Here is a 288358-nt window from a genome sequence, read left to right as displayed (position 1 = left end):
GTCCCATTTTTGTAGTTCAATGCAATGTGTTGCACAATTTCTAACATTTCCTTGAATAATTTCCTGTGACAGCTAAGTCTAGGCTCAAGGATAACTATCTATAATTTCTAGTGGCAATGACCTGGCTATCACAAACTCATGTATTTCCAGGTCTACTGGACTTAACCATTTGCTCAGTGCTTTTAAAACATTTTGTTGACTGATTTCATGTAGATGTCTCCCACTGAGGCCTCTTTTATTCCATTGCTGGATCTTAGATTGGTCTCCACAAACTGTGGCTTGTAGGCAATATCTGGCCACCTGCTTTTGTTAAGAGTGATTTTTACATTTTTACATAAAGTTGTATTACATTTTAAAATGTAAAAACCATTCTCCGTGGGCTTTACAAAAGAAAGCAAGCCAAATCTGGTCCTTGGGCCATAGTTTGCAGACTCCTGTATATTGTTTCCTTGGCTCCATTGGGAGATAAACCACATTCAGTTATGTTCGGCAACAGGATATGTCCCTGTTAATAGCTTTTACTATTGCTCAGTAAAATGATGTCAGTTCTGACAATATTTCTGTAGGTTTTGGAAGTGTTTATCACATGCACCGAGAATGTCTATCATTTTATTCCTTTTTCGGATGGAAGTGTTAACCTTTCTCTCTCTGCCTCAGAGTGATATATGTTTTGTTTCATTAGTATCCTGTGGGTTTTTGTTAAAATACTTTTCAAATCTGTTTCAGTTCATTTTATGGTTTTGAAAGTATGTACTACAACTAATATGATATAGGTGTTAATTACCTTAATCATGTTCTTCTCATTAAACTCTGATTTCAAGCTGCTAGTTAATCACTTAGCACATAGACTTACAGGATGTTGGATGGAGAACTGAAAGTGACCTCTAGGTGATTACATCCAACTTCCTTATTTTATAAATGAGGAAGGTGAAGCTAAGAGAGGTTAAGAGATTTGCCAACAATCATATAGCTAATATTTGCCTAAGGCAGGATAAAAAAATAGACTTTCCTTACTTCAAGTTCAGCCCTCTATCCACTATACCACATAACTGCCTCAGGGAAAAAGGGATATTTAATGAAATAGAGGACTTTCAAGCATTCCTAATAGTAAACCAAAGCTGAATAGAAAATTTGACATTCCAACACAAGACTCAAGAGAGTCTTGTAAGGTCAACATGAAAGAAAAATCGTAAACGACTCAATAAGGTTAAACTGTTTATATTCCTGTGTGGGAAGATGATACATGTAACACTTGAAAACTTTATCACTATTAGGGCAGTTAAAAGAAGTCTACATAGAGAGGATGGGTATGAGTTGATTAGTGAGAGATGATCCCAAAAAATGAAGATGTGAGAAAGAGGGAGGCACTTGGAGAAGGGAAAGGAGAGGAAGAATGGGGGAAAATATGTTATATGAAAGAGGTGAACAAGGAAGAGCCTTTACAATGGAGGAGGAAATGGTATACGACAGACAATGCTTGAACCTCACCCTTATCAGAATTAGTTCAAACAGGGAATAACATACACACTTAGTTGGGTGTAGAAATCTATCTTACTCAGCAGGGAAGAAGAAGGTACTGACAGAAGAGAGGGCAGAATAAGGAAGATAGGAATCAGAAGGAAAACATACTTTTGAGGAGGGGTAGGGTAAAAAGAGAGGAGGATAGACAGAGGGAAAATTAGATAGAGGGAATTACACAGCAATTGTAACTGTTAATGTAAATGAAATTAACTCACTCATAAAATGGAAGTAGATGGCAGAGTGGATTAGAAACCAGAATCCAATAAGTTGTTTACAAGAAATACTCTTGAAATAGACTCACAAAGTAAAAATAAGGGGTTGCAGGAAAATCTAACATGCTTCAGCTAAGGTAAAAAAGGCATGGGTAGCAATCATGATCTCAGCAAAGCAAAAGGAAAGAAAAAAGATCCCGTTAAAAGAGATAAGCAGAAAAACCTACATTTTGCTAAAAGGTGTCGGAAACAATGAAGTAATGTCAATTCTAAACATATGTGCACCAAATGGCATAACATCCAAATTCTTAAAGGAAATGTTAATTTAATGATAGGGACAAATATACAGTAAATGGAACTTTCCTTAAAATGACAAATACTATTTATCTAAAACCATCCTCAAGTATTATGTGTTATGGGAGTAAACTAGAAACCTTATTGGTAAGATTAGAGGTGAAGCAAGGATGTCCATTATCACCACTTATTATTCAATACTGTACTGGAAATGTCAGCTGTAGCCATAAGAGGAGAAAAAGAAATCAAAGGAATTAGAATAGACAATGAGGGAATAAAACTATCACTCTTTGCACATATTATGATAATATATTGGAATATAGTGGAAACAATTAAAACCTTTAGCAAAATTGCAAGATATAAAATAAACCCATGTAAATTATCAGCATTTCTATATATTAACAATAGCGCCAAACAGGAAGAGATACATTCCATTTAAAATAACTATGGACCATATAAAATACTTGGAAATCTACCTGCCAAGACAAAATCAGCAACTATATGAACACAATTACAAAACACTTTTCACATGAATAAAGTCAGATTCGAACAATTGGAAAAACATTAGTTGCCCCTGGTTAAGCCAAGTCAATATAATAAAAATGATGATTCTACATAAATTAATTTATTTATTCAATACCATACCAGTCAAACTACCAAAAATTATTTTATGGAGCAAAAAAAATAATATTCATGTGGAAAAACACAAGGTCAAGAATATCAAGGGAATCAATGAAAAAATCTGAGGGAAGATGGCCTAGAACTACAAGGTAATCATCATGAAAGCAATCTGATTCTGATTAAGAAACAGAGTGATGGATCAGAGTGTGTACACAATACACAGTAGGAAATAACCATTGTAATCTAGCATTTAATATATCCAAAGATCCAAATGAGCACTTGGAATAGATAATTGCTGACATCCATTCCAGCTCTAGATCTATGACAGCAGATGCCATCTGGTATTTAGCAGGTTATATGATTCATTTGACATTTACTAAGTGCCAAGTGTATCTTAGGACAAAAACTCCCTGGCAGAAAATTGCTGGGAAAGTTAGAAAACAATTTGACAGAAACTAGGTATAGAAAACATCTCACACTGTATACCAAGATAAGGTCAAAATGGATGCATGATTTAGACACAAAGGGTGAAGCACAAGAAAATTAGAAGAATATGGAAAATTTTGTTTGTCGGATCTATGGATAAGGAAAGACTCTATGACTAAACAAGAGATAGAGAGGATCACAAGAAGTAAAATGAATAGTTTGGATTACATTAAATTAAGAAGTTTTTACACAAATAAAATCAATGTAGCCAAAATTAGAAGGATAGCAGAAAAAGGAAAAAATGTGTGTGTGTGTGTGTGTGTGTGTGTGTGTGTGTTTGTGGAGAGAGAGAGAAAGAGAGAAATAGAAATGAGTCAAATTTATAAATGTATGAATCATTCTCCAATTGATGGATGATAAAAGGCTATGAACAGGTAGTTTTCAGAAGAAATCAAAGCTATCTATGGTCATATAAAAATGCTCTAAATCACTATTGATGAGTGAAGTGAAAATTGAAGCAACTCTGAGGTACCACTTCACACTTATCAGATTGGCTAATATGACAAAAAAGGAAAGTGACTAATGGGAAGGAATGTGGAAAAATTGGGACTCTAAAATGCACTATTGGAGTTGTGAACTGATCCAACCATTCTGGAAAACAATTTGAAACTACGCCCAAAGGGCTATAAAACTGTGCTCACTCTTTGAACCAGCAATAGCACTATTAGGTCTGTATCCCAAAGAGACAAAAGAAAAAGGAAAAGGACCCTAATACCAAGATAAGGTCCAAATGGTTGCATGATTTAGACATAAAAGGTGATATTTATAGCAGTTCCTTTTGTGGCAAAGAACTGGAAATCCAGCAGATGCCCATCAATTGGGGAATGGCTGAACAAATAGTCATATATGATTATGATGAAATACTATTTTGCTATAAGAAATGACAAGCAACATGGTTTCAGAAAAACCTCAAAAGACTTAGGTGATCTGAGGCAAAGTAAAGTAAGTAGAACCAGAACATTTTACACATTAACAGCAATATTGTGCAATAATTAACTGTGAATGACTTAGCTATTCTGATTAATACAATGATCCAAGATGGTTCTGAAGGACTTATGATGAAAAAAAATGCCATTTACCTCTAGAGACAGAACTGATGAAGTCTCAGTGCAGATTGAAGCATTTTTTTTAGTTTATTTTTTGCATCATGGCTAATATGGAAAGATGTTTTGCATGATTTCACATGTAAAGCCGATGTCACATTTCTTGCCTTTTCAATAGGTAGTGGAGGTGCAGAAGGCGTAAGAGAATTCAAGATATTAAAAATAATGTTAAAAATAAATGTTTCCTTTAAAAAAGAGAAAGTGATGGAGAAAATGTTAATAGTGAAAATTAAACTTAAAAGTATGTCTTGTCTTTTCAAAGAGGCTGTTAAACATTTACCAGCACAGCACTGAGAAGACCTAAATTCAAATACTATTGAAGAATAATCCTAGTTTTGTGACCCCAGGCTCATCACTTATCCTCTCTCAAACTCATTTTTCTCATATATAAAATGAGGATAATAATATTACCTCCAGAGAAGGTTATTTGAGGGTCAAAGGAGTTGATACATGTAAAAAGCTTTCTAAACTTTAAAGCAATGAAACTTTGTTAATATTATTTTCCTCTCACAACTACCACATATGTGTGCATGTGTGTATTGTTGCACTTATTTTTGTATTTTTTTTAAATTAATTTTATTTTAGATGACCTGGATTTTCTTTTTCCTCTTGAAAAGACCCTAACAAGGAATTTTTATTACAAAAAAAATTCCTTTATTTTTTCAAAAAAGCAAAAGATGAAGAGAAATATAATTCAGCAAAATTAATGCACTTTGTGTATGCATTATGTCTCCACAATCAATCAAGAAACATTTATTAAGCACCTACTATGCGACAGTGTGTTAAATGTTGATGATACAAAAGAAGGCAAGAAGCAGCCCTTGCCCTTAAGGTACTCACGATCCAGTGGGGAAGCCAACATTACAAACAAAGATATACTAGTAAGACATGTATAGAATAAATGGAAAATAGTTAACAGAGCGAGTGCACTAGAATTTAGAGGGATTGGGATAGGATTCCAGTAAAAGATTAGAATATAAATTCCTTGAGGGCAGGGACTGTTTTGTCTTTGTATCATCCATACCTAGCATATTGCCTTTAATATACTTAGCACTTAGTAAATGTCTAATGAATCATATGACCTGCTAAATACCAAATGTCATCTGCTGTCATAGATTTAGAGCTGGGATGAATCTCAGCAATTATCTATTCCAAGTGCTCATTTTATAGATGAGAATTTCAAGGAATAAAGTCACATGTTTAAAGAAACATAATTTGTAGCAGAGTCAACACTTGACGGGACTAAAGTCCAGTTTTTCTGACTCCAGGTCAACTCATCTTTTTCCAAGGTCATGTCATTCCTTTAATGAAAGAGAACAAATAAGGTCAGGATGGTAGAACTAAGTTAAAACTAACCAATATTGTAGATTATAATTGTGCAGTATGCTAGAGCCAGCTCTAACAAGCTCATGAAGGTAGACTGTTAAATATTCTTTGTACTTATTTAGCTTTCAGAAAAGAGTGAATGGCTACAAATCAGGATTTACTTTATTGTTCTATACTTCACTGCCTATATGTTTATTGTCTAGACTTGTAGGAGTTAGGAAGAAAATATCAATAATATAAATTAAAATTAAGATTATACATAACCAGTGTACATAACCACCCTCCCTTTCCCTCATTCAGAGTTAGTTATTAAGTATTTTCTAAGGTAGCTCTGGTTTTGAGATATGAAGAATAATCAGAAGATTTGGCTCATTTGAGTGTGTGCATATGAAGAAGCAGGAAATTCACATAAAGATACCATGATACTGTGGATAGAATGATGGACTTGGTGTCAAGAAGACATGGATTCTAATACTGCTTCAGGCACTTTCTGTAATTATGGTAAGTCTGAAATTCTCTACGCTTCCAAGTAACTCTATAGGATTATGACTTGCTAATCTACGTTAGTGAATACAGTTTCCATTCTGGAATTTTCCACACTGATGAAATCACATGAAGAGATGTTCTTAAACTTCCCCTCCTAACCCATTTTCTTCCCCAATCTCTCCCTCATTAAATTTTTAACATAATTTTTTGGGGGATAAGGTCCAACACTGAAAACACTATATATTATATGCTGACAATAAAGATGATAACCGTCATGAAAGTGGTGATCAACATAATATGTGTAGGGGGAGCCAACAGATTACATGTTGAAGATGGAGAATTCATGTATTATAATGAGAAATTAAGGTGATAGGAGGGCAGTTGATACAGGATCTTGCATGTTAGAGTAGAAACCCACTGGAAGATAACTTTCTGGCTTTTTTTGTTTAATAATAAGCACCAGGCAAGCAATGTGTGGAGAGTCTGAAAATAATACAGTAACCTTTATAGAGAATCTTGAATTAAACATTTACTGGTGTGTAAACTCTCTGTTTATATATGTAGAGACAGACAAAAAGATAGAGATACAGAGAGAGATACAGAGAGAAAAATAGATTCAGAACTTTCTTATACCAATGAAATCACAGATCCAGATGCTGTCCTAAACCTCTGTATACAAACATGTGTTTATGCAATCATATGTTTCTTGAATTTAAAACATAGCTGAGTTCATTATCACCTTCAAAGATACATGCAAGCGTGATTGATTTAACTGCAGCAAGACCTTGTGCCTTACTCCATACATTCGTTGTTAGTCATTTCTTTAATTCTTTATCCCGTTCAGGGTAGGAAGGTACTTCCCCAAATCCTGGTCAATCTCCAGCCCTGGCCTGGGAAATCTTTTTGCCTCATTAATCCTCATTTGGTTGTTCAGCTTGAGCTTCAGGAACACATCTATGAAGGGGACTTACTGTACTGGACAATGAATGCAGTTATCATCACAGAAGTATGCCTCTGCTTTGGTCTCTGTTTTATGGGTCTGGACAATGTTTCTTATTAAAGTGAGTCACTCTCTCTGATTACTTTAAAAGCAAGTAAGGAAGTTTCTTTTTTTCTTTCTTTCTTCCTTTCTTTCTTTCCTCCCTCCCTCTCTCCCCCCTTTCTTTTCCGTTTTTTCTTTCTTTCCTTTTTCTTCTATTCTTTTTCATTATATTCATTTTTTAGGACCTCTCTTTAGGAAACTAAACTCAATATACTTTTAGCCAGATTTTCCTGTTCTGTGAAAGGAAAAACAAAATAAACTCTCTTCAGTTGTTAAGCAAAAGTATCACATAGGAACTATAATCACTGGCAGTCATAACTAATGCTGCAAAACAAACAATAAAAGTTCTTTACTTTTTTTAAAACTTATTTCCATTTCCCATTTATGTGTATATTTGAATTCTTCTAATTAGAATTCTTCTAATTTCTTTCTAAATCCTTCTAATTTCTCCCCAAATTTTAGGTGAAAATATGGGATTATTTTCTTCTATATGACTTTTTCCCCAGTGAATTTTTAATAACAGCAAGTCATGGTAAGAACAATTGAACCAATATACGTTGTTTATATACTTCTCCTCTGATGAAAATAAATGGAGGATAAATGAGTAATGTTCGAAACTCATCAGCAATATTGAAGGCGGTGGTGGTGGAGATATGCCCTTCCCAGACCATGCATCTTCTGTGAAACCCTGTTTGTTTGTTTTCCCACAAAGTCTGGCCCATAATATGCACTTCATAAGTGGTTTTCCAACCATTCATTCATTTATCCCTTTATTCATTATAAATGTGGTTTCTGTGACAATTTTGATGACACTAATATTTTCCCCCTTAAAATAATGAATGTGATATTATTTACATATCTAAAATTACTTAGGTTTTTTGAGGTATTAACATAGGCTTAGTTTCCATAAATTGTGTCTTTAACTCTGTTGTGAGGGCATGTCAATCTTCCATTATGATTCAGATGAAGATTTATAGCCAGCACACTAAAGTGGGAAGAGACCTGAATTTGACTCTTACTTCTTCCACTTATTAACTTTGTGACTTTATGCATGTCCAATTGAACAATCTTACTGGGTCTTGATTTCCTCATCTTGAAAATGAGGTGGGTCAGCCAATCTGAGCTCCAGGTGGATCTATGAACAATTTTCGGTCATGTATCCTAAGAAAGCAGAATGAAACATTTCCTTGAATTTTTTTTTAAAAACACTTTTACCTCGTTTGGGAGTGGGAATTATGGGACATTGTACCATGAGGAAGAGACAAAGATTCAATTCAATAAACATTTATTAAGCAGTTAATATGTTCCACATACTGTGCTAAGGACTGAGGATACAAAAAGAGGTCAAAGGTAGACCCTGTCCTTAAGGAGTTTACAATCTCATGGGGATGACAACATATAAACACACATACATATATGTATATATGCATCTGTGTGTATATATGTATGTGTGTATATGAAACAAACTATATACAGGATAAATTGGAAATAATTAAAAGAGAGAAAACATCGGAATTTGGAGAGTTAAGGAAGGCTTTCCACAGGACATAGAATTTTTGCTGACACTTAAAGGAAACCTGGAAAGTCAAAAGTGGGAGTGGAGTCATGGGAGATACCCAGAGAAAATGCCTGGAGATGAATTATGGAGTGTCTTGTGTGTGGAACAACCAGGAGGAAAGTGTCATTGGATTGAAGATTCTATATCAGAGAGTAAGTTTTACCAACACTGAAAAGGTAGGAGGGGACTAGGTTATGAAGGACTTTGAATGCTAAATATTTCTATTTGTTCCTAGAGGCAATAGGAACCCACTGGAATTTATTGAATAGGAGGGTGACATGATCAGACTTATGTTTTAGCCAAATAATTTTAGTGACTGAATGGAAAATGGATTGGAAAAGGGAAAAGCTTAAGACAACCTGACCCACCAGCAGCCTATTGCAGTATTCAAGGGGTTATATGATAAGGGCCAGTATTACAGTGGTGGCAGTGATAGAAAGGAGAAAGGAAAGTATTTGAGAGGTGTTAAAAAGCTGAAATCAATAGGAATTGACAACAGCTTGGATACAGGAGGTGAGAGATAGTGCATAATCTAGGATTTATCCTAGATTGGGAACCTGAGAGACCAGAAGGATGGTATTGCCCTGTATATAACAGGAAAGACAGGAATGAGGAAGACTATGAGTTCTGTTTTGAACATATTGAGTTTAAAATTTCCACTGGACATTCAGTGTAATGTGTCTGCAAGGCAGTTGGAGATATAAGACTTGAGGTCAATAAAGAGATTGGGGCAGGACAGATAGATCTGAAAATCATTAATATAGAAATGGTAATTAAATCCATGAGAGCTAATGAGATCACTAAGTGAAATGATGTGGAGGGAGAATAGAAGAGCACCCAGAAGGGAACCCTGAGGGATACCTACTATTAGAAAGTATGATCTGGAGAAGGAGCTAGCAAGCAAAGGTGACAGAGAAAGAACAGGTATCAGGAAAACCAGGACAGAGTGATCTCCTGGAAACCTAGAGAGGGGATCAAGGAGGAGAGATCAGCAGTGTCAAAGGTTGTAGAGAGATCAGGGAAAATGAAAATTAAGAAAAGGCCATTGGTTTCAACCACTAAGAGATCATTAGCAACTTTGGAGAAAGCAGTTTCAGTAGAATGATAAGGCTGGAAGCCACATTGTAAGGAGGCAAGAAGAGAGTGAGAGGAGAGAAAGTGGAGGAACCTATAGTAGTCAGTCTTTTAGAGGAGGTTGGTACAAAGAGCAGAAGAGAGCTGGGATAATAGTTAGTTGGAAGGATCAATTCAGGGGTTGCTCCCCTTCCCCCCCCCCCCCACCCCGCCATATGGACATATTTGTAGGCAATAGGAAATGAGCCAGTAGAGAAGGAGAGATTGAAAATGAATGAAAGAGTGGGGATGACAGAGAGGGCAATCTGTTGAAGATGAGTTGGAATAGGATCACTTGAACAAATAAAGAGGTTAGCTTTGGTAAGGGACAAAGCTACTTCATCGTGTGAAATAGGAGGGGTTGGTGAAAGTGGCAGAAGGCACTTGAGGGATAGGAGATGAAGAAGAGGGGGAAAGAGCATTAATGGTGAATGAACTCAATTGTTTTTTCACACAACGTGAAGCAAGGTTCTTTGCTGAGAGGGTTGTAGAGGGGGAGCCACGGGAGGTTTAAGGAGGTATAAAAAGATTTGGAAGAGCCGCTGCGGAGAGTGGGATAGTGAGTTGATAAGGGAGGTACAGTAGGATGCCTAGCAACAGTGAAGGCCCAACTGAGGTTATGTTATAAATAATTTTGTAGTGGTTCCAGTCAGAAGGGTTATATGATTTTCTCCATCTTCATTCAGTCTCACATATGTTGGTGAGAAGGCAGTGAATGTTGGGAATGATCCAAGGTTGAGGCTTGGCTAGGTGTATTCAGAAATATAAGGAAGTTAGTGACTAGACTTGAATTGGTCTACCAAGGAGTAAAGATGGGGAGAAGAGGAGAGAGTGGCCATTACAGGGGACATAGCTTGGGAAAGAATTGAGGAGTCAAGGGATTGGAGGTCCCTGCGAGAATGAAGAGTAAAGCTAGTGAGGGAAAGCAGAGTGGTAAAAACCTAATAGATTTTGGTTGGATAAGTGGATTTCAGAATTCTTGAACATAGAGATGGCACATTTGTGGGTGATGGCAAGGTTAAGGGTATGATCATTGTTGTGTGTGGCAGAGGTTGGGTGGAGAAGTAGCTCATGAGAAGAAATTGATGAACTGAGTGGTTAGAGTATTTGAAAGAGTTAATAAGTATGTTGAAGTCCCCAACATGAAGGCAGCAGCTGAGGAGGAGGGCTAAATTTTAAGCCAATTGTTCAATTTATTGATGAAGCAAAGGGAGTGGTGACCTGGGGGTCTGTAGATAACTAATATCAGGATTTTGATTGGGTGGTAGATATAAATAACATGAACCCAGAGGATGAGAAGCTGTTAAGTAAGGGAAGAAGGGGAGATCCTGGAAGTGGAAATGGGAGGCCAATTCCATGGCCTCAATAAAGATAACAGAACATAAGTCTCATGAAAGGAGACAACAGAATACCTTGAGGCCACTGCTACAGTAGCTGCTGATGGTGAGGGGAAAAGCAATAGTAATGGGTTTACCTGTGGTGTGGTGGTGTGTCATAGGTAATGTTCTCTCTGGTGGATTCTTATTTTAGGAATTCTTGATAATTACGTCTCATGCTCAGTTGCTTTTTACCTGCAAAAGTAGTGGAAGTGCTGTCAGCACCCTCTACATTTTGATACCCAGGGATAAAGCCCAGATTATCCCACCTAGTTATGGTTCTATATCTCTTTTCTCTTTGAGCTCTAATGTTTTGTGATTTTATCACTCTACTATCCTATTTCAAACCCAAAATATCCTGTGGTCAAATTCTTCAGAGAAATATTGTTCAAGATTCACTTCTCCAAGAACAATTTAATCATATGATTTGTATCTCTTCATCTCTCTCTATTCCCTTTGAATGGCTTTTCTAACAAAAAGATGAATGACTCTGGAATATAATACATATTTCAAGAAATTAAGTAATATTAAAAATAGCAAAGTTCTAGGACAATCAGGATTCTGGTAATTCCTTTGAGTTTTGATTTGACTACTATAGAACAAGAGAAGCAACCTCATATATATACCGCCTAGAAATCGCCTAAATTTCATTAAAATACATTTAGTACAAGTATGCGTTGGGATTACTAAAAGCCTATGTCTTTAAACTTTTAATAAAAGTTTTTATAGCGAGAAACTTGAGATCATTTGTTGTGCATTACCAACCACATATTTATGAGACTGTAAATCATTGCAACCAAGACCTGGAAATGTTGACACATTTTACAGAGCATGTCTCATAAAAGAAAGTTATGCAGGTTTAAACTCTATTTTTGGTCCTTTGGTTACAATGACCTCCTACAAATGAACAATGTAAAAAGCTATCTCACCATTTTTCTTTTAAATCATATTTTCTTTGTGACTAATAAAGTCAGTAATGAACATTTTGTTATAGGACATTAGATTCCATTTTTTTTTTTTACTCTTTGAGGATAGTTCATTAAATGATCACGTGTTACGTAACTGATATACAATTGATGACTATGTTTATCGGTGTTATTTGCACCTGAGTTTTGTACACAGATTTGGGGGACCGTTAAGTAAGGAAACAGCTGCAAGAGTCTTACACCATGTCTTCCTTGTAATTCTTTCAACATCGTGTTGTATTATATTTATAACATCTTTCTATGTCTCTCTCCCTCTCTCATTCTCTCTCTCTCTCTTTCTACACACACACACACACACACACACACACACACACACACACATCTTACCTTCTCTATCTTATTATACCACAAGACTTGTAAGAACAGAAAGTGTCTTATTCATTTTTATACCTGTCCTTTTCTTTCCCTGCTTCCTACCTCAATTACATTGACATTCAACTTGTTTTTCACATAGGGATAGTTTCTTTTCTAAGAGGACAAAAATGACATCACTATGATAAAGTCAAGTTTCAATGTGCCTCACTGTGGCTGATCACACCAATATTAGCTCGGAATGCCCTACCACAGATCGGGCACAAATAATCCCTGTGAACATTTGGGGTGGGTACTCTAAATTTGTGAGTCCTGCGTTTCCTTTGAGCTATGTCCATTTTGCTTTGCTTATAGAACAGGACTGGACTACCTGCGATGTTAAAACATTTCTCAGGTTAGAAAACACCCTCTCCTTTTGCAGGTCAGTAACTTCTGTGCAACTCTCACTCCATTATCCTTTTGCACCTCTGCCTGGTTTCAACTCAACTCTATGGGAAAAATGCCTCTCTCTGGACAATCTGATCTCTTCTAAACTCATCACCACTCATCTCAGCTTTGGATACTCAGAGGTCTTCATGTCTTCCTTAACCTCCACTCTCTGCTAATTGTAGGGCTGGAGGAATAAATGCCTCCCAAAGCCTTCTTTTATAAAGGATGGAAATTGGAATTTCAGCTCACTCCTTCCTACATCTGTACCTCTGCTTGGTCAACTCCAGGGAACAAGATACACCTCACTCCTGCCTTTTCAGTTTCCTTTTGTGTATTATCTTCCCCCCATTAAGTTATAAGCTCCTTAAGATCAGGGACTGTCTTTCTTTTTCTTCTTTGTATCCTTCATACTTAGCACTAGATCCTACTCAGAGCGAATGTGTAATAAACGTTTATTGAGTTGAATTGAATTGAACTTAAAGTCCTAAAGAGTTGCCTGGGCATTGAGAAGTCAAGTGACATACCTACTTGCCTGGTGTCTCTGTGTCAAACGGAGGACTTAAGACCTGGTCTTGACTTTAAGGATAACTTTCCATCCACTGTGCATTATCACCCATTTGCCTTGCACATAGTAATTGTTCAATAAATATGTGTTGAATGAATGAATAATGTGGTACCACAGGTAATCACGAGTTTGTCTTTGAACTTTAAACTCTATTTACTAAAGATAAATTTTTTTTCATTAACTTATTCTTGAAGTTTTATTGATGGCATTCATTTTATATTACAGTCTTTTACTTCTTCAAATTCCACCCTCAACTTCTGCCATCAAGGCATCTTGTAATTGTAAGGAGGGTGGATCAGGCCTGATCAGCTTAATGAGTTTTCCAATCAGATCTACAGAAGAAGATTATAGAACAAGGACCTCTAGAGGAATCTAAAAAGTATTTGTCTTTGGAGTGTGAGCATATATACATATCTAGGCTGGTTGGGTTTAGAGAATGAAGCTACCTTATGATTAGAATCAGTCACTCTTACCTATAAGTTTATAAGAGAGCATGTTACTAGCTTTAAGATTTTCTTTCCTTCCTCAGAAGACAGATTGGATATGTGTTGGAAGGGTGGAAAGAAATTTGTATGGTTTTTTCCTTTCCTACTTCCATGATCAGTTAATGGAAATGTGTGGCAAAAGTCAAAGTCAAAGTTCTTGTCCTGATGGAATGAGTAGGGAGTTCTAGGATTTCACCTTCCCATATAAGGTCTATTATTCTGATTCTTTCTCTTATTACAGGTCAGATACTAGAGACCTAATAGTGAACTTCCCTGTTTCACAGAGGGATAAGATTGAGAATTGCACTGAGAGATTTCTTGCAGAAACACACAATCAGAGCAAATTGTTCATGTACCCATTTGCCCATGTATTCAGGCAGGCAGCCTCAAGTTTCAGAGCTCCTTTCCACTTTTCTTGTGTATCTAATATACATCTAAAATTACTTATTGTTTTTATTATATTACTATCCTTCTCCACCTACCCCATTTCTATACCATAGAAGCCCTCTGTTATAACAAATATACTCAAACAAAAGAAATGAGCACATTGGCCATTTCTGAGAGTGCATGTCTGATTCTATATCCTTCAAATGAAGATTTTTTTTCATCATCAATCTTCTGAAGCCATGAATAGTCAATCACTGTTTTGGTCAGTTTCTTAGGTCTTTAGAATCACCCCCATCCCCCAGTATCCTCCCCAGCACATTATTGTTGTGACCACATAGTAACTTGTTTTCCTGGTTCTACTCATTTCACTCTACACAAGTTCATAGAAATCTTTCCTTAATTTCCTTTTAATTCATCATTTTCATTATTTTACTGTGTCAATATATTACAATTTGTTGAGCCATTCAAGAGATTTTTCATATATATATATATATATATATACACATATACACAAAACTAGATGATCTCTGAGATTCTATGATTAGATTACAGACTTAAAAATAGACCAGAATGGAGGATTTCTAGTACAATCCCATCATTTAGTAGATGAGGAATTTGAGGCCCAGACAAGCTATGGAATCAGAGAGGTTGTCAAGTAATAGAGATCAGATTCTAATGCATGTTCTCTTACTCCAGAACCCATGCTTCATTGGTTATTCTATGGGACCTTCATTGTTTTTTCAGGTACTCCAGAATTAAAGTTCTTTTTGGTGATCTTTCAATTTGTATTTTTGTAGTTTTATCATGTCTTGTTTTCTTGATTTTGCTTATTTTACTATGCATCAGTTCACATAAATTTTCCCATGTTTCTCCAAATTCATCATATCTGTTCATTTCTTGTATGTCATAAAATGACATTCCATGATATTCATATACCACAGTTGTTTTTTTCCCAGTCATTCCCCAATCAGTAGGCATGTACTTTGTTTCCTTTATTTGCTTATATATGTGTGTGTGTGTATATATATATATGTATATATATATATATATATGTATATATATTTATAGATGGCTCTGGAGAAGAAATTGAAGTTGATGACCTTGCACAGCCCTCCCTCACTCAAATCAAAGTCAACAAAGCAAGTCATGTCATCATCTTGATGTCATGGTCCTCTTTGAGAATGAAGGACAAACACAACAACGATACATACATATCCAGACATATGTAAGTATGTATACACACACGTGGTTGAATACTGGTTTTCAAAGAAGCCCTTTTAATGAAAAGAGCTATATGAAGACCAAAAATGATGTTCAATTTAGAATTTTCTCTATATCATAAGCTGTAAGTAGAAACAAATGTAACATTAGTGGTTGAACTTAGTGACTTCTAAGTCACTATTAGCTTCAAAAGAATGGTCCTATGATGTATGATCCCTACTTTTCTGGAGTTTAAACTTGAACCCTACTCACTGCTCCCCCCACTCCCTTCCTCTAATAACATCATTTCTTTACTGATTGTCCAATACACCCAAATGGTAGTAGATATGAGCAGCACAACATCAATGTCTGGTAGAATAAGCTGAAAAAGTCAGGGAAATAATCCTAGTATCATTCAAAAGTGTAGATTTTTCTACACAATGAAAATGGAACGAATAAAACCCAAACAATAATCAAAAGTGAATGTTGTGAAATTACAAGGAACAAACATGGCCTTGAAGAAGAGATAAAAGATTCTTACCCTCCCCTTTTTTTTTTGCAAAGATAGCGGAGAGGTCCACTACTGGGGAATGTTGCATCTGTTGTCAGATTTTTTTCTAATTCTTTGATCGCTTTTGCCATTTGTTTTTTCTTTTTCTTTAAAAATATTGAAGTGTAAGAGATAGAGGGGAAATTTTAGATGATGTAAAAACAAAATAATTTTAAAATTTATTTGCAAGAAAGTAATGCCTTTCCTGTATAGAGTTAATGTGACATGGATGACAGATATATCCCCTGCAAATCAGGAATACTTGGGTCAAATACTATTTCTGACAAATACTAGCTCTGTGATTGTCGGCAAATTACCTCGCCTTTCACTGCTGTGAGCAAATCTCTTAAGACCATCAGTTCCAGAGAAGCTGCTGATTTGCACTGATGAAGGGAGTTTCCTTATCAGGAAGTTCTCTATACTGCTAAAACTGCAAGTCCAGTTCCCATCTTTTTCTCTGTAGATACCTCCTCCTATAACAAGAAAGGTAGGAGAAAAACAGTCTATGAATTTTCTTAATTAAAACTTCCAAGCTTCTAAGTACCACTTATTCTGAGGCTACTGTGGAAAAGCAGAATTGGGTTAGTCAATGGGACATCTACAACTGCTAAAGGAAACCCAGTCTCAACTAATCTACTGATTAACAAACACTTATTAGGTGCCAGTCATGTTCTAGGTACTCTTCCAGGCATTGGGAAAAGAAAGGCAACACTGAAACCACCCCTGCTCTCATGGAGTTTACTTCCTCCTAGAGGAGACAACATGCTCTTGGATATATATGTATTTGGGGTTGAAGTTCTCTTCAAAAGACCCTCAAAAACAGGTAACATAATGATCAGTTTGGCCTAGATGGATGTGCTGAAAAGCAGCAAGGCAAAAAGGCAAACAGACATTAATTAAGTGCTTACTATGTGCCAAGAGCTTTACAAATACTATTTTCATTTGTTCCTCACAACAAGCCTGGGAGGAAAATGCTATTATCCTCATTTTATATTTGGGGAAACTGAGGTTAAGTGACTTGCTGAGAATCACAGGGTTAACAAGTATCTGAGGAATACATCAACTCAGTTTTCCTGATCTGAGGCCCAACATTCTATCTACTGAGTCATTTAATTGTCTCTAATGAACAGAATGTGATTGTTGGAATTAGGCAAGCATGAAACTTGTTCCAGATGGGCAAGCTTACTGCTGTACATCCAGTTATCACTCTCTGCATGCAACTGTCCTGGATCTTGGTTTTAATGACTGTGTGACCCATGAAAAGATCTCCCAGTCTCTCCAGTTTTCCATCTCTAAGATTTATGTTATAGAACAGTATAATAGTTATTTATAATATATAACAGTTGTTTGTCTGTAACGGTAGGAGGAGTTTCCTCACCTTTAGCTTCTTACATGATGAAATAATGGATCTGGATCAAGCAAAACAAATAGAAACAGTGTGTATGAGACCCATCCTCAATACAGACTGAGAAGTAGCTTGACATAATGCACAGCCTACTGGTCCTAGAATATAGAAGATATGAGTAGCATTCCTGACGTTTACCAGCTCTTTAATCATGAAGAAGTTAATCTCCCTGAACCTCAGTTTTCTCACCTTAAAGTGGGGAACATATGTCTGTTGATATATACATCCAAGGACTGCTAGGAGGATCAATTGGGATATTTTGTATAAATTGTTTCTGAAGTACTAAAGCTTTATATAAATACCAGATATTAACATTTTCTACATTAGGTCTGTCTATGACTTTATTGGTATGGTGAACTCCAGATTAGGAATTTATATCCTATATCCTCTGTGCTTTCCCTGCAATTTGTGTTTTCCAGGATTTACTTGGGGTGCTGAAAGGCTAAATGAATTTATCCATGATTACAAGTGAAACTTGAACTCAAAGTTTCCTGATTCTTAGGTCACCTTCTTATTTCCCTTGCCACATTGTCTCTCACATTTAAATATACAGGTGACTTGAAGAACATTAATACTAGCTTGAATCTTGGTTGAAATTTAAATTTTCATCATGAAATGTCATCTTGGACATGACCTTGACAATAATCTTAACAAGGCACTTAAATGCATTTTTTTAAAGATGTGCCACTAGTCAGTAGTACAGTATGGAATGCAAAGTCCAAAGAAGATGTGGACTTTTGTCTCTATTTCAGGATTAGATTGAGTTCAGCAGATGGCCAGTGGAATTCAGCCAGGTAAAGGGAAGTAACTAAGACTGGGCACTCTGCCATTTTTTATGAGGACAACTATGCAGACATAATACACTTGAGGACTGTTCTAACCCTGTCCTGACAAAAGCAGTGAATCTCCAATAATTCCACTGCCTTGTCTTGCAATACTCATGTAAACTACATATATAATTTGGCTAAAACTAAGGAAAGTTGAATGTTAATAAAATAAATGAGGGGCTATTTTATATATTTCTAATTTTAGTGATTAAGTAATTAAATCTTGAAAATCTGAACTAAACTCCAAATAAAGCTTCTAGTATTTTCACAATGAATAAATGTAAAGCACTCCTTAAGTATGTGCCAGGCACTGTGCTAAGTAATAGAGATATCAATAAACGAGTGAAACAGTCTTTAGCTTTAAGGAATGGTAACCAAAAAAGGAAGTTTGAGTCTGAGGAGTCACAGGGATTACAAGTATAGCCTTAGGACCTTCCATTGTCCTTTTCTAGTAGCAATGGTAGCATTTATTTCTCAGAGCAATAGAAATACGAGTTAAATAAGGGGTCAGGGAAGATGGTAAGAAGACCAGGTGTCATGATGGATGACGGTAAGGAATGAAGATCTTGTATCTTCTAGATAAAATGCAATCATAATAGATTTAGAGCTGGAGAGGACTTTAGAAGTCAGGGCATTCAAACTCTTCATTTTAGAGGTGAGAAAACTGCCAAGCAGAGAAGTTAAATGACTTCTCCAGAGTCACACAGCTATTAAGTTCCTAAGACAGGATTCAAGCACATGTCTCTATAACTCCCTGTTGGTCCAGTACTCTATGTACTATACCACACTGTGTTACATATCAGTACTTCTCCAAAACCGTCCTTTCTTCCATTTTCTCTGTTTCTGTGGGTGGTACCACAATTCTTCCAGGCACCTGGGTTCAAAATTTTAGAGTCATTTTTGACTGTACCCTTTTCTCTCATCTTTCATGTATAGTTAGCTGCCAAATCATGTTGATCCTAACTTGGCAATAGAGTTTCCATTCATTTCTCTTTCTCATTTTTCCCCCAGCACCTCAGTTTAGACCCTAACTACTAACAGCTTATAGTGTTAAAATAGCCTTCTAACTTGCCCTCCTACCACTCATACAGAGGTTTAATCCATCTTCTAAATTGCCAGTGGTGTAATTTTCTTGAAGCATCATTCTGACTTGATGACTTACCTACTCAAAAACCTTCAGTGGCTTCTGGTTGCTACTAAATGAAATACAAATCACTGTTGCTTGCATTCAAAGCTCTCTATGAACAAGTTCCAACCTTCCTTTCCAGCCTTTCCTCGCACATTCATCTTATATTTTCATTTTGTTTTATCTATGTTTCATTCCTTGCATTGTTCCCCATGGAAAGAACTACTCTTGCCTCCATCTGTTTCTTTCAAAATGTACATTTTTTCAAGATCTAAATCATGTGCTACCTCCTTGAGGAAAATTAACCTTCAGCCAAAAAGGATAGCTTCCTCTTCAAATTTATTATTGGACTTCTAGAATCATGTAATTTGAAAGTAAGAAGGGCCTTATAGGCCATCCAGTTCAACCCATACACACAGGAATCCTCCCTACTCTAACATGCTTGAGAAGTGATTATTCAGTCTCTGTCTGAACTTTTTTCAAGGAGGGATCACTATTACCTCTTGAGGCAAGTCATCCCAATTTTGGACAGCTCTGTATTTGTTAGGAAGGTTTTTTTTGTTTGTTTTTTGACTTTTATTTTTGTTTTTTTGTTTTTTACTGATATCAAGCTTAAATATGCTTGTTTGTACCTTCCATTCACAGCAAGTTATTCTGCTCATTGGGGCTGAACTGAACAAAGGAAGTCCATCTCCCATAGGACAGTCCTTCAAATAATGGAACATAGCATTTAACTCTCATGTTCCCTTTTAGTCTCCTTTTCTCTATGTTAGACATGCTCAATTCTTCTAGCTGATCTTTTATATCATGAACCTAAAGCATCGATCCTAGTTTCTCTCCCTTTACTCTCTTCAGCTTATGAATGTCATTCTTAAATGGTGATATCCAGAACAGAAGACAGCTCTCTAGTTAAGGTCCGATGAAGGCAGAATACAGTGGTATATTTCTGGAAACCATAAACTTCCTAATGCAGCCCAAGATAGTATTAGCTGTAGTCCTACATTTAAGAAGAGTTAAGTTTCCAGAGATCTTAATTCATTACTTCATCTATAAATTGGCACTTCATGCCAATACAAAGACATATACATGTTTGAATATTTATAATGTGTTCTTTAATTCAATTTTACAAATGTGGAAATAGAGGCACACAGAACATAAAGGCTTTGCTTAGAGTCATATAGGTTATATAGTATGAGCAACATCTATTGAGGTCACTGCAATATAGACTGGTCTAATCTATAAAACTAATATCGAGACTTAATTCATCCAGGAAATTAAAGCTTGTATGGTTGACAATTTCCTGTCCTGAAGTGTGTCACACAAATAGTCAGCAGGTACTCAACTGACACATGCTACTGACCCAGATGAATCATTTTGACAAATATAAAGGCAGGGGAACTGTGTCCATGCAAATGAATACTACGTCCCTGCTGAATATCCTAGTTACACTAAACAAACATCTTGTCAAATAGTAGACGTTCAAGAAGTATCTTATTTCACCCTAATACTGAGTCTGAAAAAACAGAATAATCTGAGTATTCCACGGCCCACAACAAGCTTCTCCTGAATCCAGGTAGATTGCTTTATCCATCATAGTATGTTGTCTTTCTATAAACCAGATGAAACAATTATACAAGATGGGTCAAAAATAAATGGGCAAATGACTACTCCGATACAAATAAGGCAAAATCTGAGAGGCCATAAGATAAAATACAATATTAGTACTGTGTTTTTATGATTAAAAGTAATAGAAAAAGAATCTTTGACTCTCTGTGACCTTGGGCACATTACTTAAATTTCTTGGCCTTAGTTTACTAATCTGAAAAATGAAGGGGCTAGACTGGATGATGTCAAAGGTCCCTTCTAGCTCTATCTCTATATTCCTAAGATACTTTCCATTAATAATCCCTTAACTGTTTTTCAGCTTTTCTTAGAGAACATATTTTGTGAGGGGGAGGGAGGTGTTCAGGAATTTGTTGGGATGTAATCTGTTGTATCAAACCAAAATATATGGATGAATTTTAAAGGATTAATATGAAGATTCAATCATTCCCTTCTGTCTGCCTGATTGTGTACTCTGAACTGTAGACAAGAGTAAATTCATCAACTACCAACATAGCAATAAAATCTACATGTCACGTGTATACATTACAGTGTGCATATATATACAGATACATATACACAAGCATGTCTATGCACATATGTATGAATTTATTATATTATCTATAATACACACATTATGTGCCTGTGTGTGTATTGCAAGTCAAGCATCTCCCTCCTAATGTCACTGATCCTCTTTGAGAGTGAAGGATGAACAAATGTATACTTGTGAGTGGAGATGTTTCTAAACTGGCGCATCTCAAGTTTCATTTTATATTTTTTATATTAAATATTGTATGTATATATGAAGACATACATTTATAGTGAATAAATATAGCAAGCATGTATGCATATATGTATGTATAAATAAACAACTGTATGTACAAACATATGTGTGTACGTGTGGGTATGTATGCTGTATCTTTTTTCTGAAAAACCAATTCAGAGGTGATATATGAATTTTGAAGATTCACTAGATGGCAGAATACTCTTTCAGGACTAAAGTTTTTCCTGGAGAGCAGCAAGTTTTAGAGATTTGAAGTATAATTCATTATAGATTCTCCATGCATTCCTTCAGTTCACAAAGACTCATTTTTTAAAAAGTATTAAAATTTTAGTACACTTTGTAATAGTTCTCTACTGACATCTAGAAATAGTTTCTATAAATAATTTTATCTATAGAACATTTAGGTTAAAAAGGGCCTTAGTTGTCAAGTAGTCCAACTCTAGAGAAGTGCCTCCTCTGCATCTCTTTACTTAGTAGAGAGGTGCCCCAACTATGAATGAAAAAAGTTGTGAAAATCTACAGCAAACTTTGCCTTTGAGTATAAAGTTCTTAAGAATTAATTAGAGCTCTTTGATAAGAAGGGATTTTCCCTCCTTGTTTAGAGGCTGCATAATGTAGTGGATAGGAAGCTGGTCTTGAATCCAGGAACACTTGGTTCAAGTTCACATCTGAGACATACTAGCTATGTGACCTTGAACTAAGCACTTAATTTCTGCAAGCTCTCAGCAACATTTTAAGTTGCCTAAGTTGTTTAAAGACTGTAAGTTACTGAAAAGGTATTGCTATGCATTGATAGAGGGAGTTTTCTCATTTGGAAGCTCCTTATTTCAGCAAAATCATAGATTCATTCCCTTCCCTTATCCTTTATTCCATTTACTACCAGTGAATCCTTGGATAAGCTATTTAACCTCTCTGGGCCTTGTATAGCATGCTCTTAAGACTCCTTCCCATCCTGGTCATCTATCAACTTACTAATATACTTCTTAAAATGTGAACATAATATTTCAGATGTGTTCTGGTCAAGGCAGTCAGTTACTTTATCACAGTGTCCATCATAGTGGCACCATCACCTCTCTAATCCTATAGGCTTTGCCTCTCTTACTGTAGCTTAAGATCACATTGACTATGTTTTGGCTACTGCATTGCACTCTGGACTCAAATTTACTTTGCAGCTTACAAAAGTCTGTAGGTATTCTGAAGGTGAATTTCCATCTGTTCAAATCTCTCCCATCTTCAACTTGTTGAAATTGATTTTTAACTGAGTCAAATTTTATATTTGAGCTCTAGAGGAGGAAATGCATTTTAGTATTTCTCCTTCTAAGTATAATAAAATATCAAATTCATAGATAAGGGCACTGACTTGGGAATCAGAGGACGTAGAATCAAATATCCATCTTTGATTCTTACTACGTCTGTGCCCTTGGTCAAGTCATTAATTTTTTCTTCATCTTAGTTTCCTCATCTGTACAATGAGGCTTGACTTGATGGTCTCTTAAATGTCCTTCCATATTTTAAATCTATGATCCTATCTCAAATAAGTGCTTGAATTAGATTACCTCTTTCCAGCTTCAGATCTAGGGTTCTCCAATTTTTAACAGATTTCATCTTATTGGATTCAGTCTATTTATTATTCTATACAGTGAAGATTAGAAGGACAGTGTGAGGCAACATAACAATTTAGAGATGGATTCAAAGGACTTTGGCTCAGATTTTGAGTTGGCCACTTGTAAATAGTACATTCCAGTCTTTTTGGGGCCAACTCAAGGAATTGGATTAGATTGTCCTTATAATCCCTTACGCCTTTTTGGAATCCAATTTTCTTCCAATATGTTAGCTGTTTTGCCCAACTTTGCATCATCTCCAGATTTTATTGTCACTCCATGTATGAATTTGTGGTACTCTGCATCTACCAGATTATCTGGTCTGATCTAGTTGTTCACTTATATTTAAGAGGTCTTTGGAGCACGGAAGCAACCTGAAGGAGTTTACCTGAGCATGTCCAGATCTCCTAACATGGAGAAACTCCATTTCCTCTATTATGTGGGTGAGTATAACTCCCTTTAATTGGCTTCATTGCTAGATTACACTGTGTCCTTAAAATTGACCAGCCCGAGACCGTAGGTCTTGGACTCTCTTTCTTGTACTTTTTCGTGGATGTGCTTGCATCCAGTTCAGAACTTGCCCACTGCGAAGATGACATGAACTGAGTTGGCAAGGAAATTATCTCTCCTTCCCTATTTTACCTCATTCTAAGAAATAGACTTGAGGGTGTTTGTTTCTGTTTTTTTCTCCCTCAGTTTTGGGTGTCAGTGGGTGATTCTCCATGGGACCTGGGAATTAGAGTCATGGCAGCCTTGGAATCAGGGAAGCCATGTTGGATGTTGTAGCCAGCCAACTTAGCAGCAAAACTCAGAGAAGCCAGGGTGCCTGGGTCTTGAGACTAAATGGTGTTTTGGAACTGGGACTGTACTATATAAGAACTGAGCTAAACTATGAACCTAATTTCCCTTCCCCTTCTCAGATATTGAGGTGGCATGGGGAAGGATTATGTCTCAAGCACACTGAAGGGAGTGCTTTATCATATTTGTGATTATAACTTCAAAGTAAAGATTTTCTTGTTAGAAACTAATCCAATTGTAAGTGGAACTGTGATTCTCTTCATGCAAGTGGGATGCAAGGGGTTCCCCCCTTATATTGGGGAAACACCATCATGGGTGCTGGAGCCATTTGCAAAGATCCTAGACTCCCTCAATACCCTTTAAGGGTACTGAAGTATTATGAGGAAGGAAGGGCTTTAATGCACTGAAGGAGTACAGTGGTCAGTGTTTGTGTGTGTGTGTGTGTGTGTGTGTGTGTGTGTGTGTATGTGTGTGTGTGTGTGTATACACACATATATATTTGCATATATATTATATGTATGTATGTATATATGTGTGTATATATGTGTATACATATATAGTATGTGTATACACACTTGCACACATATATCCATACATATATATGCATATATATATTTTCCATTTCTATATTCTCTGCTCTTCTTGAAAAGATGCTTAAAGGAACTTAGCGGGTGTACCTGACCAGTTTTTGCTGGCAAAAGAAAAGTCCCCAATGCCTGCCTATAAGACAGCCAGACAGAGATGGATGGAGGGGGCGGCATTGAGGGGAAAAAGAGGAGAGGAGACGAGTTTTGAGGGAGAGAGAAAGGGGATAGCAAACATGAATGTTGAAATTGTTGAGGTGTTCTATAGTTAAGAGTTATGTATCTATTTGAAAGAGGATATTATTGATTTTTATATTTTATAAACTTTCAAATAAAGGCAATCAACTATATGAACCCAGAAAAGTTCCCAGGAAAGTCTGAGGAGGAGTCTCAGTAAACCTAGAAGGCTTCCCTTCCTTCAGAGGCAGTTTCAAAAAATGTGACTTAGCCAGTGTTGTCTGTGCAGGTTAAAAGGAGTTCATCTCCCCTTGAGTGAGGGGTAGAATGAGGGCATTTACAAAGGGGGAATCATGCTACCAGGACAGCTAAAAGGGGGAGATGGGAAAGAGTGACTTTGGCCACTCTATAGAAAAGTGGGGGCCATTCAATGGGAGTGAGTAGTTCATTTTCCTGAGAAACTGAAATTCTTCAGCCCCAGACACTGTTATATGGTTTTATTTTTTTCTTTCTTTGTCTTTGATATATATCCTTTCGTATATATATATATATATATATATATATATACATACATATATATACATATATATGTATGTATGTATGTATATATACATATATGTATATATGTATATATACATATATGTATATATGTATATATATACATATAAGTATATATATTTCTCTTTGTTTTGATATATACGTACACACATATGCAGACACACACGTATATGTATATATACCTACAATTTACTTTTATAGAGCCATCACTTATAGAGCCATCCCTAATGGCAAGGAATAAAAGAGAAAAAAGAAGAAAAAGTAGTTCAGAAAAAAACTCATCAATACATCAACCAAGTTGGGCAGGTGTGCAGTGATCCGTATCCATAATCCTCCCCGTTTACAAAGAAGAATGGGGGATGCATTCTCATATCTCTTGGGCATTCTTGGGCATTATAATTATACAACATTAAACTTCAATTTTTGTGTCTGTTCTTTCTATTTACAGTGTTATAGTCGTTGTGTGTATTGTTTTCCTGCTTCTCCTTATTTCGCTTTGAATCATATAAGTCCTCCAATGCCTCCCGACTATCTGTATGTGAAAGTACCTCACTACTTCTTCATCCAGAGGGTCTCTTGCCCTAATGTACACTCTCTTCATGCTCCTACAATTCAAGATTCACTCGTGTTTGATGCCTGATTGTCCTGTTTGATATAACAGAGATAGCCCCCCATCCCTACCCTCCTGAATCTAGGAGAACTCATTTCACGCCCTGCCTCTCATATTTGCTGCCTGTATGGTCTTGGGCAACACAGTTAACTTTCCTGGGCCTTAGTTTCTTCATCTGTAAAATAAGGGGGCTGGACAAGATGGAATCAAAGCCCTGTCTACCTCTAGAACTAGAATGTTAAGATTATTTGTTCCACTGCAAGTTCTCTGTTGTTTACTCATTTTCAGTTGTGTCTGACTCTTCTTGACCCCATTTGAGATTTTCTTGGCAAAAATACTGCACTAATTTTGCTATCTCCTTCTCTAGTTCATTTTTACAGATGAGGAAAATGAGGCAAACAAGGTTAAGTGACTTGCCCAAGGTCACACAGTTAGTAAGTGTCTGAAGCTGAATTTGAACTGACATGTTCCTGACTTCAGGCCTGGCTCTCTATCCACTGTACCACGTACCTATCCTCTAGCATTCTCTCTACGTATATAATTGTACTGTGTTTTCTCTATGTCTGTCTGTCTGTCTCTGTGTGTCTCTTTCACCCACACATAAGTATGTCCACACATGCCTATCTAATTTTTTTCCTACTTCTCTCACTTAATAATTATTCCACACTCTCACTCTGCTCTGTTGCAGACACCTGGCAATATTCTACCAATATAAGTGATTTACCAATTCTATCAATATATGTGATCAGCAAATAATCAAGAAAATGCTTTGATGCTTTTTTACAGCTTGGGATAGATTTAATAATTGTGGATAGATAAATGAATGCTAATTTTCCCTGCATAGCTGTCAACCTTCCTTGGAGTTCTCAACCCTAATACATTACTTCCTTATTTCCTGCTTGAAAAAAAAGTGGTCCCTCTACACTCTGGTACCAACCTGTCTTTATAACTATATTACATTTTACTATCCTTCATATATTCTAAATTCCAGATAAAGTGCATTCCTCTTTGTCCCTAATCCTTCCAAGGCCCCCCTCCTCATTCTTCTCTTTCTTCCTCCTTCCCTCCTACTTTCTCTTCCTTCCTCAGCTTCTTGTGAGAACTGGCCTTTTGCTAGACCCTTGCTAACAGAAGTGACTCCAGGTTTGATCTCTGATTTACTCACCTATGTACCTAATAACTGGTTTAAATAGCTTCATTTAGTGAGATATGTAAGGAATGCACAGCTCTCCTGATCACAATCAGTTCAGTAAACTTTCCCAATCAGATGCCTTTGTATTTGATAAGAGGGCCTCTTAGCCCAGCTGCTTGTGAATTAACTGCCACTGAGGTCCCCTCCCACTTAGTTCCTATGAATCTGTTCAGTGAGAGCAAATGGATGTAGGCCCCGAGATCCAGAGGTTTGGGCTCTTGACCAGGGCATGCTTCCCTCTGTATGCCCAAAGCACCACCTGTCCCTGCCAATGGGACTGAAGGTCTGGGGAGCCACATACTTGCATGTCTGTAAGTAATAAACTATCTGACTTGTGATCCTTGATCTCTGTGTTCTCTCTTGGTACCTTACACACAATCTCTTCATACTTCCTTCACCCCATCTCAAAGAGGAAATGGGGTCTCCCTATCTCACTCAGGTTAGAGTAACAGTGCTTGAAGTCTTGACATTATTGCGGATAAGCATGGAAACTTTGACCTGCTGGCCTGCTTTATTTCAAATTGAGGATGGTTAGCCCCTCTTCAGGCAGCCTATTGGCTCCTGGGTGGATATTTGCCTGGTTTTAGTTCTATTACTGTTCAGAATTCCTAAATTTAAGTTATCTACAAGCTTCAGGCTCCATAGTAGTAGGGACTCCAGGTGTATACCGTTGTGCTTTCCTATTCCATTTATTTTCCATTTTTTTTCTCTTCCCATTTGTGGAAGGAGAATATTTTCTCTGTTATAACTTATCATGACAAAAATTTTTCATATTTCCATGTTTTCCATTCCTTCAAGATCCGATATGGATATTATCTCTTCATGTAGTTCAACATAAAAGCAAATACCTGATCTAAGCTTGCATCTCTCCTCTGTTGCTTAATACCTAAGTGTTCTTGGGCAAGTCATGTCACCTCTGGACCTCAGTTATACTATCTATAAATCAAGAGTTTTGGTTAGTCAGTTAGTAAACATTTATTAAGCATCTACTATGTATTAAGTACCATTCAAAGTGCTGGGACTACAAATATAAAAAAGAAAGGCAGTCTTTACCTCAAGGAACTTGTAATCCAATGGAAGAAAACACAGAGAAGGAATCTGAAAAAAGAGAGGAAGAAAGAAGGTACCCCATTGGGGGAATATGATGGAAAATTTCAAAGGAGTGCTGCTAGGTGGGAATTGAAGAGATGGATTTCCTACTACAACCCTTAATATTCTTTCCAACCCTAAATATATCATTCTTTCCTCTAATTGTTTTCCTATCCTACTGGGAGATCTTTAATTTATATGAAATTCTGAAATTGTGTACCAAAATTTCAGAGAAATTTAGTGTGAATGTCCTTCATATAAAATGAATCTATGTATTTAGGACCAAGCATATGCTAAGATAGAATGTTAATTTTTTAAAAACTAGATCATATGCAAATGCATTCAGCATACTAAAAAAAAAAAAAACTAATAATTTATGGTAATGTTGTGTTAATACTGAGAGAAATTCTCATAAAGGTGTCTTTTTGGAAACAAAGCTAATTTTCTATTCCTTAGTCTAACAGACTGGTTGGTTGACTGTTGTCCTTCACTCTTGAAGAGGACCAAAATGACATCTCTATTTGAGGTCAAGGAACAGTGTCTGGCTGTGCCTGATTGGATCAATATGATCTCAGGAGGCTCTATCGCAGGTGGGGCACACATAGTCTACAGGAACATTTTGAGTTAAAATGTCTCTAAATTTGTGAATTTCATGTTTCTTTTGAGCTACTGCAATTCTGTATTGCTCACAGAGCATAGAACTTCTTTGATACAGGTATGCCATGGTGGATGGTCCTTTGCCAGTACCATGCAATCAATTCCAGTGTTCTTCAGAGAGACCTTGAGAGTGTCCTTGTATCACTTCTCCTGATCTCCATGTGAATGCTTGCCTTTCACTGAGTTCTCCTTAAAACTCTCTTTTAGGCAAACATACCTCTGACATTGGAACATCATGGCCAGCCCATCCTTCTCTATTTCAGGTGCCTGCTATGACAAACCTGGGACTTTGAGCCCTAGTGACCTTACAGCCAGGATCCCAGGTGGGATGGTGAAGTCAGGCAGGAAAGTCCAGAGAGGCCTGAGTGATTCAGACTCATTGAACTGGGAATGTGTTTTAGGGGAATCTAGTTAAGCTATGTACCTTATCTCCTTCTAAGATTGAGGTGATAATTAAGGGGAAGAGGCTTATGCCTCCCACATGTAGTAGAGTAAATTTATGTACTAGTGACTGTGGTTTTTGAAGTAAATATTCCTATGCAAAAGCTAATCCAATTGTTAAGTGACTAAATGGAATTGAAGCGTAAGGGTCCAACCCTTATAACTGAGAAAACATCATTGGTAGGAGCTGGAGCCATTTGCAAAGACCTAGGCACCTCCATTCCTAATAAGGGTACCTGAAAATTCTGGGAGAGAAGTTAAATCTTTCTGGTAATGAGGGCCAGGGTAGTCAATTAAAGTTTGCAGTGTGTTTTGCAAATACTATCTCATTTTATCTTTATAATAACCCAGGGAGTTGGTTATTATAATTATTCCTATTTGAAATCTTATCTTCTAGTAATGCAATTCTCTAAACTTATCTAGATTGGTCTGCAGGCAAAACATTCACAAGCTACTGCTGAAACAGTATATAAACTCTTTCTGGCTTGTTGTTAATATCTTTCTCTTCTTTCTAGTCCTATAGCCACTGTCTTAATTCAGGGCGTCATTCCTTCTCTGTGCTATCAGTATAAACCCCTAATCTCCCTGCCTCACCTACCTGTTTTCTCCGTGCCATCCTGAACATAGCTCACCAAGGAGATTTTCCCAAAGTAAGAGGTGAGACATTGTTACTTCCCTATCAAATAAACTCAATCATAGCTGTAATCAAAATATATACAAAAGAAATATGAGAGAGACAGAGAGACAGAGACAGAGAGACAGAGACAGAGACAGAGAGAGACAGAGAGAGGAGGCACTACCTGCAAACAGAGGAAAGATAGTTACAGCCAGGTTCTGAAAATCTTTTAAACGTATTTTTGGTTTGTGATTTGTGGTTTGTTCTTCATTTGCAAAGAGGACCTTGACATCAGGAAGATGAAAACATTACTTGCAATTGAATTGGATTGAAGTGAAGGGGGGCTGTGCAAAGTCACCAGCCTCACTTTCTCTTCCAGAGCCCTCTGGGTCCAGTGTCCAGATATGGATCAGGATGACTGGAGATGACCCAGGATGCAATGGGAGACCTTGATCTTTTTAAGCTAAGGTCTTTCTGAGTTCTCGCTTTGAGTAAGGCAACACCCATTCAGTATTTTTGGTACAAGGGGATCATTAAAGTTTGTTGAAGTAAAGTACTTTAGGGAAGTAACATGATCAGACCTTTTATTTTAGGAAAATGTCTTAGGTGAGCTATGTTCAAAATGGCATAGAGATTGAAGAGAGGTAAGGAAGGGAGATCAATTGATAGTACAGGGGAGAAGTAATGAAGGCCTGAATTAAAATAGTGGCTATGGGACTAGAAAGAAGTGACAAATGAGAACTGATCCACGAAGACTACATACTGTTTCAACGATGGCTTGTGACCATTTTGTCTGAGGACCCAACTAGATAAATTCGGAGAAGTTCATTGGCAGAAGTTAAGGTTTACCATGAGATTTTACATATACAAAGACACACACAACACACACACACACACACACACACAGGTCAAGTCAACAGGTATTTATTAAGTACCTACTATGTGCCAGACAGGCAAGCTAAGTGGTACAGTGTGTATAGAGTAAGTCCTGGAGTGAGGAAGATTCATCTTTCTGAGTTCAAACCTGGCCTCAGACACTTATTAGCTGTGTGACCCTGGGCAAGTTGCTTAATCCTGTTTGCTTCAGTTTTCTCATTTATATAATTAGCTAAAGAAGGAAATGGCAAAACACTCCAGTAAGCTTGTCAAGAAAACCCTAAATGGGGTCACAAAGAATTGGACACTACTGAAAAACTACTGAACAGCAACAAATGTGCCAGATGCTTTTCTAAGTGGTATATCTAATTACATATTATATAATAGTATATGTTATAAATGTGTACAAACACGAATCTGATTTTTTATTCCCCTTTGCCACAGCAATTATAAAAAGATCATCTGTTAAGGAGTGTTGAAAATAATTTTGGTGGAGGGAATTCACTATGCTGATTAAGTTGAATAGCTTTTAAAATAAAACTTCTTTACTTTTTAAAATAAAAATATATTACTTTAAAATTTCAAAAAAGAAATCACCTCCTTCATTTTGATGAAATATAAAATTAGTTTTAGAAATCATTAAGTAAAAATAGTCAACCCTGAGGAATTTTTAGGCAATGATATATTGGAAAATTTTAATTTAATAATTTGAGAATATTATCTATCTCTTCCTTTGATGTCATTGTAAGGAGGTGTACTGTTTTCCTTAAAGAATGAATTTGTTGAGTACTGAAAGAAAATTGATTAGATTGCTTGGATTTTAGCCTATTTTTTGGAGATGAACTGTATTCAAAATGAAAAATATAAAGAAGTCTAAACTATTTCGGTGCTTAAAAGACATATTATGTAATATGGATTGTGAATTATTAGCTTAAGTTGAGAGAACAAAGCAAAAAGAGACCACATCCTAGATGTACTATATTTTCTGTGTAATCCTGGGGTGGGGGTCGGACATGGGTGGGTTAAAGAACTTTATTTTACGTAAAGAAATATGTTAATGGAGTAAAATGGCAACCACCTGGGAGAAGGTAAAAGCTAAAGTAAGAAATGTCTATTGAAGCATGGAAAGGATGCCAAGGTCTAATTGTGATTCTAAATAATATGTAACAGGTGATATCCAAAAGTACTTGGACCTCATCATGGGAACAGTAAGCTTAGCAGCATTCCCGGTACAATCTGAACACATATCAAATCCCACCTACTTAAAGAAGAATGAAATACACTCATTTTTTTTTTAAATCCCAGATGATTACTCTTGATTAAAAATTCATCAAATGTATGAGCTTGTGCAGCCCTGTTGCCATGGCATGGTGGGTTATAAAGGAGGGATTACTGAGTGAGTGTTCAGCTTTAGGTTTTATTAGCCTTTTCTATTGATAATTCTTTGGAATTTTACCTTGTCTGGGTTCTTGGTATCCTATACTTTGGAGATAAGTGAGATTGTTCATTTCTTGTGCATCATTCCTATTTTGGAAAGGTCATGGAACTTAGAGACAATAACTCAGAAATAATCCTCCATTTTATTGATTAAGAGACCAATACAATCAGTTGAGTATTGATTTTTACTGATTACCTTGAATTTTGTATATTTTTATCTTTAATATCAAAAAGTAAGAGTAACTATAACTAAATGGGATAAAAATATACTGTTGATCATGCTATTTTAAATTAAAAAAATGGAAAACAGTCTGTTGAGCCAGTGATTCCCTGAATCCAATAATATTAAAAGTTTCCGTATTTGACTGATCATGAAGACCACAGGTCCTCAGATAACTGAGTAGAGAGATAATGTTAATTGTGACTTACCTGAATTTTCATTCTCACAAGTTTATATAAAATTAATTTTCTATGATTCCTATGTATCCTCCCTCCGCTATACCTATCATCTCTCTGCTCAGTCCATTTTGGAAATATAGCTTTGAAATCAAAGCTTAACAATGAGGAGTAAATGAGAAAGTGTGGGTGTATTGGGGTGGCATGGGATGCAAAATTTTTTCCATTTCTTCTTCCATGCTCCCTGGACTACATCACTATAATTATGTAATAGAAGAAAGAATGTGGGTACAATGAATATTAAATTCAGATCCCATCCTTTCATACTTTACACAAAAAAGTCAACTTAACATGCTTGCTAGGGAACAATGGAACCCATAGGGTCATGAGTTTAGAGTTTAAAGAACTTCAGCTCTAGAGGTTAAGTAACTTGTCCAAGGTCACTTAGTAAGTGACAGAGGCAAAATGAATTTTCCAAACCCTTTTTAAGACTCAGTAACAATGAATTTAAGAGTACAATTTCCACATGTTGAACGAAAGAAGAGCACTTGCTTTCTCTCAGTTTTGTTTTCTCTTCACCAGAAAAGAAAAAAGAGGAATGACCTTATTTTAGAGCAGCTAGGTGGAAGAGTGGATAGAATGTCAGGCCTGGAGTAAGGAATACTCATCATTTTGTTTTTCAGTCGTTTTTCAGTCACATCAGATTCTTTGTGACCCTATTTCAAGTTTTTATTTTTTGGCAAAGATACTGAAATGGTTTGCTGTTTCCTTCTTCAGTTCATTTTACAGATAAGGAAAAGGAGACAAACAGGGTTAAGTGACTTGCCCAAGGTCACACAGTTAGTTAGTGTCTGTGGCCATATTTGAACTTCGATGTTACTGACTCCTGGCCTGGCACTCAATCCACTGTGCCACTTGTATTTTCCTGATTTCAAATCAGGAAACTTGCTGCCTGTGTGACCTTGGGAAAGTCACTTAATCCTGTGTGCCTCATTTTTCTTCTCTGTAAAATGAGCTGGAGAAGGAAATGGCAAACCACTCCAGCAGCTTGGGCAAGAAATTCCCAATGGGTTCATACAGGGTCTCTCATGACTGAACAACAAAAAAGTCTTAAAAAATAAATACTTTAAAAAATTTATATTATTTGTATTCCCATGTCTTCTCCCCCTCCCCCTGAATGATAAGCAACCTTTTAATGTTGATTTGGCCAGAGATGTTTTTTTTTCTTTTTCATAAAGGCCTATGATTTCGTCAGTGTTAGGGGAATTCTCTTCTACTGATGCAGATCTGTAACTCTTTTCTGACTTACTGTTTGAAGTTTTCCTGTGTTCCTCAGAATAGATGGTATATGAAATTGATAGTATACGTTGATTTCTTGTTGTCAGAAAGCGTAGAACAATGGGAAGTGATGTCTTTGGAGTTGGAGGATGTAGGTTTAAATGAATGAATGAAAAAAAATCATTATGCATTTATTATGTGGAAAGCATTTTGCCAACCTCTGGGCATACCAACAGAGAAATAAGAGGTCTCTATTCTCAAAGAGTTCACAATCCAATGGAGGAGACAACAGCTGGAAAATGTCACGTGGAAAGATCCCATTGTCCTTAGGGCACAGGGACAAAGCAGATGGTAATACCCCTTTTTTAATACCATTTCCACTGATAGAATCATATTAGTTTCTGCTGTGGAAACATTCGACAGTGCCAAGGACTTTGGTGGCACTGTCTTTTCTAAGTCTGTGGTAGTTGTGGCTAGAGCACCTGTCAGATATGCTATTTCTGAGACTTTGTGCAAGTGACTTTATAAGCTAAAATTTTCACATCTTTAAAATGAGAGAATTTGAACAAACTACATTTTTAGTCCCTTGCAATTCATACTCTATGTTTCTATGTGACTCAATGCTTAATAAATGTTTGTTGGTTAACATGTGGAGGTTATCACAAGAAAGAAAAACATATTGCACTTTCATATATTCAGTCTCTATTAAATCTTCCTATTATATACTTGGTTTCTGCCAGTTACTGCCAGGCTCTTTTTAATATTCTAATGTCAACTGACCATAAATGACACACACTCTCCCAATTCCTGCCTTGGAATGCATATAATTCACAGCAACAGGGCACAAAGCACATCTCAAACAGTGGCTGATTTTATATTACTCAGAAGGATCAGCAGGGGTCTCTCAAGATTCACCACAAATATCTTCACTGTTACTGAAGTTGGTCACAACTGAAGCATTTCAGCTGTGGAAGTCTGCAGTTCGTTCTTGCACTAAGAGGATACATCCATCCAAACAACTGTATAGAGACAAGGAAGCTAAATAGTTGGGTAGTAAGTGGATAGGCAATTTTAATTCTGGCTAGCCACTCCTCTGAAATTTTCCCACTGTATTCACTCTTTTCTTTAAGGGTTGAATTTTAAGATTGTAACTGTTTTTGATGCTTTAAAGTTTACTCTTTATGGTGAAAACAGTCATCAGTAAAGAAACGTAGCACACAAAGAACAAAAGAAATGATTGTTTAAAAGTTTGTGAACTGTTCTTTATAGTTTATTTTTAAAAGAATACACACATGTGTATATATTAGTTTTAAAAAGACATAAAAATTGTACTCTTTGTGTCCATTTAGGTACATCTTGTTTTGTACTTTAAAAATATTCATGCTCTTTTAGAGAATTGTTATCATGAGTAGCAATCATAGTGTGCTACGAAGATATGGCAGAAAATACAGAAAAAGAGAGAGACTCTCCCCCCAAAGGTCTCTACACACAATAAACTGAAGGAGAAGAATCCAGTAAAAAAAGGACAAAGTGGCTAAATACAAACCAAAATAAAGGGTCAGCTTCATTTTTGTGCCCACGTTTCTGGTGGAATAAGGAGCAAATTAAATTCCCTTTTATCCCTCCATTTCTAGGGACTAAAGAAAGCACTTCATGTGTTTGTTTCCTTTGGGAAGCTTTCTATTATCCCAGAGACCTGAGCTGCTTTACCTTGTGCAGTGTAGTATCATTGGTTGGCCTGATATCTAGGTGTCTATAGCATTCATTGGGCACCAAGGTATAGAAGTCTTGACTACTTGAGCCCCAATCACCTGAAACTCCCTCTCTGCCTTCTGGGAATGTAATCTTTGATGGTTTCAAGGGAAACTTATTGCAGAAAAAAATCATTATCTTTTGTTTTTTATGTCACCTTAATTTTTCAAGATACTGCTCCTCTCTCCAGTTCCCAGAAAATTATCCTCAAGGGAAACCACTGTTTAATTCCTTGTGGGAAGTGATTATAACTTACTTATTTTTGGATTTCCCCAGCTCCTAGTACAGTATCTTGAACAGTGACAGCTTAGTACATATTTGAATGAAGGATCAACTACAGGATCAACTTTAGGAATACAAAGTAGGTGGTATCCACTGGCTGTGCATGTATCCAGTGAAATTGGGCTGATGTGATCTCCTCCTTGTCTTTCAGTCATTAAGACTTACATAGGGGGGTTTGGAAGTCTGAGTCTGAACCTTGATTTCCTTGGCATCTTATTGGTTTCCTTGTACCCTCTATGATTATTAATTTGCCCCCTTGATTTAACTATATTATAATTTATAACTTGACATTTGTATCTTATTTTTAAAAATTAAACCATTCAAAATATAGGTGGCTAAGTATATAGTGCTAGGCCTGGAGTTAAGAAGACTTGAATTCAAATTCAGCCTGAGATCCTTACTAGCTCTGTGACCTTGGACAAGTCACTTAACCTCTATCTGCCTCAGTCCACTGTAGAGGGAAATGGCAAACCACTTCACTGTCCTTGACAAGAAAACCTCATGGACAGTATTTACACACCATGGTCCATGGGATCATAAAGTGTTGGACACTACTGAATGACTGAATAACAAGTTCAATCCCCCTCATGTTACAGCTGAGGAAATCAATGCCCAAGGAGGGTAATTGGCTTGTCCAAGGTCACATACGAAATAAATGATACAACTAGGATTCAAACCCAGGCCCTATTATTTGTTCCAAATGGAACATTCTTCAATATATCGCATTGCTTCCACTAATTGATAGGCATATAAATATATAAGAAAATTCCTTAACAATAATAATAGATAACATTTACAGAATGCTTTAAGTTTTGCAAAACACGTTACATATATTATCTCATTTGATACTCACAGCAAACTGGTGACCTATGTCCCCATATCATGGCCATTTTCAAAATGAGGACAGTCTGAGAGTGGTTAACTGAATTACCCAGGGTCACACATCTTAAAGACGTCTGAGGCAGGATTCAAACTCACTTTTTCCCAACTTCAAGGCCAGGGTTTTCTTCACTATGACAAATATATATATATATATATATATATATATATATATATATATATCTTCTCAAGTAAAAGTGAACTATGTTATGAAAACCATATATTTCTTGGGAGTTTATTTTAAAAAGGAGAGCAATCTGGGATACAAGCATGTGTTTTCATGAGTCTCCAGCATTTCTAAGATAAATGTAAGGTAAGAGAGGGAAAAATAAAACATGGAAATCTAAAGGGTTAACGTTCTTTCTCTCTGCCCCCCTCTCCCTGCCCACACACTCAGTTTCCCAGGAAGGACGGATAAAACTAATAATTATAATAATTGCAATAGCTAGCATTTATATAGCACTTACTATGTTCCAGACACTGTGCTAAGTGCTTTACAACTATTATCTCATTAAATCCTCTCAACATTCCAGGGAAGGAGGCACTATTATTATTTCCATCCCCATTTTACAGTAGAGGAAACTGAGACAAATAGAGGTTAAGTGATTTGCCCAAGGTTACACAGCTAGTAAGTGTCTGAGGGTCGTATTTGAATAACTCATGTCAAAATAGATTTAGGCTTTCATGTTACATCAGCATACATTAAAGTAAGTTGATTTTCTTGCTGTTCTTATTTTATAAAGTAAGTTGTGCTGAATTGGGCTGTGACATCCTATGAATTTTTCATTGATTATTTTGCCAGGGGCCAAGGAGAAGGAAACAGTGATTATAATATGAGATGCTGTACTTAGATGACCCTGGGAACTTTCCAAAGGGATTCTATATTCTGTAAAGGAAGAAAACGAATTTAGTTTCATGAAGGAGAAGTATCAACTAATAAATTGATAATAAATAAATAAAGTGATCATAAATAAAAATTCAAATTTAGCATTAATACAAGTTAACTGAGCAAGACTCATTTAAAACTGTACATCTTCCATTGTATCCAGGGAACTTTTTAAGGGTGAGCATGGAAATACCTTGATCGGGCCCTTTTCACATCCAGAGAAAGGGAAGTCAGAGTCTGTTTTTGAAGCATCTTTATGTTTGGCTGAGACTCTCATCTCCATTCTCTTAAAGAATAAAAGTCTGACTCCATTTTAGTTGTTGAATTTACTTGCTTTTCTAGCCTCCTTTAGAAATATAGCATTGTCTAAGGAATGGAAAAATGAGAACAACACAGAACCTAGAATCAGAAGGGGCCAGGTTTCAATTACCTCTTCCCCTCATTACTAGTCATGTGACTATGGACAAATCACTTCATGCCTGTGGAATCTCGGTTTCCTCATCTATGAGTATTTATCTTGCCCTATTAACATTGTTGTTATGAAGAAAGCATTTTATGAAATTTAACACACTATCTGTGTGTTATTACTTCTATTTAATCGACATTTATTAGAAATCTACCACTAAGAAACCATGCATACATGCCCATCCTGTGTCACATTTGTCCAGATTTTAATGTAAGTTTGCCACAGGAGGTCTACTAATTATGCTAGAGGCCTTCAATGATTTTATCCTGACTCCCCAGGGATACCACTGAAGTAGGAAGAAAGGGGATCCAGCAGTACCAGATGTCAAACTATTCTGCAAGGCAATAATCATAAAAATATGTTCTTTAAAAAATAGAAAATAGAGTAAGAGCAGAAAAAATAGAATCCACTCAACATGATAGTGTAATGTTCATAAATCTGAGGATATGAAATATTGGAATAAAGAGTCAGAATGGAATAAAAATTGCTTAGAAAATTGGAAGGTAGTCTGGAAGAAATTGACTCTAAATTGATATGTGATGTGGATATAAGCCATATCACAAACACATTAAAGGATCAGGAAAGGATAAGGAATAAATAACATGCCAAAGGATAGAAAAGATCACAGAAAGTAAAATGGACAATTTTAATTTTGCAAGCATGATTGATCAATTGATCGTCAGAATTAGAAAGGAAATAGTTAATTGTGAAAAATCTCTGAATTAAAGTTCTAAGATAAAATAGAGAACTGACACAAATATATAAGAATAAAAGCCATTCCCCAATAGATAAGTAATAGAAAGATATGACTAAGCAATTCTCCAAAAAGGAAATGTAAGCGGTCAAAAAGCATATAAAAAAATCATCCAAATTCTAATGATGAAAACTTAATTAGTTATCAGGTTTTATTTCACATTCATCAGATTCTAAAGATCCAAAAAAAAGGGAAAAGACAATTAGAATAGGAGTTATGGGATAGATTGGGGCGGGTAGGTGGTACAGAGGATGGAGCACTGGACTTGGAATCAGGATGAGTTCAAATCTGACCTCAGACCCTTACCTGCTGTGTGAGCTTTAAAACCATTTGCCTTGGTTTCTTCATTTGTAAAATGAACTGGAGAAGGAAATGGCAAACCACTCCAGCACCTTTATCGAGGAAATCCCAAATGGGGTTACAAAGAGTCAAACATGATTGAAACTGAACAACAACAACATTGGATAGAAAGCATACTGACACATTATTTGTAGGCCTATAATGATCCAACCATTTTGGAAAGCAATTTGGAATTGTACTGCAGAAGTCATTAATGTGTATATATTCTTTGACCCAGTGACATCAGTACCAAACTTATGCCCATTAAAATCTCAAAGAGGAAAGACTCTATATGTGCAAATATATTTATAATAGTACTTCTTTTTGTAGTCAAGAACTGGAAATAAAGTGAGTGCCCGTCAATTGCAGAAAGGCTGAACAAATTTCAGTGTATGAATGTAATAGAATACTATTGTGCTATAAGAAGGGATAAAGGGGATAGAGTCAGAGAAATCTGGGAATACATATTTAAATTGATATAGTGAGCATACTAGAAGAACGTTTGCTTCTATTGACTACAAAATTTTAAAGGACAACAATTTTGAAAGAGCTAAGTACTCTAATAAATGCAATAATTGATACTGACTTAAGAAGACTGATGATAAAGAATTATGTCAAACCTTTGTCAGAGAAGTGATAGAATGTTGGTACACAATGAGATAAGCATATTTAAACATGATTGATATAAGATAAATTTGTTTTAGGTGCCATTGTGGAAAGAGAGTTGGGGCAGTGATGGCAATAAAAAAAAACCCAGAAAGATAAGTGTCAATGAAATACATGTCTATATATAATGTGCATATTCTCTGCTCTATGTGGTAAAATTTTACACACAGATACATATATGTGTGTATCTCTTGCAGAGAGAAAATAAGAGATAGACAGAGAAAGAGAGAATAGAAAATGGAAGTTCCAATGGGGATACAGACAATATTGGTACTACCACATTCAATTTACCTGCTTTAAAAACTAAACCAAAAAAAAAAAAAAATCAGACTTCCACAGTGTATATTAATGTTTTTCATATACAATATTCCATTAAATTTCTTCACATGTGGAAATGTTTATATTTGTTAATGAGTGTCAAGCTCATAACATAAATATGTATTTTTAAATGTGAACCTTTGGTCTTGGGAGAAATTTGCAGTTATCTCCCAAAGGCGTTACAAAACGTAGTCTTCTTGTTTCTTTTTGGACTGAATTTCTTGACACATACACTTCTTGTCCAAGATATAGGGATAGGGACTAGAACTGGGATTTCTCTGTCTGGGAAATTCTTGTCATCCTGCAAAATACTTTAGCTTTGGTATTCTACCTCCTCGCTACCCTCTGTCCTTCTGATTGGAGGCGGGAACCATGAACTCCAAAATCTTTTAAGGAAGGAGCTCAGCTAAGGTATCTGGTTTCTCACCCGGCTACACTACTCTGGGACTTCTCAGATTTCTCCGCCATACTTTCCTGTCAGGTACCTCCCCCCACTGCCCTCCCCCTCCCTTTTGAGAATTCTTTGTATGATATTTCTTCCCCCATTAGATAATAATTAGCACAATGCCTGGCACTTCATAGGCACTTAATAAAATTTATTGACTAGTGACTATATATGGACCTCTGGGCTCAAGGGAACTTTCTTTACTACTGAGAGGTGAAATGACTCACCAAGGGTCACATAAGCAGTATATGTCAGAGTTGGGACTTCCACCCAGGTTTTCCTTATATTGAGGTCTGCTCTCTATCAACTAATAACTATGCCAAGACACCATACGTGTATGTGTATGTGTTCATATGTGTGCAAGTATATACACACATGTATGTTATATGTTGTGTGTATGCATGTGTAAACATGTACCAACCTCTGGATGTGTGAGTACATGAGTTTGTCTAAATGTGACTGACTGATTCCTGCTAGGCAGGAAGAAAGAGACTGGGGTCTTGAGCCTGGTTACTCTGTTCTCCTTGGAGAGAGGTATCAGGCAAATTATAGTTGTCCACTTCCCCTAAATATTGTTATTCTAAGAGGAAATTATTTTTTTATATTCAAGCCACATTTGTTATCCCCTCTCCCTTTAATGGGGAAAGTAGGCTTCAAGCTATATATCCTAAGCTTGACTCTCCCACCGATCGCCAGATTTGATTCAATATAGCAAATAACAAACCCTTTTTATCCAAGTAGATAAAAAACTGAAATGGAGAAGTCATATAGATGAGAATATACCAGATAATACAAAGAATGTATGAGCTCTCCCATGGGAGTGAGATATCTCAGTTCAAGACGGAGAAAGAGATGGAGACAGAGAGAAAATGAGATGGAGAGAGTGAATTGGAGATGGAGACAGAAATTAAGAGAGACAGAGAGAGACAGGGATCTAATTCTTACCAAGGGAAATTTTCCTGAAGTCCCCAGTGTAGTAAACTGGGGATAAGTGTATCTTTTAAAGGAATTGGTTCCTTTACATATTGACTTCTTCCTAGATTCTTTCTTCTCCTTCAAGGATTTCAGCCTGAAGAGGGCCTAGAATCGTGCGTAACCTCTCTTATACAGAGAATACAGAAGAACAAAGATTTTTAGCAAATCCTGACAATGTCCCTCACATAGACGTAAAACAACAAATAATTATTCTTCACCAATGACAAGAGTCTTAAGCAAGTGGGCTTGGACCTTAGGGTACATTCAGATAGATAAATGGGATAGGTAGGATAGAGAGAGAGAGAGAGAGAGAGAGAGAGAGAGAGAGAGAGAGAGAGAGACAGACAGACAGACAGACAGACAGACACAGAGACAGAGACAGAGAGAGATATGTATATCTATATGTACTTATACCTATGCATATAGCTATATTTCTGTCTAAACCTATGTATACACACATATGTACACATGTACATATACTGTTACATATACACTTACATATACATTCACAAGGCACATACATATGTAGTCCACACATATACACATGTGTATATATGTATATGCATAGAGTATGCATATACACCTGCATCACCACATGCATGCAATATGCACACATGTACACACATATACACATATACCTATATAGGTATCTATATGCATGTGTAGATCAGTAATGGCACTGACTACTCAGCATCTCTTTCTCAGGACTAGACTTTGCTTACCTCATCATGGTTACATGGCTACTACTCTAACTCTTTTGTCTTTGGGAAAACTCTCATCACTGATTATTTCAATAATATGATAGCTCATGAATTTTCCACTAATTAATTTTCCATTAATAAGCTAATCATTAGTTTTCAAATTTAGCCAAAAAAAATTTACTGAAAGTGCAAAGCAAATGCACACTATTTTCATTACCATTCTATCAATAAACCTCAATGAAACTCTCCCATCAGTGCATTCAAGGAATGGAAAAATACATCTATACTTCCAGGGTACACTCTTCCTCTTCCCTCTTTTCCCCTTCCCTTTCCTCCCCTCCACTCCCTCCTCTTCTCTCCTTGCCTGGGCTGCTGTATCCAGGGGAACATACACTTCCACGGCCAAAAGCTGCTTTTTTCCTATGGTTTACTGACTAGATTCCTTGCTCAAAGACCAAGCCTTAAACCCAATTCACTCTGGAGCTCATAGATTGGACAATAGGTCCCTGCCCACCTAGAACAGAGTGGATGTAATAACTAAATAGTAATTTGTTTCTCTTTTACCTAGGAATCCTGAGGGTGTTCCCCTCCCAGTTTTATTTTTTATTTTCATTAATAGGGGCCATCCCTTGAGTAACTACTTAAAGAGACCTATTCATTGAATGAGTGCATCTCACTCAAAGTGAGAATCTGATAAGACCTTAGCCTAAAATGGCCAGGGTCTCACACTGCATCCTGGGCCATCGCCAGTCATTCTGATAAATATCAGGCCACTGGAACCAGATGGCTCTGGAGGAGAAAGTGAGGCTGGTGACTTTGAACAGATCTCTATCACTCAAATAAAAGTCAACTGCAAGTCATGTTGTCATCTTGATGTCACGGTCCTCTTCAAGAATGAAGAACAAACACAACAAGTAGTAAAGGACACATAATCACAACCCAAGTATGACCTCAGATCTCTTACTAGATGTGTGACCCAGGGCAATTCATTCAACTTCTGTTTGACTTGGTTTCCTCAGTGATAAAATGAGGATAATAATAGCATGTACCTTACAGAGTTGTAAGGATCATATGGGATATTTGTAAAGATCTGTTATCACTATGGATGGAACACAGTAGGTACAATATAAATTCTTATTCCTTCTCTCCCTTCCCCTGGACTTACTCTTTAAGAGTGTCTATAGGGCATATCACTTCTTACTTCACTCTTAGATGATGATTTCCACTAGAATCATGTTGTATTCTTTCAGAGAAAGACAAATATCCTTTATCCTTGGCAAAAGGGTCTATAACTCTTTTTTCTTTGCAGGATATTTCTCTGTCTGTCAGCAAGTAGCAAGGCAGAAAAGTATCATCTTTCTCTTCTCCCCTTCCTCTCCTCTCCCCTCCACTTTTCCTCAGCAGCAGACCATAACAGACAGTAGACTATAGTCTCTTTATTTTTCCTTCTTTATCTTGGTAGCAGTAGGTGCCAAAAGAAAACACTCCAACCTCTCATTGGCCAATTGCTGCCAACAAGTGGCAGTATACAGAAAGGGTCATGCTAAAAATGGCACTGTTCTGAAACCTATTCTTTCATTTCTTCTCCTTTCTTCTTTCTTGACCTTTCTTGATTCATCAGCTACATCTTCTACATGACTTACTTTTCTCTGGGAAAAATATCAAAATCTTGTAGCATTGCTCTAATATTTTAAGTCTGGAAACAGTCTAATGTTTTTCTTTGTGGAAATCTATAATGAGTTTCTTTGTTGGGATTCCTTATACTTATTACATTGTAGTTTCTGTTCCAAAAAAGTGTATGTGTATACATACTCATATACATACGTACTTGTGCATATACACAGTACATATACATCATATGCATCTATATATACAGAAGACACTTTAACTCTCAACTCTGGGCATTTTCTCTGGCTATTCCCTATACCTAGAACACTCTCCTTCCTCTGCTCCAACTATTGACCTCTAGAATTCCTCTAAGTCCCAATTAAAATCTCAGCTTATATAGGAAGCCTTTCCCAACCCCTCTTAATTGCAGTGCTTTTCTTCTGTCAATTACTTCCTATTTATCCTATATATGACTTGGTTTGCATATATTTGTTTGCCAGTTGTCTCCCCCATTAGATTGTAAGCTTCTCAAAGGCAGGGACTTTTGTCTCTATTTGTATCCTTACCACTTAGTATGGTGCCTGGTACATAGTAGGCACTTAATAAATACTGGTTGATTGATATGTGTGTGCAAGTATGTATGTACACACAATACATGCACACGTGTCTGTAAACACATGAATTTCTTTACACATGGACATGATGTGGTATATGTCTACATATAGATATATGTATAGACATATATACATATATATTAATTAAGAAGCTCTCTAGATTTTCCTTATATCATGTCATAAACTTGACTAGGCATTTTTCATACATTTGTTTCTTCCAATGTGAATTGTTATTTCAAATTCTCTTGAAGTCTCAAAAGTACCTTAAAAAGATATTTAATTGTCATTCTGCATGATGTTTAGGCAGATTCACACAAAGCTCTTTAATTATTTTACTTTGACTTTGATGATATCAAACTATTTTTCCTTTTCTAATTTTCTTCAATGCTCAGCTTTCATGCCATCTATTAAAATAAGGCTTTCCTAGTTATCCTAGCTACTAATCATCTCTCCCTCATGAATTATCATGTATCTGTTTACATGTTCTATCTCTCCATTCCTCTCTTCCCAACTAGAAAGCAAACTCTAAGCTCTGAGAAAAGACTGTTTTTCATTTTTTTTCTTTGTGTCCTCAGCATCTAGCATAGTGCTTGGCACATAGTAGGTACTTAACAAATATTTGTTAAATTGAACATCATTAAATTTCTGGCCAATGCCTGACATCTACTTACAGAATTGTTCCACCTGAGATTAGCAATGACCATTATTACTAAGCAAGAAATGAACATTTCGGGTTTGTTTGCTTGTTTGTTTTTTACTTTACTGATTGTCAATTTCCTTTGTCAAGAGTACCATAATGAATAACAATGATATGGGTTATCAGAAGTGCCTAGAAAGATGCTGGGAGAAAAGCAGTGAAGTTGTTAAAATGTCAGAGATTTCTGCCTCTGGTAGGAGCCCCACATGTAAGAAGGTGCTGTAGATTACCAATACCTCAGAAATTTGGTTACTGACTCTACTGTTACTTTTTGCCTGCTTATTTTATCCATTCACCAAATATTTTTAAAGAACCTTCCATGTGCAAAGCACCAGGAGGTTAAACATGGCTTATTTCAAATATAATACCATATTATTGTTAACACTTTAAGTAGAAACATTTAATAAACAATTTAATGTTTTCTTTTGCAAAAAATGTTCTTTCCTTTTTTTTTTTTTTTTAACATTTCTTGTATTCTCAAGGGTACTTTTATGAAATCCAGGGACCAAATCATTTTTCAGCAGAATGCATTTCTGGAATGCACTAATGGGTGAGAAAATATGATTTAGTGTCCAAAAAATGGAATTTGTAGAACAAACTAGTCAGTTAATTGAGAGTTCTCTTCACTGGGAGAGCTGACAGCATTTTTTTCTGGAAAATTTTTTGTTGCTTGTCTGTAATTTGTAGGGAATGGAAATAGGGACAAATAAAAGCTGTGGGTACATTAAATGCATAAATACTTACAAATTAAGAAAAATGGTGTAGCTATATGAGCAAAGTGAAATAAATTGTAAATAGATATCAAGTAAATTTAATTAGTTATGTACATGATTTTAGTGATTTAGGTTCTTCAAATTACTTTTTCCCCATTTGATGGCTTGTTTTCTTGAATTATATGGAGATCTGCCTATTTGTTTTACTTATATTTTCCAATGTATACAGTTATTGAAGCAACCTTAGAATAATCCTTCTAGTTCTACAATTTAAAAATAATAAAGATAAGTGCTATTGAGCACTTACCATTGTTAATTTCTTCTAGGCCATTTGTAGAGGTTTTATGTCATGAAAAAGCATTGGATTTTCAATGGGAAGACCAAGATTTTAATCACTACTTGCTGTTTCATTGCCTGTGTGGCCAGGATGTAAGTCACTTCATATCTCTTGGTCTCAGTTTCCTCTGTAGTATGAAGAGTTTGGATTCCTCAAGGTCCTTTCCAGCCCTAAAGCTTGTAAGTCCTTTAGAAAGACTTCAGCCTTGAACAAAAATTCTTTTCCCTTTGGTGGGACTCCCTTGTTAAGATCTGTATAACCTGTTACAGAGTCATGTGGGCAGAACCAAGAAAATAATATACACAATGACTAGTATAATGTGAAATGACAAGATCACCAAAAAGCAGCTCCTTGTACAGTAATTGCAATGATTGTTCTTGGTCTTAGAGAACAGATAAGGAAAAAACTTTCTCTCAAAGTGGAGTACCATCATGGGTATGGGATGCTACATAGCTTATCAGAGATGGACAAAGTAGAAATGTGCAAACAAATCGTTTCAAAGCACTATTTTTTTTTTTTTACCAGAAAAGTTATATAGTTGTATGTGTGTGTGTTATTGTTCGAGAAGTGTGTATCTGTAAATGGCTTTGTGCATGCTTATGGGGATGTCATTGGATGAAAATAAATATGAGAATTGGTGAATTAAAAGATGTCTTCCCTTCTCAAAACCAGTTGGGTAATCTGAGAACAAAAACTCTTACTATGAAAAAGATCGAATTTCCATCATGGAAGATGAGGTCTTGTCAATATCAGGTATCATTAGCACCATTTAATGTGAACTTATGGTTCTAGAGAAACAATTAGAAAGCACATTTAAACTGTATCATTCTATAGTATCAATTCTGTATTTCAGGACTTTTATTCATTAACTGAGTGAAATCAAAGGTGTTGTTTAGAAAAGGACTCATAATATTATAACAATTTTTAAAAGTCATTTCACTGAATATGAAGTATTTTTAAATAAAAATCCTATTCCTTTTTTAATAAGCTGCATTATGAAGTAGGGAATTATGGATTAGCACTGGTGTATTATTAAAATTAACATGATAAAAATTATTAAAATAATAAAATTTTTCTCTTTGCAACATTTGGATGTGGGAAGGATTTTTAATGGTTAATAGGTAATGATCACCTGCTCCATATGATTTCTTCCTGATCAATGTGATGTATAAAAGGTTCAAGAGAAATAACTTCTGGGTTATTGTTTCTGGGTAATTGTTTCATTAATTATGCTAGAGGATAATTAATAAAAATGGGTCGGTGGAACTCTCTAATGCTAAAGATAGCCCTAATTGAACCTACTCAAGGCTTACATGCCCTTGGAAGAGTGGGTGTTTCTGAGAGTGGCAATCAACTCTTATTGGTTGACTGTTAATAAGAAGAATGAATATTATAATGAGGAGTGAACTCATTCTAATGAGGGGCTAGGAGATATAACTTTGATCACTCTTGCTCCCAGACCACCCCCAGCCTTGGGCAATCTAGAGAAAGGATCTGCCCTCCACCCAAGTCTGAGTAGAACACTTGACTTCCTCACTTGAGTGGGATCCAAATATGATTAAGGAGAAAGTTCATCCAATATTATTATCAGTAATGTCCTTTAGATGCTGACAACCTTCTGGAGAGTGAGGCTACAGGAAGGGAAAAATCCCTGAATCTTCCCAGTAGTCTGCTATTTAATAATCATTTCTCTCACCGCTTAAAAGGTATCATCCTTGAAGGAGTTAGGAAATATTTTCTGTTTAAACCTTGAACTGGTTGTAGAACTGTGACTTCTCTAGGTATGTTAAATGAATACCTGGATAAATGCTACATACCTTAACACAAGTATAATAAATCTCACCATAGTACTATGATTACCTTATAAATTGTTCAATATACCTATACAAATGAGGATTGTATGGTTCTGAGGACAAATCTGGGGCCATTCTACTGCCTGCCTGTCATAATTGCAAGGAAAGTCTTAGATTAATAATTGCTAGGGTGGCCCATCTTCTTTCAGAAGTCCTTTTATTGTATGTATTGAATAAATCACTTATTAGTGATTATATGAGAGAAAGATATTTCTCTATAGTGGTCTGAGAGAAGAAATCACAGTTATCTCTGTAGGAGATGAAAGGAAGGTAAAAATAGCTTACATGAAAGAAAAGATTGATATAATATTAAATGAAAGCATATTTGTTCCAACTCTAGAAAAATAGAATTTAAACATCAGGGAGTGACATTCTGGACACAGTTGCACTGGTAACAGAGGAGGATCAACAGGCTAGTCATGTGTTCAAGGTGGGGAGGAAGTGCCTCCATTCAGAATGGAGCTCTGATAAAAAGCTCAGTTTGCCCCATCCTAGTTGCAGCTTTGTGGTTCTAAATGCCCTAGTCTTTGCACCATCCTTCTGCAAGATGAATTTTTTTTATTTTGAAGAGTATAAACTTTATAGACAAGTACTTTGGGCATTGCTCAGTCGCTGCATTTTAAGTCATGAAATTCTCAATCTGCTAACACTGAAATGGAGAACACCAAAAATGCAAGTTAGTCCTTTAACAACAACAAAGTCTTCACTCTCTTGTTGTTTGTCACGATAATTTTTATTGATAACATTTTTTTTACATCCCAGTTATTTCTGAGTAAAAGAAAACCAAAAAAGCAAAACAAAAAATCTCTCTCTAGAGTAATTGAATTCTCTTTACAAATGAAGGAAAACAATGAAGGAAAAACGCCCCATATTGGGTCACATTTGATGTTATATAGTAGTCTTAAATCTCCCAATAGCAAGCAAGGAAAAAATGTTTTGTCTTATCCCCAGGAATTATAATTATTTTTTAAGTTACTCAGTTGGCTTTCCTTTTAGTGATCTTTTATTTACTATGTTTTAGTTATCATAGATAGATAACTGCACTTGAAATTAAGAAGATGAGTGTTCAAATCTTCCTTCAGCCTCCTGCTAACTGCAACTACCAGCAAATCACATTTCATGATTTTTATCACCATTACCATCCCATCCTCAACCCCATTCCCCTATTTAGCACTTGTATATATTTTAAGGTTTACGGAACCCTTTACAAAACCTATTTCTTTTTAAACTAATGACAACCCTGGGAGGTGGGTACTTTCATCATCTGCATTTGAGAGATGGGAAAACTGAAGCAAGCAGAGGTCAAGTATCTTGCCCAGGGTCATGCAACTAATAAATTTGTGAGGCAAGATTTTTACCTAGACCTTTCTGACTCCAGATTCAACACTGTCATCTAGCTAGTTTCCTCATATGTAAAATGAACACAGTAACATCTACTGTTGTGAGTGAGGATCAAATGAGAAAATATGGGTTGAACACTTTTGTAATCAGAAAGCATTATATAAGTGTAAGCTATGATTATACCCCCTTAAGCTGTAGCCTATATCTCTCTTCCCTTCCTTAGTCAAACTCCTTGAAAAATCTGGCTCTACTTGGAGCCTCCGCTTGATAATTTCTCATTACTTCCTCAGCCCTTTGCAATCTGGCTTCCATACTTATCACTCAATTGAAACATCTCTCTTCAAAGGTGTAAGTGATCTCCTAATTGTCTTTTTTTCTTTCTTTCTTTTTCCCCCACATGTGGGTCTTTAATGCTTTTTTTAGAATAGAAAAAGATTGTACATGAAGCTGCAAATCTATTATAATAAAGCTGTCATGTAACTATTTTTTACTTTTTTTCCCTCTCTCCTCCAACCCTAGAGACAGTGAACCATTAATCATTAGACAGAAATGTGTGTGTATATGTATATATACATATATATGCATGTATGTGTGTATGTATGTATATATATTTATATGTAAAATGATTCTATACATATTTCTGCTTATCATTTCTTTCTCTGGATGCATATAGTATCTTTCTTCATATGTCCTTTGTAGTTAATTAGTAATAAATAGTCTTTTCTCAGTCAACTCTCTCAACCTCTCTTCTGAATTTGACATTGGTAATTACCCTCTTCTGTATACACTCCCCTCTGAATTTCCAGGATTCTCCTCTTTCAGGGTTTGTCACTTACCTGTCTGATCATTGCTTCTTAGGTCTGTTTACTGGATCATCATACACACCATTCCTTTAATTGTCATATTACTCAAGGTTCTGTCCTAGACCTTCTATTTTCCCCACCATAATCTCTCAAAATAATTTCATCAGTTCTCAAGGATTTAGCTATCATTTCTAAGCAGATGACTCCAAGATCTGCCTCTCCAGCTCCACTCTCTTCAATATGCTCCTGTCCAACATCACCATCTGCTTTTTGGACACTTCACTTTGGATGCCATGGAGACATCCTAAACTCGACATATCCAAAACAGAATTGATTTCACTTCCCCACCTCTCCTCTTCCAAAATCCTTCTTTTCTCCTGTCAGATTTAGACAGTACCACCCTGCCTATCTCCCTGGTTTATAACCTAGACATTATGTTGGGCCTCTCATTCTTGCTCATCCAACATATTTAATCAGTTGATATATCTTGGCATTTATCTGTTCACACATTGTTCACATCAAAGCTCTTCTCTCAATCATACAGCTACCACATTAATTCAGGCCATCATCTCCTCTCACTTAGATTTTTGCACTTGTCTTAATTGGTATCTACAGTCTCTCACCATTCCAGGCTATCCTACTTAATGAAGCCAGATTAATTTTCTTTAATCACATATTTGACTCCTCTACCTAGCCACTGCCCTCTTGAAGATCACATTTTAATGAGGGAGAAAACATAAAAAAAAAAAAACAAAACTAAGGACTGTGTAGAAGGAAATTTATTTCAGAGGGAAGATATTATTATTGAGCACTGAAGGTGGGAATGGGGAAAAGGATCCAGCAAAAGACGGAATTTGAACTGAGTATGAAAGGAAGCCAAGAGCTGGAATTAGGGAGGGAGAGTGTTCTCGGTATGGGGGGAAGCCAGTGGAGAAGCTCAAAGTCAGGAGATGGAATATTATGTTTCAGGAACAGCAAAAAAGCCAATCTAATGAGTGATTAGAGGGTTGTAAAGTGTAAGACGACCAGGAAGATTGGAGGGGAAAGGTTGCGATAGGACAACAAATAAAATACTAAAAGAGAATTTTATATTTGATCCTGAAGCTTATAGAAAGCTAATAGAATTTATTGAATTGAATGGGAGTGATGACATGGTCACACGTGTGCTTTAGGAAAATGTCTTTGGCAATAAAATGGAGGATAAATTAAAGAAGAGTTATATTTGAAGCAGAGAGATCAGTAAAATATTTATTTCAGGAGTAGCTAGGTGGCTCAATGGATAAGGCACTGGTCCTGGAGTCAGGAGCACCTGAAGTCAAATCTGGCCTCAGATACTTACTGGCTGTGTGACCCTGGGCAAGTGATTTAACCTTCACTGCCTCCTCAAAAAACAAAACAAGAAAAGTTATTTCAATAGTCCACGAGTGAGTTGAGGAGGATCTCTACCAGGGTGGTGAGTCTATAAATGAATAAGAGACTTCAAGTTTGAAACCACAAGACTTGGCAAGAGATTAGATTTGTGGGTTGAATTTAAGTGATAAATCTAGGATGCTACCCAGGTTGTGAGATTAGCTGCCTAGGAGTAGTGTAGTATCCTTGATAGTAGTGAGGAATTTTGGAAGAGCAGATGGTTTTTGGAGAAAAAATAATGAGTTTGAGGTGTCTAAAGGGAATCTAGTATGAGGTATCCAAGAATTGTTTGGTGAAATGAGTTTAGAAGAGTTAACGTTGTTAAGGAGTCAAGGTTGGCTATATAGATCAGGAAATCAACCACATTGTAATTGAACCTATGGATACTGATGAGATAATAAAGTGAAACAGAATTGAGAGAGAAGAGGAAAAAACCCAGGACAGAAATTTGGTGGATACCTATGGTTAGTATATGTAACCTAGATGAAGAATAAGGCCAACAAGGATGAGGATAAACAAAAGGTCATTTGATCTGGCAATTAAGAGATCACTGGTAATTTTGGAGAAAGCAGTTTCAGTTGAATGACAGTACTTGTGTGTTCATCTTTCATTTCTGAAGAAGACCATGCCATTAGAGAAATAATGGCATGACTTGCACTTGACTGTGTTTTGAGTGAGGGAGGGCTGTGCAGGTCACCAGCCTCACTTCTCCTCCAGAGCTATTTGAATCCAGTGATCAGATATTCTTCAGGATGACTGGAGATGAGCCAGGATGAGGCAATTAGGGTTAAGTGACTTGCCCAAGGTCACACAGGTAGTGAGTATCAAGTGTCTGAGGTGAGGTTTAAACTCAGATCCTCCTGACTCCTGCACTGGTTCTCTGTCCACTGTACCACCTAGCTACCCCAATGACAGTACTTAGAGGAGAAGGGATAAGAAACAAGTACCAAATATAGATGGACTTCTTAAGGAGGTGAGACAAAAAAGGGAGGAAAGATACAGTGTCATAGATAGCAGGGATAGTTGGATCAAGTGATTTTTGTTTCTGCTTTTTTCTTTAACTGCGCAACAGAGATTGGTATGTTTGTAAGGCAGCAGGAAAGGAACCAATGATTAAAGAGACACTGAAGAGTAGTGAGTGTAGGGATAATAGAGAGAGAAGATAGGATGAAGCTGAGATCATTGGTGCATGAAGAGGGTTTTGCCTTGGCAAGAAGGATCACCACTTTTGATGAGCTATGGGGGAAGGAGAAAATAGGAGGAGAAAGTCATTTGAGTGCTGCAATATCCGAAGGAGGGGAAAAAAAGGGAACTCTCAGTAAATGCTTCTCTCTCTCTCTCTCTCTCTTTCACACACACACACACACACACACACACACACATCTCCCCTATTAAATATAAGCTCTTTGAGAGTAAGGGTCATTTCATTCTTTCTATCTGCATCTCTCAGTACCTAATGCAATACCTGGCACATGGTAGGTACCTTAAAATACTTTCAAAAAATTGATTCTTGTAATTCTACTGGTTTCTCTCTCAGATCATACAAATCTTTTCATTTTCCTCTGGATTCCTCCTATTTGTCATTTCTTACGGCTTAATAAGTGTGCACATTCATGCCAGGTTTGGTTTTTTTTTTAGAAATTTCCTAGTGGATAGGCATCCACTGTGTGATTGTTTTAAACCACAAAGATTGCTACTGTAAGTATATTATCTTTCTGACCTTGACTTCCTTGGGAACTATGTCCAGTAATTGTATTGTTTGTCAACAGGTATGAACAATTTAGTGACTTCTCTTAGACAACTCCAAATTTACATGGAGAACAATTGGGCCACTTCACAATTTCACCAGCAGTTCAATAAAGTGGCTACCATCCAGCAGCTTCTCTGCCATTGATTATTTTTGTTTTTTGACATTGTGTCCAGTTTGCATTGGAGGTAAAACTTCAGAGATATTTTAATTTTCGTTTTTCTTACTACAATTGACTTAGAGAATATTCTCAAATCACTGTATTTTGCAGTCCTTTTTTGAAAGTCATTTATCACTTTTGATGATCTATCATTTGGAGAATGGCTTTCAGTGGTATTTTTGTAGATATGTGCCCATACTAATCCTTTTTATTTCTATGGATTTCTTCCCTTGTGACAAAGGAGATGATCCACGGAGACAAACAGTAACATGGAGAGGGAAATAGAAGAGAAAAGGAGAAGGAGAGGGAAAGGGATAGATGGACACTCAGAAGAAAAACCAGAGAGATAGGCCAAAGACAGAGACAGATAGACAATGATACAAAGAGATGCAGAAAGACAGATACAAAGACAGAAAGAGAGAGACAGATAGACAGAGAGAAAGAGAGAGAGAATATGACAATTTCTGGTGACCCTGGAAAGAAAAAACAATTTAAAAAAGCCCCCCCACCCCCCGCCAAACCCTCCATCCTCAGTCAAGGTAGGCATTATTTGAAACAAGGGCAGAGGTCACTTGATAGTATAAATGGATAGTGTCTGTACTTTTCAGTACCCAGCATCCTTTTTTGTTCTTTATCCTTCCTCTCCCTTTGCTGTCTGGACTTCTGAAATATAAGAGGTGACCAGGAACCATATGGAAGGGTTCAAATGCCATGACCAGTGCTATGGAGAGCAACTAAAGTCCAGCAGGTACCATAATTCTCATGGGTCTTCAGTGATCATGAGGAACTGAGCAGTAGGAGATGGAGCCCATGAAATCAGATCTTCAGTCTTACAGCAAGAACCCTGACATACACAAGAGGACCTGCTGTACAGGTTCTTAGATATGTTTTTCTAAAAGGAAAGCAACTTTTGAGGGGTCCACAATCACTTTAATCAAGTACATATATCATTCACTTAGTTCAGGGGGAAAAGTCAGCACCCTGAACTTCAGAGAAAATACAGAGAAATAAAAATCAACAGATAGGGATTCCAACTGTCTGATCATAAGTAATACATACATCATAGATCAGCAAACAGATACAACTGTCTGACCATTACATACAGATGTAGTTACCAGAGATAAAAGCACCAACGTCTGGTTTTCAAAGCCAGGGGCTCCTTAGAGGCTGCCCAGAGTCTTATTTGCCCAAACAAATACTTCCAAAGAGTAAGCCCCAAAGTAAAACCTAACCTCAGAGTTCAGAGCCAGAGGGCATCACAACCCTTGAGAACCAGTGCAACATTAGAAATTAACAAAAGGTGTGGGTCTCTCCTAATCAAGCTTCCCTTAACGGACAGGCCCATTAATGCGTGGGGAAGATCTTTAACTCTCTAATTAACATTACCCACACAAAGGAAAGGGATTTAGAATCCTTGAGACTGCTAATGATAAATCTCCTTCATCTGGTGATTTACAATCTTCCACAATCAACAGGGGTTGTTACTCCAACCTGTTCTCTCCCAAAGATCTGGGAAAGAAATAGGAAAAGGGTTATGAGATGATTGGAGCAAAATTCTAGCACACGAGAAAATTTGGTTTAGCTTCTTTTTCATTTTATTCTGCTTTCAGTAATGAACATGAAGGTGAGAAATGTTGAATCTTTGAATGCTGTAGGAATCAAATTTAGAGAGTGGAATTCACTACAGGATGAGTTAAGAGCTAGATATAGCTAGCAAATTTCATATTTTTAGATTTTAAGAAATATGGATTAAATTAGAACCCAGACAGCCAGAGACTAATTAAAGCTGCTTTTATATGGACTTGATGGTGATAGATAGCAAGCTGACATTCTCATGTTCAACTCACTTTTGTGGACAGTGAAGTTTACTTAGCCTCTTAGGAAAGACATATCCCTTATGTATTCCTCATGTATATACAGTACAAGAGAGTAACCTACAAAGTCAGGGTTGCTGGAGCATTATTACCTGTGCAATTTAAATATAATACACCTAAGTAACTAAAATCCCTTATAGATAAATAATACAGTAGTCTACTTTCTTCCTGTAGTGTTAGGAAGATAGTACTGAATCACTCAACCAAAGCATGCCAAATGAGGGCCAGAGTCACATATATACCTGTGACAATCCACTCTAAGACTTGGATATCATGTCTATCAGCGATATATGATGAAAAATATTTTTAACAATCCACAGTTTTTCTCCTTATTCTATCTTCACTGATTGCATTATTTATAGGTATTTTAATTTTAAGTAGTTCATTTTTTATTTTGCTTTTTATGTTTTTCTTGATTCAATTTACATTTTTCCTCATAATAGGAAAGATATTTTTTCCTGTTCTCATACTGGGACTTTTTATTTTTAGTTCACACATGTATTTTGAGCTTATTGTGATATATGATATATGATGTTGTTCTAAATTTAATTTCTGGAAACTTTCCTGGTTTCCCAGAAGTTCTAGTCACAAGATGGAGTCTCCCACCAATGATTTTTCCCCCTGTGTTTATCAAGCATCAGACTTCATTAAAAAAAAAAAAAATGTTCCTGTCTATCTAGTTTCCTCTACTGGTCTTCTTTTTTATTATGTAAAGTGTACCAAACTGTTTTGATGCTTATGGATTTATAAAATAGTTTAAAGTATTGTAATGATTCCTTTTTACTTTTCCCCCTCAGCATCTTCCTTGAGATGATTGACCTTTCGTTTCTACAAATTATTTTTTGTTTGTCTTGACAAGTTCAATGAAATACTTCCTTATAATTTGATCAGTATAGCAATAAGTTTATAAATTCAAGGTTACTTGGTCATTTTTTATTATATTGGCACAGTTCAGATGAAAGAATTGAGTAATTCTCCACTTATTTAAATATTCCATCATTTCTGAAAAGAATATTTTGTAGTTTTACATAGATATTGCATGTGTCTTGGTAGGTTAACTTCTACATATTTTATGCACTTTGTAGTGACAAATAGAATGTCTCAATATTGTATTCCTTTTTTGTTATATCTGTACAGAAAAGCCAATGATTTGTGTGAATTTCTTTTGTATTTTACTACCTTTCTGAATTTTCTAATTCTTTTCATTTTTCTTCACTTTCAATTTCTTCACTGATTCTCTAGGATTTTCTGAGTATAACATTGGGTCATCTGCAAACAAGAATGATTTTGCCAAAGTTTATACTCAAATTTTGTTCTTTCTTCTTTTTATTATATTTTGCATTTCTACAACTGTGTAAAATATCAGGGTAGACATCCTTGCTTTATCTCTGTTTGTACTGGGAATTCCCATTCCTATTTCTTATGCTATAAACTCAACAACTGCAATGACCCTCGAGGTCTTCTAATGTATATATTTTCTTATCAAACTTTAATACTCCATTATTATCTTCCTTTTAAATAATTTATGAACAATTTATTCATTTTGTAGATATTATCCTCCTCATTTACCAGAGAAAGAAATCAAAGAATAGAAAAGTTAAATGACTCTTCCAAGGACATATACCATTAGCGTACAACATCTGGAAATAGAACTCGTCTCCTAAAATGTAATTGAATGTTCCATTTACTAAACCACATTTCCCTTCAAATATGAAGAACAAACACACACACACCTAAGAATCCTTTGTAAAACTATCCATTCAAAAAGCAAATTATCTGGAAATAATCACAATGTGATTAGAGTTGTAAATTGCTGTAACTCCTTGATTTTTTCAAGAGCCCTTCACATCCTTGTCTTCATTTGAGATGTTAGGAATAAAAGGGGTAATGGGTGTGATTGTTTAATGCTGAAACTTTGAAAAAGGTTTAGAACGAGGGCTCAGTTACACTGGATTCTTGGTTTGCACTGGTATGTCAATGATCTGGTGCTTCTAGGCTGAGAAGCAGAGAGCTAGAATTTTCATGAAGGGATACCTCCTCTTGGACTTTTCAGCCTTTGCTTCCAATTTTGTCTGGCAATATTGCAAACATGGCTTTCCTTGTAAGACTTTGGCCTCATTTTACTTCAGCCAGCCCTCACAAGAAACCAGAAGTGAGGAAAAAAATGTATTTTTAATGCTTTCAAATTTGAAGCTAAAGTGTGGGACAGATGAGAGTCTTATTTTATATTTTATATGCATTGCTTTGTTCATCTCTAGCTTTTAATAATGGGAGAACTCTGTGAAATGAGACAAGGCTCTCTGGTGTATAACCCTGTTTATTTTATTGTGCTCTGTTTAGTTATTCAAGAAAAAGTTACAGAAGTGTAATTGTTGCCATCTGTTGTATTTTAAGTCAAATCTAGCCCCAAAGTCAAAAAAGTCATGGCAACAACTTAGAAAAACAACTGCCATAATATGAACTCACTATGGTTACTAGTGAAACTTTATTTTTTCCCCAATGAAGTAAGTTTCCTTAGAGGATTATTTTAACATTTGATTTATATCGTTATTAAATTTGCCCACAATATAATCAACATCTCTAATAATACTGTCATTTAGCTCTCGGCTTGATAGGAAACCAGCAAATTTCTCTGTCACTCAGACCCAAACCTCATCAAAAGACCCTCTTCAGAGAATATTATTCTTGAAAGCTAGTTAGAATATACTTACACAGAGAAAAGTGTGTGTGTGTATGTGTGTGTGTGTGTATGCGTGTGCATGTGCATGTATCTGTGTGCGCTTTTCAATAGCGTTAAATGGCTACTGTCACTGACAGATGTGAAATACATGTAGATTTTTGTCCCATAATAAGGCTTTCAGGCTATCTTGCACTAATAAAACAACTTCGATCCACTGGAATTTACCCAAATTGTTTTGCTCCGAGCCTGTATAATTGAACCTGCTGGTAAAGCTGCCTTGTAATGATTTCTTCTTTGAGGTACAATTTATGGATGAAGTGGCTTAGGAAGCCATGAGTTTTGTCTCTTACTATTGTAAATCTGTAATCCTCTGATTTTATGATTAGTAAGACAATATAGTCTTTGGGTGGGTATCATTTTTCATAGTTATTGTTCCCAATAGTCAATGACATGTGTGAATAATCCAAATATATGTGTCAAAATACACACTATGACTGTTGGGTCCTAAAGAACTCTGGTAATCACAATCTATTCTGTTTTGGAAATAAATATTTAATAAATATTTCATTCATTCATTCATTCTCCTCTGCTCTGAATTTCCTACTCAGACATCCAAATGTTCCTAGTGGAACCTGGCCCCTAGGGAATAAGGTCAGATTTATTTTGTCAAATGCTCTTGTTCTTTATGCACCTAAACCTGTGTATTTGGGAACATAATTTAAAGCTTAGCTTTGGCTGTTGTCTATGGTATCCTCAAAGGGGAAGGACCAAAGAGGTACCCAATGTACAGTGTTGACCTGGCATAAGATAATTTTGTATTTCCTCCACATAAAAGAAATGTTAAAAACACAAAACTCAGAAGTGTATACTGACAAATTAAACACAGTCTGTAATATAATAACTGTTATTAAACTCTTTTGAGAGTTTGATACTTAAACCTCTAGAACATGAAGTGTTTATGGAATTCCTGAAGGAGTCTTTCACCTTTAGCTTGGCTTTGTTTTATTTCTCTCAATAGTCAACAAACATTTATTGTCTACTATGCACTTAGCCACTGTGCTAAGTTCTAGGGATACAAATAAAAAAATTAAAAAAAAAAGACACTCCATATTCTCAAAGAGCTTAGAATTGATTGTGAGGAGATACCAAACAAAAGGAAACTGAAACGAGTAGTACCAGAGTGTGCCTGGCTCTGGGACATGATGTTTGTGGAAGTCAAGCCCAGTAGAGGATGGAAAATGAAGTTAATAGGAAAGTTCTAATGCCTCTGTAAAGAGAAGCTTTGGGAGGAGTTTATTACTACACCCTCAAGCCTTTCAATCAGAGGAGAATAGCAGCAAACAGTATTCATGAGGTACTGAGTTCTAAAGATGAATCAGCCTTGGTGATGATGAGATTTCATGTAATGAGCTTATCCTGGGAAAGGCATAATGTTCAGGAAGTTGGATCCAAGCAGAACAGATGATGGAAAAATGGAAAGATCCTTGTCTTCTGGAAATCCAGGCCAACGGTATCTACGTAGTTGTTTCCTACAGATAATGCTGTTGCAGTTATAGTAGGCATCTTCCACAGGGTAACTGGCACCAACTGAAGAACCTGATAACTCCTGGATACTTGAATTTGCAAAATTTCATTTATGTCTGTAAACTTCCTTCTAAGTATTGCTATTTGTTCCCCTACACTCAGAACAAGACAAAGCAGAAGAGACAACTATAAGTTCTCTCTACATTTATCTATATCTTTCTTTGTCTCTTATCTCTATCCGTCTGTCTGTCTGTTTTCATTCACTATACTCTAACTGCTACATATAAGGAAAGAATTTATTCCATGTTGTGGGGAGGTTTCCACTCCTTTAATATTCATAGGAATTCTGAGAATGAGAGATAAAGACAGACGTAGAGAGAAAGAGAGGGAGGGGTACTATGTGAAATCACTGAGTGGCTGGATCCTCTTGGTTCAATGGCCAATCCTCTCTGATGAAACTTTAGGGCAGCAGCCCTCCCTTCACCCACAATGTCATGGGGGCTGAGGAACCAAGGCATCATCTAGGGTTTGCTGCAACATTCTAAAGCACCAAATCCTTCATTACTGAGCAGATATCACTAGATGATGCTAGAGAATGCAATGGGAAGTGATTCCATCAGAATACCTGATACCCTGGAAATAGGCAGGACCTAGTACTATCTCATCCTTCCCCCATTCATTCTCCTTAGGATGACCACTGTGACATATACATCTATTTCTATTCCTCACTTAGGAAATTAATTTAATATAAAACACAGAGAGTTATTCTGCTACACTCATAATTTCTATCCATTACCACCTACACACACACACACACACACACACACACACACACACACACACACACACAGAATTTTAAATTAGGTATTTCACTGAAATTAGAATTCCTGAATGTGGAAACTCCTTCTATTGCTACCTTGTTCTCTGTGTGTTATCATGTTAGAGATTCATGTAGAGTATTCAGAGGTCAAGAGAACTGCCCAAGGTTACTTAAACAGTATGTGTCAGAGTCAAGGCTTAAATTCAGGTCTTCCTGGCTCTGAGGTCATCTCTGTATCCACTATGCCATAACTCCCTCATTATGACTAAATTAGCACTTCTAACTGTATGCCAAAGAAAATTAATTCAGTGCAACAAACATTTATTAAACACTCACTCTGTGCAAGGCACTGTGCTAGGTGATGGGTGATGCAAAGACAAAAATTAAATCAAGTTAATGAGTTGGCTAAAATATCAAATTATAACCTTTGAAGTGCAATTAGCATAAAATGCAAAGTCAAGAAATACTAATTCTTTCTACTTCAGTAACCGGGCAATATCTAATCCGTGTGATTCATCATCTGTAAAATGGGCCCATTAACTTTCACTATTTTAGAGGGTCAAAACCAAGGTGAAATCGCTTTAAGCTTCTTAGAAGAATCATATTTTATGATTCATGTAATCATGTTTGTATGAACTATGTTTTAAGGATCATGTCTAAGTTGTAGAGATAACCCCATGCTGTTGAAGGGTAAATCAATCTTTGACAAGCTGGAAAGTCTTTGAATGATGGTGAACTGGTAGACTGTAAATCTGTTTCCAAAGACCTAGCTTAGTGCAGAGAGATGTATCACCACATTGTTGACTGATGGGCAATGATATTTTTTCCCACAGTACCTGTGAAGTTGTAGAATTAGAACCCACATTAGTCTAATTCTTTAAAGATGGTAAATCACCCTGTGAAGTAGGTTGTATGTGTATGACAAGTTCTGTTTTATAAAAGATGAAATAGAGAATTCTGAGAGGTTAAATGATTTGTCCATGGTCATACAGCAACTTTGAAAAAGGATTTCACTCAAGGTCCCCTGGAGAGAAGGCTACTGATCTCTCCTTTATGTCTCACCATCTCATTGTGATTTAAGAAGGCTAACTGAAACCTCAGAATATTGAGCTAATTGGGGTCATTTGGAATTAGTGGAAGATTGGAATAAAATAATTTTAAGGTTTGGAAGTTTACTATTTTCTCATACTCACAATAGCTAGAGGTAATGGTAAGTAAAACATTTTGAATTATATGTCCCTTCTAACTGTGCCATAATAAATAAATAAGATTTATTTGTTATTTTTGGCATATATTTGGGTGGAAGCAAAATGAAGTGGTGTAACCTCAGGCAACTCACTTAATGTCTACATGCTTCATATAATTCCCAAAGACTTAGATATTTTCTACCATAATATAAGGAATTCACCATTTAAGGAAATCACAGATCTTTTGATTATTTACATAAAAACCAATATACTTGAGTTGTTCACTTATTATACAGCAGTAAGCTACTTGATTCTTTTAAGGAGCCCATGAGAAGTTCATTTTTATATTATTAATTTACTTTGTAATTTTGTGACCATTATTAATTCAATCAGTTAATTGATCAATCAGTCAGGACACACCTATTAAGTGTTTAGCATGTGCCACGTACTGTGCTAAATGCTAGGAACAGAGATAAAAAGTAAAATTAGCACCTGCTTTAAAGAAATTTACATTCTAATGGAGAGATTATTATCTCTATGTATCTATATCTATATCTATACTTATATCTATGTTTATATCTGTCTATATCTGTGTCATCTATATATATGTAATCTATACCTATGTCCCTATAAGTAAAATCAATATCTAATCTGTATCACTTCTATATATAGAAACCATGTATATATGTATATATCATAATGTATATATATAATAGATAATACACATATAAACATATATATATGTATGTATGAGAGGAAGAGGGACAGAGAGACAGAGACAGAGAGAGAGAGAGAAAGAGAGAGAGAGAGAGAGAGAGAGAGATAGAGAGAGAGAGAGAGAGAGAGAGAGAGAGAGAGAGAGAAAGGATCTGTTTAAAGAAGAAGACAGTAGTAGGTAAGGACATCAGGAAAGAAATACTACAAAAGGTGGTATTTAATGTAAGTCTTGAAGGAAATGGACTTCTAAGAAGCTAAGGTGAGAAAGGAGTACAGTTCATCTAATGCAAAGATACAGAAATAGGAAATAGGATGTAATTTGTGAAGAAATTCCTATATGATTGAATTGTAGGAGTCATGGAGGGGAGTAATGTTTAAGAAGACTGAAAAGATAGGAGGAGGAAGTAGTAAAAGTTGTAATCGCATGAGAAGAGTTTATATGTTATGCTGGAGGTAAGAGTGAGGTGCTGGAGTTTGTTGAGTAGGGAGGATGGCATAAAAACATCAGGAAAAATCAGGAAATTAGCGTTAAAGATAAAAATTAGGAAAATCACTTTGTCAGCTGTGTGGAGGCTGAGCTGGAGTGGGGAGAGAGATTTGAGTCTGGGAGATCAGTTAGGAGGTCATTGCAATTTGTCAGATGAGAGGTGATGAGAGACTGAAAATTTTTTTTTTTCTTTTATAAATCTTGGCTACTTCACAGGCTCTATCCAGAGACCAACCACTTCCAGTTACATTCATCAAACCTAATCATATGTACTTACTATCAGCTTTTGCAATTGCTTTGTGAAGTCTAATTATTTCACATGCATTTTATAGATCCTTAAGATGTTTTTTGATGTGCTTTGAGAGCATCTATCCATTATCTTTCTCCTGTTTGATTAGGCAGCGTTAACCTGTCTTGGGACGATTAGTCTTTTATCATGTTAGCATGATATGGGTTTTTGTTTGGACCCTTTCCAGATCAGTTGTTGTTTACTAGTCAATCTGTGTTCATCCTTCATCTTCGAAGAAGACCATGACATCAGAGAAATGATGACATGACTTGCACTTGACTTTGTTTTGAGTGAGGGAGGGGTGTGCAAGGTCACCAACCTCGCTTTTTCCTCCTGAGCCATCTGAGTCCAGTGACCAGATATTCATCAGGATGACTGGAGATGGCCCAGGATGCAATGGTAGACCTTGATCTTCTTAGGCTTTACTAGGCAATTGCCAAAATCTATATGCTAAAATGTTACTTTGTAGGCATTAACTGTCCCTGAGGTTACTATTATTAGTGCTCAGGCCATACAAAAATTGGCCCTGAGACAGATTTGTTACCCAAGTTATAGTTTATAGAACCCTAATTAAGAGCATCAAAAATTACTTTTGCTTTCTGAATTCCTTTCCATATATTTAATTACTGATCCCTTTAATTGGGTGATATTGTGTACAGTTTTTCTATTATATATGCTGGTTACAAATTGATACGTTTTTCTGGTGTCTTTCTTTTTAAAAATCCTTGTTATTTTCAACATTCACTTCCATAAGTTTTAAATTTTCTCTGTCTCCCTCCCTTCTCCCCTCCTCAAGACGGCATGCAATCTGACATAGACTTTATGTATACATTCTTATTAAACATCATTTTACATTAGTCATGTTGCATAGAAGAATTAGAACATATGAGAGGAACCATGAGAAAGAAAAAACAAAACAAAACAGAAAAAGAGAGCAAATAGTATGCTTCAATTTGCATTCAGACTTCATATTTCTTTGTCTGGATGTGGATGTCATTTCCACTATCCTTCTCTTGGTTTTGTTTTGATTTGGGTTGTTTCTATAATGATGAAATTTGATGCCTACCAGGGCTCTCCAACAAATACCATTTTCTTTTTTGTCATCTTTACCAATTGGATGAGTGTAAGGTGGAAACTTAAATGTTTTAATTTGCATTTCTGCATTAATTATTTGGGAAATTTTTCACATAGCTGTTAATAGCTTGAATTTCTTTCTTTGAAAAATGCCGTTTGCATCCTCTTTAAGAAGTGGTTCTTATTTTTATATTTATCTTTCAATTCTCTATGTATGTTGAATTTCAGATCCATATCATAACTTTTGTGCAGATATTTTTCCTGGGTTACTGTTTCTCTTCTAATTCTGTGTTGAATTGGCTAATATAAACATTTTATCAAAATTTTATGTAATTGAAATTATTCATTTTATCTTTTGTGATCATCTATTCAGTTTTATAAATCAGTTGTTCTATAATTGTTAAAGATATTCTGTCTCTTCTCTAATTTGTTTATGACATCAACATTGTTATCTAAATCACCTATCAATTTTGAAATAATTATGCCATATGGTGTGATATAATCTGAACTTAATCTGTTTAAGGTTGCTTTACAATTCTCCCATAATTTTTTTGTTATATATATATATAAATATATTTATTACATATTATATATAAATATATGTATATTTATATACAAATATATTTATATATTGTCATACATAATTAGAGAAGAAAAAGAACTACCCTCTATAGCTATGAATAAGGGGAAAATCTATAACTAAACAAAGGATAGAGGTGATCAAAGAAGACAAAATAGACAATTTTAGTTATATAAAATGGAAACGCTTTTGCATAAGCATAATCAATACAGTGAGAATTAAAAGGAAAAGAGTTAACTTGGGGGGAAAATCTTTGCAGGAAATTTCTTTTTTTTTAAATAGTCTTATTTATTTTTAGACTTCGACATTCATTTCCACAAAATTTTGAGTTTTGAATTTTCTCCCCCCTCGCCTCTTCCCTTTTCTCCTCCATTGAAAAAGATCTTTCTTATTTCTCGTATGAGTGATAGTCTGCCCCATTCCATTTCTCCTTTTCTTCTCCCAATATTTTCCCCTCTCACCCCTTAATTTTATTTTATTTTTTATGGATATCATCTTTTCTGATTCAACTCAATCTGTACTCCGTGTGTGTGTGTATGTGTGTGTGTGTGTGTGTGTGTGTGTGTGTGTGTGTGTGTGTGTGTGTGTGTGTACAATCCCTCCACCTACCCAAATACTGAGAAAAGTCTCAAGAGCTAAAAATATTATCTTTCCATGTAGGAATGTAAACAGTTCAGCTTTAGAAAGTCCTTTATAATATCATAGGCCAAGCCCTTCGATCCCTTATGTTGAAGTTGACAGATCCTGTGTTATTCTGATTGTATTTCCACAATACTCGAATTGTTTCTTTCTAGCTGCTTGTAATATTTTCTCCTTGACTTGAGAACTCTTGAAATTTGGCCACGATATTCCTAGGAGTTTCTCTTTTTGGGTATCTTTCAGGAGGTGATCAGGGGATTCTCTTAATATCTATTTTGCCCTCTGGTTCTAGAATATCAGGGCAGTTTTCCTTGGTAATTTATGAAAGATAATGTCTAGACTCTTCTTTTGATCATGACTTTCAGGTAGTCTTATAATTTTTAAATTGTCTCTGCTGGATCTATTTTCCAGCTCAGTTGTTTTTCCAATGAGATATTTCACGTTATCTTCTATTTTTTCAATCTTTTGGTTTTGTTTTCTAACTTCTTGGTTTATCATATAGTCATTACCTTCCCTGAACTCCACTCTCATTTTTAAAGAATTATTTTGTTCAGTGAACTTTTGAACCTCCTTTTCCATTTGGTTAATTCTGCTTTTTAAAGCATTCTTCTCCTCATTGGCTTTATAGACCTCTTTTTCCAATTGAGTTAGTCTATTTTTAAAGGTGTTATTTTCCTCAGCGTTTTTCAAGCTCTTCTAAGGCCTGAGACCATTTCATGTTTATTTTGGAGACTGGAGATAGATGTCTCATTCTGAATTCTGAGTTATTTCCTTCTCTGTTAAAAGATGATTGTATGTCTCATCATGAGACTTCTGAAATCATCCCTAATTATTATACTAATGAGAATTCCAAGACTTTCAAAATTGTTTGGCTTTAAAATATTATTGTCATTGTATAAGTTATTCTCTTGGTTTAACTTACTTCACTGTGTATCAGTTCATTTATATCTTCTCAAGTTTATCTGAAGTCATTCACTTCAGTACTTCTTACAAGGTCATCACATTTTGCCAGGCCTAGAGGCCTGAGGGCTACCCGAGTCTTCCCTTACCTCTATCGGAGGTCTTCGGTTGGCCAAACCGGATGCTCGTATGAGAGAAAGGACATTCCAGAGTCGAACAAGGGTTGAGCTTTATTTCAGGGTCTAGTTACAAGTGCAGGGGAATTCTTCCTTAGGAGGGAGCGAAGAATCTCCCAAGGAGGCAAAGATCTTACAATAAGAGATTGGAAGTAGAAGTATAAGTGGGGAGAGAGGGGGAGGGGAGAGAAGAGAGAGGAAAAGCTGAGCCTTGTGTCCTGTCCGCTCCGCGCCCCTCCGCCTAAGAGAACTTTCAGGCTTTCCTGATCCTACTTAAACTCTCCAGCAGCATAGTTTGCATCTGAATACCGTGCTGTTAGATAACAATAGTGTGCCCAGATCCGGGACAATCTCGAGGGCGGGGAGAGCTCTCTCCCATCACGTTTCTCACGGGAAGAGGCGGAAATACACGAGATAGCTCGGTTCACCTCGATTCCCAGTCTTTTCCTGGGGGGGCCTCGTGAGAACTCTAAGATTTAGAAGTTCCCACCTTTACCCGCCTGAGACTGTCCACCTGGAATTGAGCTTCCATCCCCAGCAACATTTATATATCATGACTCATTTAACCATTCCCTAATATATCTTAGCATCTTTTTCTTCACCACCTCAAAAAGATCTGCTATAATTTTTTTTGTACATTCTTAGTGTTTGTTTTGCTTAAGACTAATCCCTCCCTTCATCTTTCCTGTCTCTTACTTGCCCTCCTATTTCTATTTTTCTTCAGTTTTCTTGTTTATTGAAATCAATCCCTGTGCCCAGTTATGTGTGTGTTCTTCCTTTCTTTAAACAGTTTATATGAGAGAAAGGTCAAGTGTAACCCATTTCCCCCACCCAGGCCTTTCTCCTTGCTTATGTAGATTCTACTTGTAAGCTCAGCTTATTTACTCTAACCTTCCTCTCTATTTTCACCCTAGTGTGTTCCCCTTCTCCTTCCCCTCTGTCTCTATTATTTTTTTAAAGACAATCGTGACACCATAAAAACACTTCCAGGCCCTCTGTCTAATTACACTTAGTCTATTACTCCCAGTTATTATGGAGTTCAGAGGAGTTGCATGTATCACTTCCTCCTATTAGAACATAGTTTATCCACATTTAGGTCCTTATGATTGTTTTACGTATTTAATTTTGTGTTTCTATTGTGCTTACACTTCAAAGAGTCTACTTATCTGATCTTTTCATCAAGAGGGCCCATTTCACTATTTCATTTAAGGTAATTTTTTTTTTCTATTTTAGGATTTTACTCAGTTTTTCAGGGTAAGTTAATTTTGGTTGCAAGCTTTTATCCTTTTTTTTCTGGAATTTCATATTGTAATCTCTCCAACCCTTTACTGTGGTGCAGCTAAATTATGGGTGGGTCTGACTGTGGCTCCTTGGCATATGAATACTTTCTTGCTTGCTGCTTGTAGTATTTTTTTAAAATTTATTTAACCTGGAATCTTTGGATTTTAGCTATAATATTCCTAGGAGTTTTCATTTGGGGACCTTTTTTTCAGAAGTGAGCAGTGCGTTCTTTCTTTTTTCCACTTTTGTCCTCTAATAGTAACAGATTAAGGCAGTATTATTTAATACTTCTTGAAACATGAGGTGTAGACTCTTTTGGTGGCCATGGGTTTCAGATAGTCCAAGAATTCATAAATTGTCTCTTCTCAACCTGTTTCCCAGGTCAGGTATTTTTCTTGTATGGCAGTTTGTATTTTTTTTCTAATTTGTTTTCCAATTACTTGTTGGAGTCATTAGCTTCAATTTGATTCATTCTAATATTCAGAGAATGTGCTGCTTAAACAAGGTTCTGTGACTTCACATGCCAAGTTGTTAGACCTTTTCCAATTCTTTCTTTCATAGCTCTAATTTCATTTCCATTTTCCTCCACTGCTCTCATTTAATTTGTAAATAATAATAATACCTTTAAAAAAAACTCGTGCTTTATTCTAGGCATTGTAGTTAACTTTACGTCCAAGCTGTATTTTTCTTTGAGGCTGTGTTTATGGCTGTTTTGGAGTGATTCTCCTCTCCTAAGTTTGTGTCCCAAGTGTCCCTGTCACCAAAATAGCTTTTTATGTTGGAATTCATTTTTATTTGCTTATTTTTCCAGCTTCCTTTGAGTCATTACTTTATATCAGGGCCAGGCTCTGTTCATTTCTAAAAGAAATGTCTGGTCTGGTCCTGCTCTGTTTTCCTTGGGGTATTGAGTGTTGTATAATTCTAGGGTCTTAACAAAAAAGGCTAAGGAACTCCAGCTTTCAGTACTCCCAAGGTCACTGCATCCAAGGCAAAGTCTCATTGCTATCCCATTCCCACCCTCACCCCACCCCACTTCTTTCTGAGTTCTGCAAGTTCCTGACATCCAGGTCAGGAATAACAACCTGGTGGGCTCGTCCCATTTGGAATTCAAGTAGACTGCTGCTATACTCAACCACCTGGAAAGTTTTACTAATTCAGAGTGAAAGAACTTCAGGCTTCCTTTTTGTCTGGAATTCCTATTCTATTTATTCCCATTCAGGTTTCAGACTGGGCTAGAAGTTAGAATTAAGATCTTTTTCTCCTGGGGTCCAAGCCACACAGCTGCTGCTTTCTTCTGAACTTATTCATTGCTCATTAAACAACCTTATGTGGTCACACCTTACCTTGGACTGCCATCTTTGCAAGCAAATCCATTCTGCCTCTATGACATAGACCTAGGTAGTAACAATAGAGTTGCCAATTGACACCTGCTCTTTTGCCCTATACAAGTTTAGTTTCTTCTGTGCTATGTCTGGGACCTCTTCTTGACCTAATGCACATTCTCTTTTTGTGCTGGAATGCTCCCAGAAGTGTGCCTAAACCAGTCCCCAATCCTCTTTATCTCTTTCCCTTTGCAGACCTGGGGGAGGCATGGGAGGAACCACCCCCAAACCCCCCTCCCCACCACCACCATCAGCTATGATTTATTTTTTTCTTGAATTTCCCAATCAGGATTCAGTCTGATATATTTTCAAGATTTGTTTGGAGGAGCTGGGAGTGGAATAAGGGTGGAAAACTCCCTATATTTCTTCCTACTATCCTACCATCTTGGCACTGCCTCCTGGCATTTCCTCCAGCTTTTTCATTTTTTCACCATGAGATTCTTGACCCCTTGTTGCTTCAGATACATTTTATCCTTCTTTTATCTAGTTCTATTAAGTAATCCTTTTGTAGTTTAATTTTTATGACACTCAATCTGTTAATTAGTCCTCAGAGTGAAATATTAAGAGTATTAATAAATAAGTAGTGCCATTCCCTCATCCCTTTTGAAAGGGAATAGAGCTGAATCTTGCTTATGTATCTCCCTTCTAAAAATATTCCCTTTCCTTTCTTGCATAGGAGGGGGGTGATTTAATTAGTCACACATTATTTTAGCAGTTTTCTTACTTTTAACTTATGGACAATATAATGGTTCTTAGATACATGTAGCCCTCATGTTTTCTGTTCTGTGGAGTTTATGTAGGAAGAAAAGTTATCCAGAAAATCAAAACTGGGCAAGATTTCATCTTATATTCTAAAATCACTGTTGTTTTGTTGTCTTTCAGCTAGGTCTGAAAATATGGACATGCAAAACAAAAACTTTTCCAAAGATTAGTGTACTATTCCAAGACATTTATAATGATAACTTGTACATAAGTGGGGGTGATAGGAATAGAATGAAGAGAAAGGATTTTGCAAAGGCAAAATTCACAGGAATAGTATCTTGAGGGAGTAACACAGTTCCTGATATATAGTAGGTATATTGTAAGCACTTAATAAATGCTTATTGATTGACTAGTTTGTGAGTATGAGAAGTGGGAAAGAGGGAAATGTCAAAGATAACACTGAGAAAACACCACTTACAAAGGACACTAGTAAATCCTGGTGATAGATAGATAGATGATAGATAGATAGATAGATAGATAGATAGATAGATAGATAGATAGATAGATAGATAGATGGTTAGATAGATAATAGATAGATGGATGGATGGATGGATGGATGGATAGATAGATAGATAGATAGATAGATAGATAGATAGATAGATAGACGAACATAATGAACTCAGAAGAGGGAGGAAGTTTAGTTTAGAAGATGTGAGATAATGGTGACTTGGGCAGCTAGGATGAGCTATAAATAGAGAATTGGGCTTGGAATTAGGAAGACTGGTCTTCCTGAGTTCAAATCTGGCCTCAGACACTTACTAGCTGTTCAGCCTTAGACAAGACACTTTGTTCGTCTCAGCTCCTCATGTGTAAAATGAGCTGGAGAAGGAAATGGCAAACCACATCACTATCTTTGCCAAGAAAACCGTCGGTGGGATCATGAAGGGTCGGACATGGCTGAAATGACTGAACAACAACAATGGTGATTGAGATTCTGGTGAGAAATTTTTTGGAGACTTACTATAGGCATTTGTGGATCTACAACTGGAGCTTAAGAGAGGTCATATAGACTGAGAATTCCTTGCATGAAAGTGGCAGTTTAATTATTATCTGATAAATCCCAGCCTATCATCCATGCTAGACAGGTATGGGATAAGAGGAAAATAAAGAAATTTTTTGTCAAGAAAAATATAATAGAGTCTCTCTGTGCCCTGAAACTGCTGCTGTAGCTGTGAAGTTCTGGCATTATATGCGGACCGTTCTCATTCTGATATTACTACTGATGGTGATAACACTCTAGCTATTATCACAAAATTGTTCCTGTAAACTAAGGAAAAGCTAGGGCAGCATAGGGTTGCAAGATGGTCATACTCACAATCATCTCTTCATGGCTAACAGTGGACCAAGTGGTGCACTTTCCATGATATGATTTCCATGATATGATAAAAGGTAAGTTAGATCAGAATAAATCAGAAATTCTGGTATCCTATCTGTTGGAAATATTTCAGTGGAGATGAATGTAGACAACTAAAGAGGGCTTATGCACGAAATGGACTAGATTTACGAATGTTTTCATTATACACCAGTGTTCCTTTGTAACAAAATAGGGAATAGGGATTATCAGTAAGAGTAAAGACTGCTGTCGTTCTTATCTTACACTATATAGGGAGGAAGAAGAGGTGCTAGGAAGACATGAGACTAAAGCTGCTCAGGGACAATGAGGTCAATGAAAATGGTGACAGAGGGAACAGACTACAGACAATGGAATGAAAATGGCTAACAGAGAGTTGTTACCCAAGATAGGGGAAACAATATTAAGAAAGCACTTAAGTGCCCTGGGTCTATTCAAATTACTTATCTTGGAAGAAGGATATCCTGGGATACCATGAAAACTGACAGATGTGCTGTCAGTGATATTTAAAAGATTTTGGGAAAAAAGGGAGAGCTATTTCAGGACTAGAATGGGGTAAATATTTTATGAATGTAACCTTCAAACCTTTAACAAATGAACTTGACTTTAAATCTTGAGGGAAGAAGATCTAAAATACATTATCAAAGAGATAGCAGTAAATATACCAGAAGAAGAGAAATAATCATAACTTCAACAAGAACAAGTCAGGCATGTAACTTTATTTCTGTCCTGAAAAAGGGTTACTTTCCTCAGATAGTTCTGGGGAATTCTGTAGATTCATGTTACCTAGATTTTCATAAAATGTTAACTACATTATCTAATGCTATGGTTATAGAAAAGATGTTGAGATATGTGCTAAATGGGAGTACAATTTGGTATATCCAGAACTGATCAAATGATCAATCATTAGTGGTCCAATATCGTATTAAATTGTGTCCAGTTCCCTGAAGAAATGTGGGCCTGTCAGGTTATCAGTGACATTCAATGGGAAGAGGGTGTATGTTGGTATATTGGGACTAAGCTAAATGGTCAAATGGAAATTTCCCCCTAAGCTAATTATGTTTTCTAAAGAGTTAAAGCTCCTACATTGGATCACAGAATCATGGATTTAGAGCTGGGAAATGGGATGCCTTAGGAGATTGTGAGATTCACTTCTTTTGGATCTTCCACAGAGGCTGGATGAGAACAATGAGAATGTTGGAATGGGGCTACTTTTCCTGGTATGCATATGTGTAGACTAGATGACTTCTGAGATCATTTCCAATTTTGAAATTTTCTGATTCTCAGCGGTGTGACTCTGTGATCGTTCAGATCCCATTTGATGTACATATAAGTGCCCCAACCCTCAGGTAGTACAAAGCCCAACTCTGTGATTCTCCAAGACTTTTAAACAGAATACCAAGATTTCCTGGCTGACAAGTAAATATTAAGTGGTTTTATTTTTTTCTTCTGAGTAAAGTTGAACCTCCTTTGAATCTGATTTGGTGTCCCTAACACATGCTGTTAATTAAAATAATCATGAGGGCTGAAGGAAAAAATCTCTTTTTGGGGACAAGAGGGATGGGGCCAGAACCGTGATTCAAGTGAGCACAAATCCAAAGTCAGTCCAGGTCAGGAACCAGGGTTTCCTAGCAACAACAAAATCCAAAGGGCTGAGATGGAGTAGAGAGAGCTGTGAGCCTTGGCAGTGATTTCAAGTTAAGGAGGTTTGCATGGAAATAAGGCATGGATTTTACCAAGTGTTAGCAGAACAACTATTGGCCTGATGCAGAGTGACTCACCAAAACCTCTAAAGAGATGAGTTACTTCCCATTGTGCTTGGACAGATACTATGTACAGATTCAAGCAGTGGTCTTATGATTTAGTGCTATAAAAGACCGTAGATATTATATAGGAGAAGCTCTTAATTTTATAACTGAGGAAACTGTGATCCAGAAAAATGAAATGGTGGGACCGTAAGAGAGTTCTGAGTTCCTCTGATTCAAAAGTTTAAATTCTCTCCAAATACCATTCTACATAGAAACAGAAGTTCTTAACCTTTTTTTTTTTTTTAATGCCAATAAGCCCTTTTGGTAAAGTCTTCTTTCAAAGACTTCTTCTTAGAGTACTGTTTGAATGCATACAATAACAATCTGAATGCATACAGTAAAGTATCTAGGATTATAAAGGAAACCAATTATATTAGAATATATTTATCAAAACATTTTAAAATAAAACGGGATACCATCAAATAGATATGTTGAATCTGACTAGAAAGTAGAAAATTGGGACTAAGTCTAGGGATTCATACCTTGAAGGTTACCTCTAGTAGCAATGATAAAACTACATATTTTATAGGCAGTAGAAAGACCTCTTAGGACCAAGAGTCAAGTGATGGCCTTTCAACTTAGCACATTTACCAGGATTATGATGTCTAGAAACATAGAAAAAGATTATAACAATGAAGGTACTGAAAATGATTCCCAGGTAATTGGACATCAATTGAGATGCTTGATCTTAAGGATTCTTCTCTGTGTGTTCGTCTTTCATTGCCGAAGAAGACCATGCCATCAGAGATATAATGACATGACTTGCACTTGACTTTGTTTTGAGTGAGGGAGGGCTGTGCAGGTCACCAGCCTCACTTCTCCTCCAGAGCCATCTGAACCCAGTGACCAGATATTCATCAGGATGACTGGAGATGACCCAGGATGAGGTAATTGGGGTTAAGTGACTTGCCCAAGGACACACAGTTAGTGAATGTCAAGTGTCTGAGGTGAGATTTGAACTCAGGTCCTCCTGACTCCTGCACTGGTGCTCTATCCGCTGCACCACCTAGCTGCTATTAATGATGAGGCATTTCTTTCTCTTAAGATGGTAGCTCCACAATCCAATATAGCTTTGTGTACATATAATTCCTCTCATTTCACATCGTTCCTTAGAGATTGTCACCTTGTGATAGAAGTACATTCAGGTCCAAAGCATAGTAATGGGTACTCTCACCAATAAGGAGTTTGCTTCCATACAAAGACTGGCAGGATAGGTCACTATAATGAACAATTTCTTCAGAATTTTTTGTTGTTCAGTTGCTTTAGTCATTTCGTTCTCTTATAAACCCCATTTGGGATTTTTCTGGCAAAATATACTAGAGTGGCTTGCCATTTCCTTTTCTAGCCCATTTTACATATAAGGAAACTGAGGCAAATAGGGTTCAATTACTTGCCCAAGGTCACATGATCAGATTTGAACTCAGGGATTTGAATCTTCCTGACTTCAGGCCTGGCACTCTATTTACTGTTCCACCTTCAGATTTAGGGATTTCAAATAGGAGCTGAAGTGAACTAGTTTTTCAAGTCATTGAGTGGAACATCTACCTCCAGCATCAACTAGAAAGACTTTGTGTGGCTTTGAGAATGACCTTCAGAATGAAATACCTAGGAATGAAACATCTATAGTACTCTACAAACCAAAGGATTTTTTAAAAATTCCTTTTAATAGTATTTTATTTTTTCCTAGTTACATATCAAGAAAATTATTAGCATTCATTTTTACAAAATTTGGAGTTCCAAATTTTTCTCCCTCCCTTCTTCCCCTCCCTGCTTCTAAAAATGGTAAGTGAAATCTAAAGAATTCCTCTAAGGGTGTTGTCCTTTTTTCTTCATCTTTGGGGGGCCTTCTCTGTACTATGGTCTCCACCTTGCAAGAATCCTTATGGTTTTGTTACTGGTCTACTATGTAGCCTGGGAATTTTATCTCTGTTTTCAAATTGTAATTTTTCTCATTTTCCAAGTAGCTGGCCTTTGCACAGGGTATGGGGAGGCGGGACTGACTGAGACAGACCCAGTTAGGCAAAAATGTCCTGTAATAAATGAAGTTATCATCAAAATTGATCCCCCTAGAAATTCTTAAAATAATTGAATTTATAATTATTTGAAATCTGTGAACTTGTTAAAGCAACCAATTGGCATAAACTGGTATTTAAATAGACTTTGCTGGAATAATGAAAATAATAATAATAATTCAATTCACTATCTCTCATATCCTAACTAGGCTGTATGCACCATGGGATTCTAATCTGCTCGATAACACTCCTTCTGAGCAAGAATAATGGGCAGGTACCAGTTCCAAATACTGAGGGTATTCAGGGCTTGTTGTAGCCAATTCATAATTGATCTTCTATTTAATGAACATCATGAAGGCTTCGAAAAGGGAAGATGGAGGGTTAGATGAATGGCTTTTTTCATTTCTTTTCTAAAGACTCCCTCAAGACTACCATTATAACTTAGTCAACAAGTAAATCCAGCTGGCCAGGATCTAAGCTCTTGTTAAATAGATGGATAATACAATGAGTGGGCAATTATTCTGCCTCAGTTATATTAAGTACATTCTTAAAGCCTTAATACTTAGGAGTGGGGAAGCTCCAGGTCCTGATCCAATGGAGAGTATGACTGGATACAACATAAAGTATTCCAGGCAATAGATTCAATAGCGCTTTGAGAAGACTCCCATCTTCTTTGAGAACCACATGATGAATGGATAAATTATTCAGTGCCAAATGACAGATAGTCAGCACTCTTGGAAAGATGGGAAAGTTATATTCTGGCAGAGTACCTCAATGTTTTTACATCTGGATGTGTAGGGGGATTAGTATCTTGGTCTGCCAAGATCTGACTAAAGTATCTCTATTCTACAGGTATTTACTTTTTTTTTGAGTCGGTTTTGAACCTGTAAAGATCAGGATGCCTGCAGTCCAAATAGTTAGAACCTAAAATATTTTGAAGTCCAGCAGGTCAATGTGGATGGTCAAAACCTGGTGGAACTGGATGTGAGTACCCAGTTTGGGAATGACTAGAGGAGTGCCTCCTTTCCTGAGCCAGTGGGAAGACTAGTCTGGAACTTTGTACCTGCATAGAGGAAAGTAGACCCAACACAGTAGTAGCTGACCCACAGTAACTTTTCCCTGTAATTAACAAGGTTTTAGTCAGTTCTGGGCTGCAAAAAAGAAGTAGAATCTGGAGATCATATATTGCTGATTAAGTGTAGGCAGATGGTAGGAACGTCTCTTAGTTCAGGCTTTCATTACCTCTTTTAAGAACTATTGCAGAGGCCTCCCAATAAGTATTCTTACATCAAGACTCTCTCCAATTCAACCCTGCCTCTATATAGCTGACAAAATGATTTTCCTTTGGCAAATGTCTGACTATGCCATTCTTCTACTTAATAAATGCCAATAGTTCTCTCTTCCCCCTAGGGGAACATATAAACTCCTCTTTTTGGCTTATATTTTAAAAATATATATTTATTGATACTTTTTGCCTTATATACTCTTCCTTGTGACCCTTCCAAATAACCATCACTTATGATAAAGAATAAAAATAGTTTAAGTAAAACCAATCTAGACATTTCACAAATCCGAAATCATATGTGATATTTCATATCCATACTCCTTCACCTGAATGAAGAAGTTGAGGAAGTGACTTCTCATAGCTCTTGATCAGATCTAAGCATGGTCATTATAACTGCATAGCATGGCGTTTTAATTGTATTTTTCTTATTTCCATTTATATTATTGTATTTATTGAGTGTATAATTTTCCTGATTCTTCTTGCTTAACTTTCTATCAGTTCACATAAGTTTATCAATCAATCCACAAGGATACATTAAGAACCTATTGCACATCAGGTATTGTGTCACATGGTAGGTGCAAATAAAGACGATGGCATAATTACTGCTTTCATGGAACTTGCATACTACTGGGAGAGATAACATGTATACATATGAATGTTTATATAAAAATATAAACAGAACAAACACTGAGTCTTACCGTGCTTCTCTGCATTGTTCATAATCATAATTTCTTATGATATAGAAGTATTCCATTACATTTATGTACTGGAACTTCCTTAGCCATTGCCCATCAATAGACACCTACGTTGTTTCCATTTCTTAGTTACTACAAATAAAGATGCTATACATATTTTGAAACATATGATGCCTTCCTCTTTATCATTGATCTCCTTAGGGGGATTCCTATCAGCAGGACCTCTGAATCTAAGAATATAGACATTTTAATCACTTTATTCCCATAATTCCAAATTTCTTTGTAGAATGGTTGGATCAGTTCTAAGCTTCACCAATAGGGCATTCACAGGCCTTTCTTTTTATATCTTCAATATTAATTGTTTCCATTTTGTTGTCTTTTTTGCCAGTTTGTTGAGCTTGAGGAGAAACTACAGATATGTTTGTACTTCCCTAACTTTTATTTGGAGCAGTATTTCATGTAGATGTTAATAGTTTCCAATTTTTTTTTAAGAACTTTTGTTTCCATACTCTTTGATTCATTGGGGAAAAGCTTTTGGTCTTATATATTTCTAGGAGTTGCTTATGTGTGCATGTGTGTGTTCATCCTTCGTTGCCAAAGAAGACCACATTATCAGAGAAATAATGACATGACTTGCATTTGACTTTGTTTTGAGTGAGGGAGGGCTGCACACGTCACCAGCTTCACTTCTCCTCCAGATCCATCTGAATCCAGTGACCAGATATTCATCAGGATGACTGGAGATGACCCAGGATGAGGCAATTGGGGTTAAGTGACTTGCCCAAGGTCACATTGTTAGTGAGTATCAAGTGTCTGAGGTGAGATTTGAACTCAGGTTCTCTTGACTCCTGCACTGGTGTTCTATCCAGTGTACCACCTAGCTGCCCCAGGAGTTGCTTATATTTGTTGGATATAGGTATGAGTTGCTTATATTTGTTGTATATAATATGTTTGTTGGAGATATATAATTCAAAAATTGTTTTCCCAGTTCACTATTTCCCTACTAATCCTAGTTGCATTAAACTTATTTGTGCAAAAGTTTTTCAATTCCATGTAATCCAAATTATGTTTTATCTTTTGTGATAGCTTCTATCCCTTGTTTGCTTAAGAATTCGCTCCAGCCACCAGGTACCTGATCTGGTTAATTTTTAGTTTTGTTTGGTGTTACTTTTTATATTGAAGTCACATATCAATTTTAACATAATTTTATATACAGTATAAAATGTGAAGATTTAGGGTCAAAAGACATAGGTTTAGAGAGTCATCTCTCCCACTTCCTATGTGAAGCTCCTTCCCCTCTCTGGGCACTAGTTTCTTCCTCAATAAAAGGAGATGTAATTAAATGATTTCAAAGTCCCTAAAAGATCTAAACAACTGAATGCCAGTTCTGCTTCTATTCTTAAAATTTGAAGTCGCTATAAAGATAATTTCTGCCAGAGTACTTCACATAAATTCTTGTTGAATAGGGAGTTTTTCCTCATGTAAATTTATGTTTTCATATTTGTCAAATGCTCTATTATTAAATTTGTTTCTGATTCTTCTCCATTGTTTCAATATTTTACTTTTCTATTTTTTGAACCAACATAAAATATTTTGGATGATTTCTATCTGATAAATATAATTGTATTCAGACTTTTCCCCTTTTTCTTTTTAAGATGCTGGATATTTTTGTTCTTCAGAATTAGTTTTTATTATTTTCTTTACCTAGAACTATGTCAGTTAACAGGGGTGGGGAGGAGAGGGCATTCTCATTATCTCTTATATTGGTTGGGAAACTCATAATGTTTCCCCCTTTATATATAAGGGTAGACTTTTTAGATTGATATTTTTTTATTTTATTAATGATGAATGAATAATTACTTAAGAATGATTCTTCTATTTTTTTTTACCTAAAAGAGTTGTAGTTTGTCAAAGGATTTTTCTGCATTTATTAATATAATCATATGATTTTTTGATGCTTTAAAAATCATACTGGCTTCTAATATTCAGCCATTCTTACATCCTCCATATAAATCCAACTTGATTGCAGTGACTAATATTTTGTATGAGTTGCTGTAGCCAACATACTAGGGTTTTATTTGAAGTATTTGTCATCATTCATTAATGATCTTAGTCTATATATCTCTTTGTTTTACCTTCCCTCATTTTTAATATTGGAACTGTATTATTTAGTGAACAGATTTGATAGTGCATTTTCTTTCTCAATTTTCAGAAACATAGTTCAACACACGTATTAATAATTTTTTAAAGTTCAATAGAATTTCAGTAGAATATATATGCATTTGTTTTCCCCCTTTAGTAATTCCTTTTCATGTATTAATTTACATTTGTACAATTGGGTTATTTAAAATCTCTGTTTTATATTTTGCTTATTTAGATATTTTGTACTTCATTTGTAATATAATATAAGTAATATTATTTATAATATAATATATAATATTAATATATAATTCTATAATTAATATACAAATTATATATAATATAATATATTATACAATAATATAATATATTACATATAATCATATAATTAATTATATAATATAATATTAAACATAATAATATAATATAAATTATAATATAATTATATTATAAGTAATTCTCTTTATTTTTTCTTATCTTGACATATTTGTAATAGTTTCTGATAATTTGTTTTTTATTCCCCATTTTTATAGCATTATCTCATATTTCATTTCTCTATATATTCTTATGCTCCAAGCAACTGACACTACTTTTTGCCCATCTTCTGTCACAATTAAAATGCCCAGAATTCTTCAGTCTATATACTTGTGTCTAAACTGTTCTATATTCCTGTACTGCTCTCCTGTCCTGCTTTTCCTTTGGTGAAATCCAATCTATTCTTTAAATTCCAACTAAAAAATAGACTGTTCTATTAATCTTTGAAGTTCCCCTCATCTATTGGTAACATTCTTTTTACTTAGACCTCACAGAATATTTTATTTTGCATTTCTCTGGTGAACTCAATATATAATATTGAATATTATAGTTACCTGGGGTTCTCTTTTACCCCATACTTAACTGTAAATACCATGAGGGCAGGAACTGTCAGCTATGTTTTTCATTTCCAGTATTGTCTAGTATAGCATTCTGCAGGTATTTTTAAAAACTGATTTGACAGTTGATCTTAATTTATTTTTTGAATAACTTTCCCATGATCATTCTTCTTTAATTTTGTTAACAGTATGCAGAAAGGCAAATGATTTTATTTTATTTATTTTGAAACTTTCAACTATACTTAAGCTACCAATTGTCAATTCATTTATGTGGGTTTTTAAAGCAAATCATATTTGACACAAAGAAAAAATTATATTCCTCTTTGCCAAATACATGTTCATTTAATTTCAGTTATATAGATAGTCTTTCTAGTACTATTGCATATTCTGATATCTTTAATTTTATAGTTGTCAAAATATTAAATTGCGTGCTTAATTCATTGGTCCTCTTTTTTCATTTTTTATTAATATGTATTCAGAGATAGTTTTTTATTATAAAAACCTACTCTAGTTATATTTGCACATTTTTATATATTGTCTCACTACTTTTACCTTTAAAAATTATTTATATATTCCCATAATTTATTCTTTGACCTCCTTGTTATTTAGGATATCATTATTTAGTCTATAAGTGCATTTGAATCTTTTGTTCATATCTGCCTCATTTATTACAGGTTTAATTGAATTATGGTCTATAAGAGGCAGCATGGATTGAAAGCCAACCTCAGTCTCAGAAAGAACTGGTTTAAGCTCTGCTTTTGACACATACTGGCTGTATAGAGCCCTGGCTAAGCCCTTTAGCCCTTCAGTTCTCCCAGCAAGCTCTGTATAACCTTAACTTGCAGAGCAGCAGCTAATGTGCATTTTTAGATGTAGTGTCCTCTTCAGGAGTTTCCTATACCGATGAAATCACAAGTCTGTTTAAAAAAGGTCTGTGTAGGGTGTGTTTTATATTCCTGATTTTCTTTTTTTTATTTATAACTTCTTTTGTTCCAATAAGTGATCATATCTTATAAATGTGCTACATGATACTGAAAACACATGAATACTCTGATTTCTAGTCATCTCCATATGTCTATCAAATCTGGTTTCTCCTTCCTTTCATTTAGATGCCCAATTTCCTTCTTGCTTGGCTTTATGTCAGATTTGTCAAGGTCTAAAATAAAGTCTCCTAAAATTTCTTAATATGTAAAATATTTTATGTCAATATGCATTTCCTTTAAGTACTTAGTTTTTAGGTCATTTGGTATATTTATATTTCAAGTTGATATTTGAAACTTTAATATTTCAAGGACCTGTAATTTTGTTGGTTTGGGTATTTTTTATACTAAAGTAGACCATAATCCTCAGGAATTTTTTATATAGTCTTTGAGAACTAATATTGCCACAAAAATCACCCTATGGCCAATCTATAATAAGCATTTTCAAACTTAGACTGGTCATCAGACAATAAATATGCAACTTATCACCAGATCTATATTCACATATTGTATCATCATTAGGGTCTTTAAGCATAATAAGTGTTCTGTTAGTCATTTTTGAATGCAGCAATTTTTATTTCTGGTTCATTTAAAAACATGATTGGAACTATTCCTTGTCAGAATCAGGAGAAACATAATAAATTTTGTTTGACTGTTACTTTAATTTTATATGTGTTTCCATGGGTTATGTGTATTTTTTGTGCAAAACATTGCTGAATTCTCTGCTTTCAAGTATTTTCTCAACCCCCTTCCCATTGAGAGTTGAGTTTATTCCATTGATATTCAAAATTATAATTGCTAAATTTACTTTGTCCTTTATACAATTCTTTTATTGGACTGGTTAAATTTGGAGTTCTTTTCTGGCATCAACCTATAGATTTCTGTTTTTAAAAGAAATTCTGAATTCAAAACACCAAATAAAATGAGCACTTCCATTTTCAAAATAGAACAGAAAAAAGAGCATTTTCATATGACTATTATGCGCAGTGTTTTTCCTTTTAAGCATATAAGTTATATAATTTTCAAAACTATTTGCTTTTTCCTTCTATATTATGTTATTTTTTGCATTTATAAATGTTTAAATTATTATTTTTCTTCTTTTGTTTTTATTTTCTTTGGCAACTTTATTATTAATTTTGAATCCCTCTACTTATTCCTAACCCTGTGAGGGAAAAAAATTGTTATAAGAAATCTGAGTACTCCAGCAAATATTCCAATGTTGACTACTTCTGTAAATGTACATTCTCCTTCTGTACCTTGATTCTATCACTCCTCTGTTAGGAGATGAGTAGCATGCTGATGCTACAGGTCCTCTTAAATTAAGTCAAATCAAGTCAATGAGCATTTATTAATGGCTTACTATGTACTAGGTGTAAAGTTAAGCATTGGGAATACAAATGTGATTTAAAAAAAGAATGATATACCTTCTAAGGGGGAGAGGGGCAAGCCAACACATAAGATGAACCTGAACATCAAGGGTTGGGGAGAAGTACCTACATGGGTGTTTGGGGCATCATGGAGAAAGTCTGGAGAGGTAAGTGGAGCCCATAAAATAATGAAGACATAGCAGACCTGGGTACTTTCCTTAAAATTGAAATTCTATGGGGAAGAAATCAATCACAGGAAGGGTCTGCAGGAATGGAGTGAATTTCTAGGTGAGAATGCTACTGTCCCATGGTGGACAAAGTCATCACTGGTCATTGCATGGACAAGAGCTCTTCAGGTCTTCAGATTTATTTTTCTTTAAATTGTTTCGCTATTGTATAAATTGTTCTCTGGGTTTTGCTCACTCTACTGTGCATCATTTTATGAAAGTCTTCTCTTTTTTTTCCTGAAGCTATTCCATTTGGTATTTCTTAAGACACATTGATATTCCATTATATTTATACATCACGATTTGTTGATCCATTCCTCAATTGATGTACCATCCAATTGCTCAGCTATTCCACAATTAATAAGAAAGCTGTGTGGTTCAATGGATAAAGTGATGGCCCAGGAATCAGGAAGACTGGAATTCCAGTCAAGCCTTGAAATACTTACTAGCTATGTCACCCTGGGAAAATCATTTAGACTGTGTGCTTCAATCTTCTCAACTGTCAACTGGGGATGATAATAATAGCACATACTTTACTGGGTGAAGATTAAATGAGATACTATCTAAAAAATGCTTGCCACAGTGCCTTGAACTTAGTAGGAACTTAAGGTTTGTTTCTTTCCTTTCTCTTTCTTTCCCCATCCTGCAGGTTCTATTGCTTTGTCCTGTATTTTCCACAGTTTTGTGGTTGTTGTTATTGTTTTTTTGCAGTTTTCTCAGATGATTTCCTAAAATGCAGCATTCAGGATCTATGTTTCACCATGTTTTTCTGGGAGGCCAATGATTACCCAACTGTGTTACTGAGCTCTTTCTTCAAGGTAAGATACTTTAACATAGAACTCCAATATTCTAGTGATTTCATATTCTTTTACTCTGATTTTTTTTTTGCTCCTTTTCTGCATTTGGGTGCTTCAGCTGTCCCATTCTTCTTCTTTTATTTAGTGACCACTTTTAATGAAGGTTTTTTTTTGTCATCTAATCTAAATCATCTCCCCCTTCATTAGATCATTCTTTAATAACTCTCTTACTCTGTTTCTTTCCCTCTGACTCTCCCTTCGTCTGCCTCTCTCTCACCCTCTGCCTCTATCCCTGTCTCACTTTTGCTTAGCCAAGTCTATACCTGCAGTCAGATGAGCACTATAGACCAACAAATCATCTGGAATTTATTGTTTGAGGCACTGAGATGCTAGGCAACTTGCCACACAGCCAGTATATCTTAGTGCTGGTAATTGAACGCAGATTTTCCTGAATTTGAGGCTTGCTCCCTATTTCTTTGTCATACTGTGGCTTATTCCTACTTATATCTTCCTGTAACTATGAAAATAGCATTCTCAGACCTTCTGGGTGTCCCTGTAGTTATTCTGTTTTATTTATAGTATTATTGCTTTTGCTTCAACTCCACTCCCACCGTGAGAATTCTCCACTCTTTTATTGACTCATTTCATTTGTTGTGCTTTTTTATATACTCTGCAAGATTTTCTTTTAATGACTCCATGATTTTCTTTCAAATTTTCTATGACAATATCTGTCATTTCCTATCTTTCTGTTGTTGTTTACTTTATTTGGTCCATCTGGGTTTGAATATGGTCACTCATTCAAGCCATATTACCAGGCATCTCCCATTTTTTTGTTTGCTTTCAATGTAAAATGTACTACTAAACCCAGTGATGAAATATGGAATAAAAAAGAAAGAAAGAAGGTTCAGAATCTTAGCCAGGCTTTTTTTTGCAAGGTCAATTACTGAAACACTTTCGGCAGACATTTCAGCCTACTCAATTTTCTTTTTAATGTACAAAACTGTCCAGTTACAGAATTTCTGAAATTTGACCTTGAAGTCACTTTTGAAACTGACAAGACTATAAAAAAATAGATTTGGGGCTTTATTTATTTCACTACTCTGGACCCCTTACAATATGAAGAATGATTAGATCATGTAACAATCTAGTTGTGAGAAGAAATGAATTGTGCTCAAAAAGCTGCTTTCCAAAATTGCCTTCCCCTTTCCTCAAAAACCTTCCCTTGTCTGTAGTATCTGTCAATCTTTTTGTCACGTTGACTTTTTGAGGTTCTATTCACTCTGTTTTGTTGGAATTGAGACTGGCAATATTACATTCTTTGTTGTGTAGACATCAGGAATGCTGCGTCTTATACCACATGATCTTGTTTTATATAAATAAGAGAGAGAGAGAGAGAGAGAGAGAGAGAGAGAGAGAGAGAGAGAGAGAGACTATGATGGATGTATCAGGTACAGTACTAGCACTTAGGTTATGAAGACAAAAATGAAACCTGAACTCAGAATGAATATAAAAGAAAAATATCTAAGGGTCAAGTATTGTCTTAAAAAGTACTATGAGAATCTTGAGGTTGGAGGAACCCAACCTTTAGCTAGGGAGATTAGGGAGGGCTCCATGGAAGAGCCTGAGTTGGACGTTGAAGGAAGGGAAAGACATAGACAGGTGACAAGTGTGGTTGTACTGGGGAAGGGGGTGGATTATAGGCACAGAAGATGGTATCAGCAAAGGCATGGAGATGGCAGAGGGACGAATCACAATACAAAATCCTCCTGAGTAACTATAAGGTAAAATATGTGAAGGATAGTGGTCTGGATTTACTCTTTGGACTTTTTTTTCTTCTTTTACCTTACTTGCTTTCTTGGAGATATGGAGAAAGCTCTGTCTGGAGGCCCTGTTTTCATGATGGATTACTCTCTACTTAGAGGGACCATTGCAGGAAGGACCCCAGATAGGCCTCATCTCACTCATACTTAGACTCACTGTCTGCACTTCACTGGCCTTCTTGGTGCTGCCCCCCTCACATGACATCCCATTTTCCATGCTTCTGTCTGATGCCTAGAATGTTCTCTCTCCTCACCTCTCCCTTCTGCTTCCTTAGCTCACTTCAAATCTCAGTTTAAAATCTATCTACCTTTTGCAAAAGTCCTTTGCTGGTTCCTCCCTCATTATTAATGCCTTTCCTCTGATACTGCCTCCAATTTGTTTTTGTATGTTACTTGTTAGTACATAGTGGGTTTTTTGTTTCCCTCCTGTGAGCTAGGTGAGGTCAAGGATTATTTCTGCCTTTCATTCATTACCCCAAAATTAGTATAGTGTCAATCACATAATAAGTGCTTGTTTATTTTACTTGATTTATCCTTTATTTTACCTACTATCCTGAGACCCTGGAGAAACCTCTACCTTGAAGGTGTGCTCTGCCTGTAACCCCCTGGGACTACCATTTAGGAAGTATTCCAGGAAAGGTTCACCTCAGTCACACTTGGACTTACAGTCCAGTTTATTACTTTTTGCTTTCTGCCTTGTCTCCATGGGGTTATCTTCCTTCTCCTTACTAGTTCTCCAATATGCATTGTCTTCCCTCAATAGAATATAATCTCTTGGAGGCTAAGAATTATCTTGTTTTCTTGTATTTGTATCCTCAGTGCTTGGCACATAACAAATGCTCTCTCTCTTTCTCCTTCTGTCTTTCTGTCTCTCTGTTTCTATCTGTGTCTCTTTTCCTGTTTCTGTCTCTCTGTCTATCTCTCTCTGTATATGTTTCTTTTTGTTTCTCTCTGCCTCTCTGTCTCTCTCCCTTCTCTTCAATGTAAAATCATAGAACTAGAGGTGAAACAGACTTCAAAATCCATGAAAAGACTGAGGCCAAGAGAAGATAAGTGACTTGCCCAAGTTCAAACAGTAAGCATCAGAGATGGTATACAAGGCTTTTTTTGGGGGAAGAAATGGCCCATAACAGAGCATGCTTGAGTAATTTAGAAAATGAATTTATGTAAAGTATCTCATCCCAGAGCAATCAAAGATAAATGAGATGTTTATTTTTGTCTTGATAAACTTTGCTCATTCTCTTTATTCACAATTAAAAGGTGGTAGGGGTGAGAGGAATGCCAGGGGGAAACAATCTGTCTTCTTCTCTACCTATACTCTTCTCCTTGCTTGAGATAGCTACGGAGCTAACTGAGTAACTAAAGGCTTTCAACACTGTTTCAGAAATGGAAAGCGATTTTTAAGACTCAGAATTGTACAATATCATGTTGTAGTGTATACAGTATCTCTTTGTAATGACTTCCAGTAAAACCTGAAGCTATTAAACAGATTGAATTTTATACATGTGATGCAGAGAATAAATAAGTCTACAATACCGTCTTGCACTGCTTGAGTCAGCTGGGGGTGGATGTGTGAAGATGTGGGCCCATTAGGATGTGGGTCTCCAAGGAGTCAGGCTTTCAATGCTATGTAACGCACTTAGCTTTAATATTATTTAAAATATGGTCATTCTAGTTCTTCTGTCTGCAAGAAGGCGGTCAATCAGTGGGCTGTTCTAAGGTTGCAGAGGGGGAGTGCTTTCTGCCCACAAATTTAGGTAGACGAAGATAGGTCTCACCCATGAACAGGTGGATTGAGTAGAATTCCTTGTGCCACACTGGTTTACTTACCCAGTCACCAGAATGTGTGAAAATAATACTGGTCGTCCATCCCGTTAAACTGTTAGTGACTTACGTGCAGTTTCCTGAGACATGGGATCGCAATTGTAAGAGAACACTAGATCCCTAGATAGATGAAGACAAGAGGAAGGGGAAGTGAATGATGGAGAGAATGGGCCTGAAGACAAACTTTGATTACTTCACAACATAGCCCAAGGCCATGTCTGGGGGAAATTGCTCTTCTACTCATTAAGGAACAACACCAGAGTTAGAGGGTTGGAAATCATAAGAATAGATTTAGAGCTATAAAAAGGAGCCTTAACAGTCTTTTACCAAAACCTTCATTTTATAGATAAGGAAACTGAGACCCAGAAAGGTTTGGTAATTTGCACAATATCACTACAATAGTGGATATCATAAGTGGGAAGTGCGGCTAGGTCTTCCGACTCTAAAGGCAGCCTCTCAAGAGAAAGGCTTGAAGAAAGGCATGTAAGGTAAGAGCTAATGAATACTTGCCTCCCAGTTTCTTTAGACTAGAAGTTTCCAGATGCCCTTCCGTGATAAATTTTTAACTCATGCCCACAACTTTTACTTTTAAAGGTCCTTACTTCTTAAAACACATAAACTTCAAAACAAGTGAAAAATGCCTCTTTGTCTTGGCTCTTCCCCTTACAACCAGTGTGGTCTTGGAGTAGTCCCTTTACCTCTCTGTTCCTCAGTTAATAAAAGGGTTGTTGTAGGTAACCTTTATGGCAGTGGGTCCAACTCAAATACAAAAGGGATGCACTAATCCATGTGTAAAGATCCCTTTGAACTGTTCATTGTCTTAGTTTTAAAATGTCATGTTATCTAAATTTTATTGTATTTTTATTTATTCTGCATGTTAATTTGTTATTTATTTTATTATTATTTCATTTAAATATTTATATGATCTATTTGTATTGTTATTTATTTTATAAATTTATATATTTATTTTGTTCAGCTTGACAGGCTGAATAAATTTGTTAATAATTGCCAAACACTGACTGTTTGATAACTGCTCTAAGCTGCCTTCCATCCCAAATCCCAGACTCCTACGATGCTTCATTGTCTCCTTTCTGCATCTTGCTCTTCTCACAACCCAGCTGCCTCTTTCCCAGCTCCCCATCTCTTCCCTTTAAGACGCTAAGGCTATCATACTGAGAGCAGCCAAGACTGGATTGCAGACATTTTGCCGGTTCTCAACGTAGTTTAAGCAGGGAAGCACTTCAGTAAGCTATTCTTTGGAGAACAGTACTGCGGAGAGGTTTCTCTGCACAGAACTTATCTGCTCACTGCTGCCAATAGTAGTGCGTTGTTTTAATCAATGGCTTTCTATCTTCTACCTTGTACTTATTCTGGGAATAGAAGAAAAAGTTTAAGCAAAAAATCCCTTCCCTCATGAAACTTGTAATCTGTTAGACTTACAGGACTAAATGATCTCTGAGATCAAAAACAATTTATAACACTATTTCATCTGTTTTGCAATCCCTTTTATGTAATTAAAATGCACATATGTATATACACTATATATGTACATGCATATGTGTATACACATATATACATATATGCATATACATATATAAACACACACATATACGTATACATATATATATATGTAACAACACAAAAACTCCACCAAATATGATGTCAGTGAGGTACTAGCCCTCTTGCTCTTCATTAAAGTGGCTCTCTCAAGTTCTATGGACAGGTTTCATTAAGTAGCCAGTCCTCAAGAAAGAAGGGTCAGGCTCTTTTTTTAGCTCTTTATACTTCTAGCCTAGAGTTTCAGGGACAATTGCTTACATTTTTAAGTTTGGACAATGTCTAGAGTCTCCCCAAAAGGAGAGCAGAAAAATATTCATTGTACAATGTAAATCAGATCAGGTATATATTCCTTCCTTACAAGAAACGCTTATACTAGAGAATCAAAATATACAGTAACAGACTTAAACAAGCAGAGTAATACCTTAAAACTATTGTTACACTTTCCCAGGCCGGCGATATTTTAATCATTAAAGAACAAAGCATGTTATGGAATTAATAAATCAGCATTTCAACTTCACTTTGATAATGCAGTATTTCCAAACAAATCCCTCTAGGGATCTGTCACCTAAAAACCAGACCTGGGGTTGTGCTTATTTTCCTATCAGTGGCTAAATTCTATCAGCACCTCTGGAGTAGTGGTTGGGGAATTCTTCCAAAGTGCAGCTGGCACTAACTGAAGGTGCTGATTAAAAAGGTTTCATGAGGGAAGGGATTTTTTTCCTTATATATTTGATATATATATGTATATAATAATTTTGTATATTTACAGTCTATATATGCATATATACATACATATATGTGTGTATATGTGTGTGTGTATATATGTGTGTATATATATATATACATATATATATGTATATATATACATATGGACTAGTAGTCTATATATTTGAGAAATGAGGTCTTTATCAGAGATAGTTGCTCTGAAGATTGTTTCCTCACTTTCTACTTTCCTTCTAATTACAGGTATTGTCTTCTTAAGACAGGAGAGTCCAGAAGAGAGCCCTTAGGCCCTCCCAGCCTGATGTTATTATTTTTCTTGGTCTCATTAAAGGGGCCATCCCCTAGCTACTTTTTAAACAGGCTTATTCACTCAGTGAGCCTTACCTCACCCTAAGTGAGTACCTGAATAGACCTTTAGGCCAAGGTCACCCATTGTTTCCTGGGTTATCTCCAGTCATCCTGATGAGTATCTGGTCACTGGATTCAGATGGCTCTGGAGGAGAAGTGAGGCTGGTGACCTGCACAGCCCGCCCTCACTCAAAACTAAGTCAAGTGTAAGTCATGTCATCTGACATTTCTCTGATGGCATGGTCTTCTTCGGCAACTAAGGACTAACACAACAACAACAGGTACTGTCTTAAGCACCATGATAGAAAAAAAGGTAATGCTATGGTCTCTGCCCACAAAGCTTATACTGTAATATTAGAATCAGGACATCGTATGTGTATGGACATCTATACTTCTGGATTTGGCAGAAAATAACAAAAAGAGATGTGTTTTGGCTGAAGATAGGTGGAAGTACCAACTATGTCACGATAGGCTAAATATACACATCAGCCCTACCAGTGCACTTAGAGTGATCATTTTTTTGTTTTTTCCATTGTTATACTCCTGAGAAAACTTTTTCCAAGAAAAACTGATTCTGATGGAGTAGTATTATTTATTTTGCCATTGATTATTTTTATCATTCCTTGCTTTATTAGGGATATTCTATTTCCAATGTCAGTTGTGGGAAGATATTGCTAGTATCTGTCTAATCTATCTACCTATCAATCCATCTATCTGATCTATCAATCTATCTACTATTGCATTCTCTCTGTCTCTATTTCTCTCTCTTCCTCTCTCCTCATCAATTTTCCTTAGGTATCTTGTTATATAATAGTTTCTTTAGAATCTTTTTTCTTTTGGGTAAATAAAAAAAAGCTTTTTCTGTGGTTTGAATTCACTGCCATTCGTCCAAATCAGGCATTAATGTGACTTTTCACAAGTTTCAAAATTTGGGTATTAGCTTTCTTTCAGTAGTTGCTTTCTTTTTCTACAACTTTTTTTGTTAGTCTGTAGAACGGCACCTCAATAATGTACTTTTGGTGGAATTATAAAGTAGTCTAACCATTCAGGAGAAAAATTTGGAACTATGCCCTAAGGGCTACACAAGTGTGCATAACCTTTGATGCAGCAATAGGTCTGTACCCCAAAGAGATAAAAGAAAATGGGAAAGGACCTATTTGTGCAAGAATATTTATAGCAGCTCTTTTTGTGGTAGCAAAGTATTGGAAATCAATGGTTCTCACCTCAACTGAGGAATGACTGAACAAGTCGTGGTATAAGATTATGATGGAATACAATTTTGTCATAAGAAATGATGATCAAGATAATTTCAGAAGAATCTAGGAAGACATATGAATTCATGTAAAGTGAAGTGAGCAAAATCAGGAAAATATTGTACACAGTAGCAGAAATGTTGTACAAAAAATCAACTGTCAAAGACTTAGCTACTCTGATCAACACAATGATCTAAGATAATTCCAAAGGACCCACAACAAAAATGCTATTCATCTACAGAAAGAGAACTGATGAACTCTGAATGCAAATTGAAGCGTAATTTTAAAATATTATTTTCTTATATTTTTATCTGTTTTCTTTTGTAACATGGCCAGTATGGAAATACATTTTGTATAGCTTCACTTGTGTAATTGATATCAAGTTGCTTGTCTTATCAAGGAAGGGGGAGTTGTGAGAAGGAGAGAATTTGGAACCCAATTTTTTAAAATATTATTTTTTCATGTAATTAAGAAATATTTAATGAAATAAAAAATACGTTAGAAAAAAGATAGTGAGTTTACAAGAGAAAACCCAGTGATAAGATGGAGGAAGTATCTTGGCTAGCATTTGGATGAAGATAAATGAAGGGAGAAATAGAAGTGATGTTATCATCAGAAAATACTATTGATCATGTGGACAGAAAAGAAATCATGCAGTTCCATAAACAGGTCACAATCCTAACATAAAAGTAAGGTATTGCATGGAATGTAGAACATAGAAATGATGAGGGATATCAATTATTTAGTAATCTTTCAGCAATCTCTCTGTGCCCCAAGCAGAGTTTCTAATAATTTCTTAACTTGCCTGAATGACAATTAATTGTTCGAAAGATAGAGAAACCATTAAGAAAATTATTCTTGATCTGACTCTTAGAAACTGGTTACTCAATTTGAAATGATGGAAACCTTGCATCTTGAAATTTTTGACAGAGGAGAGGAAAATTGAGTGTAGAGTGATGTGCACCATAGTTTTTAGGGAAGCAGGTGTCACAGGGATCAGAGATTGGAAAGGGAGTATCTGAAAGACTAACATTTCATAGTCATAAATAATCCTCAGAGATATAGAAAATTTCGAAGAATGTAATTCTAAAGACATAATGAGAAAGTATTCCAATCAAGAAGAAAACATGAAGTTGCTTAATGAGATGAGTGTAGATAGACAGGGAGCTCATTAACCAACTTAGAGCTTAAAAGTGTTTTAAAATAATGTAGGCACAAGAACAGGTAATAGAGAATGAATATATAATGTGACACTGCAATAATGATGGGAGTCATTTAGCAGGAGGTGATAAATTGCAGAATAACCTGAGACTTGTAAGAAAAGACAAAGAAACAAAAAGTTTTTTTTTAAATTTTATTTAAAGTTATAATGAGGAAAAAAAGAAAAGGACCAGAAAGGAGACAGGACTACTTTCCAAGGTAAATGAGTCAATGAACCACGGCAGAGAGAAAGTAGAATAGCTGAAATCTATTTCTGCTTTTTTTTTTCTTCTGCCAACAACAGAACAAAAAAGGTTAATGGGTATTTGATATATGAGATGAATATAGGAGTAGGAAAATAACAGTAAATTGTCCTTGATGAGTTTAAGTAACCATGCCTAAATGCATAGTAGCTTCAAATATTAAAAGATCTGGTGGATGTGATTGCTGAACCACTATAATTCATCTTTTACAGGTCATGGATAATTGGGGAGGTACTTCCTGGTTGGAGAAAGGTGATTTGTCTTTGTTTTCAAAAGAGAAGAGCATGGGATCTGACTACTATTGGTCAATGAGACTGATTTTTATTCCTGGTGAAAATGACCATTTGGAAAAAAAGGATTTGGTAATCACAAAGGGACAGCATGGTGTAATCAGGGATGAGTTTTTCCAGAATAGCTTCATTCCTCTTTTTCTTTCCTTCTCAATCATCTCCGAGCACTTCCTTCTCACATTGCCTCAGCCAAAGACCTCGTCTCATATGTCACTAAAACAATTTACACCATTTGCAAAGAGCTCCTTCTTTTTTACCTCTTCACTGTGAAACTGTGACACTTCTCTGATGCCATCATCATCAACTATTTTCTCTTCGTTCCAGTCTTTTTTGGAAAGGTATCTGTTCTCCATGCCAACATCAACCCTTCTCATGTGCTGCTCTTCCCTTCCCTCTTGTCTTCTCAACATTTTGTCCCCTCTGTTTCTCTGCTCCCCTAGCCTTAAAAATTAGCATAATAAACAAACAAAAGCGCAGTAGATTCTACCATCCCCACTAGTTATCATTCAATATCTGTTCTCCACTTCTCAGACAAGCTTATTAAGAAAGAAATCTATTCTCTATGCCTACACAATCTTTTCTTTTACTCTTCTAAATCCTTTGCAGTCTGACTTCCAACCCCTTCAATGAAACAAAATTATTTTTAAACTTACAATAGAACTCTTAATTGCCTTATATAAGCTTTTTCCCCCCCAATTCTCTGAAGTATTCTACATTGTGGATCATTTTCACTTTCCGAGTACTCTTTCTGAATTTTTATGACACTGCTCTCTCTTTTTTCTCTCCACTTTTCAGCACTCCTAAGTCTCCTTTGCTGGATCTTCATCTGTGTCATGTCCACTAAGTGGGCATGATTTTGTCTTAGACCCTGTTCTCTTTTCCCTCCTTATTTTATCACTGATGATCTCATCAACCCCCAAAGACTCTATATAGTCTATGCTAATTATCCCAGGATCTATAACTGCAACCCTACTCTCCCCTGAAATCGATTTTCACATCACCAGCTACTTATTGTACATTTGAAATTGCACGCTCTATAGGTATCTCAAAACATGTCCAAAACAGAACTCATTATGTTTCTCCCTGCCCTTTCCTAAGTCATGCTCTTTCTACACTGCCCTGGTAGTATGCTGGCTCATATTTAGCTCATAGTCTACAAAAGTCGAGATCTTTTAAAGAAAATGTATTGATCACTAAAGTCCTTTCTCTATATGAATCTATGATTTTCTATATATAAAATCTTTGACTGCCACCTCCTATCTGACTCAGTGGGTATCAAATAAAAATCCTGTCAACCAGTAGATAGCCTTCATATTCTGTTATTTCTCAGCACTTCACACTCCCTTGCTTTCTGTACATTCCATGACAGATACATAGTCAATAAGAGATAATCTATGTTCAGGCCAGCCTGAACCTCTGCCTATTGTCTGTTACCACTTCCTCTTGATGAAGACCTCCTCCCCTTCCATTGATAAGATTGCTACCAAATCACTCCCCTTACCCAATTTGATGAATAGTTCCCACCTATTTCTAGTCAAGCCTATTCAACTGATCACCAAACCTACTGATAAAAGGTAAGAAATTCATTTTTGTTTTCCCATATTATTAACTTGTACATATCTTATCAAGCTGAATGCTGCTTGGGTATTATTTTAGGCTTATAATCTAATTTCAAGATGCAAGGCCCCATGGACATTTTTATACACCTGGCTTATTATTAGGATTATAATAATTCCAATGTCTTCACTAGAATCTTTGCATTAAAATTCAATTATGGGAAGGTTGTTTTAGGATAGGGCAGATCTGTGGATGTTTGTCGGCAGAGAGGAAGAGCCAGGGGAGAGGAAACAATTGAAGAAAGAAGAGAAAGAGAGGATGATTGATGGAACAAGGTCCCAGAGGATCTGAAAGGAGATGAGATCAAGAATACAGGTGGAAGGATTAGCCTTAGGAAAGGAGGGGCATTTCTTCCTCTGAGACAAGAAAGGAGAAGAATCTTGAGGTTAAGGGTAAAAATCAGGGGAACTCATATCAGATAGCCTCAATTCGGAAGCAATTTCATCTGCTGAGAGGAAGGAGGATGGAAGGACTTTTGGGACTGGAGGAGAGAGGATATGGCATAGAACAACCATCAAGGGGTGTGAACTTTGGAGTCAAGCAAAGATAGAGACAGAAATACAGATTGACATGTGGGTAAAGAGGAAGGTCAGAGTGAGACCTCTGGTTTCAAGGTCGGTGCACATAGAAACACCAGGAAGTCAAGAAATAGTATAACTTGAGGGACACTTGCCTGAATAATTTCTTCCCTCCTAATTTTCTGCATGCCTAGTATTTTTAACATCAGATTCTCCCTGTTGGGGTTAAGATTGTTTTTCGAATGATCTTGTTAAAAAGGGAATAATGTTGATGAGAGTGAAATAGTAGAAAAGAACACAGGATTTGGACTTGCCTTCAAGTCCCATCTTTAATTCTTACTACTTGTGTGACTTTGGTTAAGTAACTTAACTTCTCTGGACTTCAGTTTTTCCATGTGGACAAATGAGAGAAGGTCCCTTCTAGGTCTAAATTATATAAACTTTTGGTTCCAGAGATGACTGTTAGAGAAGACTTGAATCAGAATCTTCAGAAAAGTTATTAGTAATTATTCTGAAAGTTTCTAATAATCAGAAGGATTTCCTGAATGTATGTTAGGGTACGTTTAGAGAGTGAGGTGGCACATTCTTGTTGTTCAGTCGTTTTCTGTTGTAAAAGAAATGAAATGAAAAGAAAAGAAAAGAAATGAAAAGATAATGACTGTGACCTCATTTCAGGTTCTCTTGGCAAAGATACTGGAGCAATTTGTCATTTCCTTCTCCAGCTCATTTTACAGATGAGGAAACTGAGGCAAACAGGGTTAAGTGACTCGCCCAGGGTCACACAGCTACTGAGTGCCTGAGGCTGGATTTAAGGTCAGAACATGACTCTTCCTGACTCCAGGCCCAGTACTCTATCCACTGTGCCACCTAGGTGCCAATTTGAGTTAGGAAGATGTGAGTTCAGATTCTGTCTTCAGAGTGACAGAAAATGACGTGTGAAAATAGACATCACTTAATTTCTCTCACTTTAAGATTCTCTATCTGTAAAATGAGGAAGTGAGACTCATCTTAAAAGGCCTCTTCCAGCTATATATCTACAACCCTATGAAATCACAATTGCTTATTGACTCTGTGGCCCCTAGCAGACAAATGGTGGTTATGCAACCGCAACCCAGGAAGTATCATAAATAAGACAACACCTTGGGACAGGAGATGCTTCAGTGTGACATAGTGACTTAACACAGAAGGAAAGGAACTCAGGATCCCAAAATTGCTCTGCCCACACTTGAAAGGCAGTGTGGGACAGCAAGAAAATAATTGATTTTGGGGGTGAAGTTGTTGGGTTTGAATACAGACTCTCTCACTTACTATAGTGTTTGTGTGACTTTAGGTAAATCGCTTGGCCTTACTGACATAAAACACATTGCCCTCTTGTTCTTTGGCTTCTAAAGATGATGCTTCCTAAATAATAGAAGTGAGTATTTATATATGATTCTAAGGTTTGCAAAGTATTTTATATATGTTATCCTGATTATTCCCTGCAACAACCCTGGGAGGTAGTTGCTACTATTATCATCCCATTTTACAGATAAGGAAACTGAGTCTGAGAGGTTAAATGATTTGCCCAGGGTCACACAGTTAAGTGTCTAAGGCAAGATATGAACTTAGATCTTTTTTTTTTTCCCTATTGACTATATCTTGTAATTTATCATTTTTTGTCAGTTTTTTGTTAATTAGTTAATTTATTTTTAGTTTTCAACATTTCCTTTTATAAGATTTTGAGTTCCAAATTTCCTTCCCTCTCTTCCTTCCCCCTTCCCCAAGATGGCATGTAATCTGACATAGGCTATACATGAACAATCATATTAAACATATTTCCACATTACTCATGCTGTGAAAGAAGAATCAGAACAAAAGGGGAAAACCATGAGAAAGAAAAAACAAAACAAAAAAGAGAAAATAGTATGCTTCAATCTGAATTCAGACTCCATAGTTCTTTCTCTGGAAGTAGATAGTATTTTCCATCATAATTCTTTTGGAGTTGTCTTAGATCCTTGTATTGCTGAGAAGAACCAAGTTTATCAAGGTCAGTCATTGCACAATGTGGTTGTTACTGTGTACAATGTTCTCCTGGTTCTGCTTGAACTCAGATCCTCTTGATCCAAGTCCTACTCTCCGTCCATTATATCACCAAGCTGCCTCTAGTAGCCTCTGCAGACTGTTCACTCTCTTGACTCTACAATAAAAGTCAGTTCACAAGCATCTATTAATCACTTACAACATGCCAACCACTGTGATAAGTGCTTGGGATAAAAAGAAAAGCAAAGACAGTTCTGGTACTCAAGAACTTCATAGTCTAATGGAATAAGCAATTATTAAGGGCTTATTATGTACCAGGCACTGTGCTAAACACTATATGTACACACACACACACACACACATGCACACACACACGCACGCACAGAGATATTTGTTTTTCACAACAGTCCTGGGAGGTATAATTATTATCCTCATTTTATAGCTGAGGAAATTGACACAGACAGGTTAACAGACTTGTCTGGATAATAAGTGCTTTGAAGCTTGATTTGAACTCAAGTCTCCCTAAGTCCAGGCCCAGCACTTTATTTGGTGAACCAGCTAGCTGCCTAGTTGGGGGAAACAACATGAAAAAATCTGTTCAGAAACAAGAATCTATACAGGATAAAATGGAGATAATCTCAGACAGAAGGTATAACATTAAGGGGAACTAGTTAAGGCCTCTTGCAAAAAGTGGATTGTAGCTGAAACTTGAAGACATAGGAAAGCCGGCAGATGGAACTGAGTAGAAAGAGAATTCCAGCACAAGAGAAAGCAAGTGAAAATGCACGTAGTCAAGAAATGGAGTGTCTTGTTTAAGGAATAGTTCAATATAATAAGGAAGCTAGTATCATTGGATTATAGAGAAATATAAAGGGGTACAGGGTGCAACAAGTTAAGAGGAGATTAGGCAATAAGGGGCTTTAAAAGACAATCAAAATTTTGTAGTTGATTGTGGAAGTTACTGCAGTCTAGTGAATGAATGGGGGAGAAGTGACATGGTTAGACTTGGTCTTCAGAAAGATTATTTTGATAGCTGAGACCAGAGAAGAAAGAGATTCAAGGCAGTCAACAGCTAGAAAGATACTGCAGTAGTCGAGGCTTGGGTTCATGAGGGTTTGCACTACTATATCAGTATCAGAGGAAAGAATGGGGACATTTACCAGAGAAGTTACCAAAATTGGAAGAACTTTTTTTTTAGCTAATTGGATGAGAGTGAGGAGGTGAGAATGCTAACCAGCTTATGAATCTGGGTGACTAGGAGGAGGATGGTGCCTTTGAAAGGAACACTGAAGTTAAGAAGAAGGGAGGATCTGAGGAAAAAGATAATGAATGCATTTAGTTTTGGACGTGTGGACTTCAAGATGTCTATAGTACATCCATTTTGAGATGTCTAATAGGTGAGTTAGAGGCACAAGACTGGAGGTTTTAAGAGATAGGACAGCTAGACAAGTAGATCTGAAAGTCATCTATATAGAGATGATAATTAAATGCCCAAGAAGAAATGAGATCACCACAAGAAATGCTATCTCTTGCTTCCAGCAGATGATGGAGAGTTGGGAATATCCTAAATTTTAGGGTATTTCTTTTTTTAATTAATTTATTTTCAGTTTTCTTTGATCACTTCCATAAGTCTTAGATTTTTCTCCCCCTTTCTCCTCACTCCTTCCCCAAGACAGCATGCAATCTTATATGGGTTCTACACATATATTCTTATTAAACACATTTTCACATTCATCATGTTGCATAGAAGAACTAAAAAGAATGGGAGAAACCATGAGAAAAACTTTTAGGGTATTCTTAAGAAGGGTTCTGAGACAGAGGATGAGGAAGCTGGAAGGAAAGGTAGGAACTGAAAGGTAGAAAGTGAAGCCAAAATTAGCCACTTTCAGTTTTACCAAAGTTGGACCCTGGCTCACTTTAAATTGGGACACAGGCTATGTATGCTTTTCTCTTGGCTGTTTACTTTGCTTCTTACTTTTCCATGACTTTCCAAAATGCTAAATGCTGTAAAGTATCAGGGACAAATGAAGTGCCAACACTGTGAAATTCTCAGATTGGATTGAATTTTTTCTTTCAATTATGAATTGAACAATCACAAAAACAAACATTTCATTTGGCTAATCTAGGAGGCAACTTGTGAAAAGAAAGGAATATCTTTATTACTTTACTCCTCATTGAGAGTAGGACATCATAATTTACGTTCACAATGGGAAAACAAGCAGGAAGGTATAAGGTATCTAATATTTTGTTTCAGGGTTGGAAAAGCATAAGCTTGACATGGCCATGTCACGTAATTTCTAGGGTACCAGTTCCATAATCCACAAAATGAGGGTGGTTGGGTTAGGTGGTAAGCAAAATCTTATCCATCTCTAATATTCTATTTTTGATCTCTGGAATTACAAAGAAAATAGAAAACATCTTCTGAAAGTCTACTGTCTGCTTCTATTCGTATAATACACTTCCACTTTAACAATTTCCTTTGTAAATATATTTTGCTCCCTTAGTTACTATTTTGCTCATCTGTAATTTGTTAATTAGGCAGCTATGTGGCATAGTGGATAGAACCTACTAGATGAATACAGGCCTGGATTCAGGAAGACTCATCTTCCTGAGTTCAAATCTGATCTCAGACACTTACTAGCTGTGTGATCCTGAGTAAGTCACTTAACCTTGTTTGACACAGTTTCCTTATATCTATAAAACAAGCTGAAGAAGGAAATAGCAAACCACTCCAGTATCTTTGCCAAGAAAAGCCTCAACAGTATCACAAAGAATCAGACATGACTGAAACAGACGAATAATAATAAAAAAAAGTTAACTCTAAACTCACATAATCTTGAACTTGAGACACTGTTCTCAATGAGGTCTTTCCTACACACACAGTGACCTGCTCTGACATGTACATATAGAGAGTGTCTCAAAATTCTTAGGGCAGTTTCAACCTTTATCTTAAAACCATCCTAAGATTTTTGGAAAATCCTGCATATCTTATATCCTTTATAATGTAATGAGGTGCACCGAAGTACTGATGGCAACATTTTTGCTATACTGTATGCTTTTCTTTATCGAAGATACATGATATCCAGTGGATAGATACTGAGGCTGGAGGTAGGAAGCTGGATTTAAATTTTCACTGTTATACAAAGGATCTGTGATTTCATCAAACTGGAGATCTACTGATGTGGGAATTCCTTCAACAACTAAATATCTGTCTATCTATCTATCTACTTATCTACATACCTACTTATCTCTCTCTCTCTCTCTCTCTCTCTCTCTCTCTCTCTCTCTCTCTCTCTCTCTCTCTCTCTGTCTCTCTCTGTCTCTCTCTCTCTCACACACACACACAGACACACACACACACTCACACATACACACCACACACATATAGGTATTATCTATTATATATATACACACACACACAAAACATTTATTAGCTATGTGACTATGGGCAAGTTATTTGATATCCTTTTGCCTTAGTTGTGTCATCTATACAACGGCGAAAATAATAGCACCCATCTCCTAAGGTTGTTGTGAGGATCAACTAAGATGATGAATGTAAAACACTTAGCATAGTGTCTGGCACATAGTAAACACTATATAAAATCTTTAGACTCATACTCTGTAAAATAAGGTTAATAATAATTTCACTATATACCTCACAGAATTGTCTCTTCCTTCCACTTCCTTCTCACCTTCCTCCTCCCACTCTTTCTCTTCTCTTTCTTCTTCTCCTCCTCCTCCTCCTCCTCCTCCTCCTCCTTCTTCTTCTTCTTCTTCTTCTTCTTCTTCTTCTTTTCCTCCTCCTTCTTGTCTTAATATGTTTTCATTCTCTAAATGAAATTTGGACAAATTACTACACTAACATATATTATTAATTTTTAATGTTCTGTGAGTTGGCTAGTAGTGGACAAGAAACATTTTCTTATAATTGAATATGAGTATTCAGCTCTAAGATAATTTTCTGTAGACTCATTGAAAGCTTCTTTGGCATAATTTCAGTAGCAGATATGATGGCAGTGATGGCATGTATCTTATCCTCTTCCCAGACGTTTTTGATTTCTTCTTTTGGGTCTCTATATTTCAAAAGTTTTTCATTCTATGTATTTTGGAAATTATTGAGTATTTTGTATGGTGAAATATATTAAAAATTTAGTCCTTAAAATTTTAAGAATCAGTATTATGTCCAGGTGATTCAATATAATTATACTAGTTGTGAACTGAACTCATTTCAGTACTGTTTACTTGGTGAATTACCTAGTATATTTTTCAATCTGCATTGAATTACAGAAAATATAATATATGTATAATTATGTATATCTTCAAGAATTTATGTATTCAGAGCTTAGAGGATATAAAAGTTGCAATCTTATGAGCAGAAAAAGTCCATTTAGTACTTTCTTTTGAGAAGAGTGTATCATTACTGAGAACCATTGTATAGTATAGTGGTTTGTCTTGGTATGGAGAGAAATAATAGACATGTTCATAGACAAGCCCTAGGACATAAAAGTGCCTTTGTGTTTTTCATTACCAGGCTAGTGCTTGCCATTCTTTACAAAATAAACAGAGAGAATTGTTGCCAGGTTCTAGAGCTCAATAGTTTCTGGACAAGGCAGGCTAAGTTGGAAAAGAAATATTGAGAAGTGAGACAAATGAAAAGAGCAACAAATAAAAAAAAAAACAAACAAATCTCACCCCCAGATTCTAAAGAAGACTATTTGCATAAAGCTAGAGCTTTATGAAATGAAAAAAAAAAAGAGTTTTCTAGGTGTTTGTGCTCAATAGAGCTTTGAAGAATCTATTTCAACATTCACAATTTATAAAAACCAAAAGGTGGCAGTGTTCCATTCAGTATTCCTATGTCCTTTATGTTGCAGGGAGCATGTTTCAGCCACATCCTGATCAAATTTACTCTTAAAACAGATATTAAACAATGCTACCATTATCATGTCCATTCAACAACAACTCCACTTGAAGAATGAATTTATTTTGACAATTGCAGAGTTAAAAGATGGATTGTATATCTAGACAATATGCACAAAAGCACGATGTTTCCCAAAGCATTGTATGGGGTTTTCCCATCCAAGTCATGCTATTTGTTACCAGAGTATCCCTATGTCTCTTTTATACTTTGCCTTGAAAAGTGATATCCGAATGACTCAGACACTGACACTTTCTGATCCAAGGATTTATTTTCACAATAAGATGTGTACTATAGGGGATAATACAGGTATTGTGTAAAAATCAGGTAATGGATTCAATGAATATGGTAGAATCATATTTTTCTTCCCCTAAGAATTAGATAATTAACATTTTAGTCATAGCTGATTGCAGAGAAAAATGACACAAAAGATTGTCCTGGCCAGTTGATAGTTCTATGATGACAGGAAAGGGAATGCAGGGAGATACAATTAAAAGAATGTTTCATTCAAACATTCTTAACATTATTTTAAATCTTTAACCAGGAAAGATCACTTGAGGCAAAATCCTCTTTTGTCCTGGCAAGAGGCGGCCTTCTAGTCAATTATTATAAACAAAATCCAGGTTTCTTAATTAAAATATAAAATATTGGCTCTGCTCCCTAGCCTGCAATAAGTTATGTCTTAAGGAGACTGCAATTATTGTGGCGCCTGGTAGTGCCACTGATGTTCAGTCTGTCCTTGTTTGTATTTCCAATACCATTTTTAAGAGCTTTGCAACTATGCTATGTTGTGGGACCTCTCCCTCCCCATCACCAAACCCTGTTAAACGTTCAGCTGAAAAATCTTAAAGCTGAAAGTCTACACATTTTGTGTTTGGAGATTGAATGAAAAAAAAGGTTTTCATTTTCAACTCTTAAGATTGTAAACAATAACAGGGGTGGGGGGGGATTATCCAGAAATGTTGTACTTATGACCTTTCTTTGCTTATATTTTTGAAGTTAAGATTTTTAGTATTCTTTCTCTCTCACTCTTCCAAACTCTGCCATCTCCATCATTTCTTCACTCCCACCCCCCAAAAAATGTCTGTAATGACATATTCTGGAAAATAAAGTCTGTGTCTAATATCTAATAACATAATATTTACAACTGGTTTTCTTTTAAATGTGTGTGTGTGTGTGTGTGTGTGTGTGTGTGTGTGTGTGTAGTAGAAAGCATTTGGATCTGAGTTTTTTGGTAAATGAATTGTTTTTGTGTTTGAGCCACAGGATCATAGATCTAGAGCTGAAAGAGACAACCGACGTCATCTTTGCCAGCCCCTTCATTGTACAAATGAGGAAACTGAGGCGCAGGAAGATCCAATGATTTGCCTAAAGTCATACGGGTGGTAAACATCAGAGTTGGGATCTGAAACCACGTCCTCAGATTCTATAGTGGAAGTTCTTAACCTGGTGTCCTTGAACTTTATAACAAAACAAAACAAAAAATGACTCTACTTCAATACAATTAATTTCATTTGTTATACTATGTATTTTAATTTTTGAATTTTATAAAATTCTTTTGAGAAGGAGTCTATAGGATTCACTAGATTGCTGAAAGTGAGACTATATGGTGCAATGGATAGAGTGCTGGGCCTGAAGTCAGAAGACTCATCTTCCTGAGTTCAAGTTTGGTGTCAGATACTTACTAGCTGTGGGACCCTGGGCAAGTCACTTAACCCTGTTGTTTTAGTGTCATCTAAATGAAATGGCAAATCACTCCAATAACTTTATCAAGAAAACCCCAAATGATGTGTCATGAAGAGTCAGACAGTAAAGAAAACAACCCAACAACAGACATCTCTCTCTCTCTCTCTCTCTCTCTCTCTCTCTCTCTCTCTCTCTCTCTCTCTCTCTCAACATAGTGGATCCAAGAATACTTCTTCTATCTTTGATTGATCAAAATAAGCTTTGATTGATCAAAAACATACTTCACAGTTTTCCCTGTCAATATTATCATGACACCCATAAATCTCCTGGTAATCCAAAGCCTTGAGGTAGCATGGTATATGAGATAGTGCTGATTTTAAAGTCCAGAAGACTTGGGTTCAAGTCCCACCTCAAACGCATATTGGTTCTGTGTCACAAACTTTTAATGGCCCAGGCAAGAATCTCACTAAGACTTAAATCTAAATATATTCAAATTAAGTACATATCTAATCTATATCTGCGCACACATACATATATAGTCCTGAAAAATATAAATATACACACATATAAAATGTACATATCAATATACACATGCATATACTATATTTATTTATTTCTTTACCCTCTATTTAGCCAACAATCCAAAATCTCCTTAGTTTTAGCCTACTTCTCTAGCTAACTTAAATGGATTTGCTGGGGAGGAATCGACTGCCTTGAGTTCCTCCTCTTCTCTATTCCCTTCCCTGCTGACTGATGAGGGGGCTAATGATCAGTGAAATTGTCTACAGGTGGTCAGGAGGAGGAAGAGACATAAGCCACAGACTGATCTTTATACTTAAATTTACAGTGTTATTCTCTTTAGGTTGTTAAGACATGATTCATTTCCCTGACCAGTGTTTCCCAAGGTATTAGCTGGGGAAAAAAAGAGAGAGAGAAGGAGAGAGACACTACTTAAAAGTTGAAGCAAATAGTGTTACTGAATGGACAACAGCTGTAAAAGCCTTTCAGGTTTTAACTATGATATAGAGTCCCTTCTGACTTATTTGTCCGGTGGTAATGCATCACATGTTAGCAGAAGGAGTTATCTTTGAGAAGACCAGCAAAGCCAAGCTAGTATGCTCAGCAGTACACCTGAATCAGCTCAGTTCTCTATTATCTGTACTATAGGCAGTATAAATGCCTCATTAAAATTGTATCTAAAATTCTCAGATTTTGAAATGATGCAATCAAAGACAAAGTAAATGTCCTGTTGGTGGTTTGTATATCACTTTGAAAATGTTAAGGTCTTCATTTTCAATAGTTTACGATGTGAACAAATCTCATACCAAAATTCAGAAAGAAACGATAAAAGAAGGAAATAAATATATAGTTACATAAATACTAGGGGGAAATCAATGTAAAGGGAAGGATGGGGGCAATTTGTACTTTTTTATAACTCATAAACTTAACACGTTAGAATTTTTTATTCCCCAGTTTTATAATTCAGAAGAAATGCTTAATACTAGCCACAATTTCAGAAGTAAAAAAATGTTGCCATTCTCTCTCTCCTGATCTGCTGGGTTTTTTTTTTTGACTCAGAAATGATTTTTAAAATGAGAACTGCTCTTATTGAAAATTAAAATTTCCCTCCACCAGTGGGAATTCAGAGCTTCTCTGTAATCCCATCTTAAATAGTTGACTAGAACACTGAAATGTTTAGTGACTTGACCAGATAATCACACCTAGTATTCCTCAGGCGGAGAACTTTCTGACTTCCTGACAAGGCCAGCTCTCTTATTTACTACCCCCACTGTCTCTTCATCCCCACCCTCATACTCTATTTCCCCATCTCCACACCCAACACCTTACTGTTTTATGAGATGTAGGATCATAGATTTATAGTCGAGAGAGACTTAGTCTAACCTCTTTGAGGACATTATTGATTTAGGAAATAACCTCCTGCTGGTGAAGATCAGTATCTTCTCTGGAATTTAGTTTTAGAGAGTTATTTAAGATGATGAGAAATTAAGTGACTTATTCACATAGTCCACACACATACATACATACATACATATATACACATATATACATATATACGTATATATACGTATGTATACATATATACATATATATACATATATATACATATATATACATATATATATATATATATATATATATATATATATATATATATATATATATATATATATATATATATATCAGAGACTAGATGTGAAACCTGGCTTGAGATTGGTTCTCAATCACTTAGGTCAAACTGTTTATTGAATCCAGCATTGATTAATTAAAAATCATGAGTTCTTGATTTGTTGGGAGACACAAAACTACACAATTTCTAAGTAGGCTCTGTGAACACAAGGATTCATTTTTATTGATACTAACCTACTATGCGCACACACGTATATTATTTACTGTTATACTACACAAAATTATGCTATTGTATTTGTAGCTCTGGTCAAGTCACTCCAATAAATATTTTGTTGCTGAATTCCTCCTTTATTATGGATGATGTAACCATCGACAACTGGCATGATCTCTGTCTTCCAGACCCTTATAATACAGCTATTATATCTAGCTCCTTACTGAGCCATATATATGTATATACATATGTTTTGTATAGACATATATGTATGCATTTCTACACACATATAATACATATGCAGGGCCTGGAATTTAATTAGTATAAATAATTCACATCCAAGGAAACTCCCTTTCCACCTGCAGGTTAGGACCTTTTTTTTGAGAGAGTGGCTTAAAGCACTGAAAGACTGTGATTTGTCACAATAGGCAGTATGTCTCAGAAGTAGGAACTGAACCCATCTTCTCAGTTCTGAGGCTAATTCTCTGTCCCCTAGTCTCATCCTCTTTGGGTGCCTTTCTGTGTCATTGTCTTTTCTCTCCTCCTCTTTCTCCTCCCTCTCTCCCTCTCTCTCTCATTCAAATATGCACACACACATACACATATACATATACAAAAACACACACATATAGTGGATCTGTATAGATATGTGTGTCTACACACACACATATACATACACACAATGTCTTCTGAATCCATATTTCATAAGTGGCAAAAAATGCCTTAACTACATGTCCCATTAATTCAGTTATGAATCCATCATAAGATGATTCTTAAGCATATATTACATGCCAGGTACTATCCTAGCAACTTTTTGTATATAGATAAAAAATGACAGTTCTTGTTATCTCTGATAGGGTGAGTGATAAAAATACCCAAATTAGTATAATATAAGATAGGGTTAGCTAAGGATAAAGGTGAGATCCAAACAAAATGTTCTAGGAAAATGTGAAGAGATAGATGCATTTTTAGCATAAGGGAGCAGACTGGTAACCTTCAGCAGAAAGTGCCACCTAAACTGAGTACCTTTAGTCCCAAGAGGTCAAAAGAAATGCCTGAAGGACAGAGACGTTTCTATAAGAATTACAGAGCCATCACTTTTAGCTCCATGATATATAATCAGTGTTTACCAGGTAGATTATAACTGTGGGACATTGAAAAGAAGGCAATGTATACTTTCAAGTCAAGAAAACAAGCATTTATTAAGCAACTGTTATGTGCAAGGTGCTTTGCTAAGTGTTTGACAAGCAAAGAAAGTTTTAAAAAAATTTCTGTTCTTAAGGAACTCTGGATCTGGAGAGACAACATGCAAACAATTATGTACACACATACTATATACAAGATAAATTATACTTTTAATTAAAGTTTTTATTTTCCATCCTTCAAAATCCATATGAAAATTGCACTCTTCCCACATGATTTTTCAGTGCCATTTTTATAATCTCTTTCTCTTCTCTTTTTTCCTCCAAACATATTAATGTTTGATTAAAATGTATTTTAAAAAATACTATGAAAATGTGTTACATATATGAAGTCCTTGGAATAAAAATGCCTGTACAGATAGAAAAAAATAGACTTGAAAATAGTTTCTCATTTTGGCTCTATTTTGATTCTTCAAAAAAAATCTACAAAGGGTAATGGATTTGCAAGCCCCCAAGCCATAACAGCCTGCCAGAAAGCAAGAGTGATGTTATCTCTCTATATGGCTACTGTATGGGCTGTTACAGAAAGGGTCCCCATTTTGGTATCAAAAAATATTAATAATACAATTTGAGAAGAATCCTACTTAATGTTAAAATTCAACTTCTGTTAAGATAATCCAAACATTTCAGCAACTGAATGGATTATTTTTTATCATATCTCCACTATTCATCTGTAGATTTCAGTACTATTTGTAGTTTTGTTTTGATTAGAATTAGGTTCTAAAAGATGTGACTATTTCAAGGCAATTTACATCTGGATCTGAGATAAACAGAGCTTTTGGAGTTGGGTTGATAGATTACTGAATTTACATCTATTTCCACTGGGATGAATCATAGACCAAAATGCCTTTAAGAATAGAAGACAATTTTTATAATACACTCTGATGTCATTGCTTCCCTGGTAATATATTTGCCGCTGTAGAAAATGCAACTGTTATAGTGAGAAAAAGGTATAAATGAACCTTTAGTTTGGAGGGAAAAAATAAATTCCCTCCATGTTCCAAGAGAGGAGTGGTGAAAGGTGAGAGATAAAGAAAGCAGAGTTACACACTTGAAAGAGAGTTGCAGATAAGAGAAATAGAGGGGATGAGATTTTTTTCCTTAAATGGAAGCACAGAGATAAAGAGTATTTTGTAAACCAGTGAGACTGAAGATATAACCAAGAGAATATAGATTTCAACAAGAAAAAAATCAATAGATTTTCGACAGAGAAATAATCAGAGAGAAGTTTAGGGGAGGAAAAAAGTATAGAATTCAATCAAAATTTAAAAGATATTTATTTTATAAATATACAACTGCGTATTTGAACATATGAACATGTAGACTCATATACAAACTAAACTGTAAGAACTGGAAAGTGGAAGGAAATTGATAAACTTCAATATATTCTGTAGAACTACTGATTTTAAGTGATATTACACTCAGATCATTGGATTTTTAAATGAACAAGAATTTAGTTTGTTTTTTAAAAGGTAATGAGGTATTAATTTATATGCTGAATTCCATATAATAGGAGAGTCCACACTGACAAGATCATGGATTCATGACCATGTTGTAACATATGTAATAAAGGTAGTCACATGATTTATTTAGCTTTTGGCACTTAAAGGATATATTGTTTCTTTGACTGAAGGATCTCCTTCCACCAATTCAGGTAGTGACCCCTCTAATACAATCTCCATGTGTTGCTATGGCTCAATAATTTTTCTCTCTGTGACCAATTTAGTCATGAGATTCTCTGTACTTAGGCTGGTCTTTGAATGTCAGACATACAATCCAGAATTGGCAGGACCCATCAGAACTTGCCTAGTCATTGGGAATACAGGATCACTTCCTTGTCTCAATAAGGAGCAGGAGGAAAACTTTAGTGGACATGCACTACATTCAGATCAAAGAAATATCTGAATGAGGACCTTATGAGGACAGTTTAACAAAAAGATGTTTGGGGAAATGCACACTTAGTCAATATGGATTATGATAGCTCTTCATGCATGAGAACCTATAGTTTATAGTTGGGATACTAAAAAGAGACTTCTAAGGAAAATTTTCTGAAAATAGCAAAACAGCTTTAGTATTTGCTTAAATTATATATGTGTGTGTACGTATATACATGTACATATCACATATTCATACACACATATGTATTAAAACTGCATAAAAACTTTTGAAACACTGCGTATATAAATGTGTGTGAATATATAAATATATATACATATATGCATGTATATATAAAAATACATGTTCTGCATTGATTAATATGTTTTTTTCCTGAAGTAGAGCTTTACCATAAATCATGGGAAATAAGCAAACGTTATCCTTGTTTCTCAAATCTGCAACTGGCAATAGTAGGATTATGGAGCATATTATTTATCATAAGGCCAAGACTTTTTGTTTGAGGAAGTTTTAGTTTTTCCATCTTTCAAAATCAATAAGAAAAATACGCTTCTCCTGTCATCAAATTCATTTTTCTGATATATATCTTGGGAAAATAGAAATAAATGATATCCTGTGATGCCATGAAATAGGCTAATACTCAAATACATAAAGGGATTGGTGATCCCCGTGAGTGATTCAGATGTGGCCACTAATAATATAGAAAGGAACCCAGCCTAGCCTGCCCTTCCTTAATTACTTTTATTTATGTTCTCTTACAAGTTCATCCATGGTATCCACCTAGTGCTCCAACCCATTAGCCAATCAACTAGCATTTATTAAGAGTCTACTATATGCCAAGATGAGGGGGAAGAGAACAGACATTTAAGTGCCTACTAAGTGACAGGCATTATGCTAAGTGCTTCACAAATATGATCTCCTTTGATCTTCATAACAACCCTATGAGGCAGATGTTGTTGTTACTCACATTTTACAGTTGAGTAAACTGAGACAGTGTCTCAGTTAAGCTACTTGCCTAGGGCCATATAGCTACTAAGTGTCAGAGACTGAGATTTGAACTCAAGTCTTTCTGATTCCAAGTCCAGGGCACTCCTTAGATTCCAGATTCTGTACTATGCATTAAGAATACAGAGAAGCAAAATATAAGTCAGCTCTCAGGGAATTTACAAAATATTGGAGGAGACAATGTATAAACAACAGTGTCTATGAATGAGACATATGCAAGGTAAATTGGAGGCATTATGAGAAAGAGTAACTAAAATTAAGGAGGCTTAGGAAAGTCTTCTTGTGGGAAGTGGGACTCTAGCTGAGACCAGAAGGAAACCAGAGAAGCTAAGAGATATAGATGAGGGTATTCCAAGCAGCCTTCCATGGTTTCTCCTAGATCTTAAAGATAGTAGTAGAGAAATGAGACAATATGTGACTCTCACCATGCAACTAGCCCCTCTTTCTCATTCATACACTTCCCTCCCCACCCCCAATATCATTATTTTCTATCAACATCGAAAAGCTGTTCAGACACACTTGTCAAGTTTTAAGCAAAATACAGATAAAGGGGAGCTGTGACCTTCTTGTTCCTTGAAACATGAGACGTTCTATTATCAGGTTTAATCCTTTCTTTATAAAGCTCCTGAAAGGTGCTCACAGAAGTAGAGTCCATAAATTGATTAGAATCATGATATTATGGCTACCTCTGATCTGTGCTGGATTCTATACCACTTGCCTCAGAAACAGCTAGACTAGTTGAACCCTGGACAGTAGAGGTCTGTCAGCCTTGTTTCTTTTAAATTGTTGAACAGAAAAGGTATTCCTTCTTGCTACCCAAGGACACAATGGGAAGAGTTCTTCTAGATTCCTTGCTTGATATAGGTTCCTGCTGTTTTTACCTCCCAGGAAGGCCAATTATGGTCTAATGTTTATAAAGTCCTTTTTGTCCACTATCTTATATGAAACATTAAACTACCGCGTGAGTTACTGTGGGTGCTACATATATTAATTCTCATTCCTATTGGATAGATGAGGAAATTGAAGTTTAGAACAATTAAATGAATCATTTGTGGTCACTCCAGCTAAAGAGTATTGGAAGTAGGATTCCAACTCTGTTTTACCTAACTTGATGTCTAAATATTTATGCCGCACTGTCTCTCCCTGGCAAGTTTAGGAATAGAGAGGTAATGGGTTGAGAAAAATAAAATGTTGCTTTTGTTTCTTTGTTGCTTTGTTTTTGGTTTCCTTATTGCCAGACATTATAGTATTTATTATTTCTTTATCCTTAAGCTGTTGAGACAGTGAATTCAAAATGATATACTAGGTCTCTGTCTCACAAGGATATAGTAAGAATTAACTAGAGAGTGTTGATTGAATGTTGTCATGCATTCTGGAGCAAAGGATAAGAGAAAAGCAAGATTATTTAGTAAGAAAATGAGTGACAATGTAAGAGATCTAGTGGATCAAGAATTATCCTTGGAGTCAGGAAGATAGAGGATCAAGGTTAACCTCTGGGCAAGATATTGACCAAGGGGTCTGTGGATGGATTTCAGAGGGTCCATGAACTTAGATGGAAAAAAATTACATCTTTATTTCCACTGACCTCTAACTAAAATGTGTCATTAACTTCAAATATTTAAAAAGATAATTCTGAGAAGCCTTCATAAGCTTCCTTAGACTGCCAAAAGGTTTTATGAAATGAAAAAAAAGTTAAGAGCCTCTCTTCTAAGACCCTAGAGAAAGTTCCGATACAAGTGGGTCAAGGGAGGTTTTTGTATTTGAAATTCCATGTAGCAGTGATATCACAGGTCGGTTATAGAAATGTCAATAGTAAGCACGTTAATTATTTTTCCTTAATTTTTAAAATTATTATTCCTTAAAGAAATACTGCCATTCATTTGACTATATGTGAATTATCCATATGAAAGCTGTAGATTTTACTTCGAAGAAAGAATTAACATACAATTAAATGGAATCATTGAACAAAGTGGGCAGTATTATTCCTGTTCTGGGAGCTGTGACATGTAAACAATGTTCAGTCTAGTTATTATGTGGCTGAGAAACCCATAAACAGGGCCCACCCACTGCATAATTGTGAAATCAGCCAAGTTTGTCCTTAGTGCCCTATCGTATCTCCTAAAAGAACTTCTAGTCTCTTCCAGACTTAGATAATATCATTCCTGGATCCCTCTCCTGCTAATCCCCACTAAAATGGTAACTAACAACCAAGAGCTTAGTAGATAAGGACTTAAAGATGTCTGTATTTTTACAAGCGACTTTTTTTCTTTGTATATGTAGTGCCTATCACAGTCCCTGGCAAAGAGGACTGCTTATTAAATTCATTTTAAATTGAATTAAATGAAATTGAAGACTTAGAAGTCTTCAAGACTTAGTGGTCATTATGGCCATATAAATTAGGCAGCCACCTATTTTGCCTACTTGTAAAGATGGCCTTGGCTTATTACCAAAGTAAATTTTCCTAAAGTACAATTTTACCCCAGCCTTTATCTCACTGAATTCTACAAATTCCTTATTACTTCAAGTATCAAATATAATCCCCTATTTATCTTTAAATGATAATCTTGTCCCATCCTGAATTTCTCATTTAAGTTCACATTCAACCCCTGCCCACGCTCTAGAATCCAGTCATACAAACCCAGGAATTCAATGATATGGTAGGTTTGGGGTTTTTTTGGTGATTCAGCAGAGTTAGATTTTCTTTTTGACTCAGATATTATACTTGTCTATCATCTGTGAAATACAGTACAATAAGATTGCTTACCTTCAGATGAGACATAAACTAAGTGTCCTTGTGAAAAACTCTATGACACTTTAATGAATAGGGCTGAATCAAAGGGTAAAAAAGAGACTTTGAAATGTCACCCGGTTTCCCTGACCCACTTCCATCCTACCCAGCATCAAGATAAGACTGTATTGAAAATATCAATGAAAAACATATGCTCCTTTAATTTTTTTTAAATATCTGAAGAGGAATAACAAATTTCCCTTACCAATTAATCACATTCATGCAAAAGTTTTCTGTCCATAAATTCATTTCATTTTTTCAATAAATTCTGCTCTTATACAATATTGCACTTCATTATTGTGTTCAGCTATGGCTACATGACTCACTAGTTACCAGTTGGGTTAATTTAGTATCAAACTCTTTCAATCTGGATGTTTGGCACAAGAGAACTAAAACATCTGGATGCTTGGTTAAATTTATCTGGTGTTTTGTCATCAGCTTGCAGCCAAGGTGTTAAATGCCATCCAACCTTGAACTAGAATTCCACTAATCAGTTTTAGCATTTTCATCATTATACTTTGTCCTGGAAAGAACATTGAAACCTCATTATCCATTGAAAGGGATACAAAACATTTATTATGTAAATATATACATGATAAAAAGCACATTACAAACATAAAATAATATCCTTCTCCACTAAAAATAATAAGAAACATTTCAAATGTGCTTAGTGACTGTACATTATTACTCATTGCCTAGGTCTTCTAAAGAACATCTAATCACATACACACACAAATAGCCTACGCTGTCCAGCTATTAAAATCCCTTTCAGGTTACTGCAAGCAAATCTAAGTCAGATGGTGGTGTTGTAGCACTACTCTGCCTTCCTCTGGACCACTACTATGCACAATATAGTCTCTGTTTATAAATGTGCAATGTTTTTGGCTCAAAGAAAGAGAATGAACTAGAGGGCATACAACACAGCAGATGGAGCTCTGATTTGCACTTGTACAAAACTATTATTATTATTATAGGACATAGAAAGAGGATGCCTCATCTGAACCTCTTGATTCCTGTCTCATCAATCATCTCAGTTTTGTCACAGAAACAAAAATACAAGGGCATCTTTCCACTGAGGCTCTCCAAGGCCATGCCCACATAGTTAAGGGTTATTTAGTTATTTTTCAATCATGTTCAACTCTTTGTGATCCTTTTTTGGGTTTTCTTGGCAAAAGTACTGGAGTGGTTTGTCTTTTCCTTCTTCAGCTCATTTTACAGATGAAGAAACTGAGGCAAACAGGGTTAAATAATTTGCTACAGCTATTAGTGTATGAGGCCAGATTTGAACTCACAAAGGAGAGTCTTCTGGACTCCAGGTCCAGTACTTTTATCCACTGCATCACCTTGTTATCCTTGATTAGTAGACAAGTATTTTCTGGCTAATGCTGAAACAGAATTGGGATCACTGTTTGCGGAATGAATCCAATTATTACACTACTACCATTATTAGCAGTAATCAACATCTTTCCATAGAAATCATTCTTGTTAGAATAACAACCCACCTGATTCAATGCAGATTCACAAAGTGATTCACATCTCTTTTAAACTCACTTGTGTGAGATATTTTTTAAAAAAAGAGCTGGACAGAAAATCAACTTCTACTCTTATGAACTAAACTTGTAAAATTATATTGGGCTGGAGTCTCTTTAACATAGGGGTTCCCAACCTTATTTGGTGCCCATATCCCCTGATTTTCAATAAATTTACACATATATGCACATATAAAATTTAAAAAATCATATAGTATTTTCCAAGTAGAAACATTATTCAGTACATAATTATTTTTGTTCTTATAAATTTGTTCTCTCTCCAATCAACATTTTTCCCACTAATACTATTCCTTTTGTAACAATTCAAAAAGATAATAAATACATTTGCCACATATTTCCTATATTTACTAGATGAGCATCTTTAAAGTCCTGAAGGTATTCAGGCCATGCATAGATTCGAACTCCTGGCTTACCAGAAGGGGTGATCATTGAAAAACTTTTCCTACTTATATACGATTATCATATCTCTTTTGAGAAGTCTTTGCTCTGAGGTCCAATTTCATTCTTCTCAAGCAGGTTTTACTTTAAGATAATTGAAAGGCAACTAGGGAATGGTATGAGACAGAGACACATCAGAAAATTTCCTTTTCCAAACTTTTACCTGGTCCTTGCCTTATCATCACTTTTCCTTTCATTCCAAATTAAAATTGCTACTGGGCATGCCCTAAGCTGAAAATAACTTCTGGTCTCATAATCTTGGGCTGATAAACCTTTTAATGATCCGATGCATTCTGTCTGTCAAAGTGCTTTCTCATTCTTGGAGAGAAACTCTATGTATAATTCAAATATGTTTGTGTGGGTATACCAGATAATTATTGGAATTGAACTTAGTAGCTGTTTTTATTCTTGTTCATTTAGATTTACAGATGTGCTCCTTCCCTTTACCGCCTACCTCTATTTTGTTTTTCTTTCCTTTCTTGAACGTATTGTCATCAGAGTTTAGGGGAAGTTGAGAAAGAAGGGAAAATTTTGACTTTTTCTTTAAAAAATTTAAAAAAAATTGTATTTCAAATGGAGAGACACCCTATATAGCTGGTTAAGCAATTAAATGAAATTACATTGGTTGAGATAATAAATCATCATTTAAAAAAAAGAAGCATTTATATTCTTCTCATGGATATTATGCACAACCCTGTACATAGGTTACAAATGTAGAAAGCCATAATGCTTTTGGGTTTTTTCTCTCCAGTTTTATTTTTTGCCCTGGAGATCCTCTGCTAAGGTTCAAGGGGCAAATTCATAATCTTGATAGTTTATTAAAAAATACAGTGGGAGAGAAACAGTCTGTTTTATCTGGGGTATGTTTTTATAAGTCTAAGAGAAAGACATCTTGCCTCAAAGTACTTGATTTGAAACTGTACTAGTGACCAAGAATTCTCATTATGGTTTGGACATTAAGTGAGTTATTTGAAGTATTTAAGTGGTTTTGTAGACCAGTCCTTAAGGGAATGGTATCCCTCTACTTAGTCCCAAACATTCTGCACCATGGATCTGTAGGATATTCCTATTTTTCAATGATATTCTATGAACTTTGAGAATCTGAGGTTGTTACTGTTATAGCACCTGACCTGAGTCTTAATAATAATAATAAAAATCAGTGGGGGAACTAACAGTGAGGTGAATAACAAGGTTTTAGTGAGAAGCATTTTGACAAAAAAAAATGTTTTTTGAATACTATTACTTTCATAAAGTATAATGCTGATGAACTATACCACTGAGGGAAACAAGATAGTTTGTAAAATATATTGTCCTCTACTTCTATGAAAAGTGAAGGAAAAATGTGACACTATCTGGCTAAGTTTAGAATCTGATTCAAACTATTCCAATGATATCAGAGTATCTTTGAAACATTGAGATCCCTGATCCCTATGATTTAAAGGTAGTAATAAAACTTAGGACTATGCAAAAAAAAATATTTGGCTAAGATTTCAAGGGTTAACGGTAAACTTGTACTATACTAATTTCTTCAGATCAGGTAATCTTAAATGCATTCATTTTTCCCAGTGGTTCCCAAAGTTTCCCATCAACCTTTAGAAAAAGTAAATTAGAATCTGTATAATTTCAGATAGAGTTCAGAAAGGTCATTTGCTTTTTGATAAATGGGTGGCTTAACAATTAAAGTATTCCACATAACAGAGTTAAAAGTAATCATTTTTAATTATCTATTCTCAAGTTTTATTACTTTAATTTTTTAAGATTATAAAACTACATATTATTTCAAATTGATTCCTATGTGTAGATCCATAATACATACACACACACACACACACACACACACACATATCATGTACAAAACAAAGAGAAAAGGAAAGGAAAAGAGAGGAAGGGAGGAAGGAAGAAAGAGGGGAGATTGTAGTTGAAGGGATAAATGGATCCTTTTATTAAGCAAAAATTAGTTTAAACTTTTTAAATGTAAGCTGTCATAACCCTCAAATTGTGTTTATCATTGTGTTGGGTGAAGCATGTTTCCGGTTGACGGATTTCAGTTTTATTTTACTTTAGAAGATACAATAGGTACAACTTAAGAAACAGCAAATATGCCCAAATTTTTAAAAATACTTTCATTTTGTATGTTTTCTCAGTGAATAAAGGTTTAGACTCTTAATTTAATGAAAACAAGAACAGCAGTCAGAAATAAGTTTAGTAATCTGATGATATCTCAGTTATTACTCAGGATTTCACATTGAAGTGTACTGAATTTGTGCCTTTAAAAGAAAGATCCAAAAGAATCCTGTGAAGAACAGCAGTCAGAACTTTTGTTCTAATATTTGAAAATATCCCTATTCTGGAACTTATCTACAGAAGGCAGCATAATGCTAAATTAGGTGTGTGGTTATAAAATGCTAAAAATGGAGATTTTTTTCTGGCAACCAAAGGGTTAAGGTCTTTTTGCTTTACCAGTTTCAAATTACAATGAGAAGCCTCTTCTTTCCCAGCAGGGTTGTGCTTACATTAGTCTTTAGATCTCTCTTGAAGAGGGCTGGTATATTTGTGCCTGCTGGAGGTGGAAATAACAGTAAGAAGGAGAAAGGAGTTGAATGGACTTTGGAGAAGGTTTGCAAGTAAACTAAGGAAAACACATTTACTTTACTAGTACAACCTTAAATCTCATTTTACACTAAGAGGACCCAAAAGATGTTAAAGTTATCACCAAGCTGCCGGAAAAATACACATGACAGCACCAAGGTGCAGATCAGGATAGATCTGTGATTCAGGACTTTGTCTTGGAAAGAACACAAAGGTTGTGAAGAATTTTAAAACAAGTGAAGATAACTCTGGGAACTGCAGTTTATCAGAAGATCAACTTTTCTTAATCCAAACACCAAAGAACTGATTGCCTTATATTTCTATAGGAATGCATAGGTCATTTGACCAAATCATATTAGCCGTCTTCTGCTACATAAATGCAGTACAAACTATAACAACTGTGGATAATTGGAAATCCGAGTTTCAGCTTTCTTAGGAATAACCGCAACTTGACATATTCCAAAATACTTAAAATAGAAAAGGAAAATCATTAAGGATGTTGTCTTTAGAAAAGTCACTGACATGAAGAATAGGTAAATTTGTTTTTCAGCTGCTGGGGAAGCATACCTCTTAGGAACACAGATTTTAAGAGAATAAGAATTAAGAACAACCACCAAAAAAAGAAACAGAATTTTTCCTTTTGGGGAAAAATGTATCTGACTGTACTTTTACTTAGGGGTATTATTGGTTTGCTATGGAGCTGCTGGGTTCTAGTGGGTTATGCAAAAGGAGGATTAGGAGATAATCATGTTCACTCCAGTTTTATTTATAGGAGGCTACGGAATCATGAAAGAAGGGAAATACAGAGGGAAATTCTTTCTATCTTGGGCTTACCTCACAGACCCAGACCATTTTCACCTGGAAAGCAAGCTTCTTCTGCTCCTCTTTTTATGCTGAATCTGTACAATGCCATGACAAATGAAGAAGATGCCGAGGAGGAGTTGGAATATTCAATAAGGGGATCCATGGGAAGAGAAACCAGAGGAGTAAGAAAGGGATACCCTGCATCTCCCAATGGATATTCTCAGAGAATACAATTATCTCGCACTCCACCTCTGACCACTCAAAGTCCTCCTTTGGCCAGCCTACATGATACCAACTTTCTGAATGATGCTGACATGGTCATGAGCTTTGTCAATTTAGGTACGTTATTTATTTGTTTGTTTGTTTATTGCTAATCTATGTTATTACAAAGTGGAAGTTTTACTAATGACGAAGTAGCTGCATGGTAGGTGGTCATGTTTATATAAAGTCATTTTCTATAACTCTCCTCTCCTGGCTTCTGTTTCCTTTCTTTCATTGATGTAATGTAAGTTCTTGCCTTAGGCAACAAAGCTCATGTTTTTGAAATATAAAAAGTTAAAATTGAACACTTATGGTTTGAGTAGATTTGAGTCTTTTCAGAACTTGTTAAACTCTCAACCATGCCTAAACATATGAACAAACAGATGCTATTGTGGAAAGCAGGAATCTATGAGAACAATTAAAGGGTTCATTGAAAAAGGAGCATTTGAGGGTGAGAGAAAGTGAGAAAACACTTGTTAATTTGGATTGCTATTTAAGATGCATCTTAAATTGTGCACACATTTTCTTTTTTTTAAAAAAAAATTCCCTTGCAGGGAAGATATTTGTAATAAAAATTATTATAGCTGAATTTGTTATCACCAAATAATATCATCAAACATTAACAATATTAAGGAATTCTGATATGACAGTTCTTTTAGGAAAGGGGGAGAGGCAGACCAATACTTCGTATCTGCAATAAGTTATTCAATACATATTATTGTTCTGAGAAAGGAAAGGAAAATATAGCTCATGTATTTAGTGACAATCATTGTCCATACAATCTTTTTCCTTTAAATCTTGAGATTAAGCTCTCCACCCCTTTACTAATGAAAACCTCTGTAATTAGTACCATTTTTGGCTAAGCTGTGATACACAGACACACATATTAATTCAAGGCTAATTAGTAAGTGTTAGTAAGGATGTTAAAATATTGCAAAGTGTTTAGAATTGATTTCAAATAATCAAAACCATTTTCTGCATTGTTAGTATCCATTGCAATTTTCCTAATAAGAACATTAGTATCATGATGTGTTTAACCACAATGATTTCATAGAGGCTATTTCACTTAAGTATCTCACTAAATTTTTCGATTTAATACATTGGTAGCAATGAAAATGATTACTTTCAGACCTATTTAGGGATCAGTAAATTGTGTGATGTTTTAATGTTCAAACTTAACATTCTATCTGTAAGTTTACAGGAAAAAAGAATTAAAATTTTACATTGGTTATCTTATTGGTTTTATAAAAATATGTCCAACTTACTTTTAGTTTAAAGTGAACTTGGCTCTTTGAACAAATTATCATTATTCTTTAAGATTCTAGTGCAATATAAAATTTCCCCAAAAGTCATGATCTTAAAGGCCAAAGAATATCTGTATGTTTTCATATTATGTGCTGCTCAGTGGGCTCTGCTCATTTGGTATCAGCCATCCTTGCAAGAAGGATAAGGTGTTCTCTAGGGTCATATGTTTTATGTTACCAAAGATTTAAAAATTGTGAAAACTTTAATAAGGAGAGTTTTCCAGTGGTTGAAATAATCAGATATCCTTGAAGTCTGCTCTCATGCATTATAATTACCAAGTTTCATTTGGTCCTTACAAGCCATTAGAATGTAGCTTAACCCTAAATTAGTTGGAATACTCTTCCTTGCTCCGAATTCTATGTAATTGTGGTTTCTGGAGCATTTTACTTTGCAGCTTTTGTAAGAACTATTCAAGAGGAATTCAGATTAGCTGGAACAGTTTTATCTTAACATTCTTTATTTAGACATAATTAACATATTCATATAACTAAATCATGGAGAGAAAGAAACAGTTTTATATGATTTAATATCTGATAGAGAGGGGCAAACTAAATTACTAAGAGTAGAAAAAATATTATCTTAGTATATTACCTAAGTTAATCTTAACAATATATTTTCAAATCAGAGGAAGTTGCTGACTGGATCTTTAAAGACAAAGCAAAATTAATTCATATTTTAAAATCATCCAGCACCATCATTTTATTTTTGTGAGCCATTTGAAAGCTTTCTCTGAAGACATAAAAAGACCACTCATCAACCAAAAAATACAGTTTCATTCAGCAATTCCTAGTACCTCCTTGTTATCATTGGAGGACAGTTCCATTTGGAATTAATGTTTTGGTGTACAGGGAATGCTCCGTTATAATTGTTTGGATTACATTAGTAGGGTAATTCAATATGTATGTTCTGGGATATATTTGGTCATGTTATTCTGGAGGAGGAATATTAGATGTGAGCTTCAGACAGGAATATTGTTTGCATCATGCCTTGCAATGTGAAATAGAAAAGTGAGCTATCCTAGGGAACAAACCACAAATTTCCCGACTTTATTGAATCATCCTAAATGAAACCTCTCACTTGAAATATGCAGGCTAATTAATTCTGACTGTAAGGTGAGTTTTTGCTAGTTGGACAAGGGAAAGTTAAATTATAACTATACCATTCTCAAAGCTATTTTGCATATTCAAATGTCTGAGCTATATGATCAAAGCCTATTTATTCAAAAGACGAATTTGATGGTACAACTTTTCCCAGAAAACAATACAAAGCAAAGGAAAAGTGTACTAGAGCTCTCAGCATCATATTATTATGGATAATGTTCACCTATTTTGGCATGTTTAAAAAGTTGGCATCGTTAAGCATTTTTGTAAATACTACTTGGAGCTTTGCCTAGGTTCCTTCCACCTTTCCATGTCCCACCAGTAGCTGATTTTCCAGTGTCCTAAATGACATCTCATAAGCAGAGAAATAATTGTAAATGAATCAAATAAACAGTCCAAAGGTAATTTGGCCTGGAGTGGTTACCCGGATATAGATAATTATTAGGAAACCAGTTACATGTCCAGTAAAAAAAATATGAGAAGGTTCCTTATACAGCTTCCTGCTTTGATCATTGAGGAGACTGATGGCATTTTCTATCAAGGGACCTGTTTTCTGCTGTTATTTTGAAACCCAACTAAAACATATTTTTCTAAGCTGATATCTTACTGACAAAGGACAACTGGGTCACATTCAAAATATGTATGAGCATTTCTTGAAAATGGTTTTAGGGGAAGTTACTTTTGATTACTATTATTGGGGAAATGCCCTTGAATTTAAATAACAGCAAAAATTTTCAAGTGAATTGATAGGATGATGGTTTCCATTTTTATATTACATATTTTTAAATGAAGTCAGCAGCTCTAACATTTAATGGCAATACTTTAATAGTAAAAGTTGCTTATCTTATTAGACTTCTGCTTGTGACTTGTTCATTTTGAAAAAGTGTTACATATGCAACCCCTGAAAGCTTCTGTTCTATGTCTTCATCCCTTTTAATTAAGATACAATTATCACTGCATTCTAAGCCTTCATCAACTATTTTCTCAATGAAACTGAATATCTGGGAAAATGTTAACTGCATTATAGGTACTGGTATTAGCAACAGCATGGTGAGGGGAATATATGATTTTTTAACCATCTATTTTCCAAATGTAAAGACTTCAGATTTACTCCTCTAAAAATATGAGTTCAAGATTATTATGTCAATTTTAGAAACTTAAGGTACATTATTTTCAATTTTTATATACTTTTTATACATGGACTCACTTAAAAATAATCCCAGTCAGTCTAAGTCATTGCAATCTATATTTTATTTGATCCTTTGGTTACAGTACCATTACAGTGACATAAACATAAAGACTTAAAAAGATTAATTTCAATAAAATAGAAATAAAAATGTAATTTTAATTCTTTCTTGTCAAGTCCTCTTATGTTGAAAAGAATTTAGATTCAGTTTTATCTGGTGGACTTTGCATGGCATTCTAAGCAATAATTAATAAATACCATTGACTGATACATTTATATTTATGTACCTAGAAGGGTATTCATTGTGGGGGTACAGAACTCATAATATTCTTTTACAGAACTGTCTTGTAAAATTATTAAAGACAACAATGTTTTTATAACTTTACAAGTCAATTTAATATTTAAAGTCATTTTATATTACTCACACTTGCAAGGACATCAAACTTCTAGTTAACTGAAGTTTTTTTTGGGGGGGGGAGCAGGGTCAGAAATGATTTTCCTTGTTGACAGCTTAGAAAAGCACTATGGCTATCTGCTATAACACATTGTTTTCAGCTTATTAAAATATACACTGGAGAATTTTTAACTAGGTAAAGTGAAATGTAACATATCCAGATAGTTCTATGTGGAATCATACAATCACTCTGTCAATATAAACACATTCATAAAAATTTAGAGGTTTTCTTTGGGCAAGATGACTTGTTTCTAAAGAAGGTTTACTTCAATCAAGCATTCTCTCATGACAACTACTATTTAGACGTGATTAATAATAACAACATTAATAAGGTTCTTTTGTATGGATGGAAAAGTAGCAGTGGTTAGGTTGCATCTGTGATTTGTCTTTTCCTTTCTAAACTATTACATTCAGAAGTCTGAGCAAAGTTTTCCTTTGAAGTTCTCTAGTCATTAGCTAATTCGCCGTAATTAATATTATCACTGTTAGTAATAATTGAATTCCAATGAATCCCAAGTTCTAACTGATTCTTAAACATAGCTCTTTGTTAAGGTTTTATCTGTGTATGTGCCATGCGAGGAATATACCATGATAGGTTCAAATTTGAAAATGTTTCTGTCACCTACATCAGCTTCTTCCTTTCATTTTCCTTCTATTTACCCCCACCCCCACTCCTATCTTTTTTATTTTTAAATATCCTTCATTTCTGCAATATCTATTTAGCCTCTGGTCTTATGGGTATTTTTAATCTCTCCCTTTCCTTTTGGGGGGAATTTTTGGAATCATTGTTTCTTCATCCCAAAAGGATTAGATTAACAGAAAATTAATTAGTTGTAGTTTCATCCTTTACACACTGTGTTCTGCTTTCTCTGAACCTGAGAGCAAAGAGTTTATGAAGTGCCAATTTCATCCTCCCCAACAAGAAGAATGCTTCCCCAGGGCTCTGGAGTAATTTGGGCTATTGAAATCCTCTATAATGAATTCTCACACCAAATTACCTAACTGCATCTTCCACCACACACCCCCTACCCCAGATCTTCTCTCCTCTTTAATTTGCATCATCATTTTCTAGTCTTATCTTGACCAATTGAACTTTTAAGTCATTGTAAGGCTTCCATGACTTCTAATGCTATGATTTGGGGAAAGGGATGGATTTTTGAATGGGAGACATGGAGAGAAATGGGAAAAAAGATCAAGAAAACACAAAAGTGAAGCAATGAAAAGAAATTCAAGAACATTGGGAATGGGACATGGGAATGGGACAATTCTTGGCAGCAAAAAGGGAAAGAGAAAAAATATAGAATATGTTACAGGAGACTAAGGGAAACAAAGAAAAAATCAGACAAAAAGCTAAAGAATAAAACATACAGTGGTATAGGAATGAACAAAAATGAGACAAAAAGAAAAAAAATGAATGAGGAGAGGCCTCAAATCCTGTTTTTTGAGTTGTGCAGGTGGAGGATGAATTGGAATTCCTCAGTCTACCTCACACTGACAAGACAGCTAATTCTACATCCCCAAACCAAATCATGTTCAGGGACAAACTCTTTCATCTTTGCAAACTAAAATACCTTAAAGGAAGAAAAAAAGTTTAAAAATCCCTCCATACATATACAAGGAGCACACAGACGGGCTACTAACATTTACAGTCATAAATAATGTAGTAGCTTAGCTTTTAAAAACCACAGGTTAAAGGATGAGGCCTGCCATGACGCACAGAGAGGGGCTGAGATCAGAGGAGCAACTAGAAGGGTTGGGGAGAAACAATGAATCCCCTTGTTCTAAGCAATATTTATGAGTGCTTCTTTGCACCTTAAGTTCATATTTTATTGGCTAGGCCATGGGGTTTCCCCATTTGCTCATCTCTTAAAATAACACCCTTGGCTAAGATTTCCTATAAAACATACAAGTAATACAGCAGGCAGAACTCACCGATCTTGACAACCAACTCATTTATTTAGGGAAAGAAGGAATCCGTTATGATTTGGGTGTCAGATTTTGACATTTGAGATCCAGCTCACACACACAAAAATGTGTCAGTAAAATGAAAAGAGTAATAAGGGTATTCACCTGCCTTTTGAAGAGAGATGGAGGGAATCTAGAGAACCGAGATCACTAGAATTGGCAAATTGTCTAAGGTTAAGCAGCAGTCTAGAAAGATAGAAAGTAAACCGAGCAAGACCTCAGATCTCCATATCAGCCAAAGGACATAAAGGTTTACCTGTAAAATGAGAAAACAAGTTGTACTCTAGGACCAAAAAGTCTTAGTGTATTTTGAAGGTTTTTGCCACACATTGTATAACTCAAATTGGAGGCTTCTTAATTAATTGAGAAAATAAATAAAAAGATGGATAGATAGATGGATGGATAAATAAATGATAGATTTTTAAATATCTTAATTTGTGAAAGATTAAATACCTATGAAAAATACAGAATATTCATCTTTCTCAGTTTTTAATATAATGAACATTTTGTTAAGTATAGTGACACTGTTCCAAAGTGGTGATTCTTAATGGAACATTGATACATATATTTGTAATGTGCCACCTATATTTGATGAACAAATGTGCACAACCCAATGACAAACTGATTAAAGTCATCATGAGAGTATCATTTCAATAATTATATTATATTTAATTAATTTCTCTACATAACACATGCTTCCCCAATCAAGTTACCATTGCCTTTGATCATAGAATCATTTACAGAAAGCTACAAATGATTTCAGAAGCCATCTAGTTCAACTTACTTTTAGCAGAAATTTAGACCCAGAGAGGTTACCTGACTAAAGTTACATGGGTAGTAATTTGCAGAGTTAGAATTTGAACTCAATCCTCTGATTTTAAATCTAGCATTCTTTTTACTTTGCCATTAAAAAAAATAAATTTGGTAAGACAACCTGCAGCCCCAATGTCCTATGCCATGGTTAAAGAAAGGAAGATTTTGAAATTTCTGACTAGGTTCTCCTCAGGCACTGACATTGTCCTAATTGCATAATGATGTGAAAATGTTTTGTCCAACACCCCAAAGGGGTAAAGTGAAGTGGAAGAAAAATTCATATTGCCAACACTATGAAATGGATCTGGAAATGTAGCCCATGAAACTATTCCACTAATATGTATATCTTAGAAAGATGTTATTGATGGAGAATCAGGTTAACATTGGAACTGAAGAGTTGGCAGAGGTGAGAGTAGATAACATTTTTATAACATTTAGTGATGTCAATGATTTTGAATTTATATCCATTCCATTTCAATATCAATATTCTTTCTTTAATTCCATTAAAGTATTTCTTTAAGGAATTTTTGAGTGTGGGTACCCCCATCATTAGCATAGGTTGCAACAATACTTTCTCATCCCATGTGATTCTTTTTTCATATTATTTCATTCAATCCTCCGTAGATAAGTCACAAAAGGGAAAGAAAACTGATTCTATAGTCGGAGGACCTGAGCTCAAACCTTGCCTATGAAGCAAAATAGCACAATCTCTGCATCAAAGGATATGAACATTGACTTATTTGCAAAATTCCAAATTGTTTCCTGAAACAGCCTTATTGTGTTATAGTTCCACAAATAATGCCTCATGTATCTATCTTTCTATAACCTATTTATCATTGATTATTCCCATCTTCTTCATCTTTGCCAGTTTCCTGGGTGTGATGTGAAACCTCAGGGTAGTTTTGATAAATGTTTGTATTATAATTAGTGATTGGTCACATTTTCAATATGGATAATAGCTTATAGTTTTTTTCTTTTGTTCATATCCTCTGACCTCTTATCTGTTTGAGAATGACAAAAAATAAGGTACTATCAATGAGAGAAAGAGGGAGAGAGAGTGACAAAGAGAGAAACAAAGAGAGAGAGAGAGAGAGAGAGAGAGAGAGAGAGAGAGAGAGAGAGAGAGAGAGAGAGAGAGAAGAGAGAGAGAGAGAGAGAGAGAGAGAGAGAGAGAGAGAGAGAGAGAGAGAGAGAGAGAGAGAGAGAAACATGTGCTTTGTGAAGGAGATAGAGAAGGTGTAGCCATAGAATTGAGACCAAAGCGAGAAAGTATAATGTCATGGAAGACAAAGGAGGAAAGAGCTTTTTTTGAGGGGGTAATCAACAGCTTGGAATATTGCTAAGAGATTAAGGAGAATAAAGACTAAGAATAAAGATTAAGTAGAAAAAATGAGAATGACTTATGTTATATGTTTCTGTTAGTTGTCTTTATGCCTTGGGTACGAGACCCATTCCTGAGAATTCTGATAATTTTATTCCGCTAGTCAACCACTAATCTTCTTATTCTAGATGCATTAATTTTGTTTGTGGGAAAAACTTCGGTTACTTACAAACAAGATTATCTCTTTTAATTTCTGTAAATGCCTCTATACCTTGCTTAGTTGAGAATTCATGCTTTACCCATAATTGTGAAAGATATATGATTTATTTCCTAATTGTTAAGATGTGAGATCTAATAAATATTAAATATGCAATTCAATATTTAATACATATTAAACATACTTATTTGATATTTAACAATTTACTTAATTTAAATTTATTAGTCATTATTAATCAATTTATTATTTATTTAATTACCTAAATTGGTTGTTTATTGTTGAATTTGTTATAACATGTCAATGAAAAGCTAATTTCTACCAGACTACTAGGAAAACACTTTTCTGTCCCGAAAGTGCTATAGACAACATTTGATTAAATATAAACTGTAATTGTTGTGCCATATCCATAATATTGTGTTCAGTGTAAACATTATATTTTAGAGGAGTCACTGTCACCGATGCCTGGCATGTTCTGTCTCCTCCTCTCTACCTCCTAGCTTCATTGACTTCTTTTTAGACCCAACTCAAATCCAGCCTTCTAGTAGGTCCCACCTGCTGCTATTGACTTCTTGAGATTACCTTCCATTTACACTCTAAATATCTTGTGTACCTCGTTACATGAATGTTGTCTTTCCAATTAGTAGTTAAGTTCCTTGTAAACAGGAAGTACTTTTGTCTTTCTTTATATCCCCGAGACTAAGTCCATTTCCTGTATATAATAAATGTCTAATGCATGGTTGTTGACCAACAGACTGACCTTGTCAAACTAGAAAGCACCCATAGAAGGGTGGTCAGGTTGGTAAGTGGTCTGGAAACTAAGAATAATCAAAAAGGAAAGAGGAAAATTTCACCTCTAAAATAGCCTCTTTAGATGTAAAATGAGAGTTGTCTTCAAATATTTGAAGACCCATTTTGTGTATTGTATTTGAATTGTTCTATTTGGTTCTAAAGGGCGTAACTAGGAGGCGAGGGCAAAAGTTGTAGAAAGAGTGATTTCACTCAAACCTGTTTTGTAAGAATTGCAGCCGGATTGCATCATAAAATAGTGAGTTCACCATCTTTGGAGGTTTTCAAGTCAGTGGATGGATGGCTATTTGTTGGGGATGTAGAAGCAGTTTTGTAATAGTTATATCTTAGCTTGATCAGTTTCTGAGATCCTTTCCAACTCAAATTTTATGATTCTGTGAGCCTGTTGCATCCTCTGGGATATGCTTCTGGAAATTACTTTTCAAGTGATCTAAGGTCAAATTCCTAGGGTTATACGATTGCTACCACTTAATCCTGAATGTTTCTTGCATGCTTTCTTCCTTTGGGGCCAAAATCATACTATACAGTTGAAAAATACTTGGCCTATGTAGATGTGCCCATACACTAAGGAGCCTCTTTGGAACAAAGAGACATTTAAAAGAGTCATTTAATACTCCTTCCATCAACAGTATTTTTGAACATGCTCAGTTTTTACAAATTTGATTCATGAGTACAATCTGTAGATTTAAATTGCTGAGCTGGCAGATGGAAATTCATTTGGCTCAAATGCTCATAAAGTCGTTGAGTTTTATTGTATTGTGTATGTGTTTGTATTTTGTTAATTTGTAGTTGTTCTCTTGCCATGTTGAATTAGTGTTCATAGGAATTTACATCTGCTTGGGATCACATAATCTTAAGTGGCCTTGACCTTTCCAGGCTGCTTGTTTAGGTTCATTTTTAGCCAATGACCATTTGATCCTCTTTTAATTGTCTTTAATAGTTTCCTGTTGTATTGTTTTAAAATGATATGAGAATTTATGAACCTGATCCGAGAAGAAATATAGCATACTTTAGGGCACCTTAATTCTAAACTAGGGTATTGAGGTGGTGCAGTGGAGAGAGTGCTAGGCCTGGAATCAGGAAGACTCCTTCTTGAGTTCAAATCTGGCTTCAGACACTTACTAGCTGGGTGACTCTGGGCAAGTCATTTGCCTTAGTTTCCTCAATTGTAAAATGAGCTAGAAAAGGAAAAGGTAAACCATTTAGGTTTCTTTGCCAAGAATACTGTAAATGGGATCACAAAGAGTCAGACACAACTGAAAAATGACTGAACAACAACAAGAATTCCAAACTATACTATGTGATAGAGGCAACTAGATGGCACAGTAGCTAGAATAGAGGACCTGGAGGCAAGAAAGCTTGAGCATAAAGCTGACATCAGACACTAGCTCAGTAAACCTGGGAAAATCATTTAATTTCTATCTTCTTTTTCCTCATCTATATGATGATGATGGTGACAGCACCTACCTGCCAGGGCTGTTGGGAAGATAAAATTAGATGATGAGTGTAAAGTGCTTTGCAAACCATATAAATTGTACTTACTATTGTTTCTCATGGGAGCCACACTATCTCCTGGGTCTCTCTTTGTGCTTGCTGACCCCCATGCTTAGAATGTAGCTCTTTACCAATTGCTCTTAGATTCCCAAGTTTCAATTGCCATCTTCTATGTAAAGCCTTAATTATATTACATTTGCTCCCATTAATTGAATCTTTATAGAGCCTGTGTGTCATTCAAGCCTGATGAGGATTTTTTCCAACCTCAGTTGTCATCCAGTACTTTATATTGTCCAACTTTATGTCATCTCCAGTTTTGATAAGTAGTTGAAATAGAATATAAACTAGAATATGAGCTCCTTGGAAGCTCATTTCTGTGTCCTCAGCACCTAGAAAAGTTTCTGGTTCTTGATAGCAGGTTCTTGATAAATGCTTACTGATTGATTGGTCTATGCCCTCATCAAATAATTATATAAATATTGGATATATCACAGCCCATGACAAATTCCTAGACTGTTCCACTAGAGACTTTCTTTTAGATTTTTTTTTTATTAATTACTTACTATTTGTGGCTTAAGTCATTAAACTGGATCAAATGACATGGTCCACCCTCTCTCCTTTGTCTATATTATGCAGTCATAGGAAAAATAAATGACTTCCTTAAAGTCATATAGGTAACTTGGAGAAGACCTAGAAACCAAACCCAGATCCTAGCACTGTGAGTCATCTTTATGCTTCTGTGCAAAGTTTCTCTGAAGACAACCTGTTTATATTTTGCTGGCTTTGTTTGTCTCAATCAATGTTTTGATAAAGGAGACATGAACTCAAAATAAATTGTGAAGAATTAATTTTATGCTGACCTTGTCACATGCTTTTTTGTCATAGTCCTTTCTTATAGTTGTGATCTTTGTTCGAGATCTTGTGCCTGACTAAGTGGAACAAGCTCACAAAACTTAACTTGGGGAAGTCAAGGGGGCCATTGCTCTACTGGAGTCTTCTTTAAGGGGCAGGAATCTGGATAAGGAAAAGATTAAACAAAATGGGAAGCACCTCAGAGAACTTTCAGATGGCTGAATCCCCTTCTCTTCCTCTCCCAAAATCCTCATTTTGCAACAGCAGCAGAATTATATAGCACGGATTTCATGATCTAAGGATTAGTGACAACCCCATTAATTGCTCCCGAATAGCTTCAGGATATCAGTTAGTTAAAAACACAACTTAATCTAAAGAATGTAGGATCTTTCTGATGAAAGTAGACCTATTCACATTTCCATTGCCCAGCTGCCCTATTATGCTAAGACAATTTAATTGGTGGCAATAGACAGTGTTTGGATAGAAAGGCCTCATTTCTTGCAAGTCTTTGGTTTTGAGACATCCTTGAGGGAGAAGGGCATCTGTTTCCACTGTCTTTTCAATATCTACAGGAAGGGAAAGATTATTGGTCTTTTGTTATATTGATCATAGAGGAGAGAAGGAACAGTTTCCTACTGGGAAAACAGATGGAGTTGGAGGTCTAGAATCACAGAATATTAGAGCTAGAAAAAAAACTTTAAAAGATCATTATTTCTGCTTCAAACTACATCCCCTCCCCCAAATTTTACAGATGAGGTACCTGAGATCCAAAGAAGTGATGTAATTTATCGAATGTCAGACAACTGCAGCATGAGAGTTGGAAACTGAACCTCAGTTTTCTGACTTACAGGATGATGCTCTTTGTACAAGATCAAAAAACTCTAGGTCAGGGTTCTAGCTCCCACTGTTAAAATTCAAAATAACATGGTCCTCAGATTCCCAGCTGGAAGGGTGTGGCTCTGGGAAAGAGGGTTATGAGACTAAGACGCATTTTATCCATCAGAACTAGGCAACAAATTTCATTATCATATATCTTATGTAAGCATAGTTGGTTTTAAATTACAAAGTAGTAATCCAAATTTTTTTTAAAAACCTAACTTTTCTGAAAAAGGAAGCAGATGAAAGGAAAGGGGAAGAAAACCAGGACCAAATAAAACACAAAGGAATCCACATTAAAAAGCAGGAAAAATACTGTGTGACAGAGTTTTCCAGTGTTCTTTAAACATTGGGAGAGAATGAACTTCCTGAAGGGGAAAACCCCTGCCCTTTATCAACACTTGGCTGCCTTTAGAAGTGACCTGCTGCCAGAAGAAATGGGGAGGCCCTTTCTCGTCCCTCCCCCTTCCCCACCTAGGGAATAAGAAAACTGAAAGAGCTAACTCACTCTTGAGAAGTCAACAGTAGCAACTAAAGTGTGTCACTTAAGTGGGTGGGGATGGGGACCCCAAAGAATTTTACTGTATCTACTTCACACTCTGCACTATGAATCTCCAGATTCCAGAGGCTAAGTGCAGATTTAACTTCTCCTGTTATGTTTTTGTGGTTTGCAAAAACATGAGTTAAAGACAATATTCTTTAAGAGTGGAATTGTCCTGTCCTTCTAGAGTATGAACCAAACTTCACTTCCCTAAAAGTATGTAAAGAAGGAACACATTTTTAAGTTAATAAGATTGAGGTCAGCTTTCTCTTTGATTTTAAGCACAAGACAACATTTGTCTACACCACTGTCTTCATTAATCTAGTGCCTTTTGGCAGACCAGTGGGTAAAATCACATGTTAATATGTAGCTCCAAGGCATTCCTCATACAATTTTCTAATTTGCTGAATGGGTCTACGTCTTTGACTCATTTATCTTCATCAGGTAAAATATTTCATCATACATTAAATAACTAGACGAAATTTCTAAAAATAATGGCAGACTTAAATATTGAATGCTGTTATCAGTCTTGTTAGAGGCAGTGTGATATAGTAGATAAGCTAGTCTTGGGAGTCAGGAAAAACTGGTTTAAATCCTACCTCCAACACGCTAACAATCTGATCCTGGACTGATCATTTAATTTTTCTGTGCTTTAGATAAATATCTGTGAACTGCAGAGAAGGAGCCAATATTCATTGGCACAGGAAATTTCCCTACCTGGCATTTCCCTGTTTCACTAAAGTCACAGGTCCTATTCCTCTACTTAGTTCTTTATCAGTCTCATTCTTTGATGATCATCTCTCCCAGCCTAAAATAACACAGGAAATTATATTATTATAGATCAATTCTTGGAGGTGTGTCCATATATTTAAGATAAACATTATTTAACACCATGAAGCATAATGGGATAATGGCAGCAATGTTGGACTTTGAGTCAAAAAGGTCTGACTTCTAATCTGCCTCAGCTACTTACTAGTTTTGTGACCCTAAAGAAATCACTTAACCTCTCTGGGTATCAGTTTCTTCATTTGTTAAATGAGGCTAACAATAGTAGCCATTTCACCATATTCTTTTGAGAATCCAAAGAAATAATTTATGTAAAGCATTTTCCAAACTTTAAACAGGGTCTCTTAACTTTTTTAGGTCTTTGGAAGTCTACGGAAACCTTTGAACCCCTTCTCTGAATAGTTTTTAAATGTATGAAATACATAGAATTACTAAAGAAGCCAATTATGTTGAAATATAGTTTTCACATTTTTTTTAGATTCACACATCATGCCTTCTTTCATAACATGACTAATGTGAAAATATATTTTTCGTGACTGTACTTGTATACCTACCACATCAGGTGGGGGAAAGTCAGAACTAAAAGAAAATTTAAATGAATACTAAAATTTACCTTTACATGTAATTGAAAGAAAATGAAATATTTTAAAAAGTAAAGTTTACAGACAACAGGTTAAGAATCCCTGCCTTAAAATATCACATACATGTCTATCATTATTTGTGGTGGTATTTTTAGTATTAGCCTAAACTGTTCTTAACTAAGAAGCAAAAGAAAAATGATAAAGCACATCCTACATTCATTTCTCCCACAAAGATGCAGGGAGGCCCAACATGAACCTTCTGTTAAATGAGACGCAAGATGTCAGAACTGCAAACAGCAATAGGTCCCTTTAGAAGTGGTTGGAATTGCCAACCAAATAATAGTGAGTTCATTTGGAAACTGGAACTCCTCCAATGTACATGCTAGGACGTAGGGCCACACAAGGAGCATGGCCCTACAGCTTGATTGGAGCCCCTCATCCAGATCCTCATCAGCTGTGCCCCTGATTGGCCAGTGGCACTTGTGAGGGGAAGACTAGAAGGGAGTTTTGTCCTGCAGAACCCTCCCCCAGACGTTAGGGAACCCCTGCTGCTGGGAATTTCCCTCTGGCAAAATAGCTCTTCATCACCCTACGAGGTAAGGGTAGAAACCTCCTCTGTGTTCTCTATAACATTGAATGCACACACCACATTTAATACAAACCCTTGAATTGTAGCAGCTGCAGCCCTAATCTCTTGCATGTGTCAAGTGAGCACTTTTCACGAAGTTCACACATTGTCCACATCCTCTGCAATGGCTAAATATTTTATTTCCCTCTCCATATGTAGTCTCTGTGTGCAAGGCTAGCTAGACATGTGGGGCATTTCAGAGAACCAAAACATGTTTTGTTGATAGTATACTTATCAAGTACTACTAGTTATAAATAGGAATTTTTTCTATTTAAAGAGCAGGGACCAGGCATTGATTGTTGGGGGGATGGGTGAAGGTGACGGGTGGAAGGTTACCTTGAATGAGACCATAGTGGAGAGGAAGCTTGCCCCAGAGATACTTGGAGGTTTCTAAATTCACATTTATATGGTGTTTTAAAGTTTACAAAGTACGATTATAATAACACCTTTGAGATAGGTATGGCAACTGCTGTCAAGCCCATTATACTGGTGGGAGAACTAAGGATCAATGACTTTCCAATGGTCACAAAGCTAGTTAGCATTAGAGCTAGACTTGAACCCAAGGGCAGTTTCAATTTTGGGTGCTGCCTCTCCGAATAACCTTCCTGCTTTATAAATGAGGAAACCGAAGTTTATGGATGTTGAGAGATTTGACCAGGATTCCCCAGATAGTAAGTGGAAGAACAAGTATTCAAATACTGGACTTTCTTCACTTAAAATTAAGTGATCTTTCCATTATAACATGTTGCCACTGGTAGGTGATAATTGTTTTCCTTGTTAAATAATCACCAGTCACATATTTAGTGAGTACTCACATGAAGTGACTCACACTATTCTAGTGGAAAAGATAGAGAGATGTGGGTTAGATGGTAGGACAGTTCAGTGAATAACTGCTAGAATGACTGGGCTGGAAGTATTAGTTTCATTGGCTTTATTCCTGCTCGGTGAGAAGTCTGCATAGGCACGTCTGAGAGATTTCTGCTTGATTCTGTGGTGCTTAACATGGTTATCAGTGACTTGAATGGAGGCATAGGTACATTGGTTATCTAACTTGTAGATAATGAACAACTGGCATGGAGAATTAATATACTAAATAATGAAGTCAGGATGTCAAAGATTTTTGTTAAGTTAGAGCACTGGGCTGAACCTAATATGATAAAATTCAGCAAAGACAAATGTAAAGTCTTACACTTGGGTACAATAATGATAATAATATAACATGACATTTTTAGACCACTTTGAATTTGGAAAACACTTCACAACAATCCTGGGAGGTAGGTGCTACTATTATCCCCATTTTAAAAGTGAAGAAATAGATGGAGAGAGGCTATTGATTTCCTCGGGGTCAGAAAACAGTTATAGTCGGTTTTGAACTCCAGTCTCCCCACCTCCTAGTCCTGCACTGTATCCACTATGCTACCTAGATGCCAAAAAATCAGCTTTACAGCTACAACGTAGGAGAGGCATGGCTAGACAGTAGCTGACCTGAAAAAGATAAACTTCCAACTCAGTATAAGTCAGCAGTGTGAAATGGGAGCCAAGCATAGCTTCCAAGAATAAGGAGATGATACTGTTTGCCTTTGCCTTGGTCAGATCATGCTCTGAGTATTGTATTTAGTTCTGGGAATCAAAGTTAAAAAAGATATTGATAATAAACTACAAAGCACAGAGAAGCAGATACTTGGGTTGATGAAGACCCATGTTGGATGGACATTGGTTACAAGAACTGGGGATGTTTAGCAAGGAGCAGAGAAGACTATGGATAATATGGAAGCTGTTGTCAAGAACTTTTGAGGGCTGTCATGTGGAAGCAAGTTTATATTTGACCTGTTTTACCCTAGAGATGAAGACAAGAAATGGTGTGTGAAAGTATAGACTTCAATTTAGGACTGATCTCACTAAAAAGAGGAGGTTGTGATATAGCAGTTAGTGCCCTGGACCCGAAGGCAGGAAGATCTGAGTTTAAATTTGGCCTTAGATAGTTCCTAACTGTATGACTCTGGACAAGTCACTTAATCTCTGTCTGCCTCAGTTTCCTCAGCTTCAAAATAGAGAGGTATGGTCTCTGCCTCATAGGGTTGTTGTGAAGATCAAATGATATAATATCATTTATTATATATTATATATTGCATATATTTATTATATATTAACTCACTGTCTGGCACATAACTATTGCTTAATAAACATTTGTTGTCTCCCCCTCTTTGTTAGAGCTATCCCAAAGTAGTACTGGGATGCTTTGGAGGGTAGCGTGCTTCATGACCATCAGAAGTCTTCAGGCAGAAGTCAAATAGCTGCATTCAGGGTGCACTTCATTGGATGCTCCTTTCAGCTATCAGTTTAAAGCTCCAGTCTGTTTTTTTCTTCCGGCTCTCAAGTTCTGTGATCTTTAATTAGTATACTAAATTGAGAACATGAATCACCCTGGAGATCAGGCAAATAGAACATTAGCAATTGTCATCTAAGCTTTGGATTAAGGTATGAATGATTTTCTAACATCCATCCAAAAGTACATATAGTTAGAGTCCTTTGTAGAATTAATTGTTTTTACTCTGCTTTGCTCAATTTGCTATAAGGGAGGGCTTGATTGCAACTGAGGAAAGGTGAAGATCTGCAGTTTTTGATAGTACTGTAAGCTGAATGTTTTCTTTTGATTCAAAATCCTTTCTGATCCACAAAAAGGACCAACTCTCAGCATAAAACCTAGAAGTTTAGATTTTACTCTTTTGATTTATTTTCTAAAAAAGATAGTGCTGTTCCATACAAACACTATTCCTTTTCTAGAAAGTATGATCTCCCTCCAAATAACTTAAAGATTGCAATGACATGTAAAAATTATTATATCCTTGCAACACTGAATCCTAACTCAGGAGACTTGGGTCCTAGTCTGTTCCAGTCCTTGTGAGTAGTCAGGAGACATTATGGGGAGACAAATAAATAAAGGGAGCAATAGTGCCTTTTTATCATGGCATGTAATATGAACTGTACAGCAGGGAAAGCGCAAGGCTTAATGCAAACCCCCGTGGACAGTGCGAATGGAATTGCAGGAGTAGCAAAGTAAGGAAAGGAGACAATCTGGAACACTAGATACTATGGTCTTCAAGCCATAGCAGCAAAGGGTCTTTTAGGTTGCCAGGGCTGGTCTCTTGAGCCTCATTCCAGCATTACTTCCTCAAAAGCAACAATAGTATTTCAGAGAGATTGTCCTTGGACATGGTACAAACAACTCTGCCAAATATTATTCACTCTTCTTAATGGGTATGGCATGCCTGGTTCACAATCATGTTCATGCCAAGGCTTCCTATGTCAGCTGAAAGTCATATGTTTTAGCTGAAGTGGGTAAACTCTTATTCACATGCATTCATTCGGTTTCCAACATCTGATGTGACAGGAATATGGAAATTGTTGTTCAGGAGAAGGTCCATTTAATAAAATAGAAATAAGAGATTTGGAAGTTTCTAAAAAGTGTATAGTGTAGCCTCAGTTAGACCCATGGGTCTTAGAGAGGCTCAGAGGCTCTAGGTTTTGTGAACTATAACTTAATCCTTCTTGTTTGGCCATCAAAGCATTGTGTGATCTTGAGCCAGTCACTCAGTTTTTCTGGTCTTCCCATATGTAAAAAGGGACTGCAGAAATCACAATTAGCAGAATTAGGTCTCAAGAGCAGGCATCCTAACCCTGCATTCAATATGCTCTTTCCATTATACCATACTATTGGCCCCAAAGAGGACGTTCAGCTCTAACATTGTTATACCATGATTCAACTCTCGCTGAAGACATACTTTGATAAAGGACATTTATCCTTCATTGAAAAGAAGAAACTACCCTTCCAATGGAACCAATCATCCTTGAAAGTTTCTGGAGAATATAAGTTAGGAATCATTTGGAATTATAACTTCAATTTTGGAAATCATGCATTGACATAAGTAAGTAAATCACTATATAGCATCTACCATATTTCTAACGATATGGAATGGTATTTCAGTTGGAGGGAATTCTGATAGCACGTACTTTGAATTTGAGTCCTTTTCAAAACTAAATTGGCACTTCGCTTATATCTGCCTTGTTATTTGGTTTGGATCTACCTGGGTTGCCCACTCTGCTTAAGTGATTTGATATATTATCAAATATAGTATCACACAGAGTACTGCGTAAATTTTATATAATAGCAGTGACTACTATTATTGTTTTAAGCAGCTGGTGGTGCAAGGGAATAGAGTTCTGGGCCTGGAGTCAGGAAGACCTGAGTACAAATCCAGTTTCAGACACTTCCTAACTGTGTGACACTAGATAGTGGTTTGTTTGAAAAGAGATCTGGATGGTTAAGCAGACTGTAGACTCAATTTGAGTCATCAGTAGATTATGGCAATCAAAAGCTAAGGTGACCCTGTGATCCATTTAAAGAAGTTTAGCTTCCAGCAATAGTGAGGGAGTATTCCTAACATATTTTGGTCCAATCAGATGTCATTGGGAATTTTGTGGTCAATTCTAGCCACCACAGTTTTAGAAAAACATTGAGAAGCTGTAGTGTCCAATGGAGGTCAATCAGGATGGTATGAAGCCTTGAGTGTATGTCTGGTGAAGATTGATAGAAAAAAAAAACAAACCAAAACAGGAATCTTTAGCCTGGGTAAGACAAAATGGAGGGCAAATCTAATAGCTGTCCCAGGCTTTAAAGGACTATCAGACTGATGAACTACACTAATATCATTTGGTCCTAGTTGTAAGAACCAAGAGAGTCAGGGGAAATTGAAAAGTGGGAAATTTAGGTTTGTTGTCAGAAAAAAGCAACCACAACAATAGCTACCACAAAATTTCCTGATCATTAGAACTGCCCACAAGGGGAACGAACTGCCTTCAGAAGTGGTGTGTTCTCTCTCTTTGGAGATCTTTAACCAAAGGAAGACAATCATTTATCAGTTATTATAGTTAAAATTCTTTTCATGGATGAGTTGGATAGATTGCTGGTGAGTTCCCTTCAAACTCTTAAATTCTGTTCACTTGATCATTTGTTCTGGAATCATTCCTTTATGCAATATTGCCTAAAATATTTCCCTTTTCAAACTGTCATATCCTCAGTGATAGTATTAGCATTCAAGGGCTGGTCCTTACCTTCTGTTGAGAATTCTAATATGGAAAGGAGTCTGTGGTTTGACAAAGTACAATAAAAACTCAAATGGATCCGTGAACTTATCAATATGGGTACTCCCTCCAACAATGAGTAGCACTTTCTACCTCTCCTTTTCCTCCCCATATGATCTCCCATGTTTCCCAAAAGGGATTTGTGCTGGAGGTTTTCTTTTCTTTCTCTTGCCATTGTAAAAATATGAATGAAGCACACAGGTCATGCCAGAGTTAGCCCATACTCAAATCACCATTTGGTCTTTTCTGTGAATATGACTGCTTATTGAGACCCTTACTGCTCTTGTTTTGTATTTCCTTGTTTCTAACATGTGGTAGCTTGACCATTGCTCTTTGGGGTATTTTCAATTTCAATTCTCCTAGGATGATAGTTTTTCATGACTTTCTGCTCAACAGTTCTGGAATAATCTTGATATTCAAAAGGTGGACCTTTGTTTCAGGAAGAATTTTAGGGTCATTTAAAAAAAAAACAATTTGGCCTTTTTCTGCATGATTCTGGGCTCAATTCATTGTTCATTTGCAGCATCTTTCCAACTTTGTATGTATACACAATACACACACATGCACTTATATATATATACACATATGTATATATATGTTTTATATGTACATGTGTTGCATATATGGATCTATATCTTTCTGTCTCTGTGTTTGTATATATTGTATAGATATATATATATATATACATATATATTCACACATATACATGGATAGAGAAGAGAAAGACAGAGAAGGTAGAAAGTGAAAAAGAGAGAGAGAGACAGAGAGAGAGAGCTAAACATTTGATGTCTGAACAATAGATGGTTTACATCCTTTCGCTTTTTTCTTCTTGGCTGGAAAGTTTTGGCCAAGCTCTTTTGTGTGGTTGTGGATCTTATTTAGCAGGCTCTGCAGTGGTCTGTGACTTAAAGCAATCAGCACAATGTCTCCCACAATTTCCTCAAAATCCCCTTGCATGGGGATATGAAAGTATATTGAAGAATCTGAGAATGACTCTGAATTTGGGTCAGAGTCTGCCATATTGATCTGTAGGTAGGTTGCGAACACTTGGTTTGTGGTTGTTGAGAGTCAATGTAAAATTAGAATGAAGGGAAGGTATGTGGGTGACTGGGTAGTTAGAGTTATAGGAGTGTTCAGAAATCTCTGAAGATACTTTCTAGTTTTAACAATGTGAGATATAATGGGGTCCATATGGAGCAGGAAAAACATTTTCTCATCTACAGTATATAAAAATGAGGGCTAGAGGATGTGGAGAAATGATGAGAGGCATAGCATGAGAAAAATAGCTGAAAATTCATGTTGGATGAACTTACCTATAGGTATCCAAAGGTAGGTTAGTGATTTCGTAAAGTATCTATAATGTGGACTAAAAATTTGAATGTGGTAAGAACAGAATTGAATTCTAGGGAAAGTAGGAATAATGTCTGTAGAAAGAAAATACAAAAAATTATATAGGGATAGTTTTTATTGGGCAGAATGTATCTTGGTTTCAGTTCTGGCTTCACCATTTGTTAGACATATGACTGTGAGTAAATTATTTTAACTTCACTTAAGTCTCAGTTTTACTATCTGCATGCACTACCTACTTTAACAGATTGATGTAAAGTTTTTTTTTTTAGAAACAATACTGTGGTTTTGTATCTCTGTAGTATTATCAGCAAACAAGGTAACATATGTTCAGTACTTTGAAAGTATAAAACATTCATTATAAGGTATTAGCGGTGTTAACGTAAGGATAGAATCTGGGCAGGTAAAAACACAATTTGACAATTTAGGAATGGTGCTAAGAAAGCATAGAATACAAGTCAATGTGTGCATCAGGAAGCACACTGGATCTGGAGTCAGTCTAACTGTTACTGCTACTTTTGTGACTTTAGTGCTCACTTAACCTCCTGTAGCCTCAGTTTCCTCATCTGTAAAATGAAAGAGTTATATTAGTTGATCTCAGAGGTCCGTCAGCTTTAAATTATTGACCCTGATTTGTCATTTTCTATGTTTCTAATGTAATTGAATTAAATAAATATTTTCCTCTCTACTACATGAGAACACTAAGTAGCTGACTTCAAGTGGTTCACAACTGGTTGGGCTGAACTGAGCTCTGTTTACAGAAATGAGGCTTTTTTAAAACCATTTTGGATGGTCTGAAAATTGTCAATCTCATTAATTGGCCATACTGACCTACAGCTGGCAATATTCAACACTATGCTTTCTGGCAATGGAAAGAGATCTCCCTCTTGGCATTCCAAAGACTCTTTTTTGTAGGTTTCAAAAATTTGATGGATTGGTTCTGTGTTTGGACATTTTCCCAAAATGATAATGACAGATATCTCAAGGTAAAGGTATGTGGTCTTTAAGTAGTTTATAATGATGAAAATAAGGATGTATGACATATTGCAGCCCTGGGAAAAATACTCACCCCATTTTTGCCATACAAATATAAAAAGAATACAATTTCATTAATTTGTGCTTCCTGAGGGGAAGGTAAACTACTCCAGTACTAAATTATGTGCTGGTAAACTGAGTCTTTGACTTGAATGCTCTTGACAGGATGTTAGCTGTGCTCCATTAAATATACGTCAGAATTATCATACCCTCCACCTCATTTTGACTGTGTAAGTTCAGTCAAGTTATAACCAATATTGATCTATTACTTTGATAATAGAGTTGCTAAATATTCACATACTGCATTTAAAGAAAAAAAATAGAAGGTTAAATGAACTATTTAAGAACTGAATTATAAAGAACAATTGAGACCTCCTCCTGGTTCTTAACTTGACCTAGAAAAAAATACTGTCAAATAGCAAGAACTAAGTAATCAAATACTAGGTTCCTATCCTTCCAAAAAGACAGAGTGGTGTAATAGAAAGTACATTTTTACAGACAAGGAAACTGAGGCTCAAGGAGGTAATAGTCTCTTGTCCTAAAGTAGAATTTGAACGTAGATCTGTTCTGAATCAAATACTACACAATAGGCAAAAAACTGGAACATATTGAGTGCTTAATACATGCTTGTTGATTGATTGATTCATCATGCCTCTTACACTACCTGTGCAACCATGTGCATAACATTTAATCTCATTTTTCTCATCTTTAAAATGGGGGAAAATAACACCTGTGATATTAAATGAGTCACAGAATTGTTGTGAGACTCAGGTGAAGAAAAAAATCACCGTAGCATGGTCCCCGAAGTTTAAAGCATTATACCAAAGCTATTTGGCTTTACATATTTATTAAATGCTTAAGATATGACATACTGTAAGGATATGACATACAAGCAGATTGTGTGTGGGTCTTAATATTAAAATAAAAAAAAGAGGAAGCATGTTTTTGACTTTTTGATGTTAATGTTTATCATTCTTTCTTTTGACTTTCAAGTCATTTGATAGCAGTCCATAAATGAGGAATCAACTGAATTCTAGATAGCATAGTGAATAGAGTGCAGAGCCTGGAGTCATGAAGGCTCACCTTCCCAAGTTCAAATCCAACCTCAGACACTTACTAGCTGTGTGAGCCTGGGCAAGTCACTTAACCATGTTTGCCTCAATTCCTTTATCTGTAAAATAGGAGGGAGAAAGAAATGATAAATCACTCTAATATCTTTGCCAAGAAAATACCAAATGAGGTCACAAAGAGTTGGACATGACTGAGCAACAACACATTTTTTCATACATTTTGATGGGCCTCATGACAATAGATTATTTTACAAATAGCAACATTTCAATCTCCAAAAACTTGGTAAATATTTGTAATTAATAAATATTTGTTGAAATAAGTGGAATTGAAATTGCAGAGTACCTTGCCTAACTTTTAGCACAAAAATCTCCATGTAAATTTTTTCTTATCATCAATTTAATAGTTAAACTGACAGACTGAGCTGAACAAGGGTGAACAAGGCTGAGTGGTGCAATGGAAAGATCACTTGCTGTAGAGTCAAAGGACCTGGGTTCAGTTCCCACCTTTGACACTTCCTACCTATGTGACTTTGAGCAAATTATGCCACTCAGAGCCTTGAGTTATTCATATTTAAAATGTGCAGTTGATTAGAATGGCCTCTGTAGTCCCAGCTCTAGACCTATGATCTTCTGATTCTGAAGAAAAAAAAAACCTACTTGTTAGAAATATCCATATTTCTAAAAGTGAATTAGAAATTACAAGTAAAATATATCTCTCTGTATTTCATTGGAGGATCTTGCCCTTAAAGAAAATTAACAAGATTTGCAAATTATATTAACCCCTTGTACAGAGTAGTGATTTGTAGGTAAGACTGGATCCAAAAGTCCTTGAATTCTGAATCTAGCAGTGACTGTTACAGTTGCTGAGGTAAAAAACTTTCTGAGCTCCTTAAAACAAGCTAGAAGAAGGGTGATGGAAATAGTTGTTTATATTTACTTATCATGTGGGAATATTACTAGTATATCATAAGAAATGACAAGTTCATGATCTTAGAAAAACGTAGACTTGCATAAAATAATGAAGAGCCAAATAAGCAGCACCAAGAGAACATTGTGGACAGTAAGAGAAATATTGTTTTAAGAACAACTTTGAACAAATGTCATTTTGACTATTACAAGTACCTAAATATATTAAGCATGTATGAATACAATTACATAATATATGACACATATGATATACATTATATTATATATAATTCTATAAAATATGTGAATATTGTAAATATGAAGACTGCATCTAGAGAAAGAACTACAAAAAGAAATATGTATAGAATAATTCAGCATATACGTATGTGTCTATACCTATTGGTGTCTAATGGTAACCATCTTTACCATCAGGGTGGGAAAAAAGAAAAAAATGAAATGACATTATTCTTATCTAGGTCTTCAATAATTCTCATTATTCTAAATCCCTCAGTGAATAGCATAGAGCTCTGCACATAGTAGGTACTTAATAAGTGTTTTCTGAATTGAATTAAATGTTGCCATACCAAAATTTACACTAGCACAGAAATCCATACCTCTATCACCACTGTTTTCTGGGGGATACTCAATATCTGTGTTATGAAATATTATAGACTTAGAAAAAAATAAAATTTGCAAGTACCTAAAAAAAATGAAAGAATGCACAGTGGGTATATCACTGTGCCAATGGTAACTTGCATGAGAAGTGGCACACACACACACATTCACACACATACACACAAGCACAAGGATGTCACCAAAGATAGATATGATAAGAAAAGGATGAAAACAGGGTATAGAGCGAGAATTGGAGATGGTAGATGAATAGCCTGGGCACTATATTGCTACCCTAGAGTTATTTTTGAAAAAAATAAATAAATAAGAGCAATGGTTTTAGGATATTTGGCAGCTCATCCGTGGAGGATTTAGGAAGGATATGGACAAGATGGAAATCATGGAGATTGTCATGCAACCTGTGCTGGTGAAAAGATTACCCTCATTGATGAGATCATAGAGCAATTGAAGTAAAGGAAGCATTGTGAGGACATTCATCAGCTTTCTTCTCTATTTCTGGCTCCAGAGATTCAAAAACACATCATCCAGAGCCAACAAATGGGGGGAAATGTTCTTGGGTTTTCCTGCTCTTAATGTGAGAGAAGAACTATTTTAATCAGTCTTCTCACTGCAGGATTTATAACAGTTCAACCTCCAACCTTTAGGATATAGAATTAAATTCATTCCTTTGAATAACATTTTCCTTCTGAACTTTGATTTCCTACATATAGAGAATCCCTAGTGAGGAAACTCCTTCTACCAATGCAGACCGGAGTCACAGCCAAAATATGTTGGATGCTGGGACTTGAACCAATTTTGTCCTGACTCCAAGGCTGGCCACTATGTTATTCCTGTATGAAAACAATATACATATATACATGTATGTATACAAATATGCATGTATATATATATTTAATATTTTCTTCCAGAAAATACCTTCATTTTATTATAAAACTAGAGGTTAAAGAGACACTGATGTTTGCTCCAACCAATTCATTGGAAACATGAGAAAACGGATTCTTAGAAGAGGTAAAGGAATCGTCCATGGTCACACAGCTAGTGTCAGGTTTTCCTGATTCTCAGCCTAGCATTCTATCCACTAGTCAGGATAACACAGTGGGTAGTATGCTGGGACTGGAATCAGGAAGACCTGAGTTCATTCCCTTGCTCTGAAGCTCCCTCTGTTTGACCATGAGAACAGTACTTAATTTCTCTGTCTTTCTGGCAACTCCCTAACATGTAACTACTAGGTCAGAAATAAAGTCTACATTGACAAAGAGAATTCCTATGCTTGGAGCTGCTGAATCTGTTGAAATTACAGATCTTTTGCGTATCCTCGCATTTACTAAGCAGCTACTGTATACAAGCCCGGGCTGAGCATTGGGGATTTCAATACAAAATGAGACATATACCCTGTTTTTTATGGAGCTTACAGCTTAAGTGATGGAAAAGTAGACAAATTGCTATGATATACAGCAGAATGACATCATTAAAAAGTGTGCAAAGTTCCATGACAATATTTTTTGAGAGATCACTAGTCAGAAATATCAGGCAAAGCTTTACAAAAGAGGCAGTGTCTGAATTGGGTCTTCAAGGAGAGAATAAATTTTAATAAGAAGAAGGAAAACAAGCCCATTTCGAGTATGGAGGACAATCTGAGCAAGGGTATAAAGTGAGAGGCAGAACAAGATATAGTCATTTTAACTCCTTGGATCATTATACCAACACTACATGGTAGTTAAGACAAATAGTATTATGCCCAATTTATAGATAAGGAAACAGTTCTCATATAGGTCATATCACTTGTCAACAGTCACTCAATAAGTTGCAAAACTGGAATTTGAGCAAGTATTTCTTGACTGAACTTCCATTATACCTTTCAATTACTCAGGGATGTGAGGAGAGAGAGAGAAAAAGAGAGAGAGAGAGAGAGAGAGAGAGAGAGAGAGAGAGAGAGAGAGAGAGAGAGAGAGAGAGAAAGAAAGAGGGGGGGGAGACAAGAAGGTAGGGATTGGTAAGCAACAATTCAAGAGCTGGAGCTAAATCTTTCCTATTCTATTAACTTAATTTGTGAACTAGAGCAAGTATATTCATCTCTGTGGGTCTGAACCTCAGGTTTCTCATCTCAAAAGTAAAGGAGAGCAAGGATCTTAATTTTAATTCTATTTAAGCAATCTATTTACTTCATAAAATTGATTAATACAAAGGTACTACAGAACATTTTATAAAGTAGACACATTTAATAGAGGTTTCAAGAAAGAAAAAACTTGTTATTGCTAAACATAACAAAAGTGCATGCCAGAAAGGAAATTCAGAGATAAAGCTTCAGAGACCTATGTGCTATCTTAAACTTAAAAGGATAAGACCTATTGTAAATAGAGGCAGTCAGATTTCCTACATTTGCCTAATGTATAGCACTGGAAATGATGGAATATTACTCTAGCTATTTTTATTCTCTCCACTGGCCAGATGGGTCTAGCTCAGATGGGTAGAGAACCATTTAAGGACATTTGATACCAAAAGAACTGTCAACTGTATTGAAAGAAGATTAATTTTAAGTCAGGTTACCTCTAACTTGAGATGAACTTAGCAAGCAAAACAGTGAACCCATTAGAAGGTACTTATGAAACGTTCAAGCTTTAAGAAGTTTACTTTGATGGCTGTGAAAGGCACAAGGATTAGAGCCTACTTAGACAGGGCTTTATTTATTCTACTTAGGTTAAGTCAGAACTAATGGCACTAAGCAGTTTACATGAGTCAGGTCCACCTGGTTATACACCAAAGGGTATGGCTATAATGATTTTTAGATGTCTTAACCTGTATTGTAACATATATGAAGTGATAGAGAAGATAGATATTTGCATATATGCTATAGAAGATAAGTTTGGGGGTTTGGACCCATCATCCCTATTGGTGCAGAAAAATTCCAACAAGGAAATTGTTTTACTAAGGCAGGTCATCATCTCTTCCACAATTTATAATCAGAGATTTGCTTAGAGTACAGAGAGGTTAAGTGAATTTCAAAGGGTCATGCAGCCAGTGTGTATGAGATGCAGTACGTGAAAACGGTTTTATCTCATTCCAAGGTTGGCTTTCTATGCATTATGCCACAATGCCTCTCATGCAATATCATATTAATAAAATCTCTACTCATATTTAAAAAAAAGAAAGCCAGAGTTTTCTTTTTGAGAGCATAAGCCTTAGTGTCCATTTTTCTGCTTTCTCAATTAAACCAGCGTGCTCCCATGACATTTGAAATTTGGAAGAGGAAAAGTACGTAGAGGTTGGAGATGGTCCACTGACAATTTATCTACTTTTTTAAAGGCAGCAGCTTGTTGGAAGCTATCATCATGCCTCATTAATCTAACATGGATTTTGGTGAAAGAAAGGAAATGTTGTCAGGTTTTCTCCACTAGAACATTAATCTAAGACCAATTTGTGAAATAATGCATACATAAACATAAAAAGTCTTGTGTATGTGCTTGTGCCTCCAAATATGGATGACATAGTAGATTAAATGTAGCATGTGTTGTATCAATAAGCTATTACATTCTTCTGAACTAATTGTCAATATTATTATACACAAAACACAAAATTATCATTTTAAAATGATCTTGTCTTTTGTATTTATATTATAGTCCCTACAAATATTCTGATATAGCTATTTTGCAAAATTTACGTTCTCAAGAGAGGCAAAAGTTTATAGATTTAGACCTGAAAGGGAACTGAGAAGTCCCTCTTCATTGAATAGGTGAGGTGTCTGAGTTCTAATGTCATAAACAGTAAGTGAGAGAACAGGACTTTATCTTAGTCTTTGTAGCTTCAATTTCGATTATTTTCAAAAACTGTACAACAGTGCTTTCAACATGATGCTGAGAATAGGATTAGCCTTGGGATCAGAAGACAGAGTTCAAGACCTGTCCCTAACTTAAACTAGGCTCTATGACCTTGGGCAAGTCAGTTAATTTCGTAATGCCCTAGGCCAATCTCTAACACAAAAATAACATTAGGGAGTTTCTAACCAGGAGTTACCCGCGTAGATGAGATCTGAGATCTGGAAAGAAAAAAAAAGTTCAAAGTAATATCTGTAACACTGCCATACTCTTAGTACATTATAAGTTAGTAGACCTAAGTCTACTCAGAAAGGAAACTGACAGAGCATCGAGTTTGATTCCCTCAGTTTACAGATGAGGCATTTGAGGCATAGAGAGGGGAATTCCTTGCTCGAATTGTGCGCCTGAAATGAGATTTGAACTCCAGTCTTCTTGACTCCAGATCCAGTGCTCTATCAACTTGGCCATGCTGCCTCCTTCTAAGCTGATCTACAAAGAATTTTCATAAGTACTTTCCAATGAAGTAGGACTGCACAGATTTTTTAAGGCACTTCTTTTTTCTTAACCTTTGAAAGTACATATACTCACATTCTAACCTCCACAATATTATACTTGTGAAGTTATTTTTTTATAACTCAAGTACAAGACTTTATGCTTACATGTATTGAATTCCTTGTAAGTAGATTTAGTTCAATGTTGTAGCACGGTAAGATATTTCTGGATCTTGACTATCGTCCATTTTGTTAGAATTTTCCCCAAACCGTGTGTTATATGAAAATGTGGTATCATATACACATATATTTTGTGGAAGTTTTTGATAAAAATGGCAAGCACCACAGGCCATGAACAGGTCTCTGAGGTACAGCATTGGAGACCTGCCATGTTAACACTGAATCATTGACAACTATTCTTTGAGTTTGGCCATCTAACAAGTCCTGAACGCATCTGATTGCATTATTACATAATCTGGATATCCAATCCACTTATGTAAGCTATATATCACCATCTTTATTACAAGAATAGTATGATATTTTATCAAAAAACTTTACTAAAATCTAGGGGAACTACAGATCATTTATATTCTCCTTAGTTTAGTAATCATGTCAAAAAAGGAAAATGAGATTAGCTTTCATGGCTTGTTTTTTGAGGAAGTGCTTGTTATTCTTCATAATCTTCACTTTTCTTATTTAATACTTATCTCATTATGATAAGCCATCTCTTTATTGATCTGTTCTTGAAGTGCCATTCAGCCATTCAAATCACAAACCATCTCTGCCTGCCTATCTTCTATGATTTGTCCATATCCCCCCATTTTTACCCAATGCTCTAGAAATCTATTTTCTTGACAGAGGGAGATTTCCAGTGGAGCACTGTGCCTGTCAATCATTCCTCCTTTGCCCTTGCTATATCAGTAACTCTTTTTCTCTTCCTGTCATACATATCCTCAGTGACATCGTTTTCTCTTCTTCTTCAAATATACTCACTGATTATATTTTCTTGTCTATTCATGTCCACTATGCACCTCTGTATTTCCCTTTCAATTCCCTCTATTATATTCCAGCAATTGCAAACCCCCTTTAATAAATTCAGATTTCCCTTAAAAGCAAAATATTATCACTTTAATATGTATCTATGTTACTGCAAGGTAGCGAGACATGAAATCCAATGGTCTCAAAAGGCAAGGAAGAAGTACTTGATTGTTATGAGCAGAGTATAATATGTAACCAGATAAGGAGTATATGTGCCCATAAAATAATAGATCTTCCAAAGAAATAAAGTTAGAATTGTCCTTGTCATGGACTGGTTGCAATGAAGCTAAAATAGTATTATAAAATACATCAATTCCCTTTTCCCCTCAATAGATTTCATTATTTTATTAAATATTTCTCTATTATGTGTAAAAACATTTTTAACATTCATTTTTAAAAATTTTGAATTCCAAACTTGCATCCTCTCTCCTTCCCTATCCTCACTCCTCCTTGAGAAGGCAAGCAATTTGATGTGAATTATACATTTTAAGTGCTACAAAGCATATGTCCAGATTAGTCGTGTTGCTAAAAAAAACACAGACCAAAAACAACAAGTAAATTTAAAAACGCATACTTTAACCTGCATTCAGACTCCACTAGTTCTTTTTCTGGAGGTAAATCCCTTTTTTCATTGTCAGTTCTTTTGGAATTGTCTTGGATCATTGCCTTGATCATAATAGCTAAGTCAGTTAAAATTGGTCATTGGACAATATTGCTGTGTACAAGTTCTGGTTCTGCTCACCTCATTTTGCATGACTTTATATAAATCTGCTCGGGTTTTTTCTGAAATCATACTGCTCATCATTTCTTATTCCACAGTGCTATTCCATCACTATCATATACCACAACTAGTTCATATATTCCACAAATGTTGAATATCCCCTCACTTTCCAACTCCTTGGGACCACAAAAAGAGTCGTTGTGAGTATTTTTGTACATTTAGTCTCCTTCCTTTTTCTCTGATCTCTTTGAAACACAGAACTAGTAGTGATATTTCTAAGTTAAAGAGTATTCAGGTTTATATCTATTTGGGCAAATCACTTCAGAATGATTAAATAAGTTCAGAACTCTATCAACAAAGCCTCAGTGTCCCAATTTAGCCACATCTTCTTCAACATTTGTCACTTTCTCTGCCATATTAGCCAATCTGATTGGTGTGAGATGGTACCTCAGATTCGTTTTAATTTGCATTTCTCTCGTCAATAGTGATTTAGAGCATTTTCATATGATTATAGATAGTTTTGATTTCTTCTGAAAACTGCCTCTGCGTATCCTTTGACCATTTATCAAGTACCTTATAATTCTTATAATTTGACTCAGTTCTCTATATATTTGAGAAATGAGAGTTTGTCTGTAATTTCCTCCTCCCCTCATCCAGTTTCTCTCTGATCTTGGCTGCATTGGCTCTGTTTGTTCAAATTCTTTTTAACTTAACATAAACAAAATTTTCTACTTTACCTCCTTTAATGCTCTCTACTCTTGTTTGATCATGAATTCTTCACTTAGAGATCTCACAGGTAAAATCTAATTTGCTTATGATATGCTTTATTTCTAAATAATTTGCCCATTTTTTTCTTTATCTTTATCAATGACATTAGATATTGATCGATGCCTAGTTTCTGCCTAGCCATTTTCCAGTTTTCCCAGCATTTTTTTTTTTGGTCAAATAGTGAATTCCCTCCCAAACGTTTGAGTCTTCAGGTTTATGAAACACTAGATTACTATGTTCATTTACTATTATATATTATGTACCTAATCTGTTCTACTGATCCTCTACTCTATTTCTTAGCCAGTGCCAGATTGTTTTGATGATTACTGTTTTGTAATATAGTTTGAGATCTGCTACTACTAGACTACTTTCCTTCACATTTTTTTCTACTTTGGTGGTTAAATGGAGGTTTTTATACTTTTCTTTTTATAGTCTCATTTTTAATTGCACACCCAATTTATTGATTTGCTCTTTCTCTATTGTATTGATGTTAGCATTTAGAGACATAAATTTTTCCCTAAATACTGCTTTTGACTGCATCCTATAAAGTTTAGTATGCTGCTACACTGTTGTCATTCTCTTTAATGAAATATTATTTTGTTTCTATGATTTGTTGTTCAACTCAAATTCTTCAGGATAAGATTATTTAGTATCCAATAATTATTAATCTATGTTTCTATGGCCCTTTATCAAATATAATTTTATTTCATTATCCTCTGAAATGATACATTTAAAATTTTTGCTTTTCTGCACTTGGTTGTTATATTTTTCTGTCCTAATATATGGTTAGCTGTTATGAAGGTGCCATGTACAGCTGAGAAAAAAGGTATATTCCTTTTTATTGCCATTCAATTTTCTTCAGAAGTCGATCTTATCTATCTTTTCTAAAATTCTACTCATCTCCTTAACTTTTTGTTTATTTTAACGTTAGATTTATCTAGTTCTGAGTTGGGAAAGTAGAGGCCCTTTAGTAGTATAGTTTCACTGTCTAGTTTCTCCTGTAAGTCATTTAACTTTTTCTTCAAAAATTTGAATGCTATGACATTTAGTGTATATATATATATATATACATATATACACACACATATATTTATTAATGGCATTACTTCATTTTCTATGGTCTTATTGTTGAGGCATTTCAATCATGCCTGACTTTTTGTGACCCTCCCCCTATTTTTTGGACAAAAATACCGGAGTTTGCCATTTTCTTCTCCAGTTTATTTTACAGATAAGGAAGTAAGGTAAACAGTGTTAAACAATTTGCTCAAGTTCATGCAGCTAGTAAGTTTCCACTTACTAGCTTAAACACATGAAGATGAGTCTTCCTGATTCTAAGTCCAGTGCTCTATCTACTGTGCCACCTAGCTGCCCGTTGTCTGTAGTACTTTTTTTTGCAAAATATACTTTCCTTCATTATCACTTTTAATTAGGTCTATTTTTGCTTTTGCTCTGTTTGAGATTGCTACCTCTGCCTTTTCTATTTTTATTTATTTATTTTTTTTACCTCAGCTGAAGCATAATAGATTCTGCTCTAGCCCCTACTTTTTACTCTTTGGGTATCCTCTATTTCAATTGTCTTTCTTGTTTTTGTTGTTTGCTCATTTTTTCCAATTTATTTATTGATTTTTAACTTTATGTTAATTTTGGCCTCTGCTTCCATTGCGGAGGGAGTACTCTCCCAAGCTTTAGGGTTTTCTTGATGCTCTTTCCTGAGCTAGCATTGGGGGTTGATAAGTTTTTGGTACTTCTAAGGTGATATGATCTAAGGAGAGGTGTGGTCACTGCTTTTCTGGTCTGCACTCATCTTTACACAGGAAGGAGCTTTATTGTCCTGTAGGCACAATTGTCAGTGCTTATCTTGTCCCTGGAACTCTGGAACTATAACCAGGTCCCCTGCGTTACTGTAGCTACAAGAACCAGTGCTCCTTTCTGTCTTGGATCTGAGATCTGGACCTCTACTTCCTTGTGAGTAACCACAAGCAAGCTTCTGCACCTTGGAACTGTGACCAGGATCCCTTTTCCCCTCTGACTACACTCCTTTTGTTTCTGGAACCATGACTAGGACTCCTGCTCTCCTGAATTCACAAGTGCCAGTGCTCCTTTCTGCTTTAGAACTGAGAACAGGGCCCTTTTCCCCTTGTTACTGAAGTGCTAGTATACCTCTTCACCCTTCAACTGAAACTTGAAACTGCATATGGGCAATGTAACAAGGTCCCACCCCCAGTGCCAGTCAAGGGTCCTCTGTAATCTCTTTCTGACTGGTTGTTCCACCTTGTTATCATTTCTGGGCTCAGAGCTCCTGAAGTTGCTGCTACAGCTGCCGTGGCCACCTTCAAGACTTTCTGCTGGGGTTACCATGGTGTGGCCTGTGTTGCACTCTGGTCTGACCACCACCCTGGGGTAAAAGACCTTTCCTGATGACTTCTCAAGTTGTTTTGGGCTGGAAAATTATTTCTTCCCATCTTTTGTTTTCTCTGCCACTCCAGAATTCAATTTGAGGCATTATTTAAAAGTTCTTTGGAAGGGAATATTGGAGAGTTCAGATGTTTTCCTATCTTTACTCTGTCATCTTGGCTCCTTCCCCATTGATCCATTTGTGAAAGTTAGTTTATAATGGGAATCAAATAGAACAGTTTAGTGAAAAGTACATTGGATTCAGAGCTCATATCAACTTTGTATGACCTTGTGCAAGTCATTTTATTTTTCTAGAACTCAGCTACCATGTCTGTAAAATGGAAGACTTGAATAAGATAATCTCCTCCCTTTCCAGTCTTACCTTTCCATTTTCTACTATATGAAAGTTGTCATGAATATACTTCCATGAATAATGTCAAAAAGAAATTTGGTAACAAGTTATCCCCTTCAAAAAATAACAACAAATTTTCTTTCCTCACCCTTCTAATTATTTTTCTGTTCCTTTTAATGGTAGTTTCTATAGAATATGAAATAGTGGATTTCTATAGTCATCTATATCAATAGTAATTATATTTACTAGGATAAATACATGCCTATTATGCTTTGCTAAAGGAGGGTGTGGTACCAACATATACCATTGCAAGCTGGAGTTAATACTTTTTTTCTGAAATTACTTTAATCTAAGGCAATGGAAGAATATAACCAGATTATTCACGTAGAGAAATGAAATGCATGCTATGACTGATGTAGACAGACTTTTCCCCTCCTCACAAATTGTCTAGGGATCACAATCACCTTAGGTATTGATAGGTAGAACTCAAAAAGAATTGGCTAGTTTGAATACATTCTTCTAAGGTCATTGAAAGAAAGGTACAGTATTTGCATATCATTTGTTTGATTGTTTTGGCCACTAATAGCTTCATTAGTATAAGGAACTCCTATGAGCATATTCCTTGACCAATGCCAATCAGCAACTGTTCTGAAATAGAGAGTTGGCACTGAGAAGGAAAAGGACTTTCGTAGGGTCAAAAAGACAGAATGGATCAGAGGTAGAATTGTACCTACATCTTCCTCATTCTGATGAACTCAATCCATTTTAGTATTGTATATAATATAACTTTTCATTTGTATATATATATATATATATATATATATATATATATATAGCATATGGGGGTAGGAGGAGGAAGGAGTAATTATTTTTAAGCATCTCATATGGACAGCTAGGTGGTACAGTGGATAGAGTAGTGGACCTGGAGTTGGGAAGATTCATATGAGTTTAAATCTGGCCTCAGACACTTACTAGGTATATGATCCTGGACAAGCCATCTACCTTGTTTGCCTTAGTTTCCTCATCTGTAAAATGAGCTGGAGAAGGAAATGACAAACCACTCTAGTATCTTTGCCAAGAAAACCCCAAATGGGGTCAGGGAGAGTCAGACACAGTGCCAAGCACTGCGTTTCAAATAATATCTCATTTAACATATGGTATAATTTGATTTCATTGGACCAAAATCTTTCAGTGTATAACAGTATACCTTAATAGACTGACTATAAATCCCTAATTGTTTAATCATCTGTCAGTAACCATCACAAACCTTCCCCATGGTCTACTAACATTTTAATGAGTAAAATGTAGAGCAGGAGATGTGACAGCATTCTCCAAACATACTTTTTTTCTTTCATTTCAAAAACAGCAATAGGGGATCAGGGAAGAGACCAGAGGAGAATATCATAGAATTGGTGGATTCTGGAAATATGGCAGGAATCCTCCCTCCCCAGCTTTCTACTTTTACAACTTGTCATGATGAGGTTTTGATAAACCGATCAGCTTACCATTAGAGGAACTCAATTTTAGGTACCAATGTGACTAAAATAATCTAAACATCATAGATGATTAAATTAAAATATATGGATAACAATCATGGGTGGCATGACCAGGCCACTGACAATCAGCTCAGTGCCTTTTTTTCTGCTTCCTATCTCTTCATAAAAGAAGGGTGGAGAGAGAGGGCAGCCAGTAGCTGACCAAAATGAGTTCATTTGGGAGTTTATATGAAAGGTTGATCATCTCCAAATACATAAGGTATTTTCATATGGAATCCAATGTAATACTAGAAGGGACATCAGAGGTCATCTATTCATTTTTCAAATGAAGAAGCTAAAACTCAGGGATGTTAAGAGACTTGTCTAAGGTTACACAGTTAATGGTGAACAGAAGCAAGATTTGCAATAAGATTCTTGACTTCATAGCTATTTCTGCTGCCTCTTACTGATGCCACATCAGGGCAGTGGCTGGGAAAAGAAAATCTACCACAAGTTTTGAACCATGAAAAAAATCTAAACAAATAATAAAAAGAAGAACTATCTAACATACACAAGGTTGTCATTTTTGTAATTCACTGTTCTTAGTGTATCAGTAGCTCTGAGTTTCATATTGTGGCTCTCTGCTCCATCATTGTGACAACCAACAACAGATCCAGATGAAAAGAATGACAATGGTGACATTGCTAAGAAAAAAAGGACATAGCTGATACTAATGTAAGGATAGAAGCATCACATATAAGAGCTTCTCCTTTTTCCTGCACATATGAATATTTTAAAATATATTTTTATCAATAATTGTTTAAAAACTTTTCCTTAATAAAAACTATTTACTTTCACAAATTAAAGAAGCTGAAGTTCTTTCCAGTTATATGCTTCTCTTTCTGCCAGTGTAGATTGCAACTTCAGTATAGCTTTGTAATTGGTTAACAAATGTTCTTATGGCTAAAGTATTCATTTCTCCCTCTCCCCTACAGCCAACCTGGTGATAAAGATCCTTGAACTTAACTAAGCTAGTCTCAGAGAATGGGGAAAGGTCAATAATTGTCGATCATCATGCCAAAACTTCAAGCCTTTCCAGCTCAGCAAGACCAGCTCTTGTTAGGAACTCCTTCTCTCTGGTCTCCTGGGTTAGCCTTTAAGGTTTCAGGTTCCCTGGGGCATTGGAGTAGGGTGTTCACAAAGGCAGTGCTCACTGCAAAGGATTCATGAATTCTTAAAGAATTTAAGGATTTTTAATAACAAAAATCTCTTAGTACAAAAGATTTATAAGACTCCAATGTATAACTTAGTTATTTTCAGCAATATCAGGGGGACAGAATTCCAGTGCAATCAAATAATTTGGATGGACCCTTGGAGTTCAGTGGGATGGGATTTGGTTTGGGTAAGGTTCATTAGCTAACTATCCATCAAGACACTGTTTGAGTTGTATGGAATTCCAAAAAGCAATTTGAAAGAAAAGCATGCTGACCATACTGTTATTTCTAAGTCTTAATGGTTCACAGAGGTATAACAGTGAAAACAGGGTGAAAATACATGTATGTATCGATATTACTCTAGGGTGACCACAGGACAGAGAGAGGTATTATTAATAGAGATATAAAGAACTTGGAGAGGGTCCAGATGAGAGCAATGAAAATAAAAGGTTGTAAAGTAGTTTTTAATGACAAAGGTTAAAAGGATTTAGATTGTTTCACCAAATGAAAATATTTAAGGACATGAAAAATCATTGTAAAATTCAGTAAAAATTTGTCCTAGTCAAAAACATTTCACTAACAACTCGTACTCAGCGGTGGCATGAAAATTGATATATTGGCATAGAATTTTGTAAATTAAAGAATAATGGCAGGAAAGACTGACACATATATTACTTTAAAGTTTAAAAAAGTATGTACTATCACATCTGTATCTCAGAATAACCATAGGACCTAGATAGTAAAAGTATTCTTATTTTGCAGACCTGGAAACTATGGATTGGGGTAGGCGTTAAATGACATTCCTTATCATATAGTTAGAAAGTGTCAAAATCAGGAACTGAATCCTAGACCTTGCCAGTCCCACTATGCCACTCCACTTGGATGACAGGTTAACTACTTGCTTGTCTTTAGTTTGAACTATTTTAATTTTCCTGAATTTCTGGCCAAATCCTTTTCTCTTTTTTTTCCTCTCTCTCTAAATCTGAAACAAGAAGACATAATTTAAAAGTGCATCAAGATTTAGGATAGCTATAAGAACTTCCTGACAGTAATAGTGAACTATAAGAATGGAAAATTGTGAAATTACAGATATTTGAGAACAAAATTGACAATACGCTATCTGGAATGTCTTAGCTTATTTCTATGAAGGAAGGGGGTTTGACTAGGTGAGCCTGGGTAAACTTAAGCACTTCTATACATAGCTAATATGGTAGTCTAATTTTCTCCTCTTCAAAAACACAACAAAGTCAGCTTTATATAAAATCAAAGTATGGGTGAGTATTATTGCTCTTTTCCATTGCAAATATTTCATTTTTCTTTCAAAGAGATTTCATTTCAAAGGTATCACCGACATTTGAAAGCCTCTGAGTTTCCGATCAACATGGAAGATTAAGAACCTTATGTTTTCCCAATTAGAGGGGCCCTTCCAAAAGGAAAACTAGAAAAAAAAACCCAAAAAATCTTGTTTCCAACTCATCTCTATTAATGATTCACTATGTGACTTGGCAAGTCCCATTTCACCAAGTCAGATTTTCCCTCTGTACAACTAAAGCATTACTTCTAGTTCCTGTACTTCCTCACAAGGGTGTTGTAAGTTTTGCTTTGTGCATATGTGTGTGTTAATGTGCTATACTCTTCCAAGGGCATGTAAGATAACTTTCTAATATATTATGTGCTCTAATGAAGTGACTCTTTCTTCAATGCCAACAATTTTAGTGCAAAAATAGCCATCTCCCCTTCCTAGGTGCCATTTTCCCAATTTAACTCATTCAATTCAACAGGCATTCATGACGCATCTACTCGTGTGTCAGGCAGTGTTAGGTCCTGGAGATACAAGGAGAAAATCAGAATCCTTAAAGTAAGAGGGTTATAACAAGTCTCCAACTTCTACCATTCTTACATTTTGTGAACCTAAATGATACTTCGAGAAGTACCTATTAAGACATATATTCAACGGAATATAGCTCATTCTCAGATTATCAGCTATTTTGTCTAATGGGAACAGTCTAGTCCCCTACCAGTCAAGTATCTGATGTCACCTCTCTCCATCTGCCCTCAGCATCAGCCACACCTCCAAGTGCTAGGTATCTAGGGAAGCAGATAAGCTGGGTCAGGAAGCCAAAGCCTTGGCAGAGGTGCTAAAATGCTCTTATATTTTATACCTCAAAAATGTAGACTGGGTCAGTTAAGCCTTCCAGATTATCCTTACCAAGAGTTTATGGAAAGTATTATTGATATACTTAAAAATTGAAAAGATGCATTCTTTGGGTAGACCATTCATTTGCGCTAACTTAAGATAGTGCATTATTTGCAGCTGCCCAGTGGGATGGAACACAAGCTTTGTCCTTCCTTCTAATCTAATGTTCTATTAACTAGGCACCCAGCATGTCTTTAATTACTGTCTTATCTTCCTCTGAAAGTTTCAATGGAAAACTGTTTTTAAAGGCAGCTTATAAGTTGTCCTTTATTGATATCTCAAAACTATTTTTAAAATGTTTCACAAGAAGAGCAACAGCCAAGTACTTGAACATTGTTTCCTGAATTCCTCTCCGTTCAAGAGGCTATATTTATTAGGCTAGAGAAAAGAAAAGAAAAAAAAAAGTAAGCCAAGTCCAGGGGTTTTCAGTGAGAAGCCAGGTAAGTCTGAATTTGAAACGAGAAAGGGGGGGGAGTTAAAATCAGAAAAAAAATTCCAATGCCAAAGTCAAAGAAAAAATTGAAAACTAATAAACCCAAAATAAGCTTCCTGTCTCTGAACCTCAGTTTCCCTGTTGGTAAAATGAAAGGGTTAACTAGTTGTTATTAAAATAGTCTCTTCTAGCTCTAAGAAAAGGTATGGGAATTTGTTTATGAGATATTTATATGATGAAGACAGGAAACTTTATTTTATTATATCTTCATATCCCATATTTATATCCCAGAATGCCTAAGTCAGTGACTTGTTTAAATGCTTAGTGAGCATGTTTTGACTTGGATTAAACTGGATTATTATATATTTCATGGAAGCATCTTTTTGACTCCTCAGTGAAAATCAGAGAAAAAATTCTGAATGTCATGGGTCTTTGAGAGTGGACAGAAAAGACCTACAGAAATGTGAAATCATTGTTACAATCTGCCTGTCAGTGACTTCTCTGATTATGTTTCCAAGTTTTTAATGAAAGTTTGATATTTTGGCTTCTGTTTATTAGGAAACTGATTGGGAAGATTTGAGTCAGTTACATGTTTTATAAACGGATCTCATTTTCCTATTAATTGTGTCCAAAGGCACACAAAAAATGTCACTTAACTGCTTAAGCCTCAGTTTCTTATTTGTAAAATGGAAGTAATCATTTCTCTAATAATTAATGGAATTGTGATAATCAAGTGAGATAATTTGTGTATAGTATCATAAACCTTGAAAATATATATCTATATATAATATTTTATTTTGTTGGATGAAAATTTCACTGTCTTATATTTGTTTCATAATTCCATATCATATCTCTTAATTAATCAATTCATTAATTCATTCCACAAATATTTATTTAGCATCTACTATTCTGTGTGTACAGTGAAAGATATAGCAAGTTTAGATAAATCATGACCCCTTCCCACATGGAATATTTGTACTATCTCTTTACCTCTTTGTGGGGATAGATGATTATAATATGATAATTGTAATCTACAATATGACAAAATAACTTCATTAGAGAAGTTCAAATCAAAGTACTTTCAGAGATAAGTGGCAAGGAATATACATATTCCTGATCTCCCCAACTAGAAGATAAGTTCCTCAAGGGCGAGGGCCATGACTTTTATTTCTTTTATATCCCCCAGAGTACCAAGAGCAGTGTAAGACACAATGCAGGTGCTCAATAAATACTTAATGAGTTAAAATTTTTAAATAGGTATGATCTATATGGAAAGACATAGGTCCTGAAAAAAGTTATTTGAACCAGCTGAATCTGATGAGGAGGTTTTCCTTTGGGGCAAATCAAACCACTAAGAAAATAAAGTTGTTCTTCAATGTCAAAGACAAGATGCAAGTAATGCTAAACACATGGGTAGTTCAGCTTTACTTATCGATATAGGACTGAGAAAATTATTAGGATTTTGCTGCGATTGGGTTCTGGCATTCTGAATAGGGATGAACGAAAACCAGAATTTCAGGAGAAGAGGAAAGAAAGTGGCGCTAGAGGAAAAATGTAGTTCATGACTTCTGGAGTGCAGGAAGGTTAGGGACTTATTGCTTTAATAAGCAACACATCTGACACTTCTGGAAGAAGAAGCAGAGGCTCATGGGAAACTGAGAAATTCAAGGTTTTATAGAAACCAGGAAACATCTATTTAATTTAATTTAATATGAACTTTTGATTAGGGTTGTTTCCCAGGTAATGTTTGGTACCCCAAGACACACATAGATAAATGACCGATGGTTTCTGGTGTTCCCTGTATGTTTTATGGTAGGTCAGGGGAAAGGAGAAGCAGTGACCTGTAACCTCTGGAAACTGTATTATAGCCAGATATTGTGAAACATTGCTGGTTTCTTTGATCAAAGTATTTAACGCGTTTTCCCCTCTTTAGGGTCACCATGGTTCTGCCAACCCATACCAAGGGAATTCTATGATAGACTTAATAATTGTAGTTAAACATTTTAAAATGCTAAACTTAGTCATCCTCAAAAATAATCATCCAAATAACAAACACAATTTCTAAAAGATCATACGCAAATGATAAAATCTTATTTACAGTTTAATTTTTAAATGTTTAATGTTTTATTGATCCCTATTGTTTTTACATTAGTCATTTCTGCACATTCCTCCCCTTTCTCCTTCCTTCCAGCCCACTGAATTATCACTTGCAATGAAGACTGTTGAACAAGTGATATCAAAAATGTTTAATAACATACCCCATATTTGGAGATTGATCAGTAATAATATTTGACATTTACATATTGTTACAAGGTTTGCATAAATAGATAAGACAGAATCTGACAAGACAGTACCAAGAAAGGCTACAGGCATCATGGTGGTAAAAGGGAACATGTATACCTGTTCCATACATTAAGCAGCAAAGCCAAAAGTTTTGTAAGCATGCCAGGATATTTGTTAGCATGACATCTTGTTAGTATGGCTGTCATGCTAAGTAAAATTTCCATGCCTGAATAAGCTTTATGATTCACCAGTATACTTACTTCATCTCCTTTCTAGGGATCTTTCCTGATTCCTCTAGTAATTTTTCCCCATCTCATCCATCAGTGTTCATTTGGGTCTATAACCTGCATTTGCTTACACTCAGAGTGAGTAGTAGCCCTCTAATAAAATAATATAAGCTCCATGAAAGCAGGGACTCTGTTTTTGTACTCAGAACTTTCTACAAGGCTTGGAACATAGCAGGCACTTATTACTGAATTTGTTTTGGTGCTTATTTGTCTACTTATCTGTATGTTTGGTGAATTGCTAGAATAGACCATAAAATGTTTTTTTAGGAAAATTGTTTCTCCTTTGCCTTTATCTCTAGCACCTAGAAGAGCTGTTGCCATAGTAGGTACTTGATGCAAATATATTAGATTCAATTTAATTGAATGGGTATCTGAATAACTTTATTTCCCTTCCACTATGGGTGTATGTACACAGCCCAGATTTTTAGGAAAATTCTTGATGGCCCCCGTTACATTGATACTTGCATTGACAACACCAATAAGGGGTATAGTTTGGATTTAATGGTATTGATTGAAGGAATGCCATTTGTCTTCAAGCAAAAGATTGTATCTCACTTCCCTAAAAAATACGAGGACAATCATTAAGTTTCTGCCTCTAAGAATCTACTTTAAACACTCATAGAAATAAATAACCTGAATGTTCAATTGTCGAATAGTATTGATTCTTTCTTTATAATAATCTACCAAATTTACTCACTTCTTTCCATCTCTACTGCTACCTACTTTCATTCAGGACATTATGGACATCCATCTGGGATATTAGGATAAATCTGACTCTCTACTGATCTCTTCCCTGTCAAGCACACAGATTAACAAATTAGCCTTCTTAAACAATGCCTTTCACTTAATCACTCAGCTGCTCAAAAACCTTTGGTGGCTTTCCTTTCCTATGGGGTAAAATAGGTTGGTGTTCAGCCGTTTCATGTGTGCCTTACTCTTCATAATCTTATTTGGGGGTTTTCTTGGCAAAGATGCGGGAGTGATTTGCCATTTCCTTCTCCAGTTCATTTTACAGATGAGCAAACTCAGGCAAATAGGGTTAAATGACTTATCCAGGGTCAAACAGCTAATTAAGTGCCTGAGGCTGGATTTGAACTCACAAAGATGAGTCTTCCTGACCACTCGCACCACTCTATCCACTGTGTCACCCATATATCTTTCCAATTTTATCTCCCATTGCTCCCTTAAGAAAATAATTCCACTCTAGCATAGTTGCCAACTGTCATGATCTTTTTTTTTTTTGTTACACATTCTTAGCTCCTGTACCTTTGCACACTTTATCTGGACTCCCTCTCCAATTATCTGGAACTTATCATTCATTGTAGCTTCAAATATAAGCCCCACCTTTTCCATGAAGCTTTCCTCTGCCCAACCCAGGTGACAACAGATTATCTATTCGCACTATCTAATCATGTAGTACTTATAATTTGTTGTATTGTAATTATTTGCACAACTTTTATGCATAATATATATCCTATATCTTATTTGACTGTGAGCTCCTTGAGGGCAAAGCCAACATCTACATTTCTTTGTATCTCCCATAGTGCAAAGGACACTACCAAGAACACAGTAGGTGTCTTATGTGTGTATGTACAGATGTTGTATAACAATTTGTATATTTATATATTGTTATCATGCCTTACTTTTAAGTACATGAAAGGAATTAAAAAGCCTTTATTTTATAAGGTTATTCCTATATTATAACATTTTGTTTCAGTGTCCCTAGATTCCTTTAAATGATCACATCTTGAACATTCCTAGCCCCTTCACCTTTGCACACATCTTAGCTGTCCCTCTTTTCACTTACTTGGAATTTATTCTAGATTCAAATCAAGTATCACTTTCCATGAAGAATTAGAGTTGAAAGGGTCTTTAGAGGTCATCTTGTCCAAGCCCTTCATTTTATACATGGGAAATCTGATTTGCAGAGAGGTTAGACAAGTGTCTAAGGTCTTCTGCAGTGTTCTAAGATTCCTAGTGTTGAGATACTGAAAATATCTTAGGTTTGTCTAATGTTTAGAAAATGCACTTGTATTTGTTATTGAAAGCAAGAGTCAGCGAAGGTTAGAGTTGGGAGAGGCCTGAAAAATCTAGGCCAAGCCCCATATTTGAGAGATGAAGGGATTAAGACTTAGAGGAGTCAATTGCCTCACTAACTGTTACAGAGACAATAATTGTTACATTCCTTAAGATTAAATAGTCATTGCTATTTGATTTTTTCAAATATATATGCGTATATATGTATATAAGTGTGTATGTATACATATATACACATATATAAATCTCTCTGCACATGTGTGTATATTATATGTTATATATGTACATATAAATATATACACACATCCTTGCAATCACCATATTAAGGAGAGAGGGTGATGTTATTATCCTCATTTCATATATCAAGAGACTGGGTCTCAGGGATTTTAGCAACTTACCATGGGTTTTGTAACCAAGTGAGGCAATTCAGACGAAGCTTCAGGGTTGTTTGGTTTTTTTATTCCTAAGTTTGTTTCTTTGTAATTCAACAATTTTCTCAATACAAGAAAATTCTAGGTTGATAAAAAGATGCATAAAGCCTAATTTTCCTTGAAAGCTTATATATGCTCAATGCCTATTGATAGATAAAAATACAAACAGATTAAAAAATTATATTTTATATGATGGCTTCATATCTTAACTGCTCTTACCACAACTATTAACAAGAGACAAAATATTAAAATTTCAATTAGGCTTCTCCTTCTATACCTCTGTTTATCCTAATCTGAAAGAAGTTTCCTGCAGTCCAACCCAACTATTTCCCATATGGGAAATGTTGTCATCTGGGAGCTGTCAACAGTTAGAGAAACAAGGAGGGCAGGGTTAGCATTACAGGCCAGGGCTTGAAAGGACTCAGGTATATTCACTTTCCTCAATGTGACAAATTGTTTATGAACTCTCTTTGCTCAAACTTAGACCCAGTTGTGCATCTTATTTCTGTAACAAAAATCTGACCCCAGACTGTGTTTCCCTTCTTATCCCTTGATGTCTTCTTGATGACCTGTCCTCCTGATCCCTAGATATATGGTTTGACTCCAGCCCTCCTTTTCCTGGGATGTACTACTTTTTACTTACAGAATCTCCTACTTTGTGGGACCTGCCTTTCTATTCAGGCACTCGTGGACAAAGTCACTATTTTTCAAGCATCTTAGCCAATTAGGCAGAATCAGATATTAGCATGACCTGTGGGAGCTTGGGCGGTGCTTTGGATAATTATTCTTAGTCATCCTTCCCGCACCCTATTTCCTGTCCTCTTGTAGTGTGCTAGGTGACAGTAAACTGGTAGGAAGGGCAAAGGATAGGGAAGATAATCTGAAATGCCTGCATAATCCTTGAACTGTATTATTGGACCCTTATATGAAAGGAGGCTCCACCTATATCCAAAACATATACACACACACACACACACACACACACACACACACACACACATATATACATATATTTCACATACTCATATTTGAAAAACCGGTCAAATCATAGGTCCAGTCTCTCTCTGTCTTTCTCTCTCTCTTGCATACACATGTACACATACATATAGATGTTCTGATTTCTGTTGTGATATACACTAATATATTCTATTTGGGTGTATATACTAAAACATATACACGTGTCTGTATACATATATGCATATACATTGTAATTTCCCTAAAATGTGTGTGTATATATATCTAGTTCCATCATCTATATCTATATCTATCTTTGCAGGTAGCTAGGTGGTGCAGTGCATAGAGAGCCAGGTCAGGAATCAGAAAGACCTAAGTTCAAATCTGGTCTCAGATACTTACTAACTTTGTGACCCTGAGCAAGCTATTTAATCTTTGTTTGCCTCAGTTTCCTCATCTGCAAAATGAGGATAAAAATAGCACCTGCCTCCCAGGATTGCTGTGAGGATCACATAAGATAACAATTATAAAGTGCTTAGCCCAGTGACTGGCACCTAATAAATGCTATATAAATGTTGGCTAGTGTTTCCTGGAGAGAGTTTTTGCGCTTGTTTTCTATAAGAGAGACTGATCAGAATCTCACATTAATTGGATTTTCTCATTTTAAATACCCTAAAATTTATATATAGTTTTAGAGCATGTTAAGATCTTTTTTGTTTATTTTGTAAATTTTATTACTTTAAGTGAAGGTTCTCCTTCTGCTCTTTTCATGTTTACATTTTGACCAAAAAAAGCAATTATTTTGTCAGATATTAGTTTCATTCTTACATTTTCAAAATATGCAGCTATTTTTGCCTTTGAAAACAATTCAAGGAGGGAGCAAAGAAGACTCCAGCTTCAAGTGGTTTTGCCATTATTACAGAAAAGATTGCATAGTTGGATATAGGCGACACTGTGGGAAACAGCAGTCCTTCATAGACTGATCATTTCCTGTGTTGAGATTAGGACTATCTTGACTGTGAAACAGATTCAGTTTTATCAGAGGCTAGAAACCATAATGTGTGAATTTCTGCCTTTGAAGGAAGGGGAGAGTAGAGAAAACAGGGAAACAGCACAATTTTGACTTAGTGTCCTGGGCAAAGTACTAGGAGGAAGGTCAAAGAGGAACATAGCCTACAGGGAACTACTTAAAGAACACTGTGAGAGATGTTTTCGTTGGGCTGATCTTAATTCATCTTGCCTACTCTTTGTCATAGCTGCATATTTCAGTGCTAGAGGAAGAACTTCTACATTAACGATAGTCTAAAGTGGCTCTCCCTGGTGATGTCCTTGTTTCTTTGTGTTCTCTAACATGGCATATAATCCTTGACATTGGACTGCTTCACTATTTCTTTCTCTTTCCATCTCTTTTTAAGCACCAAGACTCTGCTTAGAAAATGCTACACTTGTGGCCTTGGATTGTCTTAATCTGTAGTTTCAAAGTCAAATTATAATTTATAGTTGTTGCAAGTGGTAGCAGGGCAAGGAGAGTGTTTTAGTAATGTCCAGAGAAGGTGTTAGGGATCTCTCGGAAGCTAGGTGGCACAATGGATAGGGTGCTGGAATATCTGAGTTCAAATTTGCCCTCAGACGCTTACTAATTGTGTGACCCTGCACAAGTCACTTAGCTCTTTTTTTTGCCTTAGTTCCTCATCATGAAAATGAACTGGAGAAGGAAATGGCAAACCACTCTAGTACCTTTGCCAAGAAAACCCCCAAATGGGGTCACAGAGTCAAGTACAGCTGAAAACAAAAGAACAATTAGGTATTGCTAAATACTGGCTGGCTTGGTTTTAAAGATCCCCAATATGGATCCTCTGGCATCCTTCATGGCTTGAGCATTTTTGTTCAGTCTTTTCAGTGCCCTTAGAATACTGGACATTTTTAATAATCAAACAATGACATTTCTTCCAGACTAGCTCAAAATTTATACGAATGTTTTTTGCTCAAATCTGTGGCTTGCTTGTCCGTTAAGGGACAGTCATATCCTTATACTTTGGTCTTGTGGTTCTTGGCAGAATAACTGAATGGCCTGAAACCTACACCACCTCCCAGAATGGTTACCAAGGAATCCCACGCTCACTGACAGGATCTGGCCAATTGTGTGACTGTATATGTATGATTTAGTGGGATAGCATATTAAATGATATTTAGATCAAGTGAGACTTTCAACAGAAACTCAAACCATTGAATAGCCATTAACTTTCAACTGGATTGGATACTTAGGGAGTTGTAAAATTTGATTTCCAAAATGAGGTGGCCTTCCATGAAATTCAAATAGCTTATCATTCCTTCCAGGTGTGTATCTTTTGAAATTTGAAAGGTTCACATAACTTTGACTGGAATCCAAATGATTGTCATTTAGCGGTTTTTCACTGAACTGTGCTCCGAGATTTGTGGTTCACTCTTACATCCTCCCCCTTGCAAAAATTAAAACCCAGGCATATGAAACCAGATGAACCAACATATAAGAAAGTTTGCATAAATGCTTTGTGTCTCAAAACCACCAAGGCTCCCTTAACACTAATTATTATGTGTCTTGATTTCCTGATATGTCAGAAGACTTGGTAATTTCCTTATTGAATCTGGCACCTGGTACATATTTATTGAATCTAGTTTTTATTCCATAGTGACCCTCTCATTACAGGACAACATCCTCTAATACAATATGTTGAAGTATATAATTCACAATTTTAATAAAAGGCAATGTTGGGAGATTATGGACAGAGAATTGAATTGAGGGTCAGCAAGCTGGAATCTATTACTAGCTGTGTAACCTCAGGCAAATTATTTAATCAACCAATGTCTCAATTTCTTCATATGTGAAAATAAAGACATGGATACTTAGCCCTTCCTATCTTTCAGAAGTGATCTTAGGCTAAATATAACCACTGACAAGCAATTAAAACAAGCAAAAACAATCTGAAAACATGTTTTCTCTGAAATAGAAATTAAATACTTCTTCGGTAATAGAAAATTATCAATAAGAAATCTAATAAAAATGAATGTCACAAGTGTGAAATATATTAAATTAAAATATTTAAGTTTTATCTATTTAGAAAAAGAATTGTATGAATTAAAGTTGGTTCTCTATTATATTCAAAAGCTACTAACATTACTCTTTTCCAACCAGAAAACTGGAGAGTTGTTATGTACTATAATTATTAGCGGATAACATAGATTATGTCAATATGGGTCCCCCATTCAACTATGTAGTTTCTAACCTGTCCATGTTTGTTTATCCTGTGTGACTCTTATCCCTGTCCTCTCATAATATTACCATGAGGGAGTATCTTAACATTTTGTGAATACATTGGGATATACTGTTATGCATCAGTTATCTATCATTCTCTTTCAGCACAGAAAATTTTCATTTTGGTCTTTCTGTTGCTAGCCCTTAGAACAACAGCTGGCACACAGTAGGTACTTAATAAATGTTTGTTGATTGATGAGTTCATTATCCCATGATATGTTTCCATCTTTTATGGTGATAAATCTTCTCTTGAACAATTCTTGTTTGGCAATATATCATAGCCTATTCACTCCAACTGTACATCTCCATTGCCCCTTAACTGACTTTCAAATTTAATTTTTTTTACAAAATCCCATATAGCACAATCAGAAAAAATATTGTTGTTAAGTAGATGAAATATAACTTGATTCCATTTTCCAGCAGCCTTTTAACATTGCTACTTCTTACTGATTTATTTTGAATATATGTTCTTCAGGCTTCTTATGTTTTAAAAAAATTGAGTTTGTCCATTTATAATCTCTGACAATGCAAATATTCTTTCATTGCCTTAGAATTTAATTAGTTGTCCGGGTGAAAACACACACACAATTGTTGGGACTGGAAGCTCAATTCCGTGTGGACAGTCTCGGGCAGGTAAAAGTGGGACTTCTAAATCTTAGAGTCTTACGAGGCCCTCCATGAACAGCGGGGGTTCGAGAAGGTCAGACCGAGCTAGCTCGGCTAGCTCGGGTATTTCCGCCTCTCCCCGGGAGATACGTGATGGGTGGTCTCCCTGCCCTCGAGGTCATCCCGGATTGGAGCACACCTAGTTACCTAACAGCATGGTATTGAGATGCAAACTGTGTGGCTGAAGATTAAGTAGGATTGAGGAAGCCTAAAAGCTCTCTTAGCACGTGTGGAGCCAAAGAGAAAAGTAGGGCTCTGCTTCTTTTCTTTCCTCTCTCCCCTCCCCCTCTCTCCCCGCTTGTACTTCTACTTCCAATCCCTTAAGCTTAGCCTCCTTAGGAAATCTCCCCCTCTTCGTCCTAAGAAAGAAGAGCCCCTGCACTTGTAACCGAAACCCTGTAATAAAGCTCAACCCCTGTTTGACTCTGGAACGTCCTTTCTCTCATACGTGCATCCGGCGTGGCCAGCCGAAGACCTCGGGAGGTGAGGTAAGGAAGACTCGGGTAGCCCAATACAGGCCTCTAGGCTTGGCACACAATAAAAAAGTTATTGTTGTTGGTTGGTTTTTATTCTGTCATGTCCAATTCTTAGTGATCTCATGTGGGGTTTTCTTGCCAAAACACTGTGCTATGCCATTTCCTTCTCCAGCTCATTGTACAGATGAGGAAAACTGAGGCAAACAGGGTTAAGTGACTTGCCCAGTGTCACACAACCAGAAAATGTCTGAGATTATCTATAAGCTTTCCTGCCACAAGGCCAGGTTCTCTATCCACAGGGCCATCTCACTTTTCCTGCTGTTTGCACCTCTCTTTTCTTAAAAATATTGATTTTTTGGTTTCTATGTAAAGCATATTTCCAATTTGTTGCAGTCTTCACTCCTCCCCAAACAAAAGAGGCATCCTTTCTAACAAAATAGAAGGAAAAAAAGAGAAAAAAGCTCTATAGTGCTAAACAGCATATAAAAATATGTGTTTGATTATGTAGCAAAAAATGATGTAGCATCCTTCTCCCATCGTTCTTTATCTCCAAAAAGAAGCAGCAGGCAGGATCTTGTCATGTCTCTTCTCTGGGGTGATGCCAGTCTATCTAACTGTGATTGTTTTGTTTTTGTGCTTTTCATTGTCATCATTATTGTCATTATGTGCATTGTTTTCCTGGCTCTAGTTATCATGCTTCTCTGCAACCATCTTGTTCATCATTCCTTACAGCCTAGGAATAATCCATTATATTCCTATACCTCAACTTGTTAAGCTGTTCCTTAATTATTGGGTATCTATAGTGTTTCTTATTTGTTTTTTTTGAACTTCAATGTGTGAAAGGAAGGAAGGAAGGAAAGAAAGAAAAAAAGAAAGAAAGAAAGAAGGAATAATGAATCTTGAGAGTGTGAAGCCACCTTCCTGACCGCTATGTACACTTTTCTAGCATTCATTTCAACATATGGATTACAAAATCGTAGCTAACTATGAACTGCTTATGTGTTCATATTTGAAAATTTGATTGTAGGAAAAATATTAATATATTATTACAAAAATAATCATTGTAGAAGACTATAATTTATCAAAATTTTTTCTTATAAATAATCATAAATATCCTCCTTATACTAGGTATACTTATAATCCCTGCTTTGGGGATGGTGAGGCTGGTAGATTCCTTGAAACCAGAAAATCTTAGCTGTAGGAAGGTAAAAACCAACGGGGTGTGTGCACTAAGGTGGGCACCAATATAATGGGTCCCTGGAAGCAGGTAGACACTACACTGCCTAACTAATGGTGCACCAGCCAGAATCAGAAATGAAACAGGTCAACTCTTCTGCATCGATCAGCAGTGGGATTAGATCTGTCAGTAGTCCCTGCACTGTCAGCTTGGTTAAGATAAGGAGATTCTATCTCAAAAACAAAAAAAATTTTAAAGGAGTGGGGGCACGGTGAATAGAGCTTTAGCCCTGGAGTCAGGAGGACAAGCATTCAAATCCAGCCTCGGACACTTGACATTTACCAGCTGTGTAACCCCGGGCAAGTCACTTAACCTCAACTACCTTGGTGTCCCCCTTTCCACTAAAAAGTCTACCCCTAAAGTTCTAATATGGAACTTCATGGTGTTCCAGGTGAGGAACAAAATGTACTGTACCTAGACTTATAGAGAGGAGGCTCTGGAAATTACTACAAAGCTTATGGAAAGGTTTTGATTGTGGCAAGTGTGACGAACTATATGTGTGCATTATCATGGCCAATTTGGTAAGTTTGTAGAAGCCAGTCACCAGAAGCTTTGTCACTAGGTGATGGTATTTTTTTGGCCACAGAAGCTCACAAAAACACATGTAGCAATCTTGAGAGAAGTTGTGATCTGTGTCAGTATTTAAAATTTAAAATCACAAATCATTAAAGTAATTAATTTTCTTTAAACCTTATTGATTCTTTTTACACCCCAAGAACTTCCTGATATAGCCAATACCCTCTGAAAATTTGAAAACAAAGCTAAATAAACAAAAAAAAGCTAAGCAAAATCAACCAAAACAAAGTTTTATTAGCTGTATACTATGTATATGTATATATATACACACATACACACATCTACATGTGTGCATGTGTGTACGTATATGTATATATGTTTGCGTGTGTATACTTTTGATTTCGCTAGAGCATCTAAATTACAAAGGATTATATTATAGCACTGAATATTTTGCTTTCTCTTTCAAGAATCTCCCATCTTGCTACAACTTGAAGCAAATATTTTTCATCATCAATCCTCTGTGATCAAGAAAAATTATTAAAATTACTCTAAGTTTCGGGACTTTTTAGGGACATACTCATTTGCACATTTTAGTTGCGTATATTTTCCCATGATTCAGCTTACCTTGCTCTGTCTCAGTGTATATAAGTCTTCCAAGTGTCTTTGAATTCCTTAAGTTTAATATTTCTTATGAGAAAATGATATCTTATAGTAATGAAGGTGAATTTTAATGCAATTATATATACTATTAAACTGTAATATATCATACAATCTAGGATATGAAAATACATACTTCTTTTTTTCTAGTTGTCTTTATACAAGCTATTGTTTCTTGAGTACATTTTAAGTCCATCAGTAGACTGTGTATTCCACTATTTTCTATCTACTGTAATTCTATCCACAATAATAATACTCCACTTACTCCGAGGTCAGGCTTCTGACCAAAAAAATAAGTGTAGAATATTGAGAGGCAAAAATTTCTTGGCCTCTTGAAACTTTTTTTCCCCTAAAGAGGCACAGTTCAGATCTGCTCCCTTGGATACTTTGCCTAAAGGAGGCTGTTTCCTGAAAAATCTCAAACTTAGAAAGTTAGAATGTTTTACCGTTACTTTGTAGGAAACCATCATCTTCCGTGTGACTCAGTGTCTAACCTGAGTGTCCTTAATTCCTCACTCTCTCTCTTACCACCTCATATTCAATCTATTGTCAATGATTGCCAATTTTTCCTACATAACACATCTAGTTCGCTCCTCTGTTTACTCGTTGTTCACTTTGTAACATTTTTGATGAATACTGCAACCCAGGTGTAGGTGGCACAGCTAGTTGCCACAGTGGATAGAGCTCTGGGCTTGGAGTCATCTTCCTGAGTTCAAATCTGGCCTCAGACACTTACTAGCTGTGTGACACTGCACATGTCACTTAATCTTGTTTGCCTCAGTTTCCTCATCCATAAAATGAGCTTGAGAAGGAAATGATAAAGCACTCTAGTATTTTTGCCAAGATAACCCCAGATGGGGTCACAAAGAGTTGGACATGACAGAAAAATGACTGAACAAAATCTACTCTGGTATAGACCCTCATTACCTCAAGACTGGACTATTTTAATAAAAACTGCTTTGTCTCCTTGCCTCAAGTTTCTCTCTACTTCAGTTTATCCTCCCCTTGTGTCTCAGACTGGTCTTCTTAAGGCTCAGTTCTGACCATGTCACCTCCTGATCAATAAACTCTAGTGGCTTCCTAACTCTTCCAGGATCAAGTATAAAATAGTCAGTTTAAACTTCAAAGCCTGGTCTTCCTCTCTACCTTTTACCTCATACCCTGAGATCCAGTGATATTGCCCTTTTTTTCTGTACCTTCCACAAGATATTTCATCTCCAATTCTAGGTATTTTCATAGCTATCCCCATGCCTGGAATTTTTCTCCCTCTTCACTTTACCTCCTGGCTTCCCTCAAATCCCACCTAAAATCTTAGCTCTTCCACTGTCTTTCCCATTCCCCCTTTGTCTTCCTTCTGTTGAATTTCTCCAAGTTTTCCTGTAAACATTTTGTTTGTGCAGAGTTGTTTCTATGTTGTCTTCCCAATTGGACTATGAGCTTCTTGAGAGCAGGGATTACCTTCTGCCTCTCATTATATCTGTGACCATCTCCAGTCATCTTGGCTTATGTCTTGTCACTGGTCTTAGATGACTCTGGAGGAGAGAGTGAGGCTGGTGACTTAGCACAGCTCTGCCTCACTTAAATCCAATCCACTCACAAGTCAAGACATTACCCTCATGATATCATTAGTTCTCTTAGAGAGTGAAGAACTAATAACAGTTCCCAGGATTTAGCATAGTGCTTGGCACATAGTAGGTACTTCATGAATGCTTGTTAATTGACTGATTGGTTGATTGATTTTGAAACAATTTTAAAAAGTTGGGAAAAATCAATGCCACAAAACACATGTACCTAGCTATAATTCTTCACCTTGAACTTTACCAAACTAGAATTACATGTAAATAAATTTACTGATTTAACAAGTTTAGTTATCAGTGTTACTAGCCAGCTGCTTATTAGAAATAGAGATAGAGTTAGGAAGAAGATGTCTGTTAGAGGTCTTATGGTATTGAAGAATGACCATTGAAAATACAGAATTCAGAAAAATTCTAAAGGCATTGCACCCTGTGTTCATTTGGTTCAGAATCAAAAGAGGCAAAATGCAAGTGAGCATCACCATATGACAGAAAAAAATTCATGTTGCCCATTTTCCATAGTGGTGACCTTTAGTTGTTAAAAAAGGTTACATTATAGTTTCTGTGCTCTGCTTTTGAGTCAAAGAAATATATAACCTGTTTAAGATGTATTTTCATTGATAACCATTAAAATTAAAATAAATTTGGCATTCTGAGGGATATGCACTAGTTGTCTGGAAAATTAACTTATGTATCATACCTCATTTCCTTACAACAGGAATATACAGTATTCAGTTTTGTGTGAGAAATGTGTACTTTTGATTTCCCCAGAGCCTTTGTATCACCAAGGTAGAGGGACTGGAGGGAGATGCCACTGAACCATGAGAAAAGGTCACGCTAGCAACATGTGGTTATAACACCCTTCCTTCAGCCTTAGTTTTCCTGCTTTAAATTCCTGAGAATCCAGTTTTGGGCTATGCCTCACTCCTTGTTGAAAACACCCTCAGGTCACAAGTGAACTGTAGGTAGACCCCTGGCCTACAGGGCACTATGCTTCAGCAGACACTGTAGATACTTAATAAAATGTCTTTGACTGCTGATTTTTACTTTCCCCTAGAAATATAATTCTAGGACAATGCTTTATTCCCTATAATACACCAATGGTTCAGTAAAGAGTAGGCTATACATAATATAATCGCACTTTTCCTTGTGACCCTGAAATCTGTATAAAATTATAGAACATTCATGCTTTTGAAAATGTTTCTTGGCTGCCATTTTATTGCAAGATGTCAGATTGAATCACAATTCAAACTTGGGGTGTAGCTTGCTGATATATGAAATACCACCAGAATGAATCAATTCTTTAGGAAGTTATCAGAGAAACAAAGCTGGAAGGCCCAAAGTGATGAAACAGCATTAGTATTAATTATCATCTAAAATAATAAATTATTACCTCTCTTGGTATACAAAAATCAATAGTCTTTATCTTAGGTATTCTTTTATTTTAAGAGCCCTGAATTTGGAGTCAGATAACCTGATTTCATATCCTGTCCCTCCCCTTCTATGCAAATTTGAGTATGTTATCTTTCTAGGCCACAGTATATTTGTGTGTACAATAAGGGCGTTGAAGTGGTGCAGTGGATAGAACACCAGTGCAGGAGTCAGGAGGACCTGAGTTCAAACCTCACCTCAGACACTTGACACTCACTAGCCATGTGACCTTGGGCAAGACACTTAACCCCAGTTGCCTCATCCTGGGTCATCTCCAGTCATCCTGATGAATATCTGGTCACTGGATTCAGATGGCTCTGGAAGAGAAGTGAGGCTGGTGACCTGCACAGCCCTCCCTTACCCAAAACAGAGTCAAGTGCAAGTCATGTCACCATTTCTCTGATGGCATGGTCTTCTTTGGCAACAAAGGACAAACACACACACACAAAGGGTTGAACTTGATGGCATCTGAGATACTTTGTAATCTTATAGTCTATGATTCTACCTATGCAGTTTCACATAATTTTTTAATTTAATATTTTATTTTCCCCAAATACATGTAAAAACAATTTTAACATTCTTTTTTTTAAATTTTGAGTTCCAAATTATCTATTTCCCTTCCTCCCTAACCCTCCTTCATTGGGGACTCAAGCAATTGGATATAAGTTATACATGTGCAGTCACTACATAGTTCTTTAGGACTCAGTTTTTGATCTGTAAAATGGAACAACTGATTTAGATGCCCTTTAAGGTCTCTTGCAGCTCTGAATTTCTGATCTCACAATCCTCGGAAACTAGAAAGTTTTCAAAAATTTAAAACTAACTTCCCAATTGAGTGTAAAAAAAGGAAAGAATTCCAAAATCATATAACTTCAACTTCTTAATATACATTATAAAAAGGAATATAATTGCCCAAACTCAGTACTTCCACATTTCTAAATATCCATAATTTCATTACTATAGTTTGTCTACACAAAGTATATAACAACTACCTTGTGACTTCAGCTTACATCCGAAGTTCTTAACCTCAGGTTTATGGATAGATTGCAAGAGGATCTAGGAACTTAGACGGGGAAAAATAAATCTTTATCCTGATCCATTTCTAACTAAAATCTAGTAGTTTTCAAAATATATTTTAATATAAACCATAAAATAATTCTGAAAAGGAGTCCATAGGCTTCAACCAACTTCCACATAGGTCTATGATTAAAAAAGTTTAAGAACTCCTGCATTGTATATTATTTGAGTAATTTTTTTTCCTGAAAAATTCATTGTTCTAAAACCAAAGTGGGGGTGTCTTTCTCAGTTTCCTTGGGTTGACCTTTAGATATTGAACGCACTGTGCATTACCAGGTCAATACTTAGAACCACAGATTCAAAACTGAAGAGATCTTAGAGGTCAATTAGTAACACTCTGCCTGCTCTCTCCTTCCCCCAACCACTTCTGCCAAACTCCTGGTTCATTTTATAAATTAGGAAAATATGGTTCAAAGAGGAGTAGTGAACTTGACAAAATTCACACAGGTAGCCAGTCACAGAGCCAGGACATGAACCTTGGTGTTCAGGGTTCTTTCCACTGTCTCATACTGCCTTTGGAAATGTCTCTACCTTGGCACAACTTGCCAAAGCTCATCCTTGGTTGGCAGGGTCATTTTTATACTCTGATTAGGAATCTGAGGAAGACTGTTGTGGAGGAATTCCTCCACCAAAGTATTTGGGTAATAAATAAAAATCTGTCCACTCTGATTAGGTGTACACTTTTGGGGGCTTCCCCATGTCATTTAGAGTAAAAATAATTTTGTGATGATCTGGAAAGTAAAAACAGAGGAAGTGAGAATGGATTTCAAGCCTGGGTGTTTGAAGGTGAAGAGCTATTACTGGGTATTAGCTGTTTGATGTCTGTCTTTTCACAGTAGCACAAGAGCTAATTCCTGTGGCCTTTGACCTCTGAGTGTCCTGTAACAGAGGATTTGAATGAATCTGCCGCTTATCTGTCACCCACCACATTTGATATTTCCAGGCTCTGCTTTCAATTATCAGTCATTAGGGACAGCACTGAGTCATCTCAAGAGAAAACTCACAGAACCTTTGACCTGTTTTTGTCAGATAACCACAAATATTCACTGCAGATAAACTATCATTTCATTGTATTCCAGATGTAACCGAGGAGACTTTGTAGTGTATCAGCTTACTGTAACCTCTCTCACCTTGAGGTGGCTGGAAGTGGACTGGTTTACTTTACTGGTTCTGGAGAAGAATTCACAGGGTCAAACAGCGAAATTTGGTCAGATTAGAATAGTTGACCTCCAGCTGTCATGTGATCTGTAAAACCTACAGGTTTTTCCACTTAAGAAAAAAAAGCAACGCATTATTCACTACCAGGTAATTATCAGGAATTCACATACACTAAGTAACTCCAATATACTTGCAGGATATTTTTCTAAAATTGGTACAAATGTAACTTTGACCACAATCAATTGAATTTTTTAAAATTCCCATTAGTATTGCTTTGTTTGAGGATGGATGTGAACCCAGGTCTTCTAACTCTACATTCAAAACATCATGTTTCCTTTTGCAAATGGCAAACCTATGCTAAAAAAGCCACAACCTTCATTAGACAGCATTTAATCTTCATCTGTGCATGCAGTAAAACAGTAATACAAAATGTACACCTAGAAGGTACCACCTGTCTAGGATCTTATCTCATAAAACTATCTTCATACTTTGCTGACATTAACTGCGAAAAATTTTACAGGATTAAAGATTATTCTTTTGTCATTGCTGTTTAGCATAGAGTTAATTACTGATAAAACTATGGGCAGTAACACATTTCCTATATTGTTCTATATATTCTATTACCTCATTCCCTGCAGGAAAAATAATCTTATAAATGAATATAAGCCTATTCAAAAGTGCCCGTAGATGTATATACATCAGGATCATTGCACATTCGTTGGTATGATTTTTCAAAAGTCAGATGAGTAACAAGACTGAAAACTGGTTCCAGTGTTCAATTGAGCTATAGAACTGACTCATTAGAATTTTTCCAATCTGATCAGATTCATTCAAAGCTGTATGGGCCTAACTTGTATATTTTTTAATATTTAATAAACTCAGAGTAATTTGAACATTATCCCATAAAATAAATTTAGCACAATTATCGCTATGTCTATGTTTCAGATAGGGAAGTTGATTTTCGAAGAAACAAATTGATTTACCTAAGGTCAGAGAGCTGAGTTAACTGTTTAAGTAAGCAGTCATTAATTACTGTCAAAGCAGTGAAGAGGAGAGTGAGTATTTGCCCAGAAAAAGAGACGCTTGCATTCTTCTCCTGTCTCTCTCCTTGGTTAACTTTATAATTATGGACATATAATGTAACTTTGCTAAATCTCTTCAGGAAAAAGAGGATTATAATACTTGGTGTAACTCATATGGTTGTTGTAGGAATCAAATGACAAAGAATTCCAATTACTATCATGTTTTATTTTTCTGTATGTTGTTTGTTGTTGTTAATTTAAACATCACTGAACGGATTGTTACATATAATATTAAGCTCACCTGATAATATTAGACAAATAAGTACTCACGCTACAATTATTTCAATTACCAAAGCTAATATTATACTAATAAATTCTTTATGCCCTAAGTTATCTCTTTAAGAAATAATTCAGTTATGTAACTGTAGATTATTAAGTGAATTGTTTTCTAAAATCCCTTTAATTTGTGAAGATTTGGCTCAATGAATTTTTAAAAGTATTTACATGAAGGGATACTATCCAGATAAATCAAGACTGCAGATGTTTTGAAGTAAGCCAAAATCATTCTTAAAGACTTTCAAACAGATAGCTCTGTGTGTGTGTGCATGTGTGCATGCTGTGCGCAATCTAGAATTATACATTCTGCTATGATAATACAGTCTCCTGGTATTTCTGACCTCTGAAATCTGCCACATTCTGCTGCTAGGGAATTATCAACTTAGACAAAATGCTTATATCTTTGTTACCTGTCTAAATTAATGAAGTATAAATTATTAATAAAATTTCATATGGCTAGCTTTATGTTCCTTAGCAGAATAGCCATTTGGGGATGTTGTGGAATAATAGATATTTATAACCATTTAGCCTTTTCCCACATTTCTTATAGAATACAGCACAGATAAGTAATAGTTCTATGAATAATTTCTTGATGATTTTTACACTCAGCAGCAAATTATGATCTATATTCTTTCAACTTCTGGTTGAGCTCCTGGGAGAATACTATCTATTCCGTTGCACCGTCTATTATAGCTACTGAAGTTATTTTGGTCTTGCAAGTTATAATTCTTGTATAAGAGACTAAGACAGATTGCATATGGATGTAGTTCCTTACAAATTGAAGTTAAATAGCCATACAGATAAAACTTATAATCTTCTGTGTTAATTAATTCCTCTCCTCTGATATTGCCAACAGAAACATTTGGTGCATATAATTTTTATACAGCATTAGATATGATGAAAACATCCAGACAAAACTTACTATTTAAAAAAAGTCAGCCATTAATTCTTGATAAATTTTATCTCAACAATAAAAGGCTTCATTTTACAACTTTAAAAACAAGTTTAATCTTTGTATAACTTTTCTGATTTTAGACAATGTTGGCGCCCATATACAGATTGAATTCTGTTTCTTTTCACTGTCAACTCATTTATCGTTGTGAAACATTCTATGTACTTTATCTCTTCTTCCTACATTGATATTACCTTGTAAAATTACAAATAAAATAGCAAATCTTTTTTTTTTAAATTTCAATCAGTAGAGTTGGGCCATACACCTTAAACAGGTGAAACATGTCAGCAAGATGGAGTACTGAGATATAGGTTTGAAATTTCTTGTCAGAATTACTAAGTTATTTTTAAGGACAAAGATACTTTAAATTATACCTCCCCTCCCAGCCCCCTACCAACCTTTCTCTTTCCCTCCCTCACTCCCATACAACATGCTATATATATATATATATATATATCCTTTTAGCACTGAACCATTTTTTTTAAAGCCCACTATAAACACAGATAATAAGAGCATTCTCCCTTCATTCCTGATCTGATTTTAGTGGTGAATGGCTGAGTTGGCTTCCATAACTAACAACTGAAATAGCTTCTTAAGTGGAAAATTTCAGAATATATAGCCTAAATTAGAGAATAGTGGGTGGAGGGAATTGGGGCGGGGAGGAGATGCTGATAGTTTTTCTCAAGTATTTGAATGGCTTTCTTGTGAAAGAGAAATTAGACTCATTCTGATTGGTCCCAGAGGAAGGAATAGATATAATGGGTAGAAATCATTAACTAAAAAAATCACTTAATCTGTCTAGATCTCAGTTTCCTGTTGTGTAAAATGAGGAAGCTGAACTAAGAGATCCCCAAAGTCTCTTTTGATTCTAGCTCTATTATCATAGACACCTGTCTGTAAGGTGGCTCTTTGGGATAATGGTGATGTCTTTAGCTCAAAGACAGGGTAAGACTGACTGGTCCAAATGGTTACCTTGATTTCACTTGCATGAAGTTTTAAGTATCAGAGCCTACTAGCTAAATTTGACAATAGCTTTGCATAGGATGTGGGCCTGGGTTTGAGAATTATGAAGTAGGTTGGAGAGAGATATATTTTCTTATCTTAAGTAAGCTTTGTAGGAGGAGTTACATATTTATGGGTTTAAATGAACCAAAACTTTGGTTTGTAGTTAGGAGAATTCACCATTTCTGTTTTCTCCCAAAGAGTGTAAAAGTTATGAAAAAAATATTGCATTTATTTGAGAATATCATGTTTTTCAATAAGAAATGCCTATTTTCCTGCAATGATTAATACAAAAGGCTTGAGAAAATTAAAGGTAATTAGTAAATAGAAGTATGTGTTGAACCATGAATAAGAGAAAGGCAACACAGTGAATAGATTTAGAGTTAAGAAACAGTAACAGAAGACATTTTCGTCATCCATATACTAGTTGTGTTACCTTAAGCAAATCAGTTAACCTCTGAGTCCCCAGGTAGGTCTCTAAAACTACAAATTACCACAGAAATTCCATTCTGTATTCATGGAGGGAGTTTCCAAACAAGGCTTTACCTAACCAATGAAATCAAAGGTCTGGACTAAAAATAATAATAACACTACCAAAAAAACCTAACAAATAAGGTAAACCATGTCCTATGTTAGGTTTTCTTTTTGCATACCTTTTCACAGTCCCAAATGATTCATTTTAGAGTTTCAATTCAATTCAATTACTTATTACAATTTCAATTCAAATTCAAGTTTATGACCATTTTTTTTTAAAGAAAGCAAGTTATTTAATATTTACAAAGAGTTCAGAAGAATAGGGTCTACATAAAACAATGTTTCCTTTCACTCCAAACATGTATTTTAGGAACTTAGTGCAAAATCTTAACTCATTCTTCTAGAAGGAGCTACTTTTGGTCCCAAAGGGATCAAGAGGTACCTCAAGAGGCTGCAGGAGGATTTTCTCTATTACTACTAGTTGAGCTGCCATTCCAATGTATTCTCTGCCCTGTTAACTTCTAGGGATAGCAGCACAGTTACATTGAACTAATTATTATCAATTGTTTTTACAAAGGGATATTTTCTGAGAAGATATAGCAAGAGCATACATTAAAAAAAATTTCCCCCTAAGATCAAGGGGATTCATTTGCTCTATACTACCTCTGTTTCTACAGCGGGCTCAAACTTAAAGCAGTTTTTACATAGAATTCACTCACTCCACTGAATTCTCTTTGGAATTTGGCATGGGCAGTGAATGAAAATTGTAGGTCTCTTTTTGTCAATACTGGGTCAAAAGAATATCACTTAAGATTTGGGTCCTCACTATCTGGGTTCTGAAAGACCTTAAGCTCCTATTAGACCTTATTCCTAGACCTTCGGATATGCAACTGTCCTGACCTTTTAGAAATTTGCATGGTCATAGCCATTTCCAGTGCTTCTTTAAAAAACAGGAGAAAATAGAACAGATATAGGATTAACAGGAGTGCCATTTCCAGGTTGTGTTACAAACCACAGTGGGGAGGTAAGAAGGCCCTCCAGACTAGAAGGCTCATTCTTTCAGTTTGTATTCAAACTTAGCTAGGCAGGAAGAGACAATATTCAAACAATTGTCTGTCCTTTAACCATGTGGTTAGCAGACCAGAACCAATTATAAAAGACTTGTCCTTGCCCCAGAGCAGAGAGAACAGCCTTTCCATCAAACATTATTATGGCTTCCTACTTTCAGGGTCCCTGTCCTCTTCCGGCTGTAATAGCTGAGTATAATGCACATGCTTAAATAGACTAGACTGGGGCAATCCTCAATTATAGGAATGAGAGTGGATTTATATTATTATGCATTTTGATAGGCATGCTGCATATATTGTTAATGTCTTTATACTTGATATCTGGAATCCTGTACTTCACCTCTAACTCTTAAAATTCCTAGTTTCTTTCAATGCTCAACTCAGATAATCTCTTAGATGAGACCTTTCCAGATAACCCTACCTCACATCCCCACCCTGAAATATGTGTCCTCATTACCTAGTATTTATTGTTTTTAATATATTTTATTTATACATATATGTATACACACACACACATATATATATACATGCTGCATCTTCACTGATAGAATGTAAGCATCTCAAAGTCTGCAACTGTTTCATTTTTTCTTTGTATCCTTGACCCTCGCCATAGTGGCTTGCATACAGGATTCACTTAATACATGCTGGTTGATTGATTAGTGGTTTGAGGAGCTTTTTTAATCCTTCAAATGGGTTACATGTTGCAGTGGTTTTTATAATGGGTGGTTTGTCCAAAATGAATCTTACAACAATAAAGGATGATCTCATGAAGCTGGGACACTTTGTGATTATGAATGGCATCTGACAGCCCATTCAAAATCCTTTTCTGGTATGAAGGAACAATTATTTGGAAGGAGTTTAGAAACATGTGATGAAGTGGAAAGAATGATAGATCTGGAATTAGAGACCCTGGATTCAAATTTCATCTGTTCCAGGGTGATCTTGGATGGTGTGAACCCCCTTAGGCCTCAGTTTTCCCATCTGTAAAATAAGAGGGTTAGACCAGATGATATTTATCATCCTTTCCAACTCAAAATTTATGATTCTATGATCTTGTGAATGTGTTGGTGATGGAGATAAGAGCACTGGATTTAGAGGCAAGAGGAACTGGGTTCAAATTTGAAGTGTGCTAGCTGTATAGTCTTAGACAAGTCACTTAACCTCTCTGTTTCCTTGGGTGGAAGTAATAATAGCATCTAACTCACAGAGTCATTATAGGGATGAAAAATGATCATTTAGTAGAGTACTTCACACTCATTAAAGTGCTAAATAAATATTATTTATTGTTGGTTATTAAGGAAGTTTAGAGGATATATACATCTCATCTCTGTCATTGAAAACAAAAAGATTTCCTCATATAGAATATAAACAACAAATGATAAGAGTTAATGAATAATTTAAGTAAACAGAGACAATAGAATGTCTTGGCAGGTATAAAAGGGAATGCTTCTCTTATGAGGGGTTATACAGAAAAATGTCAAAAAAATTATGATAGAGACAGAGAAAGGAATGACAGAGAGAGAGACAGAGACAGAGAGAGGAGAGAGAGAGAGAGAGAGAGAGAGAGAGAGAGACACAGAGACACAGAGACACAGAGATACAGAGAGACACAGAGAGAGAGGAAGAGAGAGAGACAGAGAGAGAGAGAGAGACAGAGAGAGAGAGAGAGAGACAGAGACAGAGAGGAGAGACAGAGACAGAGAGGAGAGAGAGAGAGACAGAGACAGAGAGAGACAGAGAGAGACAGAGAGAGACAGAGACAGAGACACAGAGACACAGAGAGAGAGGAAGAGAGAGAGAGACAGACAGACAGACAGACAGACAGAAAGGTAGATGGAGACAGGCGCAGACAAAGATTGAGATAGAAATGGAGGCAAAAACAGATAGGAGGGAGGAAGAATTAGGGGAGGGGGACAAGGTAATGAATCCCAGTAGAATATGCTGATATAAGTTAAGGAGCCTAATTATATATACCTGGGTGATCTTGGGTTGATAGAATAGGATGATTTAGAAGTACATCTATAGTCAGATGACAGACAAATCCCTGAAGGCAGATATTTCTCAAAGAGTGAGTACAAAGGGGAAAAAAAGACATTGATGATCCAATTTGTACTAGTAAGAACACTAGGTTGGGAGTCTAGAGACCCAAGTTTTAGTCCGTTAAACTCCCTGGACCTCCATTGTCTCATTTGTAAGGTGAGAGACAGTGTTGTTATAGATAGAGATCTTGATGCCAATAAGATAAGGGTTCAAGCTCTGCCTCTGACGTACTGCCTATGTGACCCTGTGCAAATCACTTGATCTCTCAATGTCCCCAGGAAAGTCTTTATGAATATAAGTTACAGGGCAAATTACGGTAGAAGTTTCCTCCCTGAGAATTCCCTGAACAAATAAAAACCACATTGGTATAAGGTCTGGTTCAAAAAAAAAAAAGGAAAGATGTTGCACTGAATGAACTGAAAGTTCTCTTTCAACCCTGATAGGCTATGATTCTATAAATACCAGAAGGATACCTCTGCCCCATGGGAGGGATGAAAAAAGGTCAAGTTTATATCCAGGACAGGTAAAAGAAGACAGGGGAAAAAATGCAAAGCTTTGATCCTACTCCTGGTTGACTTGGAGTTTTCATAATTTACTGTCTACATCTGTATTCCAAAATGACTGAAATTTTAAAATGTAACCCCAAATGTACTAAATTCCAAAAAAAGAAAGTAGACGCAGAAACCTTGTTATGTAGGTGGTATGAGCTACTGAATGCAGCTTTGTGCTGGGTATTAGGAGACAGAGTTCTGTCACTAACTTGCTGTCACCACCTAGCTTCTCATTCATAAAATAGGGATATTAATTCTTGTCACCTCCTACTCTCATTGATGGAGGCAATGGAGATTACCTTATTCAATATTTTGGGCTTCATTAGGAGAATGAGGCTATGTAAATACCAGTCTCATTCCATTACTTTCCAAAAGTGCCGCATGGAATTTATTGGCACAATTATGATCCAAGTCAGTGGGATTCGGGCATTTGACATCCTGGACAAATCTACAATGCAACTTTATTCTGTGTGGTATGTTTAATATAAATTTTATGAAACCCTTTGAAAATGTGCCCCCTTAGGGCTTAGGTTAAATAGCCTGGATTAGAAAACTGAAAATTTATAATAAAGGATGAAATTCTAGCTTTCCACTTTATTACACTAACCTTTCACAGGGGGATTTTGAACAGTAGATGACTTTACATAATATGGATTCAATACTCATCTGAACTATGCAGGTGCACACTTTATAGCTAGTCCTAAGAAACTTCTTGCTTTGCAGTTATTCCCAGGAATACACTTTTTTCCCTACATTTCAAATCAGAAATTAATTGTAAATATGGTATAACATTATGTAATATCTCAAATCACTTGGAAGTTTGAACTTCAGACTTTTCAGATATTATCTGAGGACTGTGATGATGGTGATTTCCCTTTTGGGAAGGTGTTGTGATGGAGTTTACAGGTCCAAGCAGAGCTGAGTCTACCCATTGGAAGAGATGCAGCCTTCTAGGAAAGCAAATAACTAGAAAATTGTAATATGTATATTGCACAATAACAAGACATGTATGTGTACACATATATATGAATATATATATATATATATCTGTTTGTGTGTATATATACATTCATTATGAATGCATACATAAGGAAAATATTTAAAACTTGCTCAGATATATTTCTATATTTATTTCTGTGAAGACAGCTACAGTTGATTGGATGAGGGTTCAAATAACTATAAAGCAGAATAAATTTAGGAGTGAAAAGAGGAGGGTGTTTTTTCAGGGAAGTTAGAAGAAAATAGTGGAAAATCTAGGAGGAATGTTTGATCCTACTGCTGGTTCCCTGGCAGTTTTCATAATTTATTGTTTAGATCAATATTCAAAAATGCCTGAAATTTAAAAATCAGAGGGGAAAACCCCTGTGTGATTTCCTGCTGGGGGAAATCCCTGTTTGAAAACCCAGACATCAACATTCTGAGCTTGACTCAGCCACTGGTTTGTTAAGAAAGTTTTGGCAAGTCCTTTAATCCACCTATGCTTCAGTATTTTCATTTTAAAAAAATGAACCTCACAGCATTTCTCTCCCTCTCAAAGTTCTAAGGTTATTTATTTTTCTATTAAAAAGTTACTGATGACTTGTTTTTATACAACAGTAATTTTCCCACATAGCTCCTCTTTCCCCCATAACCTCTCTCATAATGAACAGTAATTAAGCAGAACGTATGACGAAATGAGCACATCTGAAAATGTATGCCATATTCTACTTCTGTGGTCCCTAACTTCCCTATCAAGAGAGAAAAGACATGTTTGTTCCTGATTCAAATTTGGTCACCGCAGTTAGTCAGAGTTAAATTATTTTTTAGTACTTTACAGTATTACAGTGATTGTGCATATTATTCTTTTTGTGCTGCTTACTTCACTCTGTATCAGTTCATAGAAGTCTTCCTATGCTTCTCTGAATTTCTCAGATTCATAATTTCTTATGATGAGGGAGGAATTCATACATTCATATGTCATGATTCAGTCATTCTCCAATCAGCAGCCACTTACTTTGAAGATTTCTTTTTCATAGTTTCTACAACAAAATGCTAAGGGGGTAATGGAAAAAGGTATGGCTGCTGTAAATGGGTAGCAGTATATTCCTGCCAAAATTTTATATGCAAGAAGCAGTAGTAGAAATGATACTTATTGCATATATCGCTCTGTTTATGTGGAAAGAATGAGGTACCACAGTTGGACAAACCAAAAACCATATTATTACCATCCAGATACTATGCAACACTGAGTAAACTTTCTACAGAGAGTTTGCAGAAAGCATGGACAAGAACCATGAAAAGTTATGGAGGGGTTGCAATCTGCATGATGTGAGGATCCTTCACTCTGATGAGATAATAGATGCATCCAATTACTAAAATAATGAAGCATTAAATATTAAAAAAAAGATGCTAAAAGGAAAAGAACTCAAAATATTAAATAATGCTAACAGAACAGAACAAAGGGGCTAATTCTTTGTTTGGAGTCAAATTTAGGAAAAGTCAGATAAGACAGACAGACAGAAAGACAGAGAAATAATAAAAAAAATAGGTGATAGAAAGTTAGACTACAGATTGTTACTGAGTTGTCTCAGTTGTGTTCAACTCTTTGTGACCCCATTCAGGGTTTTCTTGACAAAGATGCTGGAGTGGTTTGCCATTTCCTCCTCCAGTTACTTTTACAGATGAGGGTACTGAAGCAAATAGGGTTAAGTGACTTGACCAGGGTCACACAGTTACTAAGTCTGAGGCCAGATTTTAACTCATGAAGATGTCTTCTTGATTCCAAGCCTAGTGCTCTACCCACTGCACTACCTAGATGTCCCAGGTGATAGATAATAGATACTATATATGATTATCCTATTAATGGCTTTTCACATTTCTATAATTCTTTATAGATGGCAAAGCACTTTCCTCATAGCTACTTAGCAAAATAAGGAGCATATTATTATCCATTTTTTTATAGACAAGGAAATTGAGGTATAGAGATTGGGTCTTTCCTAAAGCCATTTGTAAGCAATATCCCTAACTTTTCCCTCCCAGTTCTTGGGAATAACTCCAAGCTGCTTCTCAGAATTAGTAAAAGTCACAGTTATTTTTGGATTTTCTGTGCTTTCGTATTCTTGTCTTTCTTCATTTCTCTACGGTAAAATGAACAATGGGGAAAGACAGAAGAAAATGTTAATGGTAGCACCCATTTAAATACTGAACAATTCAACAATCATTTATTAAGCATCCATTATGTGCAATGCATCATATGAGGTCCTGAGTATATAAAGAAAGAAAAGAAGAGGAGTGGGGAGTGAACTGTCCTATCCCTTCCCTCAATGAGTTTTCATTCTCCTAGTCAGCTAATATTCTACCTGAGCACCATACATGTCCCTAGACACAACTTCTGTTTGTCTGCTAACAGAATTTCTTTAATCCTTTTGGGGTGACTGAGAGAAATCAAGATACAAAAGGGATGGTTCTTTATCTCTTCCCTTGGAGATCACCCTTCTTTCTTGCCAAGAATAAACTTCAGAATCATTGAACCTAAGAATCAAAAAGGATCTCAGAGGTTATCTAGTCCAACTCAACTGAACAAACATTGTCTCTACTACTACCCTGACAGGTTTCCATTCACTCAAGATCTGGACTGGGTCAGAAAAATGCATATCCTATCAGTATCAGTTTCTTTGGGATCTAGAGAACCTTTAGTTCTGCCCTAGTACTGTGATTCCAAGTAGGCCCTCTCTGTAGAATATCCCTTTACTTTCACTATTACCATCTTTGCCTATTGGGTATCTTCTACCCATCCCTAACATTAACTCTTTTCTCTGTTCTGAGATTCTCGAATGTAAACATTCTTGTTTTCTGGAACATTCTACATTAATTTTGTAGGTAATATTTTTGTATCAAGACATTCCTTTCTTATGTCATATAACAAAAATAATAATGTTCATATAACCTTGTGATGGGGCAGATAGGCGGGGTAGTGGATGGAACACTGAGCTTGGAATCAAGAAGACTTATCTTCATGAGTTCAAATCTGACCTCAGATACTTACAAGCTGTGTGACTCTGGGCAAGTCACTTAATCCAGTTTGTCTCAATTTTCTCATCTTTAAAATGAGTTAGAGAAGGAAATGACAAGCCACTCTGCTATCATTGTCAAGAAAACTCCAAATGGAATCATGAAGAGTAGGACATGATTGAAACAACTAATGACAACAGAATCCTGTGATGTCATCAATGCATGTACTCTGATCAACAGCACAACTCACAATCCATCTATAAATCTTTGAGGGTTGTCCATGTACTGTCATAATTTGCCATAAGGGATTCATCTAACTGGCTGGGACCCTTTTTTAATAATTTTGCCATCACGAAGACATCCATAGATTCAAAGGAAAATACTAATCTAGGCTATGAGTTATCCCTCACTGTCAGCACATGAGTGCCCCCTATTTTTTTTTGAGACATACAACTCAATTCAATTCAACAAACACTTCTTAATATCTACTGTGTTCTGGGCACTGGGCTAAGTTCAGGAAATAAAAATAATAATAATAATAATTTAAAAAACAGCCCTTGACTGAAAAGCAAGTGTGGAAGGGGCAGGGTGAAAACAGTGGGCAAATGTTCCTTGGAGTGGAAAACAAGCAGAGCTGCTGATGGAAAATGGAAAGTTACTGGGAAAATTCTGAGCCCTCTAATAAGGAAGGCTTTGGGAAGAGGATAGTACTCAATTCCTCCAATCAGAGGAGAGAAGTAACTTGAGGGAGTTGGGAAGGTGCTGAATATCAAAAACTGAATCAATCTAAATGGTGAGATGTTAGGTGATCAGGTTATTTTGGGGGAGGCATGGTGTTCTATTCCATGGAATCCCATGGAATAGAAACCAAACAGAGATGCTAATGGCATACTTCATACTTCTCTGTAATTCTTTGTTTCTAATGTGTTGAGTTAGGCAAATGTCTTTCCATTGAGCTTTGGGTGAGCATCACGTTCAATTCTTTGGTGCCTCATGACTCACAACCATACCAAAAACAAACAAACAAATATATAGATAAATAAATAACTCACATTTACATAGTTTTTAAAGGTTACAAGGCACTAACTCCCTCAGTAACTCTGTTACATATGTAATACATTCTTCATAATTTCCAAATAAGGAAGGTGACTTTAATTTATCAATAGTCATATGACTACAAAGTGCCAGATTTAGTCAGTATTCATATTCTAAGTCTAGTGCCTTCCCCCCAACACTATATCCCTCTATGGAGTATATTTATAAGACATATGTTTTATGACTTCCTCTGGTAAGATTAGTTAATAGGCATTTATTAAGCACCTACTATGTGCTAAAGCACCAGGAATTCAAAGAAAGCAAAAAGACAGGCTTTGCCCTCAAGGAACTCATAGTCTGATAGCAAGCTTTCTGGTCATTAAATCTGTTATTGGGAAGCATAATTTTTCAGTAATTAAGATGTCATTCTACTGCTTTGTATTTACCTGTATAAAGTGTGGTATATTACACAGTAGATAATAAATACTTACTAATGTACCAGTCAATTTTATTTCCAAAAAAATAATCTTATCCCTTTCATAATTTATGTCATTATCGTCATTTTAACAGGAGCTAGGTTTAGAACCCATTATAGAAGGATTTCAATCTTCACTAACAGAGAGAGCACGAAAAGCAAAAAAAAAAAATCAGATCCATGAAATACCCAAGCATGTGAATTATTCTTGATACTGAAAATTATTACCGTGGCTAATTGAGATTTATGAACCCAACAGTCCTATGAAACAGATAAGACTGACAAAGACATTTTAAATGAACCCAGGGGCCAGGCAGCCTGTTTAGTATTTATCTGATACCTACCAGATTCTGTAGTCCGTAGAGTCCCTGCCACGTTGTCTGAACCTAACCCAAATCGTTGTAGTTTATTCTGAAGCCAATCCACTGTTGCACAATAACCTCTATGTAACCATCTGCCCAACATGGAGCATTCTAATTTCTTCAACATTTTAAAATTCCCTTAGGAGGAAATGTACCCTGACTTCCATTGATACTTGTTAGCGAAGTTGTTTTCTCTTAGTTAAAGAACAAACAAACTTTTTTTCCCTCTAAGAAGGCAGCATGATGTAAAATAAAGAATATCGATTTGGTAGCCAGGAGTTCTGGGTTCTTCATCCTACCTCAGGCAAGTCACTTATCCTGTTTGTTACTCAGTTTCTTCACATGTGAAATGAAGAGATTGGATTAGACCTTCTCAAAGTCGAGCACTAAAATCCTGGTCACAACCCATCTTCTGCTAGAAGAAGTTAAGAAGACTGTAAGAGACAATTCTGATTATACAAATGAAAGTTTATTTGTTTGTTTGTTTTTTGGATTTGTTTTAACCATTTCATCTGATGGATCGCTTTTGCAGTTGGGTGAAACCTATGCATCCCTTCTAAGAATAAAGATTTCAAACAATGGAAGGACATGTTAAAATTCAATTGTTGGTTACTGAAAATCAATTTGCATGAACCTCCTGAATCTATTCATGAATCCCCCAAGGAGTTAGGGGCTAAGAACCTCTGATGTAAATGAATTTATTTCCATTACTTAGCCTCTTTAAAAAATACCTTATGTCAAAGTATTTGTGTACATATGGTAACTCAGGTAGAAGCCTTTACCTGCCCTGTTCTTCTGTACATAGTGTTACTCAATTCTAGCTTCACTTGTAATTCCAGTTGCTTCCTTCATGTCTGTTTAATTCAAATAAAGTTTGAGACTATCCCATGCACTTTCATTTGGTCCACATTTCTAATTACTTTACAACATTCAATTTTAAAACTTTTTTGGATATTCTTTCCATTCAGGTTCCTGGAATTTGTATGAAACCACAGAGGTTTTTTTCCCTTTTGAACTGAAGACTGTTGGCTCATGGAATTTCCTTTAACTGGAAGCATGTCTGGCTTTGTGGTTTTAGTATTTGCCCAGTTTTTATATCATCCTGCTTGTTTGTTTTTGTATTTAAAGCTGCAGAATTTACTGTTAATTGCCATATTTTTAAAGGGTTCCCTTTTTTCCCTTTTCTTTCTTCTTTTTAAACAGTTGAAAGAGACAAGGATTTTTCTCACCAGCGACGGCACTATAAAGAGTTTCGGTTTGATCTTACGCAAATTCCTCATGGAGAAGCAGTGACAGCCGCTGAATTCCGGATATACAAAGACCGCAGCAACAATCGATTTGAAAATGAAACCATTAAGATTAGCATATATCAGATCATCAAGGAATACCCAAATAGGTATACTTATTTATTCATTTATCTATTTATTTTTTTGGACAGTCAGTAACTTCCTATTCTTGAAAACTAATTTGGTATTATAGTTAAACAACATTTCAAAATATCCGTTGTGCCATAAATTTGCCTGTACTAATAGGTCACATCATGTTTCCCACCTCCAAAGTGATGTACAGGGTAGCTTAAGCTCCTGCCAAAATTGTAAAGTGGGTGAAATTTATAACTGATGTCCTCCAATCCTTTTCTCAGTCTACTCTCCCTCTCCTTACATCCTTTCTTTCATACCACTCATCAGTGCTGTCGATGGCTAGGGTCCCAGGATGTGAAATTATCCCTACATCCCTCTTCCTCCAGTAAAATTCACATTTCTTCAATGCCAGATTTCATGAGGAAATATGTTAAACATATTTAGACTAAAGTAATAATTACTTGTAACAGTTCCAGTCGTTCTTCCAAGAGACATTTATGTGAGAGCATTTATAGTATCATAGAATCATAGATCTTAGGATAGTCACATTAGAGGTTATTCAATTCAACCTTCTTATTGCATAGGTGAGGAAACTGAAACCACTGAGATTAAGTGACTTACCCAAAGTCCCCAAGTGGTGAGTAACAGAAATCAGATTTACAGTTAGGTCCTGTAATGCCAGATCCAATGTTTGTAGAGGGCTCCATCACATGATGGCCCCCTGGCCCAGAATGGAGTCAAGCTTCAGCAGTGGTAGCTGGCTGTCATAGTCTAACTGGATCAGACCAGTCCCTAGGATCCTTTCTAACTACACACAGACACCAACTAACTGGTTCCTTATTCTTCATGTGCACAGACACTATATGTCTCCATGTACCCCAAACCCAAATAGGTAGGTTCCAAGGGAATGACATCAACTTAAACATCCCAGTAATAACAAGGTACTATTACAGCAATGTGAATGAGAAACTGTATAGGTCACACACAGTTCTATGAGCATTGTGATTATGGGGCACCAAATGTTATTCAATAATGATCTGTTTCACTGAAACAGAAGCAAGTTGCCAGACCATGATCAGCAGAATTAAGAAAAATGACAATAAAAATAATAGCTAACATTAATGCAGCACTTACTCTGTGCCTGTTACTGTGCCAAGCTTTAAATAAATATTATCTCACTTGATCTTCATAACAACCCTGTGAGGTAAGTGCTATTATTTTGTTCATTTTACAGATGAAGAACCTAAGGCAAACAGAAGTGGTTTGCCTGGGTTCACACAGTGCCTGAGGCTGAATTTGAACTCAGCCAGTGTTCTATCCACTGCACCGCAGAAAGAGGAAAATGCTAGAGATTATCTTTGCTTCATGAAGCCCTAAGGAGCTAGGATAAGAATAAATATAATAAATATAATATGATAAATAAATAAAAATAAATGAATGTTTATAGCTTTTTCTCTTTCCCTTCCAAATCTATGTATTTGTGTACTTGATGTTTTCTGATACTCTCTCCATCCATACATTGTATGGAAAGAGATGCATGCTTTTTGCCAAGGGCTGAAGATTGCATTTAGATCTCCAAATACCTCAGCATTTACATGGTAAGGGTGGAGGCATTTAAGGGTTAATGAATGGGGCAGGGTAACTAGAGCTATCACTCTTCTTTAGTTCTGTCCTACTCTTCATGACCCCATTTGGGGTTTTCTTGGCAAAAATAATTGAGTGGTTTGCCATTTCGTTCTCTGGCTCATTTTACAGATGAGAAAACTGAGGCAAACAGGATTAAATGACTTGCCCAGGGTCACACCTAGTAAATGTCTGAGGCCAAATTTGAATTCTAGTCCTCCTGACTCTAGGGCTGTCACTCTATTTACTGTACCACCCAGCTACCCAAAACACTCTAGTTACTTGAATTATTAAACATTACAGAGAAGATATGCCTTAACACAAAGTAAAATTTATTTAATGATGAAATTCAACAGTTTGGCAAATAGGTGATGGAAAGATGTTTTTCATCTTTGGGTCCTTTCAAGGTCCCTAAAATCACACCGTAGAATCAACTGCCCATTCTACTTACATGTGAGCCTTAGTGTGCATTTTCTATTATTTTGTTCTACTGTAGAAAGCTTAGAACATGGGCAATGATCTCATCCTGTGATAAAAGCATAATATAACTGTCATTGTGGGGTGGTGAATAGAGAGCCTTCCTCAGAGCCAGGAAAACCTGAGCTAAAAATTCCTTCTTTGACACATATTGTTTATATCACTCTGGGCAAGTCACTAAACCTCTTACTGGTACTGGCAGCTCTTTCAGAATATAAAGTGCTGATTTGCAAAAGCATAAGGAGTTTCTCAATAGGCACTCTCTATTTTAATGAAATCAGAGGTCTACTAATATATATATATATATATATATACATATATATATATATATACACGTATATATGTATACGTATACACACACATAAACACACACACACACATGAGATTTTTATAATTTCATTCCAAAATCATTAGTATTGGAAGTGATCGATTAAAACACTATTTTATGGGTGATGGGGAAAACAATTTCATCACTGTTTATAAGTTCTGCAACTACACCCACAGAAAAATTTATATTTACTTGCTCCTAATATAAACTATCATAAGCTATAAGAGTTGCTACTATATATTGCCTCTGGACCAATTTTGTGACCTGTATCATAAAAGCATTTTCTATATCACCTGGTTGGCCATTTGGTCTATAAGAAACTATCATACCAGTCTTCCTTTCTTTTTATCCTCATTCAAATACATACCTGGATTCCACCTTCATCTCTCTTAATTTACATATAGTTGTCTACATTTTTTTGAGATTGGGTTTCCCAAACTTGCCAGGCTGGAAACACAATGGCCAATGACAATTCTGATCCCAATGCAGGAGCTTTAAACAGATCCATTTTTAATCTGGTTTATCCTTCCTTTGACAATTAGTTGTCCCCCTCCCCCACTCCTGGGGTCTTCTTTACTTAGTGATTGGTACTGAATTTAATCTGGACACCTGGTCAACTTCAAGCCTTTTGTTTCAATCATTTTTCAGTCATATCTGACTCTTTGTGACCCCATTTAGGGTTTTTTGACAAATATACTACAGTGGTTTGCCATTTCCTTCTCCAGTTCATTTTACTGACAAGGAAACTGAGGCAAACAGGGTTAAATGATTGCCCAGGATCATATAACTAGTGTATGTCTAAGGCCAGAGTTGAACCCAGAAGGTGAATCTTCCCAACTGTAGGCCTGGTGCTCTATCTACTGTGCCACCATGCTGCGCTGCTTCTGTTCAGAACTCCTAAGGTCAACAAACTCATCAGCTTCAGCGTCCCCAGTAGCAAGGATCACAGATGTGTACACCAAACTCCATGTCTGTAAAACCGGGTCCCCTCCTACCTTTCTAATCTTCTTATGCCTTATTCACCTTCATGTATTCTTTCATTCAGGGATAGTGACCTCTTTGCTATTTCTCAAACAAGACACTCCATCACTTAGATCTGGGCATTTCCATGGGCTGTTCCCCATTGTCTTGAATGTTCTCTCTCCTCATTAATACTTCATGGATTCCCTGGCTTCCTTCAAGTCCCTACTAAAATCCAACCTTCTAAGATATGCCTTTCACAATCCTGCTTAATGCTAGTACCTCCACTTTGTTTATTATCTCCAATTTATCCTGTATGTATTTTATTTGTACGTAGATGTTTTCATTCTGTTTTTCCCATCAAATTTGGGAGCTCCCTGAGAGCAGGGATTATTTCTTCACCACCTTTTCCTTGTATTCCCAGAGCTTACTACAATGTCGGGCACATAGTAACATTAATAAATGTAAGTTGAATTTCTGAGAACCATATACATAGTAGAGGGTGTTCAAGAATTTTGGGGGGGTCTGATCAGTGATTATAAGTAGAGAAACTTCCTCTGTCAATGCAGCTTATAACTTGTAAAGAAGTTATAGTCTGAGAATTGTCTGGAGGCACAAAGAAGGTAAGGGTCTTACAATCACATAGTATTACTGTTTGTCATTGACAGTGCTTGAACCCATTTCTTTCTGACTTTGAGTTGTTGTTGTTGTTGTGTTTATCCTTTGTTTTCCATGAAGACCATGCCATCAGAGAAATGATGACATGACTTGCACTTGACTTTGTTTTGAGTAAGGAAGGGAGGGTTGTGCAGGTCACTAGCCTCATTTTCTCCTCCTGAGCCATCTGGATCCAGTGACCAGATATTCATCAGGATGACTGCAGATGGCCCAGGCTTTAAGAATAGCCTTCTCTTCCATATACCATGCTTTCTCTCTTGTAGAAGATGCCCAATATTTAGACAGGAAAGTTCTATGTAGTTTTACCTCCACTTCTACCAGAAGGGAGTCATCAATCTCCAGTCACACTGTTCTTCCTGGAGTTGGTAATAAGATTCCTCATGTTCAGACTGTAATCTCCTTGATTTCAAGGATTGTATCTGTCTCACTTTTTCTATCTGTATCCGTAGTGCCTGGCACACAGTAAAAGCTTAATAAATGCTTTTCCTCCCTCCCTCCCTCCCTCCCTTCCTTCCTTCCTTCCTTCCTTCCTTCCTTCCTTCCTTCCTTCCTTCCTTCCTTCCTTCCTTCCTTCCTTCCATGAAGCTCACTAGGTGTCTCTTATCCTTCTGAATTCCTATAATTCTTACAATTTATCATTCATTTGGCCCTCATCATGAACTACTTTTTCATGTAGAATGCTACATAGATAATCGTTTTCCAGAGTAAAGGAATGGTGTTTCCTATCTCTCTGTAATTCCCACATTAGCCTCCCCAATAAAAAGTGATAAGATAGAGTTATAAAACATAGGCTTGAAAGATATCTTAAATGTCAGATTGTACAAACGTGCCTCATTTTATAGATGAGAATTTACCAAGTGAAGCTCCTTGCTCATGATCACACAAATAGTGTACGTATACACACACACACACACACACACACACACACACACACACACACACACATATATATATAAGAACAATAATTAGAAGTCACATCATCTCTCCCAAATCCAGGGTACTTTTCTCTGCATGGAATTTCCCCCTCAATCCTTTATTTTCCACTTGAGACTGCTTTTGTCTGGACTGCATCTCCTTTTATTTCTTTATTTTAACATAAAAATGCTTTATTTTCACATATCTTTCCTCCTTTCCCAAAAATTTATCGTTTATTTATTTTAATGTTCTTTTTTTGAATTAAAAATTCTCTCTTTCCAACCACACCCTCCCCCACCCACTGGTGAGAAGGCAACTATTATAGTATCAATTTCACATGTGAAAAAATACAAAATGCATTTCCATATTAGCCATATTTTTTAAAAAACAAGAAAATAAGTGAAAAAATTATGCTTCAGTTCGCACTCAGAGGTCATCAGTTCTCTCTCTGGAGGTAGATAGCATTTTTTCATCATGAGTCCTTTGGAATTGTCTTGGACAACTTGAATTGATCAGAGTTGGGCTGCATCTCTTGATGAAAGACTGGAAGAAGAATTGACTGAGTTCCCAGTTTTACCTATACTCTTGGGGAAAAAAAGACTTTTTATTCTTTGTTACAGAGAATGGCTCCCTGAGTAGGGAAGAGGAGATACATGTTTTGGGAGGAAAAGGTAATATAAAATAATGGAAAAAAAATCAATGAAACATATTTTTTAAAAAAGGGCAAGTGAATTTCCCAATTAGGATGAACATTTTCATTTAAAGTAGAGGTAAAGAAAGTTGATATACATATATATATATTTACGTAAATATATATATATTTATATTCTATCATAGATCTGTTTACGTATTTGTCATCTCTCTACACTTTTCCCCTTTGATTCAACCACCTTGGCAAGGCATTACTTACTTGTTATTTCATAAATTTTTTATCAGAAAAATGTCAGCAACCATTATTTCATTTAGCTATATTGGTAACATTCATTTGGAGAATATTGAGATAGTAATAAAATTAATTAATCAAATTAACTAAAATTAATATTAATTACATCAAGTTAATATTGATATTAACTTAATAAATAATGAATTAGAATTCAATAGAACATTTATTCCCTTCAGTATAAATCTAGTGATTAAAAAGGTTTTTACAGTGAATTTGATTTGAAAATTAAAAAGGAAAGCAAATGATTAAGATACATTATTGCTTAATCTTCGCATGTTTCTTTTCAGTGAAATGATTCTTCCCACCTTCACTAAAGTACCTTAAAACTTTGTGGGCTAACAATCTTCTTATAGCCTTTCACAGTAGCATTTCAAAATAATTTGGTTATAGTGACATCTTGAAGTCCCATCTCTCAGGTGAATTAATATAGCTGAGGAAGTTAAGCAAGCCTATGTATGATACTGATATGTGACTGCTCCCTTCTGTCCACTCTTCACAAGGTGCTATAAGTTTCCCCTCTACGTAATATTTATATTCTTGAAGAGTTAAAATTGTCAATAGCACTTCCAAAGAAATTAACAGATAACATTTTTAACAATTTTACCCTCCCTCTACATATTCTTTTCTCTTCCTTTTAAATTCCTTTACTATGGGCATTGCATCTTTTTTTTTCTCCTTCTTACTGCTATCCTCCTCTCAGTTCTTATCTTTATTCTTCTCTTTCATTCCCAACATACAAGGTCAACGAATCATAGAATTAGAGCTGGAAAGGACATTAGAGGCCATTTAGTCCAACTCTAACATTTTACAGATGAAGAAACTAAGACCCAAAGAGGTAAATGACTTATAGATTACATAGGTAGGAAGTAGCTTAGCCAGGACTTGGAAAAATGCCTTGAATTTGGAGTCAGAGGATAATGGTTCTCTGTGTTTCAGTATCTGAGACCTTGGGTCTTAATTTCTTAATTTGTAAAATAAGAGTATCAAACCACATGGCCTCTCAGGTCCTTTCCAATTCCAAACTATGATCTTAGGCAGAAATGTGTTCATTTGCTCTTTAATCACTTTTACTTTTACCTGTCTCCTCTATGATTGAGAACAACTTTTGAAAGTCTTACTTTAATTTATGTTATGCTAGGAATAACTGAAATCTTATACAAATAATGAAATTTATTTTTAAACTGTGTATTCATAACAAATGTAGGTAACACTTTAAGGTTTACAGAATAGTTCCCTCACAGTAGTCCTGTGATATCAGTCAAGCAAGTAATTTTATTCTCATTTAAAAAATGAAAAATTAAGCTAATTAATTAATCTAATTAAGTACCTGAGATTTGAATCCAGGCCTCCTTACTCTTGGTTCCATTTTCTTGCTGCAACATCATATTTGCTTTTAAATTCTGAACTTTATTATGGAAGCGCTGCTCAGTTTTGATTCAATTTCCACTTCAGATACAATTAGTAAATAGAAATTTATTGGATTCTTATTTAATAATTAACACTGCATATTCCATACTGAACTTTGATTTTGCTAAGTTTTAAACAGATATAGATAGATAGATAGATAGATAGATAGATAGATAGATAGATAGATAGATAGACAGATAGATAGATAGATAGATAGATGATAGATAGACAAAGATAGAGAACTATACATTCCATTTTCTTTAGGACTGATTATTACCTTAAGGAATTTAGAATAATGATCTGTTCTGACCTTGAAAAGAATTGTCCTGGGGAGGGACAAGACTGAAAAAACAAAAGATCCTAGCACACCATAAAGGAAATTATTGTGGAGCAATTTTCACTATGATTTTACTTCAAACGTCGTTATAAAATTGGGATATTTATAAGGAAACCCAGCTTTTTAATGAAATCTTATTATCCTTTTTGTTCATATTTCTCAGTGAACCCTTACCTCCTCACCACGATCCTTCCAATGCAAAATGGAAAAAAAAATAGGGGAAAAGAAAACCTCTTAACCAAAACCAACCAACATAGCAATAACCTCTGACAGCAGATGTAGTAGTCCACATCCAGTGCCTCCATTCTTTTGAAAAGAGAGAAATGATTATAATCTGTTCTCGGGATCCAAGATTGGTCATTGCAATTAATCAAAGTTTTACTGCATTTTATTTTTGCTTCTGTTTACATTAGTGTAGTTATTGCTTATACTTTACTACTGGTTCTGCTTACTTCACTCTGAATCATAAGGTCACACAGATTCTCCCATGCTTCTCTGTCTTCCTCACATCCTTTGTTTCTTTCATGAAATATCATCTTCCATTACATCCACATACCACAGTTTGTTTAGTCATTGTCCAATCCATGGTTAACTACTTTGTTTCCAGATCTTGGTATGACACCACGCATGTATATACACATACGCTGGCACGCCCATACACAGAAACATTGCTAGGTATACTCTAATATAGATGGTATCTTTTCTTATGTCTTTGACTTCCACATCCAGTAGGTAGATCACTAAATCAAAAGCATGAATACATGCTTTTCACAGATGATGTCAAACCATTTAACAGCCAGGTTGGACACAGTCAAAAGCCTACTAGCAGTGCATTATTGTTTTTATCTCTTAGTTAACCATTTAACACTGACTGTTTAAAGCTTTTATCCTCTTTGCCTATGTGATAGATGTGAGGAGAAACTTGAGTATTGTTTTAATTTGTATTTCCATTATTGTTACTAACAGGATTGAGTATTTGTTTGGCTGTTGATAATTTGCAATTCTTTATGAAACTGTTTATTCCCTTGACCTCTGATCTATTCGGAATTGGTTCTTGATCTTACATATTTGTGTGAGTTCTTTATAACTAGCACATTCTTAGAACTATTCTTCCCAAGCCTTACTTTCAGTTGCATCGAGTCCTCAGATAGTGGCTATAACATTTTTCCCCTTAGGGATCCAGACTTAGTTCTGAAGGGTTGGACCCAGGGAGGGAAGACACTTTCTAAATCTGCGGCTCATGAGCTTCCATCAATAAGCTCCCCATTCCATGATTACTTGTTGATATCAATTAGTCAGCTGGATTTTTAAAAGATATTTGCTATGATGGCATAGAAATGGAGAAAAAGCCACTCTCTCCCCCACTTCAAACAACAAAAAAAATCTAACTTTGACATATTCTTTTCCCACTATATTCAGAATCCAAGAGAAAGTAGGCTCAAACTTAGAGAGATAAATGGCAGAAGGATGTCTTCAAGCTCTTAGCTGCTAGAAGTCCTGTTTGTTGGTTGGTTTTCTTTGTGGTTAATTAGAATACACCCCATAGGTAGAGTATACTTCTGCTAAACTTCTCGTATATCCTTAAAGGTACCTTTCCTCAAAATATCCAGTCCATTCTTGGATCCCAACACAGATATTGTATCAGTTGCCATTCCTTTGACAACAAGAACACTAATGAAAAAGTCCAAATCCTCTAATCCTCCAAAGTTTATGAGATGATCATCTAGTCAAAGAGGAGAGTGTAGTGAACTGATACCATGGCTGAGGCAATGGTTTTTCTTCCCTCACCAAATGATTCTTTCTTAGCAGCTTTGCAAGTCTCTTTGATCATCACAAGCTTGATTCCATGATTTCAAACTAATGTTCCATTTTTTTTATTACAAAGCCACCAAAGGCAGGGCAAGTCCCTCAACCAATTCTAATAAACTTCCTGCTGAATCTAGCTCACACCTCTAATTTATTGAAATGATCCAGATGTGTTGTCATCTGATAAATATATCAAATGGATATATGATTGAATAAATTACTCAGTCAAAATATGTATAAATATATGTATACATAAAATATGTATATATTACATATACACATATATACATATACATAGATATAATTTTATCAAGAACTACAATATGCAAAAAATGCTCACTCGACAGATTATCTCTCTAACTGAAATGATTTTGTTGCAGCCAAAGCTTTGTAAATTTTATGTGGCCTAAATTATCCATTGTTTTCTTTTATAGTCATCTCTTTTTGGTTAGATATATGAAATGAACCACCTAATCTCTTCTAAAAGTTCATAGGATGATTTTTTAATTTGTTTTTGATCATATATCCAAGTTAAAATTTAATTTAATGTAAAATTCTGAACTAAATCTAGTTTCTCTCAAATAGCTTTATAATTTTCCATTTTCTTCCTAAAGTTATATGTATGTATGTTCTTGTATTTATTGAACATTGAACTACTTTATTCAGTTGCTTCTAGGTCTTGTTTATTTAAACTGTCCCATTGATCTACCTTTCTATATATTAATGAATCTCAAATTGTTTCAATAATCCAGTGTTTCTTTAGGTCCTTCATTCCTCCTTTTAAAAACTTCTCTTGAAACTTTTTGTTCCCCCAAATGAATTTTATTTTAATTTAAACTCTTTGACCATTTGTTTGCTATGGAACTAAATCTGTAAAGTACTTTGGGTAGCATTGTATATTTATTATACTGGCATAGCTCAAATACGAATAATGATTTTCTCTTAAATTATTTAACTTTAGCTTTTGAAAATAATATTTCATGGCTGTATAAATGTAGATTCTGATTGTATCTTCATAGGTTGATTCCCAGGTATTTTATTAGTTTGTCATTAGTTAAAATAATTTTGATTTTTAAAAGTTCTCTGCTTTTTTGTTATGCAGACAAATGCTATTATGTGTATTTATTTTGAATTCTGTTACTTTGCTGAAGCTGTTAATTGCATTGATGAATTTTCATTGATTTTATGGGCTTCTCTTCATAAACTATAAAGATCTTTACAAACAGAGACATTTTCTCTTTCCTTTGCCAATATTTATATCTTTTATATATATATATATATCTTTCCTTCTTGCTATATGTTGCCTATCTAGAAGTATATCAACTAATAGAGAGGAAAGGGAACATGCTTGCTTTACCCTTGTGCTTACTGAGAATGCTTCAGTAATTCTCCATTGATATGTGTGTGAATACACACACATACATACATACTACATATAGTCTATATGTATATATGTAGGTATATGCAGGCATATTATACATACATACATATATGTGGATTTGTATATGTATAAAAAACGGTCCTTCCATGCCTATGAGATTCATAATTTTAGCCTAGTTCCCTATGTCATTTTGTCAAGGGAGTCTTCTTCACAGTGACATAAGTTGGAGAAAAGACTTGATTTTAAAAATAAATTTTAAAAAACCCCAACTTTTCACTTTAATTAAATAAGCAGATGAAGAAATTTCCAGTAAAGAAAAAAGAAACTTCTATAGTCTTTTTATTTTCTTGTGGAAAGCATAGGGTCTGTCACCAAACTTGTAGATTTGATCCTTTTTGCACTTTGAACTGAATTCAGAAATAAATCATAACGTGTGTAGTCAACACTCGCTGGGCTAATATGCTCTGTGGGACACATGCACTTAAATAAGTAGGCCATACAGTTTGGAAGTAACAAGATGCTTTTCTGAAAAAGTATCTCTAAGGTAGGAAAAAATGCTCTGAAATAATCTAAACTGAAGGGTAATAAGATTGCTTTGAACTTATGGTTTTCATCTGAGAAAAAATAGCTATAAATAATAAGTAAAATGTCAATATGCTCAAAGTATCAAGCCTGTCTGAATCATGAAATAGTACCTCTAGGTTTCTAATATGAGGCACATTAAAGGTTGGTTTTTGCATTTGCATTTCTCTTTATTTATCTGAGCCTAATTTTAGAAATCTAAGAGTCCCTTTTCCTAATTCATTGCATCATTCCTCCATTTATTATTTTTTAAATTTAGATTTAGAGGAACATCTAGAGGCTTATCTGAAATGCCCTTTACCAAGTAAGCCCCCCTTTCCTTATGCCACTTATTCTAGTGATTTTTGCAAAGAGGGCAGTTCAATACTGGTTAAAATGAATTAAATTTAAATCCTAAAACAGAGGACACATATTTTGGATAAAAGGTTACTACTAAAATATACTGTCTTTTGTGAGTAGGTGTGTGTGTGTATGCACGTGTGTTTGTGTCTCTGTATGTTACCAAAGTGTTCTGAACCACTGACTTTTTGTCAGATAGACAACATTTGTTGCTTTAAAAATTAGTTCTTAATAATGTATTGATTAAAATATTTTTAAACAAAATTGTTCCCTCCCTGGAAAGAAGATTCTGAGTGGAACATAACCTTTCCTTGATGCCTTAGATTAATAGCACAGATTTCTATACTGTCTATAACTTCACCTAAGGGGTTTAGCTTATGGATTTGCTAAATTCTTCAGTCTCTCTGTCTCCATATTTATGTGATATATATGTGTCTGTGTCTCCATTTCTCTCCACACACACACACATACACATGCACACAAGCATATACATATATGTAGTACATAAAAGTTTTTGATCTTCCCATACTCCTAGCTGTCACCATCACAGTGTATTGCTTTCTAAAACCCTTCCCTACATCCATCTTCAATAGACATCTCCTAATCTGTTGCCCACTGCAGCCTAGGGAAAGCTGAAGATTGTTAAGGTCACTGAATTATTCATGCTGATTAGATCAGTAGCCTTCATTTTAATACATTTTTGGGTCATCTGTGTCCCAAGGGGCTCCCCCTTTCCATCTGCTGTTTCACTGAAGGACAAGACTAGCAGGCTTCATAATCACCTCTATTATGACAAGATCAGTCAACAAGCCTGAGTAGGTAAATCTAGGCGTGATTCTAGTAAACAACTGAATTCAGATAATCTGTACATCAAAAAAAAGTGACCACAGTCCAAAGGCCATGGTCAGAAACTCAAACATACCTAGAGTGAACAGATTCAGACATTAGGTCGAACACATGCTCTGAGTATCAAAAAGTCCAATGAAAATGAGGAAGTAGAACGTCCAGTCAGGCTAAAATAAAGAAAAGCATAAGAAAGGTAGAAAGAGAGTCAATAATGATTATTTGCTTTATGGAAAAGATCAGTGGCAGGTGACGTGTTATTCATGCCTTTTTTCTAACCACTCTCACCTCCACTCAACTGAAGATAATATACAGTTATAAATTCTGAAATCACCTTCCCTTGTAAAATATTTGTGCTTTCTGATGGCTATTTTCTTCATTGCCTACAGACCTTTGCCCTCCATTTATTTTAGGGTTTAAAATTTATTTCACGTGACAGAACTTATCAGGAGTTTGATTTCCTCCATGGTTTAAGTGATATTGTCACAATTATTCCATATATATCCCTTCTTAATGAGCTAGAGTTGCGTTTCACAGCAAAGTCAGTCACTGCCTTTTAAGAAGCCTAAGATGAAGACATCTTTGCTAATAAATCAAAATTCCAGCATTATGAGAATGAATTCACAGTGAAAAAAAGACATTCATTGAATGGAAAAGAGTCTGAATTACCTTCAGGCCACAATGAGTATCTCAATGGTCCGGGAAATGAAGGGGAATTTCCTCTTGATCTGAAAATGATACTAAACCAGTTCTTTCTTCTACAAACAGAGACAATGCTGATTTAAAGCCATCCCTTTAAGTGGGAGTTTCTCCAGATGTGTGTATATCTCCATCTCTCTTACCTGCTCCCATGAGACACCGCAGGGCTATTATGCTGGATTTCTTTCGGAAATTGAAGAACACAACAATGTAGTTATACTGTTCTCACTAAATTCCAGGATCAAGTTGGATCAATGTATAACGAATAAAGAGCAGCAGAGCATAGATTTGGGAGGAGCCTCTGGCTTCAAGGGTTTCTCTTTTACTTTTAAAGAAACCAGAAAATGACCTTTTCTCTACTATTTAATTCTTTCTTTTTTTCTCTGTTGATGATATTGGTTTGTTTTTCCTTCCTAAAAATTTTCTCTCTGCTTTACCAATAATCTTTCCCACCATCCCCACTATCCTATTCACATATTCTTTATGAAGCAAGGAAGAGAATCCCTGTCTTTTTCTTAAAATATCATTTTTTAAAATTATACAGGATAATAAGATGGCCTCATGGATGAATAGATAAGGATGTTCTAAGGTCTGAAAGTCTGGGCTTAAGCAAAATCATTCCAGGTGCAAAAGAAGTAAGGATGTGGGTTTATGGGAATTTTGTTTAAAAAGATGAAGTTTTATTTGGACTCTAGCACCGGTACCATATGTCTTCAGGCTACTAAGTGCCACTGGCAACTTCTGGGATTTCTCTGTGAAGTGTAGCAAGGGTTCTTGAAAATCTTTCCTTGCCAGTTAAACATTTTATGGGGTGCTGGAGGTTTTTAAGTCAGCCTGCACAACTTCATTAGCAGCGTTCACTTCTTAGATGAATTTTGCTAAATGGTAATCTTCTTGTTCACATGCAGATCTGCTGAAACCCATGATTCTTTTTTTCTCTTAAATATTCAGCTACTGTGACAGCTTTATTAGGTAAAGCAGTAACTGGATGTTGATTGGTTTCTTATGGGTTCTCTTTTCCCTATTTATAACTTTTTGTTTATTATAGTGTCACAAATAGATACAGGGTCTTGATAAAAAGTGGAACAGCAACCACGTATACAAATTGAAGGAAAATCAGTATTGTCTGTGAAATAAAGAAGGAGATTGTTTTTGGTGAATCTTGAAGAATGACCTGTGCATCAGGTTCCATTATCTGAGGCAAATAGAACAATGTCTGTGCTTCCCCCTCGCCCCCCCATTTCTTCCTTTGTTCTTTGGTCTTGCAGAAAGTTATTCAGACATAAGTAGAACAGGACAGCTGGAGCTATGTTTCAGGGCAAGAAATTTAGAGGCTGCTGAAAACACCATTCTCAATTATGCTTCCTCACCTGGGAAAAGGCATCCATGGCTCTTGCACACCCTCCTACCTTCCCAGTCTGGTCTGTACTTCAAAACCAAAGAAATGCCTTTTTGTCCTGAGAATGCTTCACCTCTTACCAGCTGAACCCCAGGTGCTTGACCCCAGCACAACAGTGTTCTCATCCTAATATGAACTTTTCTCTCTCACAAATCATACTTTCAGGCTCAAAATTTGCCTCTGGTTCCTCCACAGCAGCGAACCATTGGGACGTGCACAAGTCTAATGATATTCTAGGAAATTTTCCTCTAGCTTTCTCCCTCTCCCCTTCCCTTCTTCTGTATGCACATAGTGTTTGTATGTTGTCTCCCTCCATAAGACTGTGAGGACCTTGAAAGAAAGGACTATTTTTGCTTTTCTTTGTATCTCCAGCAATTAGTACAGTGCCTAGTACATAGTAAATGATCCATAAGTGCTTGCCTAGTACATAGTAAATGATCCATAAGTGCTTGTTAGCTTGATTTCCACACTTTTCTTTCTTACGTTGTTGATGCTTTTAGATGTCTTGGCATCCTCTGTTCCCAGAAAAAAGATTTCTGAGCTTTCAGCTTAGGAAAATTGTGAGATTATGCAGCACTGACACACACAATACAAGCTGAAAGTGTCTTGGTTAAATCTAAATCTTTACCAGGGTAACTCTTCTATTTGACTTAGGACATAGTTACGATTGAGTGCTATCTATGACTCTTATTTCACCAGTTTATATCTTTATGACTCTTTGAATCTGGTGACCCCTACATTGTGATTTGAAGAGTAGGTAGGTGGACAAGTGGACAGAGTACTGGACCCGGAGTCAGGAAAACTTGAATTCAAATCCAGCCTCAGACACTTTGCCTCAGTTTCCTCAACTGTAAAATAAACTGGAGAAGGAAATGGAAAACCACCCCAGTATCTTTGCCAAGAAAATCCCAAATCAGGTCATGAAATATCAGACACAACTGAAATGACTGAACAGTGACAACATTGTTATTTCATCAATCTCAAGAGCACCCAATAAGGAACTTCCTCTACCAATACTAATATGCAATTTATAGAGAATTATCTGAGGAAATTAAAAGATTAAATTATTTGACTAGAGTCATACAACCAATACGTGTCAGACATGGACTTGAATACAGGTCCAACTGAATGCAAGACCTCTGTCCTCAATGTTCTGATGCCTCTCTCATTTGGTTATTCTGGAGACAAATGGAAAGTAAGACTTTTTTATTTATTTTATTTTTTTGAACATGTAAAATATGTTTTATTATTTTTTAAAAGGGTTCAGAGTTTGTTTGGAATCAGGCTGCATACCTCTCAATCAGTCCGACATCTCTCTTACCATGTCAGACTGACTTCAACTAGCAATACTTCATTAAATTCAAAAGAAAAACTTTTAAAATTAAGAATAATTTTTAAAAGCAAGCAAGTAAAGGAATTCTTAGCATTTTACTCCATGTGAGTCTTACGGAATAGAATGTTTATAATTACATACTTCTTCCTTTAGGATAAATATTTACCAGTGCACATTAGAAAAGATTACTCAGTTAATAACTCAACTTCTAGCACTTTCAAGTTAAAACTGTTTGTGAGAGAAAGTTCTGGCATTTAAGACTCCAGAGAATACCCTTTATTAGCTTGTGGTACCTTGTTAATGTATTCAGTACTTGAGCAGTAGGTCAGGGGCTCTTGAATACTATGATTGTGTTCATGTCCAAGATACCTAGAGGGAGTTTTACTTTTTCTTCTTGTGTGGTCATTAATATATTTCTATTAGGCCATAAACATCTAAATGGTTGAAAGTACAATGTTATCCCTGATAGGGGAGATCAGAAATAACAAGTGTAATGAAGCAGACCATTTTCTCTTGTGTTATGTTTTGTTTTGTTTTGTTTTATGGTTTCTCCCATTCATTTAATTCATCTATGCAACATGACTAAGGCGAAAATGTATTTAATAGGAATGTATGTGTAGAACCTATATAAGATTGCACACTGTCTTGGGGAGGGAGTGGGGAGGGAGGAGGTAAGAAGGGGTAGGGAGGGGAAAAATTTAAGATATATAGAAGTGATTGTAGGAAACTTAAAACAAACAAAAATAATTTAAAATTAAAAAAAAAAGAAGTAGCAAGTATTAGGCGACTAGTTGTTTTCAAATATGCCATAACAAAATTTTTTATTTCATTAGCAAAAATGCATTGATTCTTACTCATTGACTACTTTTACACCATAGGGCCTACCTGAGAATCAGTGATCTTAAGCATGAGTTTTTCAGTTGCCAAATCATGGGTCCCTCAAAAAGAAAATTCTCACAGGATTAGAGAATGCTTTGCCTAAACACTGTACTATATAGTTGAAGGAGGACTGCTGTCTCAGTCACATCTTTATGAATATTTCTGGCATAGTTCTGTGCAAAGAAACAATATCTCATCATTCTGAAGAGGATATATGGTACATATGCATGTGTGCTTATATGTGTGTGCATGTCCCTGGGTAAATGAAAAATGTTCTGAGGAAGGTAGACTATGCATTCTTTCTTTAGTTCTGTTTTTTTAATATTACAAATACAACTTTTTATAGTCTAAATATTCTAGAAGTGAATTATGTAGCATAATTCTGAAATGTTCTTATTTTTACAAATGTGGTGATTCTCCCCTTGTGCAAAAGAAAATAAAAACAAATTGATCCTTCTTCTCCTAGTGTTATCATCAGATTGCTGGTTAAATCCACTGTAATGCATGAGAAAAATACAATTTCATCAAGCATGGCTATTTCCTTACAAGCCCTATGTATCAGTGGAAAGTCATTAAATTTCTCTGGTTGAAATAATTGGCCATTTGGTAGTGAGCCTTCCAGCGATGAGCCACTCAAAATGTAGCTCCGCTGTTATTTGGGCAATAGATGTAGATACTACTTTCATCTAGCTCAGGGCTTCTTAAACTTTTTCTACTCATGACCCCTTCAGTGCTTCTTAAACTGTGAGTTGAGATCCATGGGGTTGTATGAAGCAAGTGAATTGCAGTAAAAGTGCCTTTCCAAAAGAATATGTCAGAGTCCTGCAGAAATTACTCTCTTCCACCTGATCAATTAGGGCTCTAATAATCTTTCCATTAGTTTTTGAAGCTCTGCCTATTTACATCCAGTATAAGACACATAGGGTACTAAGTTGCTGAAGCTTGACACAAAGGTTCCATCAATGCAACTCCACAGAAATCTTGGATATCTTGCAGATGATGAGGGCACATTTCTATCTTATTCCATGCAGATAATCTGACCCATGAGGTTGCCACCCTCAGTTTAAGAAGCACTGAAGCTAGCTAGCTAGTTATCTATCTCCATACCAATAGCTATACTTATATATGTAGCTATATATATATGCATATATCATATATATATACATGTATCTATGTTTTTATCTCTCTCATTCTATGTCTCTCTATATCCACATAATAGGCTATAGGTTCAGAAATGGAACAAAATATGATATTTGCAAATGGAGATTTACTTAGTCATAGCATAGAAAGAATGGATATGACATTTTCTCTAGGTAGATGTTACCTTCACCCTTCTCCCCTCCTGTCCTTATAGAAAAAAGTCTTTTTGAAATTAACTAAATTGGTCCTCTAGTAACAAGCATATGATCCATTCACAAACCTAAGCTCAAAAACTTTCTAACTTTTTCGTGCATGCCATATTTGTACTCCTTTGGCATAAACTTGGACAAGTAGGCATTTTTCTCTGTGTCATGATAAGGTTTCTGAAGAGAACCTTAGTAGAAAAGCTGAAAGTGGATTTCCATTCCAAGATAACATCTGGTCTCTAATCACACAAAGAGTTCGTGCAATGTCTTGAACTTGTTTTTGGAAGATGAAAAAGAGATGCTGCAATGTCTTGAACTAGTTTTGGAAGATGGAAGTTTTTATTTCCACTTAAAACTCCTTTTTTTGGCCTAAGGACAGCCAGACTGAGCCTATAGTAATCTGCTGAAATTAGACAGAAGCCTAAAGTGATGTCGTCCACTGAAATTAGACAGGTGACAGTGAACCCAGAAAAAAAAAATACTAAGCCCTACAGGGGAAGTTGAAGTCTTGGCTCTCTAAAGTATTTATTTTCTCCTCAGTAAGCTAAGATATATTAATGTAATATAAGTAGAGACACTAATGAGAAATATTTGAGAATTATATTCCTATTCAAGTAAGAAGATTTTATTACCCTAGGACTCTGCTAAAATACTTTTGTGATAGAGTAGATTTCTATATGATATGAACTTTGGATCCCATTCAACCAGGTTTAGTTAATGAAGTAACAAAAGTACCTTGTCATGAGGTGCTTTCACTCACAAAACAGGCTTAGAGATGGACTCCCAAGAAGAAAAGTGTAATGAAATTCCAGGGTATTTGTTAATTCATAAATGTTGCCAATGTTGTTAATGAAAATTTCCTCCAATTTTAAAATGGTTTGAAGTACTCCATTTTTAAGAATGAATTTAAATGCAAGATAAGTTACAGTGTGCCTGTTAGTTTGAGGGAATGCTGTATGCTATCAGTATACAGTTTTGTTTCATATATAGGAAGGTGCCCTCCAAGCACCCTCTGGGGAGGAATGAGGAAATATTCAGTTTTTCTGCGGTAAATGTAGAAGTCTTAGCATGATAGATCTGGAGTTAGAAGGTAGCTCAGAAGCTGTGTAGTACCACCACCACCCCTCATTTTACAGAAGAGGAAACAAATTCAGGAAAGCTAAATAATAATAATAACAAAAATCAAATTAATATTTATATAGCACTTACCTATGTAATAGATACTATGCTAAAGTGCTTGCCGTTATTAACTCTTTTGAGCTTCATAACCCTAGAAAACAGGTGGTATTATTATACCCATTTTACAGATAAGGAAACTAAGGTAAACAGAGGTCAAATGACTTGCCCAGGGACACATAACTAGTAAATGTCAGAGGGAGAATTGGAATCGAGGCCCTTTGACTCCAAAACTTTTTTGTTGCAGGAGTCAGAAATGATGGTGAGATAGGCCTTCAAAATACCCACTGAGCGGAACACAGAAATTGTCATGATTCATATAGTATTTGAGGAATGGGCTGACATGCTCCTCCCTAACCCATCCAAATCCCCTTCAGCACTTTTCTTAGATAGTAAGTGAAGAAGAAGGAACTCTTCTCCCTTGTAAAGTTCAAATTGAAAAAGTAAAATATTTCATAGAATACAGTAAGGTCACTGACCCTCTGAAATCCATCCATAGATCCCAGGTTAAGAATCCCTGAAATAGAAGGATAGTTATGAAGAGAGACTAAAAAAGATTACAGCTCTAATGTGTAAGACATACACATTCATCCAGGGGTTCTTAATCTAGGGTCTGTGAACTTTCAAAAAAATTGTAATACATTTTGGTTACTATTTAAGTGTAATCATTTTCCTCTGTAATACTAAAAACTTTCATTTCATCTATTTAAAAATATTATTCTGAGAAAGATTCTGTAGGCTTCACCAGAGTTATCCAGGACATAAAAATATCAATGCCCCCTGCCAAATGCCAAAATTCAATTCATCAGTGAGCATGGCTGCTGCTATTTGAACTATATAACTACTGGTATGGAGATAGGGAGGAGTGGATAAGGCGAAATTTCTCTCATAGTATCATAGAATCGTAAGAGTTTTGAATACAACTCTATAACCAGGAAGGAAGGACAATTGATCCATGAAGCAGAGAGGCAATACTTTTTTTTTTTTGCCAATAACTCAGGTAATAATGCCAGCTTGTTTCTCCCTCTGAGCCTTCTTATACCCAGATTAAAACTGGACGTAGCTTTTGGGCTGGTGTTACTTCTAACACCTTGATTGGCCCTTGATTAAAACAATGAGCATTAATGCAATAGAGGACTACTATTTCTCTAGTTTCTAGGCTAGGTGCTATGAATACCAAGAAAAAATAAAGCTAAAGTCCCCTCCTGCCCTCAGGCTGCCTCCATTCCACTGGAGGAGGAGAGGATAACATATGCACATATAAATATATAAAAAATCACATAAAAAGATATGTGTAACTTCATTGGGGTGAGAGAGAGTAAAATACTAAAGGTGGGGGGAAGAAGAAAGGTTTCACACAGGAAATATATGTAGTATATGACCTAAGCTGGAAAGAAGTTAAGGGGGACACAGAGAACATTCTAGTCCTATTGTAAGGAGATGTGATTGGAAACTGTTGCTGGTCCAGTTTGGGTGGAATGGAGGTGATTAAAATGAAGTTAGTTTGGAAAATAGATGTTACTGGTTGTAAATGGCAGAGAGAATAGTGTTTCTTGTCCTAAAAGGCAATAGAGAATGTTCTTCTTTAGGAGTATCTTCTAGAGGAGAAAAAATCACATGTTCAGACATGCTTAAGGACTCTCATTTTGGCAGCTCTGTGGAGGATGCCTTGTAGAAAAGACAGACTAGAAGCAGGGAGATCAATTAGCAGTCTATTATAGTTCAGGGAGACATGAGGATGGGTCTAAACTAAGGTGGTAGTTATGAGAATAGAAAGAAGTGGGGAGATGGGAGGATGTGGAGACAATGAATAAGACATAGAAAGCTGGGTGACTGTGAAATTGTGGCCACTTCTACAAGTAGAAAAAGAGTAAAGAAGAAAAAAGAGTCAAGAGCATGGGTGAGGCAGATTAAGGGTGAAAGATGACAGGGACATATTGCATTTGAGATGCTAATGGGAAATCCATGTGGAGACATCTAGAAAAAAAGTTAGTGACATGGGACTAGAATTCAGGAGATATGTAGATTTAAATTTCAAATGAGACCTCATAGAGAGTAGAGAGAAAAATAAGAAAAGACAAGTGAAACCTGTCTGTGATGGATCAGTGCAGTTCCAGGGAGTCTGGTCACTCCTTGGTTTTATCTATTGTCTTTATATATACATACATATAAAATATATATATATATACATATATATGTATGTATGTATGTATGTACATACGTATAGTTAAATATTTCCCAATTACTTGTAAAATTTTAACTCTTTTATTTATATCTAAATCTATATATTTTATTAAATATTTCCCAATTACATGTAAAATTTTATAATTCATTTAAAAAAATTGAGTTCCAAATTCTCTCCCTCTCTCCCATTCCCTCCCTCTCTGAGAAAACAATTTGATTTCAATTATACCTATGAAATCGTGCAAAACACCTATCAATATTAGGCATGTTGCCTCTTTTTATAGTTGTGCTATAGAGTTCTGTATTATAATTGTTGGAGGCCTTTAGGCATAGTTTATACTGAAGGGTTTAAATATTTATAACACAAGGGTGTTATAATTTACACACTTGATGACTTTATCAATTTGCCAAATTTTAATTGTTATATAGCTTTTCAACAATACCTCAATCATTAAGTATTATTTATCACTAAGAGTAGGTCAAGCACTATGATAAGTATGTTGTGGGATACTGAAGTAGAGTAAAACAAGTCTTCTTGAGAAGTTTTGCTGTTGCTCTGTCATTTCAGTCATGTCCAACTCTTCATGGCACCATTTGGGGTTTTATTGGCAGAAGTACTGGAGTGGTTTGCCGTTTCCTTTTCCATGTCATTTTATAGATGAAGAAACTGAGGCAAACAGGTTTAAGGGTCACCAGGCTAGTAAGTGTCTGAGGCCAGATTTGAATTGAGGAAGATGAGTCTTCCTGACTCCAGACTTGGCATTCTAACCATTGGGCTACCCATCTGTCCTCTTAAGAAGTTTGCTATTGAATTAATGTCACCAGATTATAAAAAGCAGCATATATAGAAGAACTCAGTGCTAGGGAATGAACTCAGCAAGTATCATATCAAGTCAAGTCAATGAACACTTTTTAAGTGTTTACTTATTAAGTGCCAGGTACTGTGCTAAGCACTGGGCATATAAATACAAGCAGAAGGTAAGACAATCGATGTCCACAAAGAAGTTATATTCTAATTGGAGGAGACAATAGAAAAAAAAGACCAAAAAAGAAAATATTGTATGAAGTTACCAGGTATGGTAGAGCATATCACTTTAACCCTTGCTCAAAAACTTTTGATGATTCACTATATAATGAATAAACTCCAGACTCTAGCTTGATCTTAGTTTTGATCTTAACCTACCTGTATGTCTTGCTTTTCCATCCTTTCACGCTGCTTATGCTACAAATGTAGGAGACTATTTGCTCTTAGTTTGAGCCATTTTATTTTTATCCTGAATATTTTCCATGGGGTCTCATCTCTGTGCCATTCCTCATGCTACTTTCTCTCCTTTTGTCCCTTACTTCCACCTGTATGATTCCTTTAAAGTCTAGTTCACACGGAAATTCCTCCCCAAGCCTGTCCCTAACTATGCTCAGGGGGAAGAACTCTCTCTACCTTCTAAACACAAAAGTTTGCATTTTCACAGAATACCTAGCATTTTTATTATTTACAAATACTTACTTATTTACCATATTGGGTACGAAGGATCTAGAAATGTCTTTGTGGCCCACACAGTGCTAAGCATTTAGTCAGTCCTCAATAAATATTTGTTTACTTTATGAACAAATGAATAACTATTGTATAAATTCTTATGCAGGATATGTGTGTGTACACACACACACTTATGTATACATATATATGTGTGCAACATATATATTACTATTGTATGTATATATTATACTATATATCATATAGCATGTATATAGTGTGTATATATGTATAAGTAGATAATTTTTATACACAATAAATATTTAGGTATGAACACTTGAAAAGTGGGTGGGATCTTTAAGAGGCAATGTTAGGGAGAGAATGCATTCTAAGAATAGAAAGGACAATTTTAATATAATTGAACTGGAGCATAGCTAGTATTTATGTAGAATAAGGCAGTATATAATAATTCTGGAAATATCATATTAAAGCCAGGTTTTGAAGGAGTGTGAACTTTATTGGGTCAAGCAGAGAACTGAAGATTTTTGAGTAGTGCAATAACATTCTTAAGTGTGTGAATTAGAAAATTAATCTGGAAGAATTGTAAAGGATAGATCAAGAAAACTAGAAGTAGGAAAATCACCTAACTGTTGATACAAATGATAAATACCATGAAATGAATTCATTCACTGGCAGTCTGAAAGACAAGAAGGGGATTTATAAGATGATGCAGGGGATGCAGAGGGAGGATCCACAGGGCTTGGAAATGCTCAGAGGTTTCAAGTCTAGGTGACTGGACTATAGATAGAAAGAGAAGATGAGAAATTGGATTTTGCAGGTAAGATTGTTGAGTTTGAGATGTCAATAAGATATCCTAGTGGAGATGTCTGATGGGCAGTTAGAAATTCAATTTTGGAGGTGAAGTGTCTTCTGCATAGAGGTGATAGCTAAAGACAAAGAGTTGGAAGTGTCAAAGAAAATTGTAAGTTGCAAAATGTATCATAGTCCTTTTGAGGCGGGGATGTTAGTGCATTTATTTTTTTATTTTTATCAATTTAATATTAAATATCAATGTTTCTGAGGGAAACAATTCACTCAAGATGCAAGACAACACATGTATTTTCAGAAACATTAAAGTAGAAATTTGTCTTGCATTATGGTGCATATTGATTATAAGGCATTTGTTTTCATTTTTCCCCAAGAGGGATAACTGAAAAAGAGAGAGGGGAGAGGAATGGAGTAGTAAAAGATAGGAAGAAATAAGGAAAGAGAAAAGAAAAATAGAAGGTTACTGAGGCATCTTTTAAAAAAAAATTCAAAGATCAAAAACAAGAGAAATAAGAAGAAAATCATAGACAAATAGAACAACTTTGAAATTACATGTTTAAAAGTTATATATATGTATATAAACATACATATTTAAAATTAAAACAAACTGTATACAGTAGAAATGCATGATGTCACATTCAATGTTGTTATACCATGTATATGGAAATACTTGTTTTATCTGGTGTTTGTTAAGTTCAGAATTTTTTTATGTTAAGAAAAAATCAGAAGTTTAAAAAGTACATCAATCCAACTGATTGCATTATTTTCAGTTAAATACAATTCTCCTTACATATTAAATAGAGAATTCTATCCTCTTGCTATTAGTTGATTTATAGCAGTAGAACACTATATATTTTTCAAAAGGGCTAGTTCAAATTATTTAAATTTTTAAAAGGTTTTGTTGGCATGCTTTTTTTCTCCATATCTGTCACTTCCCATTTACCCCTTTCTCCCATAGCAAATATGAATAGTCAAAGCAAAAACAAAAATCTGGATATTGTCAATATCTGTGAATATATAAATAGCTTTGTAACTCTAGTCTAATCCATTATCTTGTCATTACTTTTGTCAACATCCTGATGTCTTTCAAAATAATTTATAATTCTTTTATATAGACAAACATTTTCATAGTTGAAAGATGAAAAAGAACAAAAAGGAAGGGGACAGATATTTTCAGTGCCTTCTTATTTCCAGGTTGATACCAGAGCAGACAGCTATGCCCTTCTATAAAATACTTCTTCCCATGCTGTTTTCTACTTCTCTCTTTTGTAATTTATGTGGCATCAGCTATAATTCTTAGGTTGCCTACAATGGAAAAGTGATTCAAAAATTGGCTAAGATTCTCCATGTCTGCCTACTCTAGGCAGTTTCTAATGCACTATATACCTATTCACCTCTCCATTGATTTCTAGGGCAATCAGAACCCTCAGTTTATATTCAGAAGTCATTGCTTTCCTCTTGATCTTCATGTGAACTTACCAACTTCCCCTACCCCAATGCTGGCAAAAGAAATGTCTTACAGGTGATTGTTGCCATAAAAAAAGTTAGTATAGTTGAGTAAGAAGAAAACACAACCCTCGGGTGAAAAATTAGGGTCCTTCTCCTATCTTTGCTGTTAATTTGCTGGACTTTATGGCTCCTATCTATTTTTTTAGTAAAGAATGCACAGGATAGAATTTAAGTAATGTTTGCACAACTGGAATTAACCAAAACATCCTACAACAAAACCAGAGTATTGTGGGGTTTCAGAGTACAACGAGAACAATGCTACATATTGTTTTTGCTCAGTCATTTCATTGTGTCTGACTTCTTGTGACCCCACTTGGGGTTTTCTTAGCAAAGATACTGGAATGCTTTGTCACTTCCTTCTGCAGCTCATTTTACAGATAAGGAAACTGAGTAAAACAGGATTAAATGACTTTCCTGAGGTGTCACAGACCTACTAAGTATCCGAGGTCAAATTTGAACTCAGGTCTTTCTGACACAAGACTGCACACTCTATCCACTGCACCATGTAGCTGCCCAATGCTCCATAACCATGAGATTATTTGTATATTTGAGAAAGAATTATGATACAGTCTACAATGGGATGTAGGGTGTGTTCAGAGGAGATTAGTATCTCTGTTGTGAGGACTTCCAAGCCCTTCTCAGAGATGCTTTCCATATTTTAAATATGACTCTCATTTTTATATTTAGTCAGTTTGAGAAATCCTAATTGTATATTTTATTAACATAAAATGATCAGTTTCACAGGATGCCTTATATAAACTGATAAAAAATGAAGAAAACCAGACAACTAAATATATACATATATGTATGTGTGTATAAATGACTTCCAACAATGCTAACAGTAAAAGTGATAAAACAAAATTGTATTGCACATAATTTTAATGACTAAGCTTGGTCCTGGGAAAGAGGGGGAAATATTCTCTCTCCCCTTTCATGGTATGGATTTGGGGAATGAAGCCTTTTTTATTAATATGCTAACAAATAGAAGGTGATTCAAGTTTGCTTATTACTTTAAGATACATGTTACAATACATACATGATAGTTTGCATCTGTAACATAAGATACATATACACATAGAGATATGTGTGTCTATGTATGCACTTGTGTGTGTGTATATATGTATATGTTACATTTGTGTATAGACATATACACAAAGATCTCTAAATATACCTCTGCTTTTATTTTTTCCTCTTGATCATTTGAAATTCTAATTTGAATTATTGACTCTAGTAAGTTTCTTCCTTGTAAGGGCACTTTTATTCTAGACAGTATTTCGATGGAGTATACAGACTCACATTGTTCCTTTTAAATTTCGCTTTTTAAAGAACATAGCACTTTACTATATAATAATTATAGCTATTAAGATATTTTATCTTTGAATATTTCTTTTTCTGTATTCTACATAATGCACACATTCTTTTTATTGTTTTTTATTAGCTATAGTGAGAATTTCCAAGGAAATGTCAGGTAGGGAAGGTGGGAGAGGACAAATTTAATAAGTTCATTTTGTACTCTATATAGGGAATAGTTATGATATTCTACCACTCATAATGACATCAGCACTATTCTTTCTGTGGTGTAATACTATCCTTTCAAAGAAACCACATCCAACCACATGCAGGATGGAAAAAGAGAAGTTTCTCTTTATTGAGGCACTGTTATGAAAGGTGCTATGTGAGAGCAGGGGAACAGCATTATTACTGTTATGTCTGTTCTCCTGGGCTGTATTCTGTCATCTGTGTGGAATACTTAACTTTATTACAGACCACTCATTGCAAGCAAAGCAGAGAAGACATTTCTTTTCTTTCATGGGTGATAAAAGCCATTAGCAAAAAGCAAATATGTTATGACTTACCATGGGTAACCATAGTTCATAGTATCATATAAACATGGTGTTTAGAAATAGAAGAGACTGCATATCATCCTTCAAGTTCAACAGATGGGGAAACTGAGGCTTGAAGAGATTAACAAAAGGGTGATTGAATGAGGTCATGGAAAGACTGATGTATTTGGATTCAGAGAATCTAAATCTGATTCATACTTTTGCCAATTAATAGCTGTCTGACCATGGGAAAGTCATTTAATTTCTCTTCCCCTCAGTTTCCTCATAATAAATCCTTGTTGTTCAGAAATTGGTAAAAGTAAAAACAGAACAAACAAACTAACTAACAAAAATCATTAGTAAGCAAGCCCTAGAGCTAAATACCCCATGATAAATAATGAGGTTAGAATAAGTGGCCTCTGAGGTTCCTTACTGCTCCAAATCTATGATTTAAAAAAATAACTTTCCCAAGGTAATATAACTAGTTGATGGCAAAGCTGACATTAGAACCAGAGGCAGCACATTTTAAGATTCAAGAGGTCTAGATTTGGGATCTGGTTTTGCCGTTGATTGAGGTCAATCATTTCATCTCTCTGACCCTTAACATTACCTTCTGTGAAGTAGGCATTATAATATTTATGTCACAATATCTCCTTCTCAGGGCTTGGGAAAGGAAAAGTATTTGTGAAGCATACAATACTAGGTAAACGTGAGCTAGTATTATTCTTAGGACAAATCTGAGGGTTTTATCACAAAAGGAGATAGAAAGGAAGAGTACTTTACTATCTTTACAAACCAAGGACGATCAAGAATTATAATAGGGTTTTGACTTTGTGGGTTGGATTATTTTTTTCAGATTTGCTTTACATTTGTTTTGCAATAACTGTCATTTATATAACATTTTAATGCTTCTAAGATACTTTACATTTATTATCTCATTTGCTTCTCACAACAATCCTGTGGGGTAAAAGTTATTGATGTCCTTCAGGAAACTGAGGTTGAGAGAGTTCAATTGACTTACAGCTAAATAAGTATGAGGCAAAAATTGCACCTTCTTATCTCCAAGGGCAACACTTTTTTCCATACTACCACCTACCTGTCTCTGGGCTACATAACTTGTGATTTGCTTCACCAAAATAGCCCCAGAAATTTTGGACTAATTTAAAATATTGTATTAAAGTTTGTTATAAAACTATTCATCAGATCGAAATCTGTATTTTTTTTCTTTGTATCATCCTTTATTTCTATTGATGTATTATGATATTCTGTCACCTTCCTTCTGAATATAACCACTAGAATCAATTCAACTCAAACTGGCTGGCAAAACTGGTGGCTAAATTTTTAGTGTGAATATTCACACTCTAGCAATTGGCATATACTACAAATCAGGGTTTGATTTATTTTGTTTGTGCATTATCTAGAAAATAATAGGCAAAGTGTCAAGAATGCAAATTAAACTTAAAAGTTTGTCACAAAACAAATTTTTCCCGGAGATTTAGCTGTTAAACATTTACCAGCGTACATCTACATATGCCCCCCTATCATTGCCTATCCAATGATAATACTTTCTAAAAAAAATTTTAAAAGGCACAGAAAAAGCGAGGTCAGCAAAACAGACCAACTCATTGATCTTGTTTCACAGTATGTGCAATATTCCACACCAATCTATACCCACCTCTTCAAATGAGGTCTGTTTCATTCTTCTCTCATCACACACACACACACACACACACACACACACATTTTCACACCTTCATTTTTGAACGTATCTCTGCATTCTCCCTTACTCAATCAAGACAAAAGATAGATATAATCAGTCTCTCCAAAACTATGTCCATCTTTTTTCTTCATCCTCTTTATGTTTCTATTTTTCATAGCATATAATAACCATCTTTTTGTTTTGGGATATCTATATTGCCCACTTAAAGTTGCAGCACAGAAGGAAAATGAGTTTCTAGTCAGGGTATTATCTCCTACTCATTTATAAAAATGAATACAATTCAAACCAATATCAATATGCCAAGTGGATAGATAATTAAAGACATTTGTTTAATGGAAGAAATTACCTATGGAATTTCTTCTGTGGGTTTTGGTTTCTAGATTATAAGTAATTATAAATATATCATGGGAGAGAACAGCTTCATGGACTCTACCTTGAGTCAGTTTATTAGAAATTCTTGCAGTCAAAACAAACAAAAATGCCTCCTAAGAGTCTATGTTTCCCTGATTATCTAAATTTACTGTATTTCCTATTGTTCAATTGAAGTGAAAGCATTATGGTCTCTAAAAACTTCCTAACCTTTGACTTCCCAGTTTGAGCTATTATATTAGCCAAAGAGAAAGAGAATAATCTTAGTTGTAATTTTTACTACTTATAAACTAATATGTGGGAAAGCAAAGTGGTTTAGCAGTGGAGAGAACTTAAGGTTTTTATTTAGAAAAACCAGATATTCAATCTTGTCCTTTACACTAACTGTGAGACTTTGGGCAAGTCATTAACCTTTGCGTGTCTCAGGTAATTCCTTAGAATTTATCTCCTAAGACAAAAAAAGTTTCTGATCTAATAAGGTCTCACATCAGGAATTTCTGAAACTGACAAAATTATGGATTCTTTTTGATTTTTCCTTATCACTGGGATAGATTATTAAAAAGTAAGTCTTTTTTTTTAATTAAACCTATGATTTCATTTATGTAGGGAATTCCCAGTGAGGAAACTTCCTCTGTCAGGAACTTACAGGGCTTCCTTTCTAAGGAACATTGTCTGGTGTACATTTAATGACTTACTCAGGGTCACACAGCCAGTATATTTTAGAGATGGAACAAGAAGCCAAGTCTGACTGGTTTTCTATCACTACACTGTTCGTGTATCAGCCCTCCCTCACTTAAATCTGATTCACTTGTATGTCATGGCATCATCTTCCTGATGTCATGGTCCTCTTCGAAAATGAAGGACAAACAACAAAGAATTCTGAAAATGTTTCCTGATTCAACTCAATTCACCAAAAATTTCTCTATTTAGCAACTCCTATGCATAAGTACTATGCAAAGTGCATATATTGCAAAGCTAAAAAAAATGAAATTGCCCTGGGGACCAAGCTGGTTCTGTTCTATTGGGAAAGTCCACAGAAGCATAAATAGAAAAATATGTGTTAAATGTGTGACTGAATGAGAAACAGCGAAGAGAGAGACAAAACATCATTCTATTTCCTAGGACTGGAAAAGTAAATATGAATACAGTCACAGTTAGTTTATACTAATTGACCTTATTTATCTTTTGCTATTACTTTGTTACATATCGTTCTCTTCCTTTCTCATCCCCTAAGGAATGCAAGTATTTTTTTCCCTTTCTGGACCTCCCTTTTTCCATCTGTAAAAATGGAGATTCAATGAAACTGAAGCTGCCTCCCAGCTCTAGATCTCACAAAGGATACTGTGAACTCTCTTGACTAGAAGTTTTCTAATTAAAATTTATAGATACAACAAAGATGGATGCCCAAATTGTTCTGAGACCTTATTCTGATGCCCATTGCATTGGTTGAATTAAACTATAAGCAAATGTTTGAACTGTCAGGAATAGGATGACTGGTTAGCTTAATTGAGGAGACCACCTTCATCTTCACATCTATAGTTCAATAAAAGAGTGACAAGTTAGAGTCACCAGTATTAACTGAGACATTTTATTTCAATCTTTAAGAAATCAATTTTATTCTTTTTATATAGAGTTCATACATAGCCAACAGCAAATGAAATTTCAACACTTTAGCTATCCTTAACATTCTATCATTTTCTCCCATGCTTATCCCAATGTATTAGAATGCTAGGTGCTCCATTATCATCATACTTGAGTCAGAAAGGCTTTAGAGTTCATCTAGTTTAGCTTACATCCAAATTATCTATAACATCCACAGAAGGGATCATTCAGCTTTGTTTTCAAGACCTCTTCAGTGATAAAGATTACTACTTCCCAAGGCAGCCCACGTCATCTCTGTATATCTCAAGTGAGAAAGGTTTTTTTCCCTTAAAATAAGGCCAAATTTTGCCTCATTGTCACTTCCTGTCAACTCCAGTACCAAGTTGAAGAAAAAAAAAAAGTAAAATTCCTTTCACACAGAATAGATTTTTTTATTGCATCCTCCCCATGACTTCATTTCTCTAGGATAAATATGCATAGTTCCATGGCTAAGTCCTTGCATATTATGGCTTCTATTCACATAATCACAGAATTTTAGAGTTGGAAGAAACTCTAAAGACCATATATCTCCAAAAGACTCCCCGCTACATCATGAAAAATAAGTGGCCAACCAGATTGCAAAGAGGAAGTTTCATTTCTCTGATCCTTTCTCAGTATAAGTCCAGCTTGTCAATGTTACTGCTATTAACAGGCTTTCCTGAAATGGACCAGAATATTCCATATGTACTCTGACCAGGGGAAGTCACAGCAGGGCCCTTTACAACAAATCTGTTAAACACTCATGTAGCATTTGCTTGAAGAACTCCTGTGATGGGGAACCAATTCCTCCAACCAGTTCTACTTTGGAAACAGCTCATTCTGAGGGAAATTTTCCTGATGTCAGACTTTTTTTTCTCCTCTTTGCAACTTTTGCTCATTGCCCTAGTTTGGCCCTACTGGGCCACATAGCAAATTGATTTCCTTTCCTTCATATAATTGAAAGCAGCTATATTGTCCTCTCTAAATTTTCATTTCTTTTCTATTTAAAAAAATATTTTTTTAATAGTAGCAAAAAAATGGAAGGAAAATAGGAGTTCATTGATTGGGGAATCACTCAAGAGATTGTGTTGTATGAATGTATTGTGCCACAAGAAATGATGAATATGAATAAGAAATATAAGAAGACTTAAGAATGGAGGCCAAGTACAATGAGCAAAATCAGAACAGTTTAGGCAATGGCAATGATAATACTGTGAAGGAAAACAATTTTTCAAGAATATCAGAATTCTAATCAAAACCACCTAAAAATAGTCGTTTAAAATGGCCTGAAGCTGAAACTTTCTTTATGTGTTATCTCCCCATGAAGATCAGTTCTACGCAGTTCTGTGCCTTTTTGTAATACCAGTATTCAGCATTGTACTTTATATGTAATAAACGCATTTTTGTTGTTCATTCATTCATTCATTCATTCATTCATTTATGCCTTCCTTAATTGTTGGAACCTATTCTAACCTCTTTTCATAATTGAGATGGACTAGAGATGTAGAATGAATTTTCAAACATGGTCAATGTATAGATTTGTTTGCTGGACTATATATATAGTTGCAAGGAAGTGGGAGAAGTAGGTTAATAGGGATAGATATGCAAAAATCTCAGTAAAACATGTTTTTAAGTGCATAAAAGCAAAGACAAAATGCACAAATGGCTTAACATAGCAGTTTTCTTACTGCCTTGAAATTATACACAGACACATATACAATGCATGCTTTAAAAAAAAAATGTTACTAAGTCTTTGTTCTCCAGATGCCACTTTTCCTGTTCCTTTATTATTGTCATAATGCTAAAATTATCATCTATATAGCCATTATAAAATACTGAATTTTTGGTATAATGGAGGGTATTTGTATTATCCAGTGTACAGCTCACATACCTCTTCTCTCCAGGAATTTGAGAGGCAATGTGCCACTATGTAGAAAGAATTATTTAGTGTCCATGTATGAGAGGAAGGGCCAGAAGGAGAGGAGGGACCATATCTGTGACTGCATATAGGAAACTCCAGTAAATAAACTCCCTCTATTGAAGCTGATCTGTTTCTAGTCTGCCATTTACAATCTTAGAGGCTTTCCTGGAACACTGAGAGGTCAAGTGACTTGCTGAAGGTCACACAGCCATTATGTGTTGGAGGTAGAACTGGAAGAGAGGTCTTTACTGCATGATCAGCTCTCTATCAAATATAACAAGCTGCCTCCCAAAGATAACAGTGCAGTACTTTTAAACAGAAGACCTGGGTCTAAATCCAAAATGCTAACCTCCAAATGTCTGAAAACACAGTTTCCTATTCGTGTGACTGGAGGTATACTAATAAATGTTTAATAATCAACTCTCTGGGAAAAAAAGCATACTTGTTTTCACACAGTGTATATAGTAAGTTTAATCTGTATTACTAACATTTTATTCATCACTTCCTTAAGTCTGGACAATCCTTGAAACAATAAATTAGGTCCTGATATGTAACATTTGATGATTTTTGATATGTAAGAGCTCACACAGAAACTTTAACAGTCGTAGCTGGCTCCAGCATACCCCTGCATGTAACTCTAGGCAACTCATTTCAATTCTCAGGATCCTCATCAGTAAAATAAGGATTATAATGCTTGCTTTACATTACCCGTAGGGGTTTCTGTGAAGAACGTACTTTGGAAGCTATAAAGTTGTGAGCCATTATGATGATGTAAACTCAGTAAGGAGCAGAACTGAGCTTTCTTTATTTGCTTTCCTTTTCTTTCCATGCTGCATCTAACGAAGATCCTTTTTCCTTAAAAATTACCCAAATGAATCATGCAATGGGAAACAATGCATTACCAAACAAGATAATTTATTTAGCACTGAGTACAGTGTCTAGCACACAACAAGAATTTAATAAATACTCTTTCCCTTTCCTTCCCCATGAAGAAGCTAGTCATTGATAATACCCCACTAACGCTCCAACCACCAACAAGAATGATGTAAATCCCAAGACATTTGTTCCAGGTCTATTTAGACCTTTCTCTTGTTCATGAAACTACCAGGCAAGGTTATAGGTAGTTTAAGAGACTTTTCCACTCCTTCTAATTCTTTGTGATAGAGTAAACAAAATGCTGGATTTGAAGTTAGAATACATGACTTTCTGTTATTTGTGCCCTGTGTGATCTTAGATTAGCCATTTTCATTGTCCTTAGGCTCAGTTTCCACTTCTATAAAATAAGAGGCTAGGACTTGATGGGGTCTAGGGTCCCTTCTGGCTCTAGATCTATGATCTGTGCTTAAGAAGGAATAAACTAAGTCTACTGAGGCAATCCTCACTCAGTGAAGAGCAGGAAGATGATAATGACTTTCAGAGATTTCTAATCTGGACCAGATTTAGGTTGGAAAATGAATTTTTAAAAATGCTCTGTATCTCATTACTCATCCCTATAGTCAATGGTGCCCTTTGTTCCTTTAATTAATTTGTGTTATTTTAAGGAGCTCCTTTAAAAATGTTTTCACTTAAATATAGGAAATGATGAGCTTTATTGAAACCTTTAACTTTCCACAATCCCTTCTCCCCCTTCTTCTTTTTCTCATTAGGGATGCAGACCTGTTGCTGTTAGACGCGAGAATGGTCCCAGCTCTCTATGTGGGTTGGCTGGTCTTTGATATCACTGTGACCAGCAATCACTGGGTGATTAACCCACAGAACAATCTGGGCTTGCAGCTCTGCGCAGAAATGGGGGATGGTAAGCTGTGAGAGTCACATGTTGCTCATTGGGTTTGCCCTGTCATCAATATTTAGAGCGAGCATCTACAAGATCCTCAAGCATGAGCCCATTCAGTGAGACAGGCTGCGATGAAACTCACTCAACTCTCATTTCATTTTAACTGTGAAGATGCTTTTCAATGGCTTTTCCCAGTTGAGAGGCAGGGAATGAGAGAGTAGGCAACATGTAAGAGGATAGCAGCCCTGTATGTTATTTTTTCCATGCTTCTAATATACTGTCAACTGGTAAACTAGAAAAGGTAATTGTGTATGACTGTATTATAAGTATAAATATTTTATTATAATGGGCTTGTTTTGGCTCAAAATATGCTTAGTACAATGGAATACAAGCCATTGAGAGTTATTAACTTTTTTCTTGGTGAAATGGACCTCTTTGGCAGTCTAGTGAAGCCTTTGGGCTCTTTCTCAGAACTATATTTTTAAATGAATAAAATAAAGTTCATAGGATTAAAATAATAACATTGAAATAAAATTATCCAAATATTTAATTAAAAATTAATTTAAAAAATAATTTCACAAGACCCCATGTTAAGAATGCCCTCTTTGGAGTAATTTTCAATGGCATGTAAATTTTTTGTTAATTCCAAAGTACTAGGAAAAATGCTAGGCATATAGGGGGAGGTTAACAAATTCTTGGGTTGTTTTGTTGTTGTTATGTTTTTCTCATTTTACTTTATGGTAATAAACACTACGGTTAGAGTCTTAAACTTGAATTAGGAAAACCAGGGATAGACTCTTAAAATCAATATGTGCTAACTCTGTGACTATAGGCAAATCTCATTTTGCTTAGTTTCCTCATCTGTAAAATGAGTCTAGTACCTGCTTAGAGGATTAATGTGAAAGTGAAGTGAAATAATGTACGCAAAGCAATTTGTAAGTCAAAAGCACAGTGCAAATGTTGGCTATAGCACAGGTATACTGGAAAGTATACTGAGTTTGAAATCAGGCCTTAACATATGGATAATAAATGCTAGTTGACTGCCTTAATGTCAGCTTTGCTAGTTGCAATCTATGTATCTTCAAAAAAGCCACTTAACCTCTGTGTGTCCTAATTTCTTCTTCTGTACAATGACAAAAGTGCATTAGATTATCTCAAAGATTTCTTCCAACTCTAAATCTACGATACTGTTGAGTGATATAAATTGTAGGTCTACCTTGGAACCCATCCAGTCTGACTTAAAAGTGGAAGCAAAAGACCTCATTAAAATATCCTTTCTTTTATAGCATTGTCCCATACATAGCATGGTCCTGAGGACAGAACTATATCAGAAGCTTATAAGTAGAAATAGCTTAAAGAATTCAGCAAGGGACAGAATGAAGTGAGGTAGAGTGCATGGTTTTAACATTTAGACACTGTATATTATCATAAAGCATTTCCAGAAAAAGGCTTTGCCTATTCCAGAACTTGACAGATCGCTTTTGCCAAAAAGTACTTTACACAATGATGCAAACTCCATTTGTGAGTGCAGAGTGTTCAGTAAGTTTTTTAACTGAACATACGGAATTGTTGTATTCTCTATAAGCATCTGAGATTTTTTTGAATTATAGGCTATCTGACAATTATGACTTTGAGATTATTGTTAGGGATAGCCATATTTCAAGGGCTTATGAATTTAGACCAAAAATAGTATATGTATAAGAAGTCTCCAAGAATACCTAGAACTTTAAACTGCTGTATGTTGATGATCAGAAATGTGACTGTGAAATCAACATTGTGGTGGTATGTTTCTCCCCTTGGATGTGACTCAGAAAAGAGGAATTAAATTACCACTATTTTTTCCTTTTGTTTTCCCTTTTCTCTCCACCTACCCCCAGTAGGGATGAGTCTGAAGTCTTTCTCCAGATACTCAAGAAACTCTTCTCATACCATTTGTTTCCCAGAGACAATTTTTCAAAATCTTACACGTCTACATTGCCTCTTCTTTTCATTTGATTTTCTTCCATTACCTATTTCCTTTCATTTTTCATGTTTCTTTTTTTTTTTTCTAGGCACTCTTCCCTGCTTTGATCTTTTTTTTGGCTCCTCGTTGCATTTTCAGACCTGTTTTTGATAGCTTCTGTTTCTTTTCTATTTATTCTTACTTTTGGTGGTGTTTGTAGTAAGGCTTGATTTCCCCCATTTTCCCTTTTGTACTTCTGCAATCTTAGACATCAAAATTCACCTATTTAGCTGTTCTTCCTCACCATTCTCATATATATTAATGAAAAGAACAGTCGTGTAGCTGTTACTATCCCTTGTTTCACTACTGCTGATGTCAAGGTCACTGGCCATTAGAATCCGCTGCTTAGTTGCTCCTCATATCACATGACAAGGCTGTAATGATTACATTACAGCCCTTGCCCAGATATTGCCCATGTCAAGGCTGGTAAATATATTTATGTTGCAATAAAACAACAAATATCTTCAACTCAGACTTAAGGTAGTGCCACCAAATTAGATAAAACCTCAGGCAATGACTTACTCTAGTGGCCTTCAATTTTACCATATGCAAAACTCAGTATTATATATGACCCAGTCTGTATGAACTTGTATGACACCACGGTCCAATTCACTGACAAGAAATCCATCATTGATGCTAGTTGCTTCACCATAGTGTGTCATTGTTCCAAAATGTCCTGAGTTTTGGCTATTTATAGTGAAGTATCCTGGTGAGCCTGTTCCAAAGATGTCACCCTAGAGTTCCTGACGGTGAATTCTAAAGCAATTTACCCTTGCTGCTTATTATAGTGCAATAGAATCAAAAGGAAGAAAAGTGCCCTATGAAAAAAGGTCACATACTAATGAAGGTAGATTTGTTGCTCATTCTTCTTGGAGTCAAAGTATTATCCCATCAGCAGTTTTATACATGAGTAACTAAAATGTTTCGTTTAATTTTTTTCTGTTCATCTTTGAGTCAACTATTCTTTCCTTGAAATGGAATGAGGATGACTTTACTGTTGATAGAAATACAGATTTGGTCAATTAATAAGCATTTACCAAGCACTTATTATGCCAGAAAATGTCATAAATACAGGAAATAGAAAGAAGTGCAAAAGACAGTCTCCGTACTCAAGGAATTCATAAGCTTTAGAAGTGGAAAGAATCTGAGGCCATCTAGTCCAACAGCTTCATTTTGGAAATGAAAAACCATGGGCCACAAATATTATATGAATTGCCCAAAGGGCATTACATACAAGTAGCAAGATGCAGAGTCAGTGTTTGATCTGAGGTCCATGTACAGTACTTTTATTTGTTTGTAGTTTGCCAGAAACTGAATTATACTGGGGATATATAGTTTTGGTCCTTAACGTACCCAAATTTAAAGAGATAGAAGGTAGAGTAGATAGGATCTGCCTTGGAGTCAGAAAGACTTGGGTTAGAAATGGAAATCCCAGAGGGTGCAAAAAAGAGACCTTGGTCATTTAGCACAACCCATATATATGAACAAAAATACCTTTTACAACCAAGGCAGGAATGTTTTCTTTACATAAAGCCAAAATTTTCCTGTTTGTGATTCCTAGTCTCAGAAATATAAAATGGAACCACGGACAATTTACTTAACTTCTAACATCTTGCAGCTCTCAACAATTAGGCTATATATGAGTTGACACTCCACATGGATGGAGTTCCCTACCACAAAGGAAATGATATGCCCAAACCAGACTTCCCTCAACAACCAAAAATTCATACTCATACTCACCTGCCACCACTTTCCAATCTCTTCCCCCTCTCACACATACACGATGCCATCTAGATGTAGAATAAATTAAAATCTCATTCGTGAAATAAGAATGTTGGAGTAGATGATCTTTAAGGAATCTTTCAACTCTAACAGTTTATGAAAATTATGACCCACATAGGGAATAATAGGTGGCCATTAATTATTGTCCATTAGTAGTTATCACTTTTTAGTGTGAAATTAAAACAACAAGAAATCAAATTGTAGCTTATTATTGTCTCCAGAACATAACACAGAAGAACCATGTATGTTGATCTGATGAGATTCAATCATGCTATTACATTCATTAGCTTTGATGAATGTTAATTGTCAGAATGACTCTTCAGTTTAGAGTTTATAGTTAGCCTGGTACTAACTATAACTGAACACATAACAAAATCTTCATAAATTCTCAGTATGTAGATTTAAGGCAAGAATGGTAATGTGGAGAAAGTATTATATTTGTATTAATAAACTTATCAATTTACATTTTTTCCACTTAATATATATAAGATATTGAAATTAACTTCATGTGTCTTCAGTTCTCTCATCTGTAAAATAAAAAGGTTAAAAAGATACTGTAAAGGGGGGATGCTTCTGGAATTCTGTGCTCAATCTTTAACTTCTTCACTAATTAGCTGCACAGTTATGGATAAGTTACTTTACCTTGTGCTTCATTTTTCCTATCTGTAAAATAAAGGGTCTGAATTGCATTGTTTCAAAGTTCCCTTCCTTCTCCAACATTTTGTGATGAGATTTCATATAAGATTCCTCTTAACCCTACAACCTATGATCAATGAAACTATTTTATTTTAATCTGAGAGAGAGAATTGGGAGCAAACCACATCATAATAGCTGTCAATCAATCAATCAACCAACAAGTATTTAATAACTACTTAAAATGTGTCATGCACCAGATTAGGTACTAGGAATACAAGAAAAAAGTTAAAACTGTCCTATCCTCAGGGAGTTTACATTCTATCAAAGAATAACATATGCATATATCTAAGGAAAATATACGTATATGCCAATAATATACATAACACATATATGTACATACACACAAAAATGAGTTTATGAGAGGATAGTAACAACTGGAGGGAAGAGAAAAGACTTTGTATAAATATATGATCCAGAAGATGGATTATAAAACTGTTTTCTTTGAATGCTTGTAATACTGCAAGGGAACAAAAAAGAAGAAAGGTGTCCCATGCAGTAAAGTCCTAAACGATAGTCATGTCATATGCTTGAGTAGAGTTTTGAAGGAAATAAGGGATTCTAAGATGTAGAAGATGCAAATGCATTCCGAATAGAGATGGTATCAAACATGGTCTATGAAAGAATCAGTGAAATAGATTAAACTTAGTTTACCCCACTCCTATGGAGGAAAACTGATGAGAAATCTGGATATATATTTGAAAAATCAATATGTTGAAAATTGAAAGGCTGTTGAGAATAAAAGTAGCATTATAATTCCTTAGAGATTTGGAGAAAATGATTTGACACCTGAATGGGAGAATATTTGGCAGCAATTCACTTGAGGCTAGTCTCTTCTAACTTGTTTTTCATTTTATATCAATAATTTGCCATTTTCCACATGCTTTGCTTAATAAGGTGAACGAAAAAAAAAGTAAAACTCTCCCTTTGCTTTTCAAAGGTAAGGGATCAAAAAGCAAGGTTGTTTTCACTCTTGAAAATTCGTTCCCAAAATCATAGAAGGCTTTTTAAAGATAGAAGTTATATTTCAAGTTGACAAATGAAGTTATTTTTTTATTCCATGACAGTATAGGTAGATTATTTCCTTTTTCATGAAAAAGGGAATATTTCAATAAGGGAATATATCAATAATTCTTCTCCTGCTTTGGATTTATTTTTTTGGGTGGACCATTTGGAATGATTGTCAATTACCTAACTTGGAACATTGTATTAATTGTAGTTGATGGATTCTCATTCTTATTAATATTTGAAATGAAAATAACATAACTACAAACCTCTATGCCTTATAGTTTCTTATGCGTATATTTGGATAAAGAGGTAGTGACATAGCCTGCATTTCAATACATCTTTTATTTTAAGACCAGAGTGTTCTTCGGATACTATAATTTGCTATTGTTTGATGCTTTATATAGTTTTAAAATCAACCCAGTAAACATTTTCTGTTTTTCAAACTTGGGTTTATAGTGTAAATTAAAGATGGAAGAACCAAGTAGTATTTGGGGATCATCAAAATGTCTTGAAAAACTGTATTTTCAGACATTTTGGTTTTGGCAAAACTAAGAATGAGTTTTGCCAATGATTTTTTTCTTCCTTTCTGTTCAAACCCGCGTATACGTCAAGGAAAATTCAGTCCGTATGTTTCTGATTCATTTGTATTCAAGTCATCAAAATGTTGTTTTGTCAGTGCATTGTTTGATGTCCAAGAAACATTATGAGTCTTTTTATAAGTCTTTAAAAGCCATTTTTCTTTGAACCAGGAAGTGATATATTTTTTCCAACATTGGATTGACCAAGATCCAGTCAAGGCACAAATTCAGCTCAAAAGACAATTCTCAAAAGTTTGAATGAGCATGTTTTCCCATAGCCAAGAAAAACACATTCAGTTTTTAAAGTACTGAATTAAATGGAGTTTATCCTTCTAGATCTTATTGATGTTTAAAAGTAAAGATGACTATTTTTACAAAATTGTTTTTTCTTTGCTTCTGATTTGGAGTCCAAACAATGTTTGATATTCGACACAAATTAGTAGCCTAAAGCATCATTTTTATTAGTCTTAGGAAAAAAGATTGAGACAGATTATGATCAATATGTGTAAAATCAGAAAGAATGGATCAACTCAAATCTGGCATGAATAGGAACTTGTCAATTTAATCTGGAATGCTAGAATTAAATTCAATAATCATTCATCAAATAACTACTACGTGTAATGAATTCTGTTAAGGAATGCTTGGGGAGATAACACTTAGTTCATATAGAACAATATAAGGAAACTTTAAATAGTGAATAGGAAACTTGTGGGTCCTTTACCTGACATAAGACACAGGAAATATAAATAAGTTTAATTTTTGATTTATTGACCCGTGTTTGTGGCTTGTCTTCAAAGATCCTTGCTACAGAAGTCAAATACAATAACCAATATTATGTTGGTGCATTTACTCATGGGACTATTCTTGTAGGAAGATGCATTGAATGATCATAGAGCAATTATAATTTATTTAGATTTTTGAATCTGGAGTTGGAAGGGACCTCAGAAGCCATCCTGTCCAACCCTCTCATTGTTCAGATAAAGAAACTGAGGCCTAGGGAAGTGAGACAATTTGCTCAAGGTCCCATGGGTAGTAAACGTTAGAAGCAGGATATGGACTCCATCCTTTGTTTCCAGAGCCAGGGCCCTTTCCACTATACCACACTGGTTTATGTGACTAGATCTTGGGTGAAAATATCAATAAAAAGTAAGTATGTGGTGTGTGTGTGTGTGTGTGTGTGTGTGTGTGTGTGTGTGTGTGTTTTGGTTCTGTTTGTTGTCTTCGCAATTCATAGTATAATACACTCGATAAACAGTAATGAATATGGTATCGATGTGGTCAATTCTAGTTTATTCAGCAAACAGAGACAGGGCATGGTATATCGAACAGTGTGCTAGATTTGACCTCGGTCATATCTTGCCTCAGACACTTGCAGGTTGCGTTACCCCGGGCAAATTACTTTACCTCTTCATATTTACAGTTTCCTTATCTGTAAAATAAAGGAGTTGGACTAGATGGCTAATAAAATCCCTAATATAATAGCTTTAAATCTATGTCCCATTAATTTTTATTAAATACTCTTTCTGTATAAGGTTATATAGATAAAAGATAAAAACCAAACATTCCCTGCCCTATTGGAGTTTACATTTTATTGTAGATATAAAGGCCACACATAGATAAACATCATACAAGAAAATTCCAAGGATAGGAAATTAGCAAATGAGTGGTAGTTTCCAGAGCAAGTTTCTCCAAGAAGGTGGCATTGATGTTAAGGCTTGAAGAATATGGGAAGAGGGAGGCAGAAGGTTGTTGCTTCAATCATGTCTCACTCTTTATTGATGCCATTTGAGGTTTTCTTGGTGAAGATACTAGAGTGGTTTGCTATGTCCTTCACCTGCTCATTTTACAGATGAGAAAACTGGGGCAAACACAGCTAATAAGAGTTTGAGTGTGGATTTGAATTCAGGTTTTCCTGATTCCAGGTCTGGTGCTCGATCCACTAAACCACCTCATCATGTGTTCTGTGTATAGCGGAATAGTGTGAAAGAATGCACAGAGATGGCAGATGGAATTATGATTTCAAGAAACACTTCATAGTCTAGCTTACAGAAAATTATAACATTTGAAGGGGAGAGGGTGCATGGTACTAAATACTTAATAGAAGTTTGTCTGTATTGGGAAATTTCTTGGGGCAAAAATTCTGCAGATGAAGAGGGGTCCTCCTGGAAAAAACTTCTTGAACATAGAATCTTGAGATTTTGTATCTGGTAGAAAGATATCCCACAGTGATCAACAGGTTTGTTTAAATACAGAATCATCCTGTTGACAGTATTCTGGACAATCCTGAGCACCAGAAGACTTTTTAAATCTGTTCATGCCTCTGTCTCACATTACCATTGAATCTGGACTGGAAAAATCTTCAGCAACGTTTGATCCTGACAAATTGACAGTAAGAAAAATTGAGAGTACACAGCTGGGCCACTAATTGTAATATACAAAACAAAAATAAATGATAGAATTTTGAGGTTTGCAAAGTGCTTTAAAATATTATTAAAGCTTGTTATTTTGGAAAAGGGTGCAGAGTTTGGAGCCAGAAGGACTAAGATAATCTCAACTTTGCTATTTAATCCTTGTGTGAGCTTGGACAGATCATTTTTCCCTTTGTGGACCTCAGTTTCATCATTTGTAAAAATGAAGGAGTTGAACTAAATTACTTCTAAGTTTCTCTTCTATAAGTCTAGGGAATGTTACTTTAATTTTTTTTTTGTAAGAGTCAAATAAAAAAATCGAGATGACATAGATGTAGCAGCTTTGAAACCAAAGAATTCTAAATATGAGTTAAGCTACTATAGCTCTCCTGTGAGCAGCATAATGGAAATGCTATAATGCTTATGTAACCGGGTGTTAAAGACACCCTGATTGTCTGCAGAAGATAATCCATGTGTCTTGGGAACTAAAAGCTATCTTCTTGATTTATGTTGTGTTGTTCACATAACAAAAACCACAAAATTCCCAGTATAGAGAAGAAATCTCCCTCAAGTGGACAGGGAAATTGACGAGCTCTTATGCTTTGACTGGAAGGACATCACAGGTGAACTTGAATACCGGCAAGAAAAACCATTCCAAGATTATGGCTGTTAGCTCATTCTCAAATTATAACCCAAATGAATCAGCAGCTCTAGGCTCCTACATCTGTTGTGAATGAGACAGAATGAGGGTATTTTGGAAACATTTGTTCTCCTTGCCATTGTTTCAACAGAAATTCTCTATTCTATTTTTCTAGAGTATGTAAATGATTTTTGTAAATGATGAATAAACTAAATATCTTCATTTTTCATGAGGCCTTTCATCATTAGGGAAACAAACATTTATTAAGTGCCTACCACATGTAAGGCACTGTGCTAAGTGCTCTACAAACATTTCTTCATTTGATTCTCACAACAACTCTGGGAGACAGGTGTTATAAACTGAGGCAGAGAGATTAAGATATTTGTTCAGAATGACACAAGTAGTAACTAAGACTGAATTTAGCCTCAGATCTCCCTGACTCCAGGTCCACTGCTCTATTCGTTGGGCAATCCCACAGCCTTTCAGCAGCTCTCTTCTTTCAAAGCAAGGTAATAGTGGTGGTGGCTGTGGTGCGATAATTGACAATTATTTAGTGCTGTGAATGTTGCAAGGTGCTTCGTGTTCATTATTTCATTTGAAAGATCATTTAGATGACAGATCATTGTCATCATGGGGAAAAGAGAATCTGTATTTTATTTTGGGAAAGATTCATAGTAGATGTAATTGTGATATAGTGGAAAGAGAGCTGGCTGTGGGATGAATGGGCTTGGACTTGAATTCTACTTCAGCTCTTTTCTTTGGACAAGTCACTTGTCCTCTTAGAGTTCTGTTTATTCATTTGAAAAATGAAATAACTATCTTCTTTCTCAAACTCACTTATGTACATATATATGCAGAAATAAACTGAACCAACTTTTGAAACCAACATGATATCCTTTAGTTAATTTGGAGACATCCGGGAAACCATTGCTTCTGCTTCAGGGAAGCTGAAATTGAACATTGCCATAACATTAATATTCCAAATTGTTGATAGCAGGGAATTAAAAAGAATGGATATTGGTCATATAGCCAAGTGTCAGAGGAAGCTTTTCTAAGTGGATAAATGCTTGGGCTTATTGGACAGAAAGAATTGAATTCAAGTCTCACCTGTGACATTTGTAAGCTTTATTACTGTGGATAAGCCACTTAGACACAATGTTCTTCAGATAATCACCCAGGACTTGTCAGCTAAGTGAAAGATGAGTAGTATCATAAAGATGGGAGGTTTTCCCTCACTGGAAGTTCCCTAAGATGATGGCATCCTTTATATTCTAAATGAAGGAGATAGGAAGCAACTCATGTCATCTCCTTCACTCTGTTTTTTCAGTGATCACTACTTCCTATGATTCTAAAATTAAAAGGGTATGTTTCCAATTCTTTAAGCAGTATAAGTGGCTAAGATATAGACATGTAGAAAGGAAAACAGTAGATGCGGCAAGGGTAAGGACTATAGATAAGAAACTCAGTGTGGGTTGACCAAGATTGCAGGTAACAGTAATGCTGAGCTGAGAAATTCGTTAAATATTTTACTTTCAAACTAAATCTTATTTTCTAATTCCCAGTGAAAATGGGATTCGACCCTCAATGTCAAATCATTTTGTAGGCTCTCATGAGTTCTTTAGATGACATTTTCTCTCCCTAACCCTAACCCTAAATTTTGAACGCCTCTTCTAAAAACTCATGTGTAATTTTGGCACTCATTGAAAATAGTCAATTTAGTAGCCACCTAGTTTTATTGAGTATTAAAACTATGCCCATTTCAAAAAAAATTTAAAAGGAAACAGCTGGTGAAGTCAGTTGCAAAATTATCCTGAGTATGACTTAGAACACTATTTTAACTCAGGGAAAATCTCTAAATTAAACTCTGGTCTTGTCAGATGACTATTCAATCTATGTCAGGGGTCAGATGATCTATGATGCTGGTTAATCTGAACATCAGTTGACATGGTGTTAATAAGTAGCAGAAGAAATTCCGGGATCAAAGGTGATATTTTTTTTTCTCCTTTTGTTTTGACTGCAGTTTCTCATTATTATTTATCTAAGTTCCTAAAGCTGCATTTCTCCCATTTTTCAGTGAGTCTTTTCAACATCTTATGGCTTAGTGAACGTCTTTTAAAGTATCTATGATGAATCTTTCCATATATACATAAAACTGTGTCTTCAAAAATGATTAAATATTTTCTTTACAAAGCCAAATGGTTGCTTTTAGCTAAATTTATAGTGGCAAAGCTTGGTTTTAAATAAAAGAACAAAAAAAGTTTCACCATCCAGGAGTCTGTGCAAATCACTTTTCTTATGATTTCCTCTCTATTATAAATGCATAAATAGACAGATAGAGGGATATATATATACATACATACATGCATGTATATTTATGTGCTTAGCAAAACAGATATATATGGAGATCTATTATTCTGTCTAAAACCATATATACTATATCTGTATGTCTATATAATCTAGACATGTATATATGGATATATAGTATATACATGATTGATTTATTTCCATATGATTTAAAATTAAATTCTTAACCTGACTTCTACACAATGAAAATATTCATATTATATTTACCCTTACTTCTTGGGGAAACAGGGTAACATTATTAGAGTGATCTGAACATGTAAATATGCATAAAGAAGAGAAAGCATACTAAAAAGCATTTATCTAAAACTCTAGAGGGAAGATGATAGATTCCCAAAAGGGTGAGATTCTCTGAGGAATGAGATATTTGTTGAATTGAAGAAAATTTTGATGATATAAATTGTTCTGATGATGAAGAAAAGGGGAGAAGTAGATAAAATAGATTCACATAGAACTCATTGAAAAATTTAGAATTTTAAAAGAATAAACCTAACAAATGAAAACAAAAAAAAGGAAAAGATGTGAATGAATACAAAAGAGCAGTACAATGTTAGTAATAATGTATTAAGTACTCAATAGCCTAGATTGAGTTACAGTGGATGATAAGTATGAACAGTGCATGGGGTGGGAGGAGCGGGGCAGAGAACAACGTTGGTAGAAAAAAGAAAATCATAGAAGGGATAGGGGCATCGTTCAGAATAAATGGAATGACGATAACAAGTGATGAGGAGAAAGAAATATTTAGATACTATTTGATTTTTATGTTTTCTACCAAGGAGAACAATTTTCAGACAGAATAAACAAAGATTGTTAGCAGGGATATGAAAACCAAGGATAGCAAAGAGGTGGCAATAGCATATCAAGGTTTAATGAATTCAAGTCACAATAGACAGATGAACTGCATCCTAGGGCACAGATGAGATTGACAGATACAATTTTTGAGTTTATTAGTAATGGTAAAAATAAAACACTATGGAGGGGAGGAAAGGTGGTGCAAGACTGGAGACAGACAACTGTAGTCTCAATTTTCAAAATACGAAGAAAGTAGGATTTTCAAACTATAAACTACTTTTCTTCCATTCCTAGTAAATAATAGGATACATAATTGAAGAGTTTATTTATAAGAATTTATAAAGGGAATGGGTGAACTTCCAAAACTGATACAAATTTATTAAGAGCAGATTATTCCAGGGGAGAGTTATTACCATTCTCAACAGTTACTAGACTGGTAGAACAGAAGAATGTAAATGATAATGTAGTTAGTTGAATTTAGAATTATTTCAAAGTGTACCGATTAGGAAACTTACACTGACCTGCAAGGAGGTACAGTGGAATTCTCCAATTTTTTTTTCTTGTTCTATTGAATATTTTTGGCAAAGACTAGGATGAAGTTACACACACACACACACACACACACACACACAAACACACATGCACGCACACATGGTATATCCATTAAATCTGTAGATGATACGTAAAACTTGTAAATGAAATGATAAGTATATAAAAATCTTGACAGGCTATGACCTTGTGTTAACACTAATGAAACATTTAATCTTGATAAATATATTATCTTCTATTTGGGGTGAAAATGAAAAATTAAAAATTCTTTAAAATTATAATGTGGGAAACATAAGACTGAACAGCATTTTAGGTAAAAAAATGAATCTGGGGGTTTTAGTGGACTGCATGTTCAATGTGCCTTAACACTGTAATGTGGCAACAAAAAAAAAGTTAAATGGTGTTTGCCATATTGCTCAGAATGAGGGAAGGAAGAGGGCTGCTTTATTCTGTTCTGACAGTCTACATATGGTATTCAGTATTTCCTGAGACTTCTCAATGACTCCCTATTGCACACATAATAGAATCTTTCCTTATAGAAAAGAATTTTAATTAAACAAAACGACAAACACTGTTTCCAATTTTATAATACCACAGAAATTCTGCAACATATGTGTAATACACATATACTACACATACACATGTATGTTTGTGTGTACATGTGTACAGAGGAAGAGAGAGACAGAGAGAGAGAGACAAAGAGATAGAGAGAGAGAGATGACATGAGGGAACTTTCTTCTCTTTGGATATATGCCAAGTAGTATTATCATTGGTCAAAAATTTAGTTATTTTTTCTAACATAGTTCTAAATTGTTTGTTGAAATCATTGGACTAATTTACAGCTTTATGAGCATCAATTTCACTATCTTCATAAGTCCCTCCTACATTAAACAATCTATTCATTTTTCTAATGACTGTTTATTAATTTATTCATTCACCCACCTATACATTAATTTATTAATATCAAAGTTTGTTTTGGCTACATTCCTTATCTGATATATATGAGGAAAACACCTAAGAGTTCTTTTAATTTGCACTTTTTTATTAGTAATCATTTGGAATGTTTTACATATGGTAGTTGATAATTGGCCTTTCTCTTTTTTGGTAATTGCCTGTTCTTTCCATTTGAATATTTACCTACTGTGTAATATCCCTTTGTATGCTTGGATTTTTCACACCTTAATTTAGTCTCTTTCCCATTTTTCTATGTTTTGTTGTCTAGCCTATTTCATTGTGGAATTTAAATTTTGTAACCCAGTCTCAAATAGTTCTGATCATTAATGTTTTATACTTTTAGATTTGGTGCTAATTCTTTGGCAGTCCTACTTTTTTCATCATTTCCTTGAAGTTTTTCATTATTGACAAATCATGATGAATATTGTCATCATTTTTTCCAGTTCTGAAAGCAGTCTCTTGGTATTTTAATGTTGCATTAATTAATAGACTAGTTATTTGTACCATTTTTCTTTTTTAATTTTTCTTAATTTTATTTTTCATTTTTAACACAGTTAATACCACATAACACAATTCCAACTTTTAGTCAGCTGATATGTCTTTTAAAGCATTTACAATAAAGACCACAAATGGATTTTTTTTAACATTAACCAAAATAATAACTATGTGTACTAACTTCAAAAGCCCTTGACCTAATTGTCTCCGCACTGTTACTAAGAATTAAAGGACCTTTACTTCTTGTTGTTGGTCTAAAGTTCTAAGCCTAATCGCTTAATTTTAGACTTGGCCTTGGATGTTCTCCTACCAGCAATCTATAATTTAATAGATCTGGTATTAAGCTTGCAGACCTTTTGACTATACGAAGTTGCCACTAAGAGTAGGGACATTGCAGGGAAACAATATCTCCCCAACTTCATGTCAATTCCAGGCAGGAGTAGATTGCCAACTTGCATTCAGTGAGGTTTAGAGTCTGCCAGGTGTCAGTGGAGAAATTGAGTCAGGAGAATTTTACCTCAGGCCAGGCTGAATAGCCGCTTTCCCACCCTTTCCATGAGATCACCTTTTTCAGTTCATACCAGCATCTCACAGGCTTAATGGCATCATGGAGTGGAGGCTTAGACCGCCTTTCTAGCTATCCACACTTGGAGTTAGACTCAGAATAACAGTCACTTAATAGTCCCATAGCATCTTAAAATAGCAAGTTCCAATAACCAGGTTTCAGATAGGACTATAATTTCACATTGGCTAAGGAACATCTTTTGAGGCAAGTCTTAAGTGGCTTACATGCCTCTCTATACATGTTCTAGTTCCTAATTAAATGGCAATCATAAAATCAAATTTGCCATTAAAACCTTAACTTTTCCATCAATACCAAAGTGTACCTGAAGTTACCCTGTCTCTAGGAGACTTAGACTAAAATTCATTTCCCCAAACTAAAGATATCTCTGATTTAGTCTCAGTAATTAATTTAGTCAATTGTTTTTAATACTAATTGCTTTTACATCACTTTGTAACATCTCCAATTTTTCTCCCCATCTCTCCCCTCCCCCACCCCCTAATATCTTGCATTCTGATTACCCCTTCCCTCAATGAGCCCTCCCTTCTATCACACTCCATCTTTCCTTTATGCCCATCTTCTCTCTTTTCTTGTAGGGCAAGATAAATTTCTATACCCCATTACCTGTGTTTCTTATTTCCCAGTTACATGCAATAATAATTGTCAACATTTGTTTCTAATATTTTGAATTTTACCTTCTTTCCCTCCCTCCCTCCTTACCCATCCCCACTGAGAAGGCAATCAATTCAATACAGGCTATACATATATGTCATTTTGCCAAAGACTTCCATAATAATCATGTTGTGTAATACTTTCTATATTGCCCTCTATCCTACTCTATCCCCCTTATTTTTTGGTTCCCTCATTTGACCTTGTCCCTTCCCAAAAGTGTTTATTTCTAGTTACTCCCTTCTCTTATTTGCCCCTCCTTCCATCATTCCCCTCACCCCATTTGTTGCCTCCTCTCCTACTTTTCTGTAGTGTAAGATAGATTTTCATACCAAATTTAGTGAGCATGTTATTCTCTCCTTAAGCCATATGAGGAGAGAGTAGCTTCACTTTCCCCCTCTCCCATTTTCCCTTTTCTCCTCCATTGAACAAGATTTTTCTTTATCTCTTTTATGAGTTATAGCCTGCCCCATTCCATTTCTCCCTTTCTCCTTCCAGTATTTTCCTCCCTCACCCCTTACTTTTTATTTTGTATCTTTTATTTTGTTGCTATCATCTCTTCTGATTCAACATAGCCTGTACTATCTGTCTGTCTGTCTGTGTGTGTGTGTGTGTGTGTATGTACAATCCCTCTACCTACCCAATTACTGAGAAAAGTCTCAAGAGTTATAAATATTTTCTTTCCATGTAGGAAAGTAAACTGTTTAGCTTTAGAAAGTCTTTTATGATTTCTCTTTCCTGTTTACCTTTTCAAGTTTCTCTTGATTCTTGTGTTTGAAAATCAGTTTTTCTATACAGTTCTGGTCTTTTCAACATGAATACTTGAATGTCCTCTATATCACTGAATGACCATTTATTCCCTTGAAGTACTCAGTTTTTCTGGTTAGGTGATTCTTGGTTTTAATCCCAGTTCCTTTGACTTCTGGAATATCCTATTCCAAGCCCTTTGATCCTTTTTACAGATATTTTGTGGGAAGTGCTAGTGTATATGCATCTTTCTGCTCTGCCATCTTGGCTCAGCCCTTCCCCCATTTTTCTTGTATTGGCATAGGACAAACATAAATGATGAAAGTCTCTCCAATTATTTGTGTACTTTTATTTCAGTAAAAGGGTATGCAGTTGTACTATGCTAAGTTCTGAGTGTGAATTCTCATGTTAATTCTCAGATTTTTGTACATTTTGTAATTATTTTGAATTGAATTACTTTTTTGTGTTTCTTGCTGGTGGCTTTTGTTATTAATATAAAGGCTCATGATTTTGTGAGTTTATTTTATAAGTGGGTTTTTGTTTTTGTTTAAAAATATTTTCAATAAAAAGAACATCCTAAATTTGGGGGTGATAATTCCCCCAAAAAACATACAGGAAAGACTATTGTTTTTACAATCTGGCAGACTTAGAAATGATGTGAAAATACAAAACATACTGGAGAGATCAATAATTTCCTAGAGCTTGATAGGGGATCAGTGGTTTCTTACTGGTTTGCTTGCACAGGGGTAGAGAGTTGGTTTTTACCTTACAAAGATATATTAATCCTTAGAATATATTCTTCACCAAATACTTTTTTGTGGTGACTTGGTTCCTTCCCCTCCAAGTCTGGGAAAGGGGGAAGGTTTTTAGTTTAGTTTTGTTTGTGAGGTCAACTGACCTGTCTGAAAACAGAGAAGGAAGGCTTCCAAAACCCAGTTTCATGGATTTCTGAGAATTGTAGTCCAGTTTTCCTTCTTTTCTTTTCTTTTCTTTTCTTTTCTTTTCTTTTCTTTTCTTTTCTTTTCTTTTCTTTTCTTTTCTTTTCTTTTCTTTTCTTTTTTTTACAGAACAAATCCTTTTATTTATTTCTCTTTTTTAATTTTTTTAAAAATTTATTTTCAACAATCACTCCCATAAATTTTAAATTTTCCCCCTCCCTCCCTCTTCCCTCTTCAACATGGTAAGCAATCTTATATGGGTTCTACACATATTAAGCATATTTTCACATTAATCATGTTACAGAGAAGAATTAAAACGAATCAGAGAAACCATGAGAAAAACCAAAACAAAATAAAACATAGCAAAAGAGAAAATAGTCTGCTTCATTCTGTGTTCCCAGCTCTATAGTTCTTTCTCTGGATGTGGATGGAATTTTGCACCAATGTAGTCCAGTTTTCATTGGTGGGTGGCACACTGCAGTGTATGTGAGACACAGACAGAAAGAACAACAAGGAGAGAGAGACAGAGAGACAAAGATGGAGATGGAGAGAGAGACAGTGATAAAGAAGCAGAAAGATAGGAAGATAGAAAGAGACAGACAAAGAAGAGATAGAGACAGATGGAGATAGGGAGAACAGGAAGCAGAGACAGAGAGACACAAAGAGAGTCAGAAAGATAAACAGAAAATAGAGATAAAAAGACAGAAAGATACAGAGACAGAGACAGACAGAGAAAAGATACTTTATCTGGATTGTTGAGATGATACAGAAAATTCTCCCCACATCCTGATTTGAGGTTTAAATTGAGTTCTTTACTTTTTTCTTAATAACTCTTACAGATACCTTGAGAACAGAGAAAGTTTGACCACGTGGGTTGGGGCCATTTCCCGAAGCTGAGATTCAAGAATAAACAGATTTAGTTGGCATAAAGATTCCCTCACCATAGACAAATCCCCTCCCCTTACTGACCTTTTCCTTTTGACATTAATGGGTGAGGGGCATTGTGCCACACTGATACTCTATGGTGATAAGGAGTTGGAGAAAAGGGTGGAAATGTCCATAGTCTCAAGGGTAGAGGTCAAGCAGGAGGGAGTAATCCCTCCTCTTTATAGAATACGTTATATAACACCTTACCAAGTGCTTTACACAAACAATTGCATCTAGGATTAAATTTAAGGTGAGGAAAGCCTTGGATCCAAATTCTGCCTCTTTTCTACTTATTAGATGTATGTCTCTGGTCAAGTCACTTCACCTCTCTAAAACTTAGTTACTTCCCCTAAAAATGAGGATAATAATAGTACTTGCATGGGGACTGGGTCGACTACAAATTTATGTTGTTTTTAAATCATGTCTGACTCTTTATGACCCCTTTTGGAGATTTTCTTGGCAAAGATACTGGAGTTGTTTGTCATTTCCTTTTTGAACTCATTTTATGGATAAGGAAACCATGGCAAACAGGAGTAAGTGACTTGCTCAGTCACATGACTAGAAAGTGTCTGAGGTCAGATTTGAACTCAGGTCCTCCTGACTAGGCCTGGTACTCTATCCACTGTATCACTTATTTTTTTTTTGTTCTCCTTCTTCTTCTCCTTCTCCTCCTCCTTCTTCTCCTTCCCCTTTTCCTTCTCCTTCTTCTCCTTCTCCTCCTCCTCCTTTTCCTTCTTCTTCTCCTTCCCCTTCTTCTTCTCTTCTCCTCCTCTCCTCTTCAAATCCTCTGGTTTGCAAGGCCCTTCGTAATCTGCACCCCCTCTCCACTTTTGCAGTCTTTATACCTTAAATCCCTCCACGTGTTCGGTGATCTAGTGACACTGGCCTTCTGGTGCTCAAACAAAATGCTCCGTTCCCTGACTCTGCTCATTTTTGCTGGCTACCTTCCAAGCCTGAGGTACTCTCCTTCTTCATCTCTATCTCCTGATTTCCCTGGCTCCTTCACATCTCAGCTAAAACCTTACTTTCTATGGCAAACCTTTTACAGTAATTCTTAATCCAATTGATTATTTCCAATTTATCTTGCATATAGTTTGCTTATACATAATTGTATGCATGTTGTTCCCCATTAGACTGTGAGTTCCTTGAAAGCAGGGTTTGTCTTTGACCTTCCCAGTGATTAATACAGTGTCTGGCACCTAGTAAGCATTTAATAACACCTCACAGTGTTATTGTAAAACCAAACGAGATATTGTATCAAAAGTACTTTGCAAAACAATTATCAATTTTGCAAACAACTACGATTACTAGTAGTTATTGCTACTATTATTACTATTTTCATTCTTCTTATCTTATTATTTCACTTCATCTCTGTCCCCCTCCCAACTCATTCCCACCCCCCTCAAAATGGAAGCTGTTCATCTCAGCCTACTTTTAAGTACATAGCAGAATTTCCTAAAGAAGGTAGAGCAAAATCCATGTCAAATCTTGAGAAATGGTTTGTAAGAATAGAAATTCTTATCCAAGGCAAAAAAAAAAAAAAAGTACAGTTTACCCTCAGCTCACTAAGTCAATGAATAACTGATTTCCATCTGAGGCAGTCACATACTGATTTGGACAACAGGGGAAGCTCTGATCTGCCAGGTTATTGCTTTTGAAACAACAGCATTGGTAAAGTTGGGCAATTTTCCTTGAACAAACTGAAAAATTTCTCAAGACATTGAAGTGCATTAGAATTTCTCTCTTCGATGTCTCTTCTCTCCAACAATCTCTCTGTTTCTGTGTTTCTACCTGTCTCTCTATCTCTTTCTCTCTGCCTCTGTTTCTATCTTTTTATCTCTCTGTCCTAGTCCTTTCTCTCTATCATTCATCTTGTTTCTGTCTCAATTTGTCATTATCTCTTTGTCTTTGTCTCTGTGTCCTTCTCTCTATCTATTCTTTCTCTCCCTCATATGATGAAATGAACTTCAACTGTTTTTCTACAAACCTCATATTCAGTATCAAATGGTGGAAAGGGGGCTTAGTAACATGTGTGAGATTTGTCAACATGTAATTTACAGCTACATTGGGTCTCCAGTAAATAAGGATCTTTTTTTAAAAAAATTTGCTTTTTAATGTCTACACATTTTTTCCCTGTTAATGCTCCAAGATGCTCATCATAACCAACTGCCATCCTTTGATGTTTGTATTCTCTGTAGTGATCCACCAAGAGGAAATAATTTTCAAAATGATAAAAAGCTTTTGATGAATTACATCATAAAATGCATGTAGAAGTAAAATGGAAAGCCTGATTTCACACTTTCCCCTTCCCATTTCACACAAATCTCCTGGAGTCTTTTTTATTTTTTTCTATGAATCATATCCTTTGTTTTCATTTTCAAGCAAGTTTGTGATTGACTCTAAAGTAGCACAGTGAATATCACCTGCTGAGGAACCACAAATTTAGCATCATTTAATATGGATGCAGAAAAATGAAGCTTTGAATTATAGGGTTTAGAGTATTGCAAGAAATAATAATGATACTTAATCTGGGGGAAGAATATTATAAGAATATTCAGAAGAATTTATTTATTGAAAATCTTTGGCTACATATGAATTCTTGAGGCTATTTTTATATTATCCCTCTTTTTATACTATCACTGATTAATTTTGTAGAAGAGACTATGACACAGAGTTCAGTATATTATTGAAAATCATGGAGGCAGAAAACAGCAAAGCTGGATTCTATCCCTATTGTCCAGATTCTAAAGTACACTACCTTTCAAACCTGTAACCATGACCATTGGAAGGTAGACTTATTCAACCCAGCGCTAACTCATCTCGAAAAGTTTAAGTTTCTCTTGTTCTATATGTTTTGATCTGATAGTTAGAAATGAGTGGAGTGAATTGTTGTGGCATTATACCAGGATAGGTACATGCAACATAATTCCAAAATAATACCAGGGCCAAGCTGCATGGCAGAAGTCAGTGAACTGGACTCTAAGTCAGATTAGACGGAGTTCAGAGTCAAATGTCTAACATGTTGGTCAAGCAGCCTAAGGAGAAATAATTTCAGAGCTGCAGGGAATTTTCTAAACTACAGACTGAATAACAAAACATGAGTTAAATCATTCATTAATTATTTAGTATGTAGTAAGTATTGTATTAAACAATGAGGATGCAAAAACAAGAAAACAAGACAGTCTCTACTATTGAAGAGCTGATATTCAAATTTTTTATTGTTCAGTTGTTTCAGCTGTGTTTAACTCTTCATGACTCCATTTGGGGTTTTCTTGGCAAAGATACTAGGCAGTTTGTCATTTCCTTCTCCAGTTTATTTTATAGATGAAAAAACTGAGGCAAAAAGGGTTAAGTGACTTGCCCAGGGTCACATAGTCAGTAAACGTCTGCCTGTCGATTTGAACTCAGGGAAATGAATCTTCCTGACTCCAAGTCTGGCATTCTATCCACCTAGGGAAGAGGAAACATAAAGAAGAACTGAAAAGATGGGGAATTGGGGAGTATGTGGAAAGTGGCTATCCATTAAGGGACCAGGAAGCAGAATAAAGGTGAAGCAGGCCTTCAGGTGAGCAGAAGGGGAGACGCAATACTCAGTCTGCATTGATAAAGGGAATTTCTTCACTGAGGAGCTCTTTGTCAATGAAATGCTAAAGACAACAATAATGTTAATAGTAGTATTAGTAATAGCAATCTAACTAATTTAGATTAGACAAGCTTTAAAGAATCAATTTTTAAGTTGATTTGAAATTTTAAAAATATTTGAGGTAGAAAAATTCCTTATGATAGGAAGCTGAGTTGCTTAAAACTTTACAGAAAGGTGCATAGGAGTTTGTCGTCTTTATTTTACTGGAGTGTCCATCACTAATATAACATCTCAAATACAACCTCTCCTGAATAGATTAGAAACCTCAGGAGCTCAGGTATAAAACCTGGACCACAGGAATGCAATGTACAATCATCGCCACTGGCAATTAATTAATAAAGGAGAACATGGCCAGAAGAGTAACAAAATGTGCTTTCACATGATCCTATTCCCCTAGTAAGTTTCTTATGCATTACTTCCACTGGTGAGGAGGACACTGTTTATATACATGAGTGTTCACATAGAGACATGCACTGGGCCTCCATCCTCTGAATTTTTTAAAAGTCTAACAATCATTTTGAACAGGAAAGCCCAAACTAGAACAGAATGCCTGGGTCCCCAAATTTAGAAGAAACAAAAACTTAACATGTATATGCCCATTATCCTTCCTTACAGTCTCTATACAGTTAGATGTTTCCCCTTTACACATCAAGATTTTTCAGTATTCCGTGGAAAATTTGTCATAAAAATAACCTTTTTCAATGGCTGATAAAAATATCAGATAAGGCATATAACAGAGTTACACAGTATGATTTCCCAAAATATTCGCCATTATGATGCAGGAGATTCAGAGTACAGTCCAGTTGAGGATGATTCCCTGTGGATGATGAGGTTCTCTTGATACTCTTAGTTGAAGATGATGCTATCCTAATTGCATGAACCCCCGGAACAAAGAAAAACTTCCTGGAAGCGATCAGTAATCATTCAATTGAGGTTAGTTTGTCCAAGACCAGGTGGATAAAAATGTCTATTGGCCATGTTATAACATACATTTAGGTAGATGCCTTATAGACCTTTTTACAAAGTCTATGTGTCTGATCCAGACAATAAAAAATGGACAGTGAGGCAGACCTAGAATTGAAAAGGAGGAAGAGAGTGGGATGGATGTCTTTTTGGAAAAATCCAAAGCTCTTTTATTAACCTCAAACTTTCCATAAAAACAAAGGCCTTTCTTTTCAAAACTAACATTAAGAATGTTGCTATATGATAACAGGCCTCAGTAGAACAAAAATAAGTATCACACAAAGGACGCTAGAAAGATACTTGGTAGATATGGATAGGCTACAGCAAATAACCAAGGAAGAACTCCAAAGAAGAAAAAAAGATAAGGATATAAATAGGATGTAGCAGGAAGAGAAGCAGGGAAAGGAAGAAGAAAGCAAAGAAGGTCTCTGTTATGATAGAGAAACCATTTGTGGAGAACTTAGGCAATGGCATACTCAAGAACCACACAAGATGAGCAGACCTAAATAGGTTCCAATCTGCATCATTGAAGGAACTCCTGAACTGATGAGATCATAGACCTATTTATGCATCTTAATATGTATCCCTGCAGTAGTGTAGAAACCATTGTGGTACTGCACTACCCTCCCTACCTGCAACCAAATTTTTATGTATTACGTCTTGCATTGTTTTCATAACATGAGTTACAAATTTTATTTGTGAATCCATTTCAGGCTGACCCTGGATGGCAAATTGGTAGTTCTGGCTTTTTTTAGAATTTGAAATAAGAGCATGCCACTGCCCACCAAACAGAATAAGTAGCAGAGACTCAGGCAATCTCACTATATTACCCTTCTGTAAAGATTAGTGAGGCAAAACCATATGCAAAACCTTGGAACCATTTCATCATTGTGTTTTGAGACCCAACTGAAAAGACCATATGGCGGTGGTGGTCATTCTCTAACTACTGCTGGAAAATGAAAATTAAGAATAAAGGTGGTGTCTAGTTGTTAACGTTGCTGTGGCTACAGAACTGAATCTGTTGAAAGGGAAAAGTTCTTTTTCTTTAGCCATTATTTGATGACCTTTCAAAGAAGAGAGAGAGAGAGAGAGAGAGAGAGAGAGAGAGAGAGAGAGAGAGAGAGAGAGAGAGAGAGAGGCAGAGACAGAGAGACATAAGTTGTTAATTATTTCAACTAGTTGGTTTTGGTTGGTTCTCTGGGATTCTCCAAGTGTACCATCATATCATCTACAAAGAGTGATAGTTTTGTTTGTCTATTCCAGGGTTGAGGAACCTGCAGCTTTGAGGCCACATATGACCTTCTAGGTCCTTAGGTGTGACCCTTTGACTGAATCCAAACTTCACAGAATAAATCTCCTTAATAAAAGGATTTGTTCTGTAAAACTTGGACTCAGTCAAAAGGAACTAGAATGCGACCTTGAGGCCATAGGTTCCCTACCTCTGGCCTATTCTAATTCCTTCAGTTTCTTTTTCTTCTCTTATTGCTATACCTAACATTTCTAGTTCATTATTAAATAAGAGTGATGATAATGGACATTCTTACTTCACCCTCGATCTTACTGGGAAGGCTTCTAGCTTCTCCCTATTTCGGAAAATGCTTACTGTGGCTTTAGACAAGATACCCTGAAGCTGAGATGCTGTCCTAATTTCAAGAAACCCCAGAACAAAGTAGAACCTTGTTAGATGGATTCTATTCTGCTTGTGCTAACTTGGTCTAATGCATGAATGGTAAGTTTTTCAACTTGAAAAAGCTATAAGTCACGACCAAAGTGGAGGGAGTGTTGGTGCATGATTTTTTGTTTTCAGATGATTGTGCACTCAGTGCAGTCTCTGAACCTGAGATGCAACAAAGCAGAGATCAATTCCCTGCTGTTTGTGCTAATTTTGACTTAACAATTAACACCAAGAAAACACAGGTGCTCCATCAGCCACCATCACACCATCCATAGGTAAAACAAATTGTTACAGCAGGATGCTATTAGAAGTTTTAAATGCTGTGGTAGAATATTTTTGGTAGAAACCTTGTGGTAGAAATACTTGTAGTAGAAATCTTGGTAGAATACTTTTCATGGATGTAGACATTGACAAAAAGGTTAACCCATGCATTGTCAGAGCTACTTCAGTTTTGGGGAGGCTCCAAAGGAGAGCATGGGAGAGAAGAGATAGCAGACTGACTTTGATAAACTGAAGGTCTACAGAATCACTGTGCTGACCTCATTGTTGTATGCCTATGAAAACTGGACAGTATATCAGTGCCATGCCAAGAAACTAAATCGCTTTCATTTGAATTTCCTTAGAAAGATTCTGAACATCACCTGGCAGGATAAGATTTCAGATATTGAGGTCCTTTCTTGAACTAAACTGTCAAACATTCAAACTCTGCTTCAAAGAGCTCAACTCAGCTCAGCTCAACTCCTCTAATGGATTGGCAACATTGTTTATATGCAAAACATATACTTGACAAAAAGACAGTTTTATGAGAACTCACACAGAACTCATAGAAGTGAATCTAATCAAGTTTTGTATTCAGTTCTGATCTTTTCATCAGGAATGCTTTAAAGTCCTCTATTTCATTGAATATCCATTTTCCGGAAGGATTATACTCAGTTTCATGGAGCAGGCAATTCTTGATTGTAGCTCCTTTGACTTGCAGAATATTATATTTTAAGCCCTCCAGTCCTTTAATGTAGAAGCTGCTAAATCCTATGTAATACTGCTGTGACTGTGTGATATTTGAATTGTGTCTTTCTGACTTCTTTTAATATTTCCTCCTTTCCTCTAATATTTCCTTCCTTTTCCTGGAAGCTCTAAAATTTGGTTATAATATTCCTGGGACTTTTCACTTGGGGACATTTTTTCAAGAGGTAATTAGTGAATTCTTTCACTTTCTATTTTACCCTCTGGTTCATGAAATTTGATATCCAGACTCTTTTTGATCATGACTTTAAAGTAGTACAATAATTCTTAAATCATCTCTCCTGGATATATTTCCAGGTCAGTTGTTTTTCCAATGAGATATTCCACATTTTCTTTTATATTTTCATGCTTTTGATTTTGTTTGATTGTTTCTTGATGTATCATGGAGTTATTAGTTTTCTTTTGTTCAGTTCTAATTTTAAAGGACCTATTTTCTTTAGTTAGATTTTGTACCTCCTTTTCCATTTAGCTAATTTTTGTACATCTCTTTCCATTTTTTATTCTTTTTTCGTGATTCAGTTGCATCACTCTCATTTCTTTTCCCAGTTTTTCTTAGCTATTTCTTATTTGATTTTTAAATCCTTTTGGGGTTCTTCCAGGGGTTCCTCTTGGGCCTGAGATACATTTTTCTTGGAGGCTTCACATGTAGTAGTTCTGACATTGTTGTCTCCTGAATTTGTGTTTTGTAGTACCTTTCCATGGTCAGGTACCTTTTTATTTGTTTTTGTTTTGTTTCTTTCATTTTGTAGCCTATTTCCTTACCTTTAATTTTAACTTAAAATTAGGAGAAGAAATGGAAGCAGGGTTAGATTTTATATTCTTGGGCTCAAAAATCACTGCAGATAGTGATTTCAACCACAAAATTAAAAAGATACTTGTTCCTTGGAAGGAAACTGCTGGTAAATTTGGACAGTATACTAAAAAGCAGAGACATTACATTTTTAACAAATGCCCTGTATTCAAAAGTATGTTTTTTTTCTCAAAAAACAATGTATGCTTGTGTGAATTGGTGTTTAAGGAAAGCTGAGCACTGCAGAGTGCTTTTGAACTGTAGTGCTGGGGAAGACTTTTGAGAGTTCCATGGACAGCAAGAAGATTAAATCAGTCAATAATTGAAAAACTGAATTCAGACTGTTCACTGAAAGGTCAGATAGTAGAGCTGAAACTTAAATACTTTGGCCAAATAATGAGAAGACAAGACATGTTGGAAAAGACTTGATCTGACCTGATGGGAAGGATTGAAGGCAAAAGGAAAAGGAGACAGTAGAGGATGAGATGGATAGATAATGTCATGGAAATAATGAAATTTGGACAGACTTTTGACAGTGGAGAATAGAAGGGCTTGATGTGCCGTGAAGTCATGAAGAGTTGGACATTACTACACAAGAACATGGGCTCCACTTCTGTGGGGGCAGGGCACATTATCCCAAGCTTCTTGTGCCCTCTGGCCTGATGCATCAGGAAGCTTGGGGTCTTGGAGCTGATCTATGCCAGGGATTAGGGTCTTGCTGCTGACTTGCTAGAGCTCTTTGCTTGCCCAGATTCTATCTGCACTGGACTGTGATTCCCTTTGCCCAAATGAGATACATTTTTCCTGTTGACCTTATAAGTTGTTTTGTGCTGGAAAGTTGTTTCAACCTGTCATTTTGTTTGTTCTGCCACTCTAGAATTAATTTTGAGAAGTTATTTTGTAGTTTTTTGGAGGTGAATTTGGGAGTGTCCTGCCTTACTCCACAATTTGACTTCATGTCACTCCCTTGTCCCCAATCCCATCCCTCCTTACCTCCCTCCCCCACCCTACTATACACCTATGATTTCATTTATATCTCAGAAAGTTGTCTGAGACACTGAGAGGTTAAGGGATATCTTTTTTCTAAAAATAACAGAACTAGTAATATACCTCAATAAGGACTCGAACCCAGGTTTTCTGAACTTTGAGGTGAGTTCATCATCCATTTTATCACACTTTCTCTCTAGTATCATTTTCCTTTATTCTCATTACTAGGTATCAAAGTCATTCACTTCTTTTCAGTATTTGTTGCCTTGATATTATAAAAATTCTGGGAGAATCTTACACTAATTTAATGCATCTAGTTGAAAGAGAAGGTCAAATATCTAACAAACCATGCCTCTGTATGGTAAAAATAATATATCATTTATTTGAGAGACATGTCTTCTTCATATGTTAATAACTTTTCAAAAGAGCTTGACTTTAAGTTTCTTTCAAAAATCATTTTTACCAACTATAGATAAAACAGAGTAGTAAATTAAATTAATTTACTGATAAGAAGCAAACTTAAATTAGTTTTAGCCTGAAAAGCTTCCTTTTATATTCGAACATATACAAATCGTTCTTAGAAACTATTTGATTGAGGTTAGCCAATTAGTTCTTGACTTTAGAATTTTACTTAAAATTTATATTTTAATGCTTTTAAGGGAAAGACATGTGGTACTTTGGTTGAAGACGGACTACTGCTGTGTTCTAAATACGTGCATAAAATAAGGAAACTAAAAGTGAGTAATTTACCATTTCCACGATTTTATGAAAGGATGATTTCTGCCTTCTCCAAATAAACAAAGATTATACTATCTCTTGGTATTCAGCTTCATTGGGACATGATAAATCTGACATAAATGATGTTCATGTAGAAATTTGGGCCATAAGAGGAAAAAACACCATATAAAGGAAAGTTATTACTGAATAGGAAGTGTTTATATGGAAGTAAACTGACATTCTTAGCATGAGATCCATCTTTCCACTAGCTGAGAATAAATTCCAACTAAAAATTCATTTTTAAGGCTTGTCATGCCTGGGACATTGTGCCTCCTCATTTGCAGAATGATGGGCCTATAGCAGAAGCCGGTAATCGTTTTCCATCACCTCAGTGCTGCTCTTTATGCAGTAAAACACTTCAGCCTTCTGGACAGCTTCCAAAACTAGGTACAAAACCCTGGCCCTGTTCTTTTATGGTTCTATCCCCTTATTCATCCTCCCTGGAGTCTCACCAGATTCAATTCTCAACCCTTTAGAATTTTCTTTCCTGTCACTGCTTTAGTCATAAGGCTTTTTTTCTCTTCCTGTGTTTCCAACCAAATAAACCCCTCATCACTTCTAACATCTGTAACTTCTTCTAGGTACACCACATTGCATCTTTCTCAGAATCTTTATGGAGAATTTCAGATTTATATAATCTGCCATTTCCTTTCCTTTCTCTTAGGAAGCTGTGGGTGAAAATGCTTCTTCTTACCATCTTGTGCAAAGAAGGGCTATAGTAACTTTCCATCTTCTCAAATGGCTCTACTATCTTTGCATTCATGTCAAGAGGGTGGAATTCAACTTGAAATTATCCTCCATAGAAAAATTATCTAGGAATTAATTTTCCCTTCTTTATTCATCAAATATAGGTCTCCTATATCTTGCCAAACAATTTTCTGAAATTAAATTTCTTCTTTTTTTGGCAGATTACCATTTTCCTCTTTGGTGGTCTTTTATATTAAATTTGTAGTGGTTTTAATTAAAATTGGGTACCTTAAAGTTTATCATTATGAAATAACCCATATTTGTTCCTGTATTAAAGATCTCTAACTCTATAGAACAAGGGAGTTTATAGGTCTACTGCACTCTGCCATGATCAAAGTATTAATAAAATGTTAGGCACCACATTGGTAAACTGGTGAACACTGAGCAGAAGTCTCAGTGTTAGTTAAGAGCCTCAAATCATGTCATAAAAATATGACTTGAAGGAACCTGGACTTGTTTAGGCTGGAAAAGAGAATATTTAAGTGGAATTTGATAGCTGTCTTCCAATGTTTGAAGAACTCTTGCATGGTAGAGGAATTTAAATCATCCTGCTTAGTCTCCTGGGATAGCTGGGAACCACCAAAGTTGCAAAAGGTGGATTTCACCTTCAGAAGGAAAATTTTCTGTCTTATATGGATTTTTCCAAAATTTAATGAGCGAGTGGGTTTCCTCTCACTGGAGATCTTCCAGTCAAGGCTTTATAGGCAGGTATCAGGGATATTATAGAGCTGATTTCAGGGTTAGATTAGACTACATAATCTCTGAGGTCCTTTCTTCTGATTCTAAATCCCATGATTCTACAAGTTAGAGAAAATGTTATTACATAAACAGAATCTGACCAAACTGGAAAAAAAGCTCAAAAGAAGGGTCATGTGGTACCTTGCTTGAAATCAAGCCATCCTTGAGTATTCATAAGCCCATACAAAATTAATCACATTGCACATACTTGAGTACTATCTTATTACAGGACTATGCTCTTCTTTTTCTCATTCGTTAAATAAATCATACTGAATTTTAATAACCAATTGCCATTGAATACCACCAAGCTAAAGATCACCAGATTTTTTTCCTGATCTCGGGGAGACCCGCAAGAATATGTAAATCCAATTTTTACTTATCTGAGAAGATGAGTTTAAGTATCCAGTCAGTTGCAGTTTTCTTCTTAATCCTTTTAAACTCTTTAAAATAATTTATTCAGTCCCCTATAGTTACAGTTTCATGATTTTAGAGTATAGCATAAAACCAGGTGAATTGATTCATTTTTTAATCAAAGCATGTTTCAGGTAACATGGTGTGGATTATAATTAATCCAAGTTTGCACTGAAACCCAGTCTGGGCAATGAAAAGACTGAGAGTAGTCTAAATTCACCTTCTCATTTAACTTTAAACTATGATCTTACCATCATTTAGTTTATACTAGAAGAAAATATCTGCCCTGTTTAAATCATCATGTTAAAAGAAGAGACTATGAAACTAATGCTTCTGAAGATCTAACTGGGAAAAGCAATATGAAATCATATCTAAACAGCACCAGAATTAACTCAGCTTGTTAAGATATGGTTCTTAAAAACCCAACCTGTGCATAACAAATTTTAACAGTTCCTTTTATAATCCATTTTTGTTTTCTCTATTTATTAAAATATGTATGTTTATTGTTAAGATCAAAACAAAAATATCTTTTAATAAAGCTCAAAATTGTATATGTGGGAGAAAAATGAAATGAACTTTTTTGGGGGTCCATGCCTGTGAATTAATTTCTGAGCAAAAGTTTGCTGGTAAACATTCAACAATCAGCTCTCTGAAAAGCCATGACACAGTTTTAAGTCTAATATTCATAACATTTTCTCCATTTTCTTAAGTCTAGACAACCACTACCAAAAACAAAAACAACAATTCCTGATTTGTAGCATTTACAGATTTCCGAAGTGTAAATTTTCACATTGAAAATTTAACAATCAGCTTTCTTCATTCTAGAGCAGTCAGCTCTGGCACATTTCTGGGTGTAAGGAACTTTGCACTAGGAAATTCTTTCCAGTAAAGCAAATCCACAATTGTTCTGCAATTTAGCATCTTAGCATCCTTGCCTAGGAGCACTGAAAAGTTACTCTTTCAGTTCATCAAAAAGGATTTGTTAATAGCCTTCTGTATACCAGACACTTTGTTAAGCGTTGGGGACAAAATACAAATAAGAAGCAATTTCTACTTAAAAGAGCTTCCAAAATATCCTATGACACATATTGACTCTGACTTCTCTTTTGAAATGAAAGAAAGGTAGTTCTTGCCTTAAGTATCTTCACAGGTGTTTTGGGTTAAGCAGTCAGTTGCTGTGGGTTTACTGGAGAAAAGAAACAAACACTAACTTATACTAACATCTCAGAAGAGATATCAAAGTTTGGAGACTGATAAACCCCCAAGTACATTTTTCCCCCAAACTGTATATCCTAAAGGGAAACTGAATGCTCATATTTTGATTCACTTATCCTTATAATATCAACATGTCTCTAAAGGGCTGTTTCATGTCAGGGTCTCCTTAATAAGCCTGTTTTTTAAGAAATAAACATTTTGAAAGTCACATTTTCCAAAAAGACTGTTCCGAAACATAAAACCAATGAATTTGGGATGGGGCCTCAGTTTGCCAACCCACCTTTCCACAGCAAATTGAAATTTTCCTAGGTTTACCGTTAGGCAGATATGACTTGTTTTACTGGCTACACTGCTTATACAATAAAAATCTATGAGAACTTGGGTCAAGGCTCTGGAAGTTTTGCCACCCCATTCCTCATGGTGGTGAATGCAGCCATGTTAAAAGCATACCTTGCGGGCCTTACTTACTAACTCCTGAGTAAAGAGAATAATCCTCCAAGTAGTAAAATGTCTGTTACCCATTTAAAACCTTTCTTTTACACTTTCACATTATAATTGAGAAGTAAAAATGTATCATGACTGAAACATGGATGGATGTATTTTAGAGCCTTTCTTGTCTATTCTACCCATTTCCCAAAATTCTACCAGTTTAATTTTTACAGAGTGTTTCTTTCATTCCTGGTAATTTTTTTTTTTCTGTTTTTAAAAGTCTGTCTCAGGTGCCAAAACCTGAGTTTCTGAATTTGTTCCCACTGCCCCTTTCCTTTTTCTGGCTACTCCCCCCTCCCAATCACACATTTCCCTGTTTCCTATTTCCAGGCACATTCAGTGATGTAGTGCACAGCCAATCGTTATGTCTCTTGGCCATAAATTTACCCAGAACTATGGATTGGTTTGGAAAAGCTAATCCCTTATGCCCATTATGGCAATATATACATAAATGATATTCCAAAAAATTTTTTTTAATACTTTAGTCTGGTCATCTCAGAATATGTTTACATTTGTGGTTTCTTCTGTGATACAGTTAGGAATAAAATACAAGCTACAAAAATAAATGTTGTGAAAGATTTGTTATCTACAATACACTAAATATATTGTCTGCAGAATGCTAAATATATTCTAAGCTTTCATTCCGGCTTAAAATTGCTCTTCCTTCAAAAATTATTCTTTGATCTCTCAAAAGATCTAGTACCTTGAGGTGCCCATAATCTATGTATACATAGGCTATGTCCAAAGGAACAGTCCAAAAAGTTAATTTTTTTGTGGAATGGCTTGATACTTGGGGTAACCAAGCAAACCTTAACTTGTGGAATCTTAATAGCCACCTCATTGCTGAAGTCAAAAGGAAACCAAGAGGAAACTTAATAATATTAAAAGTTATTTTAAAGGGAGTTCACATTAGTTTGAAGGGTTTTTTGCTTCTCACACAATATCTACCTTTGTAAAGTTGAAAAAACCTAGATTTGTAACCTACCCACATCTTTTCAGTCTTCAGGACATAAATCTAATAAGTGATTCAGGCCAGTAAAGTATTAATCCCATACCGATAAAAAATTAAAGTATTCATTGGAATATTTTAAAGTTCTATAAATCTAAAGGAAGATGTGAACTGTGTGTTGAGTGCTTTTTTTCCCTCTCAGCGTTCTGATGATTATTTAAACAAATAGAAAGAGAAGCTAACTGCATTTTACCTGTGAATATCTTGCTAGACTTTAATAGTCAAAGCATCAAATTGTAAATTTGATTTCTACAACCATAAATGTATACAAGCAGCAAATTTGGCTACTGTTAAATTAACACTCCATTAAAAGACACACTCAAAATGAAAGCTTCCAAAATTACATTTTACTATTATATATATATGTATATATATACATATATATATATGAGAGAGAGACAGAGAGACAGAGAGAGACAGAGAGAGACAGAGAGACAGAGAGAGACACAGAGAGAGAGAAGACAGAGAGAGAGAGAGAGAGACAGAGAGAGAGAGAGAGAGAGAGAGAGAGAAGGGGGAGGGGAAGGGAAAGAGGGACAGAGAAAGAGAGAAATAGACGAGAGACTCAAAGTTCTGCAGTCTAGGTTGCCAGTTATTCTATTCCATAACTGTTAACTTTCTGAGTTCTTCTTTTTTCCCTTTGCTGAGCTCTCTGTCACTGGAAACATCTTAAACCAATTTAAAGTGCTACACCTGAATAAACATGTTGTAAAAGTGTTTATGTATTGAAGTGGGTCAGTTCAAGGTATGGTATTTGGCTGGGACTTCTAATTTCTCTTTTTACAGCAAAAAGGCTGCCAGAAGGAGGAAGTCTGAGCTGAATTAATACATTTGTTACAGTGGAAGTAGAATGGAAACTGCTTTAGCCACAAATCAAACTGCCTCTTTCATTTATGCCAGTGATAGAGTTTTTCTAAGAAATATAGACCCTGGCAGAAAGCCACTGTAAGTTTGCATTTAAAAGGGAAACCTATATGCTTATTTGTTTAAGGTTTACAGCCCTGGTTATTTGTGACTCTCTCTCTCTCTCTCTCTCTCTCTCTCTCTCTCTCTCTCTCTCTCTCTCTCTCTCTCTCTCTCTCTCTCTCTCTCTCTCTCTCTTTCTCTCTCTGCAAGAAGCCTAGTGGCAGTACACATTTGGAAGGCAGATGACCGTTTTTAGTCCTTGCAGCTCTTGCACAAATTTTTCCAATCTGTTCTACAACAATCACCGAGGACACTGATGCTCCCCAGACAAGTCAATGTTCTCTTACCAATGCCTTCACATTTAAAGGACCTCTGTGTCCCCCCTGGAACAGCTGCACAGCCTCACATGACACTGTCTCGTTTCCTGACGGTCAGAGGGTCCTGCATAATACACGTACACACAAAAGTGTTTATGCTGCCAAAATAAATTCTGCTAAGAGCAAGGGTTTATTTGCTAAAATGTCATTGATGCCATTTCAGGGACTTGTTTTCCTTGCTTTTTCTTCTAGGGTGGGTCAGGTCTGAGAACACAGTCAGGCTCCTCCACTGTCTTTACTGAATAAATATTTTAATAAAATAAGCACTTCCCTCAGGAGGAGAACCTGAGTCAATCATGAATATATTTCAAACCCTATTATATATTACTGTTGAATGTTGTGTAAGTTCTACGTCCAGAGTAGTTTCTGTACATGCATTTTTGAAACCTCAAATTTGTTGTAAATAGAGTTTTCACATTTCATAGTATATCAATATCCTTGATTCACTTGGATAAAATGAAACTTATTTAACAAATTGATCATTTGTTTGGGATGCAACGTAGCAATCACATACAATTGGTAGTTATGTTTTTCGAAAAGGGAAAAAATATCTAATATGGAGAACCCATCCATATACAGTTTCTTGATAATATGAATTATATTGGTCCTACCAAATTTCAGTTCTTCTTTCCAGAGGATGCTAGTACATGCTGACATGTAGTTACTTGGAAAGCTGTAGGATGAGTGGGCATTTGGCTTTCGTAACAGACATTTGCAGTTCTGAGCCCTGGGTCACTTCCCCATTCAGAATTCGCTCTAAATGAATTCTGAGGCTCAGTAAGTGTGAGTCTAGGCTGAAGCTAGGATTTTTGGAAGTGTCTGCTGCACATACTTGCTTAGCGACTGATGACAAGTGAGAGGTAGTCAAACAAAACATTTATTAAGCGCCTACTATGTGCCAGCAAGTGTCCTAAGCCCTGGGGTCATAAGAGGAGACAAAGCTCCTTGCCCTCAAAAGCTCACAGACTAATGGAAGAAATGACTTTCAACAAATCTCTGTAAACCAGCTATATTCAAGATAAATAGGAAATAATTAAAAGAGCGAAGACACTAGAATTAGGAACACTTCCTGAGACATGAGTTAGGTTAAGTAAGGTGATGCTATCTTGGGCTAGACAGACTTTTTAGAATCAAAGTCCAGTTCTAGGATTCATCTGAGATTTTTATGTGCACATAGACCTACAGGCAGGATCTGGTAATCCTGAGAGAATTTCAAAAACTTGACTGAAAGTTGGCTAGGGTTTGGAGCAAATAAATTTCTCCAGTCCTGATTTTCATCCCAGTACTGGGGAGACATCAGAAAGGCCCATGTTCAATCAAAGAGGCAGGCTGGAATAGTAGGAGGTAAAGGTCACCAATTAGGTGACCAATTAGGGTGCCAATTAGGATTTGAAGTAGGCTGCAGGTTCTCTGAAATACTCATATTCCAGATGTGTATCTAATATCTTTTCAATATACTTTGGAAAAAATGAAAGGACGTTTAGTTAGTGGGTGGTATAAAAATATACATTTGTAGGTTGTGCTATTCTGCTACTATTTTAACAGACTGAATTGTAATATTTATTTCAAATATTTCAAATACATATCACTTTTTTCTTTAACTTCAGTAGTCCATGTACTTGGCATATTTTGAATAAACAATGAATATAAATTCTCTTTCTTAACAGTGCCAAAAGAGGTTAGCCATGGAGTGTATGATTTTGGCAACAGAAACAACAAAAACGAACAATAATAACATAGTTCTTTGGCTAAAAAGTATATTATTGTTTTATTTACATAATCCTTTGTTAAATGTTCTTTTTATCATGAACTTAATAATCATTAACAATTATGAATATATGAATTTATAAAGTATAATAAGGATCATATATGAAACTATGACTGTTTTTTAAAGTGTATCTTTAAAATTACATAGTAGTGACAAAACTTCTCTGCTCCCGCCCTTCTCTAAACTTCTTTTTAAAAATTTCCTTCTTTGTACCTTGCGGTCAATGTGTACATTATTTTTCTGGTTCTGCTCACTTCACTCTATATAATGTTATATATTTATTTTCCTAAGGATAATATGATTAATTAATTTGCAATTTCTCACCACACATGCACAAATGAAAGTACGCTGAAACTTTTCTGGATAGTAAGTAGAAAAAAAAGAAAATAAAAAAGTTGTCCATGGATTAAAATACAGACCATGGTTTTATTCCATACCGCTCCTCGATCCAGTGACACTGGCCTTGTGGCTCTTCCACAAACAAGGCATTCCATCTCTTAGCTTCAGACATCCTCTCTGTCTGACTCCCATAACTGAAATGCTCTCCTTCCTTCTTTCTGACTACTGACCTCCGCAGCTTCCGTTAAGTTCCAATTAAAATCCCTCCTTCTACAAGAAGCTTTGCCTAACTCCTCATAATTCCAGTGCATCCCCTCTTCTAATTATTTCTCATCGATCCTGTATATGGCTTGCTTTGTATACATTTGTTTGCATGTTGTCTTCTCTACTAGATGGTGAGCTGTTTGAGGGCAGGTACTGTCATCTTGTATCATCAACAATTAGCATAGTGCGTGGTGCATAGTAAGAACTTAATGAATGTTAATTGATTGATCTTGATAAATTTCTTACTCTTTCTAGGACTCAATTTTCTCATATGCTGAGAGTATTGTACTGAATGACCATTGAGGTCTCTTTCAATTTTCAGATTTTGTGATTGCGTCTTTTAAGGTTCCGTATATCCTGTCCCTTCCAGCTCTCTATCCTATTATCTTTGATATTAATCTACAAAAGAAATAATCTGCCTGGACATAATCACCAGTTGACTGTAATAGCAAACATGCATTCTTTATTGGAAAACTTCTTGATGGCAGTTTTTCCCCTTCAGAATGTCATGTTAGCAGTTAGTTAAGTGTTATCTTGACAATGAAATGAAAATGTACTTTAGAAGGAGCTCTGTGGAATGACTGTTTTCCTTTTGCATTTCCCATGCTATATCATGATCTATGTATCCCATTTTAGGACGCAGTGTTAATGTTAAATCGGCTGGCCTTATAGGAAGACATGGGCCCCAGTCCAAGCAGCCTTTCATGGTCGCATTCTTTAAGGCAAGTGAAGTCCTTCTCCGGTCAGTCCGAGCAGCTAACAAAAGGAAAAATCAGAATCGAAACAAATCGAATAATCACCAGGATTCATCAAGAATGTCCAGTGTTGGAGGTAAGAAAAAGCCATAACAACATAGGTAGGTAGACTTGTGAACCTAAGAATCCTGTAACTGCATGTTCCAAAGCAAGCAGCCATAGTCAACCTAAGTTCTTTTATCTCTTTACTTGTTCTATTAAATCATTGAGCAAAGGTCATAGCATCAGAATATCTGGTCAATGAATCAATCAGTAATCCATTCTTAAAAAAAAAAAAAAAAACTAGAATTTACCTTGAAATTTTGATTCAGTTTAAATTAATATCAAACTGGCAGCAATGAAATTATAAAATAGCTAGATCAGCAGGCTAGCCAATCACTTAAGTATACAGTGTACTGAGCTAACATCCCTTGGATCTCCCAAATATGGATAAGTAAGGTAAGCAAATATGGAAAAGCAGGTAAATTCAGAATAAAATGCTTATTTGAATACTTAAAGAAGTTGAAATTCCTTCCAATATTGGAAACAGTGTAATAACAAGTTATCTTTATTTTTATTATTTATTTAGTTCCATTTATGTATATTAAATGCTGTTGAATGTATTATCATAAAGCTTTTATCAAAATAATCTGATTTTTACTGTATATTGTACCTATGGAATGGCATAACACAGATGATATCAATGTACTTGCAATTTGACCTGGTATGTATGGAATGGAGAAGGGTATGCAATAAGCATTTACTGAGTGCCTACTATGTGCCAGATTATGATAAATCCTTTAAGTATTATTTCATTTGATCCTTACCAGAACCTTGTGATGTAGGTGCTATTATTATCCTCAAATTTCAATTAAGGAATCTCAGGCAAAGTTTAAGTGACTCGCTCATCTTCTCACAACTGGTAAGTATCTGAGGTCGGATTTGAGCTTAGGTTTCCTGACATCACACCCAACAGTTGATCCACTGAGTCACCCAGTTACCCAATACTGGACAAATGAATACAAGCAGAGAGTTTCCAATTGACTGTACACATAAGAAGCCTCAATCATGTTATTTATTTCAACAAATACCTATTTTAGTACATGTAACCAACTGCTCCTCAAAAGTTGGCTTTGGGCAAAAATCAAAGAATCCCTTTAAAAATGGAAGGGGATGTGAAATTAACAGGGACCATTCATTCTTAAACAATTTGGAGTGCCAGTGTTATAAGCAGATACAAACAAATCTATGACCTAGAGTGTGGCTTATTTCTTCATTTTCAAAATATTTCTTGGAGTCAAATGATGAGGGACCATGATTATTCTAAATGACAACTTATTTTCCACAGCCACTGTGGATTTTTTAAAGGATTATTTTATTCTAACTTTTCAATATACTTTCACTTTAAAAAGTCATTCTTTAAACAACACCATCATATGGTTCTTTGGCAAAATAAAAGTATTCTTATGCCAACAATAGAAGGTTAGCTAGTATTCTCGCTCACATTTCTTGAGTGTTATCTCTTCTCCTGCAATACCACACAGTGACAAATCACATCTCCAAGATTTACTATATTCAGTCATCCCTTAATTCTGTTGAATACTCTAGAAAAACAAGATATGATTCTAAGTAGAATGAAGCCAGTTAATACATATTGTCTCCTTTTTTTTCCATCTAATAGTCTTAACAACGAAGTAGGGGAAAATATATTAAAGCTTCTAAAATGCACCACTTAAGATCTACCTCAGGATAATCAGAAAAAAATCTGTAGGCTATTAAACATATAAAAGTCCCAAGTGAATATTAGAAATGGAACCAGTGACGGTTCAGTCATGAAAACTTGTTCTGTGTCTATTGTTCTAGCACATCTAGCAACTGAACTATTGTGGAAGATCTTAGATAAACCTGTATTAGGTTGCATTTTGATTCTATAATATTTTAATGAATAAATGACTTTTATAATTTGAAAATCAAGCTCAATCTTTATAACAAAAATTTCCCCAAAAGCAATTTCATTTAGTTGAATTTTCTCATATTCTCATAATTTATTTTGAGAGACATAACTTTAGCAAATCTTTCCTTTCTTTTTCTTTTCTTTATATACCACCCTTATTTCCCAATATATCATTTTCCCATCTTCACCCAAGGAGCCATCGATTTTTAAAAAGGAATAGAGAAGAAAGGGGACAGGGTGCCATTCAGCAAAACTAAAAAACAAAAAACAAAAAACAAAACATGACAGGACATATTGTAGAAAATCCTTCCTCTTTCAATGTGTCACAGTCTTATATTTTTTCTTTCTGAATAGAATGATCAAAATGTAAGTTAATTTTTTTTTGTATTTATCTTATCTGACTTAATATAAGAGAATAAGTTTAAAAAATTGCTTCTCAACTGTAACAGAATAGTTGTAGTTTGGTGGATAGTAAGTCATTGTGGAAAGAGTATGATCCTTGAAGTTGGGGAGATTAGAGCTTGGATTTTGAATCTGAAACATACTGGCTTATGATAATAGGCGTTATTACTTAACCTGTAAATACTTCCAGGCACCTCCATAAGACTGCCAGTTATATAAGTTACAATTTATGTAGTTAGAAGATATTTCCATAGTGAGATCCAGACCCTCTCACAACCACATGCCACCTCCACTAACCACCCCCCCACACACACACACACAAAGTCCTAGCTTATGGTAAAATTACAAGTGAAAAAACACAATCGCATATTTATCATTATGGTTCATAATGAGTCTGACAGATATTCCAGGGACTGAAATACACAAAGTTCATTTCCTTATTGGTGTGCAGTATTTAGCTTCCCCTTGTTCCTTTAAGTAACAAAAATACTTTCATAACAAGAGATGGATAAAACACATGAAGAAAAAGCACAGAACATTTTGCCAGTTTTCCAACACTATTTGGAGTGTTAAATTAATCTAATGTGAACCACCATTTACTTTTTAGAAAAGAAAAAGGAATTTGATCATTTCATTCATTTATTCACTCATTATTTCAACAAAGATTTATTGAGTGCCTACTATGTGCAAGACACTATAGTAGGTGCTGAATTTATGGTAAGTACTTTGTGGCTTCATATTTTTCATAATATTAAGCAAGAAAGCAGGTTGTTTGTGTCTGGATAATAGACCTTTTCAATATTTAGTGATAAAGCAGAAGGGAAAATAAAGCACTCAAAAAGATGTTTCAGCACTGGTAAAATATGAAGGTGAGTGAATTTTAACACAAAAAAGAAATGAGTCTCTATAAGATGGGATATTTTAGTGAAATTTTGTGTTATGAGGGTAATCTAAAAACAAATGATCAACATTATAAAGGACAGAATGGAAGTTCATAGTAAAACCTTGTGAATAACCTCTGTGCTGAGACCCTTCTTAGGTGGAAAGATTTGCACCAAATATTTGAATCCCTTTTCATATCATATGTACACAGAGACAGAAGGGACATGAGGAGTCATTTAACCCAAGTCCCTCATTTGCCAGATGAGGGAACAAGCCCAGGTAGTTTATGACATTCTCAGGGCACCACAAGAAGTAAATGTGTGATTTCAGAGCAGTTCACTGTGGCATTTTCCTTAATCCAGCAGTCTGGTAAACTAGCAGTTTAGCAAATTTGTGAAAAAAGGTTATGAGGTTAGTGTGCTATGATCTGTACTTGGTAAGGCATTGTTGGCTCAGTGGTTACCAGAAAGAATCAAACAATTTCAGAGATTAATAGGCACTCCTCAGGTATTTTGCCTAATCCATATCCAAAAGACTATCTTCATTACCATACATATGATGGGTAGTCATTCAGCCATTGCTTGACTGTAATTGCTTGTAATTGCTAGAAAGTTTTCCTTATATAGAACTGTGATCAGTTAATTTTCAGTCTCCCACATGTTTTGACCTCCTGAACTAAAGAGAATAAGTCCAATACTTCTGACACAATAGGCAAACTTTAATCTCTTCCAGAAAGCTATATCATCCTATTCTCTTCTTCCAGTCATCTCTTCTCTTGGTTAAATCTTTCCAACTCCTTCAATAGATCATCATAGGGCAAGGGATCGAGGCCCTTTGACATTCTGACTATTCTCCTCTAGAGAGAATCTCCAGTTTATCAGTATCCTTCCTAATCTATGGTTCCTAAAACTAAACACAGTTCTCCCAAAAGGATCTGACCAGGGCAGAGTATATAGGGACTATTACCATCTAATTCCTGGAAATTCTTTTCTCCTAAGGCAGAAAGTTTTGAGGCTGCCACATCACACTATAGTCTTACCTTGAGTTTCCTGGCCCACTAACACCAATTTCCCTTTCTCAATGATTATAATACATTCATAAAATAATATGTTTATACATTTTTCCAGGGATTAGAAATGAAACTCAAATGGTTTCACATTCTATCCTCTTGCCTTCATGACTAATCAAGGCATTTAGCTATCTCAAATCTAGCATCACCTTTTCCCATGTTGCATGATCTTTCTGTCATTCAGAGAATACATTCACAAAATTCCATCACTACCTTTGATTGTAGTTCCTACCAGACTGATCATTTAAATTCATTGAGGACAGCTAAGTCGTTCTCTTACTGTCTCCTCATTTATCTTCAGTTTCAACTCCGTTATAGTAAAGATCATTCTCCCTGACAGAGAAAAGATTAGCAAAATACAGACTAAGTCTACGATCTTCATTCTGCAGGTGTCTCACACCTTCCTTCCATCTTCCTCTTGTCCCAATATCTCTGATTTGGGATTAGAGCTAAGAAAAAAACTGACATTTCCTAACTTGAATTCCAACCTTGGAACGTTGGAACAACTCTGGAGGTCTGTATATAAGTGGAGAAGAGACATGTGGAAGACTAAATGATAACAGAGCTTTGAAGAGCTAATAATAAAAAAATAATGAAAAACTGTGCTTATTACAAATGGAAACTATCCCATTCAACAAATTAAAGAATTCTCAAGTGTTTATTAATTTTCTTCCTCAGGCAGACCCTCATGTTTTGGAATTCTCAGATGAACTGAACTAAACTGAATTGAATAAAACCCAGACTTAGAGACCTAAACACTGGCACAGTTCTAATACTTTTTAAGCTTGTGGGGATCTCAACAAAGTGAGCTCCTTGCCTCACGACTATAAATTTTAGCCAGTTCATGAGACAATTTAAATCCATTCCTATAAGTCAGTGGGGTCAAGCAGTTAGTCAACAAGCACTTATTAAGAGCTATGCATGAGGGTCTGGCTATAGGGGAACCAAAGGGGGAAGAAAAGCAGTCTCTGTCCTCAAGGAATATATGTTTGAATCTGGGCGACACCTTGTGAATAACTTCGTACATTCAAGATGTAGCATATGTAAATGGTAATCTGAGAGGATAAGGCTCTTAACAGCTGGTGGGCAGAGGACCGGGGAGGTGGGGAGCCACTAGAAAAGGTCTCCTATAAAAGCTACAAGGAACTGAGTTTTGAAGGAAATCAAAAAGCAAAACATTTCAGGCATGAGGGACAGCCAGTGCAAAGGCAGAAACTGAGACTGAAGAATGGCCAGCTTGTCATTGGAGGAGAGTAAAGCTGTAGAGACTTTCTCCATTGCACGTTAGTTGACTCCATGAAAATTGACTTAGCCTTCTCCAAAGAACTAGTCCAAAGCAGCTGCAAAATTGTAGTCTGATATCAGAAGAGCTGTCTTGGCTCCTGTTCTTTTTTTAAACATAGATTTCTCTCATTGTTTCATCCTATCCCTTTTTTAAACAGGTTAATTTCCCTTATTCTGCCAGATGAAACTCTTTCCCTGGCCAAGGATGCCTTCCTTCTTTTATAAAGGAAGGGCTCCTCTCACTTCTTTGGCTTGAATGTTTCAAATGGCAAAATTATACCGTGTTTGCCTTGTGTTTTAGGTGAACTTAAACATTCACTTTTCTTTGAGGAATTTTTTCTCCCTCCCTTTTATAGATTTATCTAAAATCATTTCACCAAATGGTCAGATTTTATATTTTGAGGAAAAAAAAGTAAAAAGTAACAGAGTTAAGTGGACCATTTTTCATACTTGCTCCATGAACTCTCATCACCCCCACCCTTTACACACATGTAAACAGACGGGGCTTTACTTGTTAAAATTTATTCATTCAAGGGCTCACTTGCAGTCGAGGTAAGCCCTAGTGAGAGCAGAAAACATTCTTTTCTCCTCTGAAATTTCCGTGTATTTCCTTTTCCCCGTCGCATTTTTTATTTTCTCCTAGAACAAAATGCTCTTTAAATGACCAAAATGACTAAGGGGAAAAATTCAAATTTGCACTGGTTCCAAAAATTGGTTACAAGGAAAATCTGGCTGGCCAAGAGTATTTTTCAATTGTTGGCCCTGTTTTACCAATAACATGCCATGAAGAGACAAAACAGGAATGCCTGCCGGCTTCAGGAGACTACATTTAGGTACAGGAAAGTTGAAATACTTTTCTGGCATCGGCTATGGCAGCAGAGAATTTTCATTTAATCACTATTAGGACTTTTCCTTCTCATATGGGAAGATTCATCTACAATAGCTTTATTTCCATTCTCATTTAATCTTCTGTAGCTTGCCAAGGATTTTTTTTTTAAATTACAACTCTAATTTCCTTGCATTTTCTCCCATAGTTTTTTCTGCCATCTATTGATTTTCAACCTCACTGCAAAGTTGGCCGCCTTGGGTAAAAAGTTTACTCCTTCTCCCTATTCGTTACTTTTTATTCTTGACAGAATAAGCATATGGTCCTAAGGTTCTGTAAAATTGGATCCTTGGAACCACTTTCTGTTGTAAATTTCATTGCTGGTTACCTTTATGTGATGTTACATTATATATAACATTTACTCTACATAAAATGTTGAGTAAAGAGAATGAATACGTTGAATTTTCTGTTTCTTTTTGGATATGAAATTCAGATGACTACACTTTTAATTTTGAACTTATCTAATGCATCTAGTTTATCTTATTGAATACATTGCACAGTTTTCAATCCCAATCTTTTAATTGAGAAAGGAATGAATTAATACATCTCTGTCTTGCCTCAGGCACATCTCTTAGACACATGGTTTTCATTCGGAAATTTTGTTTTCTATTCTGAATTTCAAAAGTAACATATACTAAAAGCTGATACTAGATTCATTTTTAATTCTTCTCCCCTAAAGCATGTTAGGGGGCATTTTGTGTCACTGTGTTTAATGGTCCAACACAGTTTCCTGGAGAGCATCATTCTACTCTTTGGCATCACTCAATTTATCGTAGGAAGGACAAGTCCCAGAGTCTGATATGTGTAACTCCTATTCCTCTTTTGTTGATTCCTGCAGTAATGGTACAGGGCAAAAAACTTTACAAGTTTCATTGTTATATAGCTGAAATCAAAGAAAGCAAGGATTGAGTTCATAGCTAGATACAGATGATTGGACCCTTACAGAATGTCTTTATTTTTTACTTTTATGCATTCACTAGCAATTGAGGGAATTCAGTTCGAGAGTGGCACCTTTAACTAATTAGATAACTATAGTTATTTAGCCAGTCAGTTAACTACAGTTATTTATCAGTTGGTTAACTACAGGTATTCACTAAAGTCTATCAATAAGAAAAGAAACCCCTTTATTTTGCTGGGAGTAGGGGGGAAGATAGCCTCTGTTTCTTTCAAAAACAAAACAAAATTGCCCCTGCTCTGAATCTTTGGCTATTTCCCTTTACTAACCCAGAAAGAAATGAAATGAATAGTTTCTTGGAGTAATATCAATCCAATGTGTGAGCCAAGTCTACCAAATAGAGTCTATAGAGAGACAGTTCTATAATAATTGCACAGCTGCGTTTTACTCTGGATCAAGGGTGGGTATATGGAATTATTTCTAAACAATTATTGTCTGGATTCTCATTGACAGGCTTCAAAAGGGAATATGTTTTCCAATTTTCTTCTAAAATATGCAATAGATAATGAAAGACTTCTTCATTCTATGTCCTGCCAAGAAGTGAGCTAGCATAGCATAGAAGATAGAACATTGGATTCAAAGTTAGGAAAACATGTTTAAATCTTGCCTCAGACACTTTTTAGTTGTGGGACTCTGGATAAGGTATTTAAAGTGTCTGACCCTTAGTTTCCCATTCCGTAAAAATGAAGAGATTAGACTTAAAGACTTTTGAGATTCCCTCTAGGTCTGTGATCTTATAAATGGGAGATTTTGATATTTAGAGACCCTACAAAATGAGTATTGAGATGGCCATTAAGATATGATTTTTAATTTTGTTTATCCAGATTATAATACAAGTGAACAAAAACAAGCCTGCAAGAAGCATGAACTCTACGTAAGCTTCCGGGATTTAGGTTGGCAGGTAAGAAGAAAATGCATGCTGAAGTGAGCTAAAATCTTTGCTCCCTTAAACACAACCAACTCTTCAGTTATTGTGAATTTTTGTGTTAATCTTTACTTTCCCCCTTTTCTAGAGCTTAATAGTAACTGATGACATCACTTAAGGATTATCTGATATTTGTATCCTTTTGTTTTGTTACTGCTTCTTTCTTCTTTGGTCAATTAACTGTAGCCAGAAGTTATCAAAAGAGATGGTCCCTACCCTGGAAAAGCTAAAATATAGTACTGAGGAAGAGAGGTGAAGCTCTTGCCTTTACTGTGCATAAGATTGGCTCATAGACTGCTTTTTCTTTTTAATTAAAAAAACCAGACTGGATCTCACCATTTCATTCATGCTGGAATTTCAGAGGCTACTCATACGACTGGTCCCAATCTGAGCATCTTGCAACCTGCTTCATTTTCCAACCTGAGATGGTTTTCTTCTCCCATGTTAGCAGAATTATCAATCAAGAACAGTAAGGAAACTCAGAGTCCATAGGGTCCAACATCTTTTTTCAAAGGAGGAAACTCAGGCCCTAAAAGGCTATAGAATGTGTCCATAAGTCACAAAGCTTTCTAAGTGACAGAGCTTGGTTACTCACAAAATGTGCTCGATGTCAAGGAAGGTAGGATCATGGTCTGCAGCACTTCTTAACCTCAATCTATCTACCACAATATTTGCCCCTGAGAATGTTTATGATGTTGATATATAGATAGCTGCAAAAAAGAGAAAGAAAAAGAAGGGGGATTTAGCTTTTTGGCAGCTTTTTGTACACATCTACTATCTACTGACTCCCCAAACTATGAAAAGTTTAGAATTGGTTAGTCTTAGAAATATTCTTCCTTAGTAATAGGATTAAAAAAAAAAAACATTGTCCTTAGCACTTTTCATTCCTAACGTTTTGATTCATAAAGGGATTATTAAATTTGCTTCTTAATTCTATCTACTACTGTTGGACATTTAATGGAGGAAGTGCTATATTTGTACAGGGGCAAGATATAACATCTCTGTAGTAACTGTTTTAATTAATTAAATATTTTCATTTTTCCTAGGCATTCCTTTTGGATCAATTCCAGTTTACATACGTCTGTGTATGTATATATGTGTGTGTATATGTATTTATGTACAGACATATATACATACACATGTATTATAGTATACATTATATATTATATGTGTGTATAATATGTAATGTTTATAATAATTATGTATAAATATAGATTGCGTACATATTATGTACATAATATGTTATACGTTATATTTTATATCATATGTAAATATATTTATATAATACAGAACTTTAAAAAGGAACATGGAATTAAAAAAACTGATCTGCAATAGTTGATGCGGGACATGTATGGAGAATTAACATTTTTGTCTGAGTATCCAGGATTCAAAATGAGCACATTATTTTTTTTCAGGAAACAATGAGGATCATCTAAGTTTATACTTCTTTTCTTCTCAAATTCCATCTGAACTTGACAGAATTAAGTAGCATACAATGGAGTGTTAGATTTAGAATCAGAGGAACTGAGTTCAGTACCTTCTCTGTCACTTACTAGCTATGTGACACTAGGCAAGTTCCTTGATCTGTTTAGGCCTCAGCTTCCTTATTTATAACATTATGGCCCTTGAGGTCCCTTTGAGCTCTGAGTCTGTTACTGTGATCACATAAGCTCTAAAATAGCTTATAATATAGGCAGGTAGGTGATGCAGTGAACAGAATGCAGGCCCTGGAGTCAGGAGGACCTGAGTTCAAATCCCCAGCCTCAGACACTTACTAGCTTTGTGACCCTGGGCAAGTTTTTTAACTCTGTTTTGTCTTCTATAAAACGAACTGGAGAAGGAAATGGCAAAACACTTTAATATTTTTACTAAGAAAACCCCAAATGGGGTCACAAGAGTCAGACATGATTCATCAACTAAAAAACAACAAATATTATAATATATAATACTAAATTATGATGTTATAAAGAGTCCTCCTACGAAGTCTGTTATGGGCTGTACTCCTGGGTTATTGAAGACTCTACCAATATATTACAAATTTCTGAAGGTTCCATCAAGCTAGAATCATGGCACTGGCAATGTATGCCTGTTGGCAAAGTTAAGGGTGATGATTGTAGTTAAGTGGCTTGCTGGCTAATGAAGTGTGGAGAGGCTCACTTCTAGAAGTTCACCCTGAGGTGGTGTTGATCAATGTTGTTATTTTACTACAGCAACTCCTGAATGCATCTACTATAGTGTGGAGTGGTGGAGCTCTGAATAAGTAGAGGGAGTACCCATAGGAATAAAATGAAAGAACATTTTTTAAGCTTTGAAGAATCTAAATAATATTTCAGAATACTGCTTAATGATTCAAAACATTCATAGACATGTGTCAATAAGCAAATATTTACATATATACACACATTTTTACTAGATATTATTTCATTGGTGTTTGGAAGGTCCCTGAGAGAAAGTTCCCTTACCAATTGCAATAGACACCTTCCCTACAATTTCTAGTCTTAGAAAGGTACCTTGGGCAATGAGATTTGTTACTTGCTTAGGATTGGGCCACCAATATATATCATAGATGGAGCTTTAACACAGATATTTCAAACACTGAGGGATGCTCTCTATGCAGTAAACTAGGCTGCCTATCATATGCACACACATAAACACAATATTATAAGTAATATAGCATGAATAACAATATTTTATAAAGTATACTAGGAAACATTGAAAAGAGTTAACCAGTAAAAATTTGATTTATAATCTTATTGCGAACTTTAAATTTAGCAAACAGTAGAAGTTATCCTTCAATGATTAATTATTGGAGAACACTGAGAAAACTGTTTAAAGAAAATCTATTAAAGTTTGAAAGATCCTTTCAATATTATTTCTTTGGTAATTCCAGTATTTATGAATTTTGTACCTTTAGGGTAAAGAACAGTATACTTCATTTACATACTAAATAATTCACACAGACATATTCATTTGATATTATCTTTTTTGTGGATTTATTTTAGGACTGGATCATTGCTCCAGAGGGCTACGCTGCTTTCTATTGCGATGGGGAATGCTCTTTTCCATTGAATGCCCATATGAATGCTACCAATCACGCCATAGTTCAAACTCTGGTAGGTGCTTTTCTCATCATTTGGTTTTTATTCTTGTAAGAGTAAAAAATTATTAGGATGAGGATAATGAGCAGTATGCCCCAGGGTACCAATGACTTGGGCATGCACCTTCCCTGTTGTAGTTTTCCAGTCTACCTTCCCCTGACCATACCTGTAGGCCAACCCTTAGGGCAACACCCTTCTCCTAGAAGCCATCTTCCACCACTGCCGCTTCTCCTCTCTTCAATATCCACTCACCCTCTTCTTGTTCCTGGATTGCCATTTTTGTAATATATCTTTTTCATATAGAAAGCTATTACACAGCCCCTTTACCTAGTCTGTTTGCTTTTAATAAAGTACATCTTTTTAGAATCACATACCAGATATGAGTTCCATTCCAATTAAGTTCAGTGATTCCTATGTAGTCAACTATTTCTTTCCTTTGTATTAGGATTTCTTTTGTCCACTCTATCCATTGTCCATTTTTCCTTCACTTTTACATAAATATCTTTGACCCTTTGTTTTATCACTGGCTTGGATATTTTTACTTGTCCTTTCTTTTGCTTGTGTTCAACCTATATCGTACATGCTATACTTTGTGACCCTAGACATGATAACTATGTGGGCTATATTCTCTTGTCTCATTCCTTTCTATTTTAAAGTTTTCTTGACCAGATTGGCAAGCTTCGAGGCAAACACATTTTTTAGCCAATCCTTGATGAATCTTACCTACATGCCTTCCTACATTTTCAACAACGATCCCAAACCCCAAATTCCTTTTTGAGAAACCATCTTTCTAGTCAGGTGATCAGTTCCCATGTGTATCTATCTGTTATTAATCTGGTTATATCAGCAGTGATAGTGATTACTAAAATGTGCCTCTCCTATACACACACAAACACATTTCACATTCCATCGGTTCTCTATGTTCTTCAGGATTTTTTTCTAGGGTTTCATTATTCTTACCAATTCTTTCTTGGTATCATCTATCTATATATATAAATGACCAGGAGAGAGTTGTGGTCATTGAATTTGGTAGTTCCCAAAGATCTGAATCTCTATCACTTGTCAGATATTATAAATCTTCCTATTAAGTGAAATTAACAACAGAAAAATTTGGTACCCTTCAGAAAAGAGACAACAACCAACATTCAAATTTCTTTTCTAATGTTTGATAACTTCTCATTCAGTGGCACCTTAATATTCTTTAGCAAGAAACTGCTTATCTCTAGTCTACCTTCTCACCTCAACTTCCCCTCCTCCAATCCAGCTGCCACCTTTATAGGAAAATGTACACCTATTACTTAGCTCTAAATATTTGGTAATCCTTCTCTTTTCCATTCTCCTTATCACTTCCTTCTACCATCTAACTTTCACTCCAATATGAACTTTCATATAGGTCTCAATTCCCTTCTCTGTCTTCATAGTTTGTTTTCTTCTTGGTCCTCTTCATAGAACTATTTCCTTGTTTGTTTTTTTATGGAGCATTCCAATCTACCTTTTAACCTAGAGAGTGGAAACACATTCCTCTAGAATTAGGATGAATTTACATTTTGCATATACATAGATGCTATATGATGCTGATAGAAATATAAACATAGCACTCGCTCTGAAAGTCATTGTAAAAATCCTTTTTTACATTTGTCCTTCCTACTTGCTTAAAGTCTGAAACCCAGTCCATGTCCTATTTTTCATACCTTTTGGTTAATCTTTGTTACTAACTGCAGTGGTAAAAAAAAAAAAAAAAAACTTCCAGCCCTACCTTCCCTGGGGGCTCAGTAGCTGACAGCTCATGAGACTTAATTTGTTTATGATAGGTTCTTACCTTTTTCCCTATAGCATGGTGGGATCTGTTCAACTGATATTAATTTTCATTTAGCACATTCTTCCTATGCTGTAATAAAGATAAAAACATATAGAAACTGATCCACAAGCTGAAATCCAATGTCAAGATTCACTCATTTTGTTTTTCCAAGTGTTGATTTCCTGTACGTCTTCCTAGACTTTACTGGATTCCTGGCTCTCTACATATTTGTACAACCCAAGTTACTGAAAGTGGTTATTCACTAGTTACTCAGGGACTTTTAATATCAAAGAACTGCACAGTAATTTAGGAAAAACCACTGCAAAAATAAATTCAACAACTAATATGCTTTAGTTTTGACTGACTTTCAAGAAAATTCCACATTAGCCTGTTATCATGAAAGAGTCTTAAAAGGCCCAACCTCAAATCCGAACTTTACTATTTATTAGCTATATAACCTTAGACAAATGGCTTAATTTAATTGATCCTGAGTTTTGTCTTTTGTAAAATATGAATAATGAGGTCTATCTCACAGGATTGTGAGAAAAGTCTTTTGTGAATATTAAAGCGTTATATCACTATGAATTATATAACTATATAGAAAATAGGCTCCCTTTCTTGGTTCTTTAATTGGTTTCTTGAGTTTCTTAATTTTGGCAAAAATCTTTGGAATATAAATTAGCTTTCTTTTCCATGCTCCTAAGAACTTTTTACCATGATGCAAAGTTTTGAAGGAGCATTGAATTCCTTAGTAAACAATACTATATGAAAATATGATGAAAACTATAGAAAGATTTCTATAAAAGGATGTGAGAAAGCTGAGAAATTTAGTAGAAAGAAATGTTGCATTCACAGCTGGGAGGAGGACTGAAGGGAATAAGCCTTTATTAAGTGTCATCTTTGCACCAGGCCCTGTGCTAAACTCTGTATAGATATTATCTCAGTTGATAATCACAATAGACCTGGGAGATAGGTGCTATTCATGTTCATTTTACAGTTGATACAACTGAGGTAGACAGTGGTTAAGTGACTTGCCCAGAGGCAGACAGTTAGAAAGGTTCTGAATCCTGTGAACTCTGGTCTTTCTCACTCTGGGCCCATATGCATGTAGTACACACAATCCTTAATAAAAGGATTTATTCTGTAAAACTTAGACTCAGTCAAAAGGCTGCACCTAAGTATCTAGAAGGTCACATGTGTCCTGAAGGCTCTCTACCCCTGTATGCCATCTAGACACCTAGACCTGGCTTCCTACTACATGCATAGTAGCTATTCATGCATAGTTGTCTAACCCAGGGCAAGTTATTTCAACTTTTTTAGGCTCGATTTTCTCCTCACTAAAATAGGTATAACGATTCCTGTAGCCCCTGCAGCAGAGGGCTATTGTGACTGTCAGATGAGACAATATGTGGAAAGCAATTACAAATCTTAAAGGAACTAATCAATTAGCCAATCAATGCTTAGTATTTACTTTGTGCCAGGTACAGTGCCAAGCATTATCTAAATCACAGTGATAATAATCAGCATTCGTTATTATTATTAGAATCGATGACGGATCAAATCAGATAACAAAAATAATAGTGTGTGCATTTATTTAACATTTTAAATTTTACAAGGCATTTTTTTTCACAATATGCTTATGAGACAAGTGGTATCTCTAAAGTAGCAAAATACTTACACCACCAGTATAATCACCATATATTCAATGGACCACTAATATTTCTGATTGGCCCAACACAGCAGATTGCTATTGTTTTATTGAAGCAAGGCATTCTGTAATAATAGTTCAGTTACAGAAGTATAAGGAAAAGACTCCTGGGAAATGTTGCAAAGTCTCTGAGCATAATTTGATCTATGATCATATGTTGTTTGAGTAGATTAGGTAACTGTTCTTGGGAGAAAATAGTTACTGAGTTGAGATATTATAGAATATTTTTAATGACTAATAATAATGACTGGTATCTACTATTTACATGGCATTTTAAGGTTTGCAAAATGCTTCACCAATATTTTCTCATTTTTTCCTTACAAAAATCATAAGATGTAGGTATTATTATCATAATCTTTATTTTACAGATGAGGAAACTGAGACTGAAGGAGGTTGAATGACATATACAGGGTCACTTAATGAGTGAATGTTTGAACTCAGGTTTTTCTGTCTCCAATGCTCTATCTACTTAGTGCCTAAGAAACAACAGCTGTGAGAGAAGCTGAACTATTTACTTGCATAAACATAAGCTGAAGAACGACAAGAAATATCAAGAGGTAGTGAAACTGTGTCCAGACTTTGGTATATCAGCCTGAGAATAGCTCTGAATCATGTGAAACAGGGGACTGAGGGTGTTAACCAAAGATTTTAAATTAGGCCCTTAAGATATCTTATAGGAGAAAGAAACATGAATGAAAGCTAAAACCAATAGGTATATATCAGGCACCTTGAAGGTGCTAGGAAGGCACAGAATATACAAGGCAAAAATGAAATAGTGCCTCCCCTCAAGGGTCTTACATTTTACCAGGGAAGACTATAGATTTTTTTATGTGTATAAATATAAACTATTTACTTAATACACACAGTCTAACCAACAAAGAATTATCCTGTATAAGCAGTAGTTGGCATAATTGTTTTTACTGAAAAAGTAAAAGAGATTCAAGGGAAATAATGAAAAAAAAACTGGAATGAAGGAAGTATCTAGCACTATTAGATCTCAAACTATATTACAGGGAAATAATCATAGAAACTACTTGGTGCTTTTTAGAAAAAAATGAAAGAAATAACCACTAGATCTGTGAAATAATTGAAGACAGGGGAACTGGGTCTTCTTTCCATTTGCCCTGCTGACTGACCTGGTGGTCTAGGTATCTTCCCTTGATAGAAAATGAATTCCTTGAAAGCAAAGACTGTCTCACTTTGCTTTCTACATCAGCAGTATTTATCATAGTAGTCACATAGAAGTGGCTTAATCAGGGATTTTTCTTTCATTTATCTATAAACTTCAACAAAACAACTATTGATACAAAGACTTCCTCTCTGACACAAATGGATGAGAAAGTGAGAAAGTAGCCTGCCAGAAAGCACTGGCATGAAAATTACCAGATATAAAGGAAAATGATTATTTTCTTGACTTATGTAATAGGTCCTACAAACTAGTATTTTTTTAAAATTGTTGAAATCACTTGTTTGACATGATTTAGTGTTAAGCTGACAAATGTTCTTTAATTCATCATCATATTTTATCATAATAGCCACAAAGCAAATAGGTCATTCCTCCCCCCACCCCTGCAAAAAAAAAAATTAGTCTTGATTGTGGGGAGCTAGGTGGTTCAGTAAGTAGAGGACTGTTCTTGGAACCAGAAAGACTCCTTTTTCATGAACTCAAATCCAGCCTCAGATAGTTACTAGCTGTGTGACCCTGGGCAAAACTGTTTGCCTCAGTTTCTTCATCTGTAAAATAAATTAAAGAAGTAAACCACTCTAGTATCTCTGCCAGGAAAGCAACAAATGGGTTCATAGAGAGTCTAAACTGAAAAACTGACAGAAAAATGACAAGCTTTGATTACAGCCCATAGGTTCAAATATATTTAAACAAAAGGAATTCTAATTCCATTTAAACAAATAATTTTATCCTGTGTTTATTTCTAGAAGAGATACAAGACAAAAACCAGAAATTTTTATGATATCCAAAATATAAAAGAATGAATATAGCTTTATAAATACACTGAATGTAATTTGGAGGAGGAAAAACTAGTAGTTGGATGTGGGATGGGGGTGGAGAACATGAAAGTCTTCGCATCTACTAAGAAGATGGCACTTGGGCTGATTTTTAAAGGAAATTGGAGATTCTTAGAGGTAGAATTTAGGAGGGAGTGCATGCCAGGCGTGGAGAGAAAGGAAGGATTCAATAAGCCATGAAAAATGGTCAGAACTGAGGCAAAAATTCTTGTGGTGGTGATAGAAAATGGAGCAGTTCTGTGAAGGGACACAGAATGATGTAACTTGTCTATTTGTGAGGAGAAACCAGACAGCTGTAAAAGATTACATGGCATTTTGAATTTGTGGGACAGAACATCCAAAAGAAGAGACAAATAAAGTTGTTCTCTTTGCCATGCTGAGTACTAGTTAGACAAACCTAGTGCCACTGCAAATTATTGTGGAAATGTGCCCAAGGATTTCTGTGTGCTTCATTTTAAAGAATCACATTCTTTCTTGTTTCTTAAGCAGAAAACCAGAAATGAATGGCACATGGCCAGGGAAAGGAGGATATAGCTAGGATTTGTGAGTATTTCACTATTAGGAATGCCAAGTGGTCCTTGCAACCAATTCCAGTTTTTCACTTTACAGGATGAACTAACCCAACTTCCTTCTGAGTAACTCGGCTGCTAAGAATAATCACTGTTGTGGCTTAGCAGTCCAGCTGCCCTGACTGCTTAGCGTTGCACTAGTATTTAGATTCTATGGTTTCCCAGATTTCATTTTATTATTATTTATATTAGTTATGCAATGGTTGGACATATACGCAGTGCATTAGGATGGCCAACATCTGGGGAGATGGATTTGAATGTGATGAATGGAAGAAAATGAAGAATACAGACTTTATTATTGAAAGAAGGTTTGAATTTCAAGCTTACCATATATGCTTCAGAAATAAAAATCTTACAGTCAGGGGGAAAAGATGAGGGAACCACAGAGAGGGAAAGGACATCACAATCAACAGTGCTAGGGATTTGATCTATCCTTCTCTTCTTATAGACAATGTGTGTGTATATGTGTATCCCCACTCTTCCCAATACCACCAGTTTATTGGGAAGTTTAATAGTTTAACTATTTTATTGAAGTTTATTGATAAATTTATTGAATTTATTTCAATAATAAATTGAATTAATAAATTTAATTATTTACTAAATTTAATATTAATTTAAACTAGTTTATTGAAGGAATATTATGTTATTATTTTTCTTATGAAGATAAGTCAATAAATACCTTTCTTTTGGAAAAACAAGGCATGCAGATATTGTATCTGGTAGTCTACAAAGAAAGATGATTGAGTTCTTTAGCACAAAGGGCAATGTTTATGCACTTTGGGTTCCTTAGCCAGTCTCCTGTATGAGATACACATGCATACACACAAACATACACACACATATATATGTATGTATGCATATGTATAGTATATATAAAGGAACAATCCTGTAGGAGCTCAATGCTTAACAGGTCAAACTATTCACCATAATACTCTGCTACTCTTGATCTGATTGGTTCACTCTAAGTTTTATAGTAACCTTCAACTGGATTTTTTCCCATGCTTCCCTCTTTGGTCAACTTCTGCCCTCTTCTACTAAATCAAGCGAATTTGGTAAATTTTGACTTCTGTTCCTTCTGGTGCGAGGTCTGTTCTTTCTGATATCAATCCTCAGTTTTTAATATTAACCACTTTTTCCCCTGCTCTTTGTGTAAATAATACTCTGCAATCAGATGTGAAGAGCATAGGCTGAAGAATTCTGCTATTGGATCTTGTGAAATGGACCATAATCCCTCATGCCCACTTCTACACTCAGCTATTCTATCAATAACTGTTGATTAAACAACTGTTAGGCACCAGGCATAGTGCCAAGTGCAGAAGATACAAACAGCAAAATTCTCTGCCATCAGAGAGCTAAAATATAATGGATGAAACAACATGTAAACAACTATGCATAAACAAGCTATAAAATATAAATTGGAAATAATCAACAGAGGGGAGACACTAACATTAAGGAGAGAAAGAAAGATGGGTAGATAGTGAGATTTTAGCTTGAAATAGAAGAATCCAGGGAAATCAAGAGGTAGAGGATGGAGAGCATGGGAAAAAGCTGATAAAAGTACCTGAAGTGTGTCTTGTTCAAGGAACAGCAATGAAACCAGTATCACTGGATTTCAGAGTACATGGAGTGAGGAGTATAAAGTATAAGAAGACTGGATAGCTGTGTCAGGAAGGGAGTTAGGTTATGAAAGGTTCTGGACAGTGGAGTTTTATTAGATCCTGGAGGTGAAAGGAAGCCACTGGAGTGTGTTGAATAAGTGTGTGATATGATCAGACCTGCTTTTTAGGAAGGCTACTTTGATATCTAAATGGAGAATGAACTGGAGTGGGGAGAGAGTTGTGACCAGCAGACAAACTAGTAGGCTTCTGCAATAGTCTGGGAGTAAGGTAAGTAAGGGAATAAGTGCTTCACAGGTGGTGGTAGTGCCAAAGGAAATTAAGTGATGAGGGGCTACATTAAAATGGTGGCATTGACAGAGGTGAAAATGAGGCAAATGCAATAGATTGTACCAAGGTAAAATGGACAGACCTTGGCAACAGATTGGATATGAAGGGTGAGAAAGAGGAAAGGGTACGTCACCTACATTGTGAATTTAGGTGACTAGAAGCATCTTGTATTTTCAAAAGTAATAGGGAAGTGAGGAAGAGAGGTGGGCTTAAGGAGAAAAAGAATGAGTTCAGTTTGGGACACATGAGGCTTCAGATGTCTGTAAGATTTCTAATTTGGAATGTTCGGTAGGCAGTTGGAGATGCAAAACTGGAGGTCAGAAGGGAGATTAGGTCTCACACATTGCACACTATTACAGAAGAGGACTCTTATTATCACAGAGTAAGAATGAATTGGAGAGGAATTTATCAGAGAGCATTTGTCCCCAATATGGTTGTTCTACTGATGGCCTATTTCTATAAAAAGTATTTATAGCAATTCTTTTTTGGGGTAGCAAAGCCCATATATTGAGAAATGGCTGAATAAATCATAGTATATGAAGGTGATGGAATATTACTTTTTCTTTTAAAAGAAGTTGTATTGATACTCTTTTTTTTTTATAAAAATCCTGTCACTTCCCAATGACTATCTCTCTTTCAATAGAGTCCTCCACTGAAACAAAGAGATATAGTTAAGCTCAAGGAAAACATAGTCCATGTTTAATAATTTTTGGGTAATTCTGCATCTAAAGTCACTTTACCAACAGGAGAAGGGGAAATATTTTTCAACAATAATTCAGTGAAGTCATGATTAATCATTAGGTTGGTGTGAATTCTTGCTTTTTTCTGTTATTTTCCTTTGCATTATTATGCATGGTCAATAGGTAAATTATTCTGGCTCTGTTGACTTCCTTCTGAATCAGTTCATACATTTCCCCAACTTTCTCTGATGTCTTAATATTCATTGTTTGGTCTAGTGCCATAATCACATAATCATAGAGACAAATATTTATAGTTGGAAGGGGTCTTAGAGGTCACCTAATTAAGCTTTTCTTTTTACAGATAAGAAAACTGAGGCCCAGAGAGATCAAGGGCTTGCCCAGAATCACACAAGTAGTAAATCACAAAGCCAAGATTTGAACTCAGTTCTTATGATTCTAAATACAACACCTTTTTTTTCCCCATTACACCATACTTTTTTCTAGTTATTCCCTAAATGTGAGTTATCCATTCCTCCTTTTTTCAAGTTATTTGCTATGACAGAAAGTGTTACTCTAAATATTTTTATACCTTAACTATGGACTTTCAGTAGTGACCTCTACATTCATTGAAATCTATCCAGTAACACCAACATTTCCCTCAAGCAAAACAGTGGTCAGCATTTTTTTAATAGAGAAAATACACTCCTCTCCTTAAAAAATAATTTTTAAAGGTCATTAAATACCATCAGCTGTAATGACCATGGAGTTTTCAAGGCAGTGTTTAAAACAAACAGAAAAAATAAAACCAACAAAAAACCCCTCTGATATGGATTTGGAACAAAATCCTGCTCTGCATCACTGCCCTGGGATATTATACATAAGTCATAGCACAGCGCCAGCATACATGGGAAGTGGGATTTTTCCTGGCATTGTGCACCATAAATGCAGAAAGCTTGTTCCATAAAAAGACACAGAACAAGACAGGCATGTTTGTTGTTAAAGGAAACCGTGTTTGTGACTAATACGTTAGAGATCCTGTAAGAACAATCCATCTTTATGTAAAAATTACTTTTGGAGCCTGCCAAGGTCATTGAAATATGCAGGTTATCAATCATAAATGTGTGGGTTAGGGAAGATAAAGCTGATGAGGGACACAAGCTATATCTGAAAGTCTCAAAAATCTTCCAAGTTTTCCTTTTGTGAGGTCTTAGACATTTCAAGTTTCTGTCAGCTCACCTCATTTTTCCTGACTTTTCTCTGCAAATTTCAGTACTTGTATATCCTTTGAGCCAAAGCTAGATGTGTATTTCATTGTGCATCCAGAACTCCTGGAGGATCAATTGGCATTCTGTAAGCCCCTCATGACTCATCAGTGGGACTTCCCATAAACTTTGTAGGGAAGGAGGTTGAGGGAGTCTTGGATGGGGGAGAATTGGGGCAATATAGAGGTGGGAGAGATCAGTGAACTGCCTCTTTGCTAAATTATCTCAGATCAATCCGTAGGTAAAATGCCTGTCAGATTAGAATTATTCATAAGTAGTCAATGTGTCAATTTCATTTTTTTCCCATTCTTAGTGCAGGTATCCAGACTTTTTTTTCCTCCCTTAGTGCCTTTGCTTTTCTTGCTTTTTAATACCTCCTACAAAGAGCTGGAGGCATAAGAAAAAAATAATATCTAAGTAGTCCAATGACTTTTTTTGCCGTTCTTCGTATTCCCAGAACTTGACAGCAACTGGCACATTGTAGGTGCTTAATAAATACTATTTGGCTGACTAGTAAAGAGATTCAGCAGAGAAAAGAGAGACGTTAAAAACACTGGTCAATTGAGTTGTTGTTTTCTTTAAATCATCACAGGCCTGGGGAACCTGCAACTTGGAGGCCACATATAGCCTTCTAGGTCCTTGGGTGTGGCCTTTTGACTGAGTCCAAGTTTTACAGAACAAATCCTGTTATTAAGGGGATTTGTTCTGTGATGTTTGGATTCAGTCAAAGGGTCATACTTGAGGACCTAGAGGGTCACATGTGGCCTCAAGACTGTAAGTTTCCCACTCCTGGACTCTTTGGCATGAATTTATTCATAATATCTATGCCCTCATTGCTGTGGATAATAACAGTATGGGAGTTATTACTTTCATTCTAATTATGTTCTTATTTTACATTTCTTATACCTGTCTACCTTCAATACAAAATCTACTCTGATGTCTCTTCACGGAACAAGACTAACCTTAGGTTCTCAGCGGTCATGAGAGTACAACATTCTTTTTTGGGGGGTGGGTGGGATGAGGGGTTCTGTCAAATTAGAAAATTTTCAAGCCTGGACTTAGTGACAGATTATCATCTGAAGATCAGACTAGATAATATTGACAATGTTCATCAGCCAAAGGTTAGTCAAGAGAGGATAACTAGGGAGTAGAGGGAATGGCATTGTGAATGCATAAAAGAATAGTTTAAATATTTCTGCCCTTGATTTCATCCTCCACATTGGTATCAAAGACTTATTCCTAAAGCTTAGCTCTGTCCATATCAATCTCTAACTCAATAAAGGCAAAAGCATATCTTTTACCCCTAGTATCAAGTACAAACTCATCTATTTAGCATTTAAAGCCCCCTACAGCTGGGTCCAGTGGTCCCTTCACAAAATCTTTGATCCAGTCAAACTGCCTTCTTGATTTCCCCTATATGACACACTCCATCTCCCACCTCTATCGGGAATGATCATTGAATATAGTTCAGTAGCAATTTTACATAATTACTTCAAAGATTTTCTTTGGAAGACATATGAGGTTAGGAATGAGTTAAAACTTCATGTTTAAAATTAATGTCCATTATTAATTATAAGGACTCAAGAATTTTAGGTCTTAAAAGCCACAAAGTATGATAAATACTTCAATGTATCTATTTTTAAAAAGCTGTTCCTTTGTTTTTCCAGGTTCATCTAATGTTTCCTGACCATGTTCCCAAGCCTTGCTGTGCACCAACTAAACTGAATGCAATCTCTGTGCTGTATTTTGATGACAGTTCTAATGTCATTCTGAAAAAATACCGAAATATGGTCGTGCGTTCATGTGGTTGCCACTGAAATTAAATGATAATATTGTAGCAACAATATTAAATTTGAAAGTAAGGTTTATCAGACTGCAATTAAAAAGTATGCATTTGGAGAATAAGGAATCTTCTAAATCCATTCCAGTTCACTCCATCTTTCATCCTATGTACAGTATTTTGTATATAGAAGCTTTTTATTTATTCACAGGTATGTAGTCTCTTTAATGGGTGAATTATCAGTACAATCTATTTTCTAGATCATCGCAGTATATGATAGATCTGAGTTTTAGTGGGTTAGGTGGAGAGCCATAAACCCATTCCATTTCAACATCAAAAAAAAAAAAAAATCTGTACAGTTTTCCTGAAACTAGAACTCCTGTGACTGTTTTATATTGTTGAAAGAAATTGAATACATTTGGAAATGTTGTGCCAATGAAACCCATGGCAGGATATTTATTTAGAGAAGAAACTAAAGAAAAACAATAATAGCAACCCAAACAAAAGTGCTTTGGATCAACTCAATTTGTCTTTGAGGGGTCCTGCTCCATTGGATAAAGTGAAATATTGAACCGATGCTGAGTAAATAAATGGCAGGTAGAACATAGAAACTGAAAGATTGCACATAATTGTTATAACTGTTTGCTTTAACAGAATCAGTGTAACTCTAGGAGCATTTTACTTCTTGGCTAGTGGAATGTAGATTTTGCAAAGAGCTCAAAGCTTCAGGAATTATGTGGAGACAGGCTTGAGCCTGTATCCGTAACTTTCCAAGTTAACACTAAAAAATTGTAGTACAACCGTCTTACCTCAAATAAATCATGTCTGTCTATTATCTCAAGCACTACTGCTGCGGATTTTTTCATGTTTAATAACTTAGTCCAAAATAAAGAAACACATACATGAGCCACCCTGTCCCTTAGACAGGAGTTACTGTATGTGTCCAGGAGCAGAAGGACCTCAACAGAGCCGTTTTCTTGAACTTCCTGTTACATATAACTAGGCTTGTTGATTGATGTGATACTAGGGTTCCTAGCTGGGGGAAAGTACTGAACCTCAACTGAATAAAATTACCCAAAACAAAACCCTCCAGAATTATTTTGACACACAAATGGACACATTTAAACAAAATGATTTTAGAGAATTTGCCATTGAGAAAGAACAGCCGAAATTCATTTTTCATATCTGTGAGAATGTGCTTGTTCAAATCCACGTTGTTGTTTTTTAATAGATATTTCATAATACTTCTTCCCAGCACAGCTGATTCCAAGAGGAAAGGTTCAGTTGTGTGTATGTGTGCTTGTGTGTTCTTTCCTCTGAAATTAATTTATTTTCTCTCACTGTTGGAATGTCTTCTAAAACCATTCTAAAACACACATTTAACTTTCTGAAGAATGAGCTGTTGTTTTCCAGGACAGTTCTCTTTATGGACTCACCTTCAGATTTATAAGTAGTAACTTCATTACCGTCCATAACTCTACCTATATACAGTTCATGTGAAAATGAATAAAGCACAGTACCACTTGTGAGTTTTCTCACTTGGGGTCATTTGGTTTAAAAAATGATATCAGGAATAACTTCAAAAGAGTTATGAGTTTGTTTGTGATTCAGGTATATGGCTATGCTGTTTTAAACACAATTTATCCTAGAGAAAATTTGATGGTAACTGTATTTTGGGGTACATTAAGTAATATATTTTTGAATAATGGTGTACCATTGTGAGAATTTTTTAAAAAACCAAAATTTATAATATTATTCTTTAAAATGTGCTGTTTAAATATATTTCTATATTTTAAAATATAATAAACCTGTAATGCTATAGGTGACTCTATTGTGTGCTTTTTTAAAAAAAAATGATTTCCATTATGAACAAATATAAAGCACAAATATTGGAGATAGCCTAGAGACAAAAAGTTTAAAAAGATACGATATCTTTATTTTTAAGGTGAAAAGAGTCTCTTATCACTCTTTATCTCACTCTTTATGTGAAACAGTGATTATACTTCTTTTGCATGACCTTGAAATATAGAACTGAGACAAATTGTGTGGGAATTACAAGGGAACAGATTTCATGTTATTTTAAAAAAAGTTTCCCAGCAATTAGTGTTGTCCAAGCATGGAATGAT

The 288358-nt window shown here is 35.6% G+C and overlaps 1 protein-coding gene across 1 annotated transcript; it reads left to right on the top strand.

The window, feature by feature from the left end:
- Positions 1–117544: 117544 nt before the first annotated feature.
- On the top strand, positions 117545–288045 carry BMP5 (bone morphogenetic protein 5). The gene is made up of 7 exons (XM_072642502.1): positions 117545–118763; positions 191225–191417; positions 225925–226073; positions 262915–263109; positions 271269–271345; positions 274372–274482; positions 286120–288045. The coding sequence occupies exons 1-7, from the start codon at positions 118271–118273 to the stop codon at positions 286267–286269; spliced, it is 1368 nt and encodes a 455-aa protein (XP_072498603.1). The 5' UTR covers positions 117545–118270; the 3' UTR covers positions 286270–288045.
- Positions 288046–288358: the final 313 nt, after the last annotated feature.

The sequence above is a fragment of the Notamacropus eugenii genome, chromosome 2 (genome assembly GCF_028372415.1).
Source record: "Notamacropus eugenii isolate mMacEug1 chromosome 2, mMacEug1.pri_v2, whole genome shotgun sequence".
Lineage (NCBI taxonomy): Eukaryota > Metazoa > Chordata > Mammalia > Diprotodontia > Macropodidae > Notamacropus > Notamacropus eugenii.
Note: the sequence above shows the minus strand (reverse complement) of the source record. Positions and strands in the feature narration are given on the sequence as shown.

What these genes read in the sequence shown, in the direction of transcription:
- BMP5 (XM_072642502.1), top strand. Translation starts at nt 118,271, where the DNA reads ATGTATCTGACTGTACTTTTACTTAGGGGTATTATTGGTTTGCTATGG. An exon ending in ATCAAGGAATACCCAAATAG is followed by an intron (nt 191,418 to 225,924) that starts GTATACTTATTT and finishes TTTTCTCATTAG; the next exon opens with GGATGCAGACCTGTTGCTGT. An exon ending in ACGCCATAGTTCAAACTCTG is followed by an intron (nt 274,483 to 286,119) that starts GTAGGTGCTTTT and finishes TTGTTTTTCCAG; the next exon opens with GTTCATCTAATGTTTCCTGA.